The sequence below is a fragment of the Bos grunniens genome, chromosome 6 (assembly GCF_055505025.1).
Source record: "Bos grunniens cultivar Pamir isolate PY7600 chromosome 6, Bosgru_T2T1.0, whole genome shotgun sequence".
Classification (NCBI taxonomy): Eukaryota; Metazoa; Chordata; class Mammalia; order Artiodactyla; family Bovidae; genus Bos; species Bos grunniens.
The window spans coordinates 103,427,045-103,715,402 of NC_141170.1; the positions used below are offsets into that span (position 1 = coordinate 103,427,045).

A 288,358-nucleotide genomic window follows, 5' to 3' on the forward strand; every position below is an offset into this window, starting at 1 on the left:
AACCACATTTAGATTCATCACTGCTCAGAGTGGAAATTGGCATGTCCTTTACAATATGCCAATTTTTTTCTTGCAAATTGTTCTGCCAGAATTATAAAGATGCACATCTTTTGACACAGCAATTCTATTTCTAGGAATTTATCTCAAGGAAAATACAACAAATGTGCAAAGACATATGCAAAAATATTCATTACAAAACTGACTATATAAGTAGAAAAGTGGTAATAATTAAAAAACTTATTAAGAGATTTTGATTAAACTATATACACTTATGTAGGATTATTATGTACAATGTTCTAAGCACTTCAAAAGATGTAATTTAATCTTTATAACTATGTAATATAATATAGTTTAAAATGTTAATAATGTAATAATATTATTGCCCCCACTTTACAGATGATAAAGCTGAGGTGCAAAGCAGGTATTTGTCCAAGATCACACAGCTAGCACACAGCAGAGCCAACACAGTGCCAGGCAGCCTGTTTTTAGAGCCTGTGGTTTCACCCTGCACTGTCTGCCGCTCAACATTCTGTGGCCTTCACATCATGATAATATGGAAGAAAACATTTTACAAGAAAATATGTTTGATGTCGTATTCATGGTGAAAATGAACATTTATACCTGCATTCTGAAATAAAAGATTATTATGAAAAGGTAAAGAAAACAACAGGTGTTAGAGTGGGTACACCAAATTGAAGATAATGATCTTTTCATGGAAGTATGGATGTTTTCTGTTTTTCTCTTTTTTTGGTCTCTGCTTGTTTTCCAGTAATGAACATATACTGTTCTTAAAAAATACAGAAAAGTAATATGTGAATGGGCCTGGCCTGCAAATATATTATAAAGTTTGTGCTTTTGGAAGAGTAGCCTTTAAGGATAAACTGACTATAAACAGAGAGGAGGAAAAATATACTTTTTTATTCCTATATTCACCTTACTCCATATGAGTCCACTGTGTTTCTAGCAGATCTGTATTCTCAGGCTTCTTTTTCATGAGCAAGCTAGTATAAATGGCTACATTTTCTTTTACTACTAATTTTATTTTCCATTTAATCTTTCTTTTTCTCCACCAGAAAGGGATAAGATTTCTCTTTCTAAATAAATAATGCTCTTTGCCTCATCTATAAACCTGAATGTGTATATTTATTTCATTATCTTGGGTCTCTTAAAGATCCAGTCTTATTCAGAACTATCTAAATTATATATGTCAATAAAACAACCAGTTGGGATTCAGTCCAAGGGGAAAAAACTTAAAAGGGCCTCAAAGTGGATCTCACACCAAACTCTAGGCCAAGACAATGTTCAGTTAACTGAACAGCATGATTGGAGCATTTCTTGATCTATTTTACTTTAGTGCAGGCAGGTAGATTTAGTGTTCTTTTTATTTTATAAATGTCATCATTATTTTTCAAAAAGAAACTGATAAGGCAAGGTGGTATGTTTGCTTTCTGAAGATTTAAATTCTGAATGGTTGTGTGTTTTGCTGGTAAGTTATATTAATTAACCACATTGTTTTTAAACATGAGACTGTTTTATCAACCCCAAATTTACTGCTAAGGCATAGCAACTTTTTAAAAAATTGAAGCAGATGAAAGCTCAAAATAGATTTGGAATCATTATAATAAAATAAGACAGACTTTTAAGCAACTACCTGTCACTTCTCTGGAAATTTAAATTTACATTTTTTGTTTCTCAACAAACATCTAACAGAATTAAAAATTTAAAAATCACGTATTCAATCTGAGCCATAGTTGTTTATCTGCAAGTATAGGGACTTTGCCATGTGAAATATTACCAGCTTTTTTTCTTACTTCAAGGAAGCATCCTTTACTTATCTAAAACTAGTACGAAGATAATAACCAAGGCCAAAAAATAATCCCTGGTGGGACTGCCAACATTTTAGCAAAATATTAATTGCTAACTCATAAATACTAATTTTCTTTTTGAATAAGATTTTTATGAAATTCATTACTATTACTATTTTCTACCATTGTAATTTTGATAATTTCATCTGTTCATGATTTAAGCACTTAAACATTATTGTTAAATGTAGAAAACTATTTATAATGTGACTATAATGTTTATAAGCAGACATAACATTGCATAATATAAAATTTTCCAAATAATTTGCAATGAAGAATAAATCATGAAAAAGTGTTCCAGGTGATTGTATTCCAGATCAAAGTCTTCAGCATTCCCATAAAGGTCAAGAAGTAGTAGTTATTACGCTCCAAAGGAGCTCAATGGATATTGGTGGGTAATTAAACTGTAACTGATAAAGTATATTGCTGGGTCTTTTATTGTACACTGTCCTTCTAGTTTGAATATATAAACCAGCCTCACCCCAAATTTCAGATATTTAAAACAATTTTAACTTTATTATTTTACCTGGTATAAAAGTACTCATTCTTAGCAATATATGAGCGTACAACTGTACGCTAAATAACTAAATATTTCTTCTAAATAACTGAAGAAAATTGACTCAAATATTTAAATCAAATCCATTAGTTATAGGTAGCCTCCTCAGTGGTATAATTTAGAGGAAACTTAAGATTTATTGCTCTGAGCAGGTAAAACTGCTCTGGAATACTTGGCCGATATTGGGGTTTCAAATGTTTTTTTAAGTTGCTTGTGATTATCCACAAAAGCATACACTAAGTTGACACACAAAAAGGCAACATCATAGTGTGGAAAAGTATTAGCTTGTGAACCAGAGTATGTTTGACTCTCTTCTTGCACATCCTCATATAAAATGTGGACAATGATACTGATCTCAGAATTATTGCGAAGTAGTAAATAACACCTAGGAAATTGTCTGCCATATGATTAACTCACAATAGATGTCGGCTTCTTTCCCCTTGAATAATGAATGTAAGTGGAATATTTACTGACTTTTCAATGAATAGAACTGGTTTTCATTTATTCTGCAAATATTAAACACGTCAACATTTGGGTATGTAAATAGGTGTCATTCAATATATTCCAAGTATGAATATTTTCAATGCAGGGAATTAGAAAGTGAAGTGTTAGTCATTCAGTCATGTCTGATTCTTTGCAACCCCATGGATTAGAGCTCAACAGGCTCTTCTGTCCATGGAATTCTCCAGGCAAGAACACTGGAGCGGGTTACCATTTCCTTCTCCAGGAGATCTTCCCAACCCATGGATCAAACCTGGGTCTCCTGCATTGCAGGCAGACTCTTTACCATGTGAGCCACCAGGGAAGCTGTCAGTGACAATATTGGCCTGTAGTACCACAAGGTTCTCAAGAGGCTTGCACCAAAGACTCTCTGAATACCAGGAACCTCTGGAAGTTTCCTTCTGACCCCTCAGGCTGCAGGACTGATGCAGGTGATTCTCAGAAAGTTCACCAGAAGCTGATTAGAACCTCTCATATGCTCAGTCATCTGCCTGCAGTTGCCTCTAGAAAATAATGGCTTCCTTTTCTCCTAAACTCTGTGCTGGTATCTCCCATCTCAGTAGGATTCTGGGAAACACAGTTCTCAACTTCTCTTGCAATGGAGACCTTAGGAAGGTGGCAGTGATGCCAAAATGAGTCCAGATAATCCAGCACGCCTACTAAAGGCAAGACTCTGGGCTTCGTGATCTCGGAACACAAGTATGACTTGTGTGACTCTTCTTACCCTGCTCTCAATCTGGCAAGGGTGATAAGACACCTGAGTGAAAACACTGTTTCAAGGCAGAAGACTCAGGTAGAGGCAGATGCAGTGACAATGTCTGGCAATTCAGAGAAAGAAATGCCTTCCAGCTGAGAAAGAATCAGGGAAGACTTCAATGAATGGGTAGACTTTAGATTGAGCTTTAAAGAACCAGTAAATTTGGGGAATAAGTCAACACGGAAAAGCAGGGAATTAGGGGCATGAAAATGGTATAGACAGGTACAGGGATTCCCAGGTGGCATGGTGGTAAAGAACCCACCTGCTAATGCAGGATAAAGCTATAGAAATAGAAAAGAATGTAGTGATAAGCGACTTTATTAAACTGAAGAAAGGTGTACTTTGAAAAGGGGCAAAGTGGAGGGGAATTCCCAGAAAGTAGTTTTTGTTTCACTTCAGACACTGTTCCAATATATGAGTTTGAAATCTTTTTAATAGGAAATGGAAAGTAATTTGAGATTTTAAGAATATGATGATTAGATTAGGGTGAGGCCTCACCACAACTCTGTTTTGCGGGTATCATCCCAGCTTGTTGTTCAGTTGTTAAGTCATGTCCAGCTCTTTGTGACCCCATGAAATCCCATGTGTCCATGGGATTTCAGGCAAGAATACTGGAGTGGGTTGCCATTTCCTTCTCCAAGGGATCTTCCTGACCCAGGGACCAGACCTGCATCTCCTGCATTGCAGGCAGATTCTTTTCCACTGAGCCACCAGGGAAGCCCTGTCATCCCTGCTGGGTGTCCATTAAACCAGGATGGGCATTGCATCCCCAGGAGGCGTGCATCCCTGGGGATTTGGTGTGCACAACCATAGGCAGGCACCTGTTAGCCCCCCACTCATAGGTCATTAGAAGAAATTAGGGTTCAGAAAGGTTAAGGAACTACCCAAGATCATATGTTGATGAAATGTGAAGCTTGTGGATCTTGATTCCAAAGCTAACATTTTTTTTCCACATAACTTGCTATACCATACTGTACCCACTCCACAGTCCCATCAATTTTTTCTCATCAATCCCTTCAGCTATTTTCTGCTCCTTTTGCCCTGAAATCCTGAGAAATAAGAGACTAGTATAATCTGCTCCAACTAAAGATCAAACTTATAACCCAGGTTTTTCCTCATCTACCTATTAAGGTATAAATATCATTCAGTTTTCTATAACAAGAGAAGAGGAGATTTTGAAAGTTATTCTTTGTTCGATACAATGTGAAAGAAACTTATTCAACCAATGCCCTCTCATCCACGTCCTTCTGGTGTTAAAATAGTTCTGGGTTAAAGTTGAGCATTCTGCTTAGTGGATTATCTAACTCATTTCAAAAATTATTTAGTCTTTACTTATATAAGCATTACAATCCCATCACCAAGTTGAAGATGAACTAATCTCCTGTTTAGAACTTTACCATCTAAAACTGTGACCCAAAACATTTCTAAACTGACTTATCAACACCTTCCTTCTCATTGGATCTTTTGACTCTGCCCCAAGATTTCTCACTTTCTCTGAATAAAATACCCATCACTATATATCATAATGCTACTCATTTTTTAAGTCTCAGTATAAATTCAACTTTCCCCATGAAGTCTCTGCCCATCCAGTGCCCAACATTACCCCTCTGGATGTAATGTAACAAGCCCCCATCCTAATGGCTCTGAGGTTCTGTAGCATCCCTTGTGATTTTTCTATACCCCAGCCAGAGTTGGGATGCAGGTAGAAATAAGGAACATACTAATAGAAGATAAAGGTGTTTACTTCAGCAGCACATATACTAAAACTGGAACAATACAGAGAAGATAAGCATGGCCCTTGCTAAGTGAATTTATTTACAAAACAGAAGTAGAGTCATGGATGTAGGAAACAAACTTACGGTTATTACCAGGGGATGGGATGAGCGGGGAGGGATAAATTGGGAGATTGGAGATTGGGACTGACATATACACATATAAAATTAAAAGACGCTTGCTCCTTGGAAGAAAAGCTAGACAGCATATTAAAAAGCAGAGACATCACTTTGCCAACAAAGGTCCATAAAAGTGAAAGCTATGGTTTTTCCAGTAGTGATGTATGGATGTGAGAATTGGACCATAAAGAAGGCTAAGCGCCAAAGAATTGATGCTTTTTAAACTGTGGTACTGAAGACTCTTAAGAGTCCCTTGGACAGCAAGGAAATCAAACCACTAAATCCTAAAGGAAATAAACCTTGAATATTCACTGGAAGGATTGATGGTAAAGCTGAAGGTCCAATACTTTGGCCACCTGAAGCCTGGTGTGCTGCAGTTATGGGGTCACAAAGAGTCAGACATGACTTAGCGATTGAGGAACAACAACAGTATATAAAATAGAAAACTAATAAGAACCCACTGCATAACACAGGGAACTCTATTCAGTGTTCTGTAAAGGCCTATATGAGAAAAGCATCTAAAAAAAAAAGACTGTATGTAAGTGTATGTCTAATTGACTCACTTTGCTGTATACCTGAAACTAACACAACATTGTAAATCAACTATGCTCCAATAAAAACTTAGAAAAGAAATAAAAGACAAATGTTTATGGCTAGTAGTTTAGAACAGAATTCTGTGGTACAGAATACAATTATGCCTGCTTCTTGAATTGCATTCTATAACTCAGACCCTCACTGTCCAGCTGGACTAGTCTACACTTGGAATGAATAAATAATAAAACAGTAAATACTCACTACAGCACTCTATTATGTGCCAGAATCTGGTCTCAGCACTTTACTAAACAACATCAACAATCCTACGAGGTAGGTACTGTTATTATCCCCATTTTACAGAAGAGAATCTGAGGGCCAGAGAAGTTAGGTAACCAACCTAACATCACACAGCTAATACTTGACCAAGCCAGGATTCAAAGAAGGCAGTTTAACTCTATAGTGACTCATCAAATCATATTGGGGGGGTAGGGTTTCAATATATGAATTTGGGGGGACACAAACACTGAGTCCATAAGAACAGGTGAGTCTGGGGCACAACCAGTATTCAGTTCAGTTCAGTCGCTCAGTCGTGTCCAACTTTTTGCAACCCCATGAATCAAAGCACACCAGGCCTCCCTGTCCATCACCAACTCTCAGAGTTTACTCAGATTCATGTCCATTAAGTCAGTGATGCCACCCAGCCATCTCATCCTCCGTTGTCCCCTCCTCCTCTGCCCCCAATCCCTCCCAGCATCAGGGTCTTTTCCAATGAGTCAACTCTTCGCATCAAGTGGCCAAAGTATTGGAGTTTCAGCTTCAGCATCAGTCCTTCCAATGAACACCCAGGACTGATCTCCTTTAGAATGGACTGGTTGGATCTCCTTGCAGTCCAAGGGACTCTCAAGAGTCTTTGGAACTACTATATTCTCTGTGCTTGTAGAGATATAGAAGCATTCCTTTTTAATTACACAAATACTATGCAAATTTTAACTAAAATGTAAATTATAAAAATTTAATTGTGCAATTAAATTTTTTGCACAATTAATTGCACAATATTTTAATAAAAAATACAGGAGTACATGGAGCAAAACAAATATGGATACATTTCCATTGTATAATATGCCCAGTTATCTTTCAGGTGTTTCTAGCACACATTCTTATATCCACTGATTATAGCAGTTTTATGAAGTGAGAATCAGATTGGTTAAAAGGTGAGATGGTAGATCTGTCAAGACAGATTGGATATATCCACTAGAGGAGCATATTGTATCTCTGGGCACCCTGTCCCCTGCACATGCTTATATCATTATCTTTCATATTCAGAAGTTCCTGCTGATCATGCAGGTGCACAGGCGAGGCTGTAAAATCTGCCTTGTGACTCACGATAGTTTCTTTCATGATTCGTACCAGGCTTAGTCATTCCTGGCAGAGCCCATTGCTGTTTGCAGTTCTGCCTCTTTTCCTCATGGGTTAATGACCTACCTTTTCTCTGACTTCAGCAAGAGACGTTGACCAGTCTTCTCCAGGGTCTCCAGCCATTCCTGCTGAGGAGCTCATTTTGATGTTTCTGAAACGTATGCTCCTCACTCCACCCCCACACTGGGAATACAGAGAATGAGGTACCCGAGAGAGCAGGTCACTCACAAGCAGATCCTGACCACACCGTAGCCTAACTCAGCTGCCTACTGCAATGTCCTCCTCACAAAGCTTCCCAAACACGAAGGGGAGAGGATTGAGGCTTCTGCAGCCAGCTTAGAGGCTGAACCAGTGAGTTCAGGAAGAGTCACTTGGCCACTAGTGAATTACTAGTTCATCCTAATTCAATGATTTTGGTCTCCTGTAATTCATTTGCTCTCTTCTCAAGAAAGTCCTCTGGTAAAATGTTACAGAGTTTCTTTAATCAGTAATATCTAGGCAACAAAACAAACCCTGTTAAAAGTTTTTCTAAGAAATAATGAAGAGATGGAAAAGTGCTATTATCTACAAAATAAGGCAGAAAAACTGAAAAAGGGAGTCTCCATGCCCATGCAGAGTCCCCAGATGTGTGGGAGATCTCCTTACGTGACACTCTCCAGCTTTCCCACCTGCTCTGTGCCCTGGGATGTTCATCTGTTCCGTGTGGGATGACAATCCACAGAGACCACAGACAGAAGATAAGGAAGAAGGACAGTGAAGTTGAAGTATTTATTCCTTTGGATGCCTCTCTTTGGGGTCACCAGGGACAAGCTGTACCCATAAATCAAAGGTCACAATGCCACCTGTGTGCCCTGCCTACACAGCTCTCTTTTTCTTCAAATTTTCTCCAGCTGCTCCTCTTCTTTCCCTTTCAGCCCCTGATGATAGCAGAGTCCCACTGTCACTGGCATGGCAATACATCACTCTTCACACTGCTTATGCCTTTGTAAACTTTATTAACTCCTCTTCTCAAATTACCCTATTTCAGTGTGACATCTCTTTCTGCTGGGATCACAGAAAGCAAATGGAGGATACCTTTGTATTGATAATTCTCCAAAATACCACAACAGTACCTAGAAGAAAACCAGCATTTTAGATTAGATAAAGTAGGTAGACTAGACGGAGAAGGCAATGGCACCCCACTCCAGTACTCTTGCCTGGAAAATCCCATGGATGGAGGAGCCTGGTGGGCTGCAGTCCATGGGGTCGGTAGGAGTCGGACACAACTGAGCGACTTCACTTTCACTTTTCACTTTCCTGCATTGGAGAAGGAAATGGGAACCCACTCCAGTGTTCTTGCCTGGAGAATCCCAGGGACGGGGGAGCCTGGTGGGCTGCCGTCTATGGGGTTGCACAGAGCTGGACATGACTGAAGTGACTTAGCAGCAGCAGGTAGACTAGAAGAATGAGCAACAATATTTTCTCTACATGAATCCTGATGCAAAGAGCTGACTCATTGGAAAAGACTCTGATGCTGGGAAAGATTGAGGGCATGTGGAGAAGGGGGTGACAGAGGATGAGATGGTTGAATGGGATTACTGACTCAATGGACATGAGTTTGAGCAAACTCCAGGAGATAGTGAAGGACAGGGAAACCTGGCATGCTACAGTTCATGGGGTCGCAAAGAGTTAGACACAACTGAGTGACTGAACAACAATATGAATCCCAGGAAGACCTGCTAATGGGGAATTCACATGCTCTATGTCTCTAACTACTCCTGAAGAAAACTTCCCACTTGTGGGTACCAGCCCCAACATAACTTATTTATTTATCCTAAAATCAAATTCTCAGGTTTCAGTAATTGCACTTTAGTCAACCAACTACAGAGATGTCCAATTTTTAGATAACCTTCTCTCGTTTTATTGATGAGTATATTACAGATGGCAAATGTATTGGTACTTCTCTGGTGGTCCATTGATTCAGAACCCACCTTGCAGTGCAGGGGATGCAGGTTCAATCCCTGGTCAGGGAACTAAGCTCCCACATGCTGCAGAGCAACTAAGCCCACACACTGCACCCACTGAGCCCATGTGCCACAACTAGAGTCTGTGCACTGCATGAAAGACCCTGCATGATGCAGGGAAGACCCTGCATGCTCCAACTAAGATCAGATGCAGCCACATAAATAGATAAGTAAATATTTAAGAACAGCAAACAAACAAATGTATTGATTTTTAAAAACAATCAAATGTTGCTCCCACCATAATAATAAGACAAACCAGAATTATTTACAAAGTCATAACTTTTCTTGAGAGTTGAGGTAAGGAGGCAACAATGGAACTGTATTCCACAGTGAAGAGTCCCTCTGGGACATAAGGATACGCAAACGGATTCATCTTGGTCAAAGCATGGGGGAAAAGTGGCTGTAATAGAAGTAAGTAAGAAGAAACAAGAGAAAAAATTAACAAATCCCTAAAGGCTGAGAGTGGGTTAGCATATCACTTTAGAATGACAGGAGTGCCAGGCATAGGGAAGTTTGCACACACTTGCATGCTCTTCTGCACGAGCCTCCCCTAGATTCCTAGAGAAATAATGACAGGGACGGAGAAGGCAATGGCACCCCACTCCGGTACTCTTGCCTGGAAAATCCCATGGACAGAGGAGCCTGGTAGGCTGCAGTCCATGGGGTCGCTAAGAGTTGGACACGACTGAGAGACTTCACTTTCACTTTTCACTTTCATGCATTGGAGAAGGAAATGGCAACCCACTCCGGTGTTCTTGCCTGGAGAATCCCAGGGACGGGAAGCCTGGTGGGCTGCCGTCTATGGGGTCACACAGAGTCGGACACGACTGATGTGACTTAGCATAGCATAGCATAGCAAGGACAGGGAAGGAGATGAGATCAAACCTCATCAATGGTGACCTGGTGACTCTGAGGAATAGGTACAAAACAGTGCCTACTCCTGAAGACCTTATTTTCAAAAGAAGCAAAAGCTTTAAGCCATTGGAAGAAGGACAACAGTCATACTCAGCCCTTCCCCCCAGCATGTGGCAGTGGGTAGGAAATGCTCCTTCCTGTCCCTAGGAACTAGTCACAGACCCATTGCTTCTGTAGGGAGAGTAGAAGCAAAAGATATCTTCCCTGGAGGATGTGAAGGAAACACTCTTGGACCAGTTATTCTGCACCAGTAAAAAAGATTTGCCTCTGCTGGGGGAGGGGAGAGAGTATTTCTCCTGCCCCAAACTCACCACAGATTCGAGGCAGAGTCTGGCTGCCACAGAAGCAGAGGGAATGAATACTCACAAGGGAACACTTTTGAAGCCTTGGCATACTGCCTGGAACTGAGGCTGGACCAGGAAAATCAAGAACTTCTACAAGCCACCACTGAGTTATATATAACTGCAACTGGGAAAAGGGCAAGACCATGGACCAAGGCAGGTGACCAAGAATGAATAAAAGCTGAGAGTGTAGAATACCAAAAAACTCCTTAGTACCCCAAGCCCCATACAAAAGACAAGATGAAGATAACCCACTGTTAGAAGAGTCTGAAGCCTCTCATTTCACTGAGGATGACAATAGCGGTAACAAAATCCAAATCTTGCTTAAACACCGACTGTTGGTTGTTTAATCGCTAAGTTGGGTTCAACTCTTTGTAACCCCGTGAGCTGTAGCCTGCCAGCTTCCTTTGTCCATGGGATTTCCCAGTCAAGAATACTAGAGTGGGTGGGTTGCTGTTTCCATCTCCAAGTGATCTTGCCGACCCAGGGATCAAACGAGCGTCTCCTGCATTGACGGCAGATTCTTTGCTGTCTGAGCCACCAGGGAAGCCCTGAATACTGACTAGATTGATTCAATATCCCATGCTAATAACCTAGCAGAAGAAGAGTGGCTATTCCTAGATCTGGAACTATTTAATTCAAGGTCTATTATTCTTCAACACACAATGTACACAGTGCATTAAAAAAAAATAAGACTCAAAAAAGCAAGGAAAAAATCAACATGCTGTCAAGAGATAAATCAAATAACAGAACCAGAAACAATGACCTAGATGTGGTACTTCACTTAAGGATTTTAAAATAACTATAAATAATTTGTTAAAATAGATGCTGGAAAAAGTGGGCAACATGCATGGACAGACAGAATCAGAAAGAAATGGAAACTATAATAAAATGCTAAATGGAAAAAAATCATGATATAAGAAATCAACAGTCCCTTTATTAAGCATGGCTGAGGAAAGAATCAATGACTTTGAAGACAGAAAAGTGGAAATTAACCAAAAATGAAACAAAATGACAAAAAAAAAAAAAAAAAAGAGTGACGAAAGAGAAAAGAGCATCCAAGAGCTGTGAGATGATGTAAAACCATCTAACACAGGTGTAAGTGCACTTTTACAAGGAGGAGAGAGAGAACAGGGAAGAATCACTGCAAGAGATAATGCTGAAATTAATGACAGACAAAACCCCACAAACCTAAAAAGCACAGAGAACCTTGAGTAGGATACACACACACAGGCACACACATGTATCATAGTCAAATTGCTGCAAAAAAATAAAAATAAAATAAAGAGAAAATCTTCAAGGCAACCAGAGGGATAAAAAAATCATTACCTAGAGAATAACAAAGAGAAAAATAAAAGTGGACTTTTTGTCAGTAACTGTGTTACAAGAGAACAGTAGAGCAACATCTTAATGATGGTGATGAAGAAAACTGTCCATCCAGTGAAGACTCAAAAATGGAAGGAAATACTATTTGTGTCAGGATACTTTGCTTTTGGCATTTACACAAAACCACAGAAATTCACAACGCTTGTCAAAATGTATTGCTTGACATACACTTATATGCTGGCACCCAATCTGTATTGTGATCCACTCAAGAATAAGGACTTTTATTTATTTTTTTTCCCCAGTGCCAGATACAGTGCTGGCACCCAGAATGTGCTCAGTAAGTGTTTCTGATTGATCAAATCAACTTAAACCGAAGTCCTTTGTGTATTCATGTGTGCATGCTCAGTCTCTCAGTCTAAGGTAGTTCATTTAAATAATCCTTATTAAACAAGTATTTCTGGTGCCTACCATGTGCAAAACAGCATCTATTAAATTGGGAGTTAAAACAATTTATTGAGGTATTCAGAGACTTTTTGAGTACAAATAATGTCTATCTGGGGTTTCCCAGGTGGCTTAGTGGTAAAAGAATCTGTCGACAAATGCAGGAGACACAGAAGATGCAGGTTTAATCGTCAGGTCAGGAAGAACCCCTGGAGTAGGAAATGGCAACCCACTCCAGTACTCTTGCCTGGAAAATACCATAGACAGAGGAGCCTGTGTACAGTCCATGGGAGTCCAAAGAATTGGACACAACTGAAATGACTTAGCATGCAGGCATGCAATGTCTTCCTATCTTACCATCATTTTTACTACTATTAGTACTACTGTGTATGTTATGCCCGTATTACGCAGAACACTTTACAATGTGATCTAGTGACAAACAGAGATAGTCAGGATTTCCCTCTGCAAAAGATTGTCAAGGAAAAGAAAATATTGAGGCTGTCTATACACATTTCAAAGAAATAAGTCTTAATTAAGTTATTGAGATAGTATTGAATATTTATCAATGTGATAATCATAGAAACCGTTGTATTCTACGTTTCTATTGTTTGTGGTATAGGGTATCTTAGTTCAATCAATTAGTCCAGTGGAAGTGCTTCAGAAATTGTGCTACCACTAGCTCTGCATAACATGTGAAAAGGGGAGGATGATAGAAGTGATAAAGTAGTAGAGACACCAAAACTTATACATTACAATTGTGTATGCATCTAGGTATACACATTTATGGGCTTCCCTGGTGGTTCAGATGGTAAAGAATCCACCTGCAATGCAGGAGACCTGGGTTCAACCCCTGGGTTGGGAAGATCCCCTGGAAGAGGGCATGGCAACCTACTCCAGTATTCTTGCCTGGAAAAATCCTCAGGGACAGAGGAGCCTGGTGGGCTATAGTCCACGGTGTCGCCAAGAGTCGGACACGACTGAGTGACTAAGCATACACACACACATACACGTTTATATATGTGAGTTTCAGTCTCCTTGGTGTTAATCATACATTTTCAGTTTACTACATAATTTGTGCAAAATTGAATATAACTATACACTTATATCGGAGAAGGCAATGGCACCCCACTCTAGTACTGTTGCCTGGAAAATCCCATGGATGGAGGAGCCTGGTAGGCTGCAGTCCATGGGGTCGCTAAGAGTCAGATACGACTGAGCAACTTCACTTTCACTTTCCACTTTCATGCATTGGAGAAGGAAATGGCAACCCACTCCAGTGTTCTTGCCTGGAGAATCCCATGGAAGGAGAAGCCTGGTAGGCTGCAGTCCATGGGGTCTCACAGAGTCGGACACGACTGAAGCGACTTAGCAGCATACACTTATATTAATTATATACACTTATATTAATTAAATTATTTAATGATTAAATAATTTTCAGGATCACATATTCATGCCGTTATTGAGCACTATTTTGTATCAAGAAATGTGATATCCTAATGCAGGATGTTACTATAAGCAAGCCTAGAAGGTACGTTTTCCATTGTATTAAAAACATGCAGAGCAAATGATTTGTACAAACTACATATGTCTATATGCATACTTATATACATTAATAAGCAGAACATAATATTAGAACCATTTTTAAACCTTGTTTTAAAATAAGAAGTATGTTTTATTTTGTTACTGAAAAATGTCAAGGAACAAAGCAGTAAAACCCATACAACCTCACCTAAATTCACCGAGTAGTAATGTTTTTGCCACATCTGATCTCCTTTCTTCCCTCATCCCCTCCCCCTATACACACACATGAATATTCTTCTCTCAACCATCCAAAAGTTAAGCTGCATACATACATCAGAACACATCACCTCTAAATATTTCAGTTCTCAAGAAAATCTGATTCCTCTACACAACTTCACACCAGTACTACACCTAACAAGCAGTCATATCCAAACTTTCTCAATTGTTTCATCATGTCCTTTTTGCTAGATTATTTTTTCAGTCTAGGTTCTAATAATCAAGGTTGATATATTTCATTTGGCTGTTATGCCTGCTTCAGTTCAGTTCAGTTCAGTCGCTCAGTTGTGTCCGACTCTTTGCAACCCCATGAATATGCCTGCTTAGGCTCCCTCTGTTTTCATCTGTCCCTTTGCTCCCTCTGTTTATAATATTAAACTATTTGAAGGGTCCTACAGAACATTCCATATCCAAGATTTGTTCCCTTGCGTTAGGTTCAGATTGAACATTTCTGGCAGAACACACTGTAGGTGATGCTATATTCCTCCTGTCACATACCATCAGGAGGCAGGACTTCAGGCTATCCCACTACTGGCAGTGCCAAGCTCCATCACTTGGTTAATGTGGTCACCTCTCCATTATAAAGACATATTTTGTCTCTCTGTAATCAATAAGTTATCTGTGGGCTGATACTTTAATGTCATCAGTAGTGTCCAGCTCTTTGTGACCCCATGGATTGTAGCCTGCCAGGCTTCTCTGTTCATGGAATTCTCCAGGCAAGAATTCTGGAGTGGGTTGTCATTTCCTTCTCTAGGGGATCTTTCCAACCCAGGGATCGAACCCAGGTCTCCTGAACTGCAGGCAAATTCTTTACCATCTGAACCATCAGGCAAGTTCCCAAACTGAGAGACTATCCAGTTCTCCAAGAATCTTTCACCTGCTGTTTAAGGTGAAACATCTATTCTTGGTGATCTGAATCAGTTTTTACATTGGAGGTTACAAAATAGTGATTTTTCTTAAGCTATCAGTCTTTCTATATTTATTAGGGGGGAAGTATGCTTTAAACAAACACTGAATAAAATGATAAAATTTGATCAACCAAACAGTGTTATAAATTCCATCATCAGGTCTTAGTACTCTTGAAAATGATCCAAGCAATTCAACTAAGTTTTTCAAGTTCAGATGTAGATTGATGACCCAAAAGTGTCTGAGATATCTCAGGACCTCAGCTCATTTTCAACTGGACCCCATCATGAGGTAAGCTGAGCATGTTCACAGGTTGCGTTGGGTGTCACTGCCTCCAGGGAGCCATTCCTCATTAACCTCAGATGGAGATAATCACTCTCATTTGTGCCCAAGCTGTGCCCTGTACAAACCTTCATCAGAGCACCTCTGACACTTCATTACACACAATTTTGGTTGTATTTACTTCATTCAGACTTCCCTAGTGGCTCAGTAAAGAATCTGCCTGCAGTGCAGGAGACCCGGGTTCAGTCCTCGGGTCAGGAAGATGTCCCGGAGAGGAGAACAGCTACTCACTTCAGTATTCTTGCTGGGAGAAGTCCATGGGCAGAGGAGCCTGGTGGGCTACCGTGCATGGGGTTGCAGAGTCAGACACAACTGAGTGACTAACACACAGTCACTTCCTGCTCATGGATAAGCTCAGGGAGGATAGAAAGCGTTTCTTATTGGCCTTCTTACCCAAAACATCTAGGACGATGCCCAATGCATACTGAATTAACATTGAAGTCAAACACAATCTCTCTACATCATCTAACAAAACCCCTGAGAGGTAAGTAGGGCACATGTCCCTTATTTATTTTATATGGAGAGCAACTCAGAGAGGTGAACTGACCTGTTTTCAGGAGGCTGTTTTCCTAGTCAGTGATGGCAGACTACACCACACTCGCTACTCAAGAATAAATTCCAATGATGCTCATCCAGTGGTTTAGCGATTTCTAGGAATGGGAAAAAACATCTCAATCGCTTGTTTCTATCACAAAATGCCCTGCCCATTTTCTCCAAACATCCTTTTCTTGGATTTTTTTTCATTTTTCTAATCATAAAAGCTGCTACACCTAAGTCGCTTCAGTCGTGTCCGACTCTGTGCGACCCCATAGACGGCAGCCCCCCAGGCTCCCCGGTCCTTGGGATTCTCCAGGCAAGAACACTGGAGTGGGTTGCCATTTCCTTCTCCAATTGGGGAGAATTATTAAAGCTATTATTTATTAACTCATTATGCATTATGCAGGACTTCCCTGGTGGCTCAGACAGTAAAGAATCTGCCTGCAATGCAGGAGACTTGGGTTCCATCCTTGGGTTGGAAAGATCCCCTGAAGGAGGGCATGCCAACCCACTCCAGTATTCTTGCCTGGAGAAATCTCATGGACAGAGGAGACTGATGGGCCACAGTCCATGAGGTAGGTCACAAAAAAATCTAAACATGACTTAGCAACTAACACTTTCACTTATGCAAATATGAAACAGAAACAGGGAAGTACTAAATAACTTGCCCCATCACATTCCCAAAAATCAAAGGGGCCAGGATTTACCCAAACGGTCCAGAGTGTAAGCTGTAACCCACTCGTGATGGCACCTGAATCACTGCTGTAGAGCAGAGCCAGTGTCAGGCCCTGGCAAAGAACCACTTAGATAGGAATTTTTAGTCTCCTCATTTATACCGGAGGTAGTCTTACAGAGGGATTAAGTAACTTCAAGTTAGCTAGTAACAAGCAAAACTAGACTTTTGAACCCATATGACCTTACGCTATGGCCAGAACTCTTAATCATTGATCTGTGCGGTGTGTATGCTAAGTCACTTCAGTTCTGTCTGACTCTTCGTGACCTTATGGACTGTAGCCTGCCAGGCTCCTCTGGCCATGGGATTCTCGGGGCAAGAATACTGGAGTGGGTTGCCATACCCTCCTCCAGGGAATTTTCCTGGCCCAGGGATAGAACTCACGTCTCCTGCATTGGTAGGCAGGTTCTTCACCACTAATACCTGATCATTGATCTACTGCCTCTTTAACTTGCTGCTTCCCCATCAGTGTTCAAGTACACCCTCCTTCTTCCACAACAGCCTTTACAGAGGAGAGGAAATCAGCAGTTGTGTTAAAAAGAATAATAGGTAATATTTACCAAACACTGTGTACCAGGAAGTGTTCTGAGTATTTTAAATGTATTATTACATTTTATCCTCATACTTACTCCATAAAGTAGGTTTTGCTTTAATCATGCTACACACATGCTCATTTAATCCTTGCAAAAAATATTTTGACAAGCAATGATGGTGAAAATCCTTGAGATTTTATCTCAGGAATATAACTTGTTCATGAAAATGTACCCAGAATATGTAGCTTAGCAGAGAGGACCTCACATGAAACTGCAGTGAAACTCCAAGTTTGTCCACAAAGCCCTGTGCTCCATCACTCTTTACTTGGTGTGGTAACAATAAACATTAATCTACTGTCTTAAGAAAAACTGAAAAAATTATCTACCTCAGCAACAAGTTAAACACCATAGATCTGTTTTCTTTAATCACCAATTTGGGGAGTTCGTGATGAAACTACACTTAGTGATATTTACTTTCTTTTTCAACAAACTTTGTAGTCAAATGCTTTTATTTAAAACTCTGTAAAATGCATATTGCCAAGTGAATGAAGCCCATCTAAAAAGGCTGCTGCTAAGTCACTTCAGTCGTGTCTGACTCCTTTCGACCCCATAGACGGCAGCCCACCAGGCTCCCCCGCCCCTGGGACTCTCCAGGCAAGAACACTGGAGTGGGTTGCCATTTCCTTCTCCAATGCATGAAAGTGAAAAGTGAAAGTGAAGCTGCTCAGTCGAGTCTGACTCTTCGTGACCCCATGGACTGCAGCCTACCAGGCTCCTCCGTCCATGGGATTTTCCAGGTAAGAGTACTGGAGTGGGGTGCCATTCCCTTCTCCAATCTAAAAAGGCTACATGCCGTATAATTCTAGCTCTATGACACTAGAAAAACTGTGGAGACAACAAAAGCATCAGTGGTTGGCAGGGGTTCAGAGGGAGGGTGAAGGAGGGATGGATAGAGAGCATAAAGAATTTTTAGGGCAGTGATATCATTCAGTATGCTATTGTAATGGTGGATACACCTCATTAAATATTTGTCAAAATCCATAGAACTTATAAAGAATAAACCTCAGTGTAAACTATGGGCTTTAATTATTAACAATGAACAATACTGGCTCATTGATTATTACAAATACCACACTGATGCAAGATGTTAATAACAGGGAAAACTGGGGGCAAGAGGGGATGATGGGGTATATGGGAATTCTGTGTATTTTCTGCTTATTTTTCTGTAAACCTAAAACTGTTCAACAGATAAAGTCATTATTTTAATATCATATATAATAATACATATGTGAATATATAATGTTCCTGTTACAGATAGAATGTACTTATATATGTGTATGTGTGTAGAATGTACATATATATGTTGCAGAAGAACATGAAGCCACTTCCATCAGACCATCGAAATATCATTACTAACGCAACTCCCCTTCTTACTGAGAATGAAACTTCTCCTAGTTAGTTGTGCTGTGGGATATGGTCTGTCCTGTTGTCAACTCTGGGCAGTTCATTAGGAATAAATTTACAAGACATTAACTGAAAAGCCCAGTAAAGCCAAATTTAAGAACATTTCACCAAATGATACATTGAGCACGTTGTGAATACTATTCTATCTTTGTCATACATCCCCATTCCTGTTGCCAATAGAGCACACACACACCAAAAGGATTTTGTCTAGAGCACACTTTCAAGACCCCTGGAGATTAGAAGGCATTAGCATGGTAGAGGGCAAGGTAAAGAAATTCATTAACTCTGAAATAAAGACTAAAAAGAAATAAGATTCTACTAACAAAGTTGAATATGTGTGTGTGTGCATGCGCGTTTGGCAGGAGAAGGTTGGGAGTGGAAGGTAGGAATGGAACGAGATTTTAAGACGGAAATAAACCCACACCACTTACACACACACACACACACACACACACATATGTCTGGAGCATATAAGAGTCTCTCTAGTTCAAGCAGGTTTTAGAAAAGGCAGAGGAACCAGAGACCAAATTGCCAAAATCTGCTGGATCACTGAAAAAGCAAGAGAGTTCTAGAAAGACATCTATTTCTGCTTTATTGACTATGCCAAAGGCTTTGACTGTGTGGATCACAATAAACTGTGGAAAATTCTGAAAGAGATGGAAATACCAGACCACCTGTCCTACCTCTTGAGAAATCTGTATGCAGGTCAGGAAGCAGCAGAACTGGACACGGAACACCAGATTGGTTCCAGTTAGGAAAAGGAGTACATCAAGGCTGTATATTGTCACCCTGCTTATTTAACTTATATGCAGAGTACATCATGAGAAACGCTGGGCTGGAAGAAGCACAAGCTGGAATCAAGATTGATGGGAGAAATATCAATAATCTCAGATATGCAGATGACACCACCCTTATGGCAGAAAGTGAAGAGGAACTAAAAAGGCTCTTGATGAAAGTGAAAGAGGAGAGTGAAAAAGTTGGCTTAAAACTCAACATTTAGAAAACTAAGATCATGGCATCTCGTTCCATCACTTCATGGCAAATAGATGGGGAAACAGTGGAAACAATGGCTGACTTTATTTTTGGGGGCTCCACAATCACTGCAGATGTTGATTGCAGCCATGAAATTAAAAGATGCTTACTCCTTGGAAGGAAAGTTATGACCAACCTAGACAGCATATTCAAAAGCAGAGACTTTGCCAACAAAGGTCTGTCTAGTCAAGGCTATGGTTTTTCCAGTGGTCATGTATGGATGTGAGTTGGACTGTGAAGAAGGCTCAGTGCCGAAGAATTGATGCTTTTGAACTATGGTGTTGGAGAAGACTCTTGAGAGTCCTTTGGACTTCAAGGCGATCCAACTAGTCCATCCTAAAGGAGATCAGTCCTGGGTGTTCATTGGAAGGACTGATGTTGAAGCTGAAACTCCAATACTTTGGCCACCTGATGCGAAGAACTGATTCATTTAAAAAGACCCTGCTGGGAAAGATTGAAGGCAGGAGGAGAAGGGAACAAGAGAGGATGAGATGGTTGTATGGCATCTGACTCAATGGAGATGAGTTTGGGTAAAGTCTGGGTGTTGGTGATGGACAGGGAGGCTTGGCGTGCTGCAGTCCATGGTGTTACAAAGAGTCGGACACGACTGAGTGACTGAACTGAACTGAACTAGGGGATAGTCTTTAGGAAAGGAATTGTTGGGTCATTTTGGATTTCTGGATTTCAGCTGCCTCATCGCTAAGATGAGACGGTTGCATGCATGCCAAGTGCTTCAGTCTATCTGACTCTTTGTGACCCTGTGAACTGTAACCCACCAGGCTCCTCTGTTCATGGGATTTCACATGCAAGAATCCTAGAGTAGGACTGTTGGATTATAGGAAGGGCAAACACTCAAATTTACTAAACAAAGTCAAATTGTCTCTAATTTTATTTCTTATGGTCTATATCTTGCTTTATCATATAGTTTTCGGTGTATTTTGAAGAGCAGAGGTTTTTGGTAAAGTCTAATTTATAAACTTTTCATATTTAATATTTGTGTGTCCTAAGAAAACTTGCCTGTCCTAAATATTTTCTTCTAGGAGTTTTATGGTTTTAATTTTTCATTTAGGTCTCTAATCAATTCTGTTTTTTAATATAGTGACATATCATGGATCAAAATTCACTTCCTTCAATACAACTAGTGTCTTCTATCTACTTATTTCAGTATTACTTGCTTAAAAAAAAAGAAAAGCTATCATTTTCTCATCAGTTACCTTGGTATCTTTGTGAAAAATTAATTGTCCATATGTACGTGATCTTATCTCTACTCTATTCATTCTCTTTCATCAGTTTTCATTCCAATCCAAAAGAAAGTCAATGCCAAAAAATGTTCATACTACTGCACAATTGCACTCAGCTCACATGCCAGCAAAGTAATACTCAAAATTCTCCAAGCCAGGCTTCAAGAGTACATGAACTATGAACTTCCAGATATTCAAGCTGTATTTAGAAAAGCCAGAGGAACCAGAGATCAAATTGCCAACATGTGTTGGATCATCAAAAAAGCAAAAGAGTCCCAGAAAAACATCAAACTTCTGCTTTATTGCCTACACCAAAGCCTTTGACTGTGTGGATCACAACAAACTGTGGAAAATTCTTAGAGACAGGAATACCAGACCACCTTACCCGTCCCCTGAGAAATCTGTATGCAGGTCAAGTTAGAACTGGACATGGAACAACAGACTGGTTCCAAATAGGAAAAGGAGTACGTCAACACTGTATATTGTCACCCTCCTTCTTTAACTTCTATGCAGAGTACATCATGAGAAACGCTGGACTGGAAGAAGCACAAGCTGGAATCAAGATTGCCGGGAGAAATATCAATAACCTCAGATATGCAGATGACACCACCCTTATGGCAAAAAGTGAAGAGGAACTAAAAAGCCTCTTGATGAAAGTGAAAGAGGAGAGTGAAAAAGTTGGCTTAAAACTCAACATTCAGAAAACATGGCATCCGAGCTCATCAGTTCAGTTCAGTTCAGTCACTCAGTCGTGTCCAACTCCTGCGATCCCACGGATTGCAGCATACCAGGCTTCCCTGTCCATCACCAACTCCCAAGGTTTACTCAGAATCATGTCCCTTGAGTCAGCGATGCCATCCAACCATCTCATCCTCTGTCGTCCCCTTCTCCTCCTGCCTTCAATCTTTCCCAGCATCAGGGTCTTTTCCAATGAGTCAGTTTGTATCAGGTGGCCAAAATATTGGAGTTTCAGCTTCAGCATCAGTCCTTCCAATGAATATTCAGTACTGATTTCCTTTAGGATGGACTGGTTGGATCTCCTTGCTGTCCAAGGGACTTTCAAGAGTCTGCTCCAACATCACAGTTCTGGTTCCATCACTTCATGGCAAATAGATGGGGAAACAATGGAAACAGAGATAGACTTTATTTTCTTGGACTCTAAAATCATGGCAGATGGTGACTGCAGCAATGAAATTTAAAAGATGCTTACTCCTTGGAAGAAAAGCTATGACCAACCTAGACAGCATATTAAAAAGCAGAGACATTACTTTGCCAACAAAGGTCTGTCTAGTCAAAGCTATAGTTTTTCGAGTAGTCATGTATGGATGTAAGAGCTGGACTATAAAGAAAGCTGAGTGCCGAAGAATTGATGCTTTTGAACTGTGGTGTTGGAGAAGACTCTTGAGAGTCCCTTGGACTGCAAGAGATCAAACCAGTCAATCCAAAAGGAAATCAGTCCTGAATATTCACTGGAAGGTCTGATGCTGAAGCTGAAACTCCAATAGTTTGGCACCTGATGCAAAGAGCTGACTCATTGGAAAAGACCCTGATGCTGGGAAAGACTGAAGGTGGGAGGAGAAGGGGATGACAGAGGGTGAGATGGTTGGATGGCATCACTGACTCGATGGACATGAGTTTGAGCAAACTCCAGGAGTTGGTGATGGACAGGGAAGCCTGGTGTGCTGCAGTCCATGGGGTCACAAGGAGTTGGACATGACTGAGTGACTGAACTGAACTGAAATTGTTCTACATATCTGCTTGCTTAATTGCATCAGCAGTGTCTGATTCTTTGAGATTCTGTGGACTGTAGCCCACCAGGCTCCTCTGTCCATGAGATTCTCCAGGCAAGAATACTGGAGTGGGTTGCCATTCTCTTCTGCAGGGTATCTTCCTGACTCAAGGACTGAAACTTCATCTTTTATATTTCCTGCATTGACAGGCAGGTTCTTTACCACTGGCACCAAGGTGGCTCTGGGGGTAAAGAATCTGGCTGCAATGTAGCAGACCTTAGTTCAATCCCTGGGTTGGGAAGATTCCCTGGAGGGGGGCATGGCAACCAACCCACTCCAGTATTCTTGCCTAGAGAATCCCATGGACAGTGGAGCACGGTCCATAGGGTTGCAAGTTCTACATACCTGTTCTTATGTAAATACCGTACATTTTTTGTTGCTGTAACTTTATAACAAATCTTGAAATCAGGTAGTCTTTAGTTCTTGAAAACCTTATTGATTCCCTTTCAAAATTGTTACGGCTCTTTCAGATTTGGGGTCTTTCATAACTACATTTTGAACTGACATAAATTTCTATCTGAAAAAGTCTATTAGGATTTTGACTGGGATTGAGTTGAATCCTAGATCAATATGAGAGAACTGATGCCTCAAAAATATTGAATCTTCCCATCTATGAACATGGAGTATCTATCTAGTTTTTTGGCAGTTCATTAATTTCTCTCAACAAAATTTTATAGCTTTTGGTATACAGATCTTGCAAATATTTTGATAATATATCTGGAAGTTGGAGAAGGTATTTTTAAAGTTAATTAATTTATTTTAATTGATTACTTTCCAATATTGTGGTGGTTTTTGTCATACATTGACATGAATTTTCCACGGGTGTACATGTGTCCCCCCCTGTTCCTTCCCTCTGGGTTGTTTCAGTGCGCCGGCTTTGAGTGCCCTGTTTCATGCATTGAACTTGGATTGGTCATCTATTTCACATATGGTAATATACATGTTTCAGAGCTATTCTAATCATCCCACCCTCGCCTAGAGAAGGTATTTTTATTTTTTACTTTGTATGGTTGGCTTATAGAAAAACTATTAATTTTTGCTTGTTGATCTTATTTCCTACAACCAGCTAGATTAATTTATTGGTAGCTTCCTAATCCATTGTTCTCAGTTATCCGTGGCTCTCCCCTCTAGACTATTGGCTCTGGCTTCTGTGACATCCTTCCTTTATGGTAAACAAACACATCTGTTCATAGCTGTGCAGGTTTCTCAATTGGGCTGCTGCTTTCTGCGCTCAGAAAACTGATGGACCAAAGGCCTCATTTCATTGTGCATTGTCTATCTTTCCTTTTTTACTCCAAACTGATGATATTTTCCCAACACAAGTCTTCCAAAAGCCCCTCCAGGTAGCTTCTTATCATCCCTGTGTCATGGTCATGAGGCAGTGTTCTAAGAGGATGACAGGAAAAATTAATTTTTTTTCCATTGTAACTGGATTCCCTCTCCCCTCTTCTGTGCTATTCTTATGTGTCATGATTATTTCTTTGTACATTTTTATGTCTTTTAAAGAAGAGAAGAAAGAAGAAAACATAGTCTTTTATATTAATTCACATTTTTGATGCCCACTTTGTCTATGGGTTTTAGTTACTGTTTGATCTCATTGTTTGGATATATCTCCATCACCCATCTCACTTTGTACTATTATTGTCATACATATAAGATCTTTATGTGCTATTTGCCCAACAATATATTTTTATCATTATAGTTTCACGCAATTATATTTTCAATAATTAAAAGAAGAAAAAATCAGTCTTTACAACGCCCAGATTAAAGTAGTTTATGTAAGACAGCTTGAGAGGGAAGATGTGTGTTTATGAAGAAATATTGATCACTAAAATTTTATATTCTGATTCACTAGCACAGTTGGCTGCAGTGCAATCCTAAAATGAGATAAAATTGTTAAAGTTTCCTATGCAGAAAGAAAGACTGTATTTCATCTTTCTCCATAAAACTTGACGGAGTAAGTAAATACTACTAACAAGGAAACAGAGATTAAATTGCTGACATAGCTGACAAGCAGAGCAGGTAGGATTTAAACACCGTCTGTTTCTATGGTCTGTGTCGCATCCCAAACAGTATTTTCCATAGTAACCACTGTTTGGATTCCTCCAGACGCTTTCAAAATCATCCAGTTATACCCAGGACCTTGCAGGTGTGTGTCACGAGCACATGATAATTTTAGCTGCTGTGTCACATCCACCGTCTTCTCTAATGTCCTTGGCTCTGATCTGGTTCCCCCCCCCTCCACCCCGTTATCACTTCTGTATCAGCCAACCCCCCTCATGAAAGCACTAGTTACTGATGCTGCTGCTACTCCACTGCTGGCCCTCCCCTGCCAACGGTCTTCTGTGCCTTGCTGCAGCTGCTGGCTTGCGTGCAGTCACCAACGCAGCAGGGGCCGTGCTGCGAAAATCTGCTGCTGCTGGCAAAGGTCACAACATGCTAGCAGGCGTCCTGGGCTGAGCCAGGCCTCTGTCTCTCTCCCACTCCCATGGCCTCGGTCAAAAGGCGAGGCGGGGAAGCTGAGCCAAGAGGCAGACACTGCTATCTTCAGAAGTCCTCCTCCCCCTACAGCTGAGTACTGACCATGATCACACTTTAAGGGACCCACTCTTTTAGGATAAATTCTTCTTCAAGATGGTAATTCATTTCAGATGTAAGTGGACTCTTGGCAGGTGCGTACCACCAGTCCTCAGTCTCCCGACTCACTGAGATAAGTTCAAGAAGTTCTGTTACATTCGAGTAAATTTAGCTGAGCTCTCCACAACAGTGGCATCTTCAGAACCCAGTGTTTGGTGTTGGTCAATAAGTATGTCTATGTAGACCAGGTCAATACACTAGCATCAGATTCCTATGTAACTAATGCTATTATTCATGTTTTAAAAAGAGCAACAAATTTAAAAGCTTTTATCTAGTATTTTTCATTCTGATAAATGATATTTTCATATACAGGGAAAGAAGATCTTTCCTGAAAAATGTAAGACTGACTTCTGACTTGATATTCTAAAAAAAATTCTTTTGGTACTGAAACTTAGAATAATCAACTTTGAGGAACTACCTATTCAATACAATTTGCTGCTTCAGTGCTATTTTCAATGTTATTTTTCCTAGAGATTAAAGCATACTATCTTAGAACTGTTTATATCAATATTTTAAAGTAAAGATGATTGACAAGTAAAATTATGGCTTTTAGGGTTTGGTTTTTTTTGTCATATTTCCATGAGTGAATAAACTATTTCTCAGGGCAAAGTTAGCTTTTTATTTTTCCTAATGTTACATACACTTTTCAGGAAAAGAAAGTTTCACTCGGTACATTAGCATTGAATCTAAGTGGACTAAATGAAGGAATATACTCATATATAACTTACTTTGTATCCATTAAATACATTATCTAATGAGTTCTGGCCCTATTGAGGACTACAAGAAGAGCACACAGAATTGAATACTTGTTTTCTCCTCAAATCTGAAATACTATATTGCCTGATTTTTAAAACATTATCTGTACATGTGAAAAGACTAGCAATAGGCAAATTATATTACCTGAGAATTTTATTTTTTAATCAAAATATTTTTTAAAGTTCCTTTTAATTTTAGTGTTTTATGATAATAAAATTCATTTGTATCAAAAGCATAGTAACTTAAGAACACCCAGTGAAGAGGTATTTCTTTTAAAAATGCAATTTACAAAGAACCGAAACCCATTAATTTCCAAACACTGGCATATTTTTAAACTTATTGTACTTTTAGTTCTCATGCTTTTGGAATTATTTACATAGAAAGCTATCCTTTGAGTACAAAATAAACATTGAGATTGGTACTTTTAAAAAATAGATAAAAGGACGGTATAGTTGACATTTTTGCTTTGGACTATCTATATATAGTTATGTAAGTCACAATTGGGGAGTACAGAACTTTTTTATTGACAAAATGATTGGAAACAATTTTCATTACAATGAGACAGAAGAGACTGTATATCCGTTAATAGATTTACTTGAAAATAACAAACTTGGAAGTTTTGAGATTTGCATGTAAGGGCAATTCTGTTCAAATTAGTAAGATCTCTTCCACTCCTTCTCAGTCTCATTTCTTTCATGAACACTTTAGGGGAAAGCATTTTCATAGGTCTAATGTTTTACATGGCTTTACATACAGTTACAACTATTTTTGTGTAACAGGCCCTAAATCATCATATTCAAGTGTAAGCATGTCTGAATAATAAGGTTTCTTTCTTTTTTTTTTGCAAAAATTAATCCAAATAAAGTTTCATCACGTGAAATCTGCAAGTAAGTAATTTTAATTCTACATCGAGTTAAGTCTTGTACAGACAGCATTTATTTGTACTACAACCCATATTTTTTTTCCCACAGGAAATGTTTCACATTCTAACTGTGGTTTTTTTTTTTTTAATGAATAGAGAAGGCTAGATTTGAGACTTAAGTGAACTATATTTAATGAGTGTGTAGAACACTGCTTGGCATATAATAAACCTACACATGTATTAGCCATAACCATTCAGAACAGTGACAGTAGATAAAAACTGGCTATGGCAAATTCCCTGGTGGTCCAGTGGTTAAGAACTTGCCTGCCAATGCAGGGGATATGGGTTTGATTCCCGGGCTGGGGAGATTCCACATACCACAGGGTAACAAAGCCCACGCACCTAGAGCCCGTGCTTTTCAACAAGAGAAGCCCCCACAATGAGAAGCCCACCCACCACAATAGGAGAGTAGTCCTCGCTTGTGGCAACTAGACAAACCCCACATGCAGCAACAAAGACCCAGCACAGTCAAAAATAACAATAAAATAAAAATTTTTTAAATGGGTTATGGAATTGGGTAAGGGAAATTTATCTCAATAACTTCCTTGTCACTAACAACAAAGCAAAATAACACAAGAGGTTTCAGTCAGTTCAGTTCAGTCACTCAGTCGTGTCCGACTCTTTGCGACCCCATGAATCGCAGCACGCCAGGCCTCCCTGTCCATCACCAACTCCCAGAGTTCACTCAGACTCACGTCCATCGAGTCAGTGATGCCATCCAGCCATCTCATCCTCTGTCGTCCCCTTCTCCTCCTGCCCACAATCCCTCCCAGCATCAGAGTCTTTTCCAATGAGTCAACTCTTCGCATGAAGTGGCCAAAGTACTGGAGTTTCAGCTTTAGCATCATTCCTTCCAAAGAAATCCCAGGGCTGATCTCCTTCAGAATGGACTGGTTGGATCTCCTTGCAGTCCAAGGGACTCGCAAGAGTCTTCTCCAACACCACAGTTCAAAGGCATCAATTCTTCGGCGCTCAGCCTTCTTCACAGTCCAACTCTCACATCCATACATGACCACAGGAAAAACCATAGCCTTGACTAGACGGACCTTTGTAGGCAAAGTAATGTCTCTGCTTTTGAACATGCTATCCAGGTTGGTCATAACTTTCCTTCCAAGGAGTAAGCGTCTTTTAATTTCATGGCTGCAGTCACCATCTGTAGTGATTTTGGAGCCCAGAAAAATAAAGTCTGACACTTTTTCCACTGTTTCCTCATCTATTTCCCATGAAGTGATGGGACCAGATGCCATGATCTTTGTTTTCTGAATGTTGAGCTTTAAGCCAATTTTTTCAGTCTCTTCTTTCACTTTCATCAAGAGGCTTTTTAGTTCCTCTTCACTTTCTGCCATAAGGGTGGTGTCATCTGCATATCTGAGGTTATTGATATTTCACCTGGCAATCTTGATTCCAGCTTGTGCTTCTTCCAGCCCAGCGTGTCTCATGATGTACTCTGCATATAAGTTAAATAAGCAGGGTGACAATATACAGCCTTGATGTACTCCTTTTCCTATTTGGAAGCAGTGTGTTGTTCCATGGCCAGTTCTAACTGTTGCTTCCTGACCTGCATACAAATTTCTCAAGAGGCAGGTCATATGGTCTGGTATTCCCATCTCTTGAAGAATTTCCCACAGTTTATTGTGATCCACACAGTCAAAGGCTTTGGCATAGTCAATAAAGCAGAAATAGATGTTTTTCTGGAACTCTCTTGCTTTTTCGATGATCCACTGGATGTTGTCAATTTGGTCTCTGGTTCCTCTGCCTTTTCTAAAACCAGCTTGAACAACTGAAGTTCACAGTTCACATATTGCTGAAGCCTGGCTTGGAGAATTTTGAGCATTACTTTACTAGCATGTGAGATGAGTGCAATTGTGTGGTAGTTTGAGCATTCTTTGGCATTGCCTTTCTTTGGGATTGGAATGAAAACTGCCCTTTTCCAGTCCTGTGGCCACTGCTGAGTTTTCCAAATTTGCTGGCATATTGAGTGCAGCACTTTCACAGCATCATCTTTCAGGATTTGAAATAGCTCAACTGGAATTCCATCACCTCCACTAGCTTTGTTCATAGTGATGCTTTCTAAGGCCCACTTGACTTCACATTCCAGGATGTCTGGATCTAGGTGAGTGATCACACCATCGTGATTATCTGGGTCATGAAGATCTTTTTTGTACAGTTTTAAACACGAGGTTTAGTGGAATCTAAAGGCAAAGTTTAAATTGGGCAGAATTTCCAAAAACTCTATTATAGGACTATTTGTTCCTTTTTATTGGGGTACTTTTTTCTAGAAACATTTTAGCAGATAAAAAGCTAAGAAATACACCTCAACTTTTCCCATGTGACTGGAGTGGTCAAGTTTCAATTTGGACCATAATAACAATTCCTCGGGAGCACTTTAAAGTATAGCACTCAAGCCCATGTTAAAAGGACACCAGAGTCTCTTCTGTACTAGGCTCTCCCTCCCTTGAGCTATCCTAGAATCCCTCAGAATGCTTCCTTGTTATGAAAGACCAGCCATGTTTGCCTTTGGCTTACAGACAGAACCATAACTGATTGTACTCTCTCTGACAACGATGAACTCCACAGAGGCTGTGAGAAGCTAAGTGCGCAGGATATGCTACACGGCTCCTGCCTGTGAATGCAGCTTAAACCTGTAGAGCTCAGGGAAATGCGCCATTCATTCATCACAGCCTGCGTTAGACATGTTATTGCTGCCTCCATGGTGATGGTTGCTGCAATCACCAGAGTGTTTCTTCAGGGACAAGATAGGATAGTTATCCGCACAGCCAAAAATGTTAGCGTTAAAATTGGTCTCAGCCTCAGTGTGACAGATTGTTCACTCAGCCCACCCCAAGTCCAAAGGCTCCCTATCTCTCACCCCTCCAAGGTGGATGGCTGATTCGGGAGTGGTTCTAGTGTCTGCCACTCTACAGACTCAAAACCGTAAATGCCCCCTCCCCCGCCTTGACTACACACTCAGAGCATGACTCAGCTCATCTATCTCCTACCACTCTCTTGGAAACTTTTTCCCCAGTAGCTTCCATGTCCTTCCTTCCAGTCAGAATACATGGATCCATCAGTTTTGGATAGTTTCTTTTACCATTCCTTCAAATTCACCAAGCATTTTCTTCTGCAGTGTCTAACTACTATTTATCCCATCTGGTGTATTTTTCACCTCAGACATTATAGTTTTTATCTTGAGGTTCAATTTGGCACTTTTTACTTTTCTCCATGTCTGCTTAACGTTTTGTACATACAATTGTAGTCATCGTTTTCATGTTTTTATCTGCTAATTCTAATATGTGTGTCAGCTCTGGTTTCAACTGATTTATTTTCCACCTATTTAGAGATTCTTATTTCCTGCTTCTTTGCATGCCTTGTAATCTTTGATTGGAGGTCAGACATTGTGAATTTTATCATGTTGAATGCCGGATATTTTTGTATTCCTATCAATATTCTTGAGCTTTATGCTAAGATACAGTTGAGATAGTAGGAAACACTTTCATCCTTTTGGGTCTTGGTTGGCTAATTTCCACTGTTGAGGCTAAACCCTCCTGAACAATCTATTTTCACCCTGGGCACATTGAGGTTTTATAGACTGGCTAGAACAGCCACTATACCCAGCCCTGTGTGAGTGCTCATATTGTTCCCTCTAATTCTTCTGGGAGATTTCCTTGCTCTGATACTTTCCTCACAGACATACACTAATGAGTACATGCTGCATGGTCAGGGGAACACACCGTATACTTCTGGATTTCCCTTCCTCTTTATTGCTCTTTCGAACTCTAGCTGACTTTGTCTCCCTGGGTTCTATTCAACTCAAAGAGCCTGCTAACTCCTCCTGGGTTCCTCCTATTTGCATTACAGTCTGGAAACTCTTTTAAAGCAGTAAGCTTGGGCAAAAGTAAAAGTCACCTATTTGTTTCCTGTCTCTCAAGGTAACTGTCTTATGTTGCCTGATGTTTGGGTCCTGGAAATCATATATGCCATACCTTATTTTCTTTTTCTTTGCAGTTTCAGGTGGAAGGATAAATTTGGTCCTTGTTATTTAATACCAGCTATAAATGAAAGTACACCCCAATTTTGAATATCAGACAGACTTCAATAATTTTCCACCTTGAGGGAAAGGATTTGAAGAAGTGGTACTATGAGAATGTCTAAACAAGAGATGTTTATAGATGGCAATCTTATTGAAAGAAGTTACATAAAGCTGTGTTTGCATAGCATATTACATAGTATGTAAATAATACACATTCTATCAAAAATGAGGGAGATTATGGGGAGGGGGCTGAGCCTGGTTGGTTTTGCCTTTGGGTTGGGGTCTCAGTCTCTTTTTTTAACCAAAATAGCTCTTGAGATTTTTATGCCAATCTGTCCTTAATCTCCACATCAGGTTCAAACACCAAAGCTGAAAAGTGTTTACCCACACATAATTAAAATTCTACCCACCTCTTCTCAACAGTTCAATAATGGGAAGGAGAATGCCTTGTAGAATATAAAAACATAGCAGGTCCTTCTGCTCTGGAACTTTGCACAGTCTGCCTGCTTACTTGTGGATCTGGCACGGAATACCAAAGGGAACACACTGCGGGCTAACTCAGGAGTGGGATGAAGCTAGCAAGACACCATTCTGAAAATATGTAGTCATGTTTGTCAGATTTATTTCATTAACCATACTTCAAGTGGATACAAAGCAGGCAAGCACATGCCTACATGAAGCCTGGGTGACTCTCCAGGGCAGGGTTGCAGAGACAGTCAGAAAAGATAGAATATCCCACCTTAATGAATGAGGACACAATCATCTAGGAAACCCTTTCTCCTCACCTGAGTTCTTACAAAGGTTACTATCTAAAGCAGACAACGTTTTCAAGAACCTACACTTACCTACTTGGAAATAAACCCATCTTTTAATTTTTAATATAACTTCACAAAATGACAGTTTTATGTGCTTCAAGGAATATATATATAAGTATCTGACAAGGGTTTCCCAGGTGGATCAGTTGTAAAGAATCCACTTGACAAGCAGGAGACATGAGTTTGATCCCTGAGTCAGGAAGGTCCCCTGGAGAAGGAAATGGCAACCCACTCCAGTATTCTTGCCAAGGAAATCCCAAGGACAGAGGAGGTTGGCGGGCTATAGTCCATGGGGTCACAAAAGAGTCAGACACAACTTAGCAACTAAACAACAACAACAATATCTCACAAGGAAGTGCCTGTGCTCTAGTAGGGAAGTAAGTCATGTATTTATTAAAGAGTAGCACAAAGGAAGACGGAGCCCAAGTAAGGAACCCAAGTAAGACGGTAGGTGTTGCGAGAGGGCAGCAGAGGGCAGACACACTGAAACCATATCACAGAAAACTAGTCAATCTAATCACACGGACCACGGCCTTGTCTAACTCAATGAAACTAAGCCATGCCCATGGGGCCACCCAAGATGGGTGGGTCATGGTGGAGACGTCTGACAGAATGTGATCCACTGGAGAAGAGAATGGCAAACCACTTTAGTATTCTTGCCTTGAGAACCCCATGAACAGTATGAAAAGGCAAAATGATGGGATACTGAAAGAGGAACTCCCCAGGTCAGTAGGTGCCCCATATGCTACTGGAGATCAGTGGAGAAATAACTCCAGAAAGAATGAAGGGATGGAGCCAAAGCAAAAACAATACCCAACTGTGGATGTGACTGGTGATAGAAGCAAGGTCTGATGCTGTAAAGAGCAATATTGCATAGGAACCTGGAATGTTAGGTCCGTGAATCAAGGCAAATTGGAAGTGGTCAAACAGGAGATGGCAAGAGTGAACGTCGACATTCTAGGAATCAGCAAACTAAAATGGACTGGAATGGGTGAATTTAACTCAGATGACCATTATATCTACTACTGTGGGCAGGAATCCCTTAGGAGAAACAGAGTAGCCACATGGTCAACAAAAGAGTCCGAAATGCAGTACTTGGGTGCAATCTCAAAAATGACAGAATGATCTCTGTTCCTTTTCAGGGCAAACCATTCAATATCACAGTAATCCAAGTCTATACCCCAACCAGTAACGCTGAAGAAGCTGAAGTTGAACGGTTCTATGAAGACTGACAAGACCTTTTAGAACTAACACCCAAAAAAGATGTCCTTTTCATTATAGGGGACTGGAATGCAAAATTAGGAAGTCAAGAAACACCTGGGGTTACACGAAAATGTGGCCTTGGAATACAGAACGAAGCAGGGCAAAGGCTAATAGAGTTTTGCCAAGAGAACGCACTGGTCATAGCAAACACCCTCTTCCAACAACACAAGAGAAGACTCTACACATGGACATCACCAGATGGTCAACACTGAAATCAGACTGATTATATTCTTTGCAGCCAAAGATGGAGAAGCTCTATACAGTCAGCAAAAACAAGACTGGGAGCTGACTGTGGCTCAGACCATGAATTCCTTATTGCCAAATTCAGACTTAAATTGAAGAAAGTAGGGAAAACCACTAGACCATTCAGGTATGACCTAAATCAAATCCTTTATGATTATACAGTAGAAGTAAGAAATAGATTTAAGGGCCTAGATCTGATAGAGTGCCTGATAAATTATGGACGGATGTTCATGACATGTACTGTGGGCATGCACTATGGATATTATACAGAAGACAGGGATCAAGATCATCCCCGTGGAAAAGAAATGCAAAAAAGCAAAATGGCTGTCTGGGGAGGCCTTACAAATAGCTGTGAAAAGAAGAGAAGTGAAAAGCAAAGGAGAAAAGGAAAGATATAAGCATCTGAATGCAGAGTTCCAAAGAATAGCAAGAAGAGATAAGAAAGCCTTCCTCAGCCATCAATGCAAAGAAATACAGGAAGACAACAGAATGGGAAAGACTAGAGATTTTTTCAAGAAAATTAGAGATACCAAGGGAACATTTCATGCAAAGATGGGCTCGATAAAGGACAGAAATGGTATGGACCTAACAGAAACAGAAGATATTAAGAAGAGATGGCAAGAATACAAAGAAGAACTGTACAAAAAAGATCTTCATGACCCAGATAATCATGATGGTGTGATCACTCACCTAGATCCAGACATCCTGGAATGTGAAGTCAAGTGGGCCTTAGAAAGCATCACTATGAACAAAGCTAGTGGAGGTGATGGAATTCCAGTTGAGCTATTTCAAATCCTGAAAGATGATGCTGTGAAAGTGCTGTACTCAATATGCCAGCAAATTTGGAAAATTCAGCAGTGGCTACAGGACTGGAAAAGGTCAGTTTTCATTCCAATCCCAAAGAAAGGCAATGCCAAAGAATGCTCAAACTACCGCACAATTGCACTCATCTCACACGCTAGTAAAGTAATGCTCAAAATTCTCCAAGCCAGGCTTCAGCAATATGTGAACCGTGAACTTCCTGATGTTTAAGCTGGTTTTAGAAAAGGCAGAGGAACCAGAGATCAAATTGCCAACATCCGCTGGATCATGGAAAAAGCAAGAGAGTTCCAGAAAAACATCTATTTCTGCTTTATTGACTATGCCAAAGCCTTTGACTGTGTGGATCACAATAAACTGTGGAAAATTCTGAAAGAGATGGGAATACCAGACCATCTGACCTGCCTCTTGAGAAATCTGTATGCAGGTCAAGAAGCAACAGTTAGAACTGGACATGGAACAACAAACTGGTTCCAAATAGGAAAAGGAGTACATTAAGGCTGTTTATTGTCACCCTGCTTATTTAACTTATATGCAGAGTACATCATGAGAAATGCTGGGCTGGAAGAAGCACAAGCTGGAATCAAGATTGCTGGAAGAAATATCAATAACCTCAGATATGCAGATGACACCACCCTTATGGCAAAAAGTGAAGAGGAACTAAAAAGCCTCTTGATGAAAGTGAAAGAGGAGAGTGAAAAAGTTGGCTTAAAGCTCAACATTCAGAAAATGAAGATCATGGCATCTGGTCCCATCACTTCATGGGAAATAGATGGGGAAACAGTGGAAACATTGTCAGACTCAATTTTGGGGGGCTCCAAAATCACTGCAGATGGTGATTGCAGCCATGAAATTAAAAGACACTTACTCCTTGGAAGGAAAGTTATGAGCAACCTTGATAACATATTCAAAAGCAGAGATGTTACTTTGCCAACAAAGGTCCGTCTAGTCAAGGCTATGGTTTTTCCTGTGGTCATGTATGGATGTGAGAGTTGGACTGTGAAGAAGGCTGAGCGCCGAAGAATTGATGCTTTTGAACTGTGGTGTTGGAGAAGACTCTTGAGAGTCCCTTGGACTGCAAGGAGATCCAACCAGTCCATTCTAATGGAGATCAATCCTGGGTGGTCTTCAGAAGGAATGATGCTAAAGCTGAAACTCCAATACTTTGGCCACCTCATGCAAAAAGTTGACTCATTGGAAAAGACTGATGCTGGGAGGGATTGGGGGCAGGAAGAAAAGGGGATGACAGAGAATGAGATGGCTGGATGGCATCATCGACTCAATGGACATAGGTTTGAGTGAATTCTGGGAATTGTTGATGGACAGGGAGGCCTGGCATGCTGCAATTCATGGGGTCACAGAGAGTCTGACACTACTGAGCAACTGAACTGAACTGAACTGAGCACAAAGGAAAGAAAGGCAAATAACAATATAAAGTGCCAACAGAATAAATTTCATGGGCATAAAACACATGGTAGAGAAAACAATCGTATTTACAAGTTCAAAGGGTTGTGTAACCACTAACTGGGTTGGTTTAAAAAGGTGTCATGGAAGAAGTGGGACTTTGTTGTGCTTGACAGGATTTCAGTGAACAGATTATGAATTCTTTCTTCTACAAGATTCATTATGACTCATTTTACTATAACTTTCATTTCACAGACTCACCTTCAAAGATAGAGGGAAGTTTCAAGAAAGGGAAGTGAAGTGAAGTTGCTCAGTTGTGTCTGACTCTTTGCGACCCCATGGACTGTAGCCTACCAGGCTCCTCGGTCCACGGGATTTTCCAGGCAAGAGCTCTGGAGTGGGTTGTCATTTCCTTCTCCAGGGTATCTTCCTGATCCAGAGATTGAACCTGGGTCTCCTGCATTGTAGGCAGACGCTTTACTGTCTGAGCTACCATGCACCATCCACACATGCATCAAGAAAGGGAAATAATTGCAAATAATTATAACATTCAGCATTCCCCACAGTAGAAACTCTGAAACATTATATCCTAGAGAGAACCACATCCCTGCTTCTCCTGGGCTCTCCAGCAGTAGTGCTCCCACAAAAATAGCTTCTAAACTCTAACTTTACCAAGGTGGGGAGGGAAAGATATTGTTCATAAGGCAGGTACTCTGTCACTGAGTACCACATAATAGTGCAAAGAATTACCCATTATTTTGATCATTATCGATTCCGTGAACTAATGAGACAGTTGTTTTCAGTACTGCTTTGTATCTTCATGCAAGAACGGTAGCATCATGTTTCTGCTGTCTGTGGAAGCATCTTCCAGACTGGATGCTAGAAAACTGCTGAGTGTAGAACTGCTTGTCAGTGAAGCAGGGGAGTATGCTATTTATTCTTCCCTCCTGTCAGGTCACAGAAAAGTAATAGTGTTCTACATCTATCAGCAGACGTGATAAACAGAGCTAGTCAAAGTTGAGACTCATAGGAGACAAATGAAGACAATTAAACCCATGAAGAAGGAAAATATAGTGCTGTGTACTCTTGTACAGCACACAGGTACATTGGGGCAAGTTAGAGGCACACACAAACAGGGAGGTGAAGCAGTGAAAGTGGGCATTACATTTAGAGCATGAACAGATGAGCCCTCCAGTTCATGGCCTGTAAGTGAAAGCAAAACACTCTCTTGGATCATGGGACTGTTTCCACACTTGGCTCGATTTCTATTCAAAATATAAAGTGTAATTTCAAAATATCTTGTATGATGTTCGGCATTTTATTTCATAAAATTGTAGTCACCATTATAATTACTCTTCAGATTGAAATTTCAGGAAATCCTCCTTATTTCATTTTCCATTTTCTACTTCTCACTTTTAATGTCAAATAGAATTTTTTTCTCAACTTGCTATGACTTTATAAAATAAATTTTCAAATACTATGAGCTCAGAAACAGAGGATTCAGACATTTTCAATTATAATGCCAAATCTTTGCTATTATTTCAATGCCAAATAGTTTAAAGTCATTTCCATATGAATAAGTACAGATAATTAAATCCAAGAATTCCACCTTTATTTTCCTTTTATAAATAATTATCAGTAAATAAAGTAACATTTCTATACTATTCACATCAGAAATGGAATTATATACATGCATTATAAATACATACGCAATACACAGGGTGTGTTCATCAGGTAGAAATGTGTGAAATGATGCATGCGAGAGTCAGTTAACTATGTAAATTAATACTGCTTAACTCATTGTGTATAACAGTCATGACTGTTGGAAAACACAATCTCAAAAGACAGATAAATAAAAAGCAACAAGGCATTATAATTGCTATTCCAAATTGAAGTAAAATCCTTTGTAATTATTGATTGCCTTCTATGTTCCAGGCACTGTAACAGAGACAAAGATTATTCAGGTCAGTTCAGTTGCTCAGTCGTGTCCGACTCTTTGCGACCCCATGAATCACAGCACGCTAGGCCTCCCTGTTCATCACCAACTCCCGGAGTTCACTCAGACTCATAAAAGATTATTAAATATTTAAAAGATTATTAACTATTCCAAAATAGTTAATCTTACAACTAATAAACTTTGAACTTCATTATATGTAGTAGAAAGAGTGTTGGACTGGGTGTCTACATGTGGATCTGCCTTCACTTGGCTCAGTGACCTTTGAAAAGTTACTTAGCCTCACCCTGGGTTTTAATATTCTTAAATATTTTAAAAAATATCTATATTTAAATGTTTAAAACTATAAACTAGATCATATCTAGTTTGATAAACTAGGTCACACCTAGTTTGATAAACTAGATCATAAAAACCATGATCACATCTAATTAGATATGATCTAAACTAGATCGTATCTAAATTGCATTGCAGCTCTAAATTCCCATGATTTTATAAAAGATAAATTTGTCTTTATTTTTCAATAAGTTATGGTTGAATAACATTTTAAGATGAATTAGAAAAATTGGTTAGGCTGTGATGCTAATGAAACCATGCTTGTGATTACCGTAATTCCCATTTTGACCTAAGTTCTAAAAACAGATCATTCCAAGTCCTACTGACCAGCCTTGCAGAAAAATGCTCTGATTCAGGGGTAAGGCGTGGGTGTGACAGATAAGTGACAATCCAACTGAAAGCATGCACTGTGCTGAGGATAGCACCATGGTTTTATTTTCATAGACCAAAGAACAACAGTGAGACTCTCTGATTTAGGTTGATTTTCCATTACAGAAACTCACAGGAGTTTTCAGGAATTTGGTGAAAGCCAGAAGGTGAAAGCAGAATCAAGAAAATTGCCCTTCTAGTGGTGGCCTGAAAAGGCTCTGATGGTTCACGAATGGAGATAAAAAGAGACTGGAGGACCTGGGAGAAAGGACATTCTCTGCTCAAAGATGAAAGGTGTGTTCTTTCAGATCCTATAGCCGTTTTTAGGAGCAAAGAAGACACGGTACTGTGCATTCTGCTGCTGCTGCTAAGTCGCTTCAGTCGTGTCCGACTCTGTGCGACCCCATAGACGGCAGCCCACCAGGCTCCTCTGTCCCTGGGATTCTCCAGGCAAGAACACTGGAGTAGGTTGCCATTTCCTTCTCCAATGCACGAAAGTGAAAAGTGAAAGTGAAGTTGCTCAGTCCTGTCCGACTCTTCGTGACCCCATGGACTGGAGCCTTTCAGGCTCCTCCGTCCGTGGATTTTCCAGGCAAGAGTACTGGAGTGGGGTGCCATTGCCTTCTCCGGTATTGTGCATTATTCAAAGCCAATTTTTGTTTAAACAAGAGATATTTATTTTGTGCCTACTATGTGCCTGGCATAATTCTAGCAATGGGGATACAAGAAAAAGTTCCTACTCTGTGGAACTTACATTCTAGTTGGCGAGACAGACAATACTCATTAACGAAAAACTACGTAAAATAACCTCAGGGGGAGAGAAGGCTGTAAGAACTCTGATGTAGTGTACCGGGATAGACAGTGTCACAGGAGAAGGGGAAGGGCAGTAATAATGAAGTAAGGCAGTCGGTGAGGCCCCCTCAGAGGAGGAGGCATTTGAGATGAGACGTGAATGGCGAGAAGGAGGCAGTCTTGCAAAGGTGTTTGGGAGACCTATTTTAAGTAAGAAAAAAAGCCCAAAATGGGACTCTCGAGTGTTTAAGGAACAGAAAGAAAGTTCTTGTTTTTTCAGAGCCTATGGGATAAAATGAAAAGATATCTTGGAGGACTTGAAGGCCATAAAAAAGTATCTTAATGTTGTTTCAATTGCACTGAGAAGACATTAAAAGTTATAAGCAGGGAAGTAACATGATTTATCTTTTTAAAAGGTTACTATGGCTGTGGTGTAAACCATATTGTTTGGGAATAGAAAGAGAAAAGTAAAATTTATATAAAAATTCATAAAGCTTTTCTTTAAGAGAAAAATAAAATCCAGTTTTAAAATGTGCAATATTTGTTTCCTCTATGTGTGTCTGAATGTCAGTTGTCCTAATGAAGGCTTAAGAAGGCTTATTTGTTATTTGTCTGATCTGTAATCCATGTTGTAAAACACAACCTCCAAGGGAAAGAATGATGTTTAATAATGTCTGAACGACGGCTCCCAGATGGGCAGGATGGGTGAGATGTGGGAAAGAAGATTGGAAGGAAGTGGATGATCCACGGACTGGAAATCTCACCAATCAAAATTACAATTTATGGAAAAGTGCAAAAAGGGGACCCCACATAATAATTTAACTTATCCTAATGAACTGGAAATATGAAATGATGAGAGAAAATGGAGTTGTATTTTCTAGAGACAGTATAAACATCTTTTCTCAGTTTATTTAATTTAATGGATCAAGATTTCAAGGGATAGTACAGGGAAGTAACAGATACAAATAAACATCTAGATTTTTCCATGAAAGACTTGACCTAGTACAACACTCTGTATATGTGTGTTTTTCCCCTAAATACTAAATAACATATCTTCAGGAAAATACTCTACATAAAACAAGAATGATAACACAAAACTGCAAAAGAAATTTCCCATAATTTTATATATCACCAAAGAAAATCACTGTTTTTAACACTTTGATTTATGCTTTCCAATCTTTTTCTGTGTATATATATTTTACAACAGGAATTTCACATTGTATATATCATTTGTTATCTTGCTTTTATCATTTCATGTAAGGACACATATATTACATTTTGTGCATTTTCTTTTTTTTCTATCACAAACCTATGTTAGATTCTGACTAAAACAGTTATATGTTGTATTCCAGCAAAATTGGTTAATGTTTTAGAGAGAAAATCTGGGAAAATGCTGTTTTATAAACAGCTTAATTTTAAATTTATGACTAAAAGAGGAAATTAGTTTCTCTTTCAACTTAAATTTTATGTAATTATCACTTAGCCACTCGTTCTACCTGTGTAATATCTTATATGAACTTGGCGCTGTGTAATGCTATGCGCATGGTGGGAAGGGGACTCTCCCAGTGTCCTGACAGGCCTGAGGACCAGATAAGCAAGCAGGTCTCATGTGTTGGTTCCTGTGGAACATTCGCACCTAAAAACAATATTATAAATAAGATTTGTCACTTAGGCTAGCTGCAAAGATAGTCCACGATGTACCTAAAAGACAAAATTATTCATGGAGAAGTCTGGACTAGCCCATAAATAGTACTAAATTCCTTCGACTAGATTTGGAGACAGCATGGGTTGTTAGTAGCAGCTGGGACCCATAATAACTAATTCATAGCATTTCTGGATGCATTAAAAAGACAGCAAATAAAAGACATATGGCACGAAGTATGTACCATGAACGCTAGTTCCTTTTCGTTCCATTTCCTTCTTCTTTCCTTCCACCTGAATGCAATTACCTTTACTTACACTTGTTTCTATGGTATTCTGAAGTGCCAATAAAATGACCTTTGGAAAATAGGAGCTGCTGTACCTCAGCCATCCCTAGAAGCAGAGCAGGATCCAGAGTAAATCACTCGAGTGTGCGTCCCGTTCATAGTACGCGTCTGTTCAGGAGAAATCAAGTTGAAGTAAATATTTAGAGCAGCAGTGATGGAAATAAGCATAAACTATGAGCATGTAGGTGAATAATTTTTATATGTGCATGAAGAAAGAAGGCACTTTGCCTTGGATATATCCTGAGGACTTAATAAAAATAATAGCAACTGTGGTTTTTTTTTGTTTGTTTTTTTCTACATATGACCTTCTTCTCCTTCTGAGTCACTGTGCCATACTAGCAACATTCAACCTAGGATGAGGGGAGGCCAGCAGAAGGCAGTCATGGCTAGCTGACCACCAAAGCTCCTCTCCTGAAGGCTTGAGTTGTTTCTGCTTGTCCCAGCCCCTTTAGTTTTTCAGGGAGTTATGTGACTGCTGCTAAGTTGCTTCAGTCGTGTCCGACTCTGTGCGACCCCATAGATGGCAGCCCACCAGGCTCCCCCGTCCCTAGGATTCTCCAGGCAAGAACACTGGAGTGGGTTGCCATTTCCTTCTCCAATGCATGAAAGTGAAAAGTGAAAATGAAGTTGCTCAGTCGTGTCCGACCCTTAGCAACCCCATGGACTGCAGCCCACCAGGCTCCTCCGTCCATGGGATTTTCCAGGCAAGAGTACTGGAGTGGGATGCCATTGCCTTCTCCGGTTATGTGACTAATTCTGGCCAATGGTTGTGAATGAAGGCGGTAGGTTAAGATAACTAAAAGTCCAATATGAGTTTCTCATGTTTTCTTCTCTTCCTACGGCCACCTTGGAGTCACATATTGAAGAGAGAAACAAAACAAGATGGAAGGAACCTAAATTCCTGACTTAGTGCTTAATGGAGTGCCATCCAGGGGAGTCACAAACAAAAATATCCACCTTGGATATAGCCTAAGTGAGAAATAAACAACACAGCAGATAGATGGGTACTGCTTGTTCGGGTAGTTGGACTGCGTTTACTAATACACAGCGTAAGTGGCCATTTGGGGATTGTACTAAAAATAAATGACAAATGAATGACATCAAGTGTGTTTACAGGAGGTAAAGAAGGATTGACCAATTTGGTCCATTTGGATCAGGGAATGTTTGTTTACTTGAGAAGAGAGGTAAGCTGGGTCCCGAGAATGACTCAAAGGAGAAGAGGCAGGAGCATCAGCACCAGCAAATGCATCATGACAGCCATGGGTACTGTGTGTTCGCAAAACAATCAATTGGCCAGTCTGGCTTGGGGGTAAATTTGAAAAAGGATTGTAAGATGTCAGGAACCTTCTGGAGTTAAGTGAACTGGGGCTTGGAATACCGTGCCATGAACTTGATCCTGTCAGTGAATGGGACACACTGAAGATTTTTGCATAGTGCGATGGCAACATGAGATGACTTTAGAAAGTTGTGAGGAGATAGGAAATAGGAGAGTCTGCTCCACCTTGGCCTACCCACCCCCCACCTTGCCCTGCACTCCCCCCAGAAAAAACACCCCAACAAAAACAAACCAGAAAACCAATAAAGATGTTGGGAGGATAGAGGCAGCAGATAGAACATAGTAAGAAGTACAAACTCTTTGCCCTTCTCAGATTTGTCCTGATCCTCTCCAGAGGACTTCCCTGGTGGTTCAGATGGTAAAGCGTCTGCTTACAATGAGGGAGACCCGGGTTTAATCCCTAGGTCGGGAAGATCTCCTGGAGAAGGAAATGGCAACCCACTCCAGTATTCTTGCCTGGAAAATCCCACGGACGGAAGAGCCCGGTAGGCAACAGTCCGTGGGGTCGCAAAGAGTCGGACACGACTGAGCGACTACACTTCTTCTCCAGAGATAAGATCTATTGAGGCTGTGCTTGTGCCTCGCCAATGGCCGTTTCTCCTCTTATTTGCCAACAAATATCCTGAGTTTGCACCAGCAATGTGTGCTGCTGTAGAGATAAGTTGGTGTTGATTCGGGTCAGTAATTTCTACCACATTCCTCTCCGGCAGGTAAAGCTACAGAAGGGCCAAGTGAATCAGGACTCCTGCATGAAATTTTAGATGCAGACTGCTGAGGACTTCTGGGAAATTACTGTCTTCACTGATAAAAGAAAAAGAACTCTTAAGGGGAAAAAAAAGTTACTCTTCCTTCCTCCGTCCACTTCTTAACCTTGAAAATGATTTTCATAGCCAGAATTGTGACAACCAGCTTGGGACCACACAATAAAGGTTATGGAATGAATAGATAAGCACATATTAGTTTCCTGAAGACATTATTGAGCTTCCAAATCATGATGCTACTCTCTAACTCCAGACTTCTTGTTACTAGACAGCATCATGGTTCAGTCACTAAGTCGTATCTGACTCTTTTCGACCCCATGGACTGCAGCATGCCAGGCTTCTCTGTTCATGGGATTTTCCCAGCAAGAATACTGGAATAGTTGCCATGCCTTCCTCCAGGAGATCTTCCCAACCAGTGATTGAACCCATGTCTCCTGCACTGCAGGCAAGTTCTTTTCTGCTGATTCATGTGCAAAGGCCAACCCTTACAACATATGCATATAAAATATCTTAGCCACAAATGCAAAAGATAGCAGATAAACCAAGAATAAAACTCACTAGAACCCCTTTAAAAGCTAATGAAAATCAAGATATCAAAGGAAAGTATCTAAATGCAGAAGCTAAACAATTCACCAGATTACTATCAATGACAAAAGCAGAAATAAATGAGGCAAAGCATTCAGAAGATAGAAGGGAATCACTCCATCCACAAGATATAGTATTATTTTGTCTCGGATTTGGAACATCACTGACCAAAAAATGGATTTAGAATTAAAGCTTCCAAATCAAAAGCAAATATAAATTTTCCCAAGATGTAATTTAATAAATGATTCAGATAAATTCAGTGGGAGTTATAATGTTTATACAGAAACACATATATTCTATTCACTGAAGAAACTATTTATCAATCCTCTTAACAAATGTTCCATGGTGAAGGCAATTGGAAAATAAATGCATAAAAATCCTTTAAAGGGGGACTTCCCTGTGGTCCAGTGGGTAAGAATCCACCTTGTAATGCGGGGGATGTGTATTTCATCCCTGGTCGGGAAACTAGCATCCCTCATGTCATGGAGCCACAGCTAGAGAGTCTACAAAAAAAGATCCTGCGTGCTGCAACAAAGACCCGAAGCAGTCAAGTAAATATTTTAAAAATCCTTTAAAACCTTGAGTAAAATCTACATATGTCTTGAAGAATAAAAACAGACCTCTGAAGTGTATCTCTAGAAAATCACAAGTAGATGAGAGTATGTCATTGTCGAAAAAGCCAATATTCTCTCTTATTCCAACCTTATTCCTACTTGAGAAAAACTGTTCTGCTCTGAGACTGCTTTTGTGTTCTTATTTAGTGCTTTCCGTCAGTTGAAAATATCTGGCATGTTGTGGATCTCAACATATATTTGTTGAATGAATATCTAAAGACTGTTGTATTAATTTCCTGTGGCTGCTGTAACAAATCACCACAAGCTTAGTAGCTTAAAATAACAGAAATTCATTCTCTCACATTTTTGAAAGCCAGAAGTCCAAAATCAGTATCACTGGGCCAAAATCAAGGTGTCAGCAGGCTACCCCTCCTTCAGAAGCTATAGAGGAGAATCTGGTCCTTGCCTCTTACAACTTCTAGTAGCTACCAGGATTCTGCAGTTTGTGACTACATCATTACAATCTTTAAGACCAGGATCTTCAAATTTTCCTCTGCTCCATCTTCACATCACCTGTATGTCCGTGGGAAAAACCTCTCTCTGCCTCCCTTTTATAAGAATATGTGAGATTACATTTAAAACCTATCCCAATATCAATAATCCCCAAATAATGCCCTCATCTCAAGATTCTTAATTTAATCATATCTACAAAAACTTAAAAAAAAAGTGCAAGCTAACATTCCTAGGTTCCAGGAATTAGGAATGTGGATATCTTTTAGGGGGACAATTTTTCAGCTTAATACAAAAGCATACTAATAAAGTAATAAATGAAAACAGAAGATATACCAAGAAAAGGGAGTCTAACAAAGAAATAACATGTTTGTTTATCACATGGATGACTGGGATCATCTTAGTGAAGTTAAAGGGGCTTCCCTTGTGGCTCAGTGGTAAAGAATCCACCTGCAGTGCAGGAGATGCAGAAGACACGGGTTTGATCCCCGGGTCGGGAAGATTCACTGGAGGAAGAAATGGAAACTCCTCCAGTATTCTGGCCTGGAGAACCCCATGGACAGAGGAGCCTCGTGGGGTCCCAAAGAATCAGACATGAGCACTCCTAATGCAGTTAAGATTTTTTACTTCTGAGGAAACAAAAATTAAAGACAACTTTGTTAAAATTAATGTAGTAATGAAGAAAATTTCAAACCAAACAGCCAGTGCTAATAAATGAAAATTGGAAAATCACATGCTCTTTCTCTGAAAGAAATGATTAATATTAAGATGAAGAGTTAATCTATGAAAATTTCTGTGGGGAACGTGATCCAAAATCATCATTACTAGTATAATTCACTTGGATTCCTTATGGAATACAAGAACATTATGTAAGATATTTTCTCTACATCAACATTATTTTTGCAGATTTCTGCAGATAGGAGAGAAAAGAGATAAGACATTGCCAAGAATTTTGATGCTACAAAAGGCTGAAAGGAAATGTTGAGTGAATTAAACATTTCAGGAAGTTTTAAAACTCAGAATATAGAGCTGTGGCCAGAATACTGGAGTGGGTTACCTTTCCCTTCTCCACGGGATCTTCCCAACCCAGGGACTAAACCCACATCTCCCACATTGCAGGTGGATCCTTTACCAACTGAGCTATCAGGGAAGCCCACAAAAGGCTGAAAGGAAATGTTGAGTGAATTAAACATTTCAGGAAGTTTTAAAACTCAGAATATAAAGCTATTTTTTAGTACACTGAGAAAATAGATAAGGATAATTTTGAAGTTATCAGAACAGAAATCTAAACTATATTATCACTATTATTCTTCTCCTGCTGTTTCTATGTCCTGCCACTGTCTCCCAATGCATTACTGTACCTTAGAGAACCGAATATAAAAGCAGTTTAAAATTATAAGAATAAAAGCATTAATAGAAATACAGAAAAAATAAAACTATAATAATAAAAATCATTTCATTTTATTTTCTTTGCTTTCATGAATATTTTCAAAACTTTCACATTCTAAGAACAAAGCAGGGGTTTAAACACATGTCTTGCTGCTGCTACTGCTGCTAAGTCACTTCAGTCATGTCCAACTCTGTGCGACCCCATAGACGGCAGCCCACCAGGCTCCCCAGTCCCTGGAATTCTCCAGGCAAGAACACTGGAGTGGGTTGCCATTTCCTTCTCCAGTGCAGGAAAGTGAAAAGTCAAAGTGAAGTCGCTCAGTCGTGTCAGACTCTAGTGACCCCATGGACTGCAGCCCACCAGGCTCCTCCACCCATGGGATTTTCCAGGCAAGAGTACTGGAGTGGGGTGCCATTGCCTTCTCAAACACATGCCTTAAAGAGTATTTATTCACAGTTCATGTCCACATTTTAAAGTTTATCCTTGAATTCCTTATCCAGTAGGTATTTGCTGAAAAGTAAATATTTATAGAGTTAGTATATATTTGTTGAATGACTGAAAGAAAAAAGTGACCCATAGATACTTTTTCAGAGGCAGGTAAAGTGCACCAATTTTCCCTAGGATAATCTAAATGAGAAACAGGAATGTGATTCTTGCTCAGAGCTTATGAAATCCTGGTGTCCATGGACTACGTGGGTGGAGAATACCATGAGAAGTCTGAGTGTCCAGAAAATCCTACAGAAGGATTCTCAAATCAGTTTGGAAACAAAAATAGAGAAGATATAAACATATTGTTTCATTGATTTTCATTTTTTATTGAATTATGTTTGAATATGTTTTGGAAATTTATTCTCCTCCTCAGTTTCTCTGAAAATTTTTCTTCTTCCTACTCTTCCTCACCTCCTGACCCACTTTCTCTTCTCTCTTCCTTGTCTTCCCTACTGTGTATTTTTTCTTATTGTGCTAGTCATTGGACAAATTCATCATTACCAACCAACAAAAGTTAGATGGTCTCATGAACACTTTCTGCCTGACATATGCAGTTATTTTCAGCTCATGGAAAAAGTTAGCTGAGATCACTTAGTCTTAAAACTAGTTGAGGAGTGGAATGGAGAGAAGGGTGGGTGGAGGGGTGTTCAAGTGTGAGGGATATGGGTAAGAAAAAAAAATGGAGAGAAAGGAAAAAAAAACCCAATTGAACCTTTTAAAACAGTTCCTAAAGCTGAACAAAAGATGGTGTTCCTGAGGAGAATAAAATATAATTGACTAGGATCACAACAAACGTTACCAATATGGATTTAGAATGCATGGTTGGTGAAGTCAAATGGAATGGCACTCCCCCTTTTAAATTCCAGCTAAACCTTTAAAGTTTAGAAATACTTGGATTGACCATGAGGTTTATAGAATTGACATGGTTGATTATAGAGATGCTGTGGCAAGATGGAAGATGGAAAAAAACTGGTTCTGATTCTCCCTGCTCCCTATATAATATAGCCCAATTCACAGATTCTGCTTCTTCCACCCAGTATGATTCTATCTTGACATTTTTGTTTATTGTTTTCCTGAACCATTCAGCTTTCATTGACAAACAGGAGAGTCAGTCAAACAACCACACCATAGTGTAAATTGCTGACAGTATTTCTGGAGATGCTCCTAGTTCTTAGGTGAGCTGTTAGCACTCAAGATACACAGAAAACCCAGTAGCCTCTGGGGTATGTGTATTTTCTGAGATCTAACAGAAGAGCTTTAAACTGGAGCTCCAAGTGAAAAGGGAGAGTACACATTGTGTATTCAGTATTATGGATTTCCCCAGTGGCTAAGATGGTAAAGAATCCGCCTGCAATGCAGGAGACCTGGGTTTGATCCCTGGGTTGGGCAGATCCCCTGGAGAAGGGAATGGCTACCCACTCCAGTATTCTTGCCTGGAGAATTCCATGGGCAGAGGAGCCTGGTGGGCTATAGACCATGGAGTCATGAAGAGGTGGACATGACTGAACAACTAAGCATGATTCAGTATTGAGACTCTTGCATCAATCTACCTGCTGCGGGAAGGAATTAGCCAAGAAGTTGCTCATCTTCTCAAGGTCAGGAATGTTTTTCAAGCCCTCCCCTCCAAGGAATTCCCTTACAGTCATTCTTGGAATTTGAACTGAGTTTATCTCAACATTTCTGCTATGTTATACCCACTGACCTTTCCCATTCTGTATTCTTGGAGTCTTTTTCCTCATTTTTTATTTATCCATTCATTTGTTTATTCAACAAGCAATCAATGAACATTTATTGAGGTCATATTTGGAAGATTGGATTTGTACTTGGGATACAAGCTGATAACACCCATTGTCAAAAGCTATAGAGGAGGGATAGTGTGATCTAGGGTCAACAATGAACAGCTGTGCATTCATTCACTCCACTGGCTTGAACCTAAATGGAAACTGACTAGAGGTAGCCTTTTCAAATTAATTATATGTAATGAAGACTCTGACACAACATTAGTCAATATAAATTGTTTAATCTAGGTGAGTGCCGATGATGGTTTGTTGATCTTATTGCAGGAGTAGATTCTCTCTGTCCTGCTAGTGGCTACCTTGACCTTCACTGTGGATTGGATCTGGAACAAGGGCTTTCAAGATCAAGAGTCTCCTGCCACAGACTCCACATCCCAGGGTCAGGGAGAGGAAGGTCAGCAGGCACTGCTGCAGCAAAGTGCAGCGTTACTAATTATGAAAGCTGGGGCTTTATATTTGGTAAACCCTAGTGTATTGACCCTAAATGTGTTTAGTGCACTTGTTGGCTCTGCTACTTCAATTTGCCTGGCTGGACACTTTATCTCGATCACATCAGGCACATCAGGCACCCCTAATATGCTGATGTGGGTAAGATGTGGAGCCCTTCAGTGGGTGTAGGCAGCTCTTTTAGGCTGGTACTAGTAAGATGTTGTGGCCAGAACTGGGCCTTAGACTAAAAGTTTATGGATGTATGCAGACACACTATGTGGATTTAAATTATTTTATTTCTTCTAACAAAAAAAAATGCATTTAAATAATGAATTCCTTATGGTGGAATTTCAGGCAAAGTAGGAGAAATGTTGGGTGTTTGTGTGCTGTCTTTTCCTACTCTGTGACCCCATGGACTTGTAGCCCACCAGGTTCCTCTGTCCATGGGATTTATGAGGCAAGAATACTGGAGTGGGTTGCCATTTCCTTCTTCAGGGGATCTTCCTGATCCAGGGATCAAACCCACATCTCCTGTGGCTCCTGCACTGGCTGGCAGATTCTTTACCACTGAGCCACCAGGGAACCCCGAGATACTTGATTTCAGGTGGTCATTCTCAATTCCCCTGAAGTGTACCTTATTTCAAAAGTCTATTATCTTCTTTGTTCAGCTGAGCCCAAATAAGATGGAGATAAGATTGCTATCTTTCTAGACAAGATTAAGAGTTTTAGCTGAGTTTAAGAGTTTAGCTGAGATTTTTTTTTAAATGCTTCCAGTTTAATATAATTTTATGTACATCCTTCCAACTGTTTTTCCTTATTTTCAGTCATTATGCTGAGATAAATTTATTCTACATCTTCCTTTTAATTTATGGAGAACACATCAAAATGTTTCTGAAACATTTAGTGAAACATCAGATGATCTTTCTGATTAAAAAAAGGGATTTTTTTTTAAGCCTAAAATTCAGGAAGTTGACTTACCAAAGCTAAACAGACTATAATTTTAAAAGTTTAGGACTGCTTCAGAATGTGAAATAAATAACAAGATGTCCCTATAATTTAGAAAAATATACCTTCTCCTCTTTCTTTTACTACTATTTTTATGAAAACAATAGAAATGTACAGAGCAAAATGGACCCTTTCATTCTTAAAATCTTCTTTTTCCGTGTGTTTATAATTTGGAATCGTTTAAGGTAGCATTTCTCAGAGTGTGGAACATAAGACCCTCAGAGTGTGTTCAAGGAACACAAGACCTTCAAGACTGCCCCAAAGGTACCTCACCAAACAAAGCTTTCTCGTTAACTAAAGGAAATCACTCAATAGTGTATGCTGTCTGGGAGACTCATCGTGTGATGGTAATGCAAACTGGAGGCCCTGTAAGAATGGAAGGTAATGAAAGAATGTTCTTAACTTTATCTTCCCCAGCATTGCCTGCTTTGCAAGTATATCTGCTACTATCCATGGATTGCATGTTGGGAAATACTGACCAAGTTTTTCATAGTTATTTACCACTCTTATTTCCTCTTCAGAAAAGAGAGGCAGTATAATTAGTTATTTGGATTTTAGACTCATACAGCCTGAGTTCTAACTCCAATTCTGTGACCTTGAGCAAATGACTTAATCTCTTTGAATGTCAGTCTTTCTGTCTCTAAAATGGGCATCATAATAGTACCAATCTTATGGAGTTGTTGGTAAGACAGATCTTCTTTAAAGTACCTAATACACTGCCTGGCATGTAGAAAGCTCTCAAAGTTTTATATTTATGATTGTACTGTTACTATTAGAGAAGGCTTGGGTGTATATACATCTTAGGTACTCACAACAATGGGAGTCAATTATTGTGATTTCCATCATCTTGACCTTTTTGTATATAAGCAATAGGTTTGGGCAGATAATAGATCTTTCTAAAAGGCCAAGTTTTGCATCTGGAATCTGCTCCAAATGTCATGTACCATAGATAGGAGATAGTGAAGTCGCTCAGTCATGTCGGACTCTCTGTGACCCTATGGACAGTAGCCAACCAGGCTCCATCCATGTGATTTTTCAGGCAAGAGTACTGGAGTGGGTTGCCATTTCCCTCTCCAGGGGATCTTCCCGACCGAGGGATCGAACCCGGGTCTCCCGCATTGTAGGCAGAGGCTTTACCGTCTGAGCCACTAGGGAAGTCATCTACCATATTTAAAGAATTCAATGTCACTGAGACCAGACTATCTGTTTAACATAGTTTAGTTATCTAAGCTAACAAGTTTACCTTCCTTTTCCTTCTGTCCTTTCAACCGATTCCCTTTCTCTTTCTTTTTATGCATTTCAGCTCCAGTATTGCCTTGATTAATCTTATGTTTCCTTCTCTCTTTTATCCAGCATCAACTGATTTATGGTGACCTGGCCATGTTTTGTTAATCCACCAATTCAACAAATATTTACTGAGTACTTACATGGTCCCTGAATTTATGTATCATACTGAGCACCGAATTCCAGTGGCAAAAGGCAGAATCTGAATGCTTACATGAGGGAAAAAAAATAAATGAAAAGAAAACATAGCTTCTTTAGCAAGTTACCTGAAAAATAGCTGAAATTCAAGAAGCCTTTTGATTAGGAGTGAGAGATTGTGCACACAATAGACTCAGTGGCAAAGGTTGAATTTTTCTATCACAAGCACACCTCTTTCCCAAATGCTCTCTCCCTGAAAGCTGCTGACAGAGCTTTGGCAAAAGATCATCCTCCCCTTGGCTGATAAGCTAAGCCCTGTTTTATATTTAACTCACTCCGGTGCAGGAGGGGTGGGGTGAGGGATGCGTTGTTTATAAGAGGAGCCGTGACAATATTTTCGTCAGTCTTCTTCCTCCCGCTCAGCCCCTCTTCTGGAGTCCTTACTCCACCCCCTTGTTTCCACATTCATCCTGGAGTGGCTAGTGGGAACGTGAAGGGAGAGGAAAAGACGCAAGAAGCCACAGAGAGGTTTGCGAAAGGCGAAAGCAGGCTGCCAAGCCAGGCAATTACTTCCAACTGGAAAAGGACTGCTGACGTTAGTTAGTTAAATTTAACATCCTTCCATGTGTAACATTTGACTTTGGAAACAAAAATGATCTTGGAGGAGAGATCATCTTGGGAAGGCTCTAAGAGATACTGCATTAAGACGAAACATGTGGCCATTATCTGCGCAGTGGTGGTGGCTGTCGGATTAATAGTAGGACTTTCTGTGGGTCTGACCAGATCATGTGACTCTACAGAGGGCATGACCCAGGGCACGACCCAGGGCACGACCCAGGCTCCTTCCCACCTGCCTCCCGTTACCAGCCCTCCAGAGGACCAGGGGGTCTGCCCTGCCAGTGAGGATGAAAGCGGAGGCTGGAAAGACTTCAGGCTGCCGGACTTCATCAAACCAGTGCACTACAACCTGGAGGTGAAGCCGCTGATGGAGGAGGACACGTACACGGGCAGCGTGGACATCTCCATCAACGTGAGCTCATCCACCCGGTACCTGTGGCTACATCTCCGGGAGACGAGGATCACCAAGCTCCCGGTGCTGAGGAGGCCGTCTGGGGAGCAGGTTCAAGTCAGGCAGTGCTTCGAATACAAGAAGCAGGAGTATGTGGTGGTGGAAGCAGAAGAAGAGCTTGAGCCCAACACTGGCGAGGGTCCCTACCACCTGATCCTGGAGTTCGCCGGCTGGCTGAACGGCTCGCTCGTGGGATTTTACAGAACGACATACGTGGAGAAAGGACAAACCAAGTAAACAAAAATTTTTTTGCTTTGTTCTTCCAAAGCTTTTATCTTTGCTTTCCGTTTCTCTTCCTTTCCTTTTCTCTTTTCACCTTTCAATTATTTTCATGGTCTGATCTTTATCTAAACCTGACTTCATTTCTGCCTGTTCCTCTGGGAAGCAAAAACTCTTGCCCTGTTGTATTTTCAAAGCCTATCACAAAATTTGAAACTATTGAATGAGCTGCACGGAGTCCAAAAAATCAGTGTAAGTCCTTCTTTTCATCAGGAAAAATCATAATATACTGCATTTTATCCTTAATATTTATATAAACTACCTGAACCTTTAAAAATATGTTTTTGGTAACTTTCACTGGTGATATTTGTGGGTTATATGGCAATGATTTTAAGCTGAACTTTTAAAATGATATCATACTAAATTTAAGTGAAAATCACTAAATATCAATTATAATTTTTTGTTTTATTGGAGACTAAACATTGAAAAAGAGTATATAAAATTCATGTAACTGTCTTTGTGTTTTCACTTAAGAAAGGAACAGCTGTGTCTTTTTTATCTCAAATGGCCAGAACTATGTTTTACTCAATAAATACTCATTGAGTCCATGCATCAGTAGCAGCACATGGATAAATCTTTGGGCTTATTATCTATCATGCAGTATGCAGTAGTTATGCTCAGTCTTTTGTGACAAAAAAGATATATCAAGCAATTAAAGACATAAAAATATCCCCACACAAAGAGCCCTCCAAGTACACCTGTATATATATATTTGCATTCCCTGAGACAAATAGTTACTTGTCTTTCGTTTAGTCAGAGGCCATTACTTAGAGCTATGTCAAAGACATAAACTCTCTCAATGAATTAAAAAAACTTCACCCTGTGGGTATGGTTCTTGCATCAGAAGAGGAAGGTTACACCTGAGGCACCACTGAACTTGAAACTGTTTTGACTTTTACCTACTTAGATTCTGAACAAGTGAAGAATGGAGAAACCTTAAAATTTGGCAACTCAAACTAAAGTTGGCAACTAAAAACGTACAAGCAAATCTTTGACACTCAATCAAACTTGGTATATACAATAAAAAGTATTTATATTCTAAAAAAAAAAAAAAAGAAACCTTATGTCACTGTTTAGAGAAAGTTTAAGGCCAGCCCTCTGAATATCCCTATGTTGTTTGAAGCATTTTATAGAGCAAAGCAAATCTTTAGGTCAAAATGCTACCTGCTGTTTATCAGAAAGACCAAGGGATTACAATAAAATATTTCAACATTCTTATTGTGTGGTATAGTATTAAACTGAGTAGACTAGAAATGATAGTTTGAAAAAATATTTGGAGGGATGTTTATATAGATAGCATATATTAATATTACTAGCAATAAAACAATTCTATACACTATAGAATAAAGTTTCTTTATTATTTACATATTTTTCTGTTTATAAAAATTACAAATGTTGAAAGCATAGAAATTATAAAAAGGGAAATCAAAAGAACGTATAAATAATTTCACCATCCATTGGTAAGCCCTGTTAACATGCTAATGGATATTCTAATTTTTTTAGGTAATCAAAATTGTAATTAAATTATCTCTACTTATCTCTCTATCCATATGCCTTTTAACTGAATATATTGTAAGCATTTCCATTTATTAAATATTTTCAAGAATCTGATTTTAAAGACTGAGCAATATTCCATTGCATGAATGCATTGTTATTTTTTAAAACCAATTCACTAATGCTAGACATTTGAGTAGATTCCAGTATTTTATTACTATAAACAAGTCAGAAAGAACAAAGCTCTAAGTACATCTGTAAGTGTACTTACAGTGTATTTCCTTATATTAGGATGTAGTCTGAAAAATAAAATTGCTGGGTCAAAGTATAAATATGTCAAGAAACTTGTAACATTTATTTTGGTTAGTTATTTCATAAAATATATTAATGAGACATTCACTACAGAAAACTCGAGAAGCAAAAAAATTATAAGAAAAAAAATCCATCTATAACCCCATCACTCAAGTACAGTAATTGTTAGTATTTAGGCAGATAGTTTTCTAGTCATTTTTTTCTGGACACATACATAGCATTATTATGCTTTATATAGTGTTGTATAACATGTTTTTACAATATATCAACACTTTACCATGTTATTTGGTGTTTTTCTGCAAATGACTTAACGGATACATGATAGTCCATGATATGAATATAATGTAATTTATTCAACTTTCCCATTAGATTTGGGTGCTTAAATTGCTCCCACTTTTTTACCTATAAACACCTATAAAATGTAGTAAACAGCCTTTTAAAAAACTAGGAATAATATTTTCTCATATTTCTACAGGAAAATTCTTAGGAAATTGGCTCAAAATATGTATGAGCATATGCATGTGTGTATATACACACATCTACACACATATAACACATGTGCATGTACTTATGTATATGTATGTATCTCCAAACTGACTTTCACAAATATGTTCCAAATTACATTTTCACAAACAATAAAGTACCTATTTCTCTAACAATAAAATGATTTAAGTGTTTGCAATTTGGTAGAGGAAAAGGAATATCTAAAGATATATCTACCTTTAAAGAATATCTACCTTCAAGAGATTCTAAAAATCTGTTAGTGTAAAGTGAAAACAAGTCAAAACTTTTAAATGATTATTGCTAAGAGTTTAAAACTGCTTCTTGGGTTGTGAAAACAACAAAAATTGCATCTGAGTAAAGCCATCAAAATACTTTATAAAAATTCTATACACTATAGGAAGGCAAAAAATAAGGAACACGGTTCCATTCATAAGTTTCTGTTATGTATTTCATAAGTATAACTCTTTGGATTATTTTACCATATGAGTTAATTTTATGATAAAATATACACTTGAGAGCTGATGTTTTGAAACTTAGCTGTTTTAGTTGAGAAAATACTCTGAAATACTAAGTGACAGCAAGGTGGGGGAAGGCCAGTGGTCAGTTAGGCTCCCTTGGAGGACTGGTGTCCTCGAGTTTGTCTGTTTTCATTGGTAGCAGTTGAGGCTCTCACATTACACAGGATGCAGCCAGTTCTGTACTGCATTCATAGTTTTGGAACGATTCTGGCACATACTCGGTAACCTCATTTAGGCTCAATGGAATACTTTTTGTTTTTCTTATTATGAAATATTTCAAGCATATGAGAAAAATGTATTGTTTTCTTTCAAGCTTGTGAATAACGTTTTGACAATGCAGGTCTCCAGTGGGTTTCATCTACAAAATGCAGAGAAGAGCCACAACAGTGAGTTCAGGGGGAATAGCAGCATTCTTTTTCATATCATATAGTGAACTTTGTAATATTTGATGCTCATACAGTTTCAAATGCCATCAGAGCAATACATTTTTATGTATACTGTCAAGATTATATTTTCTAGCTTTTCTGCCTTATCGTAAAATTAACTCTGGGATTGAGTATGTGTGGTATGGGATATTACTGTTGGAACCACAGTGCAAACTAAACTAAGTGCACTCAATAGTAACCAAAATTACTTGATTTCTGTAAATACAACTGAGACTTGGACTTCACAGAAAGGAGACAACTATCTGAGCTTCTTTCTGTCAAAATTCAGAGGCAAATGGAGACTTGGAGAAGAAGGTAGAACCAGTTCAGAGTTCCCTAGCTATAATAACCATACCATCTCACTGGGGACAGAGTTGTAGTGAGGCTTGGGCGGAGAAAGTTTGAGAAACTTGACAGCCACTTTTTCTACCGTCTGGTCTGTTCCTTTGGGTCTGAGGAAAACCACTTCAAAGGATTGAAATCTTTGGAATGATTTCCTGCCCACACCACTAAACCGTCTTAACACTCTCAACAGTTATGTAGAATTCCCAGTTATTCTCTTGTCAGAGTTCCCCTCTACTCACATCTCCAAAGTACATAACAACATTCCCTTCTCTCGAAGGTTCAGCATTTCCTTCTCTACATCTGGATTGCTCTTATACAGCATTTCCTAATTATCAGTTCCACAGAGTTCTAGTTGCATGAAGGTATTCATAGATATTGCCAGAAAAAAGCAGAGGAGTTATTCTGTGGCCAAGGTTGTTTGGGAAATAATACTGAATACAAAATGATTTTTTTTTTAATGGTGGGACTCTTCAGAGACTTTTATATGATAAAGTTCATGACAAACCTCTAGAAGCTGCCACAGTATGCCGTTTCCCAACCACATGACTGTGGAATCTTCCGTGGTCCCTGAGAGTAGGGTCTCTGTGTGTCTCTTGTTCACAACCTAGCCCACAGAGAGAACTTAACTATTATTGAATGAATATATAGAAGCATTTTCATGTAGACTGTCACATGACTAGCATGCTCTGGCAAATATTGGGATCCATCACCACAGCTTCTTTCCTGTAGAGGAATCCAGTTTCCACCAATGACACCTTCACTTTCCCACTAAGCATGGAAAACTTCTTCTGGTTCTTTTTCTCCCCATCTCATGTCAAAGGCAAGAGGAGCTGGTAAAATCTCTTTTTTTGACTTAGGAATGTCATCTTCATACTTTAAGGACTGAGAATCATTGGAATTGATAGGAATTACAACAAGAACTTAAAAGAAGGACAGTTTTCAGTTTGGGTTTTCTGGGGTTTTGGCAGAGGATGAGACAGACAGCATCACTGGCTCAATGGACATGAGTTTGAGCAAACTGTGGGAGACAGTGAAGGACAGGGGAGCCTGGCGTGCTGCAGTCCATGGGGTTGCAGAGAGTCGGACACGACTGAAAAACAACAGTATTTCTGGGATTGAAGCTGAATTTTGATGTAATGGTGGGATTTCAATAGGCAGTGACAAGTAATGTAAAAAGCAGGCAGAAAGGAAAGGCACTACATCAAAAAAGCAGATTAAGAAGAAGAAATACCTTTGTAGGAGAGGTTTATTTGAAGATGCTATCTAGAGATAAGTCTGGAAAACCCATTGGGAAAAAAAGTAAGGATAATTAATTAATGAAAAGCATTATGCAGAAAAGGTTAACCCATGACTATTTACACGGGGAGAAAAGAACTAAATCTATACATGAGTATATGAGAGAAACTGCAGGTATCCAGGAAAGAGATAAGGATCAGGTAGGACAGTGACTTCAGGACAGACAGAAGAGAATACAATGAAGGAAACGGTCTGGAGAAACATAGTCAGGATTGGCAGACTAACTGGCTATGGGGAAGAGATGAGTTAAAGTTACAGATCAAGGATGCTCCAGAAGTCTGATCTGATAGCCCACCTTTCACTGATATTAGAAATAGAAGAACCAGGTTTAGAAGGGGAGGTCATGAGTTTGGTGTCAGATGTGCTGAATGTTACATATCTAGGAAGAGATGTCTAGAAGGCATCTGCATAAATAAATCTGAAGCACAAGGTTAGGACTTGGGATAAAGATGTAAGAGTTAAGTGGAAACATGGCAGAAAAGAAATCAGTGGGATGGTCATAATTAAGGGTGCGTGTGTATGTGTGTGATATCCTCACACATGGATATGTATCCTCACTGTAGTTCTGATCTTAAAATTTTAACTGTATGTCAGTTTAGTCATTATATTCTTAGATTGATACATCAAGTTATGGGTATGCCCATTATCAATAAAGAACAGATTTGGTGGGGGCGGGGTGGGGGGAGGCCTTGTTTACTTGTTGCAGGATGCATAGTAATTTCCTTTATGTCGGAAGCAAGGAAACAAAAAGAAATTTTACTTGAGTATCCTCCACTTAGAAAAAGAGCTGTTGGCAAATAAATTAAAATAATTAACTGGTTCAAACCACCATAAAAATAGGTTGGAGTCTGGATAATAATCTAAATGGGTTGTTTTGCACCAATCAGCTCCCGTACTTAACTCTGGAACCCTGTACTAAGTCTGCAATGATACTTAGTTGTGGCGGCCTCACCTGCATCAGAAGTCCTTTGTTTAAGTTTTCACCCAGACCTTGCTGTTCATTTGCTGGCTCAAGTTATTAAACAACTGAACGTAGCCTGAGAGTCTTCATTGGAAACAGTGTGCCAGATGATTCATGAGGCAGTCAAGCAGTTGTTTTAAGTTGATTCCAAGTGAACGGCTTGGTGCTTGCATCGTCACTTCCTCTCCCTTCAGCTTTCTCTGAGGTTACCTTAATCTCACGCACTCAGAGAAGTCAGAGGAATGCCTTCCTTTTTGTAAAACTAACAAGCAACACAGAATTATATTTTTAATGGGCTGGGTCTAGTAAGTGACTTATTAACATGACGTGGAGAGGCCCCTGTAGAAAAACGCTTTACCTCAGCACATTTGCCTAGTATTATAATTATTCAGGACATACCCAAGAGTTACTCCTAAACATACTGTGATTAGCCAGGCTTTTTCCATTAAATTTGCAAAACAATTCATCTAATTTTAAAAAGAAGCTTTTATTGCTAAATAAAACCTCTCCAAAGAAGTCATTGTCCGAAATGGTTTTGTACGGCTAGCTCATACACATTGTTTTCAAATTTGCATATATTTAGAAAACTTTAGTAACTCTGGTGGAATTTAGCATATACAAATAGGGTCTTTTTAAAAAACTGAAGAATACTTGATTTATAATATTAGTTTCAGGTTTATAGTATAGAGATTCGATATTTTTATGGATTATACTCCATGTAAAGTTACTATAAAATATTGGCTATATTCCCTGTGCTGTACAATATATCCTGAGAGCCTGTTTTATTCATAGTGGTTTACACCTCTGAATCCCCTACCCTTGTCTTGCCTCTCCCTGCTTCCCTCTTCCCTCTGGTAACCACTAGTTTGTTCTCTGTATCTGTGAGTCTGTTTCTGTTTTGTTGTATTTGTTGTTGCAAATAGTAGGCTCTCATCCTTTTTAACGGTTGAACAACATTCACTGTATCCACACACACTACATCATCTTTATCCACTCATTTGTTGATGACTCTTAGGCTGTTTCCATATCTTGGCTATGAACATTGAAGTGCATCTATCTTTTCGAACTGGTGTTTTCACTTTTTTTCCAGATAAATACCCAGGACTGAAGTTACTGGAACATATGGTAGTTCTATTTTTATTGTTTTGAGGAACCTCCATACTGCTTTCCATAGTGACTGTACCAATTTACATTCCCTCCCAAGTCTTACCAGAGTTCCCTTTTCTCCACATCCTTACCAACATTTATTATTTGTATTTTTTGTATTCCTGTTGTCAATGTGGTGTATCACATTGATTGATTTATGGATCTTGAGCCATCCTTCCATCCCTAGAATAAATCCTACTTTATGATGGTGTCTAATCTTTTTAATTTATTGTTGAATTCAGTTTGCTAATATTTTGTTGCGGATTTTTGTATCTATATTCATCTGAGATATTGGCTTATAATTTTCTTTTTTGTACTGTTTTTGCCTATTTTCAGTATCAAATTAATGCTGGCTTTGTGGAATGAATTTGGAAGTGTTCCCTCCTCTTTAATTTTTTTAGAATATTTTGAGAATATTCTATTTATATATATATGTATATATATGTATATGTATATATATATGTATATATATATATATATATTCTATATTGGTAGAATTCCCCTGTGAAGCTGTCTAGTCCTGGATTTTTGTTTGCCAGGAGTTTTTTTAGTCTGTTCAGACTATTTGTTCCTGATTCAGTCTGGAAGATTGTATGTCTCTAGAAATTTATCCATTTCTTCTAGGTTGTCCAATTTATTGCTTTATGCTTTATAGCTGTTCATAATATTCTCTCATGTTTTTTAATCTCTGTTATATTGGTTATAATTTCTCTTCTTTCATTTCTTACTTTGTTAATTTGTGTCCTCTCTCTTTTTCTTGGTGAATCTGGCTAAACATTTATAAATTTTGTTTATCTTTCCAAGGAACAGCTCTTGGTTTTCTTGATCTTTTCTATATTTTTAGGTTCTATTTATTTCCTTTCCATCTTTATTATTTCCTTCTTTCACTGACATTGGGCTCTGTTTGTTCTTTTTCTTTCAGGTTGTTTATTTGAGACTTTTCTTGTTTCTTGAGGCAGGCATGTGTTTCTATAAACTTCTCTCTTAGAACAGTTTTTGCTATATCCCATAGACTTTAGATAGTTTTTATTTTCACTGTCTCAAGGTATTTTCTGATTTCCTCTTTGATTTCCTGATTGAAATATTGGGGGTTTTTTAGTAGCATGTTTTTTAGTCTCCACCTGTTTGTGTTTTTTTCTCATTCTTATTCCTGTAAATGATACCTATAGTTTCATAATGCTGTAGTCAGAAAAAATGCTTGATATAATTTCTGTCCTCTTAAATTTGTTTAGACTTGTTTTGTGGCCTAACTACATCCTAAAGAACATTGCATGTACTCTTGAGAAGAACGTGTTCCTGTTTTTGGATGTAATGGCCTACAGATACATATTAAGCACAACTAGTACAAGGTGTCATTTAAGATCACTGATTTCTTAATGGTTTTCTAATGATCCTATCTGAATGACTGTCCATTGAATCTAGGAATTTTTACTTTTAGAAGAGGGTTTTCCCCATAAAATCACATAGGCTCTGAACTTAAAAAACAAACAAACAAAAATCCACATTTCGTAGCCCTTCTGGTTGATGAATGTCACTATATGTATACCAGTGTAAGTCCAGATCACTATGATTGAGTGGGACTTGCTGTAATTAACATTTGCTGACAGGACCACCAACATGGATCAAGCATACCACACAGAGATCTCACCAATACCGTCCCATTCCATTTCCAAAGGTAGGCTCTGATGTACTGTAATCTAATAAGGCATCTTTCCCCTACAACCAAGCACAATCTCTTTTAAAGGATGGAAAATTCTTCTTTCTCTTAGATGCTTAGGAGTACACACTGTAGCACAGACACTGAAACCAAGTATTTGAAAATCTACCCAATGGCTGTTGCTTAGAACAGTATTATTCTACTCCTTCATCACGTCACCTCCCACACACATGAAGGTGCATGCACACGCACATGCTCACATGTGCACACACACACGGTCTCTCTCTCTCTCTCATATTCCCAAACTAGTGGGCTGGCTTATTTCTGAGATATGACTAAACTGAAACATTCTTGCAGAGGGTAACTTTTCCTTTTCTTTTGTCTGAGAAAGAAATCAGAATCCAGAAGAATTCAGAAGAAAAAAGCAGCTGACTAAACGTGGAGTTGGAGCTAATGCATCTTATTATAAACCCTCAGTACTCTGGGAAAGTATATAGGTTTCCATATGTTCTGATGTATTTGAGGTTCACACTTCCCTTGTAGCTCAGACAGTAAAGAATCTGCCTGCAGTGCAGGAGACCCAGGTTCGATCCCTGGATTGGGAAAATCCCCTGGAGAAGGAAATGGCAACCCACTCCAGTATCCTTGCCTGGAAAATCTCATGGACAGAGGAGCCTGGTGGGCTGCAGTCCATGGGGTCGCAAAGAGTCGGGCACGACTGAGCTACTAACACTTAACAGTCTCAGGTGTTAGAAACTTCAATTGACTAGTTAAACTGTTATCATCACAAAAACTAATCAGTAATACTGGGACTTTTTAGATAACTTTCTGTTTTGCAATAATTTTAAACTTAACAGGAAAGTTACAACAATAATACAAGGAATTGTAGGAACACAACCAATGGTTTACTTTTTGTCCTATTTTCTCTTCCCCACAGCCCCACATCTCTGTCTCTCTCTTTAGACTATTTGCAACATTGTCTCTCTTTACCTCTTCACATTCAGTATATATTTTTTAAGTACAGAACATTTTCTAACATAAACCACAGCATTGATATAATTTTTGTGACTTGTTCTGGTTCCTTTTATTGGAGAGTGGTAAGGGGTCACAAAGAGTCGGACACGACTGAGAGACTGAACTGAACTGAAGGGGAACTAGTTGTGCTCACTGCTGCTGCGGCTGCTAAGTCGCTTCAGTCGTGTCCAACTCTGCGAGACCCCATAGACGGAAGCCCACCAGGCTTCCCCGTCCCTGGGATTCTCCAGGCAAGAACAATGGAGTGGGTTGCCATTTCCTTGTCCAGTGCTCACTGCTACACGTGTGTTATTTCTTCTAGTCCTGTTCAGCAGACAAAGATAGGGAATACATGTCTTGTATATTTTTATATCCATTTACATATTTACCAAAGAATCATTGAATTTACACAGATCCTTCAGTTACAGTTCAGTATCAAGGTCTAGTCTCCCTTCTTTTTTAAAACAAATTTATAACTCTCTTCCCCAACAGTGAGAAACCTGCCTTCTGTTATCTTCATTTTTTTTTTTTTTTCATTTGCTCAAGCTCAGAACACAGAAAAGTTTGTTTTTTCATTAATTCATATCACTGCAACAATCCAAATCTACTTACTGGAACTGAATATTGATCTACAGTTATTTTAAGATAGATTTTATATATATTAAATGCACAAATCTAATGGGAACTAATTTAATGAATTTTGAGGAATGGACACATCTTTGTTAATCACACCCCATAATATAGATTTTTTTCAATCATCCCAGAAAGTTGTCCCCGTCAGTCAATAGTATCCCAAAAGACAGCCTTTTTCCAGTTTTATTTTTCACAGATTAGTTTTCTTGGCTAAGTTTTTAACAAGTAATTTTTATATCCAGAGGGTTTTTAAAGGAACTTCAAAAATATTTTAATGTCTTGTAGATGAATGTTGACCTATGACATATTAGTTTTTAGATAAATTATGTATATATTGCATCCTTGAATCCAAATAAAGTGCAGACTTTTACCATGGCCTCTGCTGATCATTTAGTCCCTCCAGTTCCCTGTACTTCAGCTACTCTGGACATCTTTCAGGTCCTCAAGCACAGTAAATTCTTTTCCACTTTAGCAACTACGCACTTGTTGTTCATAAAGAAACATATTTTCCTTAATCTTCACCTATCTGGGGTTTTCTCATCACTTACTGCAAGAGACTGTCCCTGACTATTCTACCTAATATTGCCCACCACTTTTCCTGGGTCATTCTCTGTCACTTCCCTTGTTTTATTTCCTACACAGCTCTTATCACTCTCCTTGTCTATCTATTCTTTGTTATTTCCTCAGTACGTAGAATGATACCTGGTAAATGTGTGTGTGTCTGAATATGAAAGAGTGGGTTCAACAAATATTTACTGGATGAATGAAGGATGTAATAATTTGTTATTCTCTATGAAATACCTCCAATTAGTCCTGGAGAATTCTGAAGCACAAAATATTTTTCTTATACAAATTATTAATGAATATGTCAACATTTCTATTTTACACTTTGTACTCTGCTTAGTCTTCAAGTGAGCAAATGTACAATCTTACTGTACTATAACTGCATATAAAAAGCATATATTCATTGATTTTTTTTTGAGCAATTACTCAAAAAAATAGTCCCACTTTGAAATGATGGAAAGATTATAAAGTAACATTTTAGTTTAATAACGCATATGCCTAGTTAGAGCCATAAAAGAACACTGTCTCTTTCCAAAAAGGGTTTTAAATCTGGACAAAGGTTGCTTCACTGGGAGGTTGTTCAGGGACTGCTTTGCATGGAAATGAAACTAAGGGTTTTGTCCCTGGTGTAACATAAGTAAGAAAGAATGTGCTATTAGGGACAGGATCTGTAGACTCCAGAATATACTCCTCTACTCCATGACAGAACACAGCTGTTCACACTTACAAGGACAGCTACAAGCACGCCTTTGAGTTTGGCTTTGTGTTTATCTACTTGTCACTTGATAGCTGTAGGATGGAAAGGATAGCACATAAATTGGATTGATTTTTGCTCATCACAGATTTTTAGTTATGGGACCAAAATACTTAACTATTCATATAAAATGCCCAAAGCAGTTTCTGAATTTTCATTTGTTAACCTAAAAATTCCAGTAAAGACTTTGACAACTATTTGATAGATTTCTGGATGGACACTTGCTTTAAGAAATGCAAGAGTTGATTACATAGTTGATTGTTTTCTATAAGAATAGAGGCTGTCAGAAGAGGCAACATATATTTTGTTTGTGTGTTTCTTTCCAAGGAGCATAGCAGCCACTGATCATGAACCAACAGATGCCAGGAAATCCTTCCCTTGTTTTGATGAGCCCAACAAAAAGGCAACGTATACAATATCCATTGTCCACTCCAAAGAATATAAGGCGCTTTCGAATATGCCAGTGGAGGTGAGTATTTTAAATTCTTTTAAAATTAATGCAGATAGTTTGTTTATAATATCAGGTAAATTTCCTAATTTGTTATGAGAGAACCTACTGAATTCTAAAATAAATGTGCTCTAATAGCTTATTTAGAGGCTTGAAAATACATTTGGGCAACCTCTTGTCTTTGAGTACTGCTGCTGCTGCTAAGTCACTTCAGTCGTGTCCGACTCTGTGTGACCCCAGAGATGGTAGCCCACCAGGCTCCCCTATCTCTGGGATTCTCCAGACAAGAACACTGGAGTGGGTTGCCATTTCCTTCTCCAGTGCATGAAAGTGAAAAGTGAAGGTGAAGTCGCTCAGTCTCGTCTGACTCCTAGCGACCTCATGGACTGCAGCCTACCAGGCTCCTCCGTCCATGGGATCTTCCAGGCAAGAGTACTGGAGTGGGGTGCCAGTGCCTTCTCCGCTTTGAGTACTAGAAGTCTTTAATTCAAGATTTTACAATCTAGTCAAAATACCATGTTGGGTTTTCTAAGCAAGAATGGATACAGTAGACATATGTCAGCTAGGCTCTGCTTAAATGAAAGAATTGTCTGCTGCTGCTGCTAAGTTGCTTCAGTCATGTCTGACTCTGTGCGATCCCATAGACTGCAGCCCACTAGGCTCCTCTGTCCCTGGGATTCTCCAGGCAAGAATACTGGAGTAGGTTGCCATTTCCTTCTCCAATAAGAATCCCCTAATCATGACAAATTAAAGGCAAATGAATGGAATTAAAGATTTTAAAATACTCAGGGGCCTAGTCATCTTGGTTTCTACAAAAAAAGTGAGTGAAGTCGCTCAGTCCTGTCCGACTCTTCGAGATCCCATGGACTGTAGCCCACCAGGCTTCTACAAAAAAATTATCACTTAAATGTTGCAGTACAGCTACCAACTCCAGGGATCACCATGCCCATAGGTATTCTAGTGAACAAGAAGTACTCATTAAATGTAAAAAAAAAAAAAAACAGGCTACCATAAATTCTGTTTGTATAATTATTAACATGACTCTTCCCTCTGTTCCTGCTCCTCAACCCTATACTGGGTAACACAGTATCATTACCTCAAGGTTAAGGTTAATTATGCCTTATATCTTTGACATGTAAAAGGGTGAAGCTCATCCTTAGATATAATTGTCACCTACCCAATACCAAAATTGGAGAAGGAAATGGCAACCCACTCCAGTATTCTTGCCTGGAGAATCCCAGGGACCGGGGAGTCTGGTGGGCTGCTGTCTATGGGGTCGCACAGAGTCAGATATGACTAAAGCAACTTAGCAGCAGCAGCACCCAATACCAGAAAAGCAGATACCTACCCGATACCAGAAAAGAACGTGGATCTTTCTGATCCACTATCTGAAATATGATCACTGAAATCATCCTCTTTAATTACAAATATTCCTCAAAAAAGCAAACAAAAGCTTTAAGGTTAAAAAGTAAATGTAAGCTTAAAAAGGTTAATGTAAGCTTATCAAATTTTCTTCTAGTGTCAGACTCTTAGGCAACTGGGGGTTTTGACTGGAGAAGAAAGAGGAAAAGATGAACTCAAAGGACACACTGATCCAGACGACTGGGTCAGAGTACAATGCAGTCAGGATTCTTGGCATGGAACAGATAAAGTGAGGGTGGGAGGAGGAAGAAAGCAAACTTTTACCTTTTTGTCTTGCTGAGTACACACTTCTTCACCTTCACCTAGTTCCAGAAACTAGCCCTGGAGGAGGGTGAATAGCCTTAGGGGATCAGAATTGCTACTAGGTTTTTATCATAGAGTAACTGCTGGGGCTTCAACTCTTCTATACAAGCACTGCTGCTGCTGCTGCTAAGTCGCTTCAGTGGTGTCCAACTCTGTGAGATCCCATAGATGGCAGCCCACCAGGCTCCCCTATCCCTGGGATTCTCCAGGCAAGAACACTGGAGTGGGTTGCCATTTCCTTCTCCAATGCATGAAAGTGAAAAGTGAAAGTGAAGTTGCTCAGTCGTGTCCGACTCTTAGCGACCCCATGGACTGCAGCCCACCAGGCTCCTCCGTCCATGGGATTTTCCAGGCAAGAGTACTGGAGTGGGGTGCCATTGCCTTCTCCACTCTACAAGCACATCAAGCTCTAATGCAGCCTCCCTCTCTTAATCCTTGTCTAAAGCTTCCCACTGTAGAGTGACTCACTGGGTGTCTGCAGGGCATGTGGAAGTGTTTACACAATGGGCAGCAGGAATTAGGCAAGTATTCATGGATGAAGTATTAGGACTGGTGATTGGCAGTGAGGAAGGCAAAGTGGCATGGACAGAAAAACAGACTGATGGAGTTGGTAGCTGCAGCAAGTAAAACAATCTTCTCTCTCCATGGTAACCAAGGCAGTGACTTTAGTGACCATACCTTAGGTCTCTGATGGAGACAACCAGAGATGGAAAAGACATCCTGACCTCCTGCTATGCCTGGCACAGCTATTGCCCTCTTGCATGTAGTCATATTAGCAAATACCTGCTTAGTTCTTCCTGTGTGCAAGACCTGTGTGCTGCTGCTGCTGCTAAGTCGCTTCAGTCATGTCCAACTCTGTGCGACCCCATAGATGACAGCCCACCAGGCTCCCTCATCCCTGGGATTCTCCAGGCAAGAACACTGGAGTGAGCACTAGCCTATTCTCCATTAAGGGGTCATAGTGCATGCTCAAATATTATGGTCAGGATTTTGTGTTTAATGCAGAAAGATAAACTCCTGTCTAGTTTATATCACAAAGTTGAATCTCTCCCTAAGAAAACCTCATACAGTATATAGCTCAATCACACTCTCACAGTACTAAAAATAAAATGAATTTTCCTCCAGTCTTTTCAACATCACCATTTAGGGGTAAAATTTCTTTCTACCATTAAGCTCTGACAAGCTTTTTTTTCCTCACTGGAAAGCCAGGTTTAGAGTAACTATTTGTTTGTCTTGTCCATGATTGATCGTTTTATAAATAAAAGATTATCTTTTGCTTTCAATAGAAAGAAGAGTCGGTGGATGATATATGGAGTCGGACAACTTTCCAGAAGTCTGTTCCCATGAGTACTTACCTGGTGTGCTTTGCAGTGCATCAGTTTGACTCTGTAACGAGAATATCAAACAGGGGGATACCTGTGAGTACCATTATATTTTTTAAAATTTACCACCTATGCATTTGTGATTGTCTACTTTTTTTTTTAACAGTCTTTTTTTAACCCCACACTAGAAAAGCCCATTAGTCACTAAGGTCTGTGAGTCTGATGAAACACTGAACAATATAGAAAAATGTAAGCTGAGAGGACCCAGGTGAAAAATAAACAAAATAGCCACAGGAATGAATGACCTTGAATTATTTCAGGAGAAAATTCACTATAAATCCAAAGCTAGTTTCTAAGGATATCAGCACAAAGGTATTAAATATTTGAGCATGCTCAGTTCAGTAAAATGATTGGGTTTCTGTGTTTGGGTGGCGTCCAAGATGGAGGCCAGAGGGAAAGGAGGAAATCAGAGGTAGATGAATATCCTTCAAGTAGCTAAGCACTGAGACGTTTGTGGTGCCATCCCAATATGTAATTCAACATAAGACAGCAGCGAGGTCTCAAAAAGCATCTTCTTAAAAATGTAAGAAAATACAAATAAGCTTTTTTTTAAAAAAATCAATATGATGAACTTAATAATTTTCTCTTGAAAAATTAAGTACTAAATACTTTTACCTAATTATTACCTAATTATTTTTCTCTTTTGGGAGGCCCCCATTCTGCTCATGGCCTAAACTTGCTATCTAATGGTTAGTCTGCCTCTGTGTTATATATTATACATATGAAACATTTTATTCTGTGTAATATAATTTTATAAGGAAGAAACCATCACTCCCACTTTACAATTGAGAAAACTGAAATAATGAGTTTAAGTAATTTGCTCAAAATCACACAACCAGCAAGTGTGGAGACTCAAATTCCAAATTCTTTTCAAACAATGTACTCTGCTGTAAACCTTCTGAAATATGATATCCTGAAAAATACCTTTACCTCTTCACCAGTCACCGGAGGGAAGAGGTACTTCTTCCATCCTATCTATAGAAGACAGGTAGCCAGAGTTTTCCCTCCTGCAAAAACCTGTGGGACTCTTTTCTTCAAAATTGAACAGAACCTTGCAGGAGAACTTAAAGGCATCTAGTGTGAATGTCAATTCAAGGTAAATTCTGCTTCTTTGGCATTTGACTGGCTCCCTACCCATTCACTCTAGATTGAAATCTAGCACTTAACACCCAAGCACAGATGCTCCAGTACAATTTCCCACTACAGAGAGAATTACAAGAAAACCACACCACTTTTATCTACTTAAAAGTAACATCAGTGGGAACCCACACTATTCTCACAGTACTACATTCTTATAGCTAAACAGACAACCTAAGACAAACAACATATGAGGAAAACAAGCAACATAAAAGAGAAAAATCCAAGACAAATAAACAGCCAAGCACAGTGTGAATAAATAGTAATAGTTAGAAACCAAAAAAGCCATAAAGATTAAACATTCTCACACACCCAACCTTTAATTATTACCCTCAGAGATTCAAGAAGATAGGACCACCATAAAATAAAAACAGAAAACTATGAGAAAACAATCAGAAATAGTAGTCAGAGTTTAAGAACATAACTTTCAAAGCATGACATGGCTCTAACCCCCAGGAGCTCGTTGTGAATTCCTTCCAAACCCAGAGCCCAATAGGCCGATAGGTTTAGTTCCTGCCAACTGCTCTGTATTTTTATCCACTCCACGGAGATGCTTATGTTGTTTTAAGCCCCGATATGTCTTGTGGGCTTTCCACTTTTATGTTGCAACTGTCATTTCTGTTTGGTAGGAGCAGTGTTGTTCCTGTTTAGTTGCTAAGTCCCGTCTGACTCTTTCCGACCCCAGGGACTGTAGCCCACCAGGCTCCTCTGTCCATGGGATTCTCCAGGCAAGAATACTGGAGTGGGTTACCACTTCTTCTTCCAGGGGATTTTCCCGACCCAGGGATTGAACCCACGTCCCCTGCATTGGCAGGTGGATTCTTTACTGCTGGGCCACCAGGGAAGTCTGTCAGGAGAAGGAGGGGTATATTAAAGCATTAATATGCTGTATGCTCTAGAACCAAAGTCTCCATATTACTGGTCCCCCTAACAAATGAAGTTGGTTTTTGTGTAATACAACATTTTTAGTAGAAATTTCATAAATCAGAAAACCGTTCTTATCCACTCCACTTCTGACAGTATTATTCTGGTAACATGTATCACCTGTTTTCACAGTCAGGTTACACTGTGCAATCCAAGACTCTGTAATACCCTGACTGAAGTCACCATTCTGGCAAGAACTACTTTACATCAATAAAAACCAAATCGAAGCCTATGTTCTTCGTAATTGCTCACCTGTAATGGCAGATATTAGTACCTGAGCCACTCACTATGTTTAAAATGTCCTTGTTGCTCATGAAGATTAGCGATCCAATCCTAAAAAATTGTTAGGGAAAAAGGTAACCAAGTTTGGAATGTAGTTCAAAAGACTTAACTCTGCATATTTCCTTTTGTCACTGTCAGTTGCATTACACTTTTATTGAGGTATAGTTGGTTTATAATACCATATAAAGTTCAGATGTACAACATAGCAATTCATAATTTTAAAGGTTATACTCTGTGGTTATTATAAAATATTGGCTATATTCCTGGGGTTTGTACAATATTTATTTTATATATAGTTGTTTGTACCATTTAATCCCCTACCTATATTTTGCCCCTCCCTTTTTCTCTCTCCCCACTGGTAACCACTAATTTGTTTTCTATATCTGTGACTCTGTTTCTTTTCTCTTATATTCACGTTTGTTTCATTTTTCAGATTCCACATGTAAGTGATATCAGATAGTATTTGTCTCCCTCTGTCTGACTCATTTCACTAAGCATAATACGCTCCAATCCATCCATGTTGTTGCAAATGTCAAAATTTCTTTCCTTTTCGGCTGAGTAGTATTTCATTGTATATAGATATAGATACAGATACAGATATCGGAGAAGGTGATGGCACCCCACTCCAGTACTCTTGCCTGGCAAATCCCATGGATGGAGGAGCCTGGTAGGCTACCGTCCATGGGGTCACAAAGAGTCGGACACAACTGAGCGACTTCACTTTTACATACACCACACATTCTCCATTCATCTGTTGCTGGCCACTTAGTTTGCTTCCATATCTTGGCTATTGTAAATAAGCTACTATGAAAACTGTGGTGCGTATATATTTTTGAATCAATGCTTTTGTCTTCTTTGACTGCATGCCCAGCAGTGTAATGGCTGGCCATATGGTGACCCTATCTTTAGTTTTTTGAGGAACCTCCACACTGTTTTTCACAGTGGCTGCTCCAACTCACATTCCCACCAACAGTGAACAACGCTTCTCTTTTCTCCATGTTCTCAAAAATATTTGCTATTTGTGGTACATTTTCAGAATGAGTTTGATTATTACAACATTTTTATTTCAATGTTTTTTTTTTTTATTTCTTTCCTGGAAGGACTATTCTAAATTAAGGGCTATCAATCTTCCCTGAAAGAATGCATTTAATTCAGGAAGCCACAGAAGATTGCTAATGATTCTTATTCTTAAATTTACAAAAATAATATGAACAAAGAAGTATATAAGATTCTGTGAAGTTAGATTTTTTAACGTTATTTGTTTGGAAAAAAACTCTACTGCAGTCATGATAATCACCACGCATCAAACTACTCAAATTTTGACTTGAATGAGAAGTGAGCTGCCAGTAAGTGTTCCGTGTAACCTAAGTGATGATGCTGGGCTGTTTCTCAAACAGTACCTCATGACTGCTGAGCTCTGGGACTCAACGATCTGAATACACGTTGAAACTGCAAAGCCATAGCAAAAATATAGTCCTAAGTCACCCAGACTTCAAGCCAAGGTTTTCCATATTTATAATAATTTATCGATGGATAAGGGACAATCTAAAATTTAGGAAGAATTTGTCACATTCCTGTGATAAAACAGGATCACAACCAAAACTTGAAAAGAACCAAAATATCACAATTCCTTTCTACTAAGTATTCCTCCTCCCCAAATTTCTATCTACTGCTGGAAGAATATTTAGAAGGACATGCTTCCCGGGTGGTGCTAGTGGTAAAGAACCCACCTGCCAATGCAGGTGACTAAGAGACATGGCTTAGATCCCTGGGTTGGGAAGATCCCCTGGAGAATGGCATGGCAAGCAACCCACTCCAGTATTCTTGCCTGGAAAATCCCATGGACAGAGGAACCTGGCAGGCTACCGTCCACAGGGTCACAAAGAGCTGGACATGACTGAAGCAAGTTAGCACACATGCAAAGTTATAAAATTAAACACATTGATGGCATCCAATAATACTAACTTAAACATGCATTTACAGAATTAAAAACAATACCAAATTCTTTTCTCTTTCTTATCCTGGCTACATCAGCATTGATAATAAAACTGAGGTTCCCCCACATTTTGTCAGTCTTTATTGAGCACCTACTATGTGCACAAATAGTATGCTAGGTCCTAAAGGGAGTGAACTATGCTAAGACATCTGTGCCTCAATGGACATGTGAAACATAGGTGGTCACCACTGTCCACCATCACCCAACTGCGTTTTAAGGTCTTTGATCACACCATCCCTTTGGTGCCAAAGATCTCACCTTCTAAAACAGAAAACACAGAAACAGGGGGCTCTGCAAGAGTCATGGGCCACATAAAGGAGTGTGTCTATTTGGGACAATTCAGATAAGAGGGAAAAACCTCAAGAGATGAACAGGCGCTAAGTCTGACGGATGATTGGCAGTGGAAAGGCAGGCTGTTGTCAATGGGTAGAGTGACCAAATATCTTATTATTTATAGAATATAAATAATAGAGGTGTTATTAATTATGCTGGGGTAAGAGGTGTAAATAGATAAACAACAGACTTAGAATCCCGGGACATTTCTGGGCAAACTTGGATATTGGGTCACCTCTGTCCAGAGAAGACACTCAGCAGACAAGGACAACAAAAACACGGTCCCAGGCCCAGCGGCCTGCAGGGCTCACGCGTGGCGGTGGGGACCTGGCAGGCACTGGCTGGACTTCTGACTAGGTGGCAGTGGCTAGTAGCATCTGTTCAGTTTGATTCCTCTTTGTTCACATGGTCTTTCCAAGTTCGGTGCCTTTATCTCAGACTCTAAGACACCCTTCCAGAGTCTTGCCCCTTCAACCTTACTACCCCTCTCCTGGGGTGCTCATTTATTGACACACAGCCCTCTGGACTTGCCTCCACTCTCCTTCCGATCTATTGTTAAAGCATAAACTCTGTGGTTTACTTTTTTTCTTGCCTTCTGTTTTTATTGCTAAAGCCTTTTCCAACCAGGCTCTTGCAAATCAAAAGGTTTTGGCTTTCAGATTTATTTGTGTGGGGGTGAAAAGCCTATTCTGGACTTCAAAAACTTAACATTTTATTTTTTCCCTCTTCATTCTCCTAGTATTCCTAATGGTAATGTGGGTACCACAGTGTGGATATCCCACATACAAGGAAGTACGGACAAGGAAAATCACAGGGGATAATCATTCAATGTATTATCTCTGATGATGCTAATGTTCTTGATGGAACACATAAAAACTATTACATGTCAAGTATTGCTTATGCAGTAGCTTATTTAACGCTCATATCAACTATTAGTTACGTACTGTTGTTGTCTCTATTTTGTAACTCGGGAAAGTCAGGCGTCATTCTTAGGAGTAGAGAAAAGAAGCAGTACAATATAGTAAAAAACAAACTTTGTGCTGAAGTTTAGTGGCCGTTTTGTCGTAATTTTTCTTGTGTATACATTTTCCTCATACATACAACTGGAAGTTTACTTTCAAAACTCTTCAAACTCTAAAATTTGAGATAGACGTTTACAATCCTTATCTAAAATCTTTGTGATTAGTTGTATGTTGGAATTCAGAAATTTTCAGATTTGTGAAATTTTCAGAAATATGTACACATATTGAGTATTATTGAGTAACTGCAGTGGGATCTTGGGGCAGCTCCTTATAATCAAATAGTAGTATTTCTACAGCAATACTTTTGTAGTAAAATAAGTTATTTTTTAAAAATTTCTCTCAGTTCAGGTCAGATGATACCACCAAATTAATTTGCTGAGAACATATTAAAAAAAAAACTTTGGATTTTCAAAACTCGTTGGATTCTGTAATCGTGCAAACTGGGCTAATGAAAGCATTGGAGTAAAGATATCATTACTGATGCAAAATACTATACTTATTATTATTATTAATAGTGCCAGATTAATAGGATTGATGTGCATGATAAGTGTCACATTACCTGGAAATTTTTAAGTACTCAGTAAGACTAATAATTAACCATAATGATTACACATAAAAGAAGTAAAAAAAGTAAAAAAAAAATTAAAAAAAAAAAAAAAGAAGTAACGGCAACCAATTAGAATAAATTCTTGTGGACTCAAAGTCCATCTCTCAAATTCCTGTCGTGTCGTGAAGTCGGTCAGTTGTGTCCGACTCTTTGCAACCCCATGGACTGTAGCCCACCAGGCTCCTCCCTCCATGGGATTCTCCAGGCAAGAGTACTGGAGTGGGTTGCCATTTCCTTCTCCAGGGAATCTTCCCAACCCAGGGATTGAACCCAGGCCTCCTGCATTCCAGGCAGACACTTTAACCTCTGAGCCACCAGGGAAGCCCCCTCTAAAAGCCTTCTTGGGTAGGCTTCCCATGTGATAAGAGAAAAGCAACAAGAACAACACTGATAAAACAGATGAAGCACACCTCCCAAAAGAATAATCAACTGCATCCAGGCTTCAGGAAGCATAGATTTTACATCTGATGCTAGCTCAATAGATTCAGTGCTTTGAGTTATGCCTAATAGTATCCAACAGGTCTTCCCTGTAGATCAAATGGTAAAGAATCTGCCTGCAATGCAGGAGATCCAGGTTTGATCCCTGGGTTGGGAAGATCCCTGGAGAAGGAAATGGCAACCCACTCCAGTATTTTTGCCTGGGAAATCCCATGGACAGAGGAGCCTGGTGGGCTACAGTCCATGGGGTTGCAAAGAATCGGACACGACTGAGCGATTAACACTACTACACCAATAGTATCCAATGGTGGTATATCTCAGTAATTTAGTCCACTTAGAGGATTTAGTATCTAAAAACTAAATATATGCATTCAAGTTAGGTAGGTTCTTGAAGACTTACAAACTTCATAGATAGTTATAGTTACTAAGCTAATATAAAACCTTTATATTTAACCTTTAATAAAATCTTTAAATAATAAAGGCATTGTGACTTTTTAGAAGTTAAGAAGAAAGAATATACATGCATATCTCCTTCCTCACCCATGCTATTTCAATATGGCTAGTCACATGCTTAAAAAAAATCCTCTCAGTGAAGCAAGCATGTAAACTTAGAACAATAGTTTATTACAAAGCAATGACAATTCGGGAGTAACTGACTGAACTTTGTCATGACAGAAGTGCTGAGGCTTAGCAGATGGTGGAGGGGAGTTAGCTACTCCTACCAAAGCCTGCAGAAAGGACTCTTTAAAATAAAAATATGTTTGTGATATATAGCAGATAGGACACACAGATATGCTCTGGCTAATACTCTTACAAGGTTAATGTCTTTATATTCTGTGATTGCTTATCTCAGTTGATCAAATTGCTTATCTCAGTTGATCAAAGTTGATCAAATATGACCATATCTCTGTGGTCACAAAAGATGACGCATCAAAATAAAGGTCATCAATCACGGTGATCTGCAGACTGGCAAGACTGTAAAGACAGAACATACTTCTCTGTGATACTGAGTTTCTCAGAAACAAAAGAAGGTGTTACTTTTATTTTTATTGGATTTACATGAACACAACTCTATTAAAGGACACTGCATTCCTGTTGCTGCTGACAAGAGAAATATGGAGAGTAAGGAAAACCTGATTACATTGTCTCAGAAGGCTTCTTTTTTTTTTATAATTACGTTTAATTTTTTCTTAAAATATATATTTACTAAATTAAGCATATTTCATATCATTTTATTTCAATTCTTCATACTTTGAATAATGGAATCTTGTTATTTGATCATTTAAATTAAGAACCATATATATGAAACAGGTTTTGGTGTCTGCCATCTTTCAAACTACTATTGTCCCAGAGTCAAAGTATTTTTGAATGTCCAGAAAAAGTAATTTCAACCTTTCTGAAGTGTTCAGGAACAGCCTAGGACTTTGCAGTCATTTTTGAAGGCTGGAAATCTCCTGCTTCAAATTTTTCTTTGAATTTTAAGTAGTCTCTTCTTTTATCAAAATATTTTATCCACTGTTGGGGACAACTTGATTCAAATGAGCTTCTTAACTTCTTGCACTTAGAAGCATCCTCTGTGTTCTCATCTAAACACTTTCAGTACTCATCGCGGGCTCCCCAACAAGCCTGCCTTTCTTTCATAGATGGGGCTGCCATTCCTAACGGGCTCAAGCTAGTGAATTCGCTGGCCTTGGAATGACCCTTACGGGCTACCGTTCTGTTCCAGGAGGGTCTCAGAAGCCTTCTGATTGAAGACAGTCAATTTACCAGCATGGGCAGTAGGAACATACTGGCAGAAAAACCACAGAGCCTTTCTCCTCCCTACTCCTCCACCTAACGGGGAGACCTGCCTATTATCTCCTCTTCCTCTTTTTCAACCCTCTTTCACTCTCCAAATATTATGGGAACATAAATGTCCAGAGTGTGTAGATGACAGCAGAGTGAGTCAAGAGAAACTACCATTTCTGAAATTTTTTAACAGAAGAGAACAGAAAGTCTGAGGAAGTCCTGACGTACTAATCAGTTCACCGGTGAAGAATTCTGAGAATCTCAGTTTATGACATGGTCATGCTATATGAACATGATGGTTTTGATTTCATAGGGGGCAATTACCTTCGCTTTGTTCAGTGACCACCAACGGGATCCTCGGTTTTACTTAACATTTTGGAAAACGCGTGCCGTTGTTCACAAAGAGAACAGGAGGGCAGTGGCAGTAAGGAAATGTACCACCTCTTCTGGAAAACAAAAACTTAAAAATAAATAAAAATGAAATTTAAAAGAAAGGATGATAAATGAGTGAACTTTGTAGGCTTTGGAGATGAAGATGAATACAACTTTATGCAAATAAAGCAAGCATATTAATCACCCAGTATCTGGGAGAACACTAACCACTGGTAATTTAAGATGATTTTAGAAACTCACCCCTTAAATTATTGGATCTTTCTTATTGTTCACTTCTAAGAAAAGACGGCTAAAGGGGTGAGCCTAAAAGAAGAGCAAAACTAACAATGCATTTGAAATAATAAAAAAGGAAAAGAGTAGGCATAATTTTTCATTTTTCCTTATTAAAGAGTGATGAGGCCCCAGTTCTAGTTAGGTAGACAGGCTTAAACTTACCAGATGACTGCATCTTTTGCTTTATTTGAGGTTTTAGAATCAGGCCTCAAGTTCAACAAATACAGTTCATTTGAATTCCTCACAAACTTTGTTAAAAAAGACTGCTTTCTTAGAGCAGTTTTAGGTTTACAACTAAATGAAGAGGAAGGTACAAAGATTTTATATAACCTCCCCCGCCACCAGCTCCCACACATGCATACCCTTCCTCATTATTAATACGCCTCCTCCAAACACTACATTTGCTACCAAGGATGAAGCTATATCGAACCATCATAATACCCAAAGTCCATAGTTTACCTTACGGGCCATTCTTGGTGTTGTATATTCTATGTATTTGGACAAATGTATAATAACAAATATCCAACATTACTGTATCATGCAGAGTATTTTCACTGCTCTAAAAATTTGTGCTCTACCTATTCATCTCTCCACCCTTCACCCCTCAGCCTGCCCACCACTGATCTCTTTACTGTCTCCATAGCTTTGACTCTTCCAAAATGTCATATAGTTGGAATTATACAGTATGTAGCCCTTTCAGATTGGTTTCTTTCATTTAGAAATATGCATTTAAGGTTCCTCACTGTTTTTCTGTGACGGTTTCATAGTTAGTTTCTTTTTAGCACTGTATAATATTCCATTGTTCACAGTTTATGTGGTACGTGAGAGACATCTTGGGTGCTTCCAAGTTTTGGCAATTATGACTAATGCTGATATAAACATTTTTGTGCAAGGTATGTTTTAACTCCTTTGGGTAAACACAAAGGAGCACAATTGTTGGGCCATATGGTAAAAGTATGTTTAATTTTATAAGAAACTGCCAAAACTGTCTTCCAAAGCAGCTGTACTATTTTGCATTCTCACCAGCAACGTATAGGAGTTCCTATTGTTCCACATCCGCATCAGTATTTGGTGCTGTCGGTGTTTTGAATTTTGGCTTTTTAGTAAGTTTGTAGTGGTATCTCATTGTTATTTTAATTTGCATCTCCTTGATGAATATGATATGAATCAGCTTTTCACATACTTACTTGCCATATGTATGTCTTCCCTGACGAGGTGTCCATTAAGGCCTTTGACCCATTTTTTAAAATCAGGTTGTTTGCTTTCTTCTTGTTGAGCTTTAAGAGTTCTTTGTATATTTTGGATAATAATTAATTATCAGGTGGACCTTTCATAAATATTTCCTGCCGGTCGATGCCTTGTCTTCTCATTCTCTTGACACTGCCTTTCACAGAGCAAAACTTTTAACGAAGCCTAGCTGATCAGTTTTCCTTTCATAGATGATGCCTTTGCTGTTGAAGCTAAGAAATCACCTTCATATCCAACATCATCTATTGATAGACTTTGTATGTTATCTTTAAGAAGTTTTATATCTAGGTGTGCAATCAATTTTAAGTTAATATTTGTGAAGGGCGTAAGGGCTGTGTCCGGATTCACTTTTTTCCATGTGGATATTCAGTTATTCCAGCATCATTTCTTGGAGACTATCTGTGCTCTGATGTATTGCCTTTACTCCTCTGTCAAACTACAGCTGACTATTTTTGTGTGGGTCTATTTCTAGGCTCTCTATTGTGTTGTACTGATCTATTTTTCTATTGTTTTGTTAATACCACGTTGTCTTGATTACTGTAGCATTACAGTAAGTCTTGAAGTCAGATAGTTTTAATTTTTCAATATTGTTTTTCTCCTCCAATATTGTGCTGGCTACTCTGGGTTATACATGCTTAGAACTGGGGACTCAAAAGTCTATCCTAGGTTTGATTTATAAATTATGTCATGGCATAAAATAATATCCTGGGTATTTAGAGATGTAGCTTATCAAGATGCCTCCCTCTCAAGAAAATTTTGAATCACTGTATTTTGGACTCTGGGAGTAGAGCAGTTAAAATATCAAAAGGGTAATTTGGTGGCAAAGAAAAGCATAAATGGAAAACATGTATGTAAGGCCTCTTTAGATAAGAAAAATCATATGCCTTATTTCCTCAAAGACAAATTACACAGAGATACATAGATAGATACATAAATATTAAGATGACAATATATGCTCTAAGTGGAAAAAAAGTAACAATATTTTACAAATATATCATACACTACGCCAACCATTGTGTCTTACGTTATTTACAGTCCTTGATGAAATTACTCAGTGAGTTAGGCAGTATTCTTCTCCTTTACACCCGAGTCTCAGAGATGTGAAGTGATTTGCCCAAGGCCATGCAGAACGTGGATTCAATTAGACTTGTCTGGCTCCAAAGCCCACCTTCTTTCTACTATGTCATGTATCATAGTTTTTGTGTTTTACCAAATGAAGAATTTTCACTGAATTTTTCTGTTTTTTAATAGCTCACTATATATGTCCAGCCAGAGCAAAAGCACACAGCTGAATATGCTGCAAACATAACTAAAAGTGTGTTTGACTATTTTGAAGACTACTTTGCTATGAGTTATTCTCTTCCTAAACTAGGTGAGAACCATTTTTTTTATTTTCTTATTTTTAATATTGCCTTTGTTTTCATCTAAGTTAACTCACTTCCTCCACTTTTAGCATCCTGAGTTAATGGTTATTCGTTAGTCTTTTTATCATATGCCTACACTCTTTGTCTAATATTTACTGGATGCTGAAAGATTCATTCTGGATTCCTCCAAGACTAATGTCTATTCTCTCTTCTTACCTGATAAATGTACAGTATTTTATTTCCAAATAAAGATTAAACTACAGACACTGATAATGGTGGAGCCAGAAAGAACAACCTAGATTTGTTGATTTCAAAATTAGTACCCATCCCAATAGCTTACATTGCCTCTCTGCCATCAGTGAGTTAATAAATAATAGGGATAAATACATAAGTCAGTCTTATGGACTTCCAGTCTCTCCATTATTGTACAAGACTAATTCCAGATTCTCCAGCAGTTAAAATGAACTGGTGCTCCTACTATAAATATTTTTTCTAATATGAAGGATAGGGGAACATGTTTTCTTTTGAAAATAAAAACAGTGCTATAATCAGAAACTCTTTATTAGTAAGTTTGGGCGGTATCAGCAAAGACTGTAAATGTAACACCCATACAGATGACTGTAGGGATGAAATGAAGACAATAACAAAAAAACCAACCACCAACAACTGACTTTCTCTTTTTCTGTTTCTGCCTTTACTTTAATAAATTACCAATGCAAAGCAATTGGAATGCCAAATTCTCTACATGGGAATGGCTATGGTTGTGAAAAACTTTGTGAAAGCTCCTCCCCACTTTCTTTTGATTGCTTCACAACTATCAGAGAAGGAGACAGAAAGAGAAATACTTCACAAAAATCAGCTTAATATCTAATAAAATATTAAGCACATTAATTTAAAAGTCTTTTTCTGTTTATTTCTCTTGTACCACTCTTGATAATCTGGAAAGTGGAATTCTCACCAATTTATTTCTTACAGCATATCCTCCAAAACAGACGCTTGGGAAAAAAGCAAATAAAAATGAAATACAGAAAGAAACAGAAGACATAAAATTATAGAGGACTTGAAAAGAGCATTGCCAATCATATTCTTAAAAAATAAAAGACACTGATTTCTGGAGTCAACAGGAAAAGTTCCATGGAAATTTTGAGCACATTAAAGACTAAAAAGTTTATACAAATAGATGATTGTTTTTCACTCTGAAAAATTATTTTTAGCCTGTTAAAAAACATTCATCTAAAGAACTTAATTTGGTAAGAAATGTTATGAACAAAATGGAAAGAATGTATTTCTCACTGGACTCTTTTTCCATAGATAAAATTGCTATTCCAGATTTCGGCACTGGGGCTATGGAGAACTGGGGACTCATCACTTACAGAGAAACAAACCTGCTGTATGACCCTGATGAATCTGCCTCATCAAACAAACAGAGGGTGGCTGCTGTGATAGCCCATGAGCTTGTGCATCAGGTATAGAATCTTAGCATCAACTAGGGAGAAATAAAGCAGGAAATAAATGCTGAGTATGATGTCTGCTACTTCTGTGTCATTACAAAACTTACATGAACAAATTATTATATTGAAAATTTCTCAGCCTCTGTACCACAGGCATGGGAATTTAACTATCTCTTTATTGCTTATAATTGCAGTGGTTTGGAAATATTGTGACCATGGAATGGTGGGACGACTTGTGGCTAAATGAAGGATTTGCTTCCTTCTTTGAGTACCTGGGAGTAGCCTATGCAGAAAAAGACTGGCAAATGGTGAGCTTGAAACACATAAACTTCAAATCTCTATTATGCTCGTGCCAAGCAGACTGGAGACTTTGGACTATGACAGTGGCCCTGAGTTAGGGACCATGTGCGGTACTGAACTGGGAATTGTACTGGGAGGATGGGGTGGAGCCAGCTGGCTCCCGTGACTATACCATGCTCAGAGCCTACACCCAAGCACTAGAGAGCAACTGAACACCACAAGCCTAGGATGTCATTGGTAGAGTCATTCAAGAACATACGCCAAGGCAGGAAAAAATATCTAGCTTAAACGATGTGAACTGTGTGTTCAAGAAAGTATCTGTAGGTCTAACCCTTTGAAAAACGTCTAAGCCTAATTTTAAAAATGACTTCCCTTACACAGTTTGCTGAAATGATGTGGCGAAGAGATAAGCACATAAACGTAGTAGTTAGACTCAGGCTTAAATCCTGGATGCATCATTTTAAGGTGTGTTACAGGGAATGTGACCTGGAGCAAGTTACATATGCTCTCTGAGTCTGTTCTCTCTTCCATTAAAGAAGAACATTGTTCTCTATTTTGTAGGCTTAAAAGCGCCCCGAAAAATGTACAGGTAATTACTATAATTACCTGTGTGTTATACAGGTACTATTAATTACCTGTGTGTTATACATTAACTGTGTGTCCCCGTGGGGCCTGGAACAGAGCCTTCTATGAACTCTACAGATACTGCTTTCCTGAAAAGCTATATCTGTTTTCAAGTGTATTTAGATGGTGTAAGCATCTCCAGGGGATCTTCCCGACCCAGGAATCAAACCTGGGTCTCCCACATTGCAGGCAGACGCTTTACCATCTGAGCCACCAGGGAAGCGTATGCTTATCAGTTTGTATATATAAAAGTATAAACATGTAGATATGTGAAAGAAGAGTTACACAAGGCTGTCTACTGTGTAGACTACTGCCCTCTCCTGGACAGAATGAGAAGACCGTTTTATGCTTGAAGTCTAAGTTTGCATAACCTGGTTTAAAAACTAAAAAAGTTAATTTGCAACAATTGCTTCCTTAAAATTTAATCTACATCAGGATTTTTCATCTGGAACTATAGGGCCAGATATTTATTTGTAGTGAGGGTGTTCTGTGTATTGTAGGCTATTTAGCAGCATCCCTGGCCTGTATCTACTAGATTCAAGTAACTCTCCATCCCAGTTGTAAAACCAAAATTTCCCCACATATTTTCATATGTCAGCTAGGGGACAAAATTCCCCTAGCTGAAGACCATTCATTTATGTTGAAAAATGCTGATTTTGTAATTTGTTGAAATTAAACTATATAAATTAAAAGTTATTTTCTCCTTTACTTTTTATAAAGTAACCCTCTGTATATCAAGATATAAGAAATTATAACATTTTAATATTGCTATATTATGCATAATATGTAATATTTTAACATTTAATTTTTAATGTTTCAAAAACACCAATTAAATATTAGAAGAATTTAGTACTCAGTTCTTAAATGAAATGTAATCATATGATCCAACTCATTCATTCTTCATCCATTCATTCATTCTTCATTCAATGAACACTATAGAGGACCCAAAACTAAATAAAACACACACACTTCCTGCCCTTATAAACACTCCCAATTTAGGTGGTGGAAGGGATAGATGAACAAAGATGCATTGTAAGAAAGCTTGCTAAGTACCACAACAGCGGAGCCTCATTTCACAGGTGAAAACTCTGATGCCCAGGAAGTAATATAAGTTTGCAATATTACATAGACAATTGGTAACACGACCAAGACTAGAGTCAAATTTACTGACATTGAGAATAAGATTCTTTCTTCTTACCAAAACATTTTAGGGGCACAAAAATCAAAATTTAAATCAAATTACCTTGATTGACAGTCATCATTTGACGATAGTATCCTGCCTATTATAAATGGAATTCACAACCTTGGAAAATGTACACTAATATAGCATCCTCCCTTTTGGAAATATTTTTTGATTAAGTAAGACCAATAAAGCTTTTGATTTTTTATTAGTCGTGGTTTATTAGAGCTAGATTTCAGATTCTAACTAAGAATCAAAATGATAATAGCAGCTAATGTGCTAAGATTTCACTCTGTGCCAGGTACCATGTCAAATGCTTGCATGCATTGTCTCATCAAATCCTCTGCACGTTTCTGAAAAGTAGCTGCCATCATTACTCCTATTTAATGAGTGAGGGAAATTACTTAAGCTTACATGTCGAGAAAAATGAGCTTTGAATCCACAAAGCTTGACTATAGGGCTAGACTTCTCAACCACTCTATTTTGCTGTGAAAACCTAGGGTTGGAATGAGAAGGTAACTATTAGAACTAATGCAAAAGTTAGTATTTTCTTCAACAATGAATCATCCAAATTCCAACGATTAGTTGGCAGAAAAGACCCCTAAAACATCCATTTTTGGCAAATCAATATTCTTCCTTACTTCTCAGACAAATTTGTGAGGTGATACCATCATTCCTGTTGCACAGATATGGAAACAGAGCCTGAAAAGTTTGGCACATGTCTGAAAGTCATAAAGAAATAGCAGAAACAGAATTTATAAATGCTTGTGTCTTCTTGGCCAGCCATATAGGGGCAAAGTCAAAGGAATTATATGTAAGGGAAGGGAATGGAATCAGTGTAGAAAAATCAATGCAAAATATGATTACTTGAACACCTAATGCTTCCTTTAAATAACATGAGTCAATCTGTGTTATATACATATTTTTATATATAAACCAGTATAAAGTGCTATATTTCTTTGGTTCATTGTCATTTCAGCGTGATCAGATGATACTTGATGATGTATTACCTGTGCAAGAGGATGATTCTTTGATGTCTTCACACCCAATAGTAGTCACTGTAGCAACTCCTGATGAAATAACATCTGTTTTTGATGGAATTTCCTATAGTAAGGTGGGGAAAATATGACACTGTTTTGAATGTTTTCCTGTTTTTTCCTTAGCAAATGCCTAAAAATGGTAAGAATGGATAGATTATGTTAATGTGTTTGGGGAAATAGTGTAGAGCTTATACCAGTGCTGAATATTCCACAGTTTGCAATTTTCAGTGGAAATGATCAATGCTGGTCATAGTCACAGAATTCTGAATCAGATTTTTTTTTAAAGTTTCTCTTTTCACTTTTGCTTAAAATGGCTCTCATTCTGATAACTGAACATTTATACTTTAAACGTCCAACTTAAAATTATTTGATTTGATTATTTGAATGACAATAAATCTTTTTCTGTAGTCAATGAGAAATGCCATATACATGGACAGCTTTTCTAGTAGAGTGCTTCCAGTAAGTATTTAAATCCAAGTCCATTTAAGGAATTACTTTCATCTAGTTTCATATAAGATGTAAAGATGAATGACTTTTGTTAGCATGTCATAGATGGGGCATTTTTATCCATTAATATTCCATGAAAGGTGTTGAAAATCCACAGTGATGCAGTTTCATGCTACCCATTTTCTCTTTCAACTTTTTCTCCTGTAGCTTCTCCTCTAAACATATTCCACAGCTGTATGCAGCATATTTTAGTCAATTTTCTACCTCAGCTTCTCATGGTTTACCAACTATACTAAGTTGTCCAAAAACCTCTGTAAACTAATACATTTTATTGTTCTAGGAGATACCCAAAGTTTTACTTAAGACAAACTATGATAATTATTAAAATGAATAGTAGATAAAATTGGCTTGAGTAAAAAATACCATATATTAGTATTTGAGGCATACAGCACCATATTTTTTGGCTTTCCCTCTCATATATTTTCATGGCATTTTTAGGCTTCCTTTATTCATTTTTCTTTTACATTGTCAATGATTCTTTTTATCTTTCAGTTAAAATGAAAACTTTGAATCTATTTATAGTATATTCTAATAGTTCATGGAGAGACATTTATATTTATTAAATGACCTTCTTCCTAAGTCCCAGATATTCCATGGGTTTAAGGTATTAGGTCAGAAATAAATACATGTTTCTAAGCCTTTAGCCTTCCACTAGGTACAAAAATAACTTATATTTTAATAAATTACAGTAAAAATTGCTAATTTAAATAAGGAAGCAATGTTTCTCTGGTCAGCTACTTGAAAATTGATTTTTAAATCTATTTTGGCTATTGTTGTTGTTTAGTCACTAAGTTGTGTCCGACTCTTTACAACCCCATGGACTATAGCCCGCCAGCCTCCTCTGTCCCTGGGATTTCCCAGGCAAGAATATTGATGTGGGATGTCATTTCCTTCTCCAGGGGATCTTCCCAACACAGGGAACGAACCCGGGTCTCCTGCAGTGGCAGGTGGATTCTTTACTACTAAGCCACCAGGAAGCTGTTTAAATCTACCAATAAAGTGTTTTAGAGTTAATCTTATAACATATGAAAAGCAAGTAGAGAGCAGAGGTATTCATCAGATACTTCAGACTAAATAAAACCAAGTGAGAGAAACCATTTTGGAAGAGAAGGATTTCTAAATCATGTGTCTTTGTGTGTGGATAGTGCTCAGTTGTGTCCGACTCTTTGCGATTCCATAGACTCTCCAGGCTCTGCTATCCATGGATGTTTCCAGCAAGAATACTGGAGTGGGTTGCCATTTCCTTCTCCGGGGAATCTTCCCAACCCAGGGGTTAAACTTGCGTCTCTTGTGTCTCCTGCATTGGCAGGCAGATTCTTTACCACTGCACCACCTGGGCTTCAGTAAATTATATGTCTAATCTATATTAGAAATTATATGTCTAATCTATATTAAACTATATGACCTGATTAATCCCTCAACTGTTTATTCCCCTCTGTTAAATATAATTTCCCCAAATATTCCAATATACGTAAGAAGCAGCCAGAATTTTATCCTGAATTTTATCCAGAATTTTATGCTTTCCTTGTTCAAAGATGACTTAATACTTTTTTCCCAAGTTTCTCTTTCATTAGGAAAGCCCCATCTACTGGTTCATGTGGTGAAGTGCAATAATTATTTGAACCTCAGGTTCGTGAAAGGATGGCCCTTGTATCCTTTTCTTCCTGCCTTTTAGTTATTTCAGAAGCATAGATATGGAGGTATGCCAGATGGTATTTTCACCCTAGAATCACAGATTGATAACCATTTAGCAGAGTCATCTTGAAGACATTATCCCACAAATATGGTCATGAGATACTGGTCCCAATAGAGATCACTGATATTTGTTTCTTTTATATATCCTATATTAGTTTTACTTACCATTCTTTTACATCATAGGGAGCTTCCATTCTGAGAATGCTTGAAAACTGGATAACACGAGAGAAATTTCAAATAGGATGTCAGGTATGATTTATTACTTTTAATACTATGAAAAAACTACACTGGTATGTGGCTGATGAATGTTAAGATATGTGATTAATTAAGGACAATTCCCCTTTTACTTTCCTCGTTCAGGAATAGATAATATTACAAACTCAAAAAAAGCGATTTCACATACAGTCTGTTACATACATTGGGTCTGTAACTGTCATTTAGCCAAAGTTTCACAGAGAAGTTAAACGGATTACCTAGTTATTTTTGATATCCTTTACAGGGCTAGGGCTTGGAAAATGTCCTTTCCCTTCCTAAGATATTAGTAGTAGAAACACTGTTTGTTTCATTTTGTTCTTACCAGTAACAACTGAGGGACTATTATCGAGAGATCGAGGTCATCATGAACTTTTGACTAGAATGACTATATTGTGATTATTCAAAGTGAAGAAGAAAATGTCAGTATAGAATAGTCAAAAGCACTAATCTAGGTAAAATTAGTTACTTTTAGTATACTATAAGCTGTAACCCTCTCACTCAGAAGAAGCAAGGAACTAATTTAAAAAACAGTAACAACAGTGATGAAAACCACACAAACTGATCCAGGACTCAGAAGTCTCTTCACTGTAATCTCAGGCAAATCTCTTCTCCTCTCTAGACACCAGTTTCCTTCACCCCCAAAATGTGAGAGTTGTATAAAATAGTATTTAAGGTTCCTTTCAGTCCCAAGATTGCACGTTTCTCAGCACAAGACACTGTGACTATACAAAGAAGTTCCTCTAAATTAATTTTAAGAAGATACTATTCACTAAAAATCATCAACAGGTAGCTACAATTATATTCATTACCATTTCAAGGATCCAATTATTTTACTAAGAAAGAATGATCTATACAAAACTCTGGAACGAATTTGATAAAGAACATGCGCCTTTCTTTGGAAGGAATGATGCTAAAGCTGAAACTCCAGTACTTTGGCCACCTCATGCGAAGAGTTGACTCATTGGAAAAGACTGATGCTGGGAGGGATTGGGGGCAGGAGGAAAAGGGGACGACAGAGAATGAGATGGCTAGATGGCATCACCGACTCGATGGACGTGAGTTTGAGTGAACTCTGGGAGTTGGTGATGGACAGGGAGGCCTGGTGTGCTGCGATTCATGGGGTCGCAAAGAGTCGGACATGACTGAGCGACTTAACTGACTGAACTGAACTGATGTGCCTTTCATTTCCTCTCCCTTCCTTTGCCTGCCCTCTAGCGGCAGTGCTGAGCAGGCAACCAACCAAAAGAACAAACAGGAAGGCAGCGTTTCAAACTGTTTTCAACCCTCTCCCAGGTATCTTGGAGCAGTCCTGGTAATATTGTATTATCTCTCCATGGCTAAAAAAAGGAATTTAGAAGATAACATGACTTAGGAATAGCACGTCTTGAAAGTTAGAGCAACTTAGAGTGAAAATGATTATGTGCAAAGTCAACCACTGGTTTGTTTTCTTTGAAGATTCAAAGACCACTTAAGAAGGTTCTGTTTCCATCAAAGACATCCATATTTTAAACAGGACAATTCTAGAGCATAACAGAAGTAATTACAGCAGGAATTTTGGAAGGTTTCCTGGAGAACCACAAGTAGTGCCCAATTATGAGATTAGAAGACTAGGAATTTTCTTTAGGGATATCACAGTATCCCTGAAAACTCATATGCAGAGAGCTTTGGGGACCAGAACTGACAAAAGGGGGACCTTCTAGTAAAAATATTTTGTATCTGTATTGTAAAAGTATTTGAAAAATGAAGGCTTACACTTTACAGTGAGTAATTTCCCCAATTTATCCATTATCATCATGATGATTATTATTCCAAAGACTGTATATTCATTTCTTTAGAACAAAAATCTGCAAACCACTAATACAGCTTCTGGGCCAAATCCAGTCCACCACCCATTTTTGTAAGGTCTGCAAATGAAAATCATTTCTACATTTTTAAATGACTGGCAAAAATCAAAAGAAGCATATTTCATGACATGTGAACATTGCATGGAATTCAAATATCAGTGCATAAATGCTTCACTGGAAGACAGCCACGATTACTCACTTACATATTATCTTGGCTGCTTTGGGGCTATGGAGGCAGAGTTGAGTAGTTGTGACAGAGACTTATATGGCTCACAACACTTAAAATCTTTACAGCTTTTTATGGAAGAAGTTTGCTGAGAGCCCTGGCTTACAGCCAAGCTTACCAGTTTTTATCTTTGCATATCACTTAAACCACTCATGAGTGATGGGGCCGTCTAGTGTCTGAGATGAGAAAACACTACTGGTGTAAATAAAGGTAAGGGATACAGCTGGTAGTGGACAGTTTAACACTAATAAGTGAACATCACAGAATCATGAGTCTTTTTTCCCTAGCAGATCAAAAATGTTACAGTCTGCTGACTGTCTGCTGAGTACCTTGCACTGTATATCCTGAACAAGTTAAACTTTCCCTCTCCTGTTCACAATTCCATTAGACTAAAAAAAAAAATTATCTCATTAATAATAAAAGTATTTCTTATGCTTTACAAATAAATCATTATTTGTACAGTGTTTTTATAGGTTATGAAATGTTTTACATACAGAATATCATTCGATTTTCATTCCAGGTATACTTGCTATATTATACATTAGAATGAGATTGTTGAAAGGTTCACTCATGTTGTGAAGGTATGGAAAAAGCAAACACTGACTTCTGAAATATTTATCTTTCACATGCAGAATTACTTGAAAAAACACAAATTTGAGAATGCCAAAACTTCAGATTTCTGGGCAGCACTTGAAGAGGTAATGAGAAGTATATCCTCAAAAATTTCTTTGATTAACAAATGATTTATCAATCATTTCTTTATCTGATTATTCTATCCTTTTATTTCCCCTTATTTGTTGATTGATTGTTCTCTATTTTTTTTTTTTAATCTTAGGCAAGTAATCTCCCAGTGAAAGAAGTAATGGACACCTGGACCAATCAGATGGGTTACCCTGTACTTAATGTGGACAATATGAAGAACATCACACAAAAACGCTTTCTACTGGACCCGAGAGCTAATGCTTCTGAGCCACATTCAGCTTTTGGGTAAGACTCTATAATGCACTTCAGGGGAAGCAGAAATTTGATGGAAATACCAGCAATTCATTTAGAACTTGTTCTTTGGTACCTGATTCATAAGCACAGTGTCTTTATGGAAATAGACATTTAGAAATAGCTCAGTCATCTCTGGTTCAAAATGGTGGACTGAGCATGTGCATGCAAGTCTTATTCTTCCCGGAAATGACTGAAAAAGGAAATAGAAGTACTAAAAGAAATAGAGAAGTAAAGAAAACAGAGAGGAACTCTGAAGTTCCTAGATGAAGAAAAGTAGAGGGAGGAATATAGACAGAAAACAAACTGAGAAGGTGCAGCCAGATGAAAAGAGGCTTGAGCAGAGGTGGAAGCTGACTTCCCCTACCCTAGATGGGCCTGGGCTCAGTGTCAGCACTGAGTGGACGGCAGGAGTGAAAGCGAGGTTGAAAGAAGGGACGTTAACTTGAAGTCTGCACTCGGGACCATTGCATTAGCCAGACCCCTCTCCCTCCACTTTCCCTTCACTGACTGCCCTTCTTTCCTCTGCACAGAGCTCTCAAAAGTCTGGCAATGACCCAGCAAAACCCAGAGGGCTTTTTTTTCCCCTGAACAAATTGACTAAAACAGTGGAGGAAAGCTAAGAATTTCCATTTGGTGGGTACACTCAGAGTAAAGCTTTCCTCCTTGTGGCATTTGTAGGATGAATGGGCTGGAGCTGCCAGCTCCACTCATACATACACAGAGCCTCTAGTCAGACTTCCTGTTCAGCGGAAAAGTCTGTCTCAAAAATACACCTCTCTTCTCAACAGTAGAGGGGTTACATACAAGACACCAAGAATAATCAATTTAGTCCTTCTTAAACATGAATGAACAATCAAAGATAACAAGATGCATGAAAAAAATCTAAAAAACATAAAAGTTAAAATCTTACATGAATAAACAATAAACCCATCTCAATAAGAGACATAATTGAAATAAAAAATTTATGAAATATATTGAGATCAAAGCTCTTATACACATTAACTAAGAGCAGATTGTTTTTGAAAGGACAAACTAAAAATATAAAAGAGCTATGAAAGATTAAAATTTCAGTTGTCAAAGAAATTAATAGACCAATTCGAAATAAATTTGGAGAATTCTCTAAAAGTACAGGACAAGCATACACAGAACTGACAAATGTGAAAGAGAAGATAAATATGAAAAAACCCTAGCACCAACTAATAGAAGTCTCTCAAAAAAGGAAAACAGAGAAACTTAATGGGCATATTATATCAAAGAAATAATAAAAGACACAAGGATTCTGATTAAAAAGCCCCATTGAGTCCATAGTACAAAATGATAAAAACCAAAACATTCTTAGCTACAGCCTCATGAAATTTCAGAGAATAAGGGTACATGAGTTACTGTGACATTAGAATTCTTCACAACAACTCTGAACACAAGAAGAAAATAAAGCAGACATCTGAAATGTAGATGCAAAAAATATTTTCAACCTCCGATTCTCTACCCAGTCCCTAAACCAAATGTAACAGCATAGTGAAGACATTTTCTGACATGCAGCCCCAGAAAATGCTTTCCACACAGCACTTAGAAAGTTACTAAGGCTACACTCCAGGTGAACTGGAGCAGGGAGAGAAAAAATACGAATATATAAAAAAAGAGGAAGACACAGGAACCAGGAAACAGTGTATCTGTCCTAGGAGATCCATGAAAGGAAATGCAGACCAGCACCCATCCAATGGGCTTACAGTGCCCTAAGAGCAGGAGGACTGGAGCTGAGTTAGGTGATCTGCAGGAAAAAAGACAGTATGATTGGGAGGATGGCAAAATTGAGGAGTTGGTGAAGGCTTATCAGTGTGGTCAACCATAAAGAAGAAAAATTAGAAAAAAAAAAAAATCAAGGCCGTATGTAAAAATTGTGATCCAAAAAAAAAAAAAAAGAAGTAGGTAGAATGATTTTATGCCACTGATAAAGTATAAGGAAAAGGAGTCTCCTGCACTGACAGGTGGATTCTTTACCACTGAGCTACCAGGGAAACCCAACAAGGAGTCTATTTTACTCTTAGGGGAAATTTTTACTTAAGTGACTCAAGGGCCATGAAATCAAACCATAGAAAAGGAAATATAACTCAACACACTTCTTGGCCAACAATAGGTATACAGCTTAACTCCATATATGTTATTTATTGTCTTTTAGTTTTTATAATCAACCAATGGATAACATGTTATAATTCTGTTCTGGTGGCAGGTTAGATTGTACAGTTTTAACACTGTAACAAGAAAAAAAAAATAGTTGACAGAAGAAAGGAGGTGGAAAAGGAAGAAAGGGTAGAAGAATGTTGGGATACTGATTCAGTGGTGGACTGAAGCTGGTTTTAATCCCAACTCAGAGATGTCATTCCAGTAGCCTGAAATTGGTCATGATGTGAGTTAATAGAAATCAGCAAATAATACATCCCACCTTCCACTCCACCCTGAGAACCAGTTATTGAGCATTTACCAGCACTGCACAAGAGAACCTTATTCTACAGTTAGGAGAGAGTAGCAATTCTAAAATTTATAAAACAAGAAACGGCAGTATGAGTATATTATCTAAAGGAACAACTGTAACTTATACACAGTCTGATAACAATAACAATTTTGCTTTATTAAAATTTGACTGTTAAAGGGAGAATGAAAAAGAAAGCAGTGAAAAGTGAATTAAATCACCCTCTTTCGTGAGTGAGTTAATAAATACTACCTAAAAAATATAGAGGTATTTACAGTTACGGGATTAGACATCCGAAGAACCAAAACCAGAAGTATTTAGAAGGGGGTGCTTCTGAGAGAGGTGCTGGCCTGTGGGTAGAGTAGAGGAGACTTTTCAATAGCAGTTTCCCTAGTTTTTGATTGAGGATGTCTTTATTTACAATGCATAAATGAAATTCTCCTGAACATTTTAACAATTACAAACTCAATCAATCAAATTATTTTGTATATTTCATTTATAAGAAACTTCTAAACAACACTACTTAGTGAAGTGAAAGTAAGAGTCCCTCAGTTGTGTCCTGCTCTTTGCGACCCCATGGAGAATACAGTCCATGGAATTCTTCAGGCCAGAATTCTGGAGTGGGTAGCCTTTCCCTTCTCCAGGGGACCTTCCCAACCCAGGTCTCCTGCATTGCAGGCAGACTCTTTACCAATTGTGCTATCAGAGAAGCCCCCAATACTACTGAAAATGTTATTAAATTCCATTTACAATTTCAAATATAAACACCTAAAGACACAGATTTATAAATCTAATTAAAAATACTTTTCTATACATTTTTATGGACATAACAAATTAAAATTCATAAATATGGCATATCAAATTTCTTGGACATTTTCAACACATTAAGCTTTAAAAACAACAACAACAAAAAGAGTGAGTGAGTGAAAAGTTGCTCAGTCATGTCCGACTCTTTGCAACCCTATGGACTATAGCCCACCAGGCTCCTCCATTCATGGAATTTTCTAGGCAAGAATACTGGAGTGGGTTGCCATTTCCTTCTCCAGGGGATCATCCCGACCCGGGGATAGAACCTGGGTCTCCCACATTGCAGGCAGACGCTTTACCGTCTGAGCCACCAGGGAATCCTCAAACCTTTAACTTTACATAATGAGACTCTTCTAGCACATAAAGAGATGCTCAACATTACTAAATATCAGAGAAATGCAAGTCAAAACTACAGTGAGGTATCACTTCACACTGGTCAGAATGACAAGCAGCAAAAACCCTACAAACAATAAATGCTGGAGAGGGTATGGAGAAATGGGAATGCTCTTATACTGTTGGTGGGAACATAAATTGGTACAAATACTATGGAGAACAGTATGAAGTTTTCTTAAACTAAACACAGAACTACCAGATGATCCAACAATCCTACTACTGGGCATATATCTGGAGAAAACTGTAATTTGAAAAGAAACATGTACCCCAGTGTTCATCAGCACTGTTTATAATAGCCAAGACATGGAAGCAATCTAAATGTCCATCAACAGAAGAATGGATAAAGAACATGTGGTATGTGTATACAATGGAATACTACTCAGCCATAAAAGGAACAAAATAGTGCCATTTGAAGCAACGTGGACAGACCTAGAGATTATCATACAAAGTAAAGTGAATTCAGAGAAAGACAAATATCATATGATATCACACATATATGGAATGATATTTGGAACAGACTCACATGTTTCAAAAATACACTTAGGGTTACTAAAGGGGAAACACGGTGATGGAGTATAAATTAGGGGCTTGGGATTAACTTACACACACTCTATAAAACAGATGGCCAACGGGGGCCTACTGTATAGCACAGGGAACTCTACTCAATATTCTACAATAACCTATATGGGAAAAGAATCTGAAAAAGAATGATATATGCATATATATTACTGAATCATTATGCTATATACCTGAAACTGACATTGTAAGTCAATTACAGTCCAATAGAATTACAATAACAAAAAAAACCCCAGCAAAATCAGATTTTTCTAGACATTTAAACATGACTACTGAGTTAAGATATTCTAAGAATTTCAGTTAAAATTACAAATCCAATATGTCATTCCCTCTAATTTGCCAGATTTCTTAAACATCTCAACTATTGTAAAAGCTGACAAAATATGAGCCACACAGCCAGTGGTTTCCAAACTTATCACCCTTGTATGACAACAACTTTTACAAAAGAGTTAATACTACAGCCATTGCTGTATAATTAGTTATTTTTGTAGACATTAATGGAGTACCAACTGCTCCCAACTGAAGAGAACAAAACCACAACCGTAGGATCTCCCAGCCACTGACCCCCTACCCAACTGAAGCGCCTCCTAGACAGGATTCTGGCTAAATAAAGTGAAAGTGAAGTCGCTCAGTCGTGTCCGACTCTTTGCAACCCATAGACTGCAGCCTACCAGGTTTCTCTGTCCATGGGATTTTCCAGGCAAGAGTACTGGAGTGGGGTGCCATTGCCTTCTCCAAAGCCATACACTAAATTCCCTAGACACCATTCAAATTTCATCCATGCTGATTTTAATTGTCTTTTAGCTTAACACTTGCTTTGGGTGGAGACAATTTTGTACCCACCACACTCCAGGTGGCTTCTAATCGCCACTGCCTGATTTCTATTTTAAAGACCCTTCACCTTCTTCCTCTCATTTTGAATAGTCTCACTGACCTTATCTTACAGTCACATATGTAAAGCATCACAAGATCAGTTATTCAATAGCAATTAGGATAATATGAGGAAGGAGAATTACAGAGTGCAAAGAAAGTGTCTCAGGAAGTGTTTAATTTAATAACCGTAAGCTGGTTCTTTTATAGTTAGTTGTATGTTCCAGCAAATTATCAATAGATTGGCCCATTTTAATACTGCTAGAGCCTCTGGATATTAAAATTTTAGAAACATTTCTCTCTCGCAAAACAAGCTTGCATTTGGAAGTTTCACAGTAATTATTCTCTCCTGCCATATGTGTCCACTGATACACTGAGCCTGAGGCAAGAGGTGTGGTGGAGTAGAGAAGGCTACAGAAGACTTTCTGTCTTGAGGAAGTGATTCTTAAACTGAGTAAAAATTGATGTTGAGGGTGACTGTCAGGGTTGTCAAAGTAGAAAACACGTATGAAGTCTCTAACGTTGAAAAGGAGCATTATACATATGATATGCAATACTGATCGGGCGTTTACTAAGTAGCTGCCACAATTTTAAGTCCTTTAGAGTATTTTATTATAACAGATGGAGAAATTTAGGCAGAACATGATTAAACAGCTTATTCAAGGTTGCACAGAGTGCAAGTGATGGACCCTCAATTTGAATGCAGGCAGTCTGGCTCCAAGAACTGGGTGACAAAGAGGCCCTGGGAAGAGTTGGCGGGGGGGTGGGATAAAGCTGGAGAGGAAGGCGGGGGCCAGGCGTGCAGAGCACGTTAAAGATTCTGAACAAAAGAGTGTGCAAATTCAAGGAAGTTAAGGCAAGAACAGGCAGGATCACGTTTACATTTTTCAAAGTTCCTCTCTAGTGTCCTATGGAGGACAGATCACGTGGGGCCAGTGTGGATTCAGGGAGACCTGTTAGGATCATATTATAGCGGGTGACCCCTGTGAGAGGTGATGGAGTTGCTGGGGCCTGCACCAGGAGAGGGGCTAGGGCTGGGGGCATGTGGCAGATGTTCCAAAGATTGACTTGAGCTAAAATTTCCAGTTAAAGAATAAACAGTGTACAGGGAATCGATTCAGATGAATTTGCAAAGAACAATCTCCTTTTAGAACATTGTTTTCATCTTGTTTATAGGGGTCATAGCCATATTTCTAGAGAACTGAAAAAGCTTTATAGACCCACTTTATGATACATATTCTATGTAGTAGGGAACAGAATCTGTTTCCTGGCTTCCAATTCAGGACTTTGGGAATTAAGTCACATGAGTAGCACCTCAGGTGTTTCCAAAAATTCAAATTGCCAAAAACTTTCTGTCTAAGGCATGGAGGATGAAGAACACTCAGAATTATTAAATAAGCTACTTCCAATAAACTGATTGGCACTTAAACTGGAGAAGCCAGTGGTGGTCACCTTGTTGAAACCTGTTACCAGCCTCCCCACCCCCACAACCCCCTGAAAGCCTCAGACACTCAGCTCTCCCACCATAAATGAAATTCAGAGAAACTGGATATCTTGCTGGAGTGCAGGTTCTGAAAATTAATAGTTCACGCCAAAATATAGGAAAATTTGAGTTTTTAGGCCCAATGAAGTCAGTCAGGGAATGTCTGTATATGCTTTATTTTGGAGAGGACAGATTATGATGGAGAAGACTTTGTTTTTCATCCTTTCCTCTTCATAATACGTGAATGATTTGATACTTAGACCTGATCTGTTATCAGGTGACAGTTCAATTATATAAACCTACATAATTTATGTGATCATTTTATTAACCATAAATTGTTTTTTTTACAGTTACTGTTTATGTTCTAGCAGATCAGATTGGCTATCTTTAATACTGCTATTTAATAGTCTTTGCACATATAAAATTTTTTAAATATACTTCTTTCTTGAGAAACAAACTGCCATTGGGAATGTTTCACAGTAGTTGTTCCCTTCTCTCATTCACATCCACTGATTTGTTAAGTCAAAGGCAGCCAATGGTGTTTTTAAACCTGTGGAATTGGATTTTTTACAACTACTCCTGCATTATGGATCCCTCTCCAAACAAACAACAACAACAAAAAAACGTTATTGCCAATGGAACTAAGCATATCAGCCAGTCTTTTAAAAAGTGAATTATACCTTTAAAAATATACTTTTGAAGTTTAGATAACATATAAGAAACTCTATCATTTCATTTATGTAATTTCTATTTCTTGATATTTTGTACTCTCAAATCTATTGTTTTACTCAGATAATATTAGATCCTGCAAGTGGTTCCAAAACTATAAAATTATATAGCCTCAACCCTCTAAACTTTTTTGTCTTATGATGCTCTTACAGACCTCAGAGTAATATTTTTTTATATGACCTTAGTAATATGTCTTATGCTTACTCTCAGGCACAGCCTAGTCCCAAACACCATGTCTTAGAGGGGACAGTGGAAGTGTGAAATCCTAACTGTATACATAGGGTATCCAGACACTGCAGAATCAGTTGTTTCAGTTGGGTTGGCAAGGGGGAAAGCTGAAGAGAATGCAATGTTAGTCTACATAGCAACACCAAATCAGCAGAGCAGTGAGAGTGAAATCTGTAGGTAGGATATGACTTTTAAAAAACGTTTCTTTGTCTATCTGTCAAGAAGTTATAAGGTATCATTCTTAGGTTCACTAAAATCAGACTCTGATCATTCAAGTGAGAGTGACTCATAAGGAAATCTAGGAAAGGCTGGTGGGGGATTGGGCGGTGGGCTATCAAACAGCAAAATACAACAGGTAGGTGCTGTCCAAGGCAACTACCCTGTAAGGAACTTCTAGACCGTGCTTCAGCGTGGTCCTGCCAAGATGGGGCAAAGAACACTCTCATGCCCAGCCATCATTGGCTAAAGACCGCACCCAAGGATGTACATTTTCAGGAACTTCTGGCTTTCCTTGATCAGGCAGCCAGAGGGCAGTCCTCGGACAGACAGACCCGGTGCTGGCTGTTGGCAGGGAAAGCACGTTGGAATCTACAACCGGAAGTACAAACACGACAAAGGGATTCAAGGGGATAAGGAGGGACCACTGACAATGTCTAAGATCCAAGAAACAGTTCATGTATTGGTTCTGTGAAACTTACAGCCGAAAATATTCAAATGCAAAAAAATCCTTCAAGAAAGCTAGTAAAAGCTCAATCTATAAAACATTTCACTAATTATAAAACAAAGGATTACTTCTTTCATGCAGATGACAAACACATCTCTCTGAATTATATACATTTTATTATATCTTGAAAGGGAGAAATATCATTCCCCCATTCTCTGTTAGGGACTTGAATGACCACAGATCATTGGTCAACTATGAGGTGAAACCTAAACCCAAACTCAGATTCATCTTTTCTCTAGATTTCCTGTATTTTTCGACTGGTAAGGTATGATAATGAGAACAACCAAAAAGATACTTATGATCTCTCTTAAGAGATTTCAAGAGTAAATATTAGGTGTACATATTGTATCAAAATACAAAGCTCATCTCCTCCCTTGGCACCATGAGAAAATACTAAGGAGCTAAAGAAAACACTAAAAATCCCTGAAACATGCTTGCCCAGTGATTTTCTTTGCAGCACACTGGTTCACATGATTCTAAATAGGAGATATTTAAAGAGCATGAGACATTTTAAGGGATGATGGTGGTAGTGTCATTTCAATGTAATTTCTAAAATGTTTTATTTCCTTTACAGCATTTTAAGATTGTCTTCTGAATTCTAACAATGTATTATGTTCCTTGATGGGAACTATAGCATATTAGAGTGAATACGAATATGTATGTGAATGTTCAGTTTTCTTACATAATATATATAATTCTTATATTTATGCAATACCTCTATCCCAAAGTCTCAAGGCATTTTATTGAAATAATCTTCTTCACCTTAGCTAATTTTCTGAAACAGATTTCCAAATTTTAAAGATGTATATAAATTGAAAGCAATTACATAGCCTATCCTTACCATAAAAGAGTATAATGTATTAACTGTGTTAATTGTATACTATACACTAGATAATTGCTTATGAGGAAAATATGCTTGTCTATTGCCTTTTATGCTTGTCTATTTTTACTTGGGAAATGTTTTTATGTTTTAGTAATCAAAGTTAAATTTTTCTTTTTAAAAACTAGTTACACATGGAATATTCCAATTAAATGGACTGAAGATGATGAACAAAGGATTACATTATACAATAGGTCAGAAACAGGAGGTAAATATCGTCAATTGATTTATTTCTTCCTTGAATTAATGTACTACATTAAATAAGTATGTGTAAAGAAACAACAATAAAACTTGAACTTATGATGTACATTTCAGCTAAAAGAAATCTCTTAATTAACTGATGAGCCCAAATCCTTATCTATAATAATGAGAATTTTTTGCCTTAAGAAATTCTTTGTAACGATTTACCATAACTGACACAATAATAAATACCTACATTCAAAGAGAAGCGTCATACACCCAACCACTAGAAGATCAGTATATCAGTTCTCTTCTTTCCTTTCCTCTCTTCCCTCTTTTTCCTTCTTTTTTCCTTCTCTCCTTTCTTTTTTTAAATATCAAATGTCATTGAATTTCTTAAAATGTTATGTGACAAGCCTGACCTTTTAAATACTGCCATTAAATCAGACCTAATGTTTTCCTCAAACCAGCATGACACTAGAATTTTTAATGACACTGAATTATTTTTTCTAAGCTGTAAGTTGTCACCAGTAGCTCAAGGGACTATCTATATCTATATCCATTCATCTACCCATCCACCCATCCGCATCCCTAAGTGAATGCATTGGCCCTGGCCTGTGTTAAAGTTCAGCTGTGACTGTTCCACCCACTTAAGTCAACTAGAAATATATTTCTGTATTCTATCTCCATTCATTTGTATTTTCTTTTCTTGAAAAATTTTAGAGTTATATGAAAACAAGACCTTACCACATGTTTTCTACTACAGATCGCTGAAAAAATAATAAAAAAAAAAGGCAAGTTTTAGCAACTATCCAAGAAGAATCCTGCTTTCTATACTTCTGCTATTGTGCTTGTTTTGTGTTTCAAAGTCGCTTCTTATCTAAATCAAAATGAGACTCTTCACCCCATCCCATGAGGACTTGGTTTCCAAATAGCATTTGGCATGGACTTTCACCCATTGCTTCTCAAGAATAAAAGCAGATCATCTACCCTCTATTTACATATGCCTGTTTGCTCCTGCAAAATATTCTAAAATAGTAATTCATTTCCTCTGGCAAGTAAATTTTTACCCTATTTCCAGCAGATTAAAAATTTAAAAAAAACACCTTTATTGAGATACAATTCATGTACTATAAAATCCCCCCATTTAAAGTGTGCAATCCAGTTTTTCTTACATTCACAGATACGTGTAACTATCACCACAATCAATTTTACAGCATTTCAGTCACCTCAAAAAGAAATTCCACACCCTTTAGCTATCAACTCCTCTAATCTCCTATACTCCCAGCCCTAAGCACCAACTAATCTATTTTTTTATCTTCATAGCTTTGGCTATTTTGGACATTTCATATAAATGGAATGGTATCTATAGCATTTTGTGAGTGGCTTCTTTCACCTAGCTTGCTTTCAAATTCATCTATGTCATAGCATGTATCAGTACTTCATTCCTTTTTATTGCCAAGTTATAGTCATATCATATTGATACACCACCTTTTGTTTATCTGTTCATCAGTTGATGAGCATATGGATTGTTTCTGTCTTTTGGCTATTGTGAATAATATTTCTATAAACATTTGTGTACAAGTTTCTATGTGGCTCCCATAAGGTTCTTTCAGCTTTGTTTCTTTTTTTATTTTTATTATAAATTATTTGTGATTTTAAAAATAATGTTATTTATTTGTGTATGTTTGGCTGAGCTGGGTCTTCATTGCTGCAAGGCTTTTCTCCAGCTGCGTTGAGCAGGGCTGCTCTCTGGTTGCAGCGTGTGGGCTTCTCACTGTGGTGGCTTCTCCTATTGCAAAGCAGGGGATCTAGGGCTTGCGGGCTTCTGTAGTTGCAGCTCGTGGCTTCGATAGTTTTGGCTCTCCAGCTCTAGAGCACAGGCTCACTAGTTGTGACCCACAGGCTTCGTTACTCCACGGCACGTGGGATTTTCCCCAGATCACGGATCCAGCCTGTGTTTCCTGCATTGGCAGGCAGATGCTTTACCACTGAGCCACCAGGGAAGCCCTATTTTGTGATTTTTAGTTTGTACTGAAAGCTCTACCAGCTTTGCTATTGTCAAGGTAAGACCCTTTACTGTTGCCTTTACGACAAAAACTTTCTCTTGGTCATTTATACTAACTTTAATTGATGTAGTCAGCGATTTCTCCGAAATTCTTCTAGAATACCCAGATGAGTATTTTATATAGGATAATTTTGTTTGCATACCAAGATCTTTTCTGACCCTTTTCTTACGTAAGCCAAAGGAAAATGGAGACAGAAAAAAATACAGTAAAAAAAAAAATGTTCGATAGCACCAATAAACAACATAACGAGGCTAGGATACCCTTGGGAAATTTTCAGTGGATTTGGCTGAAATATTACTACATATTTTCCCCATTGGTCACCACTGGTTAACTGAAGATTGGAGGAACATCTGGGAATCTTCTTGATTTGATGTTTACAAATTTAAAAGCATGGATAATATATTTTCACTAACACTATCTTTCCAGAATTTTCATAAACTGAGGTTTTCATAAAAGAAAAACTTCCAGGTAACTGAAGTTTATTCCAGTGGTCCAGAAAATTCCAGTGGTCCAGAAAATAGATTTCAGGAGTTAATAATAAATATTTTTCTTATATGTATTATGTCCTTATTAGACATAATATTTTAATAATGAACTTAGTCCTTAATTAATTAAAATATTAATTTGAAATAACTTTCAAACAAGTATTTACTGGACATTAACTAATGGGCCAGACACAGGGGTAGGTATAGAGACAATGCCGAGGGAAAAATCCTCACAATTCTTACTTTGTAGCACTTACTGTCTCGGAGAAGGCAATGGCACCCCACTCCAGTACTCTTGCCTGGAAAATCCCATGGATGGAGGAACCTGATGGGCTGCAGTCCATGGGGTCGCTGAGTCAGACACGACTGAGCGACTTCACTTTCACTTTTCACTTTCATGCATTGGAGTAGGAAATGGCAATCCACTCCAGTGTTCTTGCCCGGAGAATCCCAGGGATGGGGGAGCCTGGTGGGCTGCCATCCATGGGGTCGCACAGAGTTGGACACGACTGAAACGACTTAGCAGCAGCAGCAGCAGCAGCACTTACTGTCTAGGGAGGGTGTGGACGAGTCAGCAGGCAAATATAACACCATGTCATAAGGGCCTGGTGTGGTAAGAGCCAAAGGGGCTCACAGGAGAAATACAAGTGGAGATCTGGAAGTTGAGAAAAGTTAGTAAAGAAAGGGACATCTGTCTGAGGGTTAGGGGGACTACAGGTAGAGTTTATGTGGATAATAGGACTGCGTATAGACTCAAACAGTGCTATGGACAGAAAATGTTAGTATGAAAGGGAGAGAGCAAAGGGCTTGCAGGGCAACCTCAATCCCTCTGTCATTAGATTTGAGACATTTCTTTTGCTGTAACTACCGACTTTTATCTGTCCCTTCCCTCCCTGTAGAATATTCCTTGAGAATGAAGCTTATTTTTTGTTGTGTGGTTGTTCCGTATCTCCAGCAGATACCTAGTAATTGTTAATTGAAGGAATGAATGAAGTGGCTCTAATGTCCACAGAGCTTTGATGACAAATCTATCTTTATCTGCAATTTCAGAATCATGACTGGTCATTTAGCCAGAAGCAAATTAGACATCTCTTCCTACTTCAAAGTGCCTGCTCCATTTTTAGGCTATGCAATAAGTTCCTGTTTCCTGTTTAGGGACATCTTCAACTCCCAGCTCAGAGCGCAGATGACAGCACGTCCTGAGGGTACTGAATGGGCAACCAGCTCAGGTTACCAGCCCCACCTCCTCCTTCTTGGTTTCTTTGGTGATTCATCAGCTAGAAATTTCCCAGGCAATAGTGGGGCTTCCCCTAAGGTCTTTTATTCACATTTGTGTTGTGCACAGTATTTTAAACATGAAAACAGTTAATCATGTACTTTTTAACAAAAGAAGAAGATCTCCATCTCAGGGCCTTCTCTGGCAATTCTAACCTACCCTGAATAATCGCTCCTCTTATTGTTGAGAGCATATTTTATGCTATTAGTTTCATCAGTCCTTAGTATTAGTCCTTAGATTTTAAGCAACATCATTATTAAGGTTCATATTCTCTGTCTTTTCTTTTTATGTAAATTATAAGCTCTTTGAAGATACACACTGCATATCATACTCCCTGTCTCCTGTTCACCCTATTCCCTCAAGGCACTGTGTACATCTTAAGATGTACTAAGAATTCAGCAAGTCCTTTCTTAATTAAGGCTTGTTTGTCTGAAGACTACTGTGCTTCTAGAGGGTGCCTATGTATAGTGAATGCCTCTATCTTTAGCATCAGCTGCTATACTGTCTACTGTCAACGCATCTACATTTAGTAGTATACCACCTTTTTGTTTTTAATCTGCTGCTTTCCAACATTTAGAAGACTTGTAGATTAGCATATGATATCAGACAACCAATCTTGCTAAAACACATTTAAAAATAGGCATTCATGAGCATATAAGGTCTAAAAGACAGTTTTAGGGCATAGGATGTAGAATAGACTTTGTGATGACTGTTTTCACAACTCTTTCAGATTATGTATTATTAGATAACCAAATTCTATCACATAAATATTCCTAAACTTTTATGGTAGTTATATTTAAATATTTCATATCAAAATAATGATGGACATATATTTTTCTAATTTAATGAGAGAGAGAGAAAGAAAACAAAAAGAAAAGAAATCCATAATCATTCATTATGGATTCAGATTTGCAGATTCAGAAGCTCAGTTTGTTTAATTCAGCACTGGTTAACAAAATCTTGAAAGACTTATTCACATGAACCATACATATAAGAATGCTAATTTGTTAATTTACACAAATAAAAACATATTGGCTAACGTCAACTAGAATATTCACTTCAGCTAATTAGGTATCTCTTCCAGGAAGAAAGTTTACTTAATTAGGGTAAAGGGAGAGCTAAGTTACATCAATTACTTTAAAGATGTCAATCAAGCTGTGACAGCTTTGTATACTGCATTAACCAGGGAAGCCTAATTATTGCATATATTGGCTATCAGTAGTAGTTCAATGCAATAAAAATTTCGTATTCATGCAACAGTCCAATGGAGATGTTCCTGACTGCCATCTCTCCTAGGTAGCTCACTCCCAGATAATGACTTAGAATTCCTGTCTTTTTCCTTCTTATGGCTCCACTTCCTCTCTCTCTCCAAACTAATATTAGACTTCTGTGCTGGATATTTTGCATCTGATCAGAGGACAGAAGAAGATAATGGAGGGACCAGACCTAGAAGTCCATCTATTATTTCTGCCCACACTTTATGCCCCAGTGTCAATCATATGTTGCCACCTAACTGCAAGGGAGGCTAATAAATATAGTCTAGCTGTGTACCTAGAAGAAAAGGGAACAGTGTGGTAAACAACCAACAGATTTCTCCACGTACACTGTTTTCTGTAAGAGCAGATCTGTCAAATGATCTGGAACACATGTACCAGCTTAGTTGGGTACCTGCTTCCCTAGGCACACATCAACAGACCTTCACTATCCAACTCTCTTTTGCAGTTATTTCTTCCCAGTCACCAAAACCACTGCCCATGATAATTCTTCATCATGACAGTCACAATGCATTTTTCCCGAATTCCTGCTTATTATGTATTATGTATTAATCCTATATCTTTCTTTTCAGGGAGATTCTCTAGGCTTCTTGCTTAGATTTAGATGGGACTCTGTAATTATTACTATTACAATAATTATATGATTATTTCTTTGAATAAGTAATTTGTTGAAAACATTGTCACAAATGGATAACCAATCCATTTTACAATGAATGGATCATGTTAGTGTTGGTTTCAGAGATTAAACTTTTCTTCCTTACCCCAAATTCCAAGTAGTGCATCCTACTTGAAATTTTTAGATCTCCACATATAATTTGTATGTCATTAGTAAAAAATAGTATTCTTATACCTTTCAGCTGTTTTACTACTAAGAGATACACAAACTTAATAAAATAGATACGAACTGTAATTTTACACAGAAAGATAATTTGCTTAAAGGATTGATGGAACACAGTATTTATGTCACCAAAGAAAAATGTTTCTTTCTCTAGAAATTTCTAGAGAAATTTCTAGGCTATCACAAGCTGTCTAGTTGACTGAATTTTGTTATAATTATTTACACAAAACAGTATATTAAAAACTAGTATGCATGCTTTGATATTGCAATCTATCTAAGTTGAAATTAGCCTCTGGATGAAATTTTGAATTAACAGACAACAGGAAAAAAAAAATTTAGAAAGAGTTCCTACCCAGAAAGAATCCATTTACCACTCTTATGCATAAAACTAGCAAGAAGTGGTACAAAACAATTTATAAATTCTATGATTACTATGTGGCCATTAAATCTACATCTTCATATATATAAAATGAAATTGCAAAGTGTTTACAATATAATTTCAAGTGAAAAGGATTAACAATCAAAAACACAATAAATTTCTCTATATGTATTGTGTCTTCACATGTGCATATATTTGGAAGATAAATACACATATACATATACACACAAGATAAAAATGTAATGTCAACCAGTGGTGGATAATCTTTGTATTCTTCATTATACTCTTTTTTTATTTTCCAAATACATATTTGAAACCATAAAGAACACATACTACTGTTATAATCAGAAAAATCGTACTAGTAACTGGAGAAACAGAATGAATCATGCACCCTTTACTTCTATGTACTGCCTGGAACAGGCATCAGTATTTTATCCTACTTACTTCATTATGCAACTAAACAACCCAACAGTATTTTGTTGTTGACAGCTGTTGCAGAAGTAGCATGAACTTGGAAAGTCCAGTAACTACTGACTTCCTGGACCTCAGCTTCCTCATCCATAAAGTGAGAAAAATCACAGTAACTCTAGACAGGCTTAACTAGGTATATATAAAGCACACTAAAATACTGCTGTATTGAGATGGACTGCCAGGAACTTCTCAATGTTATTTATATTTGCTTTGCTATTTATAGAACTGGCGGCATATCCCCTTTCATAATAATGGGGATAGCTACCACCTGTTGGACACATAACTATGTAGCCAACACTTTGCCTATGTTATCTTATTTAATCTTCACAATAGCCCTGTCAGGGATTTTTATCCATTTCCCTCATGGTGAACTGGGACACAGAGAGGTCAAGTGATTTGGCCAAGATCACACAGCTAGTAAGTCAGAGAGCAATGACTGTATCCTAGATCTGTCAGATTCGAAAGTTCACGCTCTTTCTCCTGTAACATATGGCTCTGTACTTAGCAAGAGGCTCTCCTCCTGATGCAAACATTCGAAGTGTATGGCTGCCAAAAGATTAGCTTCCTTTCAACAACCTGTCCGTGGGAGAATGACAAAGAAAGATAAATACTACATGAGTGAGGTAAAGGTTTACAATTTGTCAAGAACCTACTATGAATGTTCCTAAAGAAACTTATTGTCTTGTTGAAGTGTTTACTCATGTATTATGAAAAACTACTGTGTCGTTGGACATCTTCCAAACCTTGTGAGCACTTCCAAAATGTAAATCACCTTTCCTCCCAAACTGACTCATCTTCCTCTATTCCTTCTGTAATGGCAACACCATTATTCATTCAGTCATGCACGCCATTTTCCCCTCTAACTGTCCACATCAAGTCAGAAAAGATAGTGTTGATTTTACTGGTGATGTGTCTCTTGAACACATCATCTATTTTCATCATCTCCACATTAAGGTAAGCCCTCATTTTCTCTTGCCCTAGATTAACATAGTAGACTCTAGAATCTCCTTCCAATATCTCCTTCCCATCCTACCATCAAAATTATCTTTCTAGAAACAGACCTGAGTGTATTATTTACCTACCTAAAAATCTTCTCTTTTCTTGCCATCTCTCAGAAGATGGACTTAATACAGCCTGTGGCTCTTCACATTGAAGCCCCACTTTTACTTCCAGCCTCATATCCAATTTTCTAATATCACATCCATTGTTATTATTACATTAAACTATCTGAAGTTATTTAAATATACTAAGTATTCCCACATCATTATTTAAGTTGCATATTGTCCATACAGACAGGAGTCTAGGAGTTAAAAAGTATATGAGCTATGCTAAACAAACACTGGTCATATCAGAGCATAAATACTATTTGGAGTTCAGATCAGATCAGATCAGTCGCTCAGTCGTGTCCGACTCTTTGCGACCCCATGAATCGCAGCACACCAGGCCTCCCTGTCCATCACCAACTCCCGGAGTTCACTCAGACTCACGTCCATCGAGTCAGTGATGCCATCCAGCCATCTCGTCCTCTGTCGTCCCCTTCTCCTCTTGCCCCCAGTCCCTCCCAGCATCAGAGTCTTTTCCAATGAGTCAACTCTTCGCATGAGGTGGCCAAAGTACTGGAGTTTCAGCTTTAGCATCATTCCTTCCAAAGAAATCCCAGGGCTGATCTCCTTCAGAATGGACTGGTTGGATCTCCTTTTGGAGTTCAGTTCAGTTCAACTGCTCAGTGTCCAACTCTTTGGGACCCCATGGACTGCAGTAAGCCAGGCTTCCCTGTTCTTCACCAACTCCTGGAGCTTGCTCAAACTCATGTCCACTGAGTTAGTGATACCCTCCAACCATCTTATCCTCTGTTGATCCCTTCTCTTCCTGCCTTATTTTGAGTAGTTTTTACTTGAAACGTAAGTCTTTGTTCCTTCAATGTTGAGCTTCCAAAATCTATATCCTAGAGCCTTATGTAAATTTTAAATACTACTTTAGAAATAAAGTTAATTTGGTAAATCCACTGATGAAAAAACATTGATATAATCAGTTGAAATATGGAAGTAGAAGGCTTTACAAAAATAAATAAAGTTGGGAGAACAAGTATGAAATGGACTACAAGATCAAAAATGCTGTATTTGGATTTTAGTCCTATTGGAAGCCTTCTTGACATTTGAAAATTGTTACTGACTCTCAAATCATTATTCTGCTTAGCAATTACCATATCCATCAATTAGAATATTGATTTTAAATAAACATAGTATTCTTTTGAATGTTTACATTTTTATATCCTTCCTAGGCTATCCCAGTGAATATTCTTTGTGTAATTAATCCATCATAATTAAGAATATATGGATTACCCCCAAAGGGCATGGACTTCTCTGTCTTTAAGTATTGTTTTTTTTAAATATTTTTATTGAGGGATTGACAAGCACAAAATTATTTCACCCATATGACAAGCTTCTGAAAGTAAGAAATAATAATGAGTCACAAATTACAGGGCACTTAATATAAATAAGTGCCCTGTAATTATTTCTTTTTCAGCTCACACACTACAATGACATGTTAAAGTTAGGCAATAAGAATAATAAGAATTAGACTTTGGGGCTTTGGATCCAAATCAAACTTGACTCCTCAAACTAACATTTCTTTTCTTTTTGCCCGCTGGGTCTAATTTCTATGTGTTTACAATATGTGCAAACATGTTTCTCATTAGTGTTTATTTACTACCACAGGAATCACTTTGGAATCTACTCTTAGTGGGAATGCTTTTCTCAAAATAAACCCTGATCATATTGGCTTTTATCGTGTAAATTACGAAGTGTCAACTTGGGAATGGATAGCTACGAATCTTTCCGTCAACCACACGGTAAGAGTAGAAATGGTTGTGAATTGTTTTACTTTTGTTCTAAGAACAGCGCCTTAATGTTATTAATTTTTCAATATATTTTGCTTTAAGACTCACGTTTCCTACCTTTTTTTCTTTCTCTTCCCAGGACTTTTCTTCTGCTGATCGTGCAAGTTTTATTGATGATGCTTTTGCCTTGGCACGGTAGGTTTCAGAATGAGATTCAATTATTTAAAATACTACAGATCTTGTCATAAATTTCTTTTAAAATCAATTACAACAAAGTTTGAGTATTAATTTATAGTTTAAAGTATCCAAAACCACTATTTACAACATTATTATTTTGCATAACTTTCTTCTTTAAAACTAATATGAGCCTTATAGCCAAAATACTGATATCAAGCCCTTAACAGATGCAAAAACCTCACCTACCCCATTGACTTTAAGTGAGGTTTGACTAATCTGAATTCTTGAGCTAATTAGAAGCGACACTTACAAATGCTCAAAAGTGCACCGTTATAATTTGATTTAATAAAAAGACAAACAATGTGTTTCATGAACTCATCTCTGTGAGCCCAAACCCATTGTAAGATTTTATGGCTAGAGTTTCCAAATATCATTCAGGTCACTGGGGTAAGAAGAATGAGACATGGTGCTCTAGGATTGATAGAATTAAAGTGTCATTTCAGAAATTTGACTTTTTTCTCATGGCCTAAGGGTAGTTACACTTAGAAAAAAACAACCTATACCTTGAAAAAAAAAAAATCAACATAGATTGGGGTAATGTAGGAGTAGTAACGATAGCACCTTTGAGACTCTTTTTTCAGATAGGCTAACACTAGTAATTTGACCAGTATTTTCTGAATCTCTGGCACTTCTGTAGGAGCTAGGGGCACACCCAGCTTGTTTTGCTGTAGCCTCATTTAGACACAAGCAATGTACTGACAATGAGATGCTAGTTCCCCTTGTCTGAGCTGGGTGTCCCTTTTAGGGCCCCTGTGTTTCCAATAATATTAATTGTCATTGCTTATTAATTATCCATCTCACCCATCAAATTATAAGTTTCATGAAGGTAGGCACCTGGATCGTGTTCCTCTTCATTTTATCCCCAGCTCCTAACTGTGCCTGGCCCCTAGTAGACGCTCATTAAATAGGAACTGAATATATGGCTGGAAGGATAGTATAACAGCGCTAAAGGCATGGGAGAACTATTTTACATGGACTCCCTAGATAGAGCAAGTTAGAAACCCTTTGTGACATTTTTAAGGGAGGAATTTATAGGGAATTAAAAACAAGTTATCAAACCACATTAAAATCCTGGCTCTGTATAACCTTGAGAGAGTTTCTTAACTTGTCTCTGCTTCAGTTAGTTTCCTTATTAGTAAAATGGATATGAACTTACAAGACTCTTGTGAGGAATAAGTGAGAGAATGTGCACAAAGGACCCCAACCGTTGTCCAGTCTTTAGGAAGTGCTCAATAGATCATAGTGCTTGACCAAAAAAGGCAAGCACCGTTGATCAGCAGCAGCAAAGAAGCATTTGGTAGCTCAGTGGTGAAGAATCCACCTGTCAATGCAGGAAACATGGGTTTGATCCCTGGGTCAGGAAGATCCCCTGGAGAAGGAAATGACAGCCCACTCCAGTATTCTTGCCTCAGAAACCTCATGGACAGAGAAGCCTGGCAGACTACATTCCCTGGTTTTGCACAGAGTTGGACATGATTTAGCAACTAAACAAAAGAAGCATTTAGACAAGCTCTTCTAAATTTGTAATATAGACTCTATTGCAGGTAATAGAACTTGATTCTCTTTGGTGAACCTCCAGGTTTAATCTCCTGGCTATGTAACAGATTATTTATGTTATGGTATGTCAATCCCTCATTTATGAATATTTATTGAGCACCTACTCTGTTCCTGGCACTATGTAGATTGGGGAAATTAAGTGGTGATATGGTGAAAGAAAATGATCCACCTTTTAGGGAATTCCCTGGCAGTGCATTGGTTAGAACTCTGCACTTTCACTGCTGAGGGCATGGGTTCAATCCCTGGTCCGGGAATTAAGAAATTGAAAGCTGCATGGTGTGGCCAAAAAAAAAAAAAAATCTTTTTTAAACATAATAGGACTATTAGATTATTTTTTTTTAGGAAAACTCTCCTGTGAATGCACTGTGATCTTTTCCAAAGCTTAGAATCTTGTCTGTAAAGATTATAAAGATATTATAATATCTTTACCATTTAATTTCCATCATGACACAATGCAGACAGTTTTGCTTTAAGAAGTGAAAGCCTCTTGACCAGCTTTCTCTGAGGAATGGTATACAAAGTGGATAACTCACACAATTGAACAATCTTCCTGCATTTGTTCAGCTGCTTGACTATAGCCCCATCAAATTTTGAAGAGCTTCAGAAAGGAAGAAAGTGAAACAAATTTGAAAGTCAAAATGCATGTAGAATCACACAGCAACCAATCCAGAAAACACCTGAGCTGTCATCTGAAACATTGCCTGAACTATTGAGTTATCACTCAATTTCTGTCTGCAACACATGAGGAAAAACGGACTCAGAGAGAAACAGACCCCCACCTGTATTAGTTAGAGTCTGTCCCAAATCACTCAGAGAAAAATAGAACTGCATAGATAGGTAAGTGCATGAGGGAGGATTAGAATTTACACAGCTCTACTCTGATATTCAAAAAGAAATGAACTACTATGTTTCATCAGTAAAAGGACAGATCTAAAAATAAATATATTCTTGATTTCCCTGCCCCAAAATGTGAGGAGCCAGGAGTCTTACTGCTCTCCAGCTGGGCACATTTGCTGAAGACAAGGAGTAAGAATTCACCCAGTCACTTTGAGTCCCCACGACAGGCTCAGCTCAACCATATGCCCTGCCTAGTTACACCCTCAAAGTTTTTAAGTTCTTTTAAAGTTTCCGCCAGCCCCCACACAGGCTAGTTTCAGGTCAGCCACCTGCAATGAGAACAAGGTGCCTGATCTCCTCTCCGTTTTGCTACAAGGAGCTCCTACTTCTCACCATGTCGCCTCTGATTCTCTACTGCAAGGAGCACAGAGAGGGCAGATGAGGGAAGATCCTGACATGCTGTCTACTTCTGGTCCTCTCTGAACTCTGGACATGTTTAACACTGATGCTTTCCCTTGTCTGGTGCTTTCATGGAATATGTGCTATCTTATGGCCCATTCCATGGCCAACAGTCTTTTCTTCTGTAGTTCCCTGAGGTGAGGAAGTGAAAACTTCCAAACCACAACTAGTCTATAGCAAGTTTTCATATATCCTTTCCCCTGACAAAGTCTGGAGAGACAGGCCACCTCATGCAGTCCTATCTCTTCACTCTGATGTTAAAGCAGTAGTCAACTACAGTCTCTCATCCTTTAGATTTCTTGGGGATCAGATACCAGGCCACTGTGTCCACATGAGTTCCAGGATACACAGATAAAACTCTTCAAGTGGTTGCATTAAAACCTCTTTTCTAGGCTGGTATGAGGGGAAAGCACCCTTCACTCTGTCCTCTGTGAGGGACAGTGCGTGCAGTACACTGATGGAATCCTCCAAAACTGTGTGTCAGTCGTTCAGTCGTGTCCAACTCTTTGCAACCCCATGGACTGTAGCCTGCCAGGCTCCTCTGTCCATGGAATTCTCCAGGCAAGAATGCTGGAGTGGGTAGGCATTTCCTTCTCCAAAAGCCCTCTTCTAAAATGCCTCTCTCTCTCTGTTAGGCATTCCAATCTCTTTCGCAGGCTGTAGTGGGCTATCAGCTGAGGGTCACAAAAAGCTGACCCTCCTGACCATGTCAATCCCGATTGGGTGGGCCCACATCTTACTTTAGAGTATAGGCCAAGGGGCTTGGTTTGGGGGCCTTGCCAAAACTGAGACAGAAAGAATCCTTTTTTGTCTACCTGTTGCAGTAGAGTTTTATCTTTTCAGTAGCTTATTTGGCACTTTGCAGCCCACTGTGTGCCAAAGCCAGGACAGGGGCCAGGAATAGCACCAGTGAAAGCAGAGAGTGCTGGCAAGCACACGGAAGGGAGCAGGAGTTTCTAGCTGAGTAAAGGATGGCAGAGGAGGCAGTTTCCAGGGCCACCTAAACTAATGCTGTAAACGGACTTCTGCCAGACTTCCAGGTACTGAGGCTCCAACCATGTCCAAGGCGAGGGCCAGGCTAGCAAATAATAAAGACCACAAAGTGGCCATGGGCCATGCCAAAGTTACAGACCTCTAGGCGCACCAGATTACCTCTTTATAGGTGCTTACAGAGCTGACCAGACCACAGCACAGAACTAGATAAGTAACTTCTCCCACCCTACTGAGGACTGCCTTTTAAAGAAGGGAGAAGTGAGTTACTGGGGAAAGACTCCAAAAGGGATCTAGTTGATTGCAAGGAGACTGTTTTAAGCCAGAAATCTGAATTTAATTCGAAAGTTAACATGGGAAGTTTTCAAAAGTTTTCAAAAGTTTCCATAGCATCAGATCTCTCTACCTAACCACCTCTCTCAACCATTTCTCCTGTCCCATTCAAAAGCCATTGTTTGATAGGACATTGTGCTGAACTTGACCTTCTTTGAGGACTATGCAGTCTTTCCAGGTCACACCCAGGAAAGCAAAACCAAACCTTTTGTTCCAAGATTCCCCAAACTTCTGAGTACTTCAGCCTAAGATAGGAGAGCAAGAATTTCCTCAAAAGACCTTTTTTGTTTTCTTCTTCATAGCATTTTGTGGGAACTTTCCATTATAGCCTCCATCCTCCCCACAATATAGACTGTAGGTCAATTCTAGGCTCAAAGTTCCTCAGGCTGGACTCTTACTATAAATGGAAGATTTTTGAATAAGGAAAATTCTCAACCAAATCCGGCTTTCAGAGCTGCTGTTGGTCTACAGATTTAATAAATAGGGTTGGAGGCTCAAAGTGAGTAAAAATGCTGTCTTACGTTGAGTTCCCTCAAAGCAGAGTCTGAAATGGAGGTTCGTGAACACGTGGTTTACTGAGACAGGATTCTCATGAGGTAGGGAGTGTGAGAAGCAGGGTGGGGCAGGGGAAAAGCTTAGCTGGAGTTTAGCTTTGCCAGATTCCAGTAGGAAGCCATCCATGAGTTGTACTACACAGTGACCCAGCTTGAGGGAAGCAGGCTGGCCTGTTGCATTCCTGGATCAGACAATCAATGACCAGGGGGAGGGGTCGCATAACCTTTTAAGCAAGATGGGTGTATTTGGTCAAGGGCTATTCTCTGAAGAAAAACTGCAGCTACGAGCCAAAACAGCACTGTAAGGGGACCTTGGAGGGAAGGGCACTGTAGCTGTCTTTGTTAAAAACTGATTCTTCACACATGGTCCCAGTAGTATCAGCATTGCTGGGAACTTGTGAGAAATGAGAATTCTTAGGCCCTACACCAGACCTACTGAGTCAGAAATTCTAGAGATGGGGCCCAGGTGTTAAAAAAAAAACCTTCCAGGTGTTGCTGATACATGCTCTGATACAGGCTGGAAGAAGCACAAGCTGGAATCAAGATTGCCGGGAGAAATATGTAACCTCAGATATGCAGATGACACCACCCTTATGGCAGAAAGTGAAGAGGAACTAAAAAGCCTCTTGATCAAAGTGAAAGAACAGAGTGAAAAAGTTGGCTTAAAGCTCAACATTCAGAAAACAAAGATCATGGCATCTGGGCCCATCACTTCATGGGAAATAGATGGGGAAACAGTGGAAACAGTGTCAGACTTTATTTTTTGGGCTCCAAAATCACTGCAGATGGTGACTGCAGCCATGAAATTAAAAGACGCTTACTCCTTGGAAGGAAAGTTATGACCAACTAGATAGCATATTCAAAAGCAGAGACATTACTTTGCCAACAAAGGTTCGTCTAGTCAAGGCTATGGTTTTTCCAGTGGTCATGTATGGATGTGAGAGTTGGGCTGTGAAGAAAGCTGAGCACCAAAGAATTGATGCTTTTGAACTGTGGTGTTGGAGAAGACTCTTGAGAGTCCCTTGGACTGCAAGGAGATCCAACCAGTCCATTCTAAAGGAGATCAGCCCTGGGATTTCTTTGGAAGGAATGATGCTAAAGCTGAAACTCCAGTCCTTTGGCCACCTCATGCGAAGAGTTGACTCATTGGAAAAGACTCTGATGCTGGGAGGGATTGGGGGCAGGAGGAGAAGGAGACGACAGAGGATGAGATGGCTGGATGGCATCACTGACTCGATGGACGTGAGTCTGAGTGAACTCCGGGAGTTGGTGATGGACAGGGAGGCCTGGCGTGCTGCAATTCATGGGGTTGCAAAGAGTTGGACACAACTGAGTGACTGAACTGACTAACTGATACACGCTCAAACTTGAGAATCATGATCCTAAATGATACCGCTCTTCCAGGGAAGTATCGAATACCACAAAATAGCAATGATGTGTGGGAAATGAAAAGGGCATCAACTTAATTCTCCAAATATTATCCCTATAGAGTAGAGAGTAGAGTGAAGTCGCTCAGTCATGTCCAACTCTTTGCGACCCCATGGACTGTAGCCCACCAGGTTCCTCAGTCCATGGAATTTTCCAGGCAAGCGTACTGGAGTGGACTGCCATTTCCTCCTCCAGGGGATCTTCCCAACCCAGGGATTGAACCTGGTCTCCCGCACTGCAGGCAGACACTTTACCGTCTGAGCCATCAGGGAAGCATTATCCCTATAATAACTGACAAAAAAAATTTATTGTCAGCCCAGCATTCTGACCAAGTGACTCAGCCTTAAAAAAACAAGTGATACTAGTGCAGTGATTGCACGGCTATCAAATATGTTGAAAAAACAAGGCACTAGGATAGGATATCGATTTTTCAACATAAAATATACAGTGAAAGTGAAAGTGAAGTCGCTCAGTCGTGTCCGACTCTTTGCGACCCCATGGACTGTAACCCATCAGGCTCCTCTGTCCATGGGATTCTCCAGGCAACAATACTGGATTGGGGTGCCATTTCCTTCTCCAGGGTATCTTCCCGACCCAGGGATTGAACCCAGGTCTTCCACATTGCAGGCAGACGCTTTTACTGTCTGAGCCACCAGGGAAGATAAATATATAGTATTTATATATATTTATAAAATATACATTATATAGAGTATTTATATATATTTATAAAATGGGCCTCTAAACTTCACCTGTTATAAATGTGCAGCCCATAATTCAGGTTTCTGAATTACGTATTATTCATAAACTTTCATTAGCCTTCACCAATTTGATCCTCAGAGCAACAACTATTCATAGTTATTCTAAGAAAATACTTATGGGACAAAGCTGTTGCTCTATCCACCCAGAAAACTAGAGAATTATTAAAATTAGAAAATTCTCAAGTTTCAAATTGCAACATAAAATTCTACAATCACTTTCTACTCAACAAACATTCTCAATAAAGTACTCCATTTCTCAATATTAGTTATACTTCTATTAAGACAAGTTGAATGTTCCAAAATATAAATCCTTTTAAAAAGATCATAAAGAAGGTTGAGCACCATAAAGAAAGCTGAGCACTGAAGAATTGATGCTTTTGAACTGTGGTGCTGGAGAAGACTCTTGAGAGTCCCTTGGACAGCAAGGAAATCAAACCAGTCAATCCTACAGGAAACCAACCCTGAATATTCATTGGAAGGACTGATGAAACCGAAGCTCCAGTATTTTGGCCACCTGATGCAAAGAGCCAACCCACTGAAAAAGACCCTGATTCTGTGAAGGATTTAAGGCAGGAGGAAAAGGGGATGACAGAGGATTAGATGGTTGGATGGCATCACCGACTCAATGGACATGAGTTTGAACAAGTTCTGGGAGACGGTAAAGGACAGGGAAGCCTGGCGTGCTGCAGTCCACGGGGTCACAAAGAGTTGGACACAACTGAGTGACTGAACAACAACAAATAAGATCAAGATCTGAGAAAATAGGAGAAATCGGCTCTCTGAACTGAAAACAAACTCTATATCATATCACATTAGTATAAATCATATGATGCCGAAAGTGTTTATTCTTACCTAGATCTCCAATACCATTTATCTTCTTATCAATTCAGGGGAGAAATCAAGGTATGATTACATTATTTCTCATTCACAAAAAATGATCTCAAGAAGTTTATTATTTAACCTAAACTTTCAAAATGTAGTTTAGAAAGACAGGATTCCCACCTAAGAGTCTTTACAAAACCTAGGCTAAAATTTGAGGCATAACAGATTTCTGAGAATATTATTTCGAAAGGTTCCAAGTCTTTTCTAAGGAGATTCCTCTTTAAAGTCAGACTCTTTAAACTAAAGTGTCAATAGTAATTTCACATTGTTTTGAGGAACAAAATCCATTTTTATTTATAAATATTACTGGGAAATGTATTAAAAAGGAGATGTTTTATGGGGAATATAAGTTCAATTGAAATGTTTTAAGCATTAATGATTCACAAGTACTGTTATATTTCTTATTCATATCAAATATAAAAAATTCAATAAGGTATATTTATGATGGTGCATTTGTATATTATAATGAGCTAGTGAACTTAATGTTTAAAAGTTTCTATTTGTCAATATTAACCATACAACTAAATGACTTTTGTTTTATCTAAAATTCTGCCACAGAAATTTTTCAATGCATACCTTAATGTTTTGTCTCCCCTTTATTGTTGAACATATGAAAACACTAATACATCATTGTGAACAAACCTCTTTGATTGGACCTTTATAGTAATGCACTTTCTTAATTGTTTAATTGAAGGATTCTCATTAACGTTGAAGTCTATGATGCCCATGTTAGTACTTTCAGTCAAAGGAAACCAATCTATTGGTTTTAATTTACTGTGGAATTTTTTTTCTTTCTTAGAGCTCAGCTTCTAAATTATAAGGAGGCTCTGAACTTGACCAAGTATCTCAAGGAAGAAAAGGAATATTTACCATGGCATAGAGTCATTTCAGCTGTAACCTATATTATTAGCATGTTTGAAGATGATAAAGAGCTATACCCTGTGATTGAGGTAATGCTAATGCTATATTTCATGAAAGTAGATGTTTAGTCCCATTGGTCAGAGAAGGCAATGGCAACCCAGTACTGGCAACTCCAGTACTCTTGCCTCTAGAATCCCACGGATGGAGGAGCCTGGTAGGCTATAGTCCATGGGGTCGCTAAGAGTCAGACACGACTGACGCAACTTAGCAGCAGTCCCATTGGTAGAACAGGAAGATTTCTGAGAGAAGGAGCTCCTGGGAAACACAAAAGCATATCTTGACTACCAAGTAAAATCAAAGGAAATTATAATGACTTGACTAATCAAATCAAAGAGATGCTATTTTCTTTCAGCTTGAAGTGTATCAGTATTTCTGGTTCAGTATACCACTTAAAGGTGTATTTTAGTGTTAGAAGAAATATAATAGTTAATATTTTATTTAAAACAACATTTTAAACCATAGATACAAACTAGATCCTATTTTTAATGGATTTATCTATGTTAAAATGAATTTATTCTTATCAAAATACAACATCATTTTCCTTATTATTACTGCTGTTATTTCCACATTGAGATTTTATTATGACAGTCATTCAGACTACTTTTCTTGGCTTTGTGATTTCTGTAGCACTTTCTGATTACAAGAACACTTGTAATTTTAAACAAATTCTGGATTCCAATTTCTAGCTCTTCCATTTTCTTTATGAAAGAAATTAGACAAATGATTTCATATTTCTTTATTTTCTTTGTACAATAGGAAGTTAGTACTTGACTTCCCATGGTAATGGGATAGTAAGAATCATATAATATAAATATACTTTGTAGATCTTAAGGCAATATACAAATGTTAGTTACTATTTCATTAATACTTGAGCAATCTTTAGTATGGTAAGTCTATCAGGTGTTATTCTATTTATTAAAATGTCAGCTAAGAAGTGGAGGCTAAAAGGGGATGACCCAAAGTTCTATAAAACATTAGAGAGTGATTCAGAATGTTCTTATGTTCAGGACTGAAGTAAAATTGCTATGTGATAATAACTGGAATATATACCTTTCTGAACTGAAGTACAGGCCCAAAGTTCTCTGAACTAGTAGGGGAAAAGATTACCACTGGGAACTGTAGATAATAATAAATGGGAGACTGTTGCTAAATAGTAAATTATTACTCACTGCACATGGTGCTTTTATTTCAGAAATACTTCCGAGATCAAGTGAAGCCCATTGCAGATTCTCTGGGATGGAATGATGTTGGAGACCACCTCACAAAGTTATTTTTTTACCTTTTTAAAAATTAATATTTGTTTAATATTTGTGTGTGTTAAGATAAGTTGAAAAATGCTCAAAGCCCCAGCTCTGTGTGTTTGATTTCTTAGATTACTCCGTGCGTCTGTATTAGGACTGGCGTGCAAGATGGGAGACAGCGATGCCTTGAACAATGCTTCCCAGTTATTTCAGGAGTGGCTAACTGGGACTGTAAGGTGACTGTTCCCAGGTTTTCATATATAGAAGACTTTAAACTGAGAAATGAGGAATTAAAATCTCTGAAACACTGTTTCTTCTTCTAGTCTTCCTGTAAATCTCAGGCTTCTGGTATATCGGTATGGTATGCAGAACTCTGGCAATGAGACTTCATGGAATTACACTCTCGAGCAATACCAGAAAACTTCATTAGCTCAAGAAAAAGAAAAGCTACTGTATGGATTAGCATCAGTGAAGAATGTTACTCTTTTGTCAAGGTAAGCTGGAACTTTTTAAAAAATTACATGAATGGTACTCGATAGTTTACATGTCACGGTCTCTTTAAAATGCTAATTAATGGAAGATACATTTCTAAGAAAGTCTATTAAAAAATTATTTTCCTGGCAAGAAACATAATATCCATGTAAGAGTGGCTTAAAAAATAAAGACTCATTATCTCATATAAAAAATTCTAGAGGTAGAATTCCAGTCATGTACAGTGATTCAACATTTTATCCAAGACCTAGGCTCTTTCTCTTTCTTTTCTGCCATCTTCCACATGTTGGATGTTTTATGACTTCCAGAGCTCCATATATTTTGTCTTCACATAAATATGTTCAATGGAAGAAAGACAGGGGCAAAAGAGCTCCTCCTCACAAGACTCTGTCTTTTATGATAAGAGGTCAGTTATCTCCACTTCTCTCATTATCTAGCACTAGGTCACCCTTGATCATTCTGGGTGATTCTCTGGATTTACCACTTGATCACTTGCTGACTGCGATGAACTTGAGTTCCTTTGACTTGGGCCAACCATGGTACTCTGAGGATGGGGTAGCAATTTGCCTTCCCTAGAATCAAGGATACCTTGATCCAAACCCAAAACGAAACTGGTCTCTGTCAGCAGAGGACTGTCCACCACAACATGCATGAACACACAAATAGTTATTTATATTATACTCAAAAGATACAAAGACCACTTGAAGCCCATCTATGAATGTTCTCCCGCTTCACACCTATGTCCCAAATCAACTAGTTTCTGCCTTATTCATATTTTGCTTATATAGATTCTGAGTTACTTGCTTCATTCATTTAACCAACACTTAAGATATCCCTTCTATGTATAGGTATGTAGATTGTGGGAATAAAAATGAAAAAGAATAATATCTATCCTTGAGAAACTTACAGGTTCATGGGAGAGGCAGAATATAAATAGTAAATTATAGTGCAATAATGAATTTGTAAGAGCTCCCAGAAACAGTTTGCTTTTACTTAGCAGGGCCAACAATATATTTTCACTATCTCACCTCAGGGCTATATGTGAAGTCTCCTTCTCTCTGGCCTAAGATAGTCTATCTACCCAGAACTTGATCATCTTGACATTCCACAAAACATCATATTGACTCATTACTTGGTTGTCATTGTGCTAATTGTTGTATATGATGAGAAAATTAGCAAGTACTTAGATGCCTTGTGTGCGTGTCCAGTTATGCCCAATTCTTTTCAACCCCATGGACTGTAGCGCACCAGGCTCCTCTGTCCACAGAATTTTCCAGGCAAGAATACTGGGGTGGGTTGCCACTTCCGACTCCAGGGGATTTTCCTGACCCAAGGATCAAACCACGTCTCTTGGATCTCCTGCACTGGCAGGCAGATTCTTTACCACCGTGCCACCTGGGAAGCTCCACTTAGATGCCTTACTAAGATTCTTTCGAACTAGAGGATAAAAGATAAATTGTACAAAATTCAGGAGTGCCCCACTCCAGTGCAGAAGTTTATTAGAGCATGCTCAGATATTCCCTCTGGGTATAGCCATGGAATAAAGTGAATAAAAATCTATTTGGTCACTTAATTTATCTTGTTTTATACTCTAATTATAGCCAACTAATCTAACCATACAGATTATATGGTTAATTGTAAAAAACATCAGAAAGTTGTTTTTTACAATCTTCAGTTCAATTGCTCAGTCATGTCTGACTCTTTGCGACCCCATGGACTGAAGCACACCAGGCCTCCCTGTCCATCACCAACTCCCAGAGTTTACTTAAACTCATGTCCATTGAGTCGGTGCCATCAGCCATGAGATGCCATCCAGCCATCTCATCCTCTGTCGTCCCCTTCTCCTCCCACCTCAGTCTTTCCCAGCATCAGGGTCTTTTCAAATGAGTCAGTTCTTCACATCAGGTGGCCAAAGTATTGGAGTTTCAGTTTCAACATCAGTCCTTCCAATGAATATCCAGGACTGATTTCCTTTAGGATGGACTGATTGGATCTCCTTGCAGTCCAAGGGACTCTCAAGAGTCTTCTCCAACACCACAGTTCAAAAGCATCAATTAAGACTTAACTGTGGTCCCATATAAAAGAAAAATATAAGGATCTCCCTGGTGGTGCAGGGGAGAAGCATCTGCCTGCCAATGTGGGAGATGTGGATTTGATCCCTGATCCAGGAAGACCTCACAAGCTGCAGAGCAGCTAAGCTCATGTACCACAGCTACTGAGCCTGTCCTCTAGCATCCTGGAGGCACAATTACTGACCCCACACCCCACAAGTACCGAAGCCCACATGCCCTAGAGCCCGTGCCCCACAACGAGAGAAGCCACCACAATGAGAAGCCCACGCACCACAAGTAGAGAGTAGCCCCTACTACTAGAGAAAAACCTGTGTAGCAACGAAGACTCAGCACAGCCAAAATTTTATAATTTATAAAATTATGAAAAAGAAAGAATATCAGTAATTTAATTTATTAGTTCCTTTTTTAGTTTCATGGAATAATAGGCAAATGGATGGAGTGCTTCTATTAAATAAATACAATTAATTTTTTAAATTAATAGTTAAAATTGTGGGTTTTAATTGTTGTAGTACTTCCAAAATAACTGAAATTTTCATACAGTTTACACTTCACTAGTCCTCAAAATTAAAAACAGTTAAGTATCTTAGAAAATATTAAATGGTGTTTTATTATTTTTCTTATTTAATTGTTTCAGTAGATGACTCAATAATTAAATTACTGGAATGAAAGCTAAGTTCTATTGGAATTTAGTTAAGGGTGAACACTGAAGGTTCATTTTGAATTGCTTTTCCATTTGACTTCTTTTAGGTATTTGGATTTACTCAAGGACTCAAACCTTATTAAAACGCAGGATGTGTTTACAGTCATTCAATACATCTCATACAACAGCTATGGGAAGACTATGGCCTGGAATTGGATACAACTCAACTGGGAATATCTAGTCAACAGGTGAGGTGATTAGATAATGATTTGTTGTTCTCTTTGTCTGATACCATCTGCAAGTTCTTTTTTCTCTTTTTTGTGCTTTCTCTGACATCTATACAATATCTGAAATGCCGTATTATCAGAAGTAAAGGATCATGGTATTTTCCCTCTAGGAAAGCAATATGCTAGTTTATTATAGTTTATAATTCCTTTCTTGGAAAGTAGTGTTTCCAACTGATCAATAGATTTCTGAAATCTTCAAACATGCCTAAATTGCATCTGAGTCATCAGGGAAGCCCCTGAAGGAATTTCCCTGTAGCTCATAAGACCCAGGTTTGATCCCTGGGTCGGGAAGGTCCTCTGGAGAAGGGAATGGCAACCCACTCCAGTGTTCTTGCCTGGAGAATCCCATGGACAGAGGAGCCTGGCGGGCTACAGTCCATTGACTTGCAAAGAGTTGGACATGACTGAGCAACTAAGCACACACATGTGATTTATTTCAAATAATGCATATTTCATTTTAAAAGTTAGTTCATTGTTATACCTCTTAAAAAATTAAGAAATAGAAAAAAACAGGTTTGTATTATCATAAAAGTCAAAAACAGTTGACCTTAAATCTATTAGACATGAAGTTTAATTTTTTCAGGACAAATAAGTTAATGACTATTTCCAATGCTAGTTCTAAACCCTCTCCCAAGGCTTTTAATATTTCTTCATAGTCTGATAATCTAATTCTCATGTGATATTATTTCAAGTAGCCTAAAACATAAAATCATATAATAACCATATGTCAGACACAAACAAAAAAGCCCAGTATTAATTATGGTTAATTTGAAAAAGTATAATTTCCCCATTAAAATTGGATAAGACAAATTAAACAGAAATGAGATAAGCTTCAGTCAAATATTTTCAAACTCTTAAACATTTTCCAGACTTCAAAATGAGTGGTTTTACTGCCTCTATTTCTAAATAATTTATAGTCATCTTAAAATAGTATGCTTTTTTATAAAGCTTTTGCTTTATGATTTTTATGACAGCTGATGACCAACCACTAATGTCCTTTCCAGTTTCAGACTTAACCACAAAGTTCCAAAAACACTTCAGAAATTATTATTTGCTTTTATTTATTCCACTAAACAAATATTAAATCAGATATTATTTTTATATAATTATTTTTCAAAATATTTAAGATATAATTAAATCCTTTTTTTAGTTTTTAAAATAATCAATATGATAAATATACAGCATATTTCCCCTTAAATGGTACATTCTATATGGTATTAGTTTCTTGGAATAAACATAGTTATATTAAATGTTGAAATATGACTGAGAATTAAAAATAACATCAAAGAAGCCTACTTAAAGACATAAAAAGATATCCACAATATAGGATAATGTAAAAAACAGCAGATTATAAAAACATATGTTTAATATCACTCCATTTCTGTAAATAAACAAACATCCATGGAAAAATGACTCAAGGGAAAACAGCTATGTGACAAAAGGGATTATTTTTAGGTGGTGTGATTATGGGTGATTTCTGTATCCTTATTTTTACTTCTCTGTATTTTTTGCAAAATAATATACACCCATTTTATGATAAGAAAATTGAAATTTTAAAAAAGGAAATCACATTAAGTTCCTGTAATGATATTTTACAGATTTGAAGAAAGTCTGTTATTACAGCTAACGGTTTTTCCAGTGATTTTCTATAATTTCTACAACATTTCTCTTCTGTTTTATTCTTTGTGACTAAAAATTAAAGAATATATTTAGAAACTAGTAATGAATAGATTGAATAAAAACTGCAACTACCCATATAAATTCTCAGTCATATTTCAACATGTAAATACATCTTAGTTTATTTAGCTAATCTCCATCTGTTGGATAATAAAATTGTTTGAAATTTTCCACTGTATAAATAATGTACTAATGAACATCTTTGAAACTGAACTTATTTGTTGTCTTTGAACGTCCTTGACAATTTCCTTAGGATACAAATAATAATAGAAACAATACTGCTGAGTTAAAGGATGGATTCATTTTTCGATTTTCTGATGAATATTGCAAAACTGTCTTCTAGAACAAACTTTACTATTAACTTGGCCTATTTTCCAACCCTTGCCAATACTCAGTGCTATCATTTAAAAATATTCTTATTAATTGAGTACATGAAAACTGGTATCTCATTTTAAATAATTCTTTCATTCAATAAATATTATGGAGCATATACTATGTGCTAGGCTCCGTGCTTGGCACTAAAGGTACAATAGTGTACAAGGAGAAAAAGATCTGGTTCTCTGTTTTCATGGAGTTTAGAGTCCAATGATGAAGAGCAATATTAAGTAAAGTGAAAGTGTTAGTCATTCAGTCGTGTTCGACTCTTTGTGACCCCATGGACTGCAGCCCACCAGGTTCCTCTGTCCATGGAATTCTCCAGGCAAGAATACTGAAGCAGGTAGCCATTCCCTTCTCCAAAGGATCTTCTCGACCCAGGGATCAAACCCAGGTCTCCTGCACTGCAGGCTGATCCTTTACCATCTAAGCCACCAGGGAAGCCCCTAATAGTAAGCAAAGAATCAAATAAATACATGTATAATTAAAACTGTAATAACTACAGATAGAAAAGTTTCTGGGTTACACTGAAAGAGTGTAATGGGGAAACTGACCAAGTCAGGAGAAGTTGGAGGTTAAGGGCTTCCCTAAGGGAGTGATGACTGAGCTGAATTCTGAAAGATGGGCAGGAGTAAATTAGATGAACAGGAGGTGAGCGTTCCTGGCTGAAAAGAAGAAAGCTAAGGGCTAAGCTTTTGCGGATCACATTAAGATTTGGACTTTTGTTCTAACAGCAATGATAAGTCACTACTGAGTTTTAAGTAAAAAAGTAAAAATTATCAATTTTGTTTTCAAAAGAAAGCTCTAGTGGTAAAGCCTAAATGGGAAACATGAGGAAAGCAATTATAGAGCTACTGGAGTAATCCTAATAAAAGATGGTTGGTAGATTATACTGTGGATATAATGATAAAGATGAAAAGATAAGAACAACCTTTAGAATTAGAAGTTAGAAAGGTAGATTAGAAGTTAGAAAGCTTATTCAACTTATATGCAGAATACATCATGCAAAATGCTGGGCTGGATGAAGCACAGGCTGGAATCAAGATTGCCGGGAGAAATATTAATAACCTCAGATATGCAGATGACACTACCCTTATGGCAGAAAGCAAAGAGGAACTAAAAAGCGTCTCTTGATGAAAGTGAAAGAGGAGAGTGAAAATCCTGGCTTAAAGCTCAACATTCAGAAAACTAAGATCATGGCATCTGGTCCCATCACTTCATGGCAAACAGATGGGGAAACAATGGAAACAGTAAGAGACCTTATTTTCTTGAGTTCCAAAATCACTGCAGATGGTGTCTGCCGCCATGAAATTAAAAGATGCTTGCTCCTTAGAAGAAAAGCTATGACCAACCTAGACAGCATAATAAAAAGCAGAGACATTGTTTTGCCGACAAAGGTCTGTCTAGTCAAAGCTATGGTTTTTCCAGTGGTCATGTATGGATGTGAGAGTTGGACCATAAAGAAATCTGAGTGCTGAAGAATTGATGCTTTTGAACTGTGGCATTGGTGAAGACTCTTGAGAGTCCCTTGGATTTCAAGGCAATCAAACCAGTCAATCCTAAAGGAAATCAGTCCTGAATATTCATTGGAAGGACTGATGTTGAAGCTGAAACTCCAATACTTTGGCCACCTGATGTGAAGAACTGACTCATTGGAAAAGACCCTGATGCTGGGAAAGATTGAAGGCAGGAGGAAAAGGGATAACCGAGGATGAGATGGTTGGATGGCATCACCAACTCGATGGACATGAGTTTGAGCAAGCTCCGGGAGTTGGTGATGGACAGGGAAGCCTGGCATGCTGCAGTCCATGAGGTCGCAAAGAGTTGGACACAACTGATCCACTGAACTGACTGAGATTAATAATGGGAGGCAAGTGAGGTGACAAAAATAAAATGTCTAGATTTCTAGAAAAGATAAAGTTTTCAGAAGAACAGTGAGTTCAGGTATGTGTGTGTGTGTGTGTATGTGTATATATATACACATATATACACACATTACTGAACTATAAGGAAGCTTAGGGCTTAGGTGAAAATGTTATTGAAAATGGTATATCATGGAATTTAAACTATTTTAGGAAAAAAGTGAAAGCAAAGGAAAAGCTGATGATCCTGAAGAAAGTAGGGATAGAGATGCTCAATGGAACAGAAATCCAGATAAAGTCAAAGAATGAGGGTAAATTATGTCATGGAGCATACATAAATTAATGATTTTAGAGGTAGAGTACTTATGGATGATCACAAAGTGTGATGATGGAAATTGGTGGCTGGAGTTGAGTGGAGAAAATAGCATTGGAAATCAGGAGGTCAAGAAACTAAGGAGGTAAGCTGTTTTATCTTCATCTAAGTGGACCTTGAAGTCATAACCTGGAGTAGAAAAGACAACTAGGAGTCAGATGCCAAAGTGTATCATAAATGAGATGAAGGGGAATAACCTGAAGAAGCAGAGGGTCTTAAAGAGTGAAGGAATAATGGTTTGTAATCCATAACAGGGAGCATGATCACACCAATTCCTTTTCTGACCTGGTGCTATGGAGGATACAGGAAAAGAAACATTCTCCAAATGAGTAGTGGTATTCCCTGTAAAGGGGTAGTTCCAAAGGGCTAGGTGAAGGGTTTGAGAGGTTGGGTGACGCTAGAAGGCCAAGTCAGGGGCAAGGAGGTACATATATGACAGGTGCAGTGTCATGCCTGAGTCTTACATTTTGGATAATGACTCATGATATTCAGTTCAGTTCAGTTACTCAGTCGTGTTCGACTATTTGCAACGCCATGAATCACAGCACACCAGGCCTCCCTGTCCATCACTAACTCCTGGAGTTCACTCAGACTCAAGTCCATCGAGTCAGTGATGCCATCCAGCCTTCTCATCCTCTGTCGTCCCCTTCTCCTCCTGCCCCCAATCCCTCCCAGCATCAGAGTCTTTTCCAATGAGTCAACTCTTCGCATAAGGTGGCCAAAGTACTGGAGTTTCAGCTTTTAGCATCATTCCTTCCAAAGAAATCCCAGGGCTGATCTCCTTCAGAATGGACTGGTTGGATCTCCTTGCAGTCCAAGGGACTCTCAAGAGTCTTCTCCAACACCACAGTTCAAAAGCATAAGTAAAGGGAAATTGTTTGCCTTAGACTTCTAAGAAAATAAAGACAAAAGACATAATGGATTTAAATTCAGTGGTGTATGTGATAAGAGTGATCACTGGACCTAGGATACCAAAATTGTGGATAATCATTAGAACATTTCATCTATTTCCATTGGGTACATTTTCTCTTTACATTTCTTTTGCAAACTGATGATTCATTCCTTTGCTAATTTCATGTTGGCATATTTCTCCCTATTACCAATCTGAAAGGGCTTCCCTCGTGCCTCAGTTGGTAAAGAATCCACCTGCAATGAGGGAGACCTGGGTTTGATCCCTGGGTTGGGAAGAGCCCCTGGAGAAGGGAATGACTACCCACTCCAGTATTCTGGCCTGGAGAATTCCATGGACTGTATAGTCCATGGGGTCACAAAGAGTCAGACACGACTGAGTGACTTTCACCAATCTGAAAGGGCTCTTTAATATAGTCAAAATATTTGCTCTTTTAACAACAAAATAATAAATTTTTACTTTTAATTTTATGGCAGGCTTCCTTTCACATAAATTTTTTAATGTGTATGTGACAAACTATTAGTTTTTATCTTCATGATTTCTGCTCTTTATGTGATACTTTTTAAATGTAAAATTTCTCCTCCTGTTTAATTCTTTATATGTTGATATATTGCCTGTATCCTTTCCCAACATTCCAAACATTCAAGGTTTATAGATAATTCTTGTGATTTTTTTTTTACACTGTGATTAACTGGGATGAAATTTTACCTGTATCACTGTCATTTGCATTTTGGTTTGTAAGGATACTTGTGATTCTTACTTTTTAAGAGAGAAAAATGCAAAAGGTATAGGAATAGAATATAATCGCTAAAGTGCTATCTTTGCACTTAGCTTCAAATGTCTTTGCTTAGCAGGCTGATATAGATCATAATGCCAAATATGCAAGTAGCCAATAAAGCTTTATGGAAGCAGAATAAATAGCCTATATTCAAATTTCTGTATCTGTAGGAAGACACATCGATTATTAGTTAAGATAAAGGTGACAGAGCTATTCTGCTGTAACAGAAACACAGAAATACAGCAGCTTAAAAGACATAAGTAATTATTTCTCATTTGGATCGGTCTCCTGAAGTGAGCATTCCAAGGTGTTAGGGTGGTTGTGCTCCATGAAGCCTAAGGCCTTATTCTGTGTAGTTGAAATCTGGAAGAAGGGGAAGGAAAAAAAGAAGATCGAAGGCAAGCAATTTTCCTTTACTTCCCTAACAAGAAGATGGAAGTTGCACCTACCACTTCTGTTTATGTTCCATTGATGAGAACCGGATCACCTGTTTGCACCTAGCTAGGAGGAAGGCTGAGACAAGTAATCTGACTACGGTTCTCATGTGTGTAGGAAAAAGGAGAACAGATTTGGGGAATATAACAACCAGCCTACTATTTCTGGGAAAGTGGTGTGGATCTGTCTACAAAAAAAAAAAGTGAAGAAGTTGCTGCGAATTTCTCCTGAATAGAATTATTTTAAATTAAATATGTTTACTTACTGTTTTATACTTACTGTACTTTGAAAATTACTTTAAAAAAACTCTCAAAATAAAAAGGACATGTCTGCATCTAGAGGAAAGATTTAAAGTTCTGAGAACTTATGTAGCCTTCTCCTCCCCTAAATTTCTCTTCAGGTATACACTCAATAACAGAAACCTTGGCCGGATTGTCACTATAGCAGAGCCATTCAACACTGAACTACAACTCTGGCAGGTAGGAAGATAAATTCCTCTATACTTGTCAGGGAAGGAACAGAATTAATTTTTTTTCAAGTAGAAATGATATTTTCTCTATTCAGATCCCAGAAGACTGGGAAAAAGTAATAATTCTTATATATAATTAAATGTACATCTATTTTTTTCTAAACTAAAAAAATTTCAAATAACCAAGAGATAAAGTTTAAAAGTTGAGAAAGGTGAAGCCTGGGGAGGCTTAGGCTCATAGTCCTTGAGACCATACAGTTCAGCAAGCCATGAGCAGTCCATCTCCCCTTTCCAGGTAAGTGTAATCCTGGGATAAGCTGGTCAAGATTTGATTCCTTTCAGAACTCATAGTTTTGGAATTTCAAAACTAAGCCCAAATCTTTCAGATTTCGGATACCTCAATTCCTGTGGGGTGGAGGGGTAAGGGCATGTTCATTAACGTTAGACAGAGATTGTACGAATTTTCAGTATCTGTTTAAGATATTGGAATGTTACATCCTTCTGTAAAACAAAATAATTCTTATTTTTGTAAATAGCAGATACTACTATGGTTAAGTTTGGGAGAGGGTTTTGGAGGGAAGAGGGAAAACAAACCAAATTTAATAGAGATTTTTTGATGAGCCCTCAGTGAGTGAACTGAAAGTATATAAAACACTCCAGACTCTTGGAACAAAAGGCTAATAAAGCCATCATTCCACAGTACAGACTTCCCAGGAAACACCTTGGGAGAACGTGCAGAAAACTGAGAAACTTGCAAAAGCAAAGAGAGCATGCCAGCCACCACTGTGCTGCTCTCCTTCCCCAGTACAGCAGGGCCTCTTTTGCGGCACATGCTGCCAGGCATCCAAAGCCATGGGTAATGACTACCAATCTGAGAGATGGGCTCAATCTGAATGATGCATCAGAAGATGTATCTTAATGTTGTTCAGTGATACTGAATTTCCAGCAAAGAAGGAAACAAACCCAGCATGTAAATAAAATCCCTGAAGAATACGTGGGCTTAAAATTACTTTCTTAATTATTGCTTTCTCTTTTATAGATCAAGAGCTTTTTCGAAAGATATCCTGACGCTGGAGCGGGACAAAAACCTAGGGAGCAAGTACTGGAAACAGTGAAAAACAATATCGAGTGGCTAAAACAAAACAGGGACACCATAAGAAACTGGTTTCTTGATTTGAATGGTTAATGTGTCCAAATATCATATTTTAATTTTGTGACTCTATTGTTTCTCTGTTAAATATTTGGTGGCCTAATTTACAAGCACTATGGAGGGAGTTTTATATATAGATACTGCTTTCACCAAGTACTGTGTTTATATGTCTTGCCAAGCTTTTAGATTGTCCCATTTTGTTTATGAAGGAAGATACTAATGGAGTAGTTAATGTACTCAGGGATTTCTTCTAAGCATACTTCATAGGAGATTCTTTACAAACTGAAGATAATTTAATAGCCATTTTAAGGTCTTTAAATATCATTCTTTGTATCCTAAATCTGTGAAAATAGAACAATTTGGTCTTAGCTTTATATTTTTAGTACCAAAGAAGCACCACTTAATCTTCTGTCTTGAATGATTTTTAAAGTTTAAATACCAGTACTGAGGGACCAATATTACCATCTTAATCTTTATTTTATTATTCAGAATTACACAGATCTAACATCATTGTATTCACATATGTTTTACTCTTTTAAATCCTATCAAAGTAACCTGGGGTTAAATTTTACTCGAGGACTGCATGAATTAACCAAAGAAATACCTGACTCTTACCTTTGTTATAAAATCAACAAAAGAATTTTCCTCTCCTTTTTAAAATAAATCTGAATGATTACCTTGAAAAAATGCATTGTTTTCCAGTGTTCCTTTACTCTTGAATAATGACTGTAGCACTCCCCAAATACTTTCAGTTCAGTTCTGTCGCTCAGTTGTGTCCGGCTCTTTGCAACCTCATGAATCTCAGCATGTCAAATACTTTAGCAGGAGGCAATAAGATTCAAGAACCAAGTCTTTTTCATGCTTAGTTTTTTGTCATCCTGCTCCATTCCCTACAAAGTTCCTTCAAATAAGCTATGACATTAAGGGGAAGATACTGCTTAAATCCTACATGGATTTTAGAGGAAAAGGGCTAAATAATTGGAAACTTATTAGGAAACAGAGAAGGGTGATCATTCCATAAAACTAAATGGAATTAGAACTTAGCTTTGATCTTACCTAGCAATCCTTAAGTGTGAATATAAGGAAACCCATGGATGTTTCCAACATGACTCTGCATATCTGAGGATATATCTTCTTAGATATAACTTTAATGTGTAAACCCTTATATCCTAATCCATACAGAATCAGTTCAGTTCACTTCAGTCGCTCAGTCGTGTCCGACTCTTTGCGACCCCATGGACAGGAACACTCCAGGCCTCCTTGTCCATCACCAATTCATACAGAATCAGATCAGATCAGATTAGATCAGTCGCTCAGTCGTGTCTGACTCTGTGACCCCATGAATCACAGCACGCCAGGCCTTCCTGTCCATCACCAACTCCCGGAGTTCACTCAGACCCACGTCCATCAAGTCAGTGATGCCATCCAGCCATCTCATCCTCTGTTGTCCCCTTCTCCTCTTGCCCCCAGTCCCTCCCAGCATCAGAGTCTTTTCCAATGAGTCAACTCTTCGCATGAGGTGGCCAAAGTACTGGAGTTTCAGCTTTAGCATCATTCCTTCCAAAGAAATCCCAGGGCTGATCTCCTTCAGAATGGACTGGTTGGATCTCCTTGCAGTCCAAGGGACTCTCAAGAGTCTTCTCCAACACCACAGTTCAAAAGCATCAATTCTTCGGCACTCAGCCTTCTTCACAGTCCAACTCTCACATGACCACAGGAAAAACCATAGCCTTGACTAGACGAACCTTTGTTGGCAAAGTAATGTCTCTGCTTTTGAATATGCTATCTAGGTTGGTCATAACTTTCCTTCCAAGGAGTAAGCGTCTTTTAATTTCATGGCTGCAGTCACCATCTGCAGTGATTTTGGAGCCCAGAAAAATAAAGTCTGACACTGTTTCCACTGTTTCCCCATGTATTTCCCATGAAATGGTGGGGCCGGATGCCATGATCTTCGTTTTCTGAATGTTGAGCATACAGAATAGCACTGATCAAATTTATATTCGTGATTTGACTAAAGACATCAATTTTGTAGGAGCTGGTGGCAAGAACATGTTTAACATGGCACTTGATGCCTAGTAGATCCACAACACAAGTCCAATAGACAGAAAAGGTAGTAAATTAGTATGTTCCAATCTGCTATATCTAGAAAATCTAAATTTATTTGGAACCTTCAGAAGTATAATTTAAGATTGGTTTGATGATAATTGAAACATATGGAAACAATCAAAACCCTAGCTTTGACTTTACATAAAAAATATTCCCTAATCAAGGACTCTCAAACTTTGTAAACTTTCCTATTGCTGTCTCTTAATTTTTACTTCTCAATCCACATAGCTAAACTGTCAAAGTCAAATGTAGACTGGGGGGAGGAGGGGGAAGACAAAAAAACACGATATTTTCAGGCTAAAACTTTTAAATTATTGTTTTAAATTACTTCAGAAGAAAACCACATTAACATCATAAATCATCAGGAACAACAACAACAAAAAAATCCCACTACCCTCATGGGGATTAACACCCTAACTTCAAATTGACCACAATCAAAACCAGCACTTGAAGTCTATGTATTGTTCCAAGTGGATAAATAAGGAAGTGGGATGTTTTATCCTTCTGCTTTATGCAATAAATTCTTTAAAAAATTTGAAGGAGATGGTACATGAAACAGATTCCCAACTTGCCTATAAGTCATTCTGCCTCATTCCACTCTAAGCATTAAAACTGAGAATGAATTGTTTAGTTCTATTTACCCCATATGAAAAAGAACTGTGCACACTTCGTTATAACTCCAGTAGCCAATCAGGCCCTTCACAAACAATGTCTGGTTTTTAAAGGCTGATAACCAATAGATAGATCTATGCCAAGAAGAGTTTGCTACTGTGCTTTTTTGATTTTGTCATGATTTTTACAGGGAAAAATTTTAGTATGTTGTATCCAAAATTAAACCACAATAAACCATCAACTTTAAAGAATTAACAGGAAGAAATGATCAGCAAAGTCATGTAGCAAGAAGCAGGGCCAGTAATAATTATTGCCTCCTTCTAGGCAGTTTATTCCTATATTGCAGATCACTGCTGTGCACCCATACAAGTGTAAACTAGGAGCTTATATAATAAACTAGGACATATAAGTAGCAAGCAGGGAAGTTCTGGGGAGCAGAGATACACAGCTAGGTTGAAGGCAATGTTACTCCTACAGTTTACCCTTCATGTAGATAAAGTGTTATTCCAAAAATAGATAAATACAAGGTGGGAAGAGAAATCTCAAATGGTAATTCTCAAAGGGAGAATAAGCAGGGAACAGAGGAAGAAGAGTAGAATAACCAATGAAACTTCCAAAACTGCTAAATAATAGTGACAGTAACAATAATAACAAGTTCCTTTCCAATACCAAGCCCTATTCTAAACACAAGTACTCCACATACATCAATTTCTATATTTGAACTTTACAAAAACCCATGAGGTCGGTACTGTTAATATCCCCATTTTACAGATGGAGAAACAGACAGAGAAGTCACACAACTTGCCCAAGGCCAAAAAGTTAGTGTCTGGCATGAGCCATGACTTGAACCTAGTTTATCACCAGAATCAACATACATACCCACATATTAAAGTAGAAATCCCTGAAGAGATTCCATTATCTTACCCCATTGTGAGATAGTTCAGCATAGGTATGTGACTTACTTTGGCTGGTCAAATATTGATGAAATTGATGTGTGTCAATCTCAGGCTGAAATGTGCAGAGTCAGCACATGGTTTGCCACATTCTCCATTTTTCTTCTGCCACTAGATCCAGCAATGTTCCAGATAGAGGCTGTTCTGTTTGCCTGAATTTCAGGAGGAAAACAATAAAACCAAAAATCAGTTCTTTGAAAAGAACAAAAAAACCCCAGACAAACCTTTAGCTAGTATAATCAAGAACAAAGTGAGAAAACTTAAATTACTGAAATTAGGAATGAAAGAGGAGGCATCACTATCAAATTTACAGAGATAAGAAGAATTAAAGAGAACTCTATGCATAGCCATACACCAACAAATCAGATAACTTAGATTAAATGAACAAATTCCTAGAAAAACACAAACTATCAAACTGACTCAAGAAGAAACAGACAATCTTAAAAACAAAAACTTGCCACAAAGAAAAGCCCAGGACCAGATGGCTTCCTTCATGAATTTTACCAAATATTTAAAGAAAAATTAGCACCAATCCTTCACAAACTTGCAAAAAATAGACAAGGAGGGAACACTTCTCAATTCTACGAGGTCATTAACACAATGATACCAAAACCAGGCAAAGACATCACAAGAAAAAAATCCCCCAAACTACAGATCAATATCCTTTTTTAATATATGCACAAAGACTCTCAACAAAATACTTTTACTAACAAACCAAATCTGGCAACAAAGAAAAACGATTAAAGACCATGGACAAGTGCCAAGTGGAATTTATCCAAGAATGTAAGATTGTTTTGACATACGAAAATCAATCAATGTGATGTACTATATTGATGGAATAAGGACAAAACCCACATGATCAATCCCATGGTGCAGAAGAAACATTTGAAAAAATCCAGAACCCTTTCATGATAAAACCTTCAACAAGCTAGGAATAGAAGGGAACTTCTTCAACCTGAAAACAGCATCTATGAAACACCAACAGCTAACATCACACATACAGGTGAAAGACTGAATGCTTTGCCCTTAGATCAGTAGCAAGACAAGGATGTGCTTGCTTGCAACTTAACACTGGAGTGGAACTCTTGCAAAGGAAATTAGGAAAGGAAAGGAAATAAAAGACATCCAGGGCTTCCCTGGTAGCTCACTGCAGGAATCACGAGTTCCCTCCCTGATTCAGGAAGATTTCACATGCCATAGAGCAACGAAGCCAGAAGGCCACAACTACTGAGCCTGTGCTCTAGAACTTGGCAGCTACAACTACTGAAGCCCGTGAACACTAGAGCCCATGCTCCTCACCAAGAGAAGCCACGGCAATGAGAAGCCTGCTCGCCACAACTAGAGAGTAGCCCCTGCTCACTGCAACTAAAGAAAAGTCCACGCAGCAATGAAGACCCAGCACAGCCAAAAATAAATAAAATTTTAAAATTATTTTTTAAAAGATATCCAAATTAGAAAAAAGAAAATGATCTTTATTATCAGAGGACATGATTTTGCACATAGAATATCCTAAAGAATATATGCACACACATATAGACGATTACCTAAATGAATTCAGCAAAGTTGCAGGACACAAATTAATTGCATTTCAATACACTAGCAATGAAAAATAAGAAAATAAAATTAGTTACATTCCAAGACCATCTAAAAGGGTAAAATACTAAGCAACAAATTTAACAAAAGAAGTCCAAGACTTGTAGACTTAAAACTAGGAAATATTGTTTAAAAAAATTAAAGATCTAAATACATGGAAGGACATCTCAGGTTCATAGATTGGAAGACATAATATTGTGAAAATGGCAATACTCCCCAAATCTACAGATTCAACATAATCCCTAAAAATGTCACCTTGCTTTTTTGCAGAAACTGAAAACCTGATCATAAAATTCATATTGAAATGAACACAGAATAAACAGAAGAATCTTCAAAGTAAGAACAGGTTGTAGAACTCACATATCTCAAATTTAAAACTTACTACTCAACTACAATAATCAGTAGAATATGATACTGCCATAAGGAGAGACATATAGGTCAATGGAATAGAATTGAGAGTCCAGAAATAAATACTTACATATATGGTCACTTGATTCTTCACAAGACAATAATAATGTATAAAGACTCTTTTCAATAAATGGTGCTAGGATAACTGGATATCCACACGCAAATAAAATGAAGTTGGAACACTTTCTTACATCAAACACAAAAATTAACTCAAAATACATCATAAACCTAAAAGCTAAAACTACAAAAGAACAAAACAAAACAAAAAACATGCAAGTAAATCTTTGTGATCTTGGATTAGGCAATGATTTCTTAGTCATGATACCAAAAGCATAAAAAACAAAAGAAAACAATAGATAAATTAGTCTATATCAAAATCAAAAACTTTATTGCTGCAAATGATACAGTCAAGAGAGTTATAAGACAAACCACAGTACCAAAGAAAATATTTGTAAATCAAAAATCCTAATTAGGGACTGGTATGAAAAACAATACTGCATAAGAACCTGGAATGTTAGGTCCCGGAATCAAAGTAAATTGGACATGGTCAAGCAGATGGCAAGAGTGAACATCAACATTTTAGGAATCAGTGAATTAAAATGAATGCGAATGGGTGAATTTAATTCAGAAGACCATTACATCTACTACCGTGGGTGAGAATCACTTAGAAGAAACGGAGCAGCCCTCATAATCCACAAAAGAGTCTGAAATGCAGTACTTAGGTTCAATCTCACAAATGACAGAATGATCTCAGTTAATTCCCAAGGGAAGTCACAGTAACCTAAGTCTATGTCCCAACCACTAACGCCAAAGAAGCTGAAATTGAACAGTGCTATGAAAATCTACAACACATTCTAGAACTAACACCAAAAAATGATGTCCTTTTCATCATAGGGGATTGGAATGCAAAAGTAGGAAGACAAGAGATACCTGGAGTAAAAGGCAAGTTTGGCCTTGGAGTACAAAATGGAAAAGGGCAAAGGCTAACAAGTTTTGCCAAGAGAACATACTGGTCACAGCAAAGTCCCTCTTATAACAACACAAGAAATAACTCTACACATGGACATCACCAGGTGGTTTATACTGAAGTTAGATTGATTATATTCTTTGCAGCTGAAAATAGAGAACCTCTATACAGTCAGCAAAAACAAGACCAGGAGCTGACTGTGGCTCAGACCATCAGCTCCTTATTGCAAAATTCAGGTTTAAATTGAAGAAATTAGGGAAAACCACTAGACCATTCAGGTATGACCTAAATCAAATCCATTATGATTATAAGTGGAGATGATTAGATTTAAGGGATTAGAGCTGGTAGGCAGACTGCCTGAAGAATTATGGACAGAGGTTTGTAAATTATATAGGAGGTGGTGACCAAAACCATCCCCAAGAAAAAGAAATGCAAGAAGACAAAGTGGTTATCTGAGGAAGCCTTACAAACAGCTGAGAAAAGAGAAGCAGAAGGCAAAGGAGTAAGGGAAAGATATCCAACTGAATGCAGAGTTCCAGAGAACAGCAAGGAGAGATAAGAAAACCTTCTTAAGTGAACAATGCAAAGAAATAGAGGGATACAATAGAATGGGAAAAACTAGAGATCTCTTCGGAGAAGGCAATGGCACCCCACTCCAGTACTGTTGCCTGGAAAATCCCATGGACGGAGGAGCCTGGTGGGCTACAGTCCATGGGGTAGCGAAGAGTCGGACACGACTGAGCGACTTCACTTTCACTTTTCACTTTCATGCATTGGAGAAGGAAATGGCAACCCACTCCGTGTTCTTGCCTGGAGACTTCCAGGAATGGGGGAGCCTGGTGGGCTGCCGTCTATGGGGTCGCACAGAGTTGGACACGACAGAAGCGACTGAGCAGCAGCAGCAGAGATCTCTTCATGAAAATTGGAGATACCAAGGGAACATTTCATGCAAAGATGGGCACAATAAAGGACAAAACAGCAAGGACCTAACACAAGCAGAAGAGGTTAAGACGTGGTGAGAATGCACAAAAGAATTACACATAAAAGGTCTTAATGATCTGGATAACCATGATGGTGTGGTCACTGACTTAGAGCCAAACATCCTGGAGTGTGAAGTCAAGCAGGCCTTAGGAAGCGTTACTATGAGTGGAGGTGGTGGAATTCCAGCCTAGCTATTTCAAATCTTAAAAGATGATGCTGTATAATAGGCTTCAGTTTCATCCACCTCATTAGAACTGCATGTTGATGTATGGCAAAACCAATACAATATTGTAAAGTAATTAGTCTCCAATTGAAATAAATGAATTTAAATTTTTAAAAAAAGATGATGCTTTAAAGGGTTGCACTCAATATACCAACAAATTTGGAAAACTGAGCAGTGGCCACAGGACTGGAAAAGGTCAGTTTTCATTCCAATCCCAAAGAAAGGCAACACCAAAGAATGTTCAAAATACTGTACAATTGCACTCATTTCACATGCTAGCAAGATTATGCTCAAATCTTTCAAGCTAGGCTGCAGCATCAACTGAGAACTTCCAGATGTTCAAGCTGAATTTAGAAAAGGCAGAGGAACCAGAGATCAAATTGCCAATATCTGCTGGATCACAGAAAAAACAAGGGAATAAAAAAAAAAAAAACACGACTATTTTATTGACTACACTAAAGCCTTTGACTGTGTAGATCACAACAAACTCTGGAAAATTTTTAGAGATGGGAATTTCAGATCCACTTACCTGTCCCCAGAAATCCATATGCAGGTCAAGAAGCAACAGTGACAACCAGACATAGAACAATGGGTTGGTTCAAAATTGGGAAAGGCGTACACCAAAGCTGTATATTGTCACATTGCTTATTCTACTTCCATGTAGAGTACATAATGAGAAATGCCAGGCTGGATGGCTCATAAGCTGGAATCAAAATTGCCAGGAGAAATATCAATGACCTCAGATATGCAGATGACACTACCCTAATGGCACAGAGTAGCTAAACAGCCTCATGATGGTGAAAGAGGAGAGTAAAAAAGCTGGTTTAAAACTCAACATTCAAAAAACTAAGATCATGGCATCCAGTCCCATCACTGGATGGGGCAAATAGATGGGGAAACAATGGAAACAGTGACAGATTTTATTTTCTTGGTCTCCAAAATCACTGTGCACTGGTGATTGCAGCAATGAAACTAAAAGACACTTGCTCCTTTGACAAACCTAAACAACATACTAAAAAGCAGAGGCATCACTTTGCCAACAAAGGTCCATATACTCAAAGCTATGGTTTTTCCAGTAGTCATGTACGGATATGAGAGTTGGACCATAAAAAAGGCTGAGCACCAAAGAATTGATGCTTTTGCATCGTGGTGCTGGAGAAGACTTGCTGTCCCTCAGACAGCAAGGAGCTCAAACCAGTCAATCCTAAAGGAAATCACCCTGAATATTCACTGGAATGACTGATGCTGATACTGATGCTCCAATAATTTGGCTACCTGATGCAAAGAGCTGACTCTTTGGAAAAGACCCTGATGCTGAGAAAGATTGAGGGCAGGAGAGGAAGCGGGCAACAGAGGATAAGATGGTTGATGGCCTCACCAACTCAACGGACATGAGTTTGAGCAAACTCTGGGAGATAGTGAAGGACAGGGAAGCCTGGCATGCTGCAGTTCATGGGGCCTCAAACAGGCAAACACAATTTAATGAATGAATAAACCAAAAATGCAGAATATATAAAGAACTCTTACAACTCCACAATAAAAAGATTACCCAATTAAAAATGGGCAAAAGATTTGCATAACTACTTCTCTAAAGATAGACATATATCCAATAAGTACATGAAAACATGCTCAACATTATAAACCACTAGTGAAATGCACATTCAAACCACAGTGAGATACCACCTCACACCCACTAGAATGGCAATAATAAAAAAGATAGACAATAACAACTGTTGACAAGGATATGAAGAAATTGGAACCTTCATACATTGCTAGTAGGAATTTAAAATGCTGCAGCTGCTTTGGAAAACAGTTTGGTAGTTCTTCAAAATATTAGAGTTACTATAAACCCAGCAATTTTACTTCAAGATATATACCCAAGAAAAATGAAAACAAATATCCACACAAAAAGCTGTATGCAAATGTTTATAGTAACATTATTCATAATAATCAAATGAAACAAATCAAATTATGAATGAATTTTTAAAAGATGGTATATACCTGTAAGGAAATATTACAGAAGAGGAATGCTTCTAATACATAACACATATGAACCTTGAAAATCATAACTGTACACTTTAAATGGGTGAATTTAATGGTATGTGTATGTTTCAATAAGATGTTTTTAAAAGTCACCCAGAAATTGAAAAAAAGAGAAGGAATATCTCCAAATATACAAAGTCAAAACTTTTTTTTTTTGCCTACCAGATCAACCAAAATTAAAGAGACTGAAAATTCACTGTTGATGAGGGGATGGTTCGGAAATAGACTTCTCACCAATGGTGGTAGCAGTGTGGATTGGAACAGTGTTTTAAATGGGAATTTGGTAACATATTTTATAATTTTAAATATGCTTTTCCTTTGAGCCAGCAATACAATTTCTAGAGGTTTATCCTTTAGACGCTGTATAAAAATACTTGCATGAAAAAAAAAAATACTTGCATGGTATACAGGATGAAAGGATTTTCACTGCAGAGCTCTGAAGGTGAAGAACCTATGGCAGTTTCTAAGATTGTTAAACAAATTACGATGCTCCCTTAGACTAGAATAAGATACCAGCATTCATTCCCATATGCTCTACCTTCTCTTCCATTATGGCTAAGCTCCTAGTTAGGGCCAGTGTGTTAGGTCTCATCTTTGTTCAACTTCTCAAAGCATGGTACTAGTAAATAAATCTGTGTTCTCTCTCTTACACTATCAGTGTTTCCTTATCTACTACATTCTTTGCATCAGCAGAGAAACATGCTATTATTTCCCCCCAAATTAAAATATTCCACCCCCCAGTCTCTTAACCCTATTTTTCTTTCCTGATCTCTCCTTCTACTCACTGAAACTTCTCGTAAGAGTAATCCATGCTTGTTTAAAGAATTTAGCAGAAACTATCCGATTTTAAATGTGTATGCCATCAGACCTAGCAATTCCACTATTAGGGATACCTTTTAGATAAATACTTAAGAGGTATTCATTTATGTTCAAGATTTTATAAGAGTAAAAGACAAAAACAAAACAAAACAGAGTTGTCTAGGCTCATCTAAAATTTCTTCCTTGAGCCCATTCTAACTGGGCTTTCATCCCCACTAATCCTCATAAACTGCTTCCTGAGGTCAGGACTTGCTAAATTCAAAAATCAATTCTCAAAACAATTCTACAAAAAGCCAAGATAATAGTGTCCAAATATACAGCTAACTGATATGACTTAATCCAAAGTTAAACTTTAAGACTTCTAGACAAATGAAATGGACTATATACTCTTCAGATAACCTCTCAAAAATACTACTTTCAATGTTTTGATGTTTTATCAAAGTTTTGATGTTTTATCAAAATAGTAGTGAGTTGGAGTACAGATTTCCTCTCTTGCTACTTGAACAGTCAAATGAACTGAGGGAAATGTCAAATTTCCTTCAAATTGAAATACATCTTCAATTTATCTTGAAGTGTTGATTGCAAAGCTATATTAATTAAAGTTATAGATTTTATAATTCTGTATCAAGAGGTTCCCCCCCCCCCCGCCCCCATCAGAAGATGGCTGAGGAGGGGGCTTAGCAATTCTCTCGTTACATCTTTTACAGGCTAAAACAATTGGAGCCATGTTCTACATCCAGTAATTTTGGTACCTTAATAGTTAGCCAGTATGTTAACTAGTTGCAAAATTACTGATTTGGGGAAATCTTACCTTTGTTCTACATTTGAAGTGTAAGTGTATTCAGACAGCTGCATCTCAACTTCATAAGAATATGAAGCAATCCAAGTCTACGACCCAACCAGTAATGCTGAAGAAGCTGAACGGTTATATGAAGACCTACAAGACCTTTTAGAACTAACACCCCAAAAAGATGTCCTTTTCATTATAGGGGACTGGAATGCAAAAGTAGGAAGTCAAGAAACACCTGGAGTAACAGGCAAATTTGGCCTTGGAATATGGAATGAAGCAGGGCAAAGGCTAATAGAGTTTTCCCAAGAGAACACACTGGTCATAGCAAACATCCTCTTCCAACAACACAAGAGAAGACTTTACACATGGACATCACCAGATGGTCAACATTGAAATCAGACTGTTTGTATTCTTTGCAGCCAAAAATGGAGAAGCTCTATACAGTCAGCAAAAACAAGACCAGGAGCTGACTGACTGTGGCTCAGATCATGAACTCCTTATTGCCAAATTCAGACTGAAATTGAAGAAAGTAGGGAAAACCACTAGACCATTCAGCTATGACCTAAATCAAATCCCTTATGATTATACAGTGGAAGTGAGAAATAGATTTAAGGGACTAGATCTGATAGAGTGCTTGATGAACTACGGACGGAGGTTCATGACATTGTAGAGGAGACAGGGATCAAGACCATCCCCGTGGAAAAGAAATGCAAAAAAGCAAAATGGCTGTCTGGGGAGGCCTTACAAATAGCTGAGAAAAGAAGAGAAGAGAAAAGCAAAGGAAAAAAGGAAAGATATAAGCATCTGTATGCAGAGTTCGAAGAAATAGCAAGAAGAGATAAGAAAGCCTTCCTCAGCAATCAGTGCAAAGAAATAGAGGAAAACAACAGAATGGGAAAGACTAGAGATCTCTTCAAGCAAATTGGAGATACCAAGGGAACATTTCATGCAAAGATGGGCTCAATAAAGGACAGAAATGGCATGGACCTAACAGAAGCAGAAGATATTAAGAAGAGGTGGCAAGAATACACAGAAGAACTGTACCAAAAAGATCTTCACGACCAAGATAATCACGATGGTGTGATCGCTCACCTAGAGCCAGATATCCTGGAATGTGAAGTCAACTGGGCCTTAGAAAGCATCACTACAAAGTTAGTGGAGGTGATGGAATTCCAGTTGAGCTATTTCAAATCCTGAAAGGTGATGCTATGAAAATGCTGCACTCAATATGCCAGCAAATTTGGAAAACTCAGCAGTGGCCACAGTACTGGAAACAGTCAGTTTTCATTCCAATCCCAAAGAAAGGCAATGCCAAAGAATGCTCAAACTACTGCACAATTGCACTCATCTCACACGCTAGTAAAGTAATGCTCAAAATTCTTCAAGCCAGGCTTCAGCAGTACATGAACCGTGAACTTCCCGATGTTCAAGCTGGTTTTAGAAAAGGCAGAGGAACCAGAGATCAAATTGCCAACAACTCTGCTGGATCATGGAAAAAGCAAGAGAGTTCCAGAAAAACATCTATTTCTGCTTTATTGACCTTGCCAAAACATTTGACTGTGTGGATCACAACAAACTGTGGAAAATTCTGAAAGAGATGGGAATACCAGACCACCTGACCTGCCTCTTGATAAATCTATATGCAGGTCAGGAAGCAACAGTTAGAACTGGACATGGAACAACAAACTGGTTCCAAATAGGAAAAGGAGTACGTCAAGGCTGTATATTGTCACCCTGCTTATTTAACTTATATGCAGAGTACATCATGAGAAATGCTGGGCTGGAAGAAGCACAAGCTGGAATCAAGATTGCTGGGAGAAATATCAATAATCTCAGATATGCAGATGACACCACCCTTATGGCAGAAAGTGAAGAGGAACTAAAAAGCCTCTTGATGAAAGTGAAAGTGGAGAGTGAAAAAGTTGGCTTAAAGCTCAATATTCAGAAAACGAAGATCATGTCATCTGGTCCCATCAGTTCATGGGAAATACATGGGGAAACAGTGGAAACAGTGTCAGACTTTGTTTTGGGGGGGCTCCAAAATCACTGCAGATGGTGACTGCAGCCATGAAATTAAAAGACGCTTACTTCTTGGAAGGGAAGTTATGACCAACCTAGATAGCATATTCAAAAGCAGAGACATTACTTTGCCAACAAAGGTTCGTCTAGTCAAGGCTATGGTTTTTCCAGTAGTCATGTGTGGAAGTGAGAGTTGGACTGTGAAGAAGGCTGAGCACCGAAGAATTGATGCTTTTGAACTGTGGTGTTGGAGAAGACTCTTGAGAGTCCCTTGGACTGCAAGGAGATCCAACCAGTCCATTCTAAAGGAGATCAGTCCTGGGTGTTCTTTGGAAGAAATGATGCTAAAGCTGAAACTCCAGTACTTTGGCCACCTCATGTGAAGAGCTGACTCAATGGAAAAGACTCTGATGCTGGGAGGGATTGGGGGCAGGAGGAGAAGGGGACGACAGAGAATGAAATGGTTGGATGGCATCAGCAACTAGATGGATGTGAGTGGCCTGGCGTGCTGCAATTCATGGGGTCACAAAGAGTCGGACACAACTGAGTGACTGAATTGAACTGATGTCAGATTTACAACAATGCTTATCCCTAAGTGATGTAAATGATTCCTATCCAAGAAATTAAAAGTCTAGGTATAAGAATCAATAAATGATCAAAGAAATGTATACTATTCCTAAAGATTTATCCACAATATGATGACAAGGAGATTCAATGATCTGATTTTTCAGAAAAGTCTAAATTTGAATTTTATCAAGAAGGAAGCTATAAAAAATTTTAGACAAAATTCCAGGTAAACTAACACATGCATAATTTGGGGTAAGTAACTTTGGCCACCTCATGAGAAGAGTTGACTCATTGGAAAAGACTGATGCTGGGAGGGATTGGGGGCAGGAGGAAAAGGGGACGACAGAGGATGAGATGGCTGGATGGCATCGCTGACTCGATGGACGTGAGTCTGAGTGAACTCCAGGAGTTGGTGATGGACAGGGAGGCCTGGCATGCCGCGATTCATGGGGTCACAAAGAGTCTGACACGACTCAGCGATTGATCTGATCTGATCTGAAAAGGCTGTGCTTTTTTTTTAATTTTAAATATAAAGCAATAAGCTATACTCTGGATCCAGCAATGATTAGTCAATGACTGTCCATAAATTATGAAAGTTTAGCTTAAACATTTAAATTAAATGTGCAGTCATAACTTGAGAATAGCACAGAGTAACACAGGATCTACAACTTTCAGAGAAGTCAGTGGATGGTGACTGCACCAATGAAATTAAAAGACACTTGCTCCTTGGAAGAAAAGCTATGACAAACCTAGACATAATGTTAAAAAGTAGAGACATCACTTTGCCGACAAAGATCCATATAGTCAAAGCTATGGTTTTTCCAGAGGTCATGTATGGATGTGAAAGCTGGACAGTAAAGAGGGTGAGCACTGAAGAATTGATGCTTTTGAACTGTGGTGCTGGAGAAGACTCTTGAGAGTCCCTTGGAGAGCAAGAAGATCAAACCAATCAGTCCAAAAGGAAATCAACCTTGAATATTCCTTAGAAGGACTGATACTGACACTCCAGTACTTTGGCCACATGATGTGAAGAGCCAACTCATTGGAAAACACCCTGATGCTGGGAAAGATTGAAGGCAGGAGGAGAAGGGGATGACAGGGGAGGAGGTGGTTGGATGGCATCATCGACTCAATGGATGTGAGTTTGACTAGACTCTGAGAGATAGTGAAGGACAGGGAAGCCTGGCGTGCTGCAGTCATGGGGTCTCAAAGAGTCAGACATGACTTAGCAACTGAACAACAGCTATACAGTGTCCTAGAGATCACTGGAATGTAATCTAAATTCATTCACCAAATTCATTTTCATGTAACACTGCCTCAGAATCTATCCTAAATTCTGGTTCTACCTACCAGGCTTAGATTTTCTCATGTGGATGTTTTTATTTTCACATATCTTGTTGATAATGGGAAAGGAGAGTCTTTATTTTGAAACAAAAGGAATAAGGTTTAAGTATATAAGATCCAAGGTGGGCACTTGATTTCGTATACAACTTACAGATATGGCCATAGTTTTAGCTGTGCATTATTTGTTAACTTGCAGTCTTTTTCATCCATACACTGTCAATCAGTTAAGTTCAGCTGCTCAGTTGTATCAGATTCTGTGACCCCATGGACTGCAGCATGCCAGGCTTCTCTGTCCATCACCAACTCCCGGAGCTTACTCAAACTCATGTCCATCGAGTCGATGATGACATCCAACCATCTCAGCCTCTGTCATCCCCTTCTCCTCCCACTTTCAATCTTTCCAGCATCAGGGTCTTTTCCAGTCAGTCAGTTCTTTGCATCAGGTGGCCAAAGTATTGGAGCTTCAGCTTCAGCATCAGTCCTCCCAATGAATATTCAGGACTGATTTCCTTTAGGATGGACTGGTTTTATCTGCTTGCAGTTCAAGGGACTTTGGAGAGTCTTCTCCAACACCACAGTTCAAAAGCATCAATTCTTCAGTGCTCAGCTTTCTTTATAGTCCAGCTCTCACATTCATTCATGACTACTGGAAAAACCACAGCTTTGAATAGATGGACCTTTGTTGGTAAAGTAATGTTTCTGCTTTTTAATATGCTGTCTAGGTTGGTCATAGCTTTTTTCCCAAGGAGCAGGCATCTTTTAATTTAATGGCTGCAGTCACCATCTGCAGTGATTTTAGAGCCCCCCAAATTAAAGTCTCTCACTATTTCCATTGTTTCCCTATCTATTTGCCATGAAGTGATGGGACTGGATGCCATGATCTTAGTTTTTTGAATGTAGAGTTTTAAGCCAACTTTTCAATTCTCCTCTTTCACTTTCATCAAGAGGCTCTTTAGTTCCTCTTCACTTTCTGCCAAAAGGGTGGTGTCATCTACATATCTGAGGTTATTTATATTTCTCCTGGCAAGCTTGACTCCAGCTTGTGCTTCATCCAGCCTAGCATTTGGCATGATGTACTCTGCATACAAGTTAAATGAGCAGGGTGACAATATACAGCCTTGACGTATTCCTTTCCCAATTTGGAACCAGTCTGTTGTTCCATGTCCAGTTCTAACTGTTGCTTCTTGACCTGTATACAGATTTCTCAGGAGCCAGATAAGGTGGTCTTTTTGCCATATCTTTAAGAATTCTCCACAGTTTGTTGTGATCCACAAAGTCAAAGGCTTGGCATAGTCAGTAAAGCAGAAATACATGTTTTTCTCAAATTCTCTTGCTTTTCTGATGACCCAGCAGAGGTTGGCAATTTGATCTGTGGCTCCTCTGCCTTTTTAAAATCCAGCTTAAACATCTGGAATTTCTTGGTTCACATACTGTTGAAGCCTGGCATGGAGAACTTTGAGCATTACTTTGCTAGCATGTGAGATGAGTGCAGTTGTGCAGTAATTTGAACATTCTTTGGCATTGCCCTTCTTTGGGATTGGAATGAAAACTGACCTTTTCCAGTCCTGTGGCCACTGCTGTTTTCCAAATTTGCTGGCATATTGAGTGTAGCACTTTTACAGCATCATCTTTTAGGATTTGAATTAGCTCAACTGGAATCCCATCACCTCCACTAGCTTTGTTCCTAATGATGCTTCCTAAGGCCCGCTTGACTTTGCATTCCAGGATGTCTGGCTCAAGGTGAGTGATAACACCATCATGGTTATCCAGGCAATGAAGATCTTTTTTATAGTTCTTCTGGCTTCCCTGGTGGCTCACATAGTAAAGCATCTGCCTGCAATGTGGGAGACCCAGGTTCAATCCCTGGGCCAGGAAGATTCCCTGGAGAAGGAAATGGGAATCCACTCCAGTACTCTTGCCTGGAAAATTCCATGGACGGAGGAGCCTTGTAGGCCTCAGTGCATGGGGTTGCAAAGAGACATGACTGAGCGACTTCACTTCACTTTACTTCTGTGTATTCTTGCCACCTCTTCTTAATATCCTCTGCTTCTGTTAGGTCCATACCTTTTCTGTCCTTTATTGTGCCCATCTTTGCATGAAATGTTCCGTTGGTATCTCCAATTTTCTTGAAGAGAGCTCTAGTCTTTCCCATTCTATGGTTTTCCTCTATTTCTTTGCATTGGTCATTGAGGAAGGCTTTCTTATCTCTCCTTGCTCTTCTTTGGAACTCTACATTAAAATGGGTATATCTTTCCTTTTCTGCTTTGCCTTTCACTTCTCTTCTTTTCTCAGCTATCTGTAAGGACTCCTCAGACAACCATTTTGCCTTTTTGCATTTCTTTTTCTTGGGGATGGTCTTGATAACTGCCTCCTGTACAATGTCGTGAACCTCCGTCCATAGTTCTTCAGGCACTCTATCAGATCTAGTCCCTTGAATCTGTTTGCCACTTCCACTGTATAATCATAAGGGATTTGATTTAGATCAAAGCTGAATGGTCTAGTGGTTTTCCCTACTTTCTTCAATTTCAGTCTGAATTTGGCAATAAGGAGTTCATGATCTGAGCCACAGTCAGCTCCCAGTCTTGTTTTTGCTGACTATATAAAGCTTCTCCATCTTTGGCTGCAAAAAATATAATCAATCTGATTTCAGTACTGACCATCTAGTGATGTCCATGTGTAGAGTCATCTCTTGTGTTGTTGAAAGAGGGTGTTTACTATGATCAGTGCGCTCTCTTGGCAAAACTCCATTAGCCTGTGCCCTGCTTCATTTTGTACTTCAAGCCCAAATTTGCCTATTACTCCAGGTATCTCTTGACTTCCCACTCTTGCATTTCAGTCCCCTATATTGAAAAGGGCATCTTTTGGGGGTGTTAGTTCTAGAAGGTCTTGCAGGTCTTCTTAGAACTGTTAGGTAGGTAGAATAGGAAAAAGGAGTCCAAAATGGCGGTGGCTAAAAGACAAGGGAAAAGCCCACAAAAATAGAACAAAGGACGGCCAAAGGAAGGTCCGAGGACCAGAGTGAGGACTTCAGGTAGAAGAAACAGTACTCCTGGCTAGCCCAATTTACATAGGGCAGGCCCAGGAGGAGGGAAAAACATAAAAAGAAGAGCCAAAGGGCTCTCTCTCTCCCGCATGCTGGCACACTCCTCCACTCTCCTCTTTGCGTCTTTGGGTCGGCATGCCCTCACGCTTCAAGGATGGATTCTCTTGCTATCTTCTAAATAAAATAGAGCTGTAACACTGATTTGTCTAAGAGCTATAACACGGTTTGTCCAAGACCTGAGAGCTTTGATGTGTCGAGGGCTTTAATGTCCATCATTCCAAATCTTTGTTGTGATGAGACAGAACCGAGGAGCATACACTCGCCTGACAGAACCATTTAACTTCAGCTTCTTTAGCATTACTGGTCGGGGCATAGACTTGGATTACCATGATATTGAATGGTTTGCCTTGAAAACGAACAGAGATCATTCTGTCGTTTTTGAGAATGCATCCCACTCTTTTGCTGACTATGATGGCTACTCCATTTCTTCTAAGGGATTCTTGCCCACAGTTGTAAATATAATGGTCATCTGAGTTAAATTCACCCATTCCAGTCCATTTTAGTTCACTGATTCCTAAAATGTTTGATGTTCACTTTTGCCATCTCCTATTTGACCACTTCCAATTTACCTTGGAAGAAGCACAAGCTGGAATCAAGATTGCTGGGAGAAATATCATTAACCTCAGATATGCAGATGACACCACCCTTATGGCAGAAAGTGAAGAGGAACTAAAAAAACCTCTTGATGAAAGTGAAAGTGGATAGTGAAAAAGTTGGCTTTCAACATTCAGAAAACGAAGATCATGGCATCCAGTCCCATCATTTCATGGGAAATAAATGGGGAAACTGTGGAAACAGTGTTAGATTTTATTTTTGGGGGCTCCAAAATCACTGCAGATGGTGACTGCAGCCATGAAATTAAAAGACGCTTACTCCTTGGAAGGGAAGTTATGACCAACCTAGATAGCATATTCAAAAGCAGAGACATTACTTTGCCAAGACAGGTTTGTCTAGTCAAGGCTATGGTTTTTCCTGTGGTCATGTATGGATGTGAGAGTTGGACTATGAAGAAGGCTGAGCACCAAAGAATTGATGCTTTTGAACTGTGGTGTTGGAGAAGACTCTTGAGAGTCCCTTGGACTGCAAGGAGATCCAACCAGTCCATTCTAAAGGAGATCAGCCCTGGGATTTCTTTGGAAGGAATGATGCTAAAGCTGAAACTCCAGTACTTTGGCCACCTCATGCGAAGAGTTGACTCATTGGAAAAGACTCTGATGCTGGGAGGGATTGGGGGCAGGAGGAGAAGGGGACGACAGAGGATGAGATGGCTGGATGGCATCACTGACTCGATGGACGTGAGTCTGGGTGAACTCCGGGAGTTGGTGATGGACAGGGAGGCCTGGCATGCTGCGATTCATGGGGTCGCAAAGAGTCGGACACGACTGAGCGACTGAACTGAACTGAACTGAATTTACCTTGATTCATGGACCTAACATTCCAGTGCGTGCATGGGACTTTTTGTAGAAGGTCACCATTATCTTCATTACCTCCACCACAGTTTTAGCCTGAGGTCAAACAACAAGAAGGGAACATAGCCCTGCCCATCAACAGAAAATGGGATTAAAGATTTACTGAGAATGGCCCCACCCATCAGAACATGACCCAGTTTCCCCCTCAGTCAGTCTCTCCCATCAGTTCAGTTCAGTCTTTTAGTCGTGTCCAGCTCTTTGCAACCCCATGGACTGTAGCATACCAGGCTTCCCTGTCCATCACCAACTCCTGGAGCTTACTCAAACTCATGTCCATCAAGTTGGTGATGCTATCCAACTATCTCATCCTCTGTCATCCCCTTCAATCTTTCCCAGCATCAGGGTCTTTTCAATGAGTCGGTTTGTCACATCAGGTGGCCAAAGTATTGGAGTTTCAGCTTCAGCATCAGTCCTTCCGAAGATTATTCAGGACTGATTTCCTTTAGGATGGACTGGTTGGATCTCCTTGCAGCCCAAGGGACTCTCAAGAGTTTTATCCAACACCACAGTTCAAAAGCATCAATTCTTTTGTGCTCTCCCATCAGGAAGCTTCCATAAGCCAATTATCCTTATCCATTAGAAAGTAGGATAAAATGAATGAAAACCACAATCACAGAAAACTAATCAAACCAGTCACATGGACCACAGCCTTGTCTAACTCGATGAGCCATGCTGTGTAGAGCCACCCAAAATGGAGGGGTCATGGTGGAGAGTTCTGACAAACATGGTCCACTGGAGAAGGGAATGGCAAACCACTTTGGCATTCTTGCCTCGAGAAACCCATGAACAGTATGAAAAGGCAAAAAACAGGACACTGAAAGATGAACTTCCCCAGTCATTAGGTGCCCAATATACTACTGGAGAACAATGGAGAAATAACTCCAGAAAGAATGAAGAGATGGGGCCAATGCAAAAATAACACCCAGTTGTGGATGTGACTGGTGATGGTAGTAAAGTCTGATGTTGTAAAGAACACTGTCAATAGACAACAGGAAATTTATAAGTCAAGGGTGTAGCTATCCACAAAGCAAACTCAGGAATTTGGGTGATCTTTGGATTACTTCAGAGATGGTAGAAGAGAAATATTCTTTCTTGAAATTTTTCAGACTGTTGGTGCAAGTGCTGAGTTCCTGGGAAACTTCTCTGGGAAAAAAATCTCTTTTCTTTCTCCGCAGATGTTAAGTCGGAGAAGGAAATGGCAATCCACTTCAGTATTCTTGCCTGGAAAATCCCATGGACAGAGGAGCCTGGTGGCTGCAGTCCATAGGCTCACAGAGTCAGACATGACTGAAGTGAATAAGCAGCGGCAGAAAACGTTAGGAATGAATGTATTTCCACACCTAATGTGTCCTTCGGTGTAGAGGTACCTTCAGTGGAGCAAAAGTAATGATTCCTCCTCTGCCCCTGTACTCCATCCCACATATTTCAGAGCAGGACCCTTCTATGTCCCTTGATTCACTTCTCCCCCTCATGTCCTGGGCATATTTGGGTCAATTCAGACTTCTTTCCTCTTCTAGGAATCTACCTGTCCAGAGAGTGTATGTTCTGACATGTTTTCAGAAATAAAGCAAACTCAGCAATAAAGGCTCCCTGTAGGGGGAGGGGGAGTAGGGAAATGGACATGAAGTTGCCCAGGTAGTTGTGGCAGAGTAGTGAGTCTACCTAACTGTCTGTATTTGTCATTTTTACTGCCCATTAAGCTATGTCCTCCCAGAGAAGGCAATGGCACCCCACTCCAGTACTCTTGCCTGGAAAATCCCATGGACGGAGGAGCCTGGTAGGCTGCAGTCCATGAGGTCGCTAAGAGTCGGACACGACTGAGCGACTTCACTTTCACTTTTCACTTCCATGCATTGGAGAAGGAAATGGCAACCCACTCCAGTGTTCTTGCCTGGAGAATCCCGGGGACCGGGAAGCCTGGTGGGCTGCCATCTATGAGGTCACACAGAGTCAGACACGACTGAAGCAACTTAGCAGCAGCAGCAGCAAGCTATGTCCTCCAACCTAGCCTTTATCTATAGCAACTCCCTATTTCTCTCTCAGTTGGCTGAGAATTCAGCTAGGAGGAAGGGGGCATATAAATTGTTGATTACTAAAACTCAAGACCAACATGGAATCCTTCCCAAGGTTGTACAAAACTATATCTGCTCGACCACATCAGCTAACTGATATAATATGAGGGTTTTAGATACAAGTAGGATTCTCTGACTAGCATTATTCAGAAATATTTCCAATTATCTACTATTTTGCCTCTGAAGATATATCTTTAAATGTACATTAGTAAGTAGAAATAAGTTGTTAGCTTTCAACTGATATTTTAATAATCGAAGTTAACCTTAAACAGTAATTTAAAGAACTGGCCTACTACACAAAGTGAAGTCAGAAAGAGAAAGATAAATGTCGTATTCTAACGCATCTATATGGAATCTAGAAAAATGGTACTGAAGAATTTACTTACAGGGCAGCAATGGAGAAACAGACATAGAGAATAGACTTATGGACCTGGGGAGAGGGGAGGAGAGGGTGAGATGAATGGAAAGAATAACATGGAAACTTATATTACCAAATGTAAAATAGATAGCCAACAGGAATTTGCTGTATGGCTCAGGAAATTCAAACAGGGGCTCTTTATCAACCTAGAGGGGTGGGATGGGGAGAGAGATGGGAGGGAGGTTCAAGAGGGAGGGGATATATGTATACCTATGGCTGAGTTGTGTTGAGGTTTGACAGAAAACAACAAAATTCTGTAAAGCAATTATCCTTCAGTTAAAAACAAATTAACTTTAAAAAAACTGATGTAGTAGGATTCAGAATATGTGAAGTCTTGAAAGTTAACCTGAGGCCTTTATTCCAGAGGGAAGTAAGAAAACTGTCAAGAGTTTGGGTAAACTACTCCACAGTACTGCTGCCTCAGCATCATTTTGTTTGGTCAAATGGCCTAGAGGGACCTTAAAGTGACACAGCCCTTCATGCAAGCACACACCCTAGACAACAACCCACAAAGTCACAAAGTCCCTGATATGGCTCCCCCTACAGCCCTTATAGTCAATAGTCTCCCTTTCTCCCAGGGCTTTCTCCTTGTGTGTTCCTTAGACAAGCGCCCCCCCCCCCCACCATGGAACAGCCTTAGCCCAGGGAACCCCAAAACACTCCACTATGGACCCTAATGAAAGCATGTTCCCCAGATTCTATTGCTTTATCTGTCTTCGGGGCTTCCCTGATGGCTCAGACGGTAAAGCATCTGTCCACAATGCGGGAGACCCGGGTTCGATCCCTGGGTCAGGAAGATCCTCTGGAGAAGGGAATGGCAACCCACTCCAGTACTCTTGCCTGGAAAATCCCATGGATGGAGGAGCCTGGTGGGCTACAGTCCATGGGGTCGCAAAGAGTTGGATGTGACTGAACGACTTCACTTTCACTTTGTCCGTCTGCATTCTGCTTTGACTTCCCCATGCAGCCCCACAAGACACGCTGTGTGTTTCCTTCAGAACCCATAAGTGATATACTCCTTTCTTCCAATTTCTCTACTGGTCTGTTTTACCATGACTCACTATCCAGCACTCTGCACTCTCCTTAACAAATATGAATTTAACAAAGTCATGACAGAATCACTAAAAAAAATTTAATGGAGAAACAACATAGTGAAAATAAAGAGAAATACTAATTTGATTTTTTTAAGGTGATTAGAAGTAGCAAGAGAATCAAGTACAATTAAATGGGAAGTTTGAAGTGGTGAGAGATTCAACAAACTGCCTTCTTTTCTTGCATCACTGACTTTATTTAAAGCAAAAACTGGGACTTCCCTGGTGGTACAGTGGGTAAGAATCCACCTGCCTACGCAGGGAACATGGGTTTGATACCTGCTCCAGGAAGATTCCACATGCCTCAGAGTAAGTCTAAGAGCTGCAACTACTGAAGCCCGCACATCTAGATCCAATGCTTTGTAACAAAAGAAGTCACCACAGTGAGAAGCCTGCACATCTCAACTAGAAAAAGTCTGCGCAGCAATGAAAACTCAGTGCAACCAAAAATAAACAAAAAGCAAAAACCTATGACTAGTTTATACTTGGTCACCTACTATTCTCTCCTCAATCCACATTACAATTTTTGCATCTGAAACAATTCTTGTTAAGTCAATAGGCATGTTTTCATTTCTCATCTTACCTAAACAACCATTAACAACCAAAATAACTGACCGCTCCTTCTATACTAGTTTGCTAAAACTGTCAGCAAGGTGATCAAATCAGTCAATCCTAAAGGAAATCAATCCCTGAATATTCATTGGAAGGACTGAAGCTAAAGCTGAAGCTCCCATACTTTGGCCACCTGATGTGAAGAGCTGACTCACTGAAAAGACCCTGAGGCTGGGAGAGGCTGAGGGAAGGAGGAGAAGGGGGAGGCAGAGGATGAGATGGTTGGATGGCATGGCTGACTCAATGGACACGAACTTGAGCAAACTCTGGGAGATAGTGAAGGACGAGGAATCCTGGTGTGCTGCAGTCCATGGGGTTGCAAAGAGTTGGACACGACTTAGCAACTGAAAACAACAAAACTGTCATAAGAAAGTACTACAGACTGGGTGGGTTAAACAGAGCTGATAAATTTATTAAATAAATTAATAAATGAGGAAGAGTATACAAATCTCCTGTATAGAAGTTCACATAATTGATGTAGATATTCCATTCATCTTCTCCTGTAAGAACTCCAAAACTGCAGTTTACTGCTGAACAACCATCAATGGGAGAATGTTGGATCCCAACAAAAAAAGATACCCTATGTCCAAGGACAAAGAAGAAGCCCTAACAAGATGGTAGGAGGGGCAAAATCCTGTCTAGAATAAAACCCTATAACCCATTCTGGACCATTTTATTTCACTGATTTCTAAAATGTCAAAGTTCACTCTTGCCATCTCCTGTTTGACCACTTCCAATTTACCCTGATTCATGGACCTAACATTCCAGATTCCTATGCAGTATTGTTCTTTACAGCATCGGACTTTACTTCCATCACCAGTCACATCCACAACTGGATACTGTTTTCACTTTGGCTCCATCTCCTCATTCTTTCTGGAGTTATTTCTCCACTGTTCTGCAGTAGCATATTGGGCACCTAGTGATCGGGGGAGTTCACCTTTCAGTGTCAAATCTTTTTGCCTTTTCATACTGTTCATGGAGTTCTCAAGGCAAGAATACTGAAGTGGTTTGCCATTCTCTTCTCCAGTGGACCACGTTTTATCAGAACTCTCCACCATGATCTATCCAGTGAATGAATACATTCAAGGGATTAAATCTGATAGAGTGCCTGAAGAACTATGGATGGAGGTTCATGACATTGTACGGGAGGCAGTGATCAAGACCATCCCCAAGAAAGAAAAATGCAAAATGGCAAAATGGTTGTCTGAGGAGGCTTTACAAATAGATGAGTAAAGAAGAGAAGCTAAAGGCAAAGGAGAAAAGGAAAGATATACCCATTTGAATGCAGATTTCCAAAGAAGAGCAAGGAGAGATAAGAAAACTCCTCCTCAGTGAACAATGCAAAGAAATAGAGGAAAACAACAGAATGGGAAAGACTTGAGATCTCTTGAAGAAAATCAGAGATACCAAGGGAAAATTTCATGCAAAGATGGGCACAATAAAGGACAGAAACAGTATGGACCTAACAGAAGCAGAATATATTAAGAAGAGGTAGCAAGAATACACAGAACTATACAAAATGGATCTTAATGACCCAGACAACCATGATGGTGTGATCACTCACCTAGAGCCAGACATCCTGGAATGCGAAGTCAGGTGGGCCTTAGGAAGCATCACTACAAACACAGCTAGTGGAGGTGATGGGATTCCAGTTGAGCTATTTCAAATTCTAAAAGATGATGCTGTGAAAGTGCTTCACTCAGTATGCCAGCAAATTTGGAAAACTCAGCAGTGGCTGCAGCACCGGAAAAGGTCAGTTTTCATTCCAATCCCAAAGTAGGGCAATGCCAAAGAATGCTCAAACTACTGCACAACTGCACTCATCTCACACGCTAGCAAAGTAATGCTCAAAGTTCTCCAAGCCAGGCTTCAACAGTACGTGAACCAAGAACTTCCAGATGTTCAAGCTGGATTTAAAAAAGGCAGAGGAGCAACAGATCAAATTGCCAACATCTGCTGAATCATCAAAAAGCAAGAGAATTTGAGAAAAACATCTACTTCTGCTTTACTGACTATGCCAAGCCTTTGGCTGTGTGGATCACAATAAACTGCGGAAAATTCTTAAAGAGATGGGAATACCAGGCCACCTTATCTGTCTCCTCAGAAATCTGTATGCAGTTCAAGAAGCAACAGTTAGAATGGGACATAGAACAACAGACTGGTTCCAAATTGGGAAAGGAATACGTCAAGGTTTTATATTGTCACCCTGCTCCTTTAACTTACATTCAGAGTACATCATGCCAAATGCCAGGCTGGATGAAGTGCCAGCTGGAATCAAGATTGCCAGGAGAAATATAAATAACCTCAGATATGTAGATGACACCACCCTTTTGGCAGAAAGTGAGGAGGAACTAAAGAGCTTCTTGATCAAAGTGAAAGAGGAGAGTGAAAAAGCTGGCTTAAAACTCAACATTCAAAAAACTAAGGTCATGGCATCCAGGCCTATCACTTCATGGCAAATAGATGGGTAAACAATGGAAACCGTGACAGACTTTTTTTTCTTGGGCTCCAAAATCACTGCAGATGGTGACTGCAGCCATGAAATTAAAAGACACCTGCTCCTTGGAAGAAAAGCTATGACCAACCTAGACAGCATATTAAAAAGCAGAGACATTACTTTGCCAACAAAGGTCCATCTAGTCAAAGCTATGGTTTTTCCAGTAGTCATGTATGGATGTGACGGTTGGACCATAAAAAAAAAGCTGAGTGCTGAAGAATTGATGCTTTTGAATTGTGGCGTTGGCGAAGACTCTTGAGAGTCCCTTGGACTGCAAGGAGATCAAACCAGTCAATCCTAAACAAAATTAGTCCTGATTGTTCATTGGTAAAACTGATGCTGAAGCTCTAATACTTTGGCCACCTGATGCAAAGAACTCACTCACTGGAAAATATTCTGATGTTGGGAAACACTGAAGACAAAAGGAGAAGGGGACAACAGGGGATGAGATGGTTGATGGCATCACTGACTGGATGGACATGAGTTTAAGCAAGCTCTGGGAGTTGGTGAAGGACAGGGAAGCCTGGCATGCTGCAGTCCATGGGGTCACAAAGAGTCGGACAGGGCTGAGTGAATGAAGTGAACTGATTCTGTTCTCAAGGAGGTGGAGCATATCTTCCCTCTCCTTAAATGCAGTCTGTGCACAATGAACTCCTTACAGAGTATAGCATGGAAAGGGATAAGAAAGACAACTCTAAGGTGGAGGCCCTGACAAACAGTACCTCAGTCAGGTATTCCATGCCAGCATCAGTGATAAATCATATTAATGGTATGTACCTTTGATATGATGTGATGAGATGTTCACCTGTCTGGTCATTCTCCCCAAATCCATAACCATAATCTAATCATGAGGGAAAATAAGAGGCAAACTGCAACTGAGGGACAATGTACAAAAGTCTTGACAACTGACTGGTATGCAAAACTGTCAAAAGCATCAAAAACAATATAAGCCTGAGAAATTGTTACAAACAAAAGGCTCCGCAAAGACGTACAACAATTAAATGCAATTATGGTATCTTGAATGGGATCCTGATACAGAAAAGGGGCAACAGATAAAAATGAAGGAAATCAAAATAAGTATGGAATTTAGCTGATGAAAATAAAATTCAAGAACTACACCAAATGTACGAATGATTCCTTAACATATCCTTGTTCTTGCTAAACTTCTTCGAGCAGGATGAATTAGAAAGAGGATAGGCTTTGCCATTAACCAGACCAAATCTGATCTTCACCCCTTGATAGCTGTTGGATCCTGAACAAGTTACTTTTAACTTCACTATTTCCTCATTTTAAAAAGGTTCTATATCTGCTCCGTAAGATTATTGTTAGGATAAAATGAGATAACTGTACATAACCTAGCACAGTAATTGGCACATAGTAGGGTGTTCATTGGAGGGACTGATGTTGAAGCTGAAACTCCAATACTTTGGCCACCTGATGCGGAGAGCTAACTCATTTGAAAAGACCCTGATGCTGGGAAAGATTGAGGGCAGGAGGAGAAGGGGATGACAGAGATGAGATGGTTGGATGGCATCACCAACACAATGGACATGGGTTTGGGTGGACTCTGGGAGTTGGTGATGGACAGGGAGGCCTGGCGTGCTGCAATTCAGGGGTTGCAAAGAGTCGGACATGACTGAGCGACTGAACTGAACTGAGGAGCTCAATAAACGCTAAAATCCAATCTGTTTGCAAAGTTGCAATGAGACCTGGTAGTCAAAAAGGGCAGTTCTTGTATGTCATGTAGAAAGTTGAATGTTTACTTTAAATCTCATGTTGCAGATTAATACTTTGCCATATGACACTTAAGCGGTAGATATCACTTGTCAGAAATTAAAATATTTTGAATGCAATATGCATGCCCTGGATGAGGAATAAAGCCTTTCTCAGCTGTTAGAACTTTTCATAAATCTTCACCTTGTATTAATTTGGTCTTTGCTTATTTAGGATCTAATTATATCTTGCCTATTTGAAAAGTTCTTTCTGAATATCCTTTATCTTATTAAAAAAGAGAGCAGGTAAAAGTGAACGACCATTTAATTCACTATAATGGTTGATTAGAAAAGTCATAGACAATGCATTTTGGTCATGAACTGTGCCTTAATAAAAAGTGAGTTTTCAGACTTCCTGGTGGTCCAGTAGTTAAGAATCCACTGTGCAATGCAGGGCATTCCCCTTGGCTGGGGAAACAAGATCCCACATGATGCAGAGCAGCTAAGCCCGAGTGCTGCAACTACTGAGTCTCTATGCCATAACTAGAGAGTCTGTGAGCCACAGCAAAAAATCCCACATGATGGAACTAAGACCCAACCTGATGCAGAAAAATAAAATTTTTTTTAAGATTGTCTTTTTTAAAGTGAGTTTTCTTTCTAATTGCAAAAAAAGGAAATTCAGTAACAGCAACCAAAAGCATTCCAGGCCTATATACCATACTGAAGTACAAAAGTATAAGCCAAAAGTAAAAGTGTCTTCATCTTTTATTTAGATACCAACAACAGAATTGATATGAACCTGAAAATATGTGATAATCATAATTTTTTGTATAAAAGAACTGTTAGTAGCAAAAAGACATCAACATGTGAATAGCAAAGCAGTGCACTTTCCAAAGTAATTTCCTGTTACATATTGATTGTGGGAAAAAACTCATTTCACTAGAGTAGTCCTCTCATATTAAGAGTTAAGAGCACCCTCTAGTGGCAGGTCAAGGATTTTACAGAATGGCCTTGCAGAAAACAAAATGCCTTTTAAGTTCTTTTCACTCTGAGCAAAAAGTACATTTCATCAAAGGAAACTGGGGAAGTTCAGGGGCAAATTTGCTAATTAACTTTATCAAATAATTTCATGCACACTTTTACTGTTCTTAATAGTTATGTTAGGTAGAAAGTTAAATAGTTGGTAAAGAATCCACCTGCAAGTCAGGGTACCCTGGTTTGATTTCTAGGGCAGGAAGATCCCCTGGAGAAGGGATAGGCTACCCACTCCAGTATTCTTGGGCTTCCCTGTGGCTCAGCTAGTAAAGAATCCGCCTGCAATGCAGGATACCTGGTTCCATCCCTGGATTGGGCAGATCTCCTGGAGAAGGGAAAGGCTACCCACTCCAGTATTCTGGCCTAGAGAATTTCATGGATTGTATAATCCATGGGGTCGCAAAGAGCTGGACACAACTGAGCGACTTTCACTTCACTAGAATGAGCACCTAGGGGTGGCCTAGCCAAAAAGTATGCAAGCTGATCTCTAAACCCCATCCCAGACACAGAGGGAAATCTCACAGATATGCAACAAAATAACCACAGAGACTTTTACAACTCCTGCACATATTCCCTAGGCACATAGTGGATACAAACTAACCAGAGGGGCTTCCTCAAGTAACCCTAGACAGCTAGGAGTCCATTGCTGCTGCTGCTGCTGCTAAGTCGCTTCAGTCATGTCCGACTCTGTGCGACCCCATAGATGGCAGCCCACCAGGCTCCCCCATCCCTGGGATTCTCCAGGCAAGAACACTGGAGTGGGTTGCCATTTCCTTCTCCAATGCATGAAAGTGAAAGTGAAGTCGCTCAGTCGTGTCCGACTCTTCATGACCTCAAGGACTATTGCCTACCAGGCTCCTCCATCCATGGGATTTTCCAGGCAAGAGTACTGGAGTGGGTTGCCATTGTCTTCTCCAGGAGTCCATTAAGGGTTTATAAATACTCTATACATTTATACATCAGATTATAACAGACTGAAATATGAAAGATATCTGCAATAGAGCCTGTTAGATAACTTGCAACTGTCAATCAGCCTTGAGCATATGCCCATTTGCATTCCCTTTCTCGATCTGTGGTGGGTACAAGCCCTACTTTGCACAGGGCACAACCAAAAGGAGGAAAGGGGAAACATAAAAAAGGGAAAGCCAAGCAGCGTTATTACAATGACTCCTCTGGAGTCAGTCTACTCCTGTGTTTTGGGAGTGAATGTTTAACAAAATATCTATCTGCTTGATCTGTAACTGAGCTATAACTGGTCATTTGCTTTAAACCCTTTAGTCTGCTGTTCCAGATTTTTGTTGTGAAAGCAACTGAGAGAGAGATAAACTGACCTGACAATTACGTTTTGTGTTATTTTTCAATATATGTAGTTTTGATAATCACACTCAAGGAGTTTCCTGGTGGTGGTGGTGGGGGGGGGGGGGGGTCCAGTGGTTAGGATCCCTCTGTACTCCCACTGCTGCAGCACTGGTTTCAATCTCTAGTCTGAGACCTAAGATCCTGCAAGCAGTCTGGTGTGGCCAAAAATAAAATAAATAAAAACCACAAGACCTTCTAGAACTAACACTCAAAAAAGATGTTCATCATAGGGGACTGAAATGCAAAAGTAGGAAGTCAAGAGATACCTGGAGTAACAGGCAAATTTGGCCTTGAAGTACAAAATGAAGCAGGGCACAGGCTAACAGAGTTCTGCCAAGAGAATGCACTGGTCAGAGCAAACACCCTGTTCCAACAACACAAGAGAAGACTCTACATATGGACATCACCAGATGGTCAACATTGAAATCAGACTGATTGTATTCTTTGCAGCCAAAGATGGAGAAGCTCTATATAGTCAGCAAAACCAAGACTGGGAGCTGACTGTGGCTCAGATCATGAACTCCTTATTGCCAAATTCAGACTGAAATTGAAGAAAGTAGGGAAAACCATCAGACCATTCATGTATGACCCAAATCAAATCCTTATGATTTCAGTGGAAGTGACAAACAGATTCAAGGGATTAGATCTGATAGACAGAGTGCCTAAAGAACTATGGAAAGAGGTTCATGACATTGTACAGGAGGCAGTGATCAAGACCATCCCAAGAAAAAAATGCAAAAAGGCAAAATGGTTGTCTGAGGAGGCCTTACAAATAGCTGAGAAAAGAAGAGAAGGAAAAGGCAAAAGAGAAAAGGAAAGATATACCCATTTGAATGCAGAGTTCCAAAGAAGAGCAAGGAGAGATAAGAAAGCCTTCCTCAGTGATCAAGGCAAAGAAATGGGGGAAAACAATAGAATGGGAAAGACTAGAGATCTCTTCAAGAAAATTGGAGATACCAAGGGAACATTTCATGCAAAGATGGGCTCGATAAAGGACAGAAATGGTTTGGACCTAGCAGAAGCATAAGATATTAAGAAGATGTGGCAAGAATACACAGAAGAACTATATTAAAAAGATCTTCATGACCCAGATAACCACAATGGTGTTATCAGTCACCTAGAGCCACATATCCTGGAATGTGAAGTCAGGTGGGCCTTAGGAAGCATCACTATGAACAAAGCTTGTGGAGGTAATGGGATTCCAGTTAAGCTATTTCAAATCCTAAAAGATGATGCTGGAAAGTGCTGCACTCAATATGCCAGCAAATTTGGAAAATTCAGCAGTGGCCACAGGACTGGAAAAAGTCAGTTTTCATTCCAGTCCCAAAGAAGGGCAATGCCAAAGAATGTTCAAATTACTATGCAATTGTACTCATCTCACACACTAGCAAAATAATGCTCAAAATTCTCCAAGCCAGGTGTCAACAGTATGCGAACCATGAAATTCTAGATGCTTAAGCTGGATTTAGGAAAGGCAGAGGAACCAGAGAGCAAACTGCCAACATCTGTTGGATCATCGAAAAAGCCAGAGAATTCCAGAAAAACATCTATTTCTAATTTATTGATTACACCAAAGCCTTTGACTATGTAGATCACAACAAACTGTGGAAAATTCTTAAAGATATGGGAATACCAGACCACCTTACCTACCTCCTGAGAAAACTGTATGCAGGTCTCGAACCAACAGTTAGAACCGGACATGGAACAACGGACCAGTTCCAAATTGGGAAAGAAATATGTCAAGGCTGTATATTATTACTCTGCTTACTTAATTTATATGCAGAATACATCATGCAAAATGCTGGGCTTCATGAAATACAAGCTGGAATCAAGACTACTGGGAGAAATACCAATAACCTCAGATACACAGATGACACCACCTTATGGCAGAAAGTGAAGAGGAACTGAAGAGCCTTTTGATGAACGTGAAAGAGGAGAGTGAAAAAGCTGACTTAAAACTCAACATCCAAAAAACTAAGATCATGGCATCCGGTCCCATCACTTCATGGCAAATAAATGGGGAAACAATGGAAACAGAGACAGACTTTATTTTCTTGGGCTCTAAAATCACTGCAGATGGTAACTGTAGCCATGAAATTAAAAGATGCTTGTTCCTCGGAAGAAAAGCTATGACCAACCCAGACAGCATACTGAAAAGCAGAGTCATTACTTTGCTGACAAACGTCCATCTAGTCAAGGCTATGGTTTCTCCAGTGGTCACGTATGGATGTGAGAGTTGGACTATAAAGAAAGCTGAGTGCCAAAGAATTGATGCATTTGAACTGTGGTGTTGGAGAAGACTCTTGAGGGTCCCTTGGACTGCAAGGAGATCTAACCAGTCAATCCTAAAGGAAATCAGTCCTGAATATTTACTGAAAGGACTGATGCTGAGGCTGAAGCTCCAATACTTTGGCCACCTGATGCAAAGAACGGACTCACTGGAAAAGACCCTGATGCTGGGGAAGATTGAAGGCAGGAGGAGAAGAGCACGACAGAGGATGAGATGATTGGATGGCATCACTGACTGGATGGACATGAGTTTGAGCAAGCTATGGGAGTTGGAAGACAGACAGGAAAGCCTGGCATGCTGCAGACCATGAAGTAAAAAAGTTGGACACAACTGAGCAACCAAACTGAACCTCAATTCTTTGAAGATAGAGACAGGCTATTAACTGAATGGGCCATTTATTGTCAGAATCATGGGGGGGGGGGGGTGTGCGCACGCGCACGTGCAGTATTCAACTTCAAGGAATGAAAACGCTGATAAAACCTAACTGAAGAGAGACACGGAGAAGGCAATGGCACCTCACTCCAGTACTCTTGCCTGGAAAATCCCATGGACGGAGGAGCCTGGTAGGCTGCAGTCCATGAGGTCGCTAAGAGTTGGACATGACTTCACTTTCACTTTCATGCATTGGAGAAGGAAATGGCAACCCACTCCAGTGTTCTTGCCTGGAGAATCCCAGAGACAGAGGAGCCTGGTAGGAGGCCGTCTATGGGGTCGCACAGAGTCAGACACGACTGAAGCGACTTAGCAGCAGCAAAAGATAGACATGTTTGATGAAGTCCAACCTAAGTCCAATTTTTACTTATCCTTTTCATCTCCCTAAGTCAAAGGTCATCAGAAGCAGAAATACTCAGGAAAACAGAAATGTCTTATCCATCTGAGAAACAATGAACCTTTCCTGATTTCATTTCATCTTTTCAAAGGGGGGCCTTTTCTAATGTATCAAATAAATGCCTTCTGGTTTTACACTCTTGCCCTTCTCCTTCCTCTGAACTCTTCTATACTCATCCAAATCCTTGATTTCTAATTACTTATTAAATTAAAATTAGTAAATAAATGTTCTTCCTCATCAGTTATTTCTACAAAGGCACCGATGTCACCTTTGGATAAACCTCAACTGGGATGTGAGGTTTGCCTATAACGACGGCTCAGCTGCTTTGGTGCAAACAACGTTCAATAACACACACGGGAACAACTAGAAAGTTTCGGGAATGTTCAGGGGCAGACATCTGTCAGGTTTCCACAAAGGACAGTGCCGGGGAACCGGGAAAGTCGCCGAGAACTGTGACACGAGCTGCAGATGGAAGTCTTCCTCCCTGCAGTCTGACAGTGGGTCTCCTCCCTTGACTGTAATCAGGCCCCCATCGCTAGAGAACGTGTGGGACGCGGAGCCCGCAAACCTCACCCGCCGGCCTGATGTGTGCATACCCTTCCAGTTCTCTGGAGCCTGGATCACCGTCTGCTCTACTCCGGGAGTGCCGGCGACCGAGGCCTGAGCCGCGCCCGACGCCCGCACACGCAGCCCGGGCCCCGCCTCACGCGCCACCGCCCCCCAGCCCCAGGCTGGCTCAGGGCTCCGGCCCAGGCCTCCCGCAGGCCGAGGCGCCGCTCCACCTGGGAGCGAGGAGCCAGGGGTGCGCGCAGAGAGGCCCGGGGCCGAGCGCGAAGCTGCAGGTCCAAGGAAGGGAGGGAGGAAGGCTCAAGGAAGGCAGAGCGAACTCAAGCCTGAGCAGCACCTACCTAGCTGAGCCCCGGGCGCCGGAATCCCCGCCCCGCCCGCGGGCGCGCGCCGCCGTCCAGGGGCGGGGCTTCTGCCCTCGGGGGCCCGGGGCTTCCCGGGAAGGGCTGGCCGCCAGACCCGGGTTGCCCCACACCTGCACTCAGTCATGTCTCCAGGGAGAAGCTGCCAATTGTTCCTTCCCTTGAGAAGGAAGCGTGGAAACAAAATCTGTAAAACCTTGACAGGCCCCTGACTCCCATGAGTTCCTCCTGAAATGACTTCCAGGGAGAGTGAGTCATAAAACAATATTACCTTCTTTCATATAATTAATATAATCATTTAATTTTTAGAGTTCTCTGTTTGTCTTTCACGGATGCTTTCAAATAAATCAATCTAGAATATATTTTATTATATTTTATTTATTAAAAATTCCTACCTCCTCGTGAGAGTGCTGCGATGATGAATTAATATTTGCTAAGTGCTTAGAAGGTGAAAACTACATAAAACTTGATGGAGTTACTCTATTATTATTGATAGAGGAAAACTAACTTGATGGGATTGGTAACCCATACCATCTGCTTTATTAACTGAAATTACACTGTAAAAAGGCTTTGCCTATTGAGGCAAAGTGGTCAAGTGCAGAAGTAATGATCCAAGTGATTCAAATTCCCCACAAAACGGAATCCTGCTTTGAAAGAAAAGTTGAGTCTCCTGACTGATTAGGTTTTGTTTTACTCTATTATTACTGGTGCATTTAAATTAATTAGGTATATAAATGTAATCAGCTGGACGACTTCTCAATTTCTCCTTCCTGTGATTTAAAATGAATTATTTGATGGCCAGGTCTTGCATTAACGAAATGAGAATTAAATAGTGCTCTCCTTTCACTGCAGCCCCCTATTTTACTTTAAATTCAAGTATTGTGATAGAAATTTAAATAAAATTCCAAAGAATGTCAAGTATTTTTGTATATGCCACCATTAGTTGCACAACATTTCTGATTAATAGAGAGGGATAAGGTTAAAAATGTCTGATTTTTCTGGTAACCAGAACAAAAACAGGCATTATGTCTAGACTTGGATTTCCAGTTAAACTTACTTCTACTATATTTTAACTATTAGGACAATTGCTTTAAATCACCCTCTTTACTTTGCTGAAGTAACATGGTCATAACCCTGGAAATTACTTGGTACCAAATGTGTTTCAAAAGTAATATGAAGGGTTTTAGGAATAAATAATTTTTTCAGTGCAGTTTTTTAATGTATTAATAGTGTGCTGAAATACCCAGCAAACAGCTCATATCAATCATTATGAAACTTCCCAATGTTTAAGCACAGAAAGCATTAAAATTTATATAATACAACAAAAGCAGACCAAATCACTATTGTCAACATGATAGTCATAATCATTTATATCATTTATTAAATTAGTGCAGCCATCAGAAAGTGAAGTAATACTGTGAATTCACTAGAGGGAGCAATTCTTTTTAGTAAATTAGTATTATTTATGTATTTAGTTGGAGAATTGGATCTGGACATGTAACGTAAATTGAGAACAAAGATATGCAGAATTCAAGGAGATCTCAGTGAAGATGCACTGCCATTCCAAGGGCTGTTGAGAGATTTTCTTGAACATCTGAGAAGAAAAGAGAACTTGAAAACACAAGATAAAGTGCAAGGTAGTGATATTCAAACTGAACAACTGTCAGGGTTTCCATTTTGTTTTAATTTCACACATTCATACTTTTAGACAAAAAATTACTGCCTATTAAAATTGGCATACATATGATCCATTAAAAATTCAACATCAATCACAGTAACAATGGCTAGTTTCCAAGTGTCTGAAATAAATGAAAATAAACTTCAGATTCAAAAAAAAAAAAAAAACTGCTTATTCTAGTTAGCAATATAAGTGACAGATGTTCAGACCTACTCACATTTCTGTTGCACATTTCTGATTTTTAGCTGTTTGTGATTCGACATCAACAATTCATTTATATTAGCATCCTATTTGATATATTTCATGCTTGGGATTTTAACCAGAAAAACATCAAATGATTATGTATTAATTTAAAAATTAATTTTAAATTTATGTGAGTTAATAAATAGTATTTATACAACTGTGCCTACCTGTACAGTTTTTAAATTACCTATAAAATGATGTTTAATGATACAGATTTGGCCCTTGAAAACAAAATAAGCTGAGTTGCTATTGTTGAATTGATGCCAAACTTGGTAATACTAAAGATGCTACATCTAAAAATGGTTGTTTTATTTCATTTGTAAAATAATTCATTCAATTCCTATTTAGTGAATTTATACCTGACTCTGTTAGGATCTGAGGATATACAAAGATATATAAGATCTAGTTTAATTCATAGTTTCTTTCTTGGTTTTAAGATAAAATTTCCCCATAATTTAATTACATTTACGTTTAAAAATAACTGTGCCTGCTAAGTCGCTCAGTCGTGTCCGACTCTTTACCCACGAGGCTCCTCTGTCCATGGGATTCTCCAAGCAACAATACTGGAGTGGGTTGCCGTGCCCTCCTCCAGGGGATCTTCCCGACCCAGGGATCGAAACCCGTCTCTTATGTCTCCTGCGTCAGAAGTCTGGTTCTTTACTACTAGAGCCACCTGGGAACAAACCCTCCCTCGCCCTCGCCCACCTCCACCCGCGCACACACACACACACGTATGTACTTTAAAATCTCCCTCCAATCTTTTGTTGAAAGGAGTGGCTTTTCTGCCTTTTTTTTTTTTTTTTTAATAAATGGAAAACCATCATACGAGCTCAGAGCTAAAGAAAACTTTTGCGTGCGTGCCAAGTTGCGTCTGACTCTTTGCAACCCTATGGGCTATAGGCCACAAGGCTTCTCTGTCCACGGAATTCTCCAGACAAGAATGCTGGAGCGGGTTGCTGTACCCTCCTCCAGGATATCTTCCTGCCCCAGGGATTGAACCTGAGCCTCTTACGTATTCTGCCTTGATTGGTAGGTTCTTAACCACTAGCGCCACCTGGGAAGCCCCAGCGAAGTTTTACAGTGTTCCAATCAATGTGACTTGTTTAGAATATAAATGGTCGATTTTAGCAATTGCAAGTATTTACTAGTATTTATTTGCATGTCGATGGGCCAGACATTCTTCAAACCGCCTTCCTCAAAACACTTTTTAAAGAAATGCTATCTGAATACCTGAGCTGAATACCTCCTCAGTCTTATTTTTGACTAAAAATAAACGGATAAGTAACCATGAATCCCTGGCAGTGTGACTCTCTCTTCTTTCCCATTATACCATCTAAAATTGTATGTATTTATTTCTCCAGTGTTGTTTTAATGCACTGAGTTAATGATAGACTCTTATGATCTATAATGTATCAAAAATTCTATGAAATTATACTCTAAAATATGAACATACAGACCATTTGTTGCTCTGATAGTGGCAATTAAATTGTAAATATCAAAGCCACAAAGGGAGAACCAATTTATTAGGGTGAAGGATCACACAAGTTGAGGCTGGATTAATTGTCTTTAAGGCAAACACTGAAAATTTACTTTAAGCTATGTCTTAAAGAAAAGGGATATTGAACTTTCAAAATATTCTGTATGTCAGTAACAATGAGATATTTTGATATTGGCATATGATTTATTTTTTAAAATGGTTGAAAAAAGAGAAATACATTCATTGTACATTTTAAAATTTATTTTCTTTTTAAAATTTTAAGAAATTCCCTAGCAGTTCAGTGGTTAGGACTCTGTGCTTCTACCACAGCGATTATGGGTTCAATCTCTGGTCAAGGAAATAAGGTCCTGCATGCAAAAAAAATAAATAAATAAATAAAAATAAAAATTATATGAGATTAGCTTCCATTATAGGAAATAAATACATAGCAATGCAAAATTATATTCCACATTCAAGACATTCAACATTTTAGTTAGTTTGTACTACAATGTCCTTGAAACTAAATCTTCAAACATAGGTCAACAGTGCCTTTTCAATTAAAAAGCCCTCAGCCTTTCTAAGAAGGGAACTAAATATATTAATTTTTCAGTATTTTAAATATTTAACATTGCCACATGGCACATGTAAGTAGCCATCTAGTATGAAACAGTGGATGCTCCTATCATTCATTACCAGAAATACACCTTCTTATGTTTTCTAGATTCTAAACCCAGACCAATTCAGTTTTTAAAGAAACTGCATTTAATTGCAATATATGTTGAAAATGAGTATTCTCCATTCTTCTTACTGATAATTAATATTACCTCATTTACCACCACTACAAAGAGCAAATTATGCCTATTTGGAAAGCCTTGGCCCTTTGCTTTTTGTGTATTTGCAGTTTATAAATGTTAATCCCAGTGGATCCCAAGGATAAGTGTAGATTCATAGGCTAGAAACATTTTGTAAGAAGTAAGAGAAAGCAGACATTCCCTCTCAGTTATATAGCAAAGAACTTAAAAACTTTGAACTACAATCTAAAAATCTTGCCATATTAATTAAGATTTTGAAAGGCAAGTATCCATGTTCAAATGTTGATATATTTATAAATACTTTGCCTTATATATTTTTCTTCTTAATCTATACTGGTAATATAAAATAAAAATAATGATGATAGAAAAATAGCTCGGGAGGCTTAGCCTGGAGGATCATTGATAAGATGTTAAACATCGGCTTTTTCTAAGATGGCAACCTAAGAATGGGCTTTTACATTCCCTGGGAAGGGCTCAGGACACTGAGCCTGTGTAACATAAAAAAAAAAAAGTTTACTTTAGACTTAAGGTTGGCATTTTAATATGCGTTATTCAATGAACATATGATCACTGTCTTAATAAATTTGAGAAATGAAAATTTTTAAAAAAAGTATTTCACAGTTATCAGAAACATCTTCAAAGCACAATAAAAAATCAGTGTTTGTGTAACATTCATGTATGTTGTACATAAGTATTAATCCCAATTTATAGATAATAAAACTGAGAAAAGGTTCTTTAATAACTTCAGAGACAATTGGTGAAGAGTATAGTTTTGTTTCCTATGTTTCTGTTTAAAGAAATATTACATTAGACAAAATTATCTAATAAAATGTTACAAGCATATTGTTTTTATAATTGCAAATATTTTGTTAGCAATAATTCTGAAGTTATTTAAGGATGAGGACATCAGCTCACCCATCTTCTGTATATTTTTTGTTTTTCTTCTTTAATTATAGTTGATTTACAATGTTATATTGGTTTCAGATGTACAACATAGTGATTCAATGTTTTTTATAGATTATATTCCATTTAAAGTTATTACAAAATATTTACTATATTTTCTGTGTTGTACAATATATGCTTGTAGGTTATTACTTTTTACATAGTAGTTTGAAACTCCTGTGTAGTTTTCCTTCTTATTACTCTAGAAAAAGTAATATAGCTTTTAAGAAACCCCCAAATTGTGCATATTACATTAAGATTTAAGAAACCTCAGCTCTTTTCACAACTCTGTTATCAACAATTATATGACTGTGCTTAGTTTATTGAAAGCTTAACAGTTACAGATACATATAGGGCACATGATGGATCCCCTAGATGTCCCTCGAACAGTAGATAATGAAATGATTCTCAGTGCAGAAAATGGTTTTATTTATGCTCACCTTCTTTGTACTTTGTGATATACAAGTTGACTTTAAATCTTATAAATCAATCTAATCCACAATGTCCTGCTTTAAATGAGGCCAAAACAATTGAATCTTAGCTTCAGAAAATACATCTATGCCAGGGAAGTTTTTTAAAATCTTCGGAACTAATACAGTATCTTTCTTCTATAGTTATCTCTCTGCTTTGTTTCTAGATGCTCACGTAATTGGGAAAACACTAATTATATTCCATGGACCTGCAAAATGCCTACTGTGTCACCTGTGATGAAATTGCTATAAGATTTTAGAGGTTCATGTAAGGGAGTTCCTATAAATCTGCTCTTTATTGCAAGTAACTGAATAAATATATCTTAAGACAGATGAGAAAGTAGCCTTGAAGACAGTTTGCAGAGTTTATCCAACATCCTAATCCAGGATTTTTCTGTTCTGCATTTTCATAGGTGATGATCTAGCCTGTGTTTCAATTCTTCCAGTGAAGACATTGTTCTTTAGTTAGAGCACTAGAAGCATCCAAAAATGCTTCTCTGTGTTATTTAACATCTGTTGTTCTATAACTTTTAGCCTTTTGCTCTTATTCTCCCCTTTTAAGGAACATAGGACATGCTGGATGTATCTATAACCTGCTTCCTGTGCTAATACTTTAAACACATGTACAAAGGCCATGTCACCCCCAAGTCTCCTCAAAGCATCCCCAGATATTCTCAGGCACGCCAGCTGTTTTCACATACTCTTCATGTTACATTTTGTTGTCTTCACTATCCTGATAGTCTTTCAGTGCTCTCAAAGTGTTTGCTAATGTCTTTCAAAGTCTATGACTCACACTATATACAATATTTTAAGTTGATGTAAGTCTAGAAGTGAACTATTACCATAGCTGATATGGAACCTTTGTTCAGTTGATGCAGTCAAAAAATACAAAATATTCTTAAGCAGTCATTTCAACTATTGCTTCATCATGAAATTCAGAGAAGGCAATGGCAGCCCACTCCAGTACTCTTGCCTGGAAAATCCCATGGATGGAGGAGTCTAGTAGGCTGCAGTCCATGAAGTCGCTAAGAGTTGGACGTGACTGAGCAACTTCACTTTCACTTTTCACTTTCATGCATTGGAGAAGGAAATGGCAACCCACTCCAGTGTTCTTGCCTGGAGAATCCCAGGGACGGGGGAGCCTGCTGGGCTGCTGTCTATGGGGTTGCACAGAGACGGACACAACTGAAGTGACTTAGCAGCAAGCAGCATGAAATTGCAGTTCACTGATTTAGTTATCTGTTATTTCATTAAAACTGCCCCAAATTTTAGTGGCTGAAAACAACAATGAGCAGTTACTATCTTTCACAGTTTCTGTGGCTCAAGAATTTGAGAGCAACTTAGCTGGGTAATCCTGGTTTAGTGTCTTCCATGAGGCTACAGTTAAAATCTTAGCTAGGTCTACAATCCTCTGAAAGCTTGACTAGAGCTGGAGGATCTGCTTCTAAGGTGGCTTGCTTATATAGCAGTCAAATTCATGCTGGCTCAGTTCCTTACCATGGATGTGTCCTTAGGGTTGCTTAAGCGTCCTCATGAAATGACATGATTTCTGACTTCCCTGAGAGTAAGTGATCTAAGAGAGAACAAAGGCAGAAGTCACAATATCCTTTATGTCCTTGTCTTGGCAGCCACATGTTGTCATTTCCATAATATTCATATACTACTGGTTATACAAGTCAGTCCTATCCAGTGTGAGAGGGGAGGGACTAAACAGGGGCATTAATATCAGGCAGCAAGAATTATTTGGGGCCATGTTGGAGGTTGACCCTGGAGTCCATCCTCTATCCCTCACTGACTAATCTCCCTTCCACAGATAAGTTGTACTCATACTTTCTCAAGACCACCAAAAGTTTTATCCCATTACATCATCATCTCAAAGTCTAGAATCCTTTTTGGTCTCAGTGAGGCCCAGATATGGATTAAGTTCTCTGGGTATGGTTCCTTGAGAACAGTTCATTGATCTGAAAAACCTGTGAATTAAAGAGATAAGACATCTGTCCACCCACCTCTAATACCCCCCTGAACCCCGCAACATACAATCATGGAGGAAGAATAGGATAGCATCTCTTATGTCTCTTGCATTGGCAGGCGGGTTCTTTACCGCTAGTGCCACCTGGAAAGCCATAACCATTATATACGTTCCTGTTCAAAGGGCAAAAAGCAAGAGAAAAATAGGAATCCCTGGTTCATAGTAATTCTATAGTCTAGCTAGGCAAATGTTGGAAGTTCTTTCATTAGAACTTATTCCTACTGCTTATTGGGAGTGACTTTCCATGACTCTTGGCTCTGACTTTCAAGCTCTTGGTTTCTGCCTTCTGAGTTAACTGATTTTTCCATGAAAGGTGGCCTAGGTTTGGATCTGTGTAGTTTTCTCAGTCTGGTTCCTGCCTATAGGTCCAAAGACTCTTTTCCTTTTGTTCTTTCTCTGTTCCGTTCAGTCCAAGCTGCTGCTGTTTCTAACAATTAAATACTTTTTTAAATGGGTCTCCCGAAATGGCAACCCATTGCAGTACTCTTGCCTGGAAAATCCCATGGACGGAGGAACCTGATAGGCTGCAGTCCATGGGGTTGCGAAGAATTGGACACGACTGAGAGACTTTACTTTCACTTTTCACTTTCATGCATTGGAGAAGGAAATGGCAACCCACTCCAGTGTTCTTGCCTGGAGAATCTCAGGGACAGGGGAGCCTGGTGGGCTGCCATCTCTGGGGTGGCAAAGAGTTGGACACGACTGAAGCGATTTAGCAGCAGCAGCCTGTGAATCTTACCATATTTCATTATACAAAAGCCACACCTACATATCTGCTTGAGATAATCCCTAATCTATGTAGAGTTTCTACTGAGATTACTGATGGACAGTACCCTTAAGCTTCCTTGAAGCGCTAATTGTCTGGCCAACTCTCATGAGTGATAATCTTAGCTCTTTCTAAAATCTTAGCAAAGGATTTTATAGTCATATCCTCAACTTCATTTTTATACAGTGATTGTCTGACAGTGCCTGGAGTTGATCTTTGCTTAGAAGCCAATTCTTTGTTTCCCATTGGTTCCCATCTTGAGAGGCTGGGAATTTTCAAGACTAACAAGTCTTGGCATTTTTTGGTTTAACAGTTGTTCTTTTAGCTTATCTTCCCCCTCTTTCCTTTGACCATAAACAGTGAGAAGAAATCAAGGAGCACCTTTAGCACTCAGAATGAACACTTTATCATATATTTTACTAGATCCATTTTTCTAGTTCCTACATCACTGCAGGTGACAGTGTTGCTCCACTTTTTGTCACTGAATTAAGAGTGACACTCTTCGAGTTTCCAATAACATTTTCCTCACTAGCAGCCTCCTCAAAAGCCATCAGACTTGTAATAACAGTCTGTTCAAATATTTTCACCTTGCACTGGTACTTTCTTCAGCATCTTTTCACTTTCACTTCTGCCGCTGCCTCACTCCAGTGCCTCTCCCTCATCTACTGCTGCTGCTGCTGCTAAGTCGCTTCAGTTGTGTCCGACTCTGTGCGACCCCATGGACTGCAGCCCACCAGGCCCCTCTGTCCATGGGATTTTCCAGGCAAGAGTACTGGAGTGGGGTGCCATCTCCCAAATCTACTAGCATGTACCAAATTACTACAAAATTCACTGGCTGAAAACAACAATATCTCAATTTCCATGAGTTAGGAATTTGCGAACAGCTTAGCTAAGTGGTTCCTAATTCAAAGTCTACTGTGAGTTGGATTCAAGAGTATGGCTGAGGTTGTAGCCATCTGAAAGGTTGACTAGGGCTGTAGGTTCTGCTTCAGAGATACTCCCTCACATGGTTGGGAAGTTCAGACTGGGTGTTGGCAGGCAGCCTCAGATCCTTACCATGTGGGTTTCTTCATAAGGCTGCCTAAGTGTCCTCATGACATGGCAGCTACTTCTCCCCGAGAGAAAGTGATCCCCCCAAAAAGCTGCTATATCTTTTATGCCCCAGCCTTGGAAGCCACACATTATCATTTCCACAAATCCTACATAGATTAACTTTATTTAATGTGAAAGGGGACTGCAAGATGTGAATTAGAGGAGCCTGGAATAATTGGGATCATCATGAAGGCTGTCTGCTTTATTCACTAAAATCCCTGATAATTTAGCTTTTAGGAGTTTCTATTAAGCCAACTTCATCACTTTGGGTGTTTATTGATTTTTTTTACTATAATAATTACCTATATCTATCATTAAATTCCAGTAGTAGCTTCAATTCTATATTTCGACCTATTCAGATCTTTTTGAATGTTAATTCTGTCGTATCAGCAAGATTCCTCAGCTTTGAATGATTGATAAGTGGGTTATATTGTGGAATTTTAAAAGTACAACTTATTGATAAAAGAACTTGCTAAATACTTGTGCCTCTAGGCCTATTTAGACTTTTAAAGTTGATAAAGTAAGTACATATATCTTAACCTGCACCATTATAGAAATAACACATACATTATTAAGTTAATTTTCTATAAATAGGGGTCCAGTCCTCCCATGCACCATGTCGATATAGTATGCTAAATAATGGGCAGCTCCAACTTCATCAGGAAACTCTAACACATTTTGAAAGACTGATGAATCAGATAGACAAAGCCCTCAAGAAATAAATACTAAAGATTATAATGTTTTAAATTTTCTAATTTGGAAACCCAAAACATGTAACCTATTTGCTATGGATGTACACAAAATATTAGCCTTTGGCAAAATTATGAGGTGAAATAAATTCATTATCCTTTGCCCACTAAACTGCTTTGTCATTGTTTTCTTCCCCTGTATTTAGCAAGATGCCCTATGCCCAATTGATCCTTAAAAATAGCTTTTGATTAATAAATTATTAAGAAATCATGAATTTCCCTCCCTCAAGTTTCTTGGTACCCAGTTCCTCTTGTCTGTATCAATACCTTACCTAAGTCCAAGATAGGAGAGCTTTTAAAGCTATCAAATTTTGACTATTTTTGATTTTTAAAAGAAGTTGGACAATCTAATGACATTTAAGGAGCTTTTGTTTTCGAAGTCTGAATCCATATCAAGCTATCTAATGGTATGAATTTTCTTATACAGTTGACAAATAAATGAAAACTTTTTGTCAAGTTTTGGCTGCCTTAAAAGTCAGAATAGGTTGCCACCAACTTGCTGCTGCTTCTGCTGCTAAGTCGATTCAGTTGTGTCCGACTCTGTGTGACCCCATAGATGGCAGCCCACCAGGCTCCCCCGTCCCTGGGATTCTCCAGGCAAGAACACTGGAGTGGGTTGCCATTTCCTTCTCCAATGCATGAAAGTGAAAAGTGAAAGTGAAGTCGCTCAGTTGTGTCCGACTCTTCGAGACCCCATGGACTGCAGCCTACCAGGCTCCTCCATCCATGGGATTTTCCAGGCAAGAGTACTGGAGTGGGGTGCCATTGCCTTCTCTGCCACCAACTTGACTTCTCAGTAAAATCATTCTTGGTTGAACGTGACAGTTGGGGAATTTTTACCGGGAAAACCTAAACTTCCTGATGTTGGGATTCCAAAAATGTATTTCTCCCTATCTGCCTTGCCATGATTCCTTTTCTTATTCACCCAACTTAAGAAATTACTCTTCAAATGAATAGCATTTCCATATTTCTGCTAATGGCATCATCATTTAGTCAGAATAACTGAAGTTTGTAACTCAGACACTTTAAGTTTATCTGAATTTGTCCTTTCCGTAAACCCTCTCATCCAATGTAGTTTTTTGGTTACCTTTCTTAGCTCTGTCTCCTCTTTTCTCACTATCAATACCACAGTTTAAATCTTCCACTACTTCCCCAGGTTGGATTATTTTTGGTTCACTAAGCTCATCCCATAGTTGCTACTAAATCTTTATCATGCTGTTTCCTTGCGTGAAATGCTCTTCCTCCATTTCTATTAAAACCCTGCCCATTTTTCCAAAGTCAAAAAAAAAAAAAAACCTCACACACACCATCTTCATCCTCCCAACCAGAAGTACACTCACTCTTTTCCGAAAGTCCAAGGTACTTTGTACCACTCATAAGATACTTGCTCAGTTCTAACTTCAGTTCAGTTCAGTCGCTCAGTTGTGTCTGACTCTTTGTGACCCCGTGAATCGCTGCACGCCACGCCAGGCTTCCCTGTCCATCACCGACTCCTGGAGTTCACTCAAACTCACATCCATTGAGTTGGTGATGCCATCCAGCCATCTCATCCTCTGTCGTCCCCTTCTCCTCCTGCCCCCAATCCCTCCCAACATCAGGGTCTTTTCCAATGAGTCAACTCTTCGCATGAGGTGGCCAAAGTACTGGAGTTCAGCTTTAGCATCATTCCTTCCAAAGAAATCCCAGGGCTGATCTCCTTCAGATAGCTTTCATTTATATGCTTACGTGATTTATCTCTTCTTGTATATCTTAAACTTTCTACCTACATAGGCTGTATCATTCTATGTGTCATAGTTAGCACATCTACATTACTTAGAGGTGTTTCTGAGTTGGAGCCTTCATGGAATGAGTTGAGTGTTACACACTGATTCAGGTTAACAAGTAGAAACACAGTAGTGTGGTTAAGAGAAAAACCTTTGGAGGTCAAACAATCCCAGGTTTAAATTTAGTTTTACCAGTTTCTAGTTAGGTGACTTTAGGCAAAGTAATCTCTTGGCATCTCAATTTCCTCATTAGTAAAATGGGAATTTGTTGTTGTTTAGTCGCTAAGTTGTTTCCGACTCTTTTGCAACCCCAGGGACTAGCCCATCAGGATCTTCTGTCCAAGGGATTTCCCAGGCAAGAATACTGGAGTGGGTTGACATTTCCTTCTCCAGGAGATATTCTCGACCAGGGATCAAACCTGCATCTCCTGCATTGGCAGGTGGATTCTTTACCACTGAACCACCAGGGAAGCCCAAAATGGGAGTAGCAGTACCTATTTCATTGATTTGTTATCATAAAAGATGTTGGATATAGAACACTTGCCTTAATAAATTATTATTACCTTTGTAACCTCTATTGTTTCTAGCACAGAATCTTACAACAGTGTTTGATAACTTTTTATTAAATAAATTATTTAGAAAACAAAACATTATGAATGTATTAAATATTTAAAATATATGTGTATATTTAACCATTAAGAAAAAAATTAGAAAGGTAGAGAATACAGAATAAAAACTGGAAAAGTGAAGTAAGAAGTCAATAAATTACATTTTTTTAAAAAGTAAGCAAGAAAAAATTTAATTTTTGATGCAGACTTATAGTCTTAACTCTACAGAATATGCTAGGAACACCTTTAAATTTTCCAATGGGAAAAATCTAATTACCCATTTTTAATTAAAACAGTTCACATCTTAAATTACATATAAAATTTATGTTTAAATACTGTAAGTTATGGGAGGCCCAGTCAGACTCCAGAATCTCAGCCACTGAGGAATTTCTGTGCTGGACCACCCACTGCAAAAGTGAAAAGTTAGTACCTTTGCCAGTGTGGAAATTTCTTCAGAAGAGAGCTCTAAGCTGTCATAACCATCTTCCCCCAGGAAGACCGAGGTAGGGAAAAACACATGAAAAATTACTGGACAGACACTACTTGTCCAAGTTTCAAAGTAATAGTCAAAGTTGGAATTAATGCCTTTAACACTGCAGCTCTCCCAAACTTAAGTCTGTTTATATAGATTTGGGCTGACTTGTTTCAGTCCGCTTCGCTGGAGGATACAGACTTACATGAATAAAGCTAGAATTTCAAGGCAAGTCACGCTATTTAGTTATAGTTTAATTTGGACTTTTTGTTCATTTTTCATTGCCTTTTTAAAAATGTCTTTAGAAACAAGTCATTCAAATAGTAATATTGAAATAGCATTTCTTGAAATCTTGCTTCAAGTTTCTTGGGCTAACCTTTTATTATGAAAGCAAAAGAGACACCCACATGATGCTTAAACCTGGAGAAGGTATAGAAAGGTGCATAGAATGAGCCTTTGCTCATAACTTTCCTAATTCATAAAGACTAATATTTAACATCTTTTACATGAAATGTATTATCTCATCTATAATTAGGAACAGTCTGAAAATCTGGTTTCTTAGATTAATGCAGAACAGATGTTTGTGATAGTGCCTGAAATATAATAGACCTTCAGTAAATATTATTGTGTTGGCAAAAAAGCTGGACAGGTGTGAGTGTGTGTGTTTATGTACACAACTCTCCTTCACCCCCTCAATACTCCCCAGGCAGTGTTAGCAAAAAGCCACTGGAAGATGAGATTTTCTACATAAGTAGAAAGTATATATACTTTATACTTACTTTCTATGTAAATATAACTTACTTATAAGAAAGTAAGTTATACTAACTTTCTACGAAGTATAACTCTGGAGCCCCTGGGGACCTGAGAAGTTTATCTCAAATCCCAGCTCCAAAGACACTTTCTTCCACTCTCGTTAGGGGAGATGACTGTTTATGGGGGTGGGGTGGGCACGGCTGAAGTAAGAACTCCTTGGGTTGCGCTAACAGAAACTAGAATTGAACTACCATGGGCAAAACAAGTAATATGCTGACCTGAGCAGGAAAATCTCAGGAAGGGCGTGGATTCAGCGTGGATTCAGTGGATTCAGGATCACAGGAACAGAGACATCACTAAACTCTCTCCAGCCAGCTCTCATTTCTGCTCCTCTGAGTCAGCTTTCTCTTACGGCAACCTTCTGTTCTGAAGAAGCTGACTTTTGATGTCTCATCTCTTCATTGTGAAAAAGACTGCTTTTCTTCTTTATATCTCATTTGAAAACTCTCAGGATAGGACCAGAGTTACCAGCCTTCTGACTAGAATGACAGAATTTGAGTAAAGAGAAGAGCAGTTCCTCCTGAAGGTAGTCAGCTCTGTTTACAGGAGTATGATGCTGGACAGACAAAGAAATTATTCTTAAAATTATATATGTAAAAATAAGAATTATATTTACTAAATATGAAATTTAAAATTTTCCAGTTGCTTATTTTCTATAAAATATTTTCCTGCCTCTTAGCATCTATCTCATATGTCTTCTGTCTCAAATTTTTTTATACAGCATTGTTAAGTCCAACTCTTTATTCTCTTCAAATCTGTACTTAAGATTCACCTCCTTGAACTTCTGATAAAATGTGGAGAATTGAACACATTTGTTTATTTTTATTTTCCCCTCAATACAATTAAAATGGAAGCAGAAAAGGGAAAAATAGAATAAACCTCTAAATGCAAAGGAAAAGGGGAAAAGACTGTAACAGATGAAAAGTGAGAAACTTTCAGAAGACAGGAGATAGATACAGTGCACCAGTTACCTATTGCAATGTAACAAGTTATTCTATAACTTAGCATGTTAAAACAATAAATATTTATTATTTCACACAGTTTTGAGGGTCAGGAATCTGGAAGGAGTTTAGGTTGCAGTCAAGCTGTTGGCCAGGGCTGCAGACATTTGAAGAACTGGTGAATCCTCTTCCAAACTCACATACATGGTTGTTAGCAGGAGTTTTCAGTTCCTCACCATAAAGCTGCTTGTGAAATACTAACTACAATGGGGGAAGTGTGACAATACAATAGAGAAACTAACAGACCCCACCTTCATTACGGTATCAATGTAACATCACCAAATATTGTCTAAGTGGACATTGCGCGCCTGAGGACATAGCTTCACTTCAATAACATGGAAGATACGCAATGTGAATCTAATCACCTGAAATTATCATGCACACACACACACAAATGAGACATTCTTCAAAATAACTGGCCTATAATCTTCAAAGGTGTTAATTCATGGAAGTGTGTTGTATGCTGTGATATGGGTGTGGGAGCACACAGGAGGAGCACCTTAACCTGATTCAATGCCAAGATGTCAGTGAGGCCTTTTCCACACTAAGGATGTCTAGGCTGAGATCTAGAGTCAGTCTCCAAAGGGGCAATGGAAGTGAGAGTGAGAAAGAGGGAAGCAGGTTTTAGTCTACAAGACCAAGAAAAAAGTCACTTGATCGTATGCCAACTGACGTCTCTCTGTGTATGTATCCTTTCTTTAATAGCAGCAAGTTTGCTCCTTTACCTATCATACCTAAAATGTCACATTTCAAAATGTCTTTAGGTTGTGTTTATTGCTTTAGTCTAAGAAATGTACTGTGAAACACACGTGAAAAGTGTAGAACAACTTTACCTTTGATTGCCTTAGTCACTGTAATCATCATTTTTTCAAACACTATTCATCTCAAAAACTGAGCAATATCATTCTCATAGCACTTTTCATATATTTCCCTAACATATGCACCTCTTATGAAGGGTGTTTTATGATCACATCAACAGAAAATGATGCAGAAGACTAAATTCCTTCACACTGGTAGTTTGCTAAGTGGTTATGAGAACCAGCCTCTTGTCAGATTGTGCCTGATTTGAGTCCTGCCCTAGGCTCAACTCTGCCATTCATTAACCAGGTAGCCTGAGGCAAGTTACTTTTGAGCTTAAATTTTCTCACCTGTCAAATAAGAAAGTAATAGTACCTAATTTATAGGATTGTTGTGAGAACTGATTGAGATAATATATGAAAATCATACTGCTCATTGACTCAGAGAAAGAACTCAATAACTCAGATCTTCTGTATCACTTTTTATATACATTTAGAAAAATTCCTAGTAAAATAAAATCAAAATACAATCATAAAAATATATGTAGAGTGCTATCAAGATAATATTGGCCCATTATTTTATGAGTGTGTAGTTTTGTTTTTTTTTTTTAAATGATGGTAATGGCACCCCATTCCAGTACTTTTGCCTGGAAAATCCCGTGGATGGAGGAGCCTGGTGGGCTGCAGTCCATGGTGTCGCTAGAGTTGGACACGACTGAGTGACTTCACTTTCACTTTTCACTTTCATGCATTGGAGAAGGAAATGGCAACCCACTCCAGTGTTCTTGCCTGGAGAATCCCAGGGACGGGGAAGCCTGGTGGGCTGCCGTCTCTGGGGTCACACAGAGTCGGACACGACTGAAGCGACTTAGCAGCATGGTACCTGGACCAATCAGAGATATTTGTCTACATTATCACATTTTGTAAGTTCCCAATCATCCTCCTTCTTGATTTTTTTAATCCTCAGTAATCTAACCCTCCTTAGAGTGCCTTGTAAGAGACAGCCAGGCCAGGACTAGTGATTCTCCAGCAGAAACTGGGATTTTTGAAAGGTCTACAGGCACTGCAAAACCAACTACACTGTAACTCCCTACCATTCCAATCTTTACTTGTTTGTTCATTTATTTGGCATGATAAGGCAAAACACTTATTTTCTGGTATAATAAAAAATATTAAGTGCTTCAGAGGTGTCTTATCAAAAGTAACGCCACTCTCCCATTGGTATACTGAAGCATGTTTATTTTTTACAGTAGCAGCTAGAAAGTGGGAGTGGATGGGATAAGTGATCTAAGGGATATTTTGTCACCAATAAACTAATAAAAAATATTTGAAGCTTACTGGGCAACAATTAACAGAGACAAAATTAGCTATGGTTTGTTTAGCTTATGACTTTAATCAGTGTCTAATTGGGTTAACACTTTTTTGTTGTTTTTAGGTCGACTAACATTCTTAACTTTTCAAATTTCTTCATCTCTTACTATAAAAGTGAAAATACAACTTATTCCAAGTATATTTTGATGCACTGAATTTTACTGTATATTTGTGAATACTGAAACTGTTAAAAGCGTAAAATAATTGTGAGAGCTGGAGATTATAATCTCTTTATTAATAAAGTGATCCTAGGTTTTGACACTGTAAGCTGGAAAATTCTGTCATCTATGTGTCTCTATAGCCCCCTCCACACTCACACACACACACACACACATCTCCTTTCTGTCTCCATCACCACACACATGTCCCAAGCTATGTATTTTTTAATTTTTAATTTTAGTAAAGATATATTAAACATTAAAATATCTACAGTATCTTATGAACCCCGATAAGAAATATATGATTCATCATCATCCTAAAAATGCTGACATAAATATGATAGTAGTGATGATAAAAAAGATTAAGATGAAATTTCTTCTATAGAATTCTTTTACATATTTGATTTGTCAAGAAAAGATTAGAGATCAATTAGAATTAATCTGAGATTTAATTTATGACAATTTAACATTTTAATATTTTTGAACCCTAATTTTGTGAACAAAGTTTTAATTATACTGTTTGATCAATTCGCATTTATTGAACATCTACTATATAGCAAGTACTATGCCAGGCTCCCACAAAAAGCTTAAAAGAAAATGACCCCCGAAATCTTAACTCACATTAAAACATCCCACATGGTAATTGACAAAGGCATAATATGGGGGGAAAAATAGTTTTCTACAATGGAATATTACTCAGCCATAAAAAAATAATGAAATAATGCCATTTGCAGCAACATGGATGGATTAGAGATTGTCACACTAAGTGAAGTAAGCCAGACAGAGAAAGACAAAAGTCATGTGATATTGCTTATATGTGGGATCTAAAAAAAAGTGATACAAATGAGCTAATTTACAAAACAGAAGTAGAACCATAGGTATAGAAAACAAGGGGACAAGCAGAGGATGCTTTCTCCTGGTTACCACAGGAGAAAGTCAGTGGATAAATTAAGAGTTTGGGAGTAACATATACAAACTACTATTTTAAAAAAAATACTGCTAAGCATCTTTTGCAGCACAAATACTGCCAAGATAATAACAATAGGATATAACACAAGAAAATTAAATGCTTTTTTAAGTGGAAAAGTTCAGAGAACTCACATTAGTATATAAACTCTACACAGGACTATTATGTTTTCTCCTGCAATGTATAATTTTTACAATGTGTACAAACCCACAAGTGATAGTTTCAGGCAGAGAAGGTACTTCCAAAATAAGAAGAGTAAACTGAATTGAGATTTACTACTTTGGTAGTCATAATGCTAAGGTTAATGCTGCCTGGGATGAAAGGAGTGTGCTCACCGAACCTTCCAGGATACCCAGGATGCAATGCGGCTTTTTAAAAGAATGTGCGCAGTGCCTGATGCTAGGAAAAGGCAGACTCCTGTATCGCGTGCTTTACCTATTGGCTCTGACACATTTACTGTTTATTCAAGCACTCCATATTTATAAATACAAATGGTTTACAAGAAGACCCTCAATTAAATAAAACATTGCCTATCTGGAAGAGTAAATACTACAAACACTCTGAAGCCTTAATTCAAATGGGGACAAGCAGAGGATGCTTACTCCAGTAGCAGCTAGAATTCTGGGGAGAGGCTCCAGAGATGGGCGAAGGGCAAAATAGGAATACATGAAGAAGGCAGGAAATAATGGGAAGGTAAAGAAAAGGGATGTGGAGAGATACTGAAATTCCACGGATGAGGCTGTACAGTTAGCTCTTCCTGCTTCCCTGTTCCCTGACAAGGCACTGCACGTGATGCAAGGCCTGCCTGGCAGAGATTTGGCGTTGCGAGGCTGCTCCAGCCACTGCGGCCTCATCTTCTCTCTGCCATCACTGTGGCCCTCACTCAGATTCCTTTCTTGTCAAACTTGTATCCAATCACCCAAGCCCTGTAGTCTATGACCTCTTGGTCAAACTGTCTGTTACCCAGGACACAAATAGATTGAGGGTGTCAGATAACATGGTAATTTGGTGAGGGAGGAGATAGTGGGAGGAGATAGTTGGAGCACTGCAATACCCTTTATAATACCCCTTTCCCCAACCATACACATCTTTTAAAGTATTAATAAATGTCCTTTATCCATCTATGTTTCTCTGTATCTCTAAGTCACCAGAGGGCAATTGAGCATGACTCCTACCGTTTAAAAAATTCATTTCATCTGTTCATTCTCTCTGGGAAGCTAAGGGTTAGAACATTTGAGTCAATTCTCTTTTTCTTGGGGGAAGAGGGGTAACACAAAGCTGGGTGATGACAAAGTGGGCTGTATTGCTTGATGGGAATCACAAAGAATTTTGTGTGCACTGAAGTTAGAGCTGTGACACTGCATGAAGCAGTGGACATCCTGCAACCACATCTTAAATTCAAAGCCATTTCTTCTGGAACTGATTAGTACCCAACTAATACATATACATAATACTCCCACATACTTGATGCCTGCTGATTCTCTGAAAAACCTTGTTCACCATTGTCTCAGTTACCACCCTCCCCCATCCCTGGAAACTCTCAGTTTCAACATGAACACACTGAAGGAGAAGCAGTGGCCTTTGAAGAAGCTAGGACATGACCACGAGAGTAATGGAATGATGCAGAGTTCATCCCAGACATCCACGCCACCACAGCCACTTTATCACACACCCAAACACAAAGATTTGGGTGAATGCTCTCAGTAAAAATTATGAGCTGATACGGTGGAGGTGGGGAGGGGAGGGAAGTTCACCTGTTCAAAAAATATTTTCTGAGAGGTTATTATGGGTCAGGCAATCTATTCTGAGTAAAGCAGCTATTTTGCATAGAAATAAACCAATCTTCTTAAGAGGTTCAAGAACTGTTGTGCACTTTGGTTGGCGAGTCCTGAAAGCTTTTGTAACATCACATCTTTCTCGTGTTTGTAGACACTTTATTTCTTTCCTTGAATCGGGGAGAGGGAAAGGAGACAGGCAGAGACAGACATACAGAAAGGGAATCACCTTCGTAACGTTTTCAGGTGAGGGCACAAGAACTCAGGAGGCGCACTGCTTTTCCAGCTCTTGTTATCTTCTTGTAAGTTCTGTACGTTGGACTGGGCACGTGGATCTAACACGCGAGTCAGCACCCTTGTAACTTTCTATCATTTATGTTTAAAGAAACAAGAGGTCTGAGTAGGAAGAAGGCAGGACCGGGCGAGTGCGACTTGGCGTGGGACCTGAACTTGGGATTTCAGCCTGAAACCTCCGGCCAGGGCTTTCGCGGTCTCAAGACTCGGGACCCGGACACCCGCCCCTTGCACCGCCCACTGCACGCCTCCACTCGGGACCGGCTCCCGCTCAGCTCCCTGCCCACCCAGCCCTGCCTCCCGGGGTCCACCTGGAGCGCCAGAGCTAGGGCTCGATCCCCGGAATCAACCGCTCAGCCTGGGCTCTCCAGATCCCCTGGGCTGCATCTCGTCCTGGAACCGTAGCTGCTCCCACTAACCTTTGGAAGAGAGAAAAAACTGTTCCAGACCTTTCTGTGTACCTCAGGTGTGGGAGGAAAGGACATGAGCTTGTGTTAGAAGGTGTAGACATTAGGTTCCTCAAGGAGAAAGACTGATCCGAGAACTCTGAGCCCTTCAGCCCCCACTAAACCCCAGCCGCCGGCATTGGTCCTTGGGGAAGTGGCCGCCAGGAGGGTCGGTGCGTCGGACTGGTAACATGGCCGAGGCAGCGCTAGACGCCGAGCTCGCTATAGGCTCTCTCTCCCAGGATCGGATAGATGATTCATTTTTATATGTAATGTTTTACTCCACTCTATAGCTCCGACTGGTTAATGTTCAACCCCGGGGCTTGGAGGGGCAGCTTGGAGGGAGGCAGCCAGGGAAGACCCATTCAAGGTATATGGCCGCTTGGGAGCGAAGGCGAAGAAGCCCCAGAGAGGGTGAGGGGGATGCGGTGGGGCGGGGTTGGGGGGGGGGGGTCTCCTCCTGCCAGGGCCTCCCTAAGCGGATTCCCAGAGGGCAGAGAAGCAGGCGGATCCGCGGTCAGAGCCCAGCGCGTCCCTGGAAGCGCAGCCGGGAGGCCGCGCCCTGGCCGGGCCCCGACCGCCCACGACGCCGCCGCCCAGGCCCTGAGCGGCGCGTGCAGGGGCGGCAGGCGCTTCGGCCCAGCGGGACTCTAAGGGCAGGCTGTGGCGCCCTGGCCGCCTGGGTCCGACGCTCGCCCGGGGCGGCAGGCAGACGAGGCACGCCGCGGGAGGCGGGGGGGAGGGGGGCGGGCGGCGGCAGCTGCGGATTAGATTCCAGTTTTGTTGTCCGGAGGGACCCGAGAAGAGTCCCCGGAGGTGCGTAGGTTGCCCTCTGGGCCGCCGCTTCTCCGGGTGCCTCTGAAAATACCGTCAGGGTCATGCGAGGCGGCACGTCTGGCCACCGCCCTTCTCCCACGTCGCCGGCCAAAAAAATGGAACATCAAGATAAAGCAGCTGTTGTGGTCAATACAAAGTGGTGCCGGAGCCACAGTTCCGGCGTCCAGGGAGGCCCAGGGTGATGCCGCCTGCCGGGGGCGCGTTCAGGTGGGGCAGCGGCTCCTCCGCAGGTCCCCCGCAGGGCTGGGCCGCGTGGCCCTGCAGAATCCAGGGGTCCAGAACGCCCGGGTCAGCTGTCCAGGCTGGCACTCCAGGCGCGGGGCGCTTGACAGGCCGGCGGGGCTGCACGAGGCAAGGAGGCTCCGGGCTGGGGAGGGTAGCTTCGCGCCGGGAGCTGCAGCCCTGAATTTGCAGACAGGATTTTTTTCGCCCCTGTCGGAGAATCTGACAAACAAGACCCGGCCTCATCAGATAAGAGTGGCTCCTATGATTTCAAGGGTTTTAGGCTGGGGTGGAGGCACTGAGGTTAGGAGAGCCGTGTGAATGAACATCGCCCGGAGGCCCAGCGCCCGCCTAAGAAGGGTTTTATTTTACTTTCTTTTGTTGAATATTATCTTATTTCCTAACAAAGTGACCTGTCGTCTGTCGCCCTGGGCTCTGGCAGTTGGCAAATCCCTTTCTGTGGCGCTGGGGACAGCCGGCAGGGTCTCCACCCCTGCCGTGGCCACATGCAGCAGGGTGTATCAGTCAGACTCACGGTCCATCCAACACAGGCGGCCGCGTAAAGTGACACTAGAGAAGTCTGTGCCAGTTCATCCGGGAGGACCGAGAAAGATGCCACCAAGTTTCACCTGGATGCAGTAACCCCACCCAGATATCCGCCCAGAGAAGCAGGGTTGAGTGAGTTGGGTTGTTGGTACTACGCAGAACGGAGAAAGTGCCCCCAAACTAGGTTACCATTAGTCGCGGTTCCAAGTCACGTTCCATATGCTGTTCCACCGACTCTTCGGGGACAGCAGAAATTACTCCAGGTCTCATCTCCCCAAAGGAAGGAAGATAAAGGTTCCTGCCCAGGACTGCCTGCAGGGGGGACTGCTGCAAATTATTGGAGGAGCCAGAAAGACTTCGCAGCTCCTGGACGGAGGAAGCATTGATAGAGGGAGTCTCGGAGCTCAAAGGAAACTACCCCAAGCCTTAGTCCTGGTACAAGTGAGCGGGTCATTTTCTAAGTTGTTAGAGAACAAGCAAGCAAGCATATAAACAAAAAGCCCACTTTGGAGTGGATAAAGAAAACAGAAGAGGGGGAAAGATAGGGGGAGAAAAAGATAGAAAGCAAGGGGTGGGGCAAACACCTTAAACATTTTTGCAGGAACAACAGAATAGGAGAAATGGCTCAGGAAAGATCCATCAATGTCAGGGGATGGTGATACACACCCTGCTCAGGGAGGGCCCAGTGAGTCTGAACTTCTCTTAGCCCTTCTGAGAGGAGAAAAAAAATGCAGCTCCCCACACAGCCCCCTAAAAGTAAACACCTTTACCGTATACTCATTAATGTTTTTAAATTTTTTCTTTTAACAGGACCAGTCGTTGACTGAGTAACTTTAGTTTCCACTATCTCCTGTTTTCTACAACTGCCATTGAATTGTTAACAGCGCACTGTTACAACAGGAGTAGCAATGATTTTTTTTTTAAAGGTAACTAAGTAGAATTAAATACATCTTTAACAGGCTATTTTATTTCTTCCAGGCCTTCTCTAATCTTCAAACAAAATCTAAAATCAACATTTATATAAAGTGCATAAAATGCTCAGCACGGAAGTGAATGGAGTTATGCACAATAAATTCTGTTTTCTATCTTTTCAGATAGAAAGACAATGAGAAGTTCTCCTTTTAGGGGTGGGGTGGGGCCAGTGATAAATAAACTTAAGATCAAAGTAAAAACCTGAAAAAGTAAATTAGCAACGTGTCTAAAATCGGATTTCCTCATAACCCATTCTTAAAAAAATCTCATCTTCAATTATTATTTTTTTTCAATTTCAGTTAAAATGCAACTTTCAGATTAGGAAGGCTGGGAGAGAAAGGAGAGCTTTTAAAATTTCCTTCTGAAAATCTGCTATAAGAAATTTCTCCCGTTTACTTCCAGATCTCTCTTTCCTCCATCAGCCACGATTCTGGCTTCTCCTTGTGCTCAGATTAACTGCAGCTTGCAAAGGGGTTTTATAAGACAATCAATAGGGACTCTATATTCATAAATGCCTCTGATCTGATTACACATTCCCCCCCTCCCCTCCTTTTTTCCCCATTCCTCTCAAAAATTTAAGCAGCGAGCCGGGGACTTCCAGCTTTGCAGCTTCTGAGAGCGGCCGGAGGCTGGGGAGCCCTGGCGACGGCGGCGAGGGCGCCCGTGGATTAGGGTGTGGATTGCAGGACAGACCTTTGTTTGGTCACATTCTCGACGGGGGTGCGGGGGAGGGTCGTTCTCCTTCGAGATCGCGCTAGATTTTTATAGACTCGCCTTAAAAGAACTCGCCGCTCTTCATAGGGTTAATTTATGGGGCTTTCGAGGAATATTGGGACTTTTAAGACTCTATTTTTTTTCCCATTAATTTTTTTTTTTTTTGGTTCTACTCCTAAAGTGACTCCGGGGTTTCAGCACCTCGCAGGAAGAGGGTGGGGGTGGGAGAAAGAACAGGGCCAGGAGGAAAAGGGGAGGATGAGCCTCCTAACCAAACCGCCTACAGGGCCAGGCTGCACAAAGTATTTTTAAAAATTAAATTTCTAATCGTGTTGTGGGCCGTAAAACTCAGATTTAGGAAGTGGGGGGAAACTGAAACAAATGTGGGCTCTATCTACCTTTTCCCAGATCTCCACCAATTTGAATTCAGTATTAGGGAGAAGACGAGTTTGGGCCTTAAAAATGTTAAGTTTAAAAAAGGACGACAGGCCAGAGAAAGGATTAGAGTAACAGGTGAGGGGGGCGGGAAGGAAAAGCCCCTGGACCGCGAACGGTCTGCGCGGGGTTCCTGCTCCAGCCCTTCCCAGCTTCAGGGGCCCAGAGGTGGGCGACCAGGACTGAAGGCTCGGGATGCCTGGGTTCCTGGGGGCCCCGACCTCCAGCTCGCCATCTTTGATCCCAAGAGGAGGAGGCTGGTGTTCACGCTATAGATTACATTAAAGGTTCCTTTAAGCACTTTAATACACAACTAGCTCAGAAATCATTAAGAGACCTAGAGAAGGAGAAAAAATACCCTCACACTCACCGGTAATAAATGTTGACCTGCAGCAAAAATCGATTGAGTGGAACCGAGGTGGTGGCAGTAACGATGGCTGGGGAGGTGGGGGGGGACCCGTGTGGAAGCGGGAGGGGCGAGGGAACCGTCTCCGTCAGCTCGGGAACTAGGCTTTTCTCACTTGAAGGGAAAAGGAGGTGCAGAAAGGGACTGAAAGCCGAGCCAGGGTGGGTTGGGAAAGGGAGGTGAGGAGGGTCATTCTCCCTTCTAGAAGTCCTGGGAAAGGCGCTGAGGTGGGAGAAAGGGCCTCTCTTCAGTCTCCCAAGTCTCCGCCCCTAGCCCGCACCACTCAAGTCGGGGAAGTGACAAGTCTTCCCAAACCTCGACTTCCATTTTTGTTTCCTGCGGATTGATTGATTTCCTCGAAATAAGAGTTCTATTTCAGCACAAGCAGACTAGGCCGAGATCCACCTCCTCACCCAGCGCTCCCAAGTCACTCTTGGGCCTGCAGACGCCAATCCTCCCAGCAGGTCTTGTTAGCGCTTCCAGCCCCCCAGCCCCAAATCCCCTCTCCCCGTCCCCTCCCCCGCCGCCCCTCCCCCGCGCCCGAGCCCGGCGGAGGCTCCGCGAGGCTGAGACCGACGAGCCCCGCGGCTCCAGAAGCCAAAGTCCGCCCGTGGGGACCGTTTTCCTCTCCACTGCTCTCAAGTGAACAACAAGGACGGAGGTGAACCTCGTCCAAAGGGCTTTTATCTGCCCACCACTGCCGCGTGATCCCTCCGCAGGTCGGAGGCAGAGCTTAAAAAGGAAAGAAAAGAAAGTTAATGTGCATTAAGCACTGGTCTTAAATCGGGGACATTATCTGCGATGTTTTTAAGTGGCAGCAGCAGTCGCATGCAGAACAAAGACTCAGGGTCTGAACTCCAAAAGCTTATAGGTAGAGTCTCAGTCAGATAAAAGCAACCTAAGCGCAAAATCACAGGTTTTCTCGGCCCCAGAAAACGCGCGGCTACTTTTCGCTCCGGATTCCCCAGGGTGATGTTTGTCGTCGTCGCCCACCGCGGGGGGAGGAGGGGCAGTGATCCGAATAGCAAAAGACCTCAGAACTTCCCCTCCAAACCCCCGCCCCCAACACACCGAGCTCCCTTGCGCCACGGTTATGAAGTCTTTGGGACTAAGTAGTATTTGCTACTGTTTGTTACAAAATTAAATTTCACATTAAAAAAAAAAAAGCTGAAAACCACCAACAAAAGAAGAGTGGGTGCTTAACGCTCTTTTAAACACACCGACCTCATTCCCCGTTTAGATGTCAGAGGATGGGAGGGAGGGCCAGGGCTGTAATTCATCTTGATTTGCTTCATTGTCCCGCAGTTTGCAAACTATAATCCTGTATAATTTCAGGAACAAGCAGGTTTAGAATTAATGGGTCAATATTATTTAAAACAAAACACGGGGAGCATGACCTTTGCCTCAACTACATATTGCTCGACAAGACTCAGGAAACTCCACTCTAACCTCTCAACCCCTGGGCTCTTTGAGAAACTAAAGGGCTGTGGTTATTAGAAATGGGCTTTGTTTCTTTTAATGTCTCAAAAGGATTTGGAAATAGTAATGTAATATAACATGAAGAATCTCTCTACTTAAGCCTGAAAGATAAACGTGGAGGCCTAAATATTTTGAACTGGAGGTGTTTCCTTGTAAACTTATAGACCTATTCCTCTTGAGAGGAATGTATATAAACTGTACATGTATACACACATACATACTTCTCCAGAACAATTTACTGGGTGTGCTGGTTCCCTCCCCAAAGGAGTAAACCTGAGAGTCATTCCAAGCTAAGGTACTTTCTATATTTCTTTCTCCTTTCTTCTTTCTCTCTTATATTATTTGCTAGCTAGCAATAATGGAATCCCTTGGGTTTCAGCCAAAGAAAAATCTGGGCGACAAGAACAGACTGCAGCTTTTTTTTTTTTTTTTCTGAGTGCCTCTTTTTTCTTTTGAGTTTCTGATGAATGACTATAATTTATTTCTACCAAATTTAAATAAGTCCTGCTGCCTTGTGTATTTAACTAGGCAGGCAGAGGGAACTGGTTTGTTTAGGAAGTAGTGACTGAGAAACCCTGGCCAGGTGACAGAGGAGGGCAGAAAGAATCCAGACCAATTTGTATGCAGTATATTTTACTCCCATGAAATAAAACACATTTTTTTTCATATTTGCTGAAAAGTAAAACAATAATATTGTACGAAATGTTATACACAGGGTAGGTTGTACATAGCAGTTTCAGAAACATCATTGCATCCACCAGAGAAACTATTCTAAAACTGATATTCACACATTTTTTTATAATAATAATATGTTAGAAACATACAGTGTGGCATTTAGTATATACATTCCTTTGCTCGCAAGCGAAAAATCCTAATCGCTTCTGTATAACATGCTTTATTTTAAAGCCTAACCTTTAAAAACACTGTTGTGATATTACTAACAACTGCTTTTTATAAAATTAATTTGACATTTCGATATATATACATCCTTTCAGTCATTTTAATGTTAACAATGCTAAACTTAAAAAATAACAAGCTTATAGTAATGTTAAAATGTCATATCCAGTCAAACATTTGTGTGTCCTCGAAACTGTTGGAAATACTTTTAGTGAAAGATGTCAGACGTTGAGAAAATTCCTTTGAAATCAAAGGAGCTCTCTTTAATTCAGTGGTTTCCTTTTCTCCCTATATCTTCTCTCTCTCTCCCTTTCTTTCTTTAGTGCCCACGACCTTCTAGCATAATTCCCAGTCTTTTAAGGGCAGAGCTGCCCCATCCACGGTCCTAGGATCCCCGTGCGGTGGGGCGCGGCTCACACGGGCCGGTCCACAGCGTACTGGCAAGCACTCAGGTTGGATGCCGGGTTCTGCACGCTGGCGTAGCCGAAGCTGGAGTGCTGCTTTGCTTTCAGTCTCAGGCTGGCCAGGCTCGAGTTACACGTGTCCCTATAAACGTACGGAGGAGTCGGCGGCGCGTAAGGGCAGGCGGGCGTCGGCACCGCGGAATTCAGTGAAGGGCTGCTCAAGTTGTTCAAGTTATTCAGGCTGTTGAGGCTGGAGCCCGGGACGCCGGTCACTGCTGAGGGTACCATACTGGACGACATGCTCATGGACGAGATGGAATTGGGCGGGGAGAACATGCTCTGCGACGACAGGGGGTTGACGTTCATAGAGTTGAAGAAAGGGAAGCTCTTGGTGGACAGGGAGGCCGAAGTGAGGCCCTTGGCGGCCCAGTTATTGTACGAATATCCCGGGTACATGTCGTCGTAGGGCTGCATAAGCCCGTTGAACTGCGGCCCAAAGCCATTCTTGCACAGCTCGGCCTGCTGGTTGCGCTCCCGCTTTCTCCATTTGGCCCGGCGATTTTTGAACCAAACCTGGGGATGGAGGGCAAGGATCGAACAGACGCCACAGATCGGATTAGCAAAACCTTGCTCCCGGAAAGCACTAGCAATCCCCCCTCCGATACATAAGTGTACACCCTCGCCGCCACAAGTTTCCTCAGCCGCCCCCACCCACCTCCCCTCCCCTGCGCCCCAAGCTGCCAGAGCCCCGTCCCAACACAGAGGCCCCGACCGGTTCAGGCTTGCGAGTCCGGCCTCTGAGTCGCGCCACAAACCCCAGCTCAACGCCAGGCGGCCTGCGGGTGGCGTGTTCACTAACCCCGGTCCTCCTCAGGGGCCAAAAACACTTACTGAAAAATAAATGCGGAGCAGCGGGCTCTCTGCCCAACCCTTCCCCGGCCACCTTGCAAACTTGCTTGCATTCCAAAGCCACAGACCCAGGGATGAGGACAAGGGGCTGGGAGGCCCGTGCTCTCTCCCACAACCCCTCCTCCCCTCTCGGATCTTCACTCCCGCCCCGCTACTCCACAGAACGAGCGCCCTCATCAGGCACTCGGCCGCGACCCCGTTCCTCGCCTAGCCAAAAGAACCAAATAAAAAGCAAAAGCCCACCTCCCCGACAGCTCATTAAACCCCATGAGTTTGGCGTGTACATCTCCGGGAACCCTGAAAGAGTCTCTCCTACAGCCTTCCCCACCCCTCGCTCCGCTCCTTCACACTCTCCGCCCACCCAGGGCAGGCCCGCGCGCCCGGCGCTGCTCCGGCACGGCCTAGTTGCAGGGCTTTGCCGGCGGTCGCCCAGCCCGGCCAGCCCCCACCCGCGTCCGATGGCCCAGACGCAACCCCGTTCTCAATCCACATCGGGCCCGCCCGTCGCCCCAGACGGCGGCGTTTGTGTATTGGAGTGAGGCCTGGCTCGAGATTTCCGAGCTGACACCGGTGATGTTTCACATTACACATCTCAGCCAGGCCCAGACGCCTAATCCGCTTTTTTTTTTCTTTTTCCCTTTCATTCTCGATTTCCTTTTTATCCCCCTTCCTCTTTGCACCCGACAGCTATAAAAAGCAAGCTTCATTCCCCACTTGGCTGGACAAGCAGCGGGCCTAGAAGGAGGCAGGCGGAGGGAGCGAGAGCTCAGCGCAGCGGCGGCAGGGGACTCGCGAGGGACTGCTGAAAAGCCGAAGAGGGTGGGGTAGGGTTTTTCCAAAGGGTTCCGGAGACCCCATAGATTGTTTTCATTTAAATTACTTGCCTTTTCTACCCTGGCCGCCTAAACTTTGCCCAGGCGAGAAGAGTACGTGCGAGGCCCGTTCCCCAGAAGCGCAGGAAAGCTAACGAGAAACTGACCTTCGCAAAAACCACGCGGCCCGGGTCTGAACATAGGTCTGCGCTGTTAAACTAAAACCATTTCCAACTTCATCCTGGTTCCTATATCCACTAGCTTAGCCTCATTCCCTACACAGATGCCACTCAGAGACTGCCTTCCTCTCTCTGCTTTGGGAGCGCATTTTGGTCTATTCTTTTCATCATTAGTGTTATACAGTGTTTTCTCAGTTCTAACTGGGGGCTCTTTTTCCATCCAGAGCTTTTTTTTTAAACAGCAAAACCTCTGGATCTTGCTATGTGTTTTCTACTTCCAGAATCCTAACAAATTTGGAGTTTTCCACCGACCAGCACAAACCAGGATATTGCTACCGTGTAATTTATTTAAGTTCATTTTTGCCAATTCATTAAGCACAGATTTGCTACAAAGGTAAGCCTTTTCTTTAATAAACCTATTATAATTGGGAGGAAGGGTGTAACAGTCTCCTGAGAGAAGATAAATAAACCAAGTAGAAAAGTCTTTCTTCTTTTTTTCTTTCTAAGAGGACAGCAGGATAGCAGTTCTGTATTAAAACTGCTTCCGCAGATCACAAAACCGAGTATAGGGTGTGGGAGACAACTGAGTGGCAGAAAAACCGCAAAGACCTTGTGATGAGGGTGAGCCGAGTAAAGAAAAGGCCCGGCTAGGCCGGGCACGAAAGTTCTCCAGGGAGGGCCAACCCTTGCGTGTCTCAGGCGGGTTTTCCTTGTTAAATGCGCGCAGGTCGGAGCCTGTCCTCAGCTCCCGGCCTGGGAGGGATTTTATTAGCGCTCCTCTGGCGAAAGCACACCGGGAACACAATGCCCTGTGCAGCGGCTTGCACGCGGCCTCGTTTGGGAGCGCGCTGTGTTAGGGGGCGGTGAGCCGGGGCCGCTCCCGGCGCCTGCTTCAGGCTCGCGGCTGGTCTCGGAAGGGGGAGCTGTGACCTCACAACTGGGGCCTCCACGAGGCCTTCTGCCTTTGCAAAGGCACCCACTCGAGCTCTCCCGGACGGGTCTGCCTTTCACCCTCCCTCCTGATCTACAGGGCCGGCACCCCAGCAGCGCGCTCCCCGGCTCCGTACGGGGTCCTACCCGGACTCGTGCTTCCGTTAGGTTGGTGTCGGCTCTGCCTTTCGCCCTCCCTCCTGATCTACAGGGCCGGCATCCCAGCAGCGCCCTCCCCGGCTCCGTGCGGGCTCCTACCCGGACTCGTGCTTCCGTCAAGTTGGTCCACACTGCGATTTCTTCGCGCGTGGACATGTCCGGGTAGCGGTTCCTTTGGAAAGTGGCCTCCAGTTCCTGCAGCTGCTGGCTGGTGAAGTGAGTCCGCTGCCGCCTTTGCCTTTTCTTCTTGGACGGGTCTTCGGCTCCCACGTCCTCATTCTTTCCCTGCTGGCTCTTATCTTTCTCTGAAAACGAAACACAGAGGTCCCCGTCAGCATGCCCACCTGCTGCCTGCCAACGCCAACTGGACCAGGCGGCAGAGGCCAGAGCCGGGCTGTCTGGCGGGGGAGGAGTGTGTGAGCCGCCGCTCCGGGCCACGGAAAGCGCTGCGTCTGCGGGGTGTACAGACGTGAGTGTGGGTGTGCGCGCCCCATTTCCTCCCCTCCCCCAGCGCCGCACGTTTTATTTACATGTTTATCTCACTGCTAAGGCACATTCATTTTTATAGCCTGTGCTTTCAAGTGTATTTATGCGCTTCTGAGCGGACACATAAAATCTCTCGGGGTACCCTCACGCGCGTGTTTTACAGAACTCCCCCGGTAGAAAGCTCAGATATCGATGCGGTTTCCAAAGGCTAGGAAAAGTACGCTTTGGGATTCGGCGAGGCACCAAAGTTCCTCTGCCCTTTAGAAGAAAGAGAAAAAAACAAAAACAAAAAACGCCCGTTCTTCTGAGGCGTAGTTTCACAACTATTTTTCTAACAAGCGGAGCTTATTCGGAGCTGAAAGCCGAGAGAAGAACAGGGACCGCATAAGGGTTGGGGAGGGCGGGGGGCGGGGGGAGCGGCCTCTGAAGGTCTAGAACGGAGATGCTGGGATTTTTGTGACCCAGAAAAAGGAAGGGAGGTCAGGGTCGTAATGGGGGGAGGGGGCGGTGCAGAACGACTCGCGTGGTTCGCGCCACCCCAGCCGGGCAGTCAATGCAGAGCGAAGGGACGCGGGATACGTACAACCCTGGCTCCGGAAGTTCTGCGGGGAGCGAGCCGAACGACCACTCCCACCACGCCTCCCCCAGGAGGGGCCGACTTCCTCGGGGCCGCGCGGCGCCTTACCTGCGGCCTCGGGGCTGGGGGTGTCAGAGATGGTGTGCACCTCCAGCCTGTGCTTGGAAGAGTCCAGGGAGCGGGCCTGACCGGGAGCCAGGACCGAAGCCATGGCCAGCGGCTGAGGATGGTGACAAGAGGAGGACGAGGAGGCGGCCAACAGCTTGGTCCCTGCTGCTCGGTGCTCCAAGTGCAGCGGGCCTTTCATGCAGTTCATGGACGAAGGAGCGCGCCGCCCTACGAGTCCTGGGTTGCTGCCCCGCCGAAGCCCCGTGGCCGCCGCAGCCGCCTGCTCCGCTTTCCGCTCCAGGCACGGAGTTTCCTCGCGGTGGCCGCCGCGGGCGGAGCCGGGAACACAACCCGCGCGGAGTCCTGGAGCCGAGCCGCCCCCCGGCTCCTTGCGAAGGCTCAAGCGAAAGGATCCAGCGGCCGAAAGTCAGCGGGTCAATGGAGAGACATGGGGATGTGGGTAGGAGAGAATGGTTCGGAGCGTCTTTGGGGAGCAGGCTTCCAAGCTCCAAAGCGAAACAAGAGTGGGCAAAGACCCCTTTCTTCCCTCCCTCCCTCCCCCTCGTACCCCTCCAATAAGGAAAGCTAACGCCGTTCGCGCTCTGCCCGCCCCCCGCGCGGCAGCCCTGACAGCGAAGTGTCAAGAGTGACAGGGACAGGTAGCTGATATTAGATCTCCCGTGGCGGCGGCGGCGGCGGCGGCGGCAGCGGCGCGGGCCTCTGGGCGCACCCTCCTCGGTGCGCACACGCACACCCCCTCGGGCAGTAGAGCTCGAGCCTGGCCTCGCCGCAGCTCAGCTCCCAGCACCCAGACGAGCGACGGACCAGTTCTGCGGCTCTAAGCTTCCCTGTTGGCCTAACATCTTAAAACCAGAGGCGGGCTTCCTGGTGCCGAGACGTCACTCGGCCGTTGCCCTCCCCAACCCTCCCCGACCCTCCCCGCCTCCGCCTCCTCCCAGACCCTTCGCCGGCTGGAGTGACGTGGCTCCATACCAATCAGGAGCCCCCGAGCCGTGACGGCGGGCCCATCCTGTCTGCACCTATCAGATGTGCGGGGCCGGGCTAATACCTCGGTGCGCCCGCAGAGTCTACACCCGCCGGCTCCCGGGAATTCTGCTCCGGCCCGGCCCAAGACGATCCGGCTTTTAGTTTTGATGGGGAGGTGGAAAGACGAGGCTGGGAGTAAAAAGCTCTTTGGAAAAAAGCGGAAAGGTCGAAGGCTGAGGGGTACAAGGATCAACAAGGCAGGCACCCAGCACCCCCCTCCCCTTTTGCGTCTCACTACACTCATTCCCTACCTAGAGGTGTTTTTCTCCCCCTGCAAGGAAAGGAGACATACTACTTAAAACCAGAAAAAATTTAAAACACCAACAAATCATCTCTCCGATCTTAAATTTTCCAAACAACCTGTCAAGTGAATGCTCCAGCGCTAATCTGAAGAAGCTTTACTTTAATTGCAAAGAAGACAGAGCCCTGAGAAGAGAAGCTAATAAATTAGAAATCAGAAGCAAATGGACCCGTCAAAAGAAAATTACCTTGACTTTAAACGAACAACTGTTTGGTGGTTCACTCTGGATTTATACAAGAATAAAAAGTCGCCTCAGATCACGTTCTCTGTAATGCTTATTAGTCCCCAGACAGAAAACACACAATAGAACAGAAACCCTAACCCAGCATTTTCAAAATGCTGAAAGCTTATCCATTCTACTTAACGTTGATTAAGACACATATCCTAGGGCTTTCAAATTCCTTATACACTGTATTAGGCACCTCCTAACCCAACAGAGAATCTTGCTTTAAATTTGACTCTCTTGTTTACTTTATTATCAATCAGATTCAAATCCATAAAGCCTGTAGAATCAACAACTTTGAGCTAATTATATATAAAATATGCTTTTAATGAATTTTCATACAATTAAGAATGTTGCCAAATAACCAATTTCAAGGATAATTTTGAAGTCATTTTCTATTCCTAGGGAGCTCAAGGCTGTCTTGAATTGTTGGAGTCCAAGCAGGCAGAGAAGTAGGCTGTGGGTGAAGGGCAAAAGCCTAGGAGGACACTCAACAAGGAAAAATAAAGCCTTGTTCATTTATTTGAGACAAAAGGAAAAAACACCTTTGGGGACACGTAAATCTTTATAGCACTATTTCCACAGAAATTAAAGAAATAAATCCAAAGATATCATTCAAAATAATTTGTGAAAGTCCTTTTGTCCTCTGGCTTAGGTCAGCTGAAGAGCACAAACTAATCTCCCCTGGGTTTCTGCATTGACGATTGCTTTATTGTGGAGTTAGTGTTATCATCCCTGAATGTGTGTTTGTTTGACATTACAGTCAATGATTTGCAACACCAGTATGAGGTATCTTCAAAAAACTCCCTCCTTGTTCTTGTTCCCAAGATTGAGAAATTCATTCAGTTTGAGGCAGAGTGGATAAAGCGGACAACAAATATGTTTGTAACTTTTGTGTCTCTCCTTTGCCCTGCTCCCCCACCTCATGGTATCTGCAACTCCTCCCCCATCTTAAACAAGCTTGAGAGCAGTCCAAAGGACCAAATGAGAATTTTTTAGTCTCTGCCCAAAGTATCATCCTAGTGTAAGAAGATTTTAGTTAACAGGAGGAGCTTTCTTCATAGGAAGCTTTAAATCAGCATTTCTGTTTTTTTAACCTTTTATTCCAGTTAACCCCATTCCATGCACACACACACCTGCTCAGAGCAGAACACATCCCCATGTGACAGGTCTGCATTAGCTGAGACTCATCCATCCAGCTATATTAGGTTCTGAAATCTTATCACTAAATTATACATATTACATAAGCAGCCTGTTGGTAAAGAAGGTTAAATTAATTTACATTCTGCTCATTATCGGGTGCTTAAATGACGCGTTTTATCCCTGAGATTTGGTAGACTCTCCTTCTCAGACCCCCCAGTGTTTCACGAAAGACAATGCTCTTACATTTGTAGTGGTTTTTAATCTGATAAGACTCTAATTTGCTTAAGTCTTTTAAATAAGGGTTTTAAATGTTTCTAGCCATTTTCTTATTGAATTTCCTCTAATTCCCTCAAGATCATAAAGTATATGCGTAAAGTAAATATCTCCTCCCACTGCACTGACAGCCGATGACCTATAACTAAGTCAATATGAATCCAGCTCTTTTCTGCCCAATATGTTTACTAATCATATTCCAATACCTTTTCTTAAACCTCGGCATAGCTACAGTCCCCACAACAGCACATGCTCATGCCTTCATATCACAAAGAAACTCCATCACATCAGAGAATGAAAGATTCTCCTCCACAGTGAACATACTCTCTTCCTTGTTTCTTCAAGTTTCAAATCCTGGAGTTAAAATTTTTGGTGAAGGCTCTGAGTGGTTTTCAAAACTCAGAAGAGCTGAGAAGCTCCACAGAGCCATGTAGATTTCTAAGCCCATCTCTCATTAAATGCATGGAATTTTGATTTAAGCTCATTGGCTTTGTCAATGAACGGAACTTTCCTCAAGGCAAATACACACGTATGAAGGACCTAACCTAGACTCCAAAGTGGGTGAAAAACCCAAGGGCAAGTGGGAGCTCCTCACAGTGCCAAAGTGTAGGAGATGTTGCAAGTGCTGGTGATCAGCTTGAAAGCCCAAAAAGATAAGAATCTTAAACTGTATTGATTCACTGCAAAGTCAAGTGGCGAATAAAGAAAGAAATTATTTGAAGAACTCTGGTTAAGTGAAAACAAAATCATGCATATACCCCTCTATAGATAGAAATGAATGTACATAATATATCCTCCCCTCCCCCCCAAAGGAGCAGGGGAGGTATTTCTTTGCATTTTTCTAGCCAGAGGTTCAACTCCCTCCTAATCTTCAGATCACTTTACACATTGATACTGGGTGACACCCTGCCAGGTCCAACATGTTCACTCCATGGTTGGTAGGGGTGCTCCAACATGACAAGTCTAGAAGAGGAAAAGCAAGTGTATAGTACAAGAAACACTTTTCAGTTAAAACTGTAGTGGTGGTGGGCAATTTTTAGATTTAGTCTACAAAAAACTTGTGGGTGCACAGGTGTGGGCAATATAGATGACAAAGGAGTTGAAAGTAAGGGAATCTTAGGTATGTTGCAAGTTCAACACTACTATTACATGACCTATCCCCCACCCCACTCTTTAGCTGGTTCTAGAAATTACTGTGGGACTTCCCTTGTTGTCCAGTGGCTAAGGCTGTGCTCCCAGTGCAGGGGGGTTGAGATTTGATCATTGGTCAGGGAACTAGATCCCACAAGCAACAACCAAGGCTCAGTGCAGCCAAACAAATAAATATTTTTTTTTTAAAAAGAAATGACTATGTCTTCAGCAGCCATCACAGAAATTGTCATTCCAGAAAAAAAAAAAAAAAAAATCAGCATAGTTGGTCCAGGGAAGCTGCATGGCTGGGGTGGGGAGAGGACAGGAAGCGCAGTATGGGTTTGGCTTTTCCACTCAGAAGATATCGTTTTGATCAGGTTTTCTTGCTTATTCTTTCAAAGAAAGACCCTTGAGGAGGGAAATGTGTGCCACAGGGTTAGGCATGTTTCTAGCTGGTATTTGCCACCGATTACCAGTCTTAAGGTCTTATTTAATTTCACACTCTTTAGTGTTAGTTGCACAAAGGCCCTCTGGCCATCTCGATGAGAGGGGTTAGGCAGCACAGCTAACCTCTCTGCAGCGGGCAGCAGAGATGTGAACTGGGACCCAAGCGAGCGACTCGAGACTCTGGGGGAAAAAAGTCTGTCCTCAAAGCCCATCTGAAAGATAGGGAAATTAGATGTCTCCTTGAGCTGTCAAGCCATAGAGGGGTGGGAGTCTTGCTACGGTCCAGATTAGCTCAAGGATGAGATCCTGCCGGACTCAGCTCGAAGGCTTGTGACAGGCATGAGTGTGTGTGTGTGTGTGTGTGTGTGTGTGTGCATGAGCATGCAGTGTAGGGTGCAGAGCTCAGAGGGAGACCTTGCACCTTGCCCGAGAAGTGGCTCTGCCTCCCCTCCTTCCTCTGCCTGGCTTTTCTTTGCACACAAATCATGCTGGAAAGGGCCTCTTTGCTGTTCCCAGACCTGAGCCATGCAGCTGGAATACCCAGAAATTAAAGGTTTATTGTGACTGATCCACCCCCCCACCCCAGTTCCATAAATGCAATTTTAAAAAGTGCAGGTTTGCAAAAAGTGGCAGATTCTTTCAGAATCAGAAGTCTGTAGAGGTACTGAGCAACACCCACCCTCTCTGGGTCCCTGCAAATGGTACCCATCTCTCTGTCCCTCACACAACCACCTCAAGTCTGTGGTAACTGGCTGGGGGGTTCTCTTCACCCCACACTGGCAGGGGAAGAGAAGAGCCAGAGATTGGAGGAAGCTCTGGGTCGTGTTAGTGGGGGTGCTACAATCACTAAGCAGGCACGCGGTAGTGCCTTTTCACAGCAGCCTGTTAATGCTACAGGTTTATTAGGTGCTCATTTAATCGCAGAACACAACTACACGTGGAAAAATAAAGAGAACGGTATACTTGTGTATGGGATACAAGAAAGACAAGGAATGAATAAACATCAATCTCTAGGTCCAGAGAGACAGAAGTGACATGGGACTAACTAAAGTCACTTTATAAAAAACTGGATTGAAATGCTTCTCTCTTTTTCTCTATTTTTCCCCTCTCCTGCTCATGTCTGTCTCCCTTTCTGTTTCTCTTGTTCCCCTTCTTTCTGTCTTCCCCTCTCCCAGACATGCTGGTAGCTAACATTCAGCATTAGTTGTCATGGTGACCATAAATCACATAAATCCAAAAATACCCACCTATAATCTGAGATGAAGCTTTTATTTCCCTAGTGAAATAATATTTTAAAAGCTGTCAGCTGACCCCCCCCCCCCCAAAAAAAAAGGAACCCACCTCATTGTAGTAACCCAAGTAATATATTACTTCTAAAGGTTTAAATTAAAATGTCAGCCTGTTAAAAACACGCTGGGAGAATCTTGGGCACTCCATGTCAGATCCTCACAGTGGAGTTGACTCCATCACTCCTGATCACTCTTTAACATGTATACATAATTTTGCCTACTACCTCTCCTTCTATTAATTTCTTCCATCCCCTCCCAACTACCTTAGTTCTCACCGATTGTCTGTCTTGGGTTGTAAAAGAATGGAATCTCTATCTTTTTTCAGAAAGGCACTTAATTCTTTGCCTGACTCAGAGGACCTCATATATTGGTCCTCTGTGATCAATCGCTTTTCTAAATGAAAAATGGGTGCCTTGGGGGGAAACGTGCTGAACTGGGCCACAGTGAAGGGTCGGGGGGTGGGGGGCTTTCTAGAGGAATTGAGAAGAAAGAAACGCAGAGGGAAGGGCTGGTGGGGGAGAGACAGAGTAGTGGAGTATGGAGCTGGGCAGCCAGGTTCTGTGGTTAAATCTAGCCCGGGAAAAGTATGCATATTCTCCTACTCTAGCCTTTTTTCTCCTGAGAGGAAACTTTCCCATTTGAAGACCCTGAGTGCAGGGTGGGAGGGAGGAGGGTGACGACCGCAGTTGGGCCTTTTGTCTTCCACCTTGGGCTTGTTGTCTTTTGCCTATCTTTGGATTATAGGGTATTCGCCTAGATGAAGAGCCATTAATTACCCATTCAGTCAATATTAGGAAGACGACAAAGCTTTTTACATAGGATTAAGAAGACATCAGATTGTTCCATTAGTATATTCCTGCTCACGAATAAGCTTTCGTTATACATTTCCTTTTCCCCGGAGTCGCTCTAACAACTGCTGCATACATTACCGGCGGGCGGTGCGGGTTAACTGCAGAGCCAGCCCTGCGCACCTTGGAGCGCGCACCGCGTCGGCGGCACCGAAGAACGCGACCGGTCAAGACTGCCTACCGCTGGGGACTGACTACTTTCGGACAATTTCCCCTCTTGGGGAAAACATATCCACACACAAAGGAGAGGCAGCTCTGCGGATAAACTGCAGATTTGGCGCGGGGTGGGCTGTGAGTAGAAAAAAAAAAAAAAAGGAATGCTCTCCTTCCCCACGTCCGCTCTTCCTCACTCTCCTCCAGCACATCCCGGTCCCCCTCCCCCTGTTAGCACTAAGATTAACACCACCCTTTTAAATACCCCCCTTTCTCTCTGACCAAGCTCAGGTCCAACCGCCGCCCCACGCAGCACGGTTTTGCTTTTTGCTGGAGGTGGTCTGGGCTGCTTTTGCGGGTCTGCTTGTTAGCATTAAAGTCGTTTGGTAATGGCGTAGAGAAATCGGGTGACTTGCTTTGGGGGACATTAGGAATCAGTGGTGAATGTGCTTCGCGAGCACTTGGTGATTGAATGAATAGGGCTCTGCGGCCGTTAAGGCGTCGGGGTTACCCCGGGTGCTCTGAGGAAGACGGAGAGCCGGCTGCTGCCTCGGGAGGCGGTGTGTGTCGCGGTTGGGGCCTTGGCGTCCTCGTCCCTAGGGAAGAAAGTGCGCGCACCAGAAGCCCGGGGCGAACGCTTTCAGCTCAACTGCTTTGCCAGAACGATTTAAAAATTAATCGAGTCGCTGGGGGAGGCCCGGGGAAGATACCCGCCCCAGGTCTGGTCGCGAAGCCAGGCGCCGGGACCGATCTCGGCAGGTCGGTGGATTACAGCCCCCAATCCAGGGTCACTACCCCGAAATTTAAAGGTTATTGGCAGGGGAGGATCATTCCATCCTCTTCCTGAAGGTCAAGACAACTTTTTGAGTTCTGCCAAACGGAAACTCGTTTTGGGACACCCAAAGGGAAGGAAAGCCAAGGACGTCTGTTCTAGGGAGATGTTCCAAGCGGGCCTCTGCCCCTTTTGTAAGGGGGCCGGGAAGGGGGGAGAGTACTGTTTAACGTGTCAACTCTTCCTCTCTTCACTTACCATACCTAGCCGCTCCTCTCTTCACCCTCTCTCAAACCTCTGGCTTTAGGAGGTTTTCAGCCTACTTCCTGCCCGCTCCCGTTTAAGGGTTCGAGCCAGACGTTGGGTCATTCCAAAGGGTATCAAGAGAATGGGGACTCAACTGGGATGGTACACAGAGTAGGGGCCTCCAGGAGGTCGACCCTGTCAACTCAGAGAACGTTTTCAGTCTTCAGTGAGGACAGGGTGTTTGGGGGAAATGAGGAGAGGGTACTGCCAATATAATAATAGGATATCATGGCCCTTTTTGAAAATCGCATGTCATTATAAACCTTTTTTTCTTTTTAAAAGCAAGTAAGCTAGTTTTTAAGAATCAAATAATCATAGTGACCCTAGTCAGTTATTTCGCTTAAAAAAAAAAAAAAAGCAAATAAAACCTATTAAAGAGTTAAGGAGAAAAAATCTTTTCTTTCTTTCTTTCTTTTTTTTTTTTTAAAGGAAGCTGTGGCTAGGAGTTTGCATACTCCATAAGTTAAATTTACTTATATTCATTAAGGGGACTCTGGCAACCTTCTTTCAGTGGTACTATGTAGCTTTGCCCCACTCGTGTGACATTTTTGGTCTACCCAATTCCCTAGAAGCCAATAACATCAAGATTTTCAGCATTTTTTCCTATCACGTGTCTCTTCTTAATTAATGGCATTAAACATGTTTGGGCAGCAATTTTCTTCTTCAGTTCAAAAGGCAGAAAACACACTATTGGCTGTGTGGAGAAGAGCCTTTTCCAGCACTAAAGTAATCCGGGCCTAAATGTAATGGTTAAGAAAAATCATTTATTATTTCTAGCTCTTTATTTACTTGCTAATTATTAAAAGCAAACACCCAGGCCCACCTGCCCAGGATGTGACTTGTGACTGACTGCAGCGAACAGGACTCCCCGGCTCTCCCCCACTTCTTGCCCACCTAGGAAGCCCACATCCCACCTCAGACTTCTCGGTTAAGAGGTCCTAAACTCCCATGGTAACCACCTGTCCTCAAAACCATTCCTGGGGGCAATAAACAGGTAGATGCGTGTGAGAATAGGAAAAGACATTTGGCATCTCTCGGCCCCGAAAGCAGGAGAAATGTCAGCCTCGGCTGGGCGGCGGCCAGCCCGCGCTGTGCGAAGCGACATTGGGGAGCTCCCCTAGTCCGGCCGGAGCCAGGGCTCAACCAGCACAAAGCATTTTCTCCGGGAGTCATCGCTGCTCTTGATTTTTAACCATATCCCAAACATACTCCGGTGTAATAATTTATTTTTACGACCGATTATCAAACAGAAGAAGAATTTAACACAATCTTAATGACAGAAATCACCCGACGTTATCTCTGCAAGGCCCCATTTAACCCCATGGGGTTAATCCTGGACAAGTGAGCGTTTAACTGGCCCAGCAGGAGAACTAGCGATATTTCGCGGTGTCGAGGCCGGTTAGCTCCATACCACTTTGGGCGTTTTATTCCAACAAATGGTGCTTTTCTCTCCGATTCACTGGGAAGCCCAATGCGGAGTCTTTTGTTTTCTTCTTGACAAGTTTACTTGGCGGGGGTCCCAATTCGCCCCCCTCTAGCACATATTACATATGTATCTTTACATTTTAATCCAGAAAGTGGTGGTTAGGGGCGGAGGTCTGTGTGTGTGTGTGTGTGTGTGTATGTAGGTGGGTGGGTGGTTATGTCCTCACATTATCAAAGGTCAACAACCTCCTAAGAATAGGCACTTACTTATTAAGGAGCCTGGAAAACATGGAGAATAGACGAACGGCAAATTTGAGTCTTTCTGGTATTCCTAAGGAAAGGTTGTCCCTTCAACCTCCCTCCCCCTCACACACACACCCCTGAAGACCACGATTCAATTCAACTGGGTCTGTGCATAGAGGACGTTTTAAGTTTTACGCTTGCAGACTTCGAGCAGCAATAGCCCTTGACTCTTCCAGAATAAAACCAGACCATCGATCGCACCGCCAAAACCCAGACCCTGCAACCAGCACCACAGGTAGGTGGTGCCACCGGGTCACACACTCCATTCCCCCCTCAGCTGCTGCGCGCAGTCGCTGCCCTCCGGCTCCGTAGGGCTGTTGTCAGCTCCTCCACCTAGCCACCGGGGCGAACCTATGCTAACCCAAGCCTCGCGCGCTGGCCTTCAGCGGTAAACCCCGCACCCACAAGCCTGGGCGGGGCGCGGCCTAGGGCCGCCGGGACGGGGTGGGCCCTGCTGGTGCTGCATGCAGTGGGACGTAGTGAGCGACAGAGGTCGCTGTTGGACCACTTTTCCACTCCAGCTAGAGGCACGGAGGTAGCTCGGGGTGTGCGTACATCAGGCCACACATCAGGAGATCATCAGGAAAGAGGGAGAGGGAGAGGTGATGGGTCTCAGGAGTGCAGTATAATTTCGGGAAAGGAATTAACGTTCCTTGGACGGCTGCTTCCCGTCCCAACCCGAGGCCAAGTGTCTTAAGTTCCGAGCAGGCGCGCCCCGTCTGGCGGCCTCGCCCGCGTGCGCCTCACTCGAGCCCCGGAGGCCGGGAGGCGGGCGCCCAGCGCTCGGCCTGCGCCTCGCTCCAAATCTTACCGTTGGCGCCGGGATGCTGCCGCAGGAAGAGCTTGCTGCTGGCCGCCTCTTTCCGGCTCTCCGGAGAGTCCGTGAACTCGACCTTTTTGATTTCGGAGTCTTTGGAGAAGAGGCATTCAACGGCCGCCGGCTGCACGCCTGGGCCACGCGCACCCGCCCCACGTGCAGGGAGAGAGACGCCCCGGACGGCGGGGGAAAGTATCGGGGTGTGGAAGAGAGTGGGGAGGGAGGCAGGAACGAGAAAAGAGAGGGACAAAGAGCAGAGACCCAGTTAGAGGAAAGAGCGGAGGACGGACCAGTCTCCGGGACCGTCTGGCAACCCGGCGCAGGGCGATGTTCTGTCTCCGCGCCTCCCGGGCTACCAGCGGCTCTCGCGAAAAGGAGGCCCGAGGCTTGGAGACGCGGCGCGCGGTTCCCTCCCCACCCACAGCCCCCCACTAGGAGAGTCCCCCGGCGTCCAGGTTCTGATTTCCTTCCTGCCCTGGCCGGCCCCTCCGGGAAGTGCCCCTCGCGCGGCCTCGCTATAAGACCAGTGCCCTCTCGCCGCCCTCGCGTGGCGCGGTCTCAGGTCGGGTGACCCTGGCAGAAGATACGACTCTTACCTAATTGCACACACGCCGACACTAGTTTGCGGCAGTTGGTCTCCATTCCCCGTTACCTGCAAAACAAGAGAAGGAGGCCTGTGAGAAGCGGCGGCGGGCGGGCGCACAGGGCTCGCAGGAGGCTACCTGTGGGGCAGACGACTTCAACACAAGCCATCAGGCTCCTCTCCGTACTAGGTTTCAGGAGTGTTTCTCGGACCTGGCAGTCTCTGGCAGCACGAGCCTGGCTTCATCCCCACCCTTGCCCCAGGTCCTGGACGTCTGAATGTTTACCAAAGTGTGTGTGTGAGGGGGTGGGAGTGTGTGTGGAGGGGGGATCTCTCTACAGAACTGCCGCCAATGGGTCCAGGGGCTCTTGGCCGATAAAGCCGCGTTCTGGGAACCCAAGCTGTGGAACTACTCACAGGGGTGCCTGTGTCAGGGGTTAAAAGCCCGTCTGAACACGAGGACAAGCTTAGGGGGGGGATACAAAATTTTGGTGAAGAGGACTTTCTCCGTGGGGAGCTGTGTGCGAAGGCCAGCACAGCGCTTGTCCTTTAGCTGAAGCTCAGTAAACATTTATAGAGTGTTAGAGTCAAGTTGTTCCTGTCCTAGATAGAACCCCCCCACCCCCACCCCCCACCCCCGCCTCGATTTTCTGTAATTCTGAAACAAACAGGACTCCAAGGCCTAGGATGCTCAGAGCGGACTGGCTTCGGGCCTCTCTTCTATCAGAAGCCACTTTTCCATATTTAGCCACACTTTCCCCTGGAGATACTCACCCGGTCATTTATTTACCCAAAAGTATGATTTAAGATCGCAGAGTAGGGGAACCGAGGTGGAGTGAGTTAGATTGAGGAGAGCGGGCAAACGTCCCCGGAGCGTTTATTGCCCGCCAAGGGTAGAGAAATAGCTCTGAGAGAACGGCTCCCCCCAGTTCTCCCCCTTCTCCTGCCCGGCAAACCAAATCTTTTTTAAAATTTCCAACCACAACGCAGAGAGCCAGGCGTTTAATGCGCGCCCCTTTCTCCGCCACAGGCAAACCGGGAGAGGTGGGTGGCAAGGGGGCTCTGTCGGGGTGGGTAGAAGAGCGGCGGCTGCTTTAAAGACAGAAGAAAAGAATGAAGGTCCCAGCTCCCCAGGCCCCTCGGATCTCGGCGCCTGCCTCGCTCCACGCTAACCAGGGTACGCCGGCGGCGGGAGGGCACCTCGCACGGATCCAGGGCTGGGGCTTCGGGCGGGCGTTTGCCCGGTTGTTCGAGGGGCAGAGGTTGGGCAGGGAGCTGGGGGGGTGGGGGGGCGGGGAGGGTCTGGCTTTGGCCTAAGTCGCATTTCTAGGTTCCTCGGCCTCTCCTGGAAGGAGCCGGGACACAGGGGCCTCGGGCCAAGGTCGCTGCCTAGCGCAGCAGCCTGGGGATCCAGGGGGTGGGGCTCTCCAGGCAGTTCCCCCACCAGCCTGGAGACGCGGGTGGACGCGGGCGGGGGCTCTGCCGATCCTGGCGGGCTCGGGGGCCCAGAAGTAGCAGTTTGGCGGTTCCAGATTTAGTGATTCTGCAGTAAAATCACAGGATTAGTCCCTGATTGAGATGTCTGTTCGTGAGATATTACAAAATTCATTATCACAGCTTTCTACTAACTCGATATGAAGTAACACAGATGGGATTTTATTAGTCCAGACTTCAAATGTTTACTTATGATAATTTCGGGGAAAATTTGCATGTCATCATCATTTCGATAATCTTTTTTTTTTTTTAACTTCTGAATTGGCTGCATTATTAGCCGGTAGCCAGAGCTTTGCAGATGGTAACCGCAGATAGTTTTTATTTTTAAAAATAGTAAAATCTATAAAAGAAAAAGATCGGATTGCTCAGTGTAAAGTCAGTCGATTATTACACATTCTCTCCCCCCCCCCCCCCACTCCCACGCTTCAGTGCTGAAGACCAAACAAAGCAATACAAAACAAATCTTCAAGAACTCCTCTCTAAAGACTGAAAAGAAGGTCAAGGCATGTTCCTTAGCTCACTCCTACATGTCCTTGTGACTTGGGGATTTATTTTGCAGTCAAAATGAGTCCTGAGATTTGCACTTTTTTCCCCCTCATATAATGACCAAACCTGCTAGATGAATTGAATCTAAATAACTGGGGAAGGTAATTTTTTAAAAGAGACCTCCAATTCCCTCCCGTCTGCTGATCCTTAAACTTGCCCTGTCAAGACAAGTCTTACAAGACAAATTTGGCTGCCAGATTTAGCGAGGGGCTTCAGTGGCTAATCTCACAAATTAAGATGAGCAACTTTTCCTGTTGGAAAGGTGTTCTCACCCCAAAAGTTCATGTCCTGGTTGGAATGTATATGCCAGGCAATCTTGTTTTGGTCAACTTGAGTTTTCTATTGTGAGCTCACTAAAAAGCACAACACAGCTAATGGGAACACCCTGAACCACACTGGCTAATGCAAGCAGGCAAGCCCTAAGAAATAGAACAATTTGCTTAAAAATAATTTCTGATGATTGCCATAAGATGAAATTGTAGGAATGAAACATAGTCCTAATAATTCCACATCCTTTCACATTTCCCTCCTTTCCATTCACATTGTTATCCTATAACAAAATCTTTGATGAAAGTTTAAAAATAAACATGATAAGAACATATGTTTTAAATGAACTAAATTAGTGAGATTAGTCAGTAAATTAATTTGCAGTAGGTAATCATTTAAGGAAATTAAAATACTGCTTAATGCAGTTCTGTATTTTAGCAGTTTAAGCCTTCTTTTAAACCAATTAATATTGGTGATTTAGGAACACTTGGGGACAAACATGCTCAACTTGAGGAACAAAGCACCTGAATAATTTAAGTGTTGTTTTGCTGAGGTAGAGCAAAACATTCCATACATGAAGTAGCTATTTCATTTTTAGGCAAAGTTTGACTATTGAAACTTTGGATGCTTATTTTATGTAATATCAACAGAAGTCCTCAGCCTATATTGCTTATGTGCTTTGTTTCCTTTACATAACTGGTGTTTGTATTTTTAGATGGATTTCCTCCAAAATGATGTTAAAAGCAACATTAATTCTTATTAATGGCCTAAAAAGAATGTGAGGAAATATCTCTAATCAAATTAATTTTTCATAAAGTATTTTAGGATGTATGAACTCCAATATTGTTTTAATTCATGGTAGTAAAAGTTTAAAAAATTTTTAGTTTAATAAGACATATTGCTTGCACAAATAAAATAAAAATCACAGGACCCTATGATGGTTTGACATCTAAATTGCTAAGGAAAAGAAATCATTAAATTGTAATAAAAAGAGGAACATATTTCTAAGATTTAGAATCATAATTTTTCCCTTACTGGATGGTTGGAAAATAGTCGTCTCCCCTGTATCCATTTAAAATGTATCTCCCAAAGTGCAAGACTGGAGTTGACTGGTAATCAATTTAAAGGATTTATAATCCGAAGTAATTGTGTGAGCTTGGCATTCAGGCCTGGCTCCCAGGTAATTCGCTTGGGCCTGAGAGGTCACTAACTGCCAGTTAAGATGGAATCTTTTTTCCAATTGGTAACAATGGGAAGGGGGCTAATCTTTCAGTAGCTGAAACTTTGTACCCGGCCCTTCATCTTGAGAATGCTAATCCTCTGTCTGAGGATTTGTCCCTGCAGTGTTGGCACCAAGATTTAAGGGAAGATACCTCCTTTTAAATGCCAGCCATGGTCTCGCTTCCCACTCGACTTCAGCACCCCATAGATTGTTAGTGTCTGTGGCTGGGGACCAGAGGAACAGGGCTTTGCAAGGTCTGTTTGCCAACTGCGTTACCTCGGGGGGAAGACAGCCCCCAAGAGCCACAAATCACCTTCGGAGAAGATTCTCCAAAGTGGAACAAATTTCCAAACTCGCATTATCTCACATCCCTGCGGGAGAGACGGCCTCCACTTACCCGCTACCGGGAGAGAGCTGCAGTCTGCGCGTCCCGCCGCGTCCCGGAGAGATTTCCAGCGAACCGAGACGCGGACTGCACCGCCGGCGCCCGAGAAGCCCGGGCCGAGAGGACTGCGGGGCTCCCGAGGGTGCCAAGTTCCGAGAGGGGTCCAAGGGCGCGCAGCGGCCTCCGGAATCTAGCCGTCACTGGCAGTTTCTTTGCGCTCTACTCCAGCTTTCTCGCTCGCTCTCGCACTCTCTCTCCCCTCCCTCGCTCTCATCCCTCTCTCTTCCCTCGGCTCCGACTCAGTGTGGGGAGTGACGTGACGTCAGCAGAGATTCCACCAAACTCCACTGCACAGTGGCGGGCGCGCGGGCGGGCGGGCGGCCGAGCCGGCAGCGCGGCGGGCGATCAAGGAGCGAGCGCGGCGCTCAGGAGGGCGCGGGGGGAGCCAGCAGGGGCGACGGGAAACCCGGCAGGAGCAGGAGGTGAAGGCCCGCGGGCCCAGGAGCCGGGAGCCCGAGGAGGAGCCCCGGGAAAGAAACCAGGCGAGGGAGCCGGGCAGGGCGCTCAGACAGGAGCGGACAGAGCAGCAGGCGCGAGCACTCCCACTGTGGAAATGAGGGCAAGAAGGGAGGATGGGAAGGAGGAGAAGAAAAAGGATTCTGCGCCAAACCAGGAGCTCTCATAAATCAGAGGGGAAGGGCAAGGGCGTCGGGGAGACGTCGGGGAGAAACGTTCTCCTGGAGAGAGAGAGAGAGAGAGAGACAGAGAGACAGAAAGACAGACAGAGAGAGAGAGAGAGAGAGAGAGAGAGAGAGAGAGAGAGAGTGTGTGTGTGTGTGTGTGTGTGTGGAAACCCGGACGGGGAGGGAGGCAGGGACAGAGAAAGTGGCCTAAGAAATGGAACAAAGGACAGTATGCCTGGGTTTGTTTGGGGGCGAGGCTTGTAGGGTGTGAGTTTGATATGCCTGTGTGTGACCTTCTTTCAGGCCTTGCAAGGGTGAGGAAAGAGTTCATAGATACCAGGGATTGCGGAGGAAGGCCGGAAGCTGGAGAGAAGGTTGCGGGATGGGGTGAAAGAGGATGACAGTAGAAATCTGGAAAAGTGGGATGAGCAGGGGGTCGGTGGGATGGCTGGGTTTGGGAAGAGGGTAGGAGGGAGACAGCTAGAAGGGAGCTACCGGCTTGTCCTCCGCGGAAGGCCCAGCACAGCCGGCGGCGACACCATGTCGAGGTCAAGGCGAGTGGACCCGGCGCACAGCACCCGGTGTCTGCGCGCAGGTGGGCACGGCCGCGTACTGACCGGTGTGCACCGAGGGATTGCGCTGGACAAGGCTCCGGTGCTCATGGAGTCTAGAATTTCCTCTGCTGTACTTACACTCAACAAGTTCACTCCGGGTCACGGCTATCTCATTTTTTAAAATGACGAGGTTAAGGTTCCTGGCGGGCATGGTATTAAATTGCAAGGGATGGCAGTGGGGGTGGGAAAGGAAGCTCCCCTCAAATCCACATTTGCTCCTAAAAATCGAAGAACGCGTGAAAACAGAAGGGTAAAAACAGAAGGGGCATTTGCCCCTCGCTCTCCGAAGCGTGCCCTACTTCTAAACCCTGATTTTCTGATTTCTTGACTCCAGCAAGGGCTTGTGTTTTGGTGGCCAGAAGATATTTTCGCTGTACCCCGCCTTTGAGTGGTAGGACTATAAACACCAGTCGCTGGAAGACCAGGTGGGAAGGCTCTGCCAGGCAGATTGCACAAAGTTCTTTCAGTCTCTAGGGCATCCTGTTAGTGTAGGTTTTTGGAAAGTGTGGGAAAACAACCACAGCTCCTGGTCCTATATTCTCATTAATATTATTTCCTGCATAGGAGCAAAACTCAACCAGGCCCACCATGAGAGAGGCCCCCCATCTTTGGGTCTCAGGAGAGGATAAAATCCCCTCTAAAAGTTGTATTGCTCTTCCTACATCAGTATACCAAATCTCGCAATTTTAAGAAAATATAATGACGCCAGGAGAATGTGTGTGAAATATATACATCTTTGAAAGCCTGGTGTTTAAAATAACCCAGGTCACCATATAGGTGCTGGGCTTTCCCTACATTTGGGAGCTGTCTGGAATATGTTATGTGTTTTCTTGAATTACTCCGTGTTTTGAATTCATTTGAGTTAGCAGTAAAAACAGGCAAACAAACTTGCTCAATTTGTTTTGAGTGCTAAATCCCTTCACTTTGAAATAGCTAACAGTCGACAGATGGACTCATTTTATGGAAAGGGTTAGCCTCTTCAGCCAGGAAGAAAACTGACGAGAAGTCTAGATTTTTAAGCCATTTCTAACCTCCACATAACATCCGTGAAAACTCAAACTTTCTCTCTTTACTGGTGGAAATTCAAGACAGTTTTATTTAAGGGGAGAGAAATGAGGGGGAAATGCCCGCGTGCTGTTTTTACTTTTATTTCCCCTCTGTCTCGGAGGATTTCTATTTCTGATTTCTGAAATCGTGCTGAGGCAAGAAAATCAAATTTCTCCCAAGTCCCACGACTGAAATCTAAGGTCACAACATATCACATAATTTAGTCCAAGAAAGACATTTTCCTCTCTACCCATCAAAGATTTTTTGCCGCCTCCCCAGACCCCTGAGTTATGGTTTAATGTCTGCCTCCTTCTTTTCTTTTATTTTTATAGAGATTAAGAGACGCTCAGAGCAGAACAGCCTTGCCTTCATCTGGAGGCAAGGATGGAGAATCTCACGGAAAAGTGGGGAAAGAGTGAGAAAACCAGAGACAGTCGGAGACGCCCGGGGAGACAAGGGAAAGAGAAAGGGACTGCGCTGGAGAGACGCGCAGATAAGCGCGTGCCACCCCCTCCCCCTTTCAGTATTCCGAGGTTTGCAAACCCGGGCTGGGATGGAGGGGCTCCGGGAAGCTCACACTCCCCTCGCCCCCCTTCTGTCTGGAGTCTCGCCTGACAGGGGCTAGTTAACCCCAGTCCCGGCCGCCGCAGACACCGCGCCGTGCTTTTGGGTCCTCGCCTCGCCCAGCGCCAGTGCAGCTGAAGTGAGCAGCTGGTGGGAAATGCAAATGGCTCCTGGAGAAATAGAAGATACAGAATGATTCTCATTCCCTCCTCGAGTGTGTGGAAGGAGCTGGACATACGTTTCACGCTCCTAATCCTTCTTTTACATTTTTAGTCATACTCCTATTAAACAACTAATTAATGCCCAGAACCACCAGGGAATACATTAGGCATGCAGAGGAAAGGCAGGGTGCTGGTGTGTGTGTGTGTGTGTGTGTGCTACAAACCACCGACCGAGCTGATTTAAGACGTGGATTTCAGGTTTTTCTCTCGTCGGAGCAGAAATGGAAGAGTGGGCCCTGGCAATTGTATTTAGATTCCGATTACTTCAAATTAGAAGGGGGTGGAGGGAGCGTTCAAGCAGAGCAAGCAATTCCCTGCCCTGCAGATGTAAACAAGATTGTAGCATCAAAGGTACCAGCTCCTTAAGGGCCAGATCTCCTGGCTGGGAGCCGTGGTGGGGAGACACTGACCTTATATCAGTGAATTTCAAGGATGTTACACTTTTACATAAACAACCCTAGCGCCGATCGCCTGGTGAGATTCACTGTTCTAGAACATCTTAAAAATTTTTTCCCCCAGAAGTAAATGTGCTTTTCACTTTTCCAAAATTTTGAACTATGTCTAAAGATAATAACTTTCCATTAAACCTGTGCGCTGCACCATTTTTCACTGCCCATTCCTTTTGTCTTTTTTGGTGATCAGGTTTAATGTGTGTGTTGGGGGGGACAGAGAATTAGACATAAGGCAACCTCTCACCCCAATAAATCAGCATAGGAAAAGTGGTGCTGGTTACATGGGTTCAGAAAAGTTCTAGTGAGATTCTGAATTATGCCCCTCCCTCTAACACTTTGAAACAAGTGACAGAACTGTTAGAATAAGGAGCATATTGTGAAACTCAGGGAGGACATAGCATTTTGTGATCAAAGCAGGGCAAAACCAAGGACAAATGTGGGGTGACCTCTGCCAACTTCCTCTCACCCAAGAGTTAGGATTTAGGAAAGGTACAGTATTATTTTCAAGCCCGCGGTGACTGGCTGCATGCTACCATTTACTTTTTTCACTCTGGATTATGATTTCAGCTCTGGCAATCAATTTCCCCAGCTCCTTATCTGAAAACAAGCGAGTATGTAAATACCAATGGCTAAAGATGTTTAACTGCCTCAAACATTATTGATTTGTTGGCTGTTCTAAATTTTCTTCCCAGTCCAGGCCTTATTTCCAAATTTATTCAGGAGGTCTGATCCTACCTCCGATGCTACAATACAATAATTGTTTTTTTTTTTATAAGGGTGTTAAAGATGAACCAATTGATTTGCATATAAATTAAAATTACGATGTGTTGCCTATTCCGGTGTTTTATAATCATTTCGAAATTAGTACTTAACCACTTGAGCTAAAAGAATATATCAATGTCTGTATTGACTCACTAATGAATTACCTAATTAAAACGTCTCCTGATATTGGGCTCTGGAAAGATTGTCAAATCAAGGCATATTAGGGGAGAGATGGTTATTGGTAGGGGAAAAGACCAAGGTCTGGAACTCAGAACGGAGTTTCCGGTGATTCCAAGTTGTAATTTTGGAGCACGGGCCCTTCTCTGTTGTTAGTGATTTTGTGCTTATTTGTAAATAAATGAAGTGGAAGAAGCGCTCCGGAGGCCGCCGTCGCTCAGGCCGTTTGCTGTGGCAGGACTTTCCAGCTCGGACCTAGAAGCGCTCAATCCTGGGGCCAGCTGGGCCAGCGCGGGAGGTGTGTGGCCCCGCTGGCGGCCTGGCCAGTCAGCTCCTCTCCTCTCCCCTCGCCCGCCGGCTGGCGAACGGAGGCAGCGCTCTCTCGGCCCGAAGCGAGAGCTGGAAAAAGAGCCGACTTTTAATAGATATGCTAACTGAGCACTTACCTTCGTCCTGAGAATTGGAATAAAAGGTAGCTCTTCTTAAGAGAGACGGTGCAAAGGCACGCTAGGAGTTCAGAACAGGCTGGCGGCGGGAAATCTGTAGCCTGGGGGCTCGCCAACATCCCCTTTCATTTCAAGCACTTATTGATTTGCTGTTGTCATCTTTGGCGACGCAGAAGGACACTTGAAAGAATTTCTGATGGGGCTCTGATCTGAGAAAGGAGGTGACCTGCCCAGGCGCTCACCAAAATTCTTAATTACCACATCAACCGCTTTTTTAAAATCCCCCATCCCACCTCCTTCCCCCGTGGCAACTGGGTTTGCTTATTCTGAACTTTTTAATTATTCAGAAACTTCCTTCCCTCTCATTGGCTTCCCTTTTGCAGCGGTTTTCAATACAAGTCTTCCCTTCCTCCTCCCTTCCCCCACGGTAGGGTCTGTATATTGATCCCCCTGACCTTTGGCGCCTCCGGGCCTTCCGAAATTTCTCAATCTTTTTTAGATTTGAGGTTGGAAGTCTCCACCGTCTCCACTTTGTGCACACTCTCAGAGATAGGAAGAGTTACACAGACTGCCCTCAAACCCAGGGGATGCAACAGATGTTCCCTTTTCAGTTGTCTCTCGAAATCTGAAATGCCTGCCTGTTTGCACTTGGATCTCTCTCTCTTCTGCATTCCCCTTTCAAAGCAGTTTGAACGGTTGTGTCCATGTGCCCACAACATCTCCACCTACATTCTTTACCAAATGGTAAACAAAGAGGAAATCATGCTGTAGATTGGTATACAGATTGCATTAGGAATCAGAATCCCCAATTTCAGGATTCCTCATTCAACTCTGGTTATCATCTACATTCAATCATTCCAAGCAGGAGACCCTCAGGAGCCTGCATCATGGAGCATCAAGTAAAGCCGCAGTAAAAAGAATAATTTCAGGGTCATTTTCTTAGAATGCTAGTTATGTTTCTGAGTTTTGTTTGCAACCACCTATTTTCAGTATATGCAGAGTTAGGAAAAATATGTCAACATGGTTATTGGTGTTAAAGAGGAGAAATAACCTTGGGTTCAACAGTGAAAAAGAGACCCCTAAAGTCTACAAATCTCAGTGGTTTGATTTTGTTTATAATAGTGGGAGTAAATAAGACACAAACTGCCTTATATGTTTTATGTACACCTACTGATCTGAGTCCCCATTTAAAGCAGCTATACAGAATTTCTTTTAATTTACTATAGTGACTTTAGAAAGTAGAGCCATATGACATGGTGAACTGGGGGTAAACCCCTTGAGTTGATGCTTTCTGTAAGCTCAGGGGTTTAATATTGTTTGCGTATGATCTTTTTAGACCCTCTGCTGGGGTTTGTTAGTTCTCACCAGACTTCACGTCATTGTTTAAATCTACCTTCACTGCAGCGCAAGTTCAATTACTGTTCTGAAGTAGACTTTCCTGCCAGTTTAATCTTGGTTTTCAAATAACAGAAATCTTTAATATAAAAAACCCTCAGTTTTTACTTCCTTCAGAACTTCTGTTTTGTTTTGCAAGTATTAATAATTAGTGTTACTATATGTGTTCCTTTTCCTTTTTGAGGAATGGGTTGTGTCCACTATCACCACCACCACCAGAGATAACAACATACAAAAAGTAAGCTCTTTTTTGTATAATAATTGGTACTTGAACTGCATCTGACCTAGTGTCATCCTACAAATGTACCTTGTGAACTTAACTTATATGCAGCATCAGGAATAGCTTTTCTCACAGACGATATGCTCTTTTCTGGGTTCTCATTTCTGGAGGAGTGGCCTTTAGAGCAATGAAGGCAGAAGGGGGCATTGGAGATCATCAGACACTTCAGCAGGAATAAGCCTGAGTCGAGTGAAGTGACTGATGCAGTGGTCAGGTCTCCCACTCTGACTTTCTCTTTAACTGGAGCCCTGAGTTGCTCACTCTGGGATCCCAAAGCACTCGGTATGTGTGTGGAGTCCTGCATCGTGGTCTGCACCAGGTTGGTTGTTTTATAGGTCTCTGGCTCAGTGATATTCTTTGGTTGTAGTTCTCATACTTACTGTCATAATGTCCACATTTAGGTTCTGATGCATTTAGGTGAAAACTGCTCTGTTAGTAAGCTCTAGCACACAGAAGAAACAGGACGAGTGAGGACTCACCAGGACTCAGACATGTTTAAATAGTATTAACTGTGTAAAAGCTTCTGGCTCTCCCAGCTCTCTAAACTTCATGTGGACCATGAGAAAATGCCTCTGGCTAATGAGGTCTGATAAATTCCACATTTAAGAAATAATAGCATTTGTATTGAGAACAAAGTGAAGTCAGGAAACCTGATACACACCAAATGGGTCTGGCAATTTGAATTGCTAATAATGGTAATAGCTAATATTTATAGAGTGATTATTTTGCCATTGTATTGATCATCACATTTATTTTTCATACTAATGTTGTAGGGTATGTACTGTCATTTTACAAATGAGGACAGTGAAGTTTGGAGTGATTGTATCATTGGCCCAAGGTCACCCACCTGAAAAGAGCAAGAGTTTCTAAGCACCGGAGTGCAGAGTGAGTAGGAAATTCCTTCATATCACGTAGGCAGTAAGTGGCACAGTGGGAATTTGAATCTAGATTTGTCTGTCTTCAGAGTTCCAAATGTTAACAAGTACACTGATAAGCAGAACTGGAGGGTCAGAAGCCTCTGAGGGAAAGAAATATAGAACTTCCACATGGAACATTTCAAAAAACAAAAGGAAACTGCAGAAACAAGAAAAGCAAATATATTACCTGGGGGATAGAGAAAGAAATGTCTGAAGTGCGAGAGAGGAGGAAAAGAGAATTGTCTGAATAAAAGAAAGGCCAAACTCCAGTATCTGTCATGGGCCAGTCATCCCAGGAAAGAGAAAGAAGTTCAGGGATGTTTGTGAACAGTAGGAAAATTAATGGTCAGGTTGGTCTGAGCCTAATAAGACCCGGGAATCTAGTTTATAAGATCTCTTTTCCCAGAGATTCTAAGGGAGTATAAAATATCTAAATTAAGGTTTGAGTAGTTTTATCCCAGAACCAAAGAGAGATGAATGTAAGGATTGAGTAATAAGAACATCCACGTTGTAATAAGAATAAGGACAACATGCAGGTGGAGTGGGGAGTGAAATCTAGAAAAACCTGTTAGGAATCTGGTTGTTGTGCTAATCTGTGCCAGGCTCAAAGGAGAGATGGATTCCTACCTATCTTTACCTACTTCTGTCTGATTTGTATCCTAAGAGCTCTATTACTGTAGTCAAGTCACTTGAAATTTTAAATGAGATGACTTCCTATGCTGAAGAAGAAACCGTGAGTGGAGGGGTGTCAGGAGACAAATGAAGGGGAGAAATAACAATCCCAAGGACACTGTCTGTGGGAACATCCGTGGACCAGTTGCTGGTAGAACATTCGCCAGGAGAGGATGCCAAGGAACCTTCCACCAGGACCATTTCATCACCTCAGGCCCGTTACTGACCCCAAAGGTTCTTCCCAATTCAAGTTTGTCTCTTTGTCAAAAAGGAGCCACCATTGATTCCACATGGCTTTTTCCAAAAGGGAGAGATTCATATAAGTGTATGCATGGAGTCCCAATTTTATATAAGACAAAAAAAAGGAAGAATCAATCCAGTTTCCTATTTTCTGGCAATGAACATCCCATTCCTTTGGGATGTGTGTAGAGTAAGGAAGCATGAAGAGTAAGTTCATATAAAGGAAAGTGGCATGTGAGTTCATTTCAAGGGGGATCTCAACTCATTCTGTCACAGGAATCCAGACTATCTCCAGTAAATGCCATGGTATTTTTGAAAGAAAAATTTGAGGACACACACTCTTATTTTTCATCTCTATCCTGTGGGTCTCACAGTATTTTCTTCCTAAACAGGGAAGAGAAATTAGGCTTCAAAGGAATAAAGAACTAGAAAGGATCTAGAAGATGCCCTCGTCCAATGTTTAAATTACTCCCAGAAAGATCATCAGTAATTCTTTACAGCATAGAGCACATTAAGGTCTACTGGTAATGCATTTGGATGCTTCACAATTTCATATATACACTGTGTATCTGTCTGAAGAGATTGATATCATGTCAAGTAGCTCCAATGAATAGAGGGCATGAATAGAGGACCTTTGTAAATGTTTCAAAGGTCTTTTATCCTCAAAGAACTATATGAAAACATTATTAGCTTCATTTAATAGATATATAACTTTATTATAGAGACTTTTAGAGAGTTATCCCTGGTTGTGCTGCATGGCGCTGGAAGAACTAAATTAAAGATGAAGTCAGAAAATTCTACGTTCAAGGCTTTCCTAGCAGACACATCACTTCTTGGGGCTGGTTATCCTCTTTCTGTCTGAGTAAAGCACACGTTTGTTTGTAACTCTATCTGTGCTTCTGTTTGTCTGCCTGTGAGTAGTTTATCTTTTAATCCATCACTTTATCTCCTTGCTGGCTTTTTAATACACCATAAGTTAACCAATGTTGATGAAATTTCACCCTTCCCATGAGTGCTACTTGAGCAGATTGAGATGGTTGTCGTATTTGTCAAATATCACATGTAACCAACAGTGCTGCTGCTGTTTAAGTGCCATGATCTTGTGCTTATGTGGTCACTGTACACACACCACACCTTTTGTGACAAGGGGACCGCCTCCACTTATCAGCACGTTTGATATTTGTGCTGGCCCTTGGGCGGATGTTGATCATTTTGTTCATGTCACTCATGATGCTGTAACAACTGCCCTTTTGTTTGGAAGTGTATTTTCTCACAAATGCGTTTAGTTTTGTTTCCCAAGCCTGACTTCAAGACACTGAAGTCACCGATTCATTTTATAATGTTTAAATTTCCTGAAAGAAAATGTTGGAGTAATATTGGGCCAAGTATGATTTTCCATGCATTTTCCTTATCTGGATAGAAATGTTCTTTCTTTTTTTAAATTCACATGTTCCACAATTTGGTAGGGGGGCAGGGTGGGGAGTTGTTTTTCCTGAATGTAACCAAAAGGATTCTTATTCATTTTCTTTTATTTTTCCTTCTTTTCTGTTTGGCTGTGTTATGTGGCATGTGGGAACTTAGTTCCCTGACCAGGGTAAGACTTGTGCCTCCTGCACTGGAAACATGGAGTCCCAACCACTGAACCACCAGGGAAGTCCTTTCATTTTCTTTCTTTTTTTTTTATATTTGCTCTCCTTATTCTCCCCTGAATTATTTCTTCTTTATCTCAGAGATGCATTCCCTGGAAGATAACATCTTCCTCTCTCACAGGAGAGCAGCTGTGAATTGTGTGGGTTAAAGCTGCCTCCTTTCAGTTCTTTATTCTTTTTGCCACAGTTGGCAACTCATACTTCTTTTTCCAAAGCATTAATGTCATTTTACTGGTTTCTGATTTACAGAAATCAAGTAGGGTCTACAAAAGTCAATGAAAATGAAGATAATGCTTTTTATCTGGAAGGATTTATTTATTGTTTTCTTATATTTTAGAAAGAGGACATAAATCATACTCTTTCCTCATCTTCCACCCTTTCCAAATCCACAAGAATATGTGGAATACAGAGAAAAAATCACAAGAGGGAAAGGAATGACTCAACTCAACTAAAATGAGAAGAAAGGAGAGGAGGAATCTAAGATTGTGGTTCAACAAGATGATTCAGTTAATTTGGTAGGTTCATTTTGTGGTAATTTGCTAAGCTGAGCTCTGGAGGATGGAAATGTGTTTCTAGATCTTTAATGGGCATAAACTGAGTTTAAAAAGGCCAACCAAATCTTTTAATTATATGCAAATGATCACAGAAAAAGAAAAGAGAGATGGCTAAACAGATGTCGTAGGGTGCAGGGTTGGGCAAAGATGAGAGAATATTAGAGTCGGCTGCTTTGCAAATTGATTTAGGAGACTGCTGAGTCTTTCGCTTCCCAGATTAAATTTAAATAGTATTACATTTTTAAATAGAAAATTTACTTCTAATTTCAGATGAAGTTAACATCTCACCTCTTTAACATTATTTGTATTGTAAGGAATATCGTGATTTAGTTTAAATATTGCTATCTTAGTTTTTTCCTTTAATTACATCTTTTGGAGATTTGAAAAAAAGTAAGAAAGTACACTACTCCCAGGCCCTTCCAAGGACTATTTCACTTAAAAGCTACAGTTCATTTGCTGAGCTAGTCCTGACCTCAGAAATCTCCTGGAGTATAAGAAATGGCAAGGAGGATGATTTGGATCAGGTTCAAGGCTGCTCTTGTTTTGCTTTGTTACCAAACCAGCAAACCTGAATCTTGCACAGGTATGGATATTTATGAGAGTTCTTCCCCAAAGGGTACATCCTGGATGCTCCGAGTCTGGAGGTCATGTAGCCCCAGTAGAATGAGGAGTGTTCTGGGAAAGAGGAGCTTGAGGAAGGAAGCTGGGACGGAAGTAGTGGAACCTTCAGGGTTCCTTCTCTTCTATCACCAGGTGCAGGAATCTTTGCTGCCCCCTCAGGAATCTGCTTCTGTATTCTGTTTATTACTGATGGGGTCATTGTCCTGTGCAGGCCTGGCTACGCCCCATAGATAGTGGAAGGCAAAGACATGCTATGTGGAGTCAAAGAGTTGGGAGAAAACAAGAAAGCCACCCTTTCTTTGTAAAATTAAAAAAAAAAAATTATATATATATATATATATAATCTCTAAAATAGGATGAATTACTGATCTGGATAGAATTCATGGATTTTAATTGATTCATTATTTGTCTGATTTCCCACCTCAGGTGATAAGCAGATATTCAAAAACTGTGATTGATGTTATTCTGGATCTTTAAAACAACTGATAACCGGGCTGTGATATAATAGCCATGTGGTTTTTTTTTTTTCTTTACTACTATTAGGTTTTAGTTGAACTGAAAAAGATCTCAGTTGTTGGAAGTCATTGACTGTGGTTTTAATTATTATTTTGAACTATGGATTTTTCTGAATTTTTTATTCTTGCCAGAATTTTTTTCCTTTATATTTGAGTTCATACCTACATAAAAACACTTATGAGAATTAAGCTGTCATAAAACATTTAAGAAAGCTAAATCAGATATTTTTATTCTACTTAGAAGTAAAACAATTAAACTTTATAATAGAATTTTGCTTCATTTAATTTTTATTCTTTTTAATTAAAAAATGATTTAAAATAGTCACATGGTTATGAATATATTCTCCCTGTCTATACTCTGTATTCTATACATAGAGGAATGAATATGTGTTTAAATATTCTCTCCTGACTGCAGCCATGAAATTAAAAGACGCTTACTCCTTGGAAGGAAAGTTATGACCAACCTAGATAGCATATTCAAAAGCAGAGACATTACTTTGCCAACAAAGGTCCGTGTAGTCAAGGCTATGGTTTTTTCTGTGGTCATGTATGGATGTGAGAGTTGGACTGTGAAGAAAGCTGAGTGCCGAAGACTTGATGCTTTTGAACTGTGGTGTTGGAGAAGACTCTTGAGAGTCCCTTGGACTGCAAGGAGATCCAACCAGTCCATTCTGAAGGAGATCAGCCCTGGGATTTCTTTGGAAGGAATGATGCTAAAGCTGAAACTCCAGTACTTTGGCCACCTCATGGGAAGAGTTGACTCATTGGAAAAGACTCTGATACTGGGAGGGGTTGGGGGCAGGAGGAGAAGGGGACAACAGAGGATGAGATGGCTGGATGGCATCACTGACTCGATGGACGTGAGTCTGAGTGAACTCCGGGAGTTGGTGATGGACAGGGAGGCCTGGCGTGCTGCGATTCATGGGGTCGCAAAGAGTCGGACACGACTGACCGACTGATCTGATCTGATCTGAAGTAAAGTATTATGATTTTAAATAGGCCACCCTGTATAAATGTATGTCTAAATATTTATGTACATATATACATACATTATATATCAACATTTCCTGTGAGTCCTATCTGCTTATAATTTTGACAACAAAGACAAAGAATAAGATAAATAGTAATCAAATTGGGAAAGCTCTTTGACTCATTTAAAGAACTGAAATATAAATTCTTTTATATCACTTACAATTTATTTCTCAAATATGTTGTGAACTTGTGTAATGCTTGTTTAAGTTCTAGCACAAAATTTAACTGCATACCTCATTTAGTATAGGATAATGCTTAAGTGTAAAAATAATGCCTTATATTTTTACAAAGCATTGTGAAGTATTGATGAACTGTAAGAGAATAAGCAATCCAGTTCAGACTCTCCCTGCAGCTCCTGCCTCTAATCTCTTCATTCATAGAGGTGATTTTCCTATAATAGTAATAGCTAGTTAAAATATATTTAATAAAGGATTGACTCTTAATTTAAATAAGAGTAAAGTCCCCATGGTAAGATTCTTAGTAAGGGTTATAAGGGAGCTTTTTATTTTTCCTCCCCAAGAACACCTTGGCACGGTTACACGTAATTAAAAAAGTATATGGCTTTAATCTGAAGCTGACTTTTCTTTGGAATAATGTTGGTGAGAGGTAATGAAAACCTCCTTGTCTCAGGCCAATTAAAAAAAATAAGTGACATGGTCTTGGTAGTATAAAATGATATGTTGAAATATTTTTAGATGGTGTACCATGTGCCAGTTTCAATCACTAGATTGTTTTGGCCCTGGGAAGGTAAAAATAGTCCCTTTTCATTCATCCAAATACTCTGTCAAAGAAGCTGGGTAGTTATTGTATTGTACTGAAACTGTATTGAAAGTACAGCAAGTTTGAAATTCATGAAAAATTTTATTTCTCCCTAAGAACATTAAACCATTCTGGATTATATTCTTTTGCTGCTGCTGCTGCTGCTAAGTCGCTTCAGTCGTGTCCGACTCTGTGTGACCACATAGACAGCAGCCCACCAGGCTCCCCCGTCCCTGGGATTCTCCAGGCAAGAACACTGGAGTGGGTTGCCATTTCCTTCTCCAATGCATGAAAGTGAAAAGTGAAAGTGAAGTCGCTCAGTTGTGTCCGACTCTTAGCCACCCCATGGACTGCAGCCCACCAGGCTCCTCTGTCCACGGGATTTTCCAGGCAAGAGTACTGGAGTGGGTTGCCATTGCCTTCTCCAATTCTTTTGCTACTTACTCTTTATTTTTATTTTTTGCTACTTGCTTTAAAAATTTATTTATATGAAGAGAAAGTAGAAATCTGATTTGTTGTCATCTGTCATAATGAAGAGAAAATTCCTAAGTGACTTGGCAACAGCTTGCTAAGTGGGTTATCTTGTAAAAAAACAGAAGAAAAACAACAACAAAACACCAGGTAGAATGACAGGGCCCATTAATGAAAGTCTAAATTAAATAATATTTTGAAAGAAACGCTGTTTTATTTTCTTTCAAGTATACATGTAGCCATGAAATTAAAAGACGCTTACTTCTTGGAAAGAAAGTTATGACCAACCTAGATAGCATATTCAAAAGCAGAAACATTACTTTGCCAACAAAGGTCCATCTAGTCAAGGCTATGGTTTTTCCTGTGGTCATGTATGGATGTGAGAGTTGGACTGTGAAGAAGGCTGAGCGCCGAAGAATTGATGCTTTTGAACTGTGGTGTTGGAGAAGACTCTTGAGAGTCCCTTGGACTGCAAGGAGATCCAACCAGTCCATTCTAAAGGAGGTCAGTCCTGGTTGTTCTTTGGAAGGAATGATGCTAAAGTTGAAACTCCAGTACTTTGGCCACCTCATGCGAAGAGTTGACTCATTGGAAAAGACTCTGATGCTGGGAGGGACTGGGGGCAGGAGGAGAAGGGGACGACAGAGGATGAGATGGCTGGATGGCATCACTGACTCGATGGACATGAGTCTGAGTGAGCTCCGGGAGTTGGTGATGGACAGGGAGGCCTGGCGTGCTGCGATTCATGGGGTCGCAAAGAGTCGGACACGACTGAGCGACTGAACTGATCTGAACTGACTGAACCTGGGTTAGGCTTCTAAGTGCTGCATACTTGAGCTGCTTGTGCTGCTTCAGCTTAATTTTTGTAACAGAAGAAATAAATATGTAGATAAACAGAGACAAGTACATGAATCTAATCAATAGCTCTGAGAGCTCATTCAAATTAGTCAGAATTTCTATATTTCTATCAATTTCCTACATTTTAAATTGTCTTCAAAATAGTTTTAATATTAATATAGTGTCACAATAAAAATAATCAAAATGAACCATATACTTTGTATGCTGTTTGGTCAAAGATTTAAAGATCTTATTTAACAAATTCTTTACTTTTAACAGTAATCTTGAGAAATAAGGAATGTATGTAACTATTTCTATTATAAAGATGAAAAACATTAAATTACCTTAATTTCCAAATGATTATCTAGACTACTTGCATTATTATTGCTGCCCAGTACATGCTTGTAAGTTTTGGGAGGCCATAGGCTAAATATTGTCAATCTCTGTGTTCCTAGCACAATTCCCTGATATCAACAATTGCTGTTGTGGAATAGAAGAATAAGTGGATCAAATTGACAAACCATCCTTGTGATGAAAATAATCAGGACTGAAAATGACCTATCTGGCAATTTTGATAATATAACTACATTGGACTGTTGTTTTGGCAACTTAGTTCATTAAAAAAGTTTTTTTTTTTTTTAAGTTTTATGTTTCACTGAAGTCAAATTACCCATCTTACGTCTGTTATATGGATCTCCAAATATGTCTTACTTATACCAGGCAATACTGTGGGACTCTTTTATGTCCTTTTCCTTAATATTATTTTTCAGTTAAATATTTCATTAATTCAGACTAATGCTTTTCTCATTCTCAGGATTGAAGTAATCAGCTTTCCTTTTCATGAGTATATGCTTTGGATGATGATAATAACTCAAATGTAGTGGGTATACTGTGCTAAGCAATTTATTATGTTGGTACTGCTATTGTCCCCATTTTGCAGATAAGAAAACTAAGACTTAAAGAGGAACAGTAACTTTCCTAAGTTCTTGCAAAAACAGAGTGAGCAAATAGCTACAAGCTGGGATACAAACCCAGCCGCACGCCTGTCTGACTCCAGATCCAAATGTACACACTCCAACTGCCTCTGTCAACGAAGAGTATAATTTTAGCTCGTGCACTTTTCAGGAACTTCGTAATTATAATTAGAAGCCTTGGGGGTATTTTCTTGGATAACAGCTATGGGAAAGGCTTGGGCATGAAAAAAACATCAAATATTAACAAAACACAAATTATATCAGAAAACATTCATTATGCATCTTAGTATCTTGGGGACATAGGAAGTAGTCACAATAGGTAAATGTGAATGTGACAAGGCAGTAGGCTTTGAATATATGCACTGTCACTAACTGTCATTATTTTATTTAAATCACCTTTAGTAGCACTCCAAATCATCTTTAGAATGAGAGAGTTTAGCTTTCAGCCGGGCTTTGGTGAGAAACACAAGTCTGCGTACCACTGCGTTCAGTCTTTGCACGCACTTCCCAAATGTCTAATGAGATTCCTCTTCTGAATCTGGAGAGGAGGCCCGGTTCATTTCAGGGGACTTCAGAATCAGCTTCTCTGCTCCCGTCCCGATTGCCTCTCATCTTTCTGTTTATATCCAAATATTCTTTGACATACATTCTACAGTTAGAGACAAAATAATTGGAAATTTGCTTCCAGGCAACATATTGGGATGAATCATTTCAGTTCAACCAATAAACAACTGTCAATGACAAGTTCCTTGCCTGGAAAGGTAACCAACAGGAGGGAAAAGAAAAGTGCAGGAGAGCAGGTGAAAAGTGAACTTTAAACACTTTACAACCTTGTTTAAGGTCCGATCTGTTTACTTTCTCCCAGGCAGGGCACACGGAAGGAAATGACACATGCCAGGCAGCTGCCACTAAATTCCTGCTGTACCTTGTCAAGTAGGGGCCTCACCATTTTCCAGTGAAATATGCATTATTATTTTTCCTCATTTCCCCCATGAACAAGCAGATTCTGGAAGGTTGAGTGAATTGTTCAAGATCTCACTGAGTTAGGATCAATCTCAGATTGAACTGAATGCAAAACTCACACTCTTTTCCAGCACAATGTCCCCCTAGCATAGAACAAAATCAAGTGTCTCTAGTGGTAACTAGGCAGCCCTGTTTCAGATTAGTTATGCCAGGGTTCTTTCTTCTTTTTTCCTCCTTTTTCTTCTTTTCTACAGGATAGACTTTGTATAAAACAGCTTGATTTCCTGGAGGCTTGTTAATTTTAGCATCATGGAATTTTTTTATTCAATGTGATGGCTTGTTTATCGATATACCCTTCCTTTTCCTGGCAAAAGGAAGGCACTCAGCAGCATTTGTTGATTGAAAGACTAGCTGTGATAGTATTACTTTTGTCTGTTTTCTAAGTAGGCATTCTGGGTCTTCAGATATGCATGGAATTTTCAGTAGAATCATAAGATGCAGAGTCTGGAAGAAGCCTCAAAGAATATTTGAGCAATCCCTCATGGATAGATAAAAAACTGAGACCCAGAAAGGATAAGAGAACCATCCAAGATCACATGCATGCTTATCACATTGTTGGGACAGGTACCCAGTGCTCTTTTCTGGCCTGCTCTTCAGAGCATCACTGTACAACCTCTTCTTTTGGCATTTTCCTTGATGAGGTGAGTTCTAAAATAGTGTACAACTCCATTTTTTCATCCTGTATTGTCCCATGTGTTCTCACTTGTCCTTCTGATGGAGTATAGTTGAATGGTGGCCCCCTAAAATACACAGCACATCCTAATCTCTAGAACCTGTGAATGTCAATTGGTTTGGAAGAAAGGTATTTGAAGTTGTAGTTAAGTTGCGATCTTGGTATGATGAGGTTATCCTGGATTAGCTGGGCAGATCTAGAGCCAGTGGCAAGTCTCTTTATCTCAAGGGCAGAGGCTGACTGACGAGAATGCAGAGGGGAAGACGAGGTGAAGGTGGAGGTGGAGATTGGGACGGTGTGGCCACAAGCCAGAGTGCAGGCAGTGCAGACCACCACGAGAGGCTGGAAGAGGCAAGAGAAGATTCCAGAGCCTCTGGAGAAGGTGTAGCACCTAGACATCTGACTTCTGGCCTCCAAGACTGTGCTAGAATAGATTTCTGTGTTCAGTGACCCAGTCTGTGATAATTTGTTGGAGCAGCCGCAGGAAATACATGGGGAAGAGCTGATATTCCAGCACTGGCATTATATAAATAACATCATAGGATGGATATCCTTTCTATCATTCCTGACTAGACACACGCCAAGGGATGTGGGTTTCTGCTGGTGGGAGGAGACAGCTGAAGGGCCTCAGGGAAAGATGAATGTTTTTTTTGTGTGTGATACAGACAGGCAATAATGATCTTTCCACCAAAAACAGGGATTTTATTTTAAAAAAAAATCCCCCAAAGAAAAGTTGGGAACATGAGGTCAAATGAAGTGAAGGATTGAGAGAGGGAGAGACCATTCCTTGCTTTGTGTTCAGTCTCTTTGAATTTGGTGTCCCCACACTGCTTACTGGCTACCTGTGAGCCCTTCTCACTGAGCTCCTCCCCTCACTTGTCCTAATTCTTCTCCAACCTCTGTCTCACCTCTTCAGGGCTTATTCCCTAGGCCTAACTCCCACCCCCAGATTTGTTGCAAGGAGAAAAGGCTGATTATAACTCTCTGTTGTGTGTGTGTATGCTCAGCCGTGTCTGACACTTTGTGACCCCATGGACTGTAGCCCGCCAGGCTCCTGTGTCCGTGGAACTTTCCTTGGCAAGAATATTACAGCAGGTTGCCGTTTCCCACTCCCTCCGTACCCAGGGATTGAACCAGTTTGTCTTGTGTCTCCTGCATTGGCAGGTGGATTCTTTACCCCTGTGCCACCTGGGAAGCCCCTAACTCATCATTTCTCTGTTTTAATAATATTAATCTCCATCCCCTCCCCAACTGTTTGTTTTATTTTTGACTGCGCTGTAGGCCATGAGGGGTCTCTGAGCAGGAATCAAACCCAAACCCCTGCAGGGGAAGCTTGGAGTCTTAGCCACTTGACCACCAGGGAAGTCCCAATAATACTTATCTTTTACTACTTATCTTAGATCTTAACTTCCGGAGAAAAGTCAGTGGGGATTTCATGCAGGTTCCACGCTAGCCCAAGGGGGGGGACCTTAGGAGAGAGAGGAACATTCCTCCTTTCCTTCCTGTCATTCTCCATCAAGTCCAGGCAAGTTCATGAGCAGCATTTTGTGTAGGTATTTTCCTAAAGTCCAAGATGTATTGGGAGAAGAAATCCTAAAAATAGAAGAAAAGAAACTCTTCCATCATGGCTGTATTTTTCTCATGAGTTCTATAAGTGGTATAATGTTGCTTTACTTCCTGTAGAGCCTTCTACTAATAGTTGGACATGATTTTCTTTTCTCTCATTCAATTACTTAACCTTTCTGTGCCTCAATTTCCTCTACTGGAAAGTGAGTAATAATAGTTCTTTCCTCATAAATTTGTTGTGAGAGTGAAATGTGTTAATCTGAGTAAAGCTTTTAGAGCAGTGCATGAGACACAATGATAACTCAATAAACATTGATGTTATTAAGTTGCTAAGTCATGTCCGACTCTCTGCGACCCCTCAGACTGTAGCCTGCCAAGTTCCTCTTTCCATGGGATTTCCCAGGCAAGAATACTGAAGTGGGTTGTCATTTCTTTCTCCAGGGAATCATCTCAACCCAGGGATTGAACCCGCACCTCTTACATTGACAGGTGGATTCTTTACCACTGAGCCTTAAGGGAAGCTTGGACAATAAATGTTAGTTATCATTATTTATTAGAAAGAAATGTCTCTGGTTCTTGACTTCTATGAGGATGGATCACCCCTACATACGCCCAACCTTTTGATCAATTTCTGAATTCTTTTGGTGGTATCTTTGCCTAGTGACAGCCATTATTCCAGTTTCCTTGATTGTGGGGAGCTAGACTATGAAAATCCATGGGCGTGAAGGATGCGGTGTCTTTCTCACACTCCCATTAGAGAAATGAAGACACTGACTTGGGTAAGTATGTCTGCCTTGTGGTTTCAAACTCCCCCTCAAGTGAGCTGGTCTGAGGACTAGACTGAATATAAGGAGTGAGCAAGTCAATTTTGATTCTCCCAGTAAGCTCAGTTCTCTAACTTAGTCTGTGTCACTAATTAAGTTGATAGCTTTGCTTATTGGTTGACCCTTTTGTCTTCTTATTGGTTCAATACTTCTTATTTGTTGAAGACCCTTGAAAACATCAACATGGTTATCATTGTTCAGGAAAACCTAGGGCAGAATGGATGGAATGTTTTATTTATTCCTTTGTTTGGCAGTACACAGGATCTTCCCTGAGGCCCACAGTATCTAGTTCCCTGACCAGGAATGGAACCCAAGGCCCCTGCATTGAGAGCATGGAGTCTCAACCACTGGACCGCCAGGCAAGTCACTGGAGTCTTAAGGAAAAAACCTCTACGTCTAAGTAGGTACCTCAAGTGCTTCTTGGTGTTGGAAGCAGAGTGCAAGGTTAGAACCCATGCTCCCCTCTACGTCTAATTCACCCACTGAACTAACTTGCTCTCTTGTCTTTCGAAAACTTTATAAAGTCAGTCAGTGATGAAAGAACATCAGAAGTCACGTCTTCAAACCAGTGTGCTCCTTGGACAGAAGGCTTTAAGTATGTACCAACGATTCCATACTGCAGAAAAAGAAAGTTGTGCAGCGGAGGGATCATAAACAGAAGATTTTTATTCTTGAGCAAGCAAAATGAAAATTCAGCAAACAAATTGAAGAGTCAAGATAAAGACCTCGGAGATGAAATGGGGACACAAACTTTATAACAATGAACATAAATCAAAATCCTCCCAACATTCAGGCAGTTGCCCTGGTCCTGTGGTGAGTCAAAGTGAGCAAAATTCTCCTTTAAAAGAAAGTGTTCATGCTTGTAGGAATACGAACATCTTGCATCTACATACTACTTTATACTGCACAAAATGCCTTCACATCCATTTCCTCATGTGCATTTTATACGAACTATATGATGTTTGTAAAGGATTACAAGAAATGTTGGGAAAAAGGACACTCTGAGAGGTGAAAAAAAAATCATCTGACTTATAACTGGTCAGATGATAGGTGTCTAATCCAATAACAATTGACAGTTCTCTGTCTTTTATCACATTACTGTTTTACCACTTTTGGTGATGGTTGAAAAAATACTTAAGCTACTTTTTTTTTTTAAACTGTCTTGGAGACTATGACTGCCAACTCTTATGACATTGAAAAAAAAACTTTTCATTGTTTACCATTTTGGAAAACACATGAATTCTACCAGTGCCTGAATTCAAAGGACTTCCTTCTATTGGTTTATTAATGAGAGACTTGATTTACTCCTTTTTATATAGTGGTTCAGAATAGGAGGATTGTCTGCTTAATTATACTCAAGGGTGTTATAAAGAATGGCTCCATTGTTAAGGGTAAAAGATGTATGACTAGAAGCAGAAAATTTGAAGGCTTAAAATGAATTAGCTGTGGGTTTTATCACAGAAATAATCTTGTTTTTAGGATTTACACTGGAGTCCTCAGGTGTGGGTTAGTAAAGAAATTAACACAGTTCTTACATCACAAATGTACATGTATTTTAGAAAGTAGTGGTCAATGCTTACCTCACTGTTGGTAAATGGATGTCACCAGCAGGTTGGGCTGGAACTTTACCTATCAAAATACTGAGACATGTTTCCCCCACTTAGTATTTGATTATTATCTTCTGCTTGCTTGCTCCCTGGGGCAAAATTCCAGAGGATACAGTGTTCTGTGGTAGTGGCTGGCAGTATCTGACAAGGGTTTTCTGAATCTGTCCTTGGTAAAGTCATCTGACAGTTTATTGTTCTTCTGTTCAGGTCTTCTTTCATTTCTGAATTTCTTTTTCTTAGCTTTCTGGTCTCTAATAGCGAGCTGGGGCAACTGACTTTTAAGGCTTGTTTCCTGGCTCATTTCTATAATCTCTATTTCCTAGACCTAGGTTTCCTTCCCTATCTTCATATTGCATTAAGATATCTCCTCTAGTCAAGGTTGTGGTCTGTAATTGTCTCTGAAAGTTATCACTATAGCAACTCCTGAAGCATTTCTTTGTTCCATCAGCTCAGCTGAGATGCTCTCTGCTCACCACCGACTCGTCTTAAGTTTTCGTTCTTTCTGAATGGCTGTTCTTTTGCCACATTTGGAGGTGAAATGGACTGCTCAATTCCTGCTGAAAGGAAAGCTGGTGATGCTTATCTGTTTCCATCCCCAACCTCCCAAGCCTACTCGTTTCCTTCTTCTAGATGCAGTCCGCTATTACTCAAATCATGCTCCTTTGCTTTTGTGGCACCTTCCATTCATAACATTTTTTAAGAATAAGGTGAAAGTGAAAGTTGCTCAATCGTGTCTGACTCTTTGCGACCCCATGGACTATAATCCATGAAATTCTCTAGGCCAGAATACTGGACTAAGTAGCCTTTTCCTCCTTCAGGGGATCTTACCAACCCAGAAATCTAACCAGGTCTCCTGCATTGCAGGCAGATTCTTTACTAGCTGAACCATGAGGGAAACCTAAGAATCCTGGAGTGGGTAGCCTATCCCTTCTCCAGTGGATCTTCCTGACCCAGGAATCCAACCGGCATCTCCTGCATTGCAGGCATATTCTTTACCAACTGAGCTATCAGGGAAGCCCTTTTAGAGCAACTTCAATGATAAGATACAGTGGGATTTTATCTTAATAATAGCTTAGCAATCAAGGGTATTGATAAGACTTTGTAATAGTCAATGAATGTAATAACTTTTTAACTGGTACATTTGGTACAGACATCACAGAAAAAAAATCCTGGAAGATTATTTTGCCCTTGGAGCACAGATGTTTAGGTATCCTTCAATATTATTTTCCACTTCTTCAGCAATGGAATTCTTGAATTTTAGTCAGGCAAATGGCTGCCCAAAATAAAAACTGTAAGTCCCAGCTTCTCTTGCAGCTAGGTTTGCTATACACTTTGATTTGCCAAATTCTGGGCAATGGGAGGTAAATGGTAGTAGTGTGAAACATTTCTGGGAAGTTTTGCTAAAGAAAGAGGATATGCTCTTTTCCTTATTTTTTTTACCTTCCAGATGGCTGGGATGCAGACGTGATGGCTGGAGATAGAGTAATTATGTTGGTTCATGAGGTAAGTTTAAGGATCAAGGGCACTTCTTACTAATAAGATAAAAGAAGTTTGGGTCCCTGACAACTTGGGGAACTAGATCAACATTGTCCTCTCTACTTGAGATTTGCCTTGACAAAAAATAAGCTTTTCTTATTTAAGCTACTATTATTTTGAGATTTATTTCTTTTGCAGCTAATCATAATATTAATAATGATGTTTACACAGGTGTAGTGGGTTGAGTTATTATTGTTTGGTGGCTAAGTAGTGCCTGACTCTTTTGTGATCCCATAGACCAAGGGACCTGGCAGGCTACATGTCTGTGGGATTTCCCAGGCAAGAATACTGGAGTGGGTTGTCATTCCCTTCTCCAGGGGATCTTCCCAACCCAGGGATTGAACTCACAACTGCATTGGCAGGTGAATTCTTCACTGCTGAGCCACTAGGGAAGCCCAGTAGGTTGACCGGTATCCCCTCAAAAGATATTCATATATCCAAGTCCCACCCACAGTTCCTATGAATGTGATCTTATTTTGAAAATGGGGTTTTTGTAGATATAATCAAATTACAGATCTTGAGATGAGATTGTTTTGGATTAAGTTGAGCCCTAAATCCCATGATGTGTCCTTATAAGAGAAAGAAGAGAAGACTTGGGACACAGAGACACAGGGAAGGGGGCCAGTACAGAGACAGGCAGATACTGGAGTTATACTGCCACAAGACAAGGAAAGCCAGGAGCCACTGGGAGCTGGAAGAGGCAAAAAGGATTTTCCCCTAGAGTCTGCTGACAGGGTGAGAATGCATTTCTGTTGTTTTAAGTTGCCAAATTTGTAGAATTTGTTATGACAGTCCTGAGAAATTAATACAAAGGACAAGGATTAAAAAAAAATTGAATTCAATTTTATTTTTTATTGAGGGACCACTGGTTTATAACATTATGTTTCATGCAACACATTTTTTTGAATGAACAAATTGGAGGTTCATCCAAGTCATAAAATGAAATTTAAACACAGACCTGATGATTTCTTCTTGAACATTGTGTTTATGCCAGACTTAAGAAGTCATTAAAACCATTAATCTGTGATTTAGAAAAAAGTCATTTTCTCCCTTAGTGTATTTATCCTTACTGGGATTCTTCCTATTAGCCCATCAAAAATCCATTGTACTTATGTGTAGGTATAAGTGTGTCTTTGAAGAATTATCAACTGGCTAATGTTCATCAATGAAAATCAAATTAACAGCTTTCACTTAAAATGACACTGCATTTTTGGGCACTGGATGAAGTGTTTCACTCTCTTCAGAAGGAACTCAGGCTCTATAGTAACTAGAAACAACAGTTAGGTTTGGTAGTGAAGAGAATGGTTACGAAGATCATGTATTAATTTTACAGGATGGCAAACACTATATTAAGAGTCAGTTATTAGAAGAAACAGGCTTTCCAGCTGGTGCAGTGGTGAAGAATCTGTCTGTCAATGCAGGAGACGCAGGTTTGATCCCTGGGTCAGGAAGATCCCCTGGAGTAGGAAATGGCAACCCCCTGCTCCAGTATTCTTGCCTGGAAAATTCCATGGGCAGAGGAGCCTGGTGGGCCACAATCCATGGGGTTGCAAAGAGTTGGATACGACTGAGTGACTGAGCATAGACAGACATGAAAAGAAACGGGATAGCTGAATACTGACATGCTAATAAGTATATTGAACTGATTTGCCACTGGTAGGGATGAACCTTAGTTAGGTGCTCTGTGTGCTTCTGTTTTACAAATGCGTGCTTTGTTTTCATAAACACTTTATTATTCCACCAACTAGAGACTCACTAGTTTGTGAGAAGTCTACTCTCAAAGTGTCACCTGTAGGGTTAGGGAGGAAGACTTGCTCCCCTGTTAACTGGGATGAACTGCATCTCATAAACCTTTCTCTTCTCCTTTCCCCACTACCTGTGATTTCCTATGGTATTTAGTATATGTGTGTGTGTGTTAGTCACTCAGTCATGTCTGACTCTGTGTGACCCATGGACCGTAGCCCGCCAGACTCCTTCATCCACGGGATTCTCCAGGCAAGAATACTGGAATTTAGTATGAATTAGATTATAATACATATTTTTTCAGTTGTACAGCAAAGTGATTCAGTTATATATATAAATATTCTATACATACTATACATAAAGTTATAAATAAGTTACATACAAGCTATATAGAAAACACATATATAAACTGAATGTATATATATGTATGCATATATGTGTGTGCATGCTCAGTAACTCAGTTGTGTCTGGCTCTTTGTGACCCCATGGATTGTAGCCTGCCAGGCTCCTCTGTCCATGGGATTTCCCAGGCAAGAATACTGGAGTGTGTTGCCATTTCTTTCTCTAGGGCACCTTCCCAACTGGTATTGAACCCACATCTCCTGTTTCTCCTGCAATGGCAGGTGGATTCTTTACCACTTTGTCACCTGGAAAGCCAAATATATATATATATATATATATATATATATATATATGCTGCTACTGCTGCTAAGTCACTTCAGTCGTGTCTGATTCTATGTGACCCCATAGACGGCAGCCCACCAGGCTCCCGAGTCCCTGGAATTCTCCAGGCAAGAACACTGGAGTGGGTTGCCATTTCCTTCTCCAATGCACGAAAGTGAAAAGTGAAAGTGAAGTTGCTCAGTCATGTCCGACTCTTCGCGACCCCATGGACTGCAGCCTACCAGGCTCCTCTGTCCATGGAATTTTCCAGGCAAGAGTACTGGAGTGGGTTTGGGATAAAAGAATTAACCTACAAGGACCTACTGTATAGCCCAGGGAACTCTGCTCAATATTTTGTAATAACCTATAAGGGAAAAGAGATTGTTTTAAGAGATTCCCTTATAGGTTATTACAAAATATTGAGCAGAGTTCCCTGGGCTATACAGTAGGTCCTTGTTGGTTATTTATTTTATCTCAAACTCCTAATTTATCCCTCTCTCTCTTTCCCCTTTGATAATACAATGTTGTAAATCAATGGTACTTCAGCAACAGCAAAAAACTGCAACCAAACAAAAGGTTATACAGGAACAGCAGCACCATAGGAAACACCCCCAGACTGGAAACTACCCAAATGCCCATCAACAGTAGAGTAGATAAATTAATTGTACATTCACACAACACAACATGATATGGTAATGGGAATAAATAATCTATAACTACATACAACAATATGTGAAAACAGTTAAAAACAAGATACTTAGTAAATGGAGCCATTCACACACACACACTCAAAGAATATAATATATATTTTAAAATAAAACTTAAATGCTCTAATGATGTGACCCCTGTCTCTCAGCCTGGCCCCTCTCTCCCACCCCAGGTTGCAGCAGTCATAAGCACCGTTTTTCAGGTCCCTGAACGAACCTGACTCTTTCCCATGCTGTTCCCTCTGCCTGGAACACTCTTTTCCCGACTCTGTCTGGTGAGCTCTTATTTATCCTTTAAGTCTCAGCTTGTGTACAATGTCCTCACAGATAGGTATTTACTTCGTGGTACTTATTATAACTTCTAATAGTTTAGTTTACTTTTTAAATCATCTTTGTTTTCTTGTTAAATGTTTGCTTTTTGCTTCATAATCTCCTTAAAAGAAGGGACTATGGCTCTTGGTCTGTATTCTTTACATCCCCTTTATATTAGCAGGCACTTAGCAAATGTTTGTTGAATGAATGAATGAAAACAACAGTTTTAACAAGGATTCTGGATATACCTTAATAGCTCAAACTGTAACTTTAGACCAAGGAAATAGCTGCAGTCATAATAAGAAAAATATAGGTTGATGGTATAAAAAGAACCATGTTTCTCAGTTCTGGCTGGTCATTAAAATCACCTAAGGAACTCTGATAAAATGATGATGTCCAGACCCCATTCCAAGGGTCTGGAATGGGCTTGAACATCAATATTTTTATAAATTCTGATTCTGCTATGTGACCAAGGACAGAAAAACCACTGGTGCAGATTCTGGTAACTGGTAATAGGACATACTTTTTCTTCTGATATTTCGTTTCATTTTATTGCTATTAATAATTTCATTCTAAGTATTCTGAACAAATATGACAATAATTGAAAGGAAGAAAGCTAAAATATAAATCATAATATTTGGTAAGTTATCTTGACGTAAATATCTGCAGTGCATTTTGTGCTGTGAAATATGATAACACCTTACCTTAAGAATTAATAACATTATACATTGGATTAAAAAAGAGTAACTTTGGTGACTGTTCTTATAAGCAGTAATGTAAGCCCAAACTCTGGGAAAATGAGGGTTAGAAAGGTCTACCTTATCTTTTGTTATTTATTCAAGAAACTAATGTCAGTTGGAGAAGGAAAATACCCAGTTCTATCTTCCAATAAACAGAGCCTAAGGCATTTATTCCTACACAGTGAGATATTACTGATACCATGCAGGAACTTCCTAGCTCTCACTATACAGATGTTCTGGAGAAACAAACACGATGGTTAGGTAGGAAACATGCTGTGCTGAGAAAAGAGGAATGTGCTCTGGTGGAGAAATGTGAAAAATGAGGACTCTTCTGAGCAAGAAGCAAGAGTTCTGCCTAAGGGGCCCTGCCTATCATATCCTCCCTGGCCTACAGTGGCCACTCATTTGCAATTTCTGAATAAATGGACTTTTGTGCCTGATAAACTTGACTTTCTGGCTCAGTCCTAACTGTGACTTTGAAAAAATTCCTTTATCTCTTGAGTGATTATTTCTTCATCTGTCAGCTAGAAATAACCTTTTAAATTACAAGAGTGGTTGTATCAGCCGGTAAGGTAGATTGAATCATTGGCCTACTTTCTTCACCTCTCCGTATCCCCGCACCCTTTGCCCTGTAATCCTGCAGTTAGTTTCTCTCCATTTGAACTCAGTCATATGTCTGGCTTTGGTCTATGAGATGTGACATAAGCAGCGGCTAAAAAGGTGTTGATGCTCCTGTGTTGCCATCTTGCTTCTGTGCCGCTGATACGAAAAGAACTTCCCTCCCATGGCTGCTGCTCCTTCAGCCTGAGTTCTAAGAGAATTACATGGATCCACGCAGAAGACTGGAGCCGAGCCCGAGACATGGAGCTCAGCCTGGGCAGAATCACAGCTCTGGGCAGAGGCACCTCCTTAGCCCCACCCTGAAGTGAAGCTGCACTGCTGCCTGGCAAATCTGCGAGTCAAAATTCTATGCTGCGTATCCTATGCCACCGAGATCCTATAGCTGTGTGATGCAGGAATACGTAACTAATATACCAAGTTTTACCAGAGAGCAGACAGACTGAAGCAAAAGTTCTAGTGTGGCCCCTTTTAAATAAAGAGACTTAATAACGGAGCACAATCTTAGGGAAACCGGAATGAGGGAACAGGTAGGGGAAGGAGGAAGCACAAACAATACACTTATAAGAGGTGGCTGATATCATGATTAATTAATGGTCATTATCATTATTAATATACTTTCAGGGGAACTGATGGAAATCTTTCCGTTTCAAAGGTAATTCATGGAAAAGCAGGTCTTTACAGTCCGCTGTTTTCGAAAGTGAAAAATCTTGCTTTGGGACATTAGGAAAGTGAGCACTGGCTGTTTTCTCTCCTTTTACTTTTAAGTATTCCAGTTTTTTGCCTTGCTACATCTTTGAGATGCTATCTGATTTTGTAGATCTGTTTCTACATAAGGTCACTGGAGGCTCTGCCAGCATTTTATAAGTGAAGCAGAAGCCTGATGTTTATATTGTACTATAACTGCAAAATGAAATATTTGACAAAGTAAGAACTTTGGGTGATGTTGGAAAGCTAATGTTTTCTCTCTTATCTCTGTACTGAAATTTAGTTGTTGTTGTTCAATCGCTCAGTCGTGTCCAACTGTTTGCGACCCCATGGACTGTAGCACGCCAGGCTTCCCTGTCCTTCATCATCTCCCAGAGCTTGTCCATTGAGTTGGTGATGCCATCCAACCATTTCATCTTCTGTCATTCCCTTCTCCTGACTTCAGTCTTTCCCAGCATCAGGGTCTTTTCCAATGAGTTGGTAATTTAGTAGAGGTGAGATTTAGGCTAGTGGTCTGAGATGAAGAATTGTATAGGTAATTTCTCCAGAGCACTAGAATTGGTGAATTTATAATTGGTACTTAGCAGAGTCACAATATCCAGGAATGTGATGATAAAACCAGTAAGAAGCTGGATGAAAATGTTTGTAGTAAAGAACACATTGATAAGCACAGTTGTTTAGACTGAATATTCCTGCTGCTAAGGTGGATCTGGGCCTCCCTGGTGGCTCAGCAGTAAAGAATCTGACTGCAGTGCAAGAGACATACCTGGGTCAGGAAGATCCCCTGGAGAAGGAAATGGCAACCCACTCCAGTATTCTTGCCTGGAAAATCTCATGGACAGAGGAACCTGGCAGGCTACAGTTGCAAGAGTTGGACATGACAGCAACTAAATAACAACAAAGGAAGATCTAATTTAGTGTTTCTTTCTCACTAGCAGGGTTTTGAATAAAGAAGGTGTTTGAAATACTAAAATCTGAATATGTATGTTTGAAGACAAAGATGTCTGCTTTGGGGAAGAATTAACAATATAGCTGTGGGGCTGATTAACTAAAGAACAGATGTTACATAAGGCTAGAGTAAATGGGAGAAAATGAAGACATTTAAGGGCCAGATGGATGTTTGACCTGTATTGCTGGTCACACACCAGTTTCTTAAAAAGTCCCACCCCACAGTAAACTTTCCAATTGTTGAAAAACAAATGCAGTACAAGAGTGTTACATCTTGTATACCAAAGGATAAAGATAATACTTATTTACTGACATTTATGGATAATATAATCCTTAGAGTGCTTAAATTAAATGTTAAAGTTAATCCTCTTTACATAGTAAACCTTATCAGAATTGGATGAGAGGACTCAAGGCTAAAGCAAAGTCTTGGACACTAAATTAATATCATTTTCAAGAGTTTCTTAAAATGAATAACCTGAAAAAGAGAAATAAAACTTTCCACAGGATGCATGCCTGTGGGGCTTATTTTGAATAGAAATTCTTTATTAGCAGCTACTTGAGAAAGTATATAAAGTGTGCAACTAGGTATTCATGTTTATTTGAATCCTTTTTTTATTCAAAGATTTTAAAATGTCTTTTTTCTTTTATATTTATTCTGACTCACTGCTAATGTTATGAATAATTTAAATCCTGGTAAAGCGCTAATTCCAGAGTGAGAAGGTAACTTGTAAAGAGCTGGGGCTTAGAGGTAGTTAGGTGATTAAATGTCAGTACAAGATGGTGGTGAGTGAATGATCTTCAGGTCACCTCTGTGGAAATGTCCTACTGATGGGGACAAAACCACTGTTCTCCCTGCCAGCAAACAGTGGTAGGGACAGGGTTGCTCATCTGGGCTTTGGGGACCTGGGGCTGGGTGTGTGGGAGTGACTGTCCCAAAGTCGCAGGCCATGATGCCATGGGACCCTGGGGTCAAGGGTGGAATAGGAAGTAAAGAACTGGTAAACTGGTAAAGCCGTCACGTAAGGGAGCTGGCAGAGAATGAAAACGCAGAGCTGCAGAGAATTGATGGGTGTGGATCCGACAACAGCAAAACTGAATAAACAAGTTTGAAAGGTCGGGGCTTGAAAAAAGTTTTTAGAGGCTGTGATTGTGGCTGAGCCTGCTTCAGGTAGTCAAGCAGAAGTGCTGGACTGCAAGGTGCGAACAAGCTTCCTCAAGCCTTCCTCTCTCTCTTGATTAGTCAAAAACACTTGGAAAGAAGGATGGGAATAGTCAATTAGGTGGCTACTCCCTGCTTCGAATCTGCAGCACCCTTCATTGATAGATATACACTTGCCTTGGGAGCAACTTTCTTTCAATATAGCCAAAGCAAATGTTTTGAAATAAGCGTGAAAATAGAGACTGAAAGATTTCACATTCAAATGCTAAAATTTGTGGCTTTTATGAGTCCCCCATCTCCTCTCCAAGCTACTACATGCCTTTTTAAATCTTGCTCTGGAAGAAGAAGAGCCTGCAGTTTGGGGGTCCCTGATTCTCTCTAGTTAGGAGAGACGTGCAACCAGAGAAACAAGGCTAGGGACTGTCAGTGCAAGCATGGCGGCAACTGTGACCACAATGATCCCTGTGCACGCTGCCAAGGCCAAAGTCACTGTTAGAAATAGGGCCTCATCCAAGGAATCTATCTTTGCTTTTTAAAAATGTGTATGTGTTTCAGCTCAGGGCATTTGATTTCAGAACAGAAATAGACGGATGTGAAGCTAAAATGGTAAACACTGTAGAAATGTGGTAAATCAGCTGAACTTTATTTCATCCCTTTGGAGTCATTTTTGATGCCTAGATGGATGCAGGGGTGACATTCCAAAAGCTCAGCAGAGGCTATGACGTGGGCACAGCTGTCAGAAGAGATTGCTGCTTGTGTCAGCAGGGCCCAGGGGCTCCCTGCTCTCCTGGCACTGCCTCTGCAGGATGAAGATGGGGTGGGCAGGAGGGCTGGGGGCAGTGTCAGAGGTGCCCAGGGCAGGAAGATGACACTGTTGGGTCTCAGAGCGTCAACTGTTTACCAATCAATGTGGAAGTATTTCCAATTTGTATCAACAGGTTGGCTTTGCAGGCTGAGTATTAATTCTTCCTCTTGGAGGTGGCTTGCTTGCTTGTTTCCAGCTCGTGTCATTTTAATAACCTCCCTTGGCTCTTTAGGGGCTTCCCTTGTGGCTCAGCTGGTAAAGAATCTGCCTGCAATACGGGAGACCTGGGTTCAATCCCTGGGTTGGGAAGATCCCCTGGAGAAGGGAAAGGCTACCCACTCCAGTAGTCTGGCCTGGAGAATTTCATGGACTATATAGCCCATGGGGTCACAAAGAGTCGGATGTGACTGAGTGACTTTCATTTTCACTTCCACTTTGGCTCTTCAGAATTGCCCTCATCTGGACTGGTTATGTCCCCATTGCCACAACTTGGGCTGTTTTTGTTGGCTTACGAATAGTGTTTCTTAATTTATTCTATGATTTTGGGATTGGTCAGGTTGACGCCTTGTAGTTAGTTGTAGAGAGGGTTGAAAAGCTAACATATCCAAAATGTTTTGAGATCTTCAGATGGTCATTAGGAACCAAACATAAAGGGAAACTTTTCAAATTCGGATTCTTCTCACAAAGTCTAGCTCCCCACAGAGTGACTTTTGTGAGGAGCTGAGAGAGTGCTAACTGCCAACATGTGTTTCTGTTGAAATGTATTTGCTAATGTAAACAACTTATGCCTGCCTGTGACACCCAGGACCATCACGTGAGGCTTACATGCTCCTTGGAGAATGCTGCTCTCTCACAGAGATTAATACATGTAAATCTGTAACTCATATTTCTGTGCTTACATGTGTCTCATGCAATTAAAGCAAAAGACAACTTTGTTCATGAGGCCAGCACTCAGAAAACTTTAACATTTGATGGTTAGAAACAGAAGGGGAAAAAAAATCCATGAAAAATAGGGGGAAAATTCGGAAAAGATGAATTAAATGATAAGGGTAATTTCTGTATCTTTTATTTTGAATCTATTTACTGTGACATTATTTTTTTAATGTAAAGTTTGTTTTTCAAGGAGTAGCTTTGCTAATGCTAGGGAATGAAATGGCTTAGAAGCTCTTTTATTTTTTAATTTATTTTAATTAGGGGATAATTACTTGGCAATATTGTGATGTTTTTGCTGTTCATCAACATGAATCTGCCACAGTGTGTACAAGTGTTCTGCCCCATCCTGAACCCCCCACCCACCTCCCGCCCTCCACCCCACCCCTCTAGGTTGTCCCAGAGCGCTGGCTTTGGGTGCCCTGCTTCATCCATCGAACTTGAACTGATCGTCTATTTTACATATGGTAATGTATATGTTTCAAGGCTATTCTCTCTAATCATCCCACCCTTGCCTTCTCCCACTGAGTCCAAAAGTCTGTTCTAGGAGCTCTTTTAGATGCTTAACTAGATACATCTTAACTCTTGGACTAACAGAATGTTCTTAGGCAATGGTTCTCAAACTCCAGCGTTTGCCAGAATCACCGGGGAGCTTCCTAAGACACGGCTTGCTTGGCCTCCTTCACTGAGCTTTTGCTTTAGAAGATCTGGGGTAGGGTCTGAGACTCTGCATCTGTAACTAGTTTCCAGATAAGGAGGCTGCTGCTGGTCTCCAGGACTGCACTTTGAGAACCAGTGAAAGGCAGAGGTTATCAAGCTCGGATGCACAGCAGAATGACCTGGAAAGCTTTGAACCAAAGCTCAAGTTGGAGCTCCATTCCCAGGCCTTCTGATTTGATTAGTTTGGGGCGTGTCCTAGGGAAATAGTAATGTTTAGAAACTCTACAGGGGATGATAATGTTCAGCTGGTGCTGGAAACCACAGCCTAAAGATTAATCACTAGCATGCGGTTTGTTACTGGATGATTTTGCCAGAATATTCAATGATTTTGAATCTAGAAGTAATATTTGCACTCTACACATAACCAGCTAAACTTTTTTTTTTTGAGCAACTATAAAATTTGGTGGAAGCCAAATTTATTTTCAAAATGTGTTACACTCACATCACAATTAGCAGCTACTTTCAAATAATGACAATTCCTTCTGAATTCAGGTGTGAGGAGAAGGGTTGAGCCTGGGGTCTTACTCCCTTTTGCTTACATCACCCCCTTCTGCCCCACCCTCAACTCCAGTTTCTGAGCTGCCTTCTATTTTTTCAGCCTTTTGTTCAAAGGTCAGTTGGCGGACTGCTGGAGCTCTCCTCCAGATAGTAGGTGGTGTAACTAGGAAAAGCAAAAATGGCCACAAAGGAACTCGCAGGCACCCCCTAGGGGTGGGGGTGATTTATTTATGGGGCACTGGTGTGGGAGTCAAATGACAAAGTTCAGATTCTTACCACTGTCTCAGCCTAATGGATCTGTGATCATTGGAAGATCATTTAATCCTATTAAACTTCACTTTTCTTAATTATAAAACAGGGATAACATCTATCTCTTGTGAGTTTGTCTCAAGGATTAAACAAAATGGTAGGGACAGGACATTGATCTCCTTGGCCACTGACACCAAAGCTGCTAAGATAATGCCTTCAGATAGAAGGCACTTGATGAGTGGTGATCATATTAAAACAAACTTCTTAAAGTACAAAGTACTAAATAAAAAGAATTACCCTGAGGGAACATACTTTCTAGCCTCAAGCTCTCTGTTTTCCTTTGCACTTTGGCCTACATCCTTCTTTGGCCTGGATTCAGCTTTACAGGCATTGAGTGTTTACAGTCAGATGATGGAAGCAACAGTTGATATGAATGCATTCTTTCTTGTTGGAGTAAACATCTGATTATTATCACATTTCATTTCTCAAATATTCTTTCAATAAAGAGTGCAAAATATAGCCTGTTGACACTGTTTCTTTTCCAGAACTTCAGAGGTAATTCTTTCTTTGGTTGGGAAAGAGTTGTTAGCTGAAGTTAGGAATGGAAGTTCTGGGTTTTATTTATTCCTAACAGTACTGTAGTACCTCATGCTTTATAAATAACCTTTATTAACTTAACACTGGCACGCCTCAGGTTACCAGTGATAATTATGCCAAAAAACATCTTTCTCTCTTCTAATAACAATTTTTCTGTTTTGTAATGCACAAGGACGGATAGAGTAGGATCAATCTGATCAAATGAGTTAGGGTAGGAGTAGGGATGTCTCATTTGTCGAATTACATGATTGTAAGAATGAAAGTGAGCTGGATTCGGTTGTCAGAGCAGCAGCCTTCGTGTGCTCAGCAAAAGACATCATTGACTATTTCGGTTGAACAGGTTTTACCATGGCATATAAAGTTCCTTGGTTAATGAAAACTTGTATAATATTATCAGAGCCAAGAAGATAGATGTGTGCATACATGTAAAATTTAGGAGAAAAAAATCCTACTTATAATCTTACTTTGTAAATTATTTCATAAGGCAGGTTATGTGTTGATGCCTTTGTGCAAAGCTGACATGTAGATCCCACCTCTTTACTTTTTCTAAGTAGTCAATATTAAATGAGAAATTATTACATCATAGTTACTTATAATTTTTACACAAAGTAGTTTTGAAAAGATAGAACGTTTTTATTATCATATAGGTAAATGCTATGACATGATATTTTCTTGTATTGGTACAAACAAAATCCTCCAAAAACAACTTGGAAAGGAAATCCAAGATTTTACAAAATAATTAGAAATTTCTAGCTTTCCCAAAGCAGGAAATCTCAGAGAAAGCTCCTTTCCCCTACCCTCAAGCCCCTCCACCCCCTCCTTCACCCAGTCTGGATTTCACAGGCAGCAGCTTTTTTTTTTTTTTTTTTTTTGCAGTTGTAAAGTTAGCCTTCAAATATAAACGGAGGTCCTGGGCTCCATTACTGTTTCTGGCCAGAAAACTAGAGTCAGTGTTATCTCTAAGTTTGTGAAATTCAGAAAAAAACAGCTCTGTGGTGGCAGGGCTAGAATTTTATAGCCTGGGTAAGGAATGCCATTGAAGTTGTCAGACTCATAAACTTAAAATGTTTAGATCTTTTGGAGGGAGGGAGCATGGTGTGATGGTGGAAGTAAGGAACGCCAAATCTACAGGACAATGTTTTATTCCTAAGACTCTCGAACATTTTTACAGCTTAAGATCGTGTCTTCCAGCCTCAGTTTCTCCACTCACAAAATGAAATAATTATGAGAAATTAACATACCTTGGCTTAAGGTCTTAAGGTCTCAGGTTAGATGCTACTTTCTCTTGGGACGCCACCTTCTTTGAACCTCTGATTTTTGGTTTGCTGCCTAATTTTTGAAAACCCAACCCCTGACATCCCTCCTTAAACTCAGAGATTGCTTACCACACGATTCCACGTTTGCCTTTTTACTTCTTTCCCTATTCCACCTCGTCAACAACACAACCATCCCCCATCCCCTCAGATTATAAACTCTGATCTAAAACTGAATTTTCACTGCTATCACTGCAATGCCTAACGCTGTGTCTAGACAGTGGGACACCCAGTGAATGTTTATTCACAGAATAAAGGGAAGAAAGGACAGATATTCTTCCTAGTGCCCAAGGACAAGTCTAATGATGTAATTGTTACAAGATTAAACAAATTCTTTTTTTGCATGTGTATATTTGTGTGGGTGGCAAGTGAAACAGTCCTATTAGCATGGCTCCAGAAGAAAAGAGAAGGTCATGTTGGTGAATGGTGCTTAACAGCCAAAATGATTCATGGAGGTATGTATGCTTGGCACACACTTGCTGCTGGCATGATGGGCAGGGCACAGCTGCTGTGGGAAACTTTCTCCCTGCTGGATGGACAGGCCCTACTCATAAAAGGAGGGAAACTCTCTTCTGTTCTACATTCATACAGAAACACGCTATATGGCATGAAGGGATTGGACAACTTGGGCTACTTTAAGTTAGCTGAGTTAGCCGGTCAATAATGCTAACGTTTATTGAGCATTTATTATGCACAGGTGCCAAGTTGCTTCAGAGGTGTCCAACTCTCTGCAGCCTTATGGACTGTAGCTCGATTCTCCAGACAAGAATACTAGCGTGGGTTGCCGTGCACTCCCGCAGGGGATCTTCCCAACCCAGGGATGGAACCTACACCTCCTGCATTGCCAAGTGTGTTCTTTACCACTTGTGTCACCTGGGCTTTATTATATCCAGATATTTTACTAGGCACTTACATGATTAATTCAACTAACCCTCAGGACAGAGATTATTATGATGTCTCTTTTAGAGATTTTTTAAGACACAAAGAGCTGATGTAAATTGCCTAAGTTCATCTAACCAGAAAATGCAAGAGGCAGGCTTCAAACTCAGATGGTCAGTCTCTGAAAGTGTGGAATCTTCTTGTGGTCCCAACTCTGGGGAACAGGGCTCTCAGCTTAGAGGCTAGGAGGGCCGGTTGTTCTATCAATCAATCAACCAAGCAGTCAGTCTCGGACTACATCCTGGTGCTGGCAGAATTATCAAAACAATGCGTGTCAAGCCCGTGCCCTAACAGCTTTGTGGTTATGTAATTCAGGAGCATTCTTAGAAAACATTTCAAGACAGGGTGTAATTATGTGCATATTTGCATGGTGTGAGGGGAATCTTCTTGCCCAGATACTGAGAATCACTGCTGCCCTTCTAGGGGTGAGTTCTGAGGGAAAAGCATTCTTTGACCTACACACATCCCTCATCTGAAACAAGTTGAATTGTGACCACCTAAGGCATCCCTTCTGCTCCTTAGAGAAGGGTGCTGGCAGGACTGGCTTGATTATTCCTGAGGCAGAGGAGGGTGCTTTATGTGACGAGAAGGATCAAAACGATAATAATGACAACAATGAAAACTAGCATTTATTGAACACGTGTGTGTCATGCACTGCTCTAATATGCATCTACTCACTCACATTCCTTGTAGGTACTGTTTTATTTATATTTTGCAAATGACACAACTGTGGCACACAGAGAGAAAGCAATTTTGGTATTACAAGGCAAAGTCTGAACTTATATTTGTTTGGCCTTAGCAGTCATATAGTTCTTACTGTGTGCCAGAGACTGTTTCAAACAGTTCACATGTATTAACACAGCCAGAGACTGTTTCAAGCACTTCATATATATTAACACATTTAATCCTCATGATACACCTATTTCACAAAGAAGGAAACTGAGGCAGAGGGTGATTAAGTCGTTTTGTTGAAAACACTCAACCTGGTGGTCCTTTTTTTTAAATCTTTTTTTAAAAATTAACTTTTATTGGAGTATAGTTGCTGTATAATGTTGAGTTAGTTTCTACTGTACAGTAAAATGAATCAGCTACGTGTGTACATTTATCCCCTCTTTTTTGGATTTTCTTCTCATTTAGGTCACCACAGAGCATTAAGTAGAGTTCCCTGTGCTATAAAGTAAGTTCTTATTAATTACCTATTTTATATTTAGTACCAATAGTGCATACGTGTCAATCACAATCTCCCAATTCATCCGACCCCCTCTTTCCCCCTTGGTGTCCATGTGTTTTTTCTCTACCTCTGTGTCTTTATTTCCGTTTTGCAAATACACAGCCTAGTTGTTCTAACCATCAGCCTGATTGATGTAAAAACCTGATCTTGTGACCATTATTCTCTTCAGCCTCTGCTGTATTTTCTTTCATGACTTACTAAGACTGCCTGGGTTTTTCTGATCTGAAGAAGGACATCAACAGTAACACCTATCTTATAGGATTAAATGTGATGGCTTATGAGAAGCTTTAGCACTGAGCCCAGCACATTGGAAAAGTTCAATACATGTGAATTTAGAATGTGACCAGACTTTATACATTTTTATTTACTTTGGAATTAGAACGAGATTCAAACATTTTTCTCTTATTAGCTGGGTAGCTTGGACAATGTACTGAACTTGTCTATACCTCAGTGTCCTCTTCTGCAGAATGGAGGAGATCATTTTATTTAATTCGTTATCCCAGAGATTGTTGTGAAGATGAAATGAGACAATCTATTTAAAGGGCAGAGCTCTGTGGCAAGTGCTCAGTTAGTGTTTGCATCTTATTAGGAGAAGGAAGGGGATGGAGCCACGAGGGACACAAAGAATGTTTACTGTGGAGACTTCATGGCATCGTTAAATATGGGTGACTCAGTGTCAGGCCCCTGAGTGGGGTCAAGAGAACTGTTTGTCAGGAAGACCCGATCTGCCGTCATCTTCTCAGAGCACTGACTGGGAAGCCTATGTGCAGGATCCTAAGCCACGCAGCCCTGGGTTCGAGTCTGCTTTGTGTGGCTCTGGCAAGTGATTTAATTGCTGTAAGCCTCTGATTCCTCATCTATGCAATGGGGATAATATCACTGCCCTCATGGAGTTGTCAGAAGGATTAACTGAGATATTGTATGTAATTCACTTGGCACAGTGCCTGGCAAATAATCAACTCCCTGTAAAGGTAACTATCAGTGCTACTAAAAGTTGTCATGGAGGGTGAAAAAACACAGCCTCATGACTTACACAATCGTGTAACCATTTCTGACTAATATGTGACTACTCCCATGCTCCTAAGGACTTTTATTATGCGGTTAGGCCATTTGCTGTCCCTACTACAAGTTTGACCTTGTAGTCATAGAGTCAGGGGAATTTTAGAACTGGGAAAATAATGGGTAGAGTAGAAGAAAATTATAGAGATTGTTTGATTTGATTGTTTGCTTTAATAAATCAGAAAAGTGAGCTCATAGCTTTTAAGGGACACGTTTGAGATCAGAATGCTTTTCGGTCAGTAAGACCAGAACCTGTGTCTTCTGATCCCATACTAAAAATCTCATTGAAGTTATCAAGCCACCTTAATTTCCAAGTCACCTCAATTTTATATTGCTGTGGTAAGAGGTACTAAATGCAGCTGTAATCACTTTAAAAGGGTTAGGATGGTGACTGAGGCATTGAGGAGAATCTGATTTCCTGAGTTTTTGTTTATTGAGGACTTATGATCCCACAAATGAAAAGTTTATGTGTACTTTTTATACAAAATATGGTTAGGACAAATGTAGAAACCTCACTCAAGATATGTAAGAGATCATTAATAGCAAACAATCAGAAACAAATAAAACCCCTCAGATTTAACCAAAAACTGTTTCAAAATAGCAGGAGATTCTCTTAGATTTGAATGCTGTTTTTACCAATCTCAAGAAAAAAGTTATACATTACCAAATGAACTATATCACTTGAAATTAGATAATGATTGTTTCTACATGGGAAATCTATGTCTTGCTTTCAATTTTTTTTAATTCAAAGAAAGTTTTATCAATTAGATAAGTTGATTCTTTCTGTGTTTAAAATAATTCAGAAATGGAGAATTGAGTAGATGATATATTAATTTATCTGGATTGAGTAGGTGTCATCTATGAGATGGGGCTTCCCAGGTGGCACTAGAGGTAAAGAACCTGCCAGCCAATGCAGGAGACACAGGTTCGATCCCTGGGTCAGGAAGATCCCTTGGAGGAGGTCACGGCAACCCACTCCAGTATTCTTGCCTGGAGAATCCCATGGACAGAGAAGCCCACTGGTGGGCTACAGTCCATAGAGTCGCAGAGTCAGACTCGACTGAAGTGACTAAGCACATCTGCATACATCTATGAGATAATTGCTAAGTCTAAAATTCATTTTACTTTTTGAAATAAATATTTTTTTCACCAGTATTACTAATATTTCAGCTATAGAGAAATCACATGGTATATTGTACAGTAAAAGGAAGAATAATAAAATAGATAAGAAAAAGCCATGCAGCCATGCTCTCATGCAATGTCACTTAGAGTAATCCTTTATAGTTTAAATCCCATGATTGTTTAGCTGAATGGTATGTGCCATTAACTGAAGAGCTTAACAGCATACAAATGGATTTTTCTCTCAAATAAGAGAAAAGTAGCTGTCCTCAGTAGAGTGTGCACCCTCAAAGTGCCATCAGGGCCCAGACCCTATCATCCTGCCTTATCCTCTGTCCAGAGTCTGGCATCTGTTCATTAAAATTGGTTTCTCTTCTTTTTCCATGGTCATAGAATTGCCCCTGAGATGTGGCTTTCTGGGTAGAGGCTGAATTTCCTGGTCTCTCTTGTGGCTGGACGTGGTCATGTGATGTAGTTCTTGCCAGTGAAAAGGGAGAAGCTATCCCCTCAGAGACCTAAGAGGGAGTCTCTGATTCTGACCATCCACCTTTTTCCCTTCCGGCTTTGTCTGGATGGGGATAGCTAGAGTGACTTTGGAAGCCACACAACAAAGATTACAGAGTCACCATTAGCCCAAATCCTTGGCTGATTGGAGCAAAACTGCCCATCGCCAAAGCCTTCACCTCAATCCATTACACAAGAGAGAAGTAATCTGCCTTCTAAGTCACCGAGTTTGGATTTTCTTTGTTGCAGCTTCTTAACCTCTCTGAGGGCCACCTTGTGGTCCAAGGTGGCTGCTTGGGTCATCTGTGTGTGGCAGTTCCAGTCGTTGCTAGGTAGGAAGAGGGAAGGCAGAATGACAAACCTGTCCCATCTTAGTCAGGTCCTTTCTGCAGGTTTCTACTTAGCCACTCACCAGGCAGAACTTTGTCCCTTGGTCATACCTAGTTGAAAGGAGGCTGGGAAACATAATCTTTATTTGCTGGGGGTGGGGAGTGGGGGTGGGGAGGGGAGGGGGGAAATATGCCAGGTGAAAATCAGAGTTGTATTCTGAAGAAGGATATTGAGGATAAACAGCTTCCATTTTCTGCCACAGATGCATTTTTCATCTTCCAGTGAAAAGGTAAAGACTCTAATCACCCCACTGATCAGATGGCCTTAATTATTTGACTCTGGAAATTATCAATGAGCAATGTAATTATTCCGATTAGAAATTATGCTCTTCATAGTGATCGCTCGCTCTGTGTGAGGGTATGTGCGTGTGTGATAGTATAAGCATTTGTGGGAAGAGAGATGCTGGGGTTTGGCAGTGGCAATAAAGCTGACAAGGCCCGTGCTCTTGCATGATGCTTTTTGTTCGCAGAGAAAATTACAGTTCCTCCAGGACTCAGAGAATGTCATCTTTCTCCCAGAGCTGGAGATGTTACAGATGCTACAGCTTACCCTTGGGACTTGGCCTGCCAAAGGGATCTTACTCAGTTGATGAAATATGTTTCTGGATGGCTGTTTGTAGTGTGTTACACTGTAGAGCAGTCGCTCTCTTCTTTTGCAATTTATATTGTTAAGCCCTCAAACAAACTCAGTGTAGGGATTTTCTAACTGGCTTCCAGACCCATATTTAATGTTGCCATATACAAGATGTTTGACAGTGCCCTTACAATGTAACATAGCTACTGGATGGTATGTATTCGTGCTCTGGACAGTGGCGAGAACCTCAAATTTCCCATCATGTAGGATGTCTTTCTTGGAATCTTTGCTGTGAGTAATATTAATCCAAATAAATTCCTTGTATACATTCAACCCAATTTTGATTAGAACTGGGTATGATTCATTTCAACCTCAGATTTAGTGTCCTCTCCCTTTATTACTATAGTGACAGCTCGAGATTGGTAAATGGAGAGAGAATTGAGAAATGTGCTCTTAACTGTTGCTTTCAAACTATCATTAAACAAGACAGTTTCGTCATCTTTTCATATCTCCTAAGTATTAAAGTGGGAAAAGGCAATGGCACCCCACTCCAGTACTCTTGCCTGGAAAATCCCATGGACAGAGGAGCCTGGTGGGCTGCAGTCCATGGGGTGGCTAAGAGTCGGACACAATTGAGCGACTTCACTCTCACTTTTCATTTTCATGCATTGGAGAAGGAAATGGCAACCCACTCCAGTGTTCTTGCCTGGAGAATCCCAGGGACAGGGGAGCCTGGTGGGCTACCATCTATGGGGTTGCACAGAGTCGGACACGACTGAAGCGACTTAGCAGCAAGTATTAAAGTGACACACACTACTCTTAGTATGCCCAAGAGTGCGTGATTTCCCTAATGGGAGGCAGAGAACATTTCTGTTTCTCATGGAATGATATTTACTTGTTAAAGGTAATGTTTCTTTTAATCACTAATTAGTTCTTAACACTTGTCTTAAGAGCAAGTACTTGAAAAATATCAGTAATATATTCATGAGGCTAAGTCACTCTGGAAGAGTCTTCGTAAGCAAATTCTGAGCTTGCGGCTCCTATTGCTAGGATTGGCCGATGACTTAGTGGTTCAGAAATGGAGTTGCAGTTCTGGTGGAGCAAGAGCCTCATTATTACAGCAAAGTGTGAGAAAAGAGTTGTAGTTGAGTTGGGGGATGAAGGGGGAAGCTCTGTCAGAACTGACTCTTCAGGGCTGGATCTGTGGCCGAGAAAGCTGGCTGTCTTCCGACATCTGCTTTCCCTTGTTTCTGTAGTAGCAGAACTTTTAGCTGGGCTTCCCTGGCAGCTAGGTGTGCATCGGTGATGGTGTTCTAGCCAGTAAGATATTAACAAGAGTGCTGTGTGCAACTTGGCGATTTATCCTTAAAGGGAGAGGCCACACCTTTTTCTCTCTCTGCTGGCTGCAGTGGGGTGGGAGGTCTGCATGTGGAGCAGCTATGACTGAGCAACAGGCAAGAAGGAGCCAGGGTTCCTGGCACCAGGGACTTGTCACACCTGCTGGATCGCTGGGACTGGCAGTTGAGAGAAAAGTAAACATCCGTCTTGAGACACTGTTAGGTTAGGTCTGTCTACTACAAAATGCAGCTAATATACCAGGAATACAAGGAGTGTAGTCCTTCCATTGCTGCGCCCCCCACGCCTCATAGTCCAGTTCCAGGTTCAACCACTTTCAGTAGAGCTGAGCTTGCTTACTCCCTCCTCATTCCCACCGGAGACTTCCCCTGGGGTTGGCATCTCTTTCTGTCCAGTGGTGGGTGGTGTTGAGTCCTAGTCCACACCTGTATTTTCCTCCTGTTAACCAAGGGAAAGCCATCCCAGGTTTCTGGAGATGATGAGAAGATTTACAAGGCAAACATCTCTGGCCTCGAGTGGATTTCATAATCCCTTCCAAGACTGATATTTTCCTCCTCATAATCCCCTGAGTCTCTCTTAGTCTGTGGTAGAAAGTACTGACCTCCAGAACCTCTACTTTTTAACAAAGATGCTCCGTTCCTACTTTTGTTTTCCAAAGTTTATTCTTTCTCAGTGTGATAGCTAGCACAGTAAAGAATCTACTCTAGTTATCGCATGCGGGCATTGGAGACACAATGAAAAAAAGTTTAATGAGAAAAAAAGACAAATTTTATTTGTATCACATGTACATGATATGGTCACATCTATCTGATTGTTCTGACCACAAAGCCTGTTTCTGTACTGAAATTTCACTCTTTCTGTTTTTGCACACAGAGAAGTGCAAGAAGTTGTGTCTTGGTGGAAGGGGATTCAGGTCTCATCTAGGCGGGCTGTTTACTAGTAGGACCCTCTGATTCTCAATTTTCCTGGTCAGATGGGATGTTAATATTTTCTGTGAGTGCCTCAATATTCTCACTCTATGAGGAGCCCTTGGGTGCATGGTGATAACATGGGTAAAAGGGCCTTGAAAATCATTAAATCCTATGTCACCGCGAGTTGGAACGAGTCTCCGTGAATTTGCTCTTGCTGGCCTCTGGTGGAGGTGTTTTGTTAATGCTCAACCACAGATGGGAACTTGGACTACATTTCCACAGACACTGTAAGCTCATCTCTCAATAATTCATACATGTTTATTCTCTTTCCTAGGTAATCTTCCACTTTCCCCATCCCCACCAGCAGGTGTCTAGATAATGTCTTCAAGCTACTTCTTAGTTTTGTCTATGGAAGAAGATCTTACAGATCCAGCTCTTCAAAATGTGATAAACTTTAATCCAGTGGCACATCGGCATTATAGGCACTGATTTCTGGGGTTAAGTATAGTTACTTTCCTTTGAAGGCAAGCTTCTGTTTCCTTTGAAGAAAGGAGCTAGTGTTGGTTGCTCCTCTGTCTCTGCATCCTTATTTCCTGTTTCCCTCTTTTATAGCTCTGGTTACCTAGTATCGTCATTATGGGTTCACACTGAAGGGCAGCAGGTGTTAAGCTTTGTATCTTGGTACTCAGTACCAGGTGGCTCAGCGGTAAAGAGCCCACCTTCCAAGGCATCAGATGCAAGAGATGCAGTTTTGAGCCCTGGGTCAGGAAGATCCCCTGGAAAAGGAAATGGCAAGCCACTCTAGTATTCTTGCCTGGGAAATCCCATAGACAGAGGAGCCTGGCGGGCCACGGTCCATGGGATTGCAAAGAAGCTAAAACGACTGAGCACCTGAGCACATACACACACTCAGTATTGTACCAGGAACACAGTAGTTTCTCATTCCATGGATATTGAATGAATGAAGGTAAATTGCTTAAGTATGTCAGGGATGTAATAGGGGATAATGTTTGAATGTTTGGTGATTAAACGGCACTGAGTCAGTCTATATTGCTGCAATTGAGACCTTAGAGGTTTAGCATCATGGGAGAGGCATATGTGTTAGAGGAAAAAAGTAAATGAAATAAGTTGCTGTCCTTGGAGCAGAAAATATAGCATGGAGAACAGAGGTAAACGTCTGCGGAAAAGTAGTTTGGGAACTTGGAACGGGTCTGGTGTTGCCTCAAGCTTGCTCTGGGAAATCTCTTGTTCAGAACCATACACTTCAAGCTCTGTAAATAAATCACTGAGAATTATTTATTCCTGCTGTGTCTGTAGGCCGTTTTTTTTTTTTTTTGCCACCATATAGGAAGAGCAGACTCCTTTAGAAAAAGACATTCATATCTTTCTCAAATATTTTAACAAATGATCATCTCAGAAGAATTCATTTTTTTTTTTAACCAGACAAAACTTAGGATGCCTTATTTATTATAAGTTGCTTTGGGGATAATAATGTTGTGCTGTAACTTCCTTTATTTGATGATTCTTCCACGTAAGTCAAAGAAGAATGTTTAGGTGCCAAGTCATAAAAGAAAAACCCTTTCAAGCAGGGATCTCAGTGGGCTCATGAAAGTGAACAACCAAGGGAAGCGTTCATTAAGGGTCATGTTCTAGTAGAATCAGAGAAAACTGGCTTTAATTCTTCTCTCGCCTCACCCAGTTCAACACTGTCACCAGGTTGAAAAACACAGAGAAAGGGAGATTAATCATTAGTAAAAACACATCCTTCGGCCCCTCCCCCGACCTTCTGAAATTTGAGTGAGTAAAAAATATGTTACATTTAATCAGAGTGCTTGATATTTTTCCATGAATGTACAACCCCCCTTTCCTTTCTCTGATGCCTTTTGAAGGGGGAAAAGGTAATTCTTTGACTCCAATCACATCTAGTCAACCTTTATCCTCTCTTTCCTTTCGAAATCTCTAGGGTGGATTTTGGAGGAGAATTGACCCCCACACGCTGTTCAGGCATTCACTATATTCTTTACTTTTAGATACTATTGGCTTCAGAAACCAATGTCAATTATGACTCCGTTATGTTAGAAAGGACTGTACTATGTTTTAGATCTTTTTCAGGCTTCATCCACAAACTTCCAAGTGTAGGTTAAAGGATATGTTCTTTTCTTTGTATTATTATTTTTTTTAATTTATTGGAGAATAGTTGATTTACAATGTCACATTAGTTTCTGCTTTGGACATTTTACTGTGCCTTTTTTTTTTTTTTTTTTTTTAGTAGTTGATATCTAAATTGGCTAAAAGTTTCTTCATTCTAGTAAGGGTATTTAATTTGTTTTATCCCTCTCTTTGACTCTTTTCTTTGTTTCTTCCTTTCTACTTTCTTTTCTTCCTTCTTCCTTCATTTTCTCTCTTCTTCCTTTTCTTCCTCCATTGTCCTCCTCTCTTCAGATTCTCAGAACTTGTATTAGATGTTAGGAATTCAAAAACTGATAAGAAAAAAAAAATTCTACCTCTTAGGAAATGTGCAACTCTCCCTACATTGCTAATTCCCTGGTAGTGGGTGAGTGTCCTTGGGAGAGTGCAATAGTACCCAGGAAGGAAGACCAAAGAAAGCCTTACTGCCAGGGCTGGAAGTGGGAGGTTCCCTATAGAGGTAGAAGAACCTGAATCTGAAAGGAATTCTCTAGGAAGATTTTACAGGGTGAAATGGGAAAGATATTCCATAGACAGGAAGCAGCAAACTCAAAGGTAAAAAAGAAAACGAGAAATTTGGGAAAATGAAAATTGAAATAAACATGGAGGTTGGCGAGAGATGTGGGCCAGACAGTCTGGTAAGTTCTGCCAAGGAGTTTAGACTGTAGGTGTTTGGAGCCACTGATAACTTTTTGAAGTAGAGGGACCTGCCTGACTGGAGGGTTAAAGTTGAAGGGGAAAGGAAGAGAGGGGATAGAGTAAAATGGTAAAGGAGTACTGTAATAGTCCAGGCAAACATTTACAAAGGCACAAAGGCAATGAGCAAAGGGTGAAAATGAGGAGATGAACCTGCAGCACATTTGGGGGCCACTGGACAGGGTGGGTGAGTGACGTGGAACTTGAGGGAGCGAGAGGAGTCTTCGCATCTAGCCAGTTTTCTATCTTGTCACCTGGCACTGTTCTTTGAGTTGGGTAACACTGGAGGTGGAAATTTTGGGAGGAGGAAAGATGATGAATTCTTGGCACCAAGGCACCATTTTGCCAGTGGAAACTGATGTTGAAAGGAAAATAAGGGAAGATAGTTAAATCAACACAAAAATTCTGATTTGTTGGTGGGGAGGTCATTAGGCTGGAAAACCATATAGCCAAAAGTATCTTCATAGACTACGAGATGAGTAAGAGGCCCAGAGAAGGACAATAAATTCAGCCTTCAGGCAATGATAATCTAATTACAAAACTGACAAAAATTTCCGATACTGTTAAATGCTTCTGATACTGCAACTCAAAACTAATAGAAAAGAAACAACTGGAAATAACTCATCAGGAGCAGATTAGGAAAAGGAATTGTAAAAATGCGTCTCTAGTCAGTGCTTTGTATCTGGGTGAAAGTATTCGTTAGGGATTAGAGTTAAAACAGCAACAGGATGAATTTTATTAATATATTTCAAAAATATTTTCAGAAGATAAGCAAGCTTTATGCCTTGAGTGCATGTGTGCGTGCTAAGTCCCCTCAGTCGTGTCCAACTCTTTGCAACCTCATGGACTACAGCCCACCAGGCTCTTCCATCCATGGGATTCTCCAGACAAGAATACTGGAGTGGGCTGCCATTTCCTGCATTTTATGCCCTACCTTCCCCAAATTAAATGAACTGTGCATCGCAAATCTCCTTTTTCTCTTGCCATTTCAACCACTAGAAAATGACTTGGTTCTATTGTCTTTAAACTTCATTTCAGGGGTAAAAAGAGCTCTTGATTTACAAAAGACTATGATTATTCAGAAAGAAATGGCAACCCACTCCAGTCTTCTCTCTTGGATAATCCCATAGACAGAAGAGCCTGGCAGGGCCAAGTCCATAGGGTCACAGAGTCCGACACGACAGAAGCAACTTAGCACATGATTACTGAAGATACAAAAACATATTAATAGTATTGTTACACCATCAGTAGCTGAGGACCTACAACCTACCCTTGAAAAACTCCAAAGAATTTTAGATTTGAGCACCTATAGGGCTGCATTCAGGCTAGAGGAATTATTTAACTAATTGGGCATCTCTCCAGAAGCTGGTTACCAAATTGCATTGGGTTCTTGCTGAACTAGCAGTTATTTCACAAGGATCTTCACTAGTGCTTATTTGCATGTGTGGAATTCCTGTTCAGAGGTTATTTTTCTGAGCTGGTTAGTTGAGTCAGATTACAAATTGACTCTGTTTGCTGTGAACAGAAACCTATTTACAATGCAAATCTTCCAAGCCACTTTTCTGGTTAAATTAAATTATCCAATAATTCTTTTTTTCTATTCTTATATTAAAAAAAGGTCATGTCTATAAAGTATTTTCCTTTTTAGATTTCAAGTTGTGAAGTAACAATGCAGACTGCCTTGAAATCTTTGGAAGTTTAAATTTGTCTCTAGAAATTAAGTATAGAAATAAATATTACCAGAACTAATTTTAATTGATTTTTAAAAGAAATAAGATGTAATAAAAACCCATTTACATACCCAATAAGAAGCAGATTTATCTGAATAATGATTTTGATTCTTGTTAAATTAGGTCACGTTCTGATATTTATGTTCACGGAATTTTTTCTTTTTCAATGAACAGAACTCCTTTTACATTAGGCATTAATATGAATTAAATATTACTTCATCATAGACATGCTAATGATTTTTTTTCTTTTGGCAAACAGACACCAGGTTTATTTCTTAGACTGTGCTATTAATTTTGTGTCATCACAGAAGGTAGCCCAGTTTTATTTTGAGATTGGTTTATTTTCCCTGGACATTTGGGATGAATAGCTCAGCATAACAAATTATTCTATATGCTCTAGTTTCAAGCATTTAAAGTGGAATCCAAGTTTTAGCATCAGGAACCAATTAAATGATAGTTAGATCTGACTGAAAAATTAATGGTCCAGAACAGAAACTGTGTAGTTTTTTTTTTCTTTTTTTTTTTCAGTACCCCCCTCCCTTGGATTTCTGTTTTAAATAAAAATCTGGATGGTTCCCAATAAAATACAAAGCGTCAGTAGGAGAAAAAAAAAGAATGAATTGATATAAACGGAGCCACACCCAGGCTTAAAAATCACTTAATGATGATTATATTCTTAGTCTGCTGTTAGACACAAGGTGTTTATCAGCCTTCACGGGCTGTTAAGACTTTGGCTATAAAACACACAGCACTGTGATGAAGAAGTGAAATGGTCCTGCGGTTCTTTATGGCGAGTCTGATTTGCTCTTTAGAAATGATTATTCTGTAGTTATGTCATCTGGTATGATTGCGGTTAACATTTGATTTTTGCCATAGAAATCAATCAGACTATGTTAATATTGTGTCCTAATGGTAAATAAATCAGGAGACAAAAATGTTGATGTTCAGCCTGCTAACTTAAAACTTGTTAAAGTGCCTTGACAGAGTGGGGTGGCCTTGGACTATATGCCGGTGAGAGGGTTCAGTCTTGAACATGTGGCTTCTGCTTCAAGCACCCTACACGGAAAGCCAGTGTAGCACCTTTAATCTGGCTCTAATTCAAACCTATCAGTAATCACTTAGCCGGCTCAACTTATCCTGTCAGTTGCATTGCCAGAAAAGATTTCATGGGTAGCAGTATCAGAAGCATTTTTGTAATTAAATTATTGTCGCTTTACTGGAAAATCTCCTTACATTTGCAAGGGCTGGATTTGTTCTCGTTCCCCTCAGCCCTTACTTGACTCATAGTCTACCAGAGCGCTTTGGCTGTGTGTCTTCCAGCTTAATGGCCTCCTTACCACAATATTCATTTTGGTTGTGTTACTCTAGCCATCATTTTCCAGAGACAGTCAAAATCCCTCAAAGATGACAGAAGTCATTTGATCATGGAGAGCAAGAAATAAAAAGAGCAATGATAATTTCTGTAGGACCTTTTTATGAGTTTTTAAGAGAAGAGATTCTGTGATAGGAATACAGAGTCTGTGTTTCCAATCCAAGATACAACATTTTAACATATTTCCTGAGGGAATTAAAGAGCGTATTTATGATATAAAAAGCGCCGTCCCCTGACCACCACTCCCTCCTCTGAGTTCTCATGTATCTTATCACTTTTCACACACAGGATTGTAACTATGAGCTTACATATATGTCCTTTCCAAAACATCTTAGCTCCTTTGGGACTTACTGCGTTAGTTACATCTGCCCCAGTGAGAATTCCCTGACCCATAGCAGGCACTCACTTTGTATGCATTTTAGAAAATCTTTTGGCCGCGCTGCAAGGTGTGTGAGACCTTACTTCCTGGACCAGAGATTGAGCCTGTATCCCTTGCACTAGCAGTGCTGAGTCTTAACCACTGGACTGTCAGTGAAGTCTCCATGTACATGTTAACGAGTGGATGAAAATCCCCATTCTGGTCCTTGACTCCTATGCTGCAGATTCAGATCTATTCCTTGTCCTTCCTCAGCCGTGCTCTGCACCTCAGAGGAGCTAATCCCAGCAGGCTGCATCTCCAGCTCTCAAACTGTCTTCCTTCTGGCTTCAGACAGTGGCGGGAGCCTTGAGGGCAGGAGGAAGGGAGCAGACGGGGTATGTTCTGCAATGGGTGGCTGCCAAGCCTTTGGACTCCAGCCCCTGCTGCACGGCTGCAGTGAGTCCAGCTTCTTCCGGGTGACACCTTCTTCAGGCCCCTGGTAATACAGCTGCTTCTTTTGTTCCTGCAACTCATGGGGTGGCTTCCTGCTTTATGCTCATTTCTGGGTTGTTTGACTTTCTCGAGTTTGGTTTGTCAGCAATTCCATCTGTGTAATTAATTCCTTGCATTAAATTCCCTCTGTTTTCAATCCTTAGAGTGTGTTCAGTACTGTACTCTGATGTAGAATTGAAATTATACTTCCTGACCTCAAAGCTGCTTAGTAAAGAAGGATTACCATATACTCTAGAGGTGCATTACTGTCCGGGATCTTGGCTTACACTGCAGAGCCTCCAAAATGGGACTCCACCGAGGGGAGAGTCGGAGTTCCTATGGAATCTGACGCCCCTAATTTCTGAAAATGCCTGATCCTTGCATGTTTCTGTGGTTCCCTTGCTTTTTCCTCCTACTTGGAGCTATTGCAGCACTTTGTGACATATCCTTGGGCTTCCCAGGTAGCTCTAGTGGTAAAGAACCCACCTGTCAATCAGGAGATGTAAGAGAAGCTGGTTCAATCCCCAGGTTGGGAAGATTCCCTGGAGGAGGGCATGGCAACCCACTCCAGTATTCATACCTGGAGAATCTCATGGACAGAGGAGCCTGGCTGGCTACAGTCCACAGGGTCGCACAGAGTCAGACACAACTCAAGTGAGTTAGCGCACATGTACACATGGCATATTTTTCCTCCCTGATGTGAAAGCCCAACCCCAATTTAACTCAGTTAATTGGTAGAATAGGAGCAGGGCCATGGTTCCTAGAGCTACTGATACCAGTTCTTATTTAGAGAGAAAAGACAAGAGATTCAGACAGGGTACTGTCTTACCTGGTTCTGAAGGTGGGAAAGGTTTGAATCTGTTTTACCATGTATCTTTTAATTTCTACCACACTATAATTGGATAGCTACTGGGATAGGCAAATTGAGTGGCCAAATTCTCTTAGCATCTTCAGACTCTGGCACTTTAAAATACCTTGCACATTTTCACAGTGAGCTGGAGAAGAATTCAAAGGTACATAGGTTCATTTTCTCCCTTCTCTCATCTTTATAACTCTTCTTTGATAGTACTTCACTGAGGGATGGGAAAGAAAGGGAATCTAGCTGACATCGAATTATGAATATTGGTTTAAGTTATTAACAAGCTTGTATTTCACATGCACAGCTCACCCACAAAAGCCACTGGATTTTCCAATGAATTAGTTTCATATCTACAAGAATGAGGGATTTCATCAAGAATCTGTCCTTATTTTCTCCTACGGATTTGGCCTTGCAGCCAGGCAATGGTCAAAAGATCAGCTGTCTATTGTTGGGAAGGAAGTCCTCTAATGTACAAATCAGTGAACTTCAGTAGCAAGTCTAATTTTTCCCAGACATTATCCTGTTTAGTCAGAGCAGCAAAATATTTTTGAGGGGGAGAAAACTGTTATCTGTGTTTAATTGGGCCTAATAACAACAGCAAAAAATTTACCTAACTGGACTGAATACTTCTTTCCATAAGAATTTAAAGACGCTAGAGCCAGAAAGGATCTCAGAAATCTCTTGATCCAATGTTTTTATTTTGCACATAAGAAAACTCAGGCTCAGACAGGTTAAGAACAGCTGGCGTGTAGCAGAATGGAGATTAAAATTTGAAATTGTTTTCGTCTTGTTACCTTTCAGCCAAACTTATTACCTGTCAGTTTGTATACCTTAGCTTTCAACTTGATTCTCCTTCTTGTATTTAGACATTAAAACTATCAGATCTGGCCCAGATGTATTATGAAAGACCGTCAAAAGTGCACATAGAATTTGAGATGAGTTATAGGGCATGGATGTCCTTGACCATGGGAAGGAGGGAAGAAATGCAAAGGAAATGGGGGAAGAGGGGGTGATGAGGCCCTACTCTTTGCTAGACATGAGGGGACCACTTTACGTTATGGTAGGTGGTACTGTGATGGTGTGTGTGATCAGTGATGGTGGAGTGTGCAGAAGATGAGAGATACTTGGCAATCTGTAAATGAAGAATTTACCCCCTCTGAAGACAGGGCTGTGTTTAACAGGAATATAGGAATAGCCAAACCAAACAATGACCGCGTTTGTTGTTTCTCATCTTGTTAAATAGCTATGTAGCTTCTAGGGAAATATATTAACTCTCAGGTTGTTAAAACATCCTATTCTGTATACCTTCTCCAGCACTTAATATTATAACAATAATTTGTAATTATTTATGTTTGAATATCTTTTTATCCACTAACTTGATACATCTTCTCATTAGGGAAAGGCAATTTGTTATATGTATAAGGAAACAAATAAATGTTTGAGATAAAAGCTACTGCTATTGTTTCAGAGTAGTGTTTTGCTGCTTTTTTTTTTTTTTAACATTAAAAACTCTAGTATTACCACATCATATGGTGAACTGTTTATGGTTAAATTTTCACATGTCTTTCTATGCTATAGGCCTATTAAGTATTCTATTCTCATTCAATCAAAGCTCTTCACTGAAAATAAATGTCATTATGTTGTAATGAGTTTCAGTATCTGCTGACCTTATCTGGATTTTGGAGGGTGAGTTGGCTATGAAGGATTCAGTAACTCTTTATACTTCTCTTGAGACACTAATTACTCATTAAATTTTCTTTTTTATCCTTTTTGCTGTATTTTAAAAATTCCAAAGATGAAGATTTTTGAAAAATGAGAAATTAGTGGAAATGCCTGAGAGTATTTCTTTAAAGTGAATATTGCCTACAGCCAAAGGTGGAGACAGATAACACAAACTTTTCTGTCTTTATTTCAACTGGTTATAACTAAGATCAGATTGAAATTGGGTATTCCAAGTTTCATCCCGAAGCAAATTTCTATAGTTGTGTTATAAGCCCCTGAAAAACGGGGTTTATGATGAAATGTTGAAAGACTCTCAACTTTAGGACAAAGCACAACTATAATTTTACAGGCATTAGGCGCCTAAAATAACTTTGTACGAAGATTACTCTGGGATTTGTCCCCCATTTTGTAGAAAATGCTTAATGTTGAACTATATTTTATGCACACAAAATGACTTATTTCATAAGACAAGGAGCTCAAGGATTTTCATTCCAATATTCAACAACACTATTACTAAAGGGACCTCTCCTTCTGCTTTCATAATTGAGTGATCTTAAGTGATATTTAAAAGAAAATATCATTCTGCTAAACTTATATGCACAGTTGATATGTGGCAGAGTAATTTAAAATTTTCAAGTAGAATGTATTCTGACCATGTTTTCAGTATGTCATGGAACTGAATTAATGGATCATAATAATGTCTTAATAGTCTGTTCTATAGCAGCAAAAGAAACAAGTTTTTATTGTTGTTTTTGTAGAGCAATAATAGCTGAAGAGCTCACATTTGAGTGTACAGTGTAATGATAATAAAACCTTTTTGTCAAATGGAAAATCCCTAGTGATGGACAGTCCTTGCCTATCTTCATTGTTAATTTATTATCTTTCTCCTTAAAGATAAAGGAGTAGATAAACCCAAGTCCTACTCCTGATATCTTTCCCTTCTTTCTTTGTATCTTCTCCTCTCACCTCTATGTAGATGACTTCAAATTCAGATTCCTAGTCCCATCTTCATCTCCAACTGCAGGACGCTTTCTTCTCTCTCTAGTCTTTATTTGGACGAATTGGGAATATTTAAAAATTCTTCTTGGTAATCCAACTCATCATTTCTCTTTATCTCTTTCCACTGACTTTTCCTTCAAGTTTACATATGTTATATATATAACTTTTTAAAATAATTTTTTTAATGGCACCACCATCTTCCAAGTTGTCCCAAATCAAAACCCCACCATGTTTCTTGAGAGCTTCCTTTTATTCTTGCCCATCACACAACCACCCCACTTCTGCCAATTAAATCAGTTTCAACATTTATATATTCACACCAAAATTTTATATTTATTTTCCTTTTTACTGCTAGTATTCATGTTGAGAAATTTACTGCTTCTTGTCTAGACTATTATAATAGCCTCTTCAACTCCAGTCTTCTCTCTTACTCTGCGGGCAAGTGACATGCACGCTCATATTATCTTGAGGATTGCCAGCTTCTGATTGAATTAGGTACCACTCACTCAGCCTGATTCCACAGGTCAGGCCGAAAAAAAAAAAAGCCCCCATTTGCATCATGATTTTACCTTATATTTCCCCAATGAAAATGGACTCGCTTTCATGACTTTACTTTCCTGTTCTCATTCTTTGGTTCACATTCTTTTCTCAGTGTGAAGCAACCTCCCTCCAACTTATCAAAATTGTACATCAGATGCTATTTCCTTCATAGAAGCTTTTTCAACTTCTTCTGACAGAATGGATGAAAATCAGCCTTTCTTAGAGCTCCCTATGGCCTTGAAATCTGCATGTCATATTTCATTTGGTTAAAGGTCATACTTTATATGATTTTAGTTCTCTCAAATGGGTTGAAAAATTTGTTTTAAGGCCCAGAGTATAATCTATTGTGGTTTAAAAATATGTTTTCTACTGTTGTTGATGATATTGTTCAAATTTTAAAAATTCTTACTGATTTTTTTTGTCTACTAATTCTATGATCTTACTGAGAGAGGAATTTTGAAATCCCTAACCATACTTGTGGATTTTTCTATTTCTTCTTTCAGTCCTATCAGTTTTTGCCTGTGTATTTAAAGCTCTGTAATTAAATGCCTGCACATTCAGTGTTGCTCTTTCTTCTTGGTATATTTTAGCCTTTCAGCATTATTGACAGCTCCCCTTTATCTTAGTAATATTCCTTGTACCAGCATCTACTTTGGCTCATTAGTATAACTGCCCCAGCATTCTTTTGATTAGTGTTTATATAGCTCTTCTCATTCTTTTACTTTTAAGAGGCATGGTTCTTTTACTGCACATCTTTTGGTCTTGCTTTTTAAAATCCAAATGTGACAATCTCTGTCTTTTATTTGTAATCTGTAGAGTATTTACATTTAATGCAGTCATCAATAAGCCTGAAATTAAATCTACTGTCTTGCTCTTTGTTTTATTGTTTCTATCTGTTGTTTGTTCTTTTTGCTCTTTTCTTTTGCATTGATTTTTTAAATGATTCTATTTTGACACAACTATTAGTAATATTGGCTTGTTACATATACTTTTTTGTTTGTTTCTTTTAGACATTGTTTTAGAGCTTACTGTATAGACATCCTACCAAAGTGTATCTCTACATAATATTTTGCTGCTTCACATGGAATGTTAAGAACCTTGTAATGGTATATATTTGTTTCTTCCTTCCTATACTTTGTGCTATTGTCATAAATTTTATTTCTGCTCATGTTATAACTTCTAGAATGATTTTGCTTTAGAATGATTTTATCTTTATTTTAAAAGATAATGATTTGCATTATCTTTTAAAATGAATGAAAATAAGGAAATTTTCTTTTATATTTTTCCTAATTCTTCCTGTTTTGATTCTTTTCATTTCTTTGAAGATCCAAATTTCTATCAGATCTAATCGTAGCATATGCCTTTGCCTGGGAGTGGTGTGTGGTGTTCTGTCTTCTCACAATAGAAAGTGGCTTTTCTTCTGCCTTCCTCCAGAAGCAGAGGGTCTTTGCCTGGGAACGTGGCTTTTCTACTCCTTTCTCAGAGCCTTAGGCTTTTGCTTCATATGGGAGAAGGATCTGAGATACAGTAGGGCTTCATGCCTTTCCCTACCAAGAAGGGCTTTCTCAGATCCTCTGTTATGCTCCAATCTTTGTTATGAGGATGGAGATACATGGAAAAGATCTGGAGAATGAATGTGTGCTCTTTGGGTCTGGATCTCCCAAGCAGTTTAAATTATCCTTTTAGCACACCATTGACCTTTAAAAATTTGTAAACATTTGTGTTTTTCTTCCACATTTACATTGACAGATGCTTTTTTCCTCCTGTACTCTGCCAAAGATGAAGTGGTTCATGCATTCCAATTCTCTTCAGAGGAGCTTATCACTCTTTCAAATTCAGTTTATCTGATTGTCTTGTAACTTTGTGAATTTAGCTCTCTCCTTTGCTCAAGAAGAGTTATGGTATTGTAGGTTATCTGTGTTTTTTTTTTTTCTCTTGCTCTTAGAGAAGGTGTAATCTCATGTGGCTTTCTCAGTTCTAAAAGGAATACAACTCCTTGTCATGTGATCTTAGTATTTGAGTGTGGACTAGGAGTTAGCTTTCTTAGCAAACTTGAAGTACTGATATAAAAAATAAAGAGTCCTAAAATTATTTTTTTTTAAATACTGATTTGTACTGAAAGATCAGAATTGATACCCAATTCTATGAGTACTGGAGTATAAAACATATCTCTACAGTAATAAAACAATTCATTTTGTTGTAATCATTTTCTCCTTTAACTAAAAGACCATACCTGGAATCTATAGTAACTTTTTTCAAGTCAATGAAGATTAAACCTATTAATGTCATGGAATATTTGATATGCTATCATTTACATTTAACACTTCCAATTAATTTGGAAGAATAGAAAATACTTGAAATTCAGAACAGCATTTACTGCTTAAATGATATTTGGTGATGAATTGTAATGCATGGATACATGAGAACAGGATTTTTTCCCAAAGGCTTTAATTTGGTTTCCCCTTTACCTATAAGTAAGAGAACATTATTCATTGTGGTAAATTTTGAAATGGTCCCCCCAAATGATATTTATGTCTTAATTCCTAGAACCTGTAAATGTTACCTTTTTGGAAAAATTGTTTTTGTGGATGTGATTAGTTAAGGGTCTTGAAATGAGAAGATTATCCTGAATTATCTCAGTTGGCCCTAAGCATCATCACAAATGTTCTTATGAGAGAAGCAGAGGGAGATTAGACACACAGAAGAAAAGGTCATGTGAAGACTGAGGTAGAGAGTAGAGTGATGCAGGATGGAATGGGAATCCTGGCGACCATCAGAAGCTGCAAGAGGCAAGCAGCAGATTCCCCCAGAGCTTTCAGAGGCCGGGAGGCCCTGCTGCACTTGATTTTAGCCCAATGAAATTGATTTTAGACTTCTTGCTTCCAGAACTCTAAAAGAATAAACTCCTGTTGTTTTAAGCCACCAAGTCTGATAATTTCTTACAGTGACTGTCAGAAACTAATACATTCATCTTAGTCTTATCTTCACAGAGGGAATTTTAACTTCTTCCCATCTTAGTATTTGAAATGTCATTTGATGAAAGTCAGCTGTAGGAGTATGTATTTACTATGATCTGCACTCAAAATTGCCATTGATTTTTAGCTTTCACATAGTTAATTTTTTTTAGTAATAAAGCAAAAAGAAATTTATACCTGGTCTGGGATGACATTGTACAAATTTACAGATTACTTGACTGAGTTATTAGCTGACAGATTTTTGGATGCTTCTTTTCATCCATCTTGATTGGAATTCATGCTAATGGTGATATATTCACATATTTGAGGCCCCAAGCAAAAATGACTGAGTGGTTCCTCAGGTATTATTGATTGTCAAATAGTTTGATACCCCTTCTGGGGTACCCTGAGCTTCACCACAGGTGTGTGGTTGGGCTTTATTTACATGTTCAGATGTCTTTCAGTCAGTTTACAAGTCCATTCATGAGAGTGGAAGACAAAAAGTATTTGATTTTGCAGACTGTCCAGTGAAAATGAAAGAATAAATGGAACTTTCTAGAAATATATTAACTGTTTGCCTAAGAAAATGATGAATTTATTGTATTTTTATTCTCCAAGACTTGTCTATGTGTTTCCATTGTAATTTCTAGCCTTTTACCTTGCTTTATTTATTTATTTTTTTGGTGCATAGTACTCATCATCTTCTATCACACTGTATAACCATTTTCCATTGTATCATTTATCTGTCTCCTCCAATTAGAATATAAGATCCGAGAGGGCAGGATGTTTTGTTCAATGATGTATCCAAGTGCCTAAAACAGTGTCTGGAACTTAGTAGGCCCTTAATAAATATTTGCATAGTGAATGAAGAAATGACTGGCTGTACAGCTAATAGTTTCATGCCAGATAGGTGTTAGATGCTAACCAAACATTTTAAAGAAATTCAAAGAAAATAAGAAAGTACTTTCTTTTTATTATTTTTTTTCCCAACGTTTCATATTTATTACTGTCTCAGACTGATAGTGAGGAAATAACATCATGAGCCAAGCATTACAGTAGTGATGTTCTCATTGTGATTTGGCTGCTTAAAAAAGTGGTCTTAACATGTGTGCCACACATGTTAAGACCACTTCTTATAGACCCAGCTTGCTTCTTATAGACCCAGCTTGGTTCTTCTCCAATGTCTTCTTTTGGAGTTGTACCTGATTTTATTGCCAGTTTTCATTCGAAACCATTGAGGAATGGGACGATTCTGCTTTTGTTTCTTGGCCAGGAATCGCTTGATCCTGAAAGTCTTGTGAGAAGACATGGTGAGGAGAGAACTCAACCGCACATAGGATGGCGGAGAAGAGAAAAGAGCTTCTTTTTATTTTTTAAAAATACTTTCTTTAATCATCTATCTTCAGTTCCGTTCAGTTCAGTCGCTCAGTCGTGTCCGACTCTTTGCGACCCCATGAATCGCAGCACGCCAGGCCTCCCTGTCCATCACCAACTCCCGGAGTTCACTCAGACTCACGTCCATTGAGTCAGTGATGCCATCCAGCCATCTCATCCTCTGTCGTCCCCTTCTCCTCCTGCCCCCAATCCCTCCCAGCATCAGAGTCTTTTCCAATGAGTCAACTCTTCGCATGAGGTGGCCAAAGTACTGGAGTTTCAGCTTTAGCATCATTCCTTCCAAAGAACAACCAGGGCTGACGTCCTTCAGAATGGACTGGTTGGATCCCTTGCAGTCCAAGGGACTCTCAAGAGTCTTCTCCAACACCACAGTTCAAAAGCATCAATTCTTCGGTGCTCAGCTTTCTTTATAGTCCAACTCTTACATCCATACATGACCCCAGGAAAAACCATAGCCTTGACTAGACGGACCTTTGTTGGCAAAGTAGTATCTCTGCTTTTGAATATGCTATCTAGGTTGGTCATAACTTTCCTTCCAAGGAGTAATAGTCTTTTAATTTCATGGCTGCAGTCACCATCTGTAGTGATTTTGGAGCCCCCAAAAATAAAGTCTGACACTGTTTCCACTGTTTCCCCATCTATTTCCCATGAAGTGATGGGAATCATTTATCTTAGAGTTTAAAAAAGTCTTCCTTGTCCCCAATTTTTCCTGAGAAACTAAAATTCAGTTGCCTATGGGATTCCCAGGATCTGACTTTTGTATACTTGTATGATAACTCCTCCTACCACTCTTGGCACACCTCACGATGCTTCAGCCACCTCCGTCTTCTTTCTGATCCCTTTTCCCACCTTAGAATGTTTGCCGTTATCCATTCCTTTGCCTTGATCCCAGATACTGAGCCTCCAGATCTTTCATGACTGTCCAGATCTTTCATGTCATACATCACCTCTTCAGAGAAGACCTCCTATGATCCCTTAAGGCTATAGTTCTTAACTGGGTGGTTTCGTTCCCCAAGAGACATTGGGCCGTTTTGTTTGTCATAATTTGAGAGGAAGGGTTGTGCTATTGCCATCTAATGGGAAGATACTAGGATGTTGCCAATATTCTACAATGCACACGACAGCCCCCTCCTCCCACACCCCTCACACACACACCTTCCCCCTCCACCCAAGACACAACAGAAAGTTATTTGGACTACGCAGTTGAGTGTTCCAAGTTTAGGAACCACCCCCTACTCTCTCTAACATTAATTACTTTCTTGCCATCAATGTTGTATTAATACCTCCTCGTAGCAATCGCTGAGAGTCAAAATAACCTTATTAATTTATTTACTTTTTTTAAACCATCTCTTTACTCATCTAGAATGTGAGTTCTAGGAATGCAAGGTCCTCACTCACACAATATTCCCAATTCCTGGAACTGGCTTCTCATAGACAGCCATGTATTTATTGCTTTGGTGAATAAATAAGCATAGCTGTTTCCCTTCCCACTTCACATCATTGGTGTCTCTTAGCCAGTTGTCTTTTTATTTGACTAAAAATTTGAGATGGTTGTACTTTTCAGTATGACCCCTCTTTCCCTGTAATTATAAGCATTTTCCTTAACATCTATGGAGGTCATATTGTGTGTTAGTCACTCAGTCATGTCCGATTCTGTGACTGCATGGACTGTAACCCACCAGGCTCCTCTGTCCATGGGATTCTCCAGGCAAGAATACTGAAGTGGGTTGCCATGACTTTCTCTAAGGGATATTCCTGACCCAGGGATTGAGTCCAGGTCTCTGGCATTGCAGGCAAATTCTTTACCATTTGAGCTACCTGGGAAGCCCATTTGAGCTACCTTGGAGGTCATATTGGATATAGTTAAAAATCACAGACTCTAAACTCAGAATACTTGGGCTCAATAGGCTTTTATTACATACTCGTTTTGTGCGAACCTACTTGGAAAAGTTACGTTATTAGCTCTTGGAAAAGTTATTTTATCTTTGTGGTCTTTGGGTTTCCTTCAACAGAAGATAATACCAGTGTCTCCTCATAGAGTTGCTTTGAAGATTAAGCAACTGGATAATTCACAGGAGGCACTTGGGACAGGAAGCACACATATATTTGTCGTTATTATTATTTTTATTATTTTGTGGTCAAACACATGAAATTTACCATTGCAACCATTTTTAAGTGTACAGTTCAATGGCATTAAGTACAGTCACATCGTTGTACAACTGTTGTTATTATATTTATCCTCTGAACTTGTTTTTGATTTTTTCAGGCTTTTCTTTATGAGTGGCTCCTACTTTAGTCCTAGTATGTGAAGATGGATCCTACTGATGTTGGTGTAATCAGTTCTATGATTCTTAGTGTATGTATCATACACCTAACTGCTTTGTAAGCTTAATGGTGCACATTTGTGCATTGTATTCACCAAGTTATCTGCCAGGTATTCAGTCTTTCAAAGTACTTTCCCAGTAACATTACAAGAATTCTAGAACACGTTTTTTTCTTGAGTAAGGAGAATATCTACAGTAAGTACATGTAAATTTCTCACCACCTTCGAATTGATGGTAACAAGTCACAGAAGATGAATATCTGGTTTGATAATCCTAAAATAGAGGCTTAATAGCAAGTCCTGAAAGTAAAGATTTGATTATAGAGATTAGAAGAATAGAAATTGGGTTTTATAGCAATTGAGTAACTATTAAGAATACTTCAAACACCTTGAAAGAATCCTTAAGATACCATGGTTTAAAACAAGATCTGGATATGGGCTGAGGATTTTTCCCAAGGAAAAAAAATCTCACTCACTTAATTAAGCAACTTTTAAAAATTGTCAGTACAACCTTTTAAATATAGTCTCTCAGGGTTGTAAAAGAACAAATTACATGGGCAAATTAGTGCTGAGGGCTAAGCAGAAATGAAGGTGTTTCTCCACAATCATGTTTGGATTATATTAAAAATGCAATTCTAATCACTGAACAATTTTTCAAAGGTTGTTGGTCGATTAGTGACCTTTAATGAAAGCTTTTCAAGAGGTTAGATTTGTTGGGAAACATTTATTAAGTGAAATTTTGCAATGTAAATTTTATGACCTCTATTCATGAAATGTCCTGAGCTAATTGAAAGGTTAGACATATAGTTACCTGAATTAGAGTTTTAAAAATGAGTGTGTGCAGCCTGGCAAGACATTTTTACACACGCAGGTTTGTTATGACCTTGGAACACAGGTGTGGCACATTTTAAAAAAGCCTCATTAGGCTGGAACATATAGCTTCCAATGGAGAAATGAGTAGTAGTCTGTGATAGAGTAGAAAATTCAACTGACAATTTACCCAAGGATCCACAGAGCACTGGTGGCCAATCATAGCTGGATCCCAGGTCATCTGAACCCAAACCAATGACATATCCTTTTCCTCAGACCCTTCTCATCAATTACCAGGATCCTGGGAGCCCAGACTTCTTGAAGTTGCGGACTGTCTTTCCTGCCAGGCTGCGACTGGCTGGTTGTAGCTTCAGGGCAACCACTGACCTTTTGATGGAGCACACCTTGGTCCACCTGCCTGAGGATTTCTTCTTTTCAGTTTGATCTATGGGAGAATTTTATGAGTTAAAAATCCATCAGTGTCTCCATTTACCAAGTTATTATTTGATGGTTCTACAATCTAACCATCTCAAAATTGCCCTCAACTGAAACCTGGCACACGTCTTGACAATCCCAGATTTTTTAATTGAAAATGGTTGCTGACTTTTGATTTACATGTGAAAAGAACAATGCACAAGCCCCACGATTCACATCTTTGGCTTGCTTCTCAGGTGACTGACTGTCAGTTATAACCACATGGTACTCCTGCTTTCTGCATGGCCAGTAAATGTCATGGGTTGAGGGCAGTTAGGGTCTGGGAGAAACCTTCCAAATGCAATTTGGTTCATACTTCTGTTCAGCATTTCATAGGCAGATCTGAGACTCAAGTGGTATAGTATTATGTGATGGGAAAATGAGGATTAGTTTGTTGTCATAATAGGGGTGGATTTTTAAATGATTTAAGAATGTGAAGTGAAGATGACAAAATAGGAGCTCACATTTCTTGGTATTATTGGCTGAACATTTGTTTAAGGACAGTCTTGGACCTATACAGAAATATGAAGTAGAGAAAACTTGTTCTTCTTCCCCATTCCAAGCTTTTACATGTCCTTCCCTACTCCTTCCTGTCTTTCCTTGTTTCCTATCTCCTGTCCCCAGAGATTTCATGTTTGAGTCACTGTCATTACGGAGTTTATTTTAACTTTGCAAGGAGTGAAGGATTTTGAGAATATTTTTGGTATGTTGAAGCACATATTTTATAGTCTTAGCATCTAAGGATAAGACAAATCTTGCCTAAGATGACCACTTTTTGAAAATTAAACTATCATTTCATTTTATCTAGCTTCCAACTGCAATGATGAGAAAAAGATAGTCATGAAACATACACAAGTTTGTGAAATTAACAGAGTATTGAATTTTGCACTGAAAAACAGTATCGGTGGCTAAATTTAAAATGCAACTTTGCATAGCATTTATAAAAATAGAAACCAATAATTAAATACATCATTTAAATATTTTAAGCCTAGTTTTAAACATTACATACCTTCAATGGAATATAACTGGGACAGACTAAAAAATTTTTTTTCTTACTTTCAAAGTAACTTGGGACAGTTTTTAGAGGGTTTAGGATATGGCATGAATATTTTAGGAATCAAAAACATTAATATGAATTCTATCTTCTCTATCTTTTCTCTCCTGCCTAAGGAGTGTGAACTATCTAAATACAATGCTCAAAAGCATAGAAAAAGTAAGAAAATTGTGCTTCTCCACCAGCAAAACCACCTTCCCCAAATAACTGAAGTTGTTACTATAGACAGGAAATATAAATGTCTAAGTGACTACTTTCTTGGTAAGATTGAAAGCTTTCTTTTTTCTTAAATACTACAAACATTTCTGGAAGATCAGTTAAAAATTAATTATCACTCATGTAAAAGTTTAGGTTTAAGAAAAGTCATTCATTTGGGTTAGTAAAATTTCTTTTGCTGATTCAATTAATTGGTAGATAGATGCCCACTTATTATGTTGCTCTAAAACACACACTTATAAAATGTCAGTTAGATACATGTCTATATTTTATACTCAGTCTAGCCTCTCTTTAGTAAATAAAGCATGATTAAGATTTCATCAAAGCGGTAAATGGAGATTCTCTGTGGTCAATCTTATGTGACTATGTTTGCCAGTTTTCCCCTTGTTCCTGTTGCATCCTGCCTTTGAGAAACCATTTCTTCAGATTTAATTTCATGTCTGCCTAGGTGAGTGTTTTCTGGGACAATATATTCTTGAGTGGCCTGGGGGCCCTCCATTAAATGCCACTTTGTAAGAGACTTTCTTTGGTCACTGGACTAGACTCTCGAGTTATTAAAGCCTGCAGATGGCTGGCTGGTGCAACGTAATTAAACTACAGCAAATTGAATGTAGGTGCTAAAGCTGTGTTTGAAATTTATGGGTGTGCTTTTGCTTTATTTGTTTTTCAAGGAAGGTGGCTCACCCCTCTGGTGAATGCCTGGCTGGCCATTTTTGATGAGTCAGAATTACTCTTGACTGGTTCACCCCAAAGGAGAGTCTGGCTTCTCTGAACATGGTGAAAAGTAAATATGGTACTTAAAGTGAGATACCATCTTTCAGTCAAATCAAGATGCTTCTGTTTCTGAACAATTCATTGGATGTACACTTAGATGATAAAAACTTATTATAATGTGTCACTAAAAAGCTTATTTTAATATGTCACTAAAAGACAATTATGCTTATTTCACAAAATTTATATAATCTTGTGAACAGGACATTTAAAGTCCTGTCACTACATTCCTCCATTGATACTAATAATAGGTGGTTGATTCTATAAGGAATTTAATTTTCACACATTTGATGCATAGGGGTTTTTGGTGAATTTTACTAGGGGAATTTATCGTCACCAACCAAAAGAAATTACAAGGGCTTTGGGGTGAGTTCTATAGCTTAACGTATGCCGTGGTACAATGCAGATGGAACCTGAAAACGTAAACTCCAAGCCTAGTGGGTGTGAAAGCCTCAGGTCCAGTGGGCCAGTGGGCCAGCTTTGGCTTGCCTTCGCAGCAGATGAATGTTATTAGGAGAGTGCTCTCAAGTGCATAACAGCCATGCACAAGTAGGACATACAAGTGGTTATGGCACCCTTGAGAGGTGTGATCCTTGAGATGTGAGCCTGGGACTCGTCTTGGGTGTTGATTGCTCCTGGACCACTGGAGGGATGACTCTTCTGGCAGTTGGAGCTCCTCTTGATGGTAGCCAAAAATAATTTCAGCTCACGAGGCAGGTTTATTTTGACCAGACACCACAACCGGATGGTCAGCAGGGATGCCTACAGCTGTTCATCAGATGTACAGTAAGGGGGGAGAATGCTCTGATTTCCTAGGACCTTTTCTGTTCATAACTGCAAGAATGAGAGGAAGAATTGACCTCATAGTCATGGCACATTTATATGTTTGGAGTGTGAGAACTGCTTATGAAGGCAGATGGGTATATTGCCTGACCTCTTCTCCTGAACCTGAGAAAACTCCAAGATGGACCTGTTTGAGAAGATATGTGACATTGTTAAGATCACTTTAAAATGAATCTTTATGTTTGCCCCCAATTATTTCTTTCCAGGATGCTGAGAAAGCTGTCAATCCAGATTTTCTTGGAGTCTATGAAACTCCCTGCTGTTTGATATTTTTGGAGGATAGATGCATTTCTTTATGCCCGTTGTATATTTTTCGGTTTGTAATTGACACTACCCTCAGCACCTCTGCTGTTCTTTTAGGCCGCATTAGATCTCGGTTCTTTATTTTTTGTGCTGTAGGGCAGAAATGCATCCACAAAAAGCAGTATATTAGGAACAGAAAGAAGCTAGCTCTTTCATTAAGTGATGCCTCTCTCTTGATGTTACCTTCTTTCATCTAATAACCAGATTTGGCAGTAGGCTAGTGTGGGTTAAAGTGCAAGTTTCTGTTGCTGCTTCCAAGTCTCTAACATACGGACTAGGGAAGTTACTTCAAAGCTCTAGATCTTGTCAGATTTCCATCAAGGCTGCATAAGAAGTGTATAACTTTTAAAAACAAACTTTACTTTAGGATAGTTTTAGATTTATAGGGAAATTGTAAACATAGTGTAGAAAATTCCCATATACCCCACATCCTGTTTTATCTATTATTAATATCTTATATTACTATGGTATATTTGTTTCAATTAATGAGCCAATATTAATATTGGAGTATTAGCTAAACTCCATTCTATATTTATAGTGATAGTGAAGTCGCTCAGTCGTGTCCGACTCTTTGCGACCCTATGGACTGTGTCCATCGGATTCTCCAGGCAAGAATACTGGAGTGGGTTGCCACTTCCTTCTCCAGGGGATCTTCCTGACCCAGGGATCGAACCCAGGTCTCCCACATTGCAGGCAGACGCTTTACCATCTGAGCCACCAGGGAAGTCTATACTATATTTAGGTTTTCTGAATTTTTATTGATACCCAATTGTCTTTTTTTCCAGGATCCCAGCCAGCATACTACCTTACATTTAAGCATCATGTCTCCTGAGATTCCTCTTGGCTGTGACAGTTTTTGAGCCTTTTCTTGTTTTTGATGACCTTGACGATTTTGAGGAATACTGGTAGGATATTTTGTAGAACGCCCCTCAGTGGGAATTTGTCTGAATATTTTCTTATGATTAGACTCAGACCATGAGTTTTTGGGATGACGATTACAGAGAAAAATGCCATTTTCATTACATCATATCAAGGATACATACTGTCAACACGATTTGTCAACTTTGTCAGGTTTGTTCACAGTAAAATTACTAATTCCTCCCCTCCTGCTTTTCCTTAACTGTGTTGTTTGGGAGGAAGTCACTACACACATCTCATCTCAAGGAGATTGTCACCACAGACTAAGAAATTACAGATGTTTAAGGGTGAGTTTTATAGGCTTTATCCATGTCGCAGTATGATGCAGGAATGGGGAGTTATGCTGCATCTCCTGGAGAATGGAGGATCTACATAATTTATTTGGCATTCTTCTGCTGAGAGCTTTACTTGTTCTCCCCATTTATTTACGTATTTATGTTAGTATAGGTTTATGGATCGGAGAAGGCAATGGCACCCCACTCCAGTACTCTTGCCTGGAAAATCCCATGGACAGAGGAGCCTGGTGGGCTCCAGTCCACGGGGTCGCTAAGAGTCGAACACGACTGAGCGACTTCACTTTCACTTTTCACTTTTCACTTTCATGCTTTGGAGAAGGAAACGGCAACCCACTCCAGTGTTCTTGCCTGGAGAATCCCAGGGACGGAGGAGCCTGGTGGGCTGCCGTCTATGGGGTCGCACGGAGTTGGACACGACTGAGGCGACTTAGCGGCAGCAGCAGGTTTATGGATATTTATTTTTAACTCTGGGTTATAATTTAAGACTACTTTACTTTGTTTCTTACAGTTTTCTAGCTTTGACCACAGGGGACTCTCTCCATGGGCTCCTGTGTCCCTTTGACATGCTCCTGTCTCTGTGTTGTTTTGAGCACTTCTTTACTTCCTAGCGCTATAAGATGCCCCAGGCTCATTTTGCATATTTTCTGCTCCAGTCCTAGAATCAGTCATTTCTCCAAGCAGCGGCTTTTTAACTGTATTTAGCACTCTTTCTTGTGTTTGGTGTTTGCAACTAGGTTAATGCTTTTTACTTGATGGACATTGAAACAGATTTTATTTTAATACAGAGAAGTTCAAACATACATAAATAGCATAATAAATTCCCCTTCAGCCATCATTCAGCTTCAACATTATCAACTCATGGCCAATATTATTGTATTTGTATTTTGATCCACTCTCCTTACATTGCAATATCATATCATGTCACCTATAAATAGTTAAGCAGTATCTCTAAGTAATAATAATTAAAAAAAATGATAGATAAAATAAAGTTAATGGTAATTTGGTTGGTAGTAGAGTAAAAATGGGCTTCCCTGGTGGATCAGACAGTAAAGAATCTGCCAGCAATATGGGAGACCTGAGTTCCATTCCTGAGTTGGGAAGATCCCCTGGAGGAGGGCATGGCAACCCACTCCAGTATTCTTGCCTAGAGAATCCCCATGGATCGAGGAGCCTGGCAGGCTCCAGACTATGGGGTTACAAAGAGTTGGACACAACTGAGTGACTAAACACAGAGTGAAAACGGTAACAATGATTTGATTCTCCTCTGGCACTTGGTGAGGTCTAGGTCCCCTCCCCTTGAACTTGGGCATGCTCTGTGGCTATCCTACCACATGGGAGATGCTGTAGCAGCTTCAGGGGCCAGGCTTCAGGCCCTTCACTTTCTGTCTCTTGGAACAATTTTTCTGGGAGTCTTGAACTTCATATAAGCAATTTAACTACCCTGAGACAGCTGTGGTGGAGAGGCATGTGTTAAGTACTCCCGTCCATGGTTCCAACTGAGCTCAGCCTTCTAGCCCTTTCTGCCAAGGCACCAGACTTGACAGAAAGGGCAAGAAGTGTGTGAAGTCTGGGACCCTCCAGAACAGCCCACCTGCCACTTCAATTGACAATATGTAGAGTAGATAAATCGTCCAGCCTACGTTCAGCTGCTGGATTTCCTAACTCAAAAAATTATGAGATATGATAAAATGGTTATTGCTTAATGTACTAGGTTTTGAGATTGTTTTCTGGGCAGCAATAGATAACTGAAACCTAGGCTTTTAAAATTTGCACTCCCAGGGTTTATGAGCATCAATCTCCCTGGAGTGTGACTTACTCGTCCCTTAGAAGGTCTCTTTGAGGTTGTATTGATCCACTTGTTATGTAAACAGTTTTGAATATTTCTTACCACTGTTTTTAATATAATGTATTTGATTACACACTTATATAACTTAAAAAAAAAAATGTTCTTTTTGGCTGTGCTGCACAGCATGTGTGGTCTAGTTCCCTGACCAGGGATGGAGCCTACACCTGCTGTGGAAGCACAGAGTCTTACCTCCTGGACCAGGAAGTCCCTATAGTTTAAATTTGAATAATTACTATCACTCTCACGAGACTTCTGAAAATGTATCACTTGGTTTTCCCACCTTTGGAGTAATGGCTCCAGCACCTTACTGACTGATGACAGTCTCTTCTTGATGAGTTTGTGCTGATTCTTCCTCAATCCTGAGCTCTGGTAGAACAATTGAGTCACCTGGCTCTGGAGTTAGAGTTGAGCTAAAATTTTGGCCTTGTGCCTTAGTGGTGTGACCTTGGGTAAGTCAACTTAATCTAATTCTGTTGCCTCCTATGCAAAATGAAGACGATCGTAGGTACCCTCAAGTGTTGCTGTGGAGGACTGAATTTGGGGAAACACGGACAGAACTTTGTACATTGTCAGCCCTAAGGTTATTAAAGTTATTTAGTTTTCCTGTAAAATAGATGAACTCATTTTGACAATAGTGCTATTAAAATTCACAGCAATGGAAAGAAAGCCAGCCTCTCTTGGGAGGTGAAATTAGGGAGATTTTTCTGTCTTTGGTGCTTGTTGTGGCTATATTGGGGGCTCAGGGCTTTCATCTTTTAAGGTGAGGTGTGGAGGGTGTGGGGAGAGGCGCTGAGAAGGCTGGTGCATACCTGAAAAAGGATATCAGCAGAAGGAAGCACCGGCTTTCCTACCAGAAGGATGCTTGCCATGCCCATGCTTCTGTGAGGTGCTTGCGAGAGAATTATATGGTCTGCCTTTTGCAGACTGGCAAACTGAAGATGAAAGAGGTTACAACTTGCCCCAGGATCATAGTAGCAGGAATGGAAAAAGAATGGCAGAAATATTCAGCACAGCTTTTTGTTAATGGATTCACTCCAATACTCAGGCCATGCAGGTTCTTTCATTTCCCCCAAACCATGCCCTTAAATGAGGCCTATTTCAGGCAGAGACACTAATCCAGCCCCGAGGTAGAATAATTCCTCCTCAGCACCCTTCTTTGATGTGTAGCTGATATGGAACCGAGTGCCAACATATGTTTGTACAAATATATTGGCAAATGTAAGCGGCCTACTGCTAATTACTACATTCTGAACCTCATGTGAAGTTTGAATGATGCCTCAAGGAAGTGGAATCTAAGAAAATAATATATATATATTTTCAAATGTTTGAAAACATGGGTTAACTGCTTTGTGGTTGGAACTGGAAGACATTCGTGAATTATCTTGTCGTCTCAAATCTTGGCAATAATATTTTTACTTAAGGCATTCAGGTTAAACCCTTGCTAGCAGAGACTGAAGTGTTTTAGACACTTTTCAAATGAAAACGGGCAGCTTAAATTTAAAAACCTATAATCGCTTAGTATTTTAAAAATGAAAGCAAGAACAATATAGTTGAAACTGATTCTATACAAAACAGAGAATGACATAGAACAGAAGTCACCAATTAAAAATCATTTATCAGCAAGGAACAAAGTTACCAGTTGAAAACAAAGAGTAGGAAATACTGTGGGAATTTCAGAGTAGCCTGTCCTGCTGAAACGTATTCAAATTCAAATCATTTCTGAAGACAGTGCTGGCTTAGCAGAGTTGAGAAGGCCAGATCAGGCCTTTGTCCTCCAACGTGGTGAGCCTTTGCCTTAATGTTAGTTAAAAAGATGGTGTTGTTATAATTTCACTACATATTTCAAGCTAAAACTTTATTTTAAAATTTGAATTATATGAATACGTTTTAAAATTAATTTTGCTTATTTTAAAGATTGATTTAATTGGCCATCAAAATATTATTTTCATTTTTAACAGTGGATATATAGAATTCTTTTGATCAGCTTCTGAATGTCTTAGACTTCAAATAAAGAAATGTAAGACCATTTCCTTTTTATGAGTATGAAATGTTTGCATTTTCTGGTGATACAGAAAAAACTATCAGAAACTGAAATGGATATCGAAAGAGAGAAAGCCTAACTGCAGAGGGGGACTTAATCTCTCTTTCTGTGATGAACTGACTTTTGCTGGTCAATTGTTATGATGGGGAAATTTAAAATATCTGATCATTGTGCTTAAGAGGAAGGAACAGGTAATGATGCAATTTGATATCCTTAAATCTAGCTTTCTGGATTAAAAATTTTAAATCTGGCTTAGTTCAATGAAGATATCTAAATTGAAAATACAGAAAAACGAAAGTAGTTCTATTTTTTTAAAATGTAAACAAACTAGTAGAATAACTCTCATAAGTAATCAGCTAATTAGCCAACTAAGTAAATGGATAAAAATAGTGATTTAGTTTTTTACAAGACCTATATCCCTGAAAAGAAATGATAGATTTGTATTTAGTATTTAAGTATTTGGATTTACATGGTTGTTTCTACATTTCCTTAGTGTACTTGAATGTAGATTTTCCTCTTAAATGTTGTAAATAATTTTCTGAAACTTTAGTCTCTATTATATTTCCCTTTCTCTGTAGGCAAGGATAGTTAAATAAATGAATTATTTATGTCACTGTACACATACAAGATATTGTGAATGATGTTACCATCACTTTTAAAATGTTTAAATATCCCATTCTCTGACTCCCACCACTTCACTTATTTTCCCAGCTCAGTTGCTCAAGAACACCCACTGAAACAATTCTTCAGTGTCGTGGAAACTTCCAATCCATCAAGCCTTCATGCCCTATCCATTAGTCTCCACCTCTCTCCCTCCATCCCCGTCTTCATTTCTTTTCTTGTCCAGCATAAATGTCATGGTCCATCATTATTATTGCTCTCTTGCTAATGCCCTAAACTCCCTTGCTCCTCTTTTTCCCCTTTACCTTTGACTGGCAAAAGCTCATCCCTGATTAAACCCAACCATCCTCTTTTGCTGAACACTGGGGAAAAATATTCATGAGGTGAAGTTAAGTTATTCAGTTTTAAATTCTTGATCTCAAACTTCAAATGGATTCAAACACAATCCAGAAAAATTCTTATTTTTTTCCTGCTGTTGTTTGGTCAAAATATTATGTGCTGTTGCTTTGATTAAAAATAAAAAAGGATTATTTGTTTTCTGTAACTGATGTGATGTCCCCTTTCCAGGTCTAACCTATTTAGTAGCAGAGGCCAAAGTTGGGGAGATGAGAGAGTAAGTTAGGGGAAACATGGATATAAAATTTAATCAATGGGATCTCAATTTTAGATTTCGGGCAACAATTGGGTATTTGATCTTCCAAGTCTCTTTGCCCTCTAGCTCCTTTTCAAGATAATTCCAAGATATGTGGAACAGCTTATTTTATTTTATGATGGAGGACAAGGACATCTCAGCCTCAAACTCTGGACCTCTGGGAGGAGAGATGTCTTTCCTAGGGAGGAGAGATGTCTTATCTGTATTGATCCTTGGCCTTTTGCACTGGAACCCACTGATCTCTTGGGGCGTTTTGGAGGTATTGTGTGTGCATCTGTTTGTGAAATCTATTGTCTTAGCCAATGATCTGATTGCCCAGGTCTCAGGCTTTGTGTTCTCTTTTTCTGTGGTGCCAGGTCTCTGATCAACCAGCCCTCTCAGCACCTTTATATCCACATGTATTTCACATAAGCTTTAAGAAACCAGTAGCAATATGTGGAGGCTTCCTAGGCTCAGTCATAAAGAATCCACCTGCCAATGCAGGAGATGCAGGAGATGTGGGTTAGATCTCCGGGTCTGGAAGATTTCCTGGAGAAAGAAATGGCAGCCCACTCCAGGATTTTTGCCTGAGAAATCCCATGGACAGAGAGCCTGGTGGGCTACAGTCCGTGGAGTTGCAAAGAGTAAGACACAACTTAGAGACTGAGCACCACTGAGTACGCGCAACATGTGTGCTCTTGGCTCCATGCAACTCGGCTGTGATGCTGAAACAAATGAGGGATTCGTGCCTGTGGTTTGTGTCGGCAGACTCTGCTTGGACAAGCAGTCTGCCATTTATAGTGTTCACCAGTGTTTTTCTGCCTTTCAGAATGTTCCAAAACCTGCCACTACTGAAATCCAGTGCGGAGAGGGAGAAAGGCAAAGCTTTTGCTCCTACTTTTTCTTCTTTCCATACTCCTGCAGGGCTGGATTGGCTGGGCTTCTCTGTGGAAAGGACTTTTCTTATGCCTTATCTTGAGTGCTCTCTACTGATAGTAAACGTGATGGTCAAGTCAACCAGGTTGCCTTTGATACAATATTGAGACTTTACGGAACTTAGAAAATCCCTTTTCTCTTGATAAAGTCTAGTTTTCAAACTTGTAGTATTGCTAGAGATTCAGCTGAACGTAGGTTGTTTTCTTTCTATTCTTATTATAATTGTCCTCATCTTCACCCTTCTATGCCCCTTGACATCTACTCTCCAACTCCCTTGTAGCTGTATGTCGCTGAGTAGAGACACGCATCCATGGAAATGCAACAGAGAAAGGCACGCTAATGTACATCAGCAATTATCCTAGTTACACTGCTAAGCTTACTTTTCTATTCTACAAGATGACTATTTTATCTGTCTACTTACTCCTCAGAGGTCTCACTACACTTCCTCCCTTCCCTACCCTGTTCTCAGCAGAAGACCTCTCCTCATCACAGAGAAAAATTATAGTCTCTGGAGACCTCTCACTGCTAAATCTATAAACAACCTGCATCTCATTCTTCCTCAGAGAAATGTGGAAGGACAGTCAATTCCTTCATCAAAATCCAGTCCTTCCAGTTTTGCTTGGGATCACATTCCTTCTTGTCTTTTAAAATACTTTGGTCCTTCTTTTATCTTTTACACTGTGAATATCTCTCTTTCTATTGGGTAATTCTCATCAGTATAAAAATAGGCTATGATATTTTTCTTCTTAAAGGAAAAAACCCACTAACCTCACATCTCCCTCCACTCTCAGTCTGCGGCTCTCCCTCATCTCTCATTTCTCTGTCCCTCTCCCTGGCCACATTACTTGGAAAGCAGTTTAACACTGCTGTACTTAAAATGGATAACCAGCAAAGTCCTACTGTACAACTCAGGGAATTCTGCTGAATGTTATGTGGCAGCCTAGGTGGGAGGGGAGTTGGGGGGAGAATGGATACATGTATATATTTGGCTGAGTCCCTTTGCTGTCCACCTGAGATCATCATAGCACCATTAATTAGCTGTACTGTAAAATGAAAAGTTAAAAAAAGTAGTTTACAAGTGCTCGCACCCTTTCTCGCCTTCTAATCAGTTTTCAGGCCACTGGGATCTGGCTTGCATCTCTACCACTTCACTGAAATTGATCAAATTCAGTGTATAGGTTTTTGTTATCATCTCACTCAATGTCCCAGCAGCATTCTGCAGAGTTGATCAATTTCTTTTTTTGGAAACATTTTTCTGTCTTAGCTTCCATGGGTTCACACTCTTCTGGCTTTCTTTTTGCCTCATTAACAATTCAGTCTATATCTCCTTTACTTGCCCTTCCTTTTGACTTAGCCTCTAAATGTTGGAAATCTACAGGACTTGATTCAGCCTTCCTTCTTTTTTACACTTCCCTCAAAGGTGATCTCCCCCAACTTCACGTCTTCAAAGAACACATTTGCTAGAACTTTTCACATTTGCATCTTCTCTCCAGACTTCTCTGAGTTACAGACTCAAATATTCACACTACTATCTTCTTGATATCTCTATTTGGAGGGATCACAGGCATCTTCAACTTAACACGACTAACACAATTATTGATTTCCAATCCCTTACCCCTCATTAACCCTCTTCAATCTTCCACATCTCACTAATAATGCAATCATCCTTCAGATCCTTAATCTAGAAATCTTTCTGGATCTCTTAGCTACCTCTTCTCAGTGTCTTGTGGGTTTCCTGTTCTTGGTGTGTTCTTTAAGCAGTGAAATTTTATCTTAGCGCCATTTCTCTTTTTATTTGCATGTTTTTCCCTAATCAATTGAACCACTTCTCCTACGGCTTCGTTGTCGTTGGACGTTGATGAGTTGCTGTATTCCATCTCTAACCCAGGATTTGCTTCTGAAATTGAGATCTGCAGTACTACTTAAATGCTGATAAGAAAAGTGACTTAGTGCTTTTTGGCTTAATATTTCTTGATTTCTCTTATTTGTTGACTGACTCTCAGTCTTAACTTCTCTGGAGAGAGAGTAATTTGTTTTTTTTTTTTTTTTACAAATCATCAGTTTGAATGTGTTTCAAATTAATTGCCAGTGTGAAGGATTGAGATAGGGGGCTTAAGAATAAAATGATGGTCGTGTAAAAAGAGATTTGAAATAAATAAATATACAGCTCAGTTTAAAAATGTGTATTTTACCAGTGGCAGGGGTGCCACTGGTATCAGGGTAGGAGTGGGGCTGAGAAGTTTGAGGGTATAAGGGTGAAGCCCTGTCTTCATTCAAATATCTCATGCAACCATTGAAGTGAGTCCTTTCTTGGGAATCCCACAGTAACATGGCAAGAATGTACACACTCAGTGTCATTAGTAGAGAGAACATCCAACTGGTAAGATGTGTGAATTATATGTGCGCTTCCCAGGTGGCGCCAGTGGTAAAGAACCCACCTGCCAATGCAGGAGACATAGATGCAAGTTCGATACCTGGGTTGGGAAGATCCCCGGGAGGAGGGCATGGCAACCCACTCCAGTATTCTTACCTGGAGAATCTCATGGACAGAGGAGTCTGGCGGGTACAGTCCATAGGGTCTCCAAGAGTCAGTCATGACTGAAGCGACTTAGCATGCATGCATGTGAATTATATATATACTGTTGGCCCTCCATATCTGCAAATTTTGAATCCTTGGATTTAACCAACTGCAGACCAAAAAAGTATTCTAAAAAGAAAAACAATTCCAGAAAGTTAGCAAAAGCAACACTTGAATTTGCTACACGTGCTAGCAGCTATTTACATAGCATTGACATTGTGTTA

General features: G+C 40.2%; 3 protein-coding genes, 2 long non-coding RNA genes, 1 other non-coding gene and 2 pseudogenes across 36 annotated transcripts; 3 read left to right on the forward strand and 5 right to left on the reverse strand.

Annotated features, from left to right (window-relative positions):
* The first annotated feature begins 5,412 nt into the window (after window positions 1–5,412).
* Window positions 5,413–5,520, forward strand: LOC147371136 (U6 spliceosomal RNA). Its single transcript, XR_015166335.1, has one exon. It is a non-coding gene; the product is annotated as a U6 spliceosomal RNA (small nuclear RNA).
* Window positions 5,521–40,147: 34,627 nt separating this feature from the next.
* LOC147371137 (uncharacterized) lies at window positions 40,148–165,615 on the reverse strand. 19 transcript variants are annotated; one of them, XR_015165852.1, is made up of 7 exons: window positions 165,476–165,615; window positions 134,336–134,478; window positions 84,418–84,511; window positions 76,899–77,020; window positions 68,021–68,051; window positions 41,280–41,352; window positions 40,148–40,892 (listed from the first exon to the last, which is right to left on the reverse strand). It is a non-coding gene; the product is annotated as an uncharacterized LOC147371137 (long non-coding RNA). The 19 variants fall into 19 exon arrangements; XR_015165854.1 differs by having other exon boundaries at window positions 76,899–77,034; XR_015165851.1 differs by lacking the exon at window positions 165,476–165,615 and adding an exon at window positions 165,164–165,303.
* Window positions 49,854–131,342, forward strand: ENPEP (glutamyl aminopeptidase). Its single transcript, XM_086407053.1, has 20 exons — window positions 49,854–52,823; window positions 64,820–64,961; window positions 67,952–68,083; window positions 79,740–79,860; window positions 81,164–81,318; window positions 81,498–81,611; window positions 84,387–84,521; window positions 86,833–86,898; window positions 89,607–89,672; window positions 89,810–89,961; window positions 99,256–99,335; window positions 108,817–108,950; window positions 109,078–109,133; window positions 117,773–117,923; window positions 119,087–119,160; window positions 119,267–119,371; window positions 119,459–119,629; window positions 122,447–122,587; window positions 129,437–129,515; window positions 130,545–131,342. The coding sequence occupies exons 1-20, from the start codon at window positions 52,174–52,176 to the stop codon at window positions 130,689–130,691; spliced, it is 2,871 nt and encodes a 956-aa protein (XP_086263179.1). The 5' UTR covers window positions 49,854–52,173; the 3' UTR covers window positions 130,692–131,342.
* LOC147371139 (cytochrome c oxidase assembly factor 6 homolog pseudogene) lies at window positions 75,946–76,568 on the reverse strand (annotated as a pseudogene). The gene has a single exon (XR_015165850.1). The product of XR_015165850.1 is annotated as a cytochrome c oxidase assembly factor 6 homolog pseudogene (transcript).
* Window positions 165,616–187,031: 21,416 nt separating the features above from the next.
* LOC147371140 (uncharacterized) lies at window positions 187,032–190,447 on the reverse strand. Its single transcript, XM_086407066.1, has 3 exons — window positions 190,316–190,447; window positions 188,014–188,136; window positions 187,032–187,500 (listed from the first exon to the last, which is right to left on the reverse strand). Exons 2-3 carry the CDS (start codon window positions 188,092–188,094, stop codon window positions 187,183–187,185), a joined length of 399 nt encoding a protein of 132 aa, XP_086263192.1. The 5' UTR covers window positions 188,095–188,136; window positions 190,316–190,447; the 3' UTR covers window positions 187,032–187,182.
* A 1,999-nt stretch (window positions 190,448–192,446) lies between these two features.
* PITX2 (paired like homeodomain 2) lies at window positions 192,447–212,572 on the reverse strand. 11 transcript variants are annotated; one of them, XM_086407060.1, is made up of 5 exons: window positions 212,279–212,572; window positions 208,366–208,421; window positions 207,764–207,901; window positions 196,220–196,425; window positions 192,447–193,704 (listed from the first exon to the last, which is right to left on the reverse strand). In XM_086407060.1, exons 2-5 carry the CDS (start codon window positions 208,409–208,411, stop codon window positions 193,141–193,143), a joined length of 954 nt encoding a protein of 317 aa, XP_086263186.1. In that variant the 5' UTR covers window positions 208,412–208,421; window positions 212,279–212,572; the 3' UTR covers window positions 192,447–193,140. The 11 variants fall into 11 exon arrangements, with proteins under 11 accessions (XP_086263186.1, XP_086263181.1, XP_086263183.1 ...); XM_086407055.1 differs by having other exon boundaries at window positions 196,109–196,425; XM_086407057.1 differs by lacking the exon at window positions 212,279–212,572 and adding an exon at window positions 209,127–209,142 and having other exon boundaries at window positions 196,109–196,425.
* A 1,304-nt stretch (window positions 212,573–213,876) lies between these two features.
* On the forward strand, window positions 213,877–216,681 carry LOC147371142 (uncharacterized). Its single transcript, XR_015165870.1, has 2 exons — window positions 213,877–213,988; window positions 214,943–216,681. It is a non-coding gene; the product is annotated as an uncharacterized LOC147371142 (long non-coding RNA).
* Window positions 216,682–271,047: 54,366 nt separating this feature from the next.
* On the reverse strand, window positions 271,048–271,443 carry LOC147371143 (large ribosomal subunit protein eL39 pseudogene; annotated as a pseudogene). The gene has a single exon (XR_015166046.1). The product of XR_015166046.1 is annotated as a large ribosomal subunit protein eL39 pseudogene (transcript).
* Window positions 271,444–288,358: the final 16,915 nt, after the last annotated feature.

Bases quoted from the DNA above. Each gene is read 5' to 3' on its own strand.
- PITX2 (XM_086407054.1), bottom strand. From the start codon at position 197,499: ATGAACTGCATGAAAGGCCCGCTGCACTTGGAGCACCGAGCAGCAGGG. The intron at 196,426-197,291 runs GTAAGGCGCCGC...TTTCGTTTTCAG, and splicing joins CCCCAGCCCCGAGGCCGCAG to AGAAAGATAAGAGCCAGCAG. The intron at 193,705-196,108 runs GTAGGACCCCGT...CTCCATCCCCAG, and splicing joins TAACGGAAGCACGAGTCCGG to GTTTGGTTCAAAAATCGCCG.
- ENPEP (XM_086407053.1), top strand. From the start codon at position 52,174: ATGATCTTGGAGGAGAGATCATCTTGGGAAGGCTCTAAGAGATACTGC. The intron at 79,861-81,163 runs GTGAGAACCATT...CTTTTTCCATAG, and splicing joins TTATTCTCTTCCTAAACTAG to ATAAAATTGCTATTCCAGAT. The intron at 99,336-108,816 runs GTAAATATCGTC...TTACTACCACAG, and splicing joins CAATAGGTCAGAAACAGGAG to GAATCACTTTGGAATCTACT.
- LOC147371140 (XM_086407066.1), bottom strand. From the start codon at position 188,094: ATGAGACCTGGAGTAATTTCTGCTGTCCCCGAAGAGTCGGTGGAACAG. The intron at 187,501-188,013 runs GTAACCTAGTTT...CTTGTTTGTCAG, and splicing joins ACTTGGAACCGCGACTAATG to ATTCTCCGACAGGGGCGAAA.